The sequence below is a fragment of the Taudactylus pleione genome, unplaced genomic scaffold (genome assembly GCF_031769625.1).
Source record: "Taudactylus pleione unplaced genomic scaffold, aTauple2 ptg000093l, whole genome shotgun sequence".
NCBI classification, from domain to species: domain Eukaryota; kingdom Metazoa; phylum Chordata; class Amphibia; order Anura; family Myobatrachidae; genus Taudactylus; species Taudactylus pleione.
In genome coordinates, this window is record NW_028284495.1 from 6661740 (window position 1) to 6911917 (window position 250178).

Sequence of the window (250178 nt, forward strand, 5' to 3'; positions counted from 1 at the left end):
AATGAATTGATCATGGACAGATGCAATCTATATGTATAATGCTAGTGCCTGCTGCAGATGGAGCAGACTTATCTTATACAAATGGTATGGTCTATAGCTTGTTTAAATTATATAATTATGCCTGAATGCTTCTCATACAATAGATGTAATTGTGCCACGATAAGAGGCACACAATATAAAAAATTAACTTAATTTTTATATAAATTATATGTACCAAAACCAATATAAAATTGTTAAAAATAGGTAGATAGATAGATGATTGATATATGATTGAAAGATATAAAGATAGATAGATACTACACTGAATCAAATTCAAACTCCCTTCATTCATTTACAAAGATTTCTACCACTGATATACCCTCTTGATAACCCTGTTCAGCAAACAATTGCCTCCTCCCCTCCTCCCTGATAACATCCTCTCACTCCCACCTTCAGGACTTCTCCCATGCTGCTGTCATCCTCTAGAATGTCTTTCCCAATCAATCAAATGTTTATCTACTCTCTCAGCCTTTAATTGTGACCTGTAAAGTTATCTTTTCAAGGAAGCTTACAACAACTCCTCCTACCTCTTAAAATGTTGCTTCCCACTTCTCTTCCCCCACTTTCTCCATTGACCTTTAATAATGTAAGCTCTAACAAGTAGGGTCCTCTGTCATCATGCTACATTAAATAAAATTATGCATTCTATGGGTGGTTGTTTATATACAGCACTACAGAACCCTTATGGAAACTTAGAAAGAAAATACAATAGTAATAATATTACTAATATTAATAGAAGAAAGATATATACTGTAGATAGATAGATAGATTAGATAGATAGATAAAAAGTCAACTTTATCTTAGAGTATTTTGTGGTTATTATGTTGGTTTCATTTCTTAGGTATTTGTTTTGATGTTTTTCTAGAAGTAGGAATTAAATGTGTTATCAAAACTCGCCTACTTAATTGTACTTTGTTGTTTAAATCTTTGATATAGAATACTTTAAGGATAATACATTCAACAACAGCAGCATACATATGGATATTAATGTTTATCTAGGTTAATATGGTTGCAGTGGGGTAAATCACTCCAAATGGTCAATGGGAGTGGATCAAGACAGAAGTTCTCAGCTCACAATTTGGAGGGCAAGATACAGAACCATACCTAAAGTTTTTATTACACTCCTTGACATGCTTTACACTCTGAAATCTCAGGTCTGAACATCATGAGCACCATTCACTTTTGGAACAGGACTAGATCAACCTCTTCCATACAGAAGAACTCAAGTAGTATATTTTAGGTAATACACCTTTTCCACTTTTACTTAGTAGGTGACATCTATGCTTCACTTTGGCAGGTGACCCAGCCAATAGTTATGTTTTGGTAACAAACATTTACAATACATGGGAATGAATTTCAACAGCAACACTTCAAGGCTGTCACCTGGGCAAAAATGTAAATTGTTTACAGTTTATGCAACAAGGGCTAGCTACAAACAATTTAGGAAAATTCCAGCTATAACTAAAGAAATCCCTGAATGTTGATACAGTGTTGGAATAAGTGACACATTTCTTTTATTTAAAATTTTATGTCTAGATAATACATTGTAATATCTTTAAAAAGATATTTTGCTTTTTCTTTGGATCCACAAGATCTACAGAGCAGTAAGTTGACTACAGAACAAAATGGATTTTCTTTAGCCTACTGTCTAGGTTGCTGCATAATTTTAATCCAACTGAATCATTATTATGATTCATAAGAATTGAAATTAGACAGAATACTTTGCTAAACTCTGTTGGTAAGGTTATTCACTAGTTAAAATTGCTTTCAAATATTGCATAGTTTTTTGGCAATTAAATGGTTAATGAAAACTGGTTGTTGTTAATCATCTCCTTGTGTCTGATTCATCTTAATTAGCAAACAACTTCACTATTCACTATTTCTTACTATAGGTAATGTCAGTGTAAACAAGGGAACATGTGCAGCAAATTCCCTCTCTGCCTCCCCAATGGGTCTTAAGTGTTGAAGCCTACAAATAAACCTCTGTAGGCTCTATGGACACTAGGTATTAGACTACTAGAACATTCAAGAACAATGAAGCAGTCCTACATACCATGTACATGGCTGTTCTGGGATTTGATAACTGTATGCCTAAAGGGAATATTTCTATTTACCTCCATTATTGGACTGTCTCATGAGAGGAAACAATTATAGATCTGCACCCCTGATTTTCCCAAGACATATACAAGGCCACCAAAAATTACAAATGCAATTAGATAGGACAGAATAAATATACAATTTATTTACTCTCTCTCTCTTTATATAATGTCAAAGGGAAATATATATGCACCAGGTTTTAGCTTCTGTATTATAGATAGAAGCTGATTAGCAGCCTTGATTGCCAGACCACCTGTGAGAGGCTGATAAAGGGTGTGGCAGTCTCCTTAGGTCATTGTCTCACTACCTGGGAAGCAGGCTGACAAATATGTTAAGAGACACTGCTATGGCTTTATGTAAGTGCTGTATTTAAATGCTGTTTTGTGTTGGACATTAGGCCCTCCCACCCTTAGAGAGGGAGACTTCTGTTTAGTTAGAGCCAGACAGGATTTATTGTAATGATTTTGTTTATTTTGATACACAAATAAAACTAGCTGTGGTACATGTACCAAAGTCCTCGACTGGTGTGATACTGATTGGCTGCTGCATGCAGAGTGAGGCCATTTACCCCAAGAAAGGGCACTCCTTAACCACAGAGAGAGGGAGAGTTAGAGAGAGAGAGAGAGGAAGAGAGAGAGGGAGCGAGAGAAAGAAAATATAGCAGCTGACTAATTCTACTGTGCATAGATCTGATTTCCTGATGACTTTGCAATAGCATCACTGTGGATATCAAGAACTGAGGTAGATCTACCCACTACTATTACATTTAGTACAAATATATTCATTGCATCCTGAAACTTTTTGTAGCTTTTACTATCTATTTTTTAATTTCAAGCATGTCCTTAGACATTTTGAAATGTCAAGTCAAAGCATAGTCATCTAAGAAAAAAAGAGTACTTTGTTGGACTTCTCTAAAATAGCATTTTAAATGATTTGCAGGACTAGATAATTTCTAAATGTTTTCAAATCGAGCTTCTGTTAGAAATGTGTCCTAATATGCATCAGTGGCATTTATTTTCACTTTTATATTCTGTAACAAAAGAAAACGGACAACAATGAATGTTTGGATAAATTGGTTAACTCAAACTGATTCAGTCAATTTGTCTGAATGACCATTGTCTGTTTTCCAGTGTTTGGGAGCAAATTTTGATTGTTATTTGCTCCCATACTGTATATTACCAGATTATCCTTCTCACCAGGCAAATTGGACAGCATACATCATACTGACTAAGGCTGGGTACACACCTAAAGATTTATCTATCTCAAAGTGTGTACCCAGCCTTAGTCAGTATGATGTACCGATGTAAAAAAAATATAAATATATACTGTATATGCGCAAACTGCCCAGAGATAGTATTGCAATGATGAATTCAATAACCTATCATGTTATAGATAGCTTTATCACTCCTTTTCTAATTTGCTTGATGCGGTTTACCAGTTAGAAATGCTAGTTTTTCTGAAAAAATTGTCCTGAACTCCTCGCTGTTTCCCTCACATTTGGATACAGTAATTAGTGTTAATTTTATTTTTTATATACTTTTCTTAATATTTTCTTACAGAGCTTGTATAGGTCACAAAATAACATCTATTTCACCTCCGATCGAGTACAGCATTCTTCAAGACATACACCAGCAAATTTTGACCTATAGTCCTGTTGGCACAAGAACATCTGTTGTTCTGCTTCCACAAGACAAACCTGATACCTTACCCAGTAATCTCTGATTGGCCTGCCATACTGTATAAATGCTGCTGCAGAAGCCCACCAGTGCACTTGTCAGATGCTCTGATCTCTGACTGTGTGGACTGGAGGATGGTAAAACAAACTTTCCTCCTCTTATTATGCTGTAGATTGGAGGATCAGATTGATTGGGAGTGGGCAAGTGCAGCTGATTGGCCACAGTTGTGATTTTTATGTTAAAGACACACTATAGCTGAACCTCTGGGCCCCATAGCAGTGAGACCCCTCCCACCCACTATAGTTATACTTTGATTATTCATATAGTGGAACAGATTATGCACCCTTTGGTACACAGATTGATCTTGTAATATAAATATATATATATATATATATATATATATATATATGCCTTAGAATTTAGTATAGCTCAGAAAACTGAAATGATGATCACTAGTCTTGAGTTGTCCAATAGACTTCATTGACTATATATGAGTCTAGTAATTTAAATACCTTATCATGGAACATGCAGATGTGAACAAACTATACGACTAGTGATTGGCACTGGCTAAACCAGGGTGTAAAGTCTTATATTTCACAAGGGACCCCACAAAGAGTAATGGACTATGCTTAGGTCCAAACGATAAATGTTGTAGGTGACTGCTGATACAGGCTAATGTTATGGCAGACAGCTAATGTACACAATTAGTATCCAATCCAAAATCAAAGAATGGCAGCATAAATGTTATTATAAGGAAGAGGATCATGGTTACAAACATAGTCAGAGGAGTAGTGATTCATTTGCCGGCATTCAGGTAACAAAGGTACAAAGACTGTTGCTTATGCAAGGCCTGAAAGAAACATGATGGATCCTAGAATTTTGAATGAATTTATTTATGCCATTGATTGAACAGGTGAGAGCAGTAGGTACAAGTCATCTAACAATAAGGCTCTGTGTAACAAAGAAAAAGATTTGTGGCTGATCAAAAAGGTTATTACCTGTGAGCCGGGAGTCCACTTTTCCATTCCAAGGTCACATACAGTACCTTACAGTACCTCTGGAGGTTTCCTGTAAGTTATTAAAGTAAATTTAAGACATAAGGTATTTTCAAACAAGATGGCACTTTAAGACTAAGATAAGGATATAGAAATCAACAATTGATCTAGGACAAAATTTGACATAAGGTATTTTTATTGTGATATTAATTTACCATGGGAAAGCCACATTCTGTCTATGGTGTTTGTTGCTTTTCACTGGAATCAGCTTTGTTAATGTCCTCATGGCCAGATACCAAATATTAAGAAAATTTTTTGTCTACGGTCTACGACCGCACGGCCGCCTCAATGTTTGTCCAGTGTGCATGCGCACGAGGGAGCCGGCTCCTTCATGCGCATGCGTGAGACCCACTACGACCAACAGCACTGGTCGTAGCGAATCTCTTTCCAAAGGGGGCGAGCTGTCGTTGTTGATTGACAGCTCGCCCCGCTTGGATGGCGGGCCGGGGGAGTGGCAGCCCAAACAGAGGCATTCCCATGGGAACTCCTGCCGTTTGGGGGAGGCCCCACTGACATCACTAGTGATGTCAGTGGAGAGCTTCCAGCTCTGACAGAGCCAGAAGCTCTCCAGGGCTTATGACAAGTGAGACCCTACCCAAGGGTCTCGTCGTAAGCCCCGATGGTCGCGATGGTCTATGACCATTGCGACCATCACCCTAGCGGTCATTAGAGCTGTGGGTGTAAACCCACAGCCCAACGACCGAAACAGAGGCGGCTGGTCAGGATGCAAGCGGCCGCCCAGTTTCTGAGTGACCGCTTGCATCCTCTGACCGCCTCTGAATGAGGGCCTCAATCCTTTCCAAGTCACCTTCAAGATATCTCCATGATCAGATCCTTTCTAACCCTAGATGCAATAAATACCCTCATCGACTCACTGGTCATGTCTAGACTGGACTACTGTAACCTCCTTATCTGGACTCCCACCTCTCTCCAGTCCTATATGTCCTCATTGCTGCAGTTCAGTTTATCTTCATTTCCAAACAAACTGCTTCTGCCTCTCCTCTTCATTAGTGCCTACACTGCCTCCTACATGGTCTCCGTCATTTACCTAGGTAGAAATGTATGTGGAAACACATACTGTACATCTCTATAGTGTCTGTGGTACTGGATAAGGCATATTGTTATTTTGCCATGGCCGGGACTCTACTGGAGAAGAGAACTGACCTGCACCAGGAGGTAGGGAAGTATCTATACATTTTTTTATGGAAACCTTGGGATTTCTACTGGAGAAGGGGACCGATCACCAGAGAGAAGGTGAGTATGTGTGAGTGTGTTTAGTATGTAATAAAATGTTATTATCTATGGTACTATTTTTACAGTGGGGGTACGGGTGCTGGATACCTGCTGACTCTTGTAGATCCACAAGTGCAAATGGGCAGGCACACTGGTACCTGTAGTCCCACTGTAAAAAACAATAATATTCATCTATTATTGCCACTATTACCCCTGCACCCACTGGCCAGGGGTGCAGGGAAGAGCCCAGGGGTTCAGCTTAGGCCTGGGGTGCAGAGGGGGGACCCTTTAATTTGGGGGTCCCCACCTCCCTTGAGATCCCTGGTCTGGGCTGACTAGCTTGGGGTGGTAATGCTTTGGCTGGGTGATCCACTGAAAGGGTCTCCTGGCTGTGGCATTACACCCAGGCTAGTTTAAGTCCAGTGCTGGTTTTTAAAAATATTGGAACCACCACGCCATTTTACCCCATATTTTTAAAACCAGAACTGGCTCTCAGAGCCCAGTGCTGATTCATTAAATACGGAGGACCCCTACATGTTTTGTCCCCAATATTTTTACAACCAGGAGTGGCTCAGGAGCCCGGGCCTGGTCATGCTTTGGGAGGGGAACCACACATAATTTTTTTTTTAAATTAACCCTTTCTTTTAATAATTGCAGCAGGAACATACGCAGATCACACTGATAAGGAGGGGGTCTATTTGAAACTTCTATTTTATAACCGTGTTTGCTTAAATTACACCTGTGATTATAATCACGATTCTTGGTAAATTTCCATATTATATTCCTGTCTATGGAAAGTACTGCCGTGTTCAGACGATGTTGTATTCATTTCTATTGGTATTTACGGGTGCATTTTAACTTCGAATTCAGACATGTTCACCTCTACAAAATACAGAAAATACACCCATTTTTGCATTAATAAATTCCTGTGTATGTAAAAATGGCAAATTACTCCAGTGATTGCAATCTCTCGCAAGTAAATTTACTTCCATGTATTTTGCTATTTTTTTCTTGTTTTGGTTGCACTGGTTCTATTTATGGACTATTTAAGATACTGCAGACCCCTTATGGTGCCATATAAATAAAGCATTATAATAATGACGATAATAATAATAATCCAGGACAGGTCAACAATGTGTTAGAATTTTACCTGTGCTTTAGGGTTCATCCTGTGCTTTGTCTTGTCAAACAAGAGACATCTGCTGTAACGTTGTTGGAACCAGGTAGGGAAGACCGCAGATAAACAAATCAAAAAAATTGTCCAACAAGATTGTTATGGCTTAAATATTGTGTTTTTTTGGAGAGTTTGCACAGTTTTATGTTAGCTGTAAATAGTGACTGGAAATATTTATTACTCCTAACAAACGCCACAGTGCTTCCAATGCTCAGTTGATGACTCAAAGTTTCCTGTCTCCAATGGCATATTATTTCTCTACCGAGATATTTTTTTTTTAACAAATCACAAGAATGAGTTTATCCAGCGTTGTTACACTATATATGCTGCTATTATTGTTTTTAAATAATAATTAGCAAAGTCAAGATGTGTTTGAGTTGCATTTAGATCTCAGCCCAAAGTAGGATAACATAAAACTTTACAGGATCCAATGTCAAGCACATTTTTCTAATTACGTTGTTGTGGACTGAAAGGACATGTTTGAGGAGGTACTCAAAATATAATTGAAGTATGCTAAGATGAAGGGTGAAGGAAATCACAATGAATTCATAATTCCGATATGGTCATATTGTGGACGCACTGACTGTCAATTAATGGTAGGAGAGATTGGGATTTTCTCTCAACAATAGTTCAGAGAAGAAGAAAAACTGGCCACAAAGGGCCTAATTCAGAGCCGCTCGTAAGCAGCCGCTCGTTCGCTCCGAGCGATGTTTGCCCAACTGCGCATGCGTACGGATCGTTATACGCATGCGTGAACCAGTGCGGTCGAAATTCATGTGTTCGCAAAATAGCGAATGCCTGAAAATTTGAGTGACAGAAAGAGGCGTATGTGGGTGGTAACAGGGGAAGGTGCTTGAAAACGGGGAGTGGAGATCCAAACGCAGGCGTGCTTAAAGGTCAAAACGGGCGTTTTATGGGTGTGCATAATTAAAACAGCAGTGTCATTAACCACGTCACTGGGTTATTTTATAGCCAGAACTGCTCACAAGATTGTGGTAGCAAAAACCAACCACAAGAATAGCGAGCAGTTCATACGCTGGTCGATGTATTCGATTAATCTAATAAATAGCGGACATGACGTAGGATGCGAGCGGCCAGGGGGTGTATTTTTCCAAAAAACGACCGCAAGTTTTGTTCGCTTGTTCAGACCTAGAGGCGTGAACAGACCGCAAAGAGCGAACGGTTAATTTGAATAGCCACCCCTATTTTCTGGACGAGCGAGCGCTAATTGCATCCGGCTCTGAATCAGGCCCAAAGTACAGTAGATAGCACAATAGTAGGTGATATGAAGTGGCAAGGTCTCCACAATACATTTAAAATAGAAAAGTTGTTATACTAGGAAGAGCCTAGAGAAATTGAATTGGGAATTTTTCTCTAGGCTAGAGGTGAAGCAAGTGGAATCAGTGTTGTCACTATGGGTGCCGCACCCCCTGATATGTAATGTTTTGGAGGCATAACCGTGTGTCACGTCCCCATTCTTGTCATGCTGTGGGCTTACTCAGTGCTCCACTTTCTTATAAGTTTTCTCTTATTTGGGTGGACTTTGGCCCTCATTCAGACCCGGACGCAAGTGACCGTTCGTACGTTCGGCGTACGTAAAAAATTATTTAAATTCAAGCACACGCTCGTATTTTCACACGCAGACAAACATCCTCCCCAAACTCAAGCGACCCCTCCTCTAACTAACGAGCGTGCCAAATAGCGACCGTACATCCCCGAAGTGGCTCGAAGGGAACGCACGCACTAGTACTACCCGGAAGTTGGACTGTCAGATTTCGATTAACTGCTCGTTTATTCTGCCTACCTCCCTCAATCGTATCATGCCAATCAATATATCAATTCGCTAAATTGTTTTTTTTTTTTTTTAACACAATGCAATAAACTTTATTCATGTCCGTGTTTGTGTTTACCCGCAGAATACGTACGGCTTAAACATTCGCTTTTAATTGTCAAAATACATGTTAGCCTCAATTAAATAATTGTTCTATTTGTTTTTCAGCCCGCATATTTCCCGGAGTTCTTTTCTGTATGTAAATTTGCTTACGCATGTCACTGCATCAAGCCTATCATAAGTCTCAACAGATTTCTGGCCCTGTCGAACACATGACTCATACACTAACCAATAGAATTGCTCCTGTTAATTACCCAAATACATTAGCCAATCATAAAATTTTGGTGCACTTTATCAAAAATGATTTTTAAGAAAAACACCATTGCCATCATGAGAGCCTCCGCATTCACCAGGCGCGAGCTGCTGGTGCTTACGGAGGTGATGGATAGGCGGATCACCAGCCAGCCTCCACCCATCACCAACCGCGAGAAGCGTTCTGCATATGCAGAGGTACGGGCCCGCCTGCGCTCCTTCGGCTCACGCCGCCAGATCGGGCAGCTGGAGCGCAGGTGGTCGGACCTGCAACGGCGGACGCCCCGCTTGCTGGCATGCTTTCGCATGCAGATCGCAGAAAGTAAGTTTTATGGATTGTGGTTTTCATGTTTGTCTTTGTGGCCCTAACTGCGTGTGCATGTTTTCCCTGTATTTCATATTTATTCATTGTCCTCATATCTGCATGGCCATGTTTTCCCTGTATTTCATATTTATTCATTGTCCTCATATCTGCATGGCCATGTTTTCCCTGTATTTCATATTTATTCATTGTCCTCATATGTGCATGGCCATGTTTTCCCTGTATTTCATATTTATTCATTCTCCTCATATCTGCATGGCCATGTTTTCCCTGTATTTCATATTTATTCATTCTCCTCATATCTGCATGGCCATGTTTTCCCTGTATTTCATATTTATTCATTGTCCTCATATCTGCATGGCCATGTTTTCCCTGTATTTCTTATTTATTCATTGTCCTCATATCTGCTTAGCCATGTTTTCCCTGTATTTCATATTTATTCATTCTCCTCATATCTGCATGGCCATGTTTTTCCTGTATTTCATATTTATTCATTCTCCTCGTATCTGCATGGCCATGTTTTCCCTGTATTTCATATTTATTCATTGTCCTCGTATCTGCATGGCCATGTTTTCCCTGTATTTCATATTTATTCATTCTCCTCATATCTGCATGGCCATGTTTTCCCTGTATTTCATATTTATTCATTGTCCTCATATCTGCATGGCCATGTTTTCCCTGTATTTCATATTTATTCATTGTCCTCATATCTGCATGGCCATGTTTTCCCTGTATTTCATATTTATTCATTCTCCTCATATCTGCATGGCCATGTTTTCCCTGTATTTCATATTTATTCATTCTCCTCATATCTGCATGGCCATGTTTTCCCTGTATTTCATATTTATTCATTGTCCTCATATCTGCATTTTTGTTTTTTTTTGGGGGGGGATTCAAAATTGTTTTTTGGCGCGGATTTGTGTTGAAACTAACCACAATTTGTTTCACATCTTTTAGGGGCCCAGCGAAGACTACGCCGTCAGCGTCTGGCCAGACGGCGCTCACGGCCACTCTCCCCAACCCCCAGCCAACACTCCAACTCCAGTAATTCCCCTATTCCTCGCTCCTCCCCAGCCTTCCTAGACCCTCAGCCTGAAATTTCGGGCCTCCTTCCCCTCCGTCCCAATTCCCCCTCTCCTCCAACCACCCCTCTTAGAATTACCCCCTCCCCAGAGTCGGTCATTACCCCGCCCCGATCTTTGGGGAATGGAGCCACCTCCGAGGAGGACGATGGAGGGCCTTCCGTAGCTGGCGTTGGATCTTCCGGTATGTTTTTCTTTGCGGTTTTTTATCGACACAAACTGTTTGTATGTAATCATGTGTGGTTCCTTTTTTGGGGGATTTTGGCTACACTTTTGGGGATTTGGGCGATTGCCTTTACCTGTTACTACTGTTTTCCACATACACATATCACACCTGTCGGAATTTGTACATAGGCCTTGTATTTTTGGCCTACACCATTATAGTTTGATGTGTTTTAATGCTGTTTTTTTTTTTTTTTGGAGTTTGGTTTTAGCTTGTTTTTTAATGTGGTTTCACTATTGTTGTATTAATCCCCACACTTTTCTCACCCACAGAGGAACAGAGGCGTCGGGCCGAATTATCCGCCTGTGTGGCCCGGATGCACCACAATATAATCGGGGTGCTGGTGGTCCTTGACCGTATGTCGGTCCTCCTTAGGGATTAGTTTTTTTTTTTTGTCCCATTATCTAAATAAATTGTTATTTTTGAAGTAACGAATTGGCTCATTTGTTTTTTCAAAATCACAGATTGTTTACCCAGACATAAGTAGACTGTTCCTGCAAGGATTTCCATTTTTTGACACTAAGATTGTGTGTTGTATTTTTATGTAAAACAGCCACAAGAAACACCTAACAGTAACAATCTCATTTCCCTTTTTTGGTGTAGTCACAATTAGATATTTCTACATTTTAAAGGTTCCTAGTTGGTGTGCAAGCTGCTTAGGCCAATGTTACGAAGCCAAATGATTGTACAGGCTTCCTTTTGGTGTTGATTTGGACCCTGAAAACAGATTACATTTTAGCTCAACTGGCGTCAGTACTGGATTACCCCTTAGTCAAATGTAACGTGTGTGAACCTGGTAACACTTGCTGGTAACGTTCCAAAAAAGATACAAAATTTCACTCTCAAAACATTTATTCACAACATAACTGAAAAATCAAAGTGGTCACTCACAAACAAAACACACAGTGATGATCTCAAATACAACACATACCAACAAAACCAAATCAAAAAACAAAAAATCAAGAACTGGTTGACGAAGGACCATGCCAACATGATTCCACAAATATGGCGTTGCAATATGGGTTCCAGAATACATCCCCAAAATGTCCACATACAGGTTTTGCAAGGGTAGCAGGAAGTAGTCATCGTTGGAGTGCCAAAGATTATGTGAAAAAACAGAAGATGGAGAAAAAAAATAATAATAATTAGATGTTCTCAAACAAACCCGACCACATTAGGTATCAACACTGTTGTTTTGTCAATAATTACCTAAAAAATCTGGCCACCACATCATCGCGTATGGCCCCCCCACATACTGACCTCCGACCAACCTCGGGGGGGCCATCCTCAGGTAAGGCATCCTCTGGCTGCATTGGGACACCACTCCTTATGGCGATGTTGTGAAATATCCCACACAGGACCACAATTTTCGAAACCATATACGGCAAATACATGAGCTCGCCACCAGAGCGGTGGAGGCATCTGAATCTGCCTTTTAAAAGGCCGATACAGCGCTCCACCACTTGCCTGGTGGCTGTAAGTGCGGCATTAAACTCACTTTGTGGCCCTGTTGTGGGAGCCAAATAAGGAGTGAGCAGCCAGGGCATGCAAGGGTAGCCACTGTCTCCTGTGAAAAAGAATAGTCAACACCAGGCTCACTCTGTATGAAGCTTAACATTATTATGTACTAAAGGTCTCCACTTACCCAGAAGCCACGCATCACCAGCTTGTAGGTTGGTTAATTTGTGCCATATCCCTGATTGTCGGATGACGAAGGAGTCATGTGCACTTCCTGGTAATTTTACATTCAGGGACAGGATCTGGAGGGAGGCATCACATACCACCATTACATTGAGGGAGTGATAGTGTTTCCGGTTTCTAAATATTGCCTCAAGCCGTGCTGGAGGCTGAAGTGGTATGTGAGTACCATCCACAACCCCTATGATGTGTGGGAAGCCAGCTATTTGGTAAAAATTGGCCTTGGCCACACTAAGGGCACCCATATCCAAAGGCATTTGAATAAAATGATGGAGGTGCTTGAAAAGTGCCTCCATCACTGCCCTCAGGATCCGGGAAAAGGAGGATTGTGAGATGCCCGCCACTATTCCCACCATTGTTTGGAACGATCCTGAGGCACAGAAATGTAACACCGCCATAAATTGCGTAAATGGTGGTATTGCTGTAGGACTGTCAATTTGCCGCTCAAGATCACTCTCTATTAATGAGAGAGTGTCTATGATGATTTTTGGAGGAAGACGGTAGCGTCTTAAAACCTCATCATCGGGCATTCCAAAAAGGGTGACACGTGTTCAAAATATCTGGGGCCTTGCACGCCTACGATGCCTACGCTTGGGACGAGATTGAGGATGGTCGGCTTCCGGGAGCAGGGCCAGAACAATCCGACCCATATCTACCTGAAATGGCAAGATTGGAATGTCAGGCTTTTTACCCCACCCAAAAAAAAACATTTTTACTTAGCTTGAAAATACCATCCATTGATGCTTACATGCCGGGGTATTGTCATGATATGTTGAAACTGGAAATAATCACAACATAAATATACATCATTTTATGCTGGCCATGTCATTTTCAAAAATTTAAGCAAGAAAAAACAGAAAAGGGGACACACACACATTTGGGCAAAGAGCAAAACGACGTTGCGCACACTACGTCAAATTGAGGCCAAATGTAAGCAACAAATGCTACCGAAAAAACACAAACAATTTTAAGGGATGAATAAACATTTCACAAAGCGCTAATTAGTTCACAAATACAAGTCACAATAGTAAGTAGTAAAAATGCGCTAATTAGTTCGCAAATACAAGTCACAATAGTAAGTAGTAAAAATGCGCTAATTAGTTCGCAAATACAAGTCACAATAGTAAGTAGTAAAAATGCGCTAATTAGTTCGCAAATACAAGTCACAATAGTAAGTAGTAAAAATGCGCTAATTAGTTTGCAAATACAAGTTACAACAACGCCGCGTAAATAAAAAAAAAAAAAACACAGATTTCGGATTTGCAAAAACAAACGTTACATGTGTAAGGCCAACCAAAGTTGCGTAAAGACAAACAAGATTATTTCCAAAACAGTTTAACAAATGAACTTACCAAGAGATAATATATAAGAATCCGGATCAAAATGTCTTTGGGGCAGAAAAATTGTCACCAGAATGAGAGACAAATTGACCCAAAGTTAGACTTCCACAAACTTACCAAAACTGGAAACGACCAAAAAAATTAAAAGGGGAAAAAAACGAACGGAAATCAAAAAAAGAATAAATCCAAAAAAACTACTTGAAAAACGCTAACTCCTACACGAGCCAACAATCAACTCCAACCAACGTAACCTCCAACATTCAAAAAACGCCACCTCGAATCGAGACGCCCCAAGCCATAAATAGTGTTTCGTTTCCCGCACAAATTAAGGAGGGATCATAGGAACGCACAATCAATGATGCGGCCACAAAATAAGGACGCATGTATAAATACGTCACGAGACAAAAACACAATTCTGGTGTATTTCTTGTTTGGAGCTCAGATATGGCTACAGACCAGGGAAACAATGGACAACAGTCAGGCGGTAAGTATTTCATGCATTTTGACTCAATGATTAATTAGAAACATAATATTGTGCAAGTTGTGAAGTTGAGAATTCTGCAAATTTACACAAATAGGTGAGGAGGATGACATGGAAGAGGCTGCTGGGCCCAGTATTCTGGGCAAAGCTGCCAAAAAGAAAAGGCAGCCACAATTCACAAGAAAGGAGATGGAGGTTTTGATTCAGAAGTGTGAGGACATCCTGCCACAGGCAGACAGGAATATGAGTTCAAGCCAGAAGTGGAGAATGTGGGAAGAGGTAGCCGTTGAGGTCAATAGGTGGGGGAGATTATGTCCGTCTAGCCCGGGATGTCAAACGGCGGTAAGTAAACACTTGACCACCCTAAAATCAAAAACAAAATCAAATAAAAAGTAATGGTTCCTTTTTCACCCACAGATGGCAAGACTTCAAATATCGCCTGAAACAAAAAATGGCGGACAGGGCTAGGCATGCAAGGGGGACAGGTGGAGGTCCCACTCCTGTGTCATTGGAGTTGACTGATTTAGAAGAGCTGGCACAGGGGTGTGTGCAGGCTGTGGAGGTGTTTGGCATGTCCAACATGGATACGGACATGCCAGACTTTGCGGCTCCTCATGTGGTCCCAGGTAAATGTTGTGATGTCACCAACTCTGAAATGTTATTGTGCCAATATGTAGATTCTAATGTGAGTCTTTTCTCATTTTTCCAACAGAGACACAGGCGGATGAGTCTGCTCCAGAGGGGAGCCTTGGCCGCAGAATTTCTGCTGGCTCTGCAGGGGAGGAACCAGTACATCTGGCTGAGGACCCTGCAGAAGCCAGTCCAGGGCAATCCCCCTCACAGGCAGTGTCCCTCCTCACAGAACTCAATTTTAAATCGGATTTCCATACGGAGATTCTGCAGAGGATGGACGCCAGTCTGGTACGGGTGGCTGAGGCCCTGGAGCAAAATGCTGCGGCCAACATGACCATTGGTCAGGCCCTGGCGGAAAATACCAGGGCCAACATCCGCATCGCCATTGCCCTGGAGCAGCTCGTTCGCCAGCACATGGTGGAGCCGACCTCCCTTCCTGCCGGAACATCAGGATCCTCCACCTCTGGCACAACATCAGCCAATCCTCCAAATGTTCCTAGCCCTGTGGCTAGTCCAGAGGCCACAACATCTGCCTCTGGACAGGCCAGCCCGATGACATCCCGGACCCGGTCTGGCGCCCTCCCTCCCCCAGCCAAACGGCCGAAAAAACGGTGACACCATTGGCTACTTTTCCCACACTCCTTCTGTGCTTGCCTCATATTCCTTTCTTGTGAATTGTTTTTAATTTTTGCATTTACGTTTACCCAAAAATTATTGTTTGCACAATTAATAAATATTGTGGAATGAACACTGCCAAAAATGTTTGAGTTAAATATGTGTATTTATTTTTTGTGGGATACCAATAAATTTTCCACAAATGGACGACTTTGTATTCTGACATTATTGTAAAAATGGGTTACATTTAATCCGGGCCCACAAGCCAACTACTTTCAACCTAAAAAATTACACATTGAAAAAAAAGGGCTCGTTAAGGAACGTTTAAAACATTACCTAAGGAGGAAAAATCACCTTGCAAACACAAAATGAGGCACAAAACCTAAACATGATGACATTATTGTTACAATAGTCCAAAAAGAACACATTGCAGCCAAAATACACCCCCACAAATGTACGCTAATTGATTGTGTAATCCAGACATTAGCAGCTATGATTTCCACCTGCGTTCGGTTTTGTGCTATCCAAAAAAACTGCTTTCCAAACACATACCAAGCCGGTTTTCAATCCAACACTAATTGATTTTCTGACAAGCCGTGATTAATCGAGGCAACATCGTGGAGTGCCGGGACGGAGGAGAAGGCCATCGCCACTGTGGTCGAGTTATCCAGCCCCTAAACTGTGCGAGCATTTTGAAGGGAAAGAGGATCATCCAGTGACGTATGAGTTGGTACGAACACATTTGACGTTCGCATTTGGTAATGTATGTACGCCCCAAAAACGCCTCACCACGCCTGTGTTTTTCCATCTCCTCCCCCGTCAACACCCAAAAACACCCCGTTCTGTCAATCACATTTGACATGTCACTTCCTGTACGCTATTTGACGAACGAGACAAAAAAAAATTGCAATCTGCCGTACGCACATGCGCAGTGTAACACCGACGCATGCGTGGTTACTCAACATCGGAACACAACGAGCGTACTGCTGTTAATGAACGGCTCTGAATCAGGGCCTTTGTTTTGTTATTTTGCTATATGTTTATAGCCCTTGTGCAATGTTTGTCTACAGGTCAAATAAAAGGATACTTATAGGAAATTCAATTCACTAGTAAGAAATCTTCACAGAAAGGAGACCTAAAAGGACAACTGGAAAACTGAACTAAACTCTTATCTCTACATAGGTGTGTGGGGTTCCTATCTCACCACTTGACACCACCACTGAGTCTCAGATGAGGAGCAGACTAGTCTGTTATTGCAGGAGCTCACAGAGCCAGTGTACCCTGCAATCCTTACCAGCAGGATTTAGCAGTGCAGGATGCTACTACTGCACCCCCATAGACACTCAACTCTTTTGCTCACCCTTGGTGCTGCAGTAATAATGAGAGTGAGACATATGGTACCATGTATCATATGGAAAGGTGCACCCTAAAAGAGCCTCCTGACATACCAGGTAACCACTCCACCACTGCAGTTGTCACATGTTGTCACATGTGTATAGGAGATGTAGATACAAAGTATATTATGCAAAGAGGCAATCTAAAGGATCCAACTCACATCTAAGGCAGCAATTCACCATATTGGAGTATAGCAGGTGAACAGAATCACACCAAATACCATATCATTTACTTTTACCCACCCCATCTAATTTGTCATATACAGAGCATTGTGTCTCCCATTGTAAATCAGCAAAAATTTTACTTTCTGTGCACATCATCAGGCTCAAACCATTTAGTTCTAATCCACTATTTCATTGTATCACTTATCATTGGTTCACTGCATATTTCACATACCTTTCCAGACAAGGACACAACAGAGGTGCAGAGCTAAGTACAACCCACCTACATGTTTTTTATATATACTGTAGGTTAGTGCTCAACAGTGCCAGAAACATCAAAAGCAGTAATAGCTGTTTAGATTAAACTTTACCCCATATTAGCCACACCTAAATGGGCATTGGAAAGTCTCCAACAACTACATCATTTTGAAAGCCCTCGTGTGATATGCACTATATAAAGAGACCTCTCTTCAAAACTTACAGGACTAATAAATCAAACATTAAGCCTATTTTATTTTCCAACAACTGGCTTCATCAAGCACCATGATGGCAGACTGTTTATGACCAGCTGCCAGCAATGGCCTGTAAACACCTGATGCTCATAGCCCAACTTCAGGCCTATATATAGAGCATCCTATGAGCAAATCACTGCACTGGTTGAACTGGCCTCTTTGAACCATTTTCTCAACGGTGCTGCAGGTGCTCTTGGATTGTTTAACTTTGTTTTCATCTTTTGGTTTATGACTACAATTCTGGCTCTTGATCCTTTGGATTTGGATAATGACTATTCTGAATGTTAACACTTTTGACTCTGAATGATAGTCCTGTTAGTTTTTTAACCCTGTCTATCCTCTGGAGTCTTCTACAAGATTAAATCCACAATCCATCACAGAAAACAACTTTACACCTGTACTATTACTAATTATGTTTATATTCTCCTGCAAAATGGAATTCATTGGTTAAAACGCTTTACTATCACAAGATAATTTTACACATAAGGTAATGTCAGCATTCCCCTATTCCCCAAATTATTTTGTGCTCCCAATTGGTGTTCCCAGGACAACTCATCATCAAAATAATCTAATTAGGCATATTATCTTAGATGGGGATGGATTGGAAGCTCCCAACTGACCAGAGCACAAAGACAATCCTTAAAAGAACCTGTTAGGTATTTCAAATATCATGGCAAGCAATATTCAGAACATTTTAAAATAATTTAAGAACCATGAACCATGGGCAGCTATCATTCACCTACAGTACCGTATGCACCATGATTGGAACAGCACAGGGACATCCCTACAGTGTGTAAAACACGTGAAGTCCTTGTTACTCCAAACCTCAGGTCACTCAGGCTGTTCAGCGTGATTTGTGTAATCACACTGCAGAGGCCAGGAAATCTGCATCGAAAGAAGCAGACCCTGGCCAACATGTCCCCATTTTCAAGAATGCAGCCCATTGTCACCCTGTCCCCACCCCCAAACAGCCACAGCACGTTGATTATGCTGCAGCTTAGGGGGCACTGTGACCGTCGTCACAGATAGAGATCGGCACATGTGCAGTATAGATCCTGCACATGCACCAGTCTGCAAACATCAAAGTTGTACGCAAACCTTCAGGTTCAAATTCAACTCCAAATCCGCCCCTTTAATCTGCAACTTCCCTTGTTAACATTGCATTTTTTTTTTTTTAAGTAGCAATGTTGAGCAAAATTGGCGAGTATGAGAGCAGCCGAACATTGCGGTGCTGTTTGTTTGACAGCACATTGCCCTTAATTGAATCGGGACTTAAGTATTTACAATATTAACAGCAAACACAGAATATGATTTTTTTTTTTTATAATAATGAAAAAATGTTAATTCATGGTGACAGTTTCTTTTTACTAAAACAAATAAACAATACAAATATTATTTTCACTGAAACATTATCAAGTTGCAAGTACCGTACTATATTGAATTTAGTTACAAACAAAGCAGTCATTTCTTTGTTTGATTAAAGTACTGATAGAAGTTACAACTACTGTATTCTATGGCATGCCAACAGTAGCTGCAAAGTGTGTGTGTGTGTGTGTGTGTGTGTGCGTGTGTGTGTGTGTGTAGCAGAGTGGCTTACAGGTCATTTAAACCAGCATAAAACAAACATAACAAAAACAAAGAAATAAAAGAAGGGTGGTGTGGACTAAGGTTTCAAAACAAAATTAAGAGACATTAGATTTTTCCATTGTACAGTGCCAACACACAAACAAAAATCATTGTAAGCATTTCAATATAGCAATAAAGTATTAAAAGGAAAAATTGACGATAAAGCCGCAGTGCATTCTAAGCCACATAAGAGTTCGTGCTGTGTGATAGAACTCATAACAATTACTGCAATTTTTATGTTGCACTAACTGTAGAAAGAAAGCCTCTCCTTTGAAAGAATGAAAGGAGAGAATAATTCATCCTAATGAAATCGTTCAATGCCAGCTGTCTTGCTTTTCATTTCAACATTGAGCTGTGTTCGTCTTACAGAGATGTCAACAGTGGTCACCATTGTTGCTTTCATATATTTGTTTAATCAAAGCAGTACTTGTCCAGTTGATTATTTCAGGGGAAAATGATTTCCTTTTTGGGGATGTCACCTTCAGTGTGTACCTCTATATTGCAGCAGTGATAAACAGGACTTTTACTAACTTTCCATGTAGTTACAAGGACAGCTTCAATCTCATGTCAGTTTTTGTGCATTAGCTTTGATTATGTTTCATACATTTATTTTAAAGGTAACAATACCGACTAGGAGAATAGCTTATGTTTCATCTATATTTATCAGCTCTCACTGTACATTTGTGTCTTCATTACCAGGAAATATTAAGGGACATTGTACCATCTATTCCTGTTTACAGTTTATTATGCAGAGATAGGAAACACTTAGCATGTAAAATGAATGTAGAAATTATTCCTGGATAGAAACATGGACATTTCCCACTCGTTGGCTCTTTCTCCTCCATCACCGGATCAGAGTGTAATTGTCAGTAATCAGGCCTGCTTGCTGCTGATAAAACCACTCTGAATGCTAGCAGCCTTCTTTGTGTGATGACTCAATTATTCCAGAAGTGCCTCATCAAATCTGCCCCATCAGCTGGGCTAATAAATAAGGAGAAGAAACTGTCCCCCCCAAAGCAAATTATAAATCCATTTGTGTTAACTATTTCACTGTCCCATGGTTTAGGCAGAAAAAAAAGTATGGCAGATTGTGCTCAAGCTCACTTGAATTTGTTATAGAGTGGGTACAGCAGGGCACTTTTTTCTTTTGCAAGGTGTTGGCATTATCAGCAGTGAATGGCCTGTGAATGCGGTTATGGTAATTACAGTGAAGCCTCTGGCTCTCTGAAAGATGCTTTGTGAAGTAAATCAGGTGAAAGTTAAACCCAGCAAAGGATCTTGCACATATCATTGAAACTACTGCTGCATTTTAAGAAATGTTAACACACAAGTCTGCATAGCAGACAATTGAAACCTGAGTGAGCATGACTGATCTTCAACTGTCAGAATTAGTCATTTAGTCTTTGAAACCTTTATTTGCCTGTTGTAGAAGGTTTTTTAATACTGTGTTTGTTTTAACACATACAAGTATAATAAAAATGTCTGCAATGTGACTCAAAACAAACATATTTACTATATACTAGAGATCTACGGTTCGGTTCTACAGAGATCCGAATCCACCCGAATTTCATGAATCCGAGTAAATCCTAGTTGCGGTTTTGATCTTTTCACGGTTTGGAATTCGGATTTTAATTCTGAAGATCGGGTTTTGGATTGCATAAATTACATGATTTTAGCTGTTTTTAAAAACTTTTTATCTATTTAAAAAAAAAAAAATACAGCGCTAAAACAAAAACACATGAGGGTGACTGATTTTGCAAAACCAAAACCAAACACGAAGATGAATCCAGATCCAAAACCAAAACACGAGTGTCAGTGCACATCTCTAATATACCAAGCACTGATTTGATTTCTTATTCAATGTGGAATAAAACAGCTCAGTGAGATTTATGTGCAATAAAGTAATTCATGTAAACTCCATACTGATTCATGGAACGATAAAGCACTTGGAATATAGTAAGAACAACAGGAACTCAAGAATAGTTCTACTACGGGGTGGACAAGAAGGGGCTAATCCACCTAGAATTTTGCTCCCATACACACAAATTCATAGAAGTTAATGGTTACATTACATTACACCATATTGTCTAAACCCTTTCGTAAAGTACCCCTAACTGTTTTGAGGTTCTTTTAGTGTGGGAACAGCTAACATTTTGTACTGACCTATTCAATAAGTTGATGCCACCTTGGCAAGATTGAAAAGATCCTTAAATGAATATGACTTTTTGTCTAGTTTTAAGTAGAGGTGTGGTAATATGCTTTAGATATTTTAGTTGTTCGTTGCCAAAGTGAAGAAATACTTTTTGCATTTTCCCAAATCTGTCTGCTTACACTTAAGATGCAGACTTAAGCTGGGTACACACTAGACAATTTTTTAAATGATTTGTCATTTTCCAACGGATCGGAATGACAAATCGTTCTAATCGTCCAGTGTGTATGCACTTTGCGCACCCACAGGGGGTCTTCAATCTTATCTTCAGATCTGCCGTATATGCTGCTCAATGTGACTGACAATCCCATGCATTTGGGTGCGGCGGTGGAACAACATATCATGCGGTCATTCACTAAATCGTGTGGTGTGTACGGACCACACAATATGCCGTTCATCGCATTTGCCATTGGCTGGGTACACAGGTCCTGTAATGCGTACCCATCTTCACACTTAAGATGAAGACTTACACTTAAGAGGCAAGCCTCAACCAACAGCATGTCTTATTCTGAAAGTGTCCTATGAAGGAACATTTAACTTTCAGTGAAGGTGAAACACACATAGACATGAGGATCACACAAAATACAGTAAGTGTACCAGAGTAATCTTGGACCCTGATGTGTTACCATTTTTCAAATATCACTGAAGATAATGTATAAGGTTAATGGTGCTATATTAAGGTTGTGAAGGGGACTGTCTATTGTTATCACTCTAGAGGCATGTTTAGTGTTCAAGATGTTGCCCGTAAGTGGATAGTGTGGAAGCATAGTGAAAGTTAGGATTCCAGAGTCAATATCTAAGTTTAACAATAATCAGGAACTCTTGCCAGTGTAAAGTCAGTGTACCTTCTCATATAAATAGAATATCTGAGAACAACAGTACAGTGGGAAATCCTCCTCCCTCCCTCATATGGTCCCTTATTTACAGGGCAGGTTCAAGGGCCATTCAAGTGGAGCAGCTGCACAATGGTGTCTCCCCATAGTGGTGGTGAACGCATCCTCCTGTGGCCATGCCCCCAAGCAGTGACGCTGCTATTATGAGTCACTGCCTCTGTCCACCAGGCCAGCCCTTGCAGTGACTCCTGGCAGGACTGATGACTGGCCCGAACTGCCCTCCCTGCTACTGGGACCAGTGACGGTTAGTAGGAAGGGCAGTGTTAGAGGAGACCAGCACTGCCTTCTTGCACCAAACTGGTAAGTCTCCTGTCTCATCTGCACTTACAATACTGCCTGAAGGACATAACCACAATATACACACAGGTGTTTCCCCTAGCTGCCAACCAACACACACACATACATACTCAGCTACTTACAATTATTTTCCTAATGCAGATATCAAGATTAAGGGGCAATGTTATAAATATCTGCAACTTTGTTCCTTGTAAGAGGATACAACTAACTATAAAACCATCATACTGTGGAGTTTACAAAATCTACTCCCCTTTATAATCTGCCCCTTCCTCATATATAATATGCTGATCTCACCTCTTTATACAATGTCCCCTTTTAAAATCTGCCCCCTTCCCCCCTTATAATCAGCCTCTCCCCTGAGTAAGGAAATCTCATAGTAAGGAAATCAAAATTCACTATTCCCTAAGCAATTTTTAGAGAATAGTGAAATTAGATGTCCTTCTGCTGGAAGGTGACAGAGAAATAGTAAGTAAATTGCACAGATCAGCCACCAGCTAACCTTGGATTTTAATAGCTTTTAGAACACACAATCTTGCCACATGATTTTTGTCCCTGTGGGAGTGTGTGTATTTTTCCCTGTGGGGGCAATGCGTGTGTTTATTTGTTACTATGTGGAAACGTGTGCCAATGGGGTGTGTGGAAGAGGAGGGGGTTATTGCATATGGTGCTAGCAGACCTGGGGCTGGTTCTGCATAGTAAGCAGTTTATACATTGATTGCCCCTATTTCATGATGGCCTATGAGCCTTCCCAACCATGGAAAATTAGTGCCTGGTATCCAAGGAAAGTCATGGACAGTGCAGTCCACAGGCATTGTGGCAGTGGCATAACTACCAGTGGAGTAGTCAATGTGGTTGCTATGAGCCCAGCAATGACACCGGTCAGTCCACTCCGGGAGTACATGACACCCATTCACTGCATACGTATGTTCAGGCATCCTCATGAGAGTGGAAAGGGGGTCTCCAGAGTGGATAGATACATAAGAGCAGATCTCCACCAAAAGTATTTGTTATGGCGTCCAGTGACTGCATGTTATGTCCATGCTTAATGGGAACCAGTAAGACAAGTAACAAGTAAGACTTATTAACAACACAGACAAAATTAGAAATTCCACTAAAAGTGAATAATGTAACCACTTGTTAAAAGGCCATATCGAATTAGGTGCAAAAACAGTAAATTTTCGCATGTGCAATTTTTTTGCACCCTTCGCCCGAATGTGCCCCTTTTTGTCGGTGTGCCACTTTTCGCTGCTATCACGTGTGTTCTTTTTCGTGCAATCCTATTGCAAAAGATTTGAAGTGGCATTTGCCCAAAAAATTCTCAATGTGTTATAAGCGAAAAGTGCAGCTGAAATTGTGGAAAACTGTCTGTACCCTCAAATAAGCCAAACTAAGATAGAGTAATAGCGTAGAAGTGTATTAGTAACCATAATCAAAGGAATTTGGGATAATAAATGCTATAGTTAATTTGGGGGTACATTAAAATGTGTGCAAATATATTTTTGAGTCATAAAAATGCACCTTTAAAAATGTTAAAAATACACCTGCTGCAGCCACCTGCAAACACATGTCGCATCCATATAGCGCCCCAAAAAAACAGATCCACTACTTGAAAACCATTCTTCATCACTTTTATTTTCTTCCCCAAAAAATTCACATGTCATTATTGGCCAAATAAAGCTAATTCAAAAAATATATTTGGCTAATTTGTCATTAGAGGGGGGTGTCTAAAGGGTTCTGCACCAAGTCCCCACATTTTTAGCCCAAAATAGGGATTTTGATAAAGTATTCACCTGCTCTGAGATGGTGAAAACAGTTAGCTGGTTTTTGTCTATGGAGATTTCACAGGTGCAAAAAGTACAGCAATTGGATAGCGCGATATGCATTTTGCTCAAAAAGTACGTACATGTGAAAAGTTATCACAAAATTGCGGCTTTTCGCATCTAATTGGATATGGCCCAAAGAATGATAGGCTGGAATTAATTTCAGGAAAATATAAATCTTCAGATAATGAGCCACACTCGGGGTTCTAGTTAATTTAGATTATTCCTGATTCTATGTGTCAGGATATAAATTATATTTGCTTTTATAACAACAAAAAATAAAACTAATTTTTAAAGTAACACAAGTTATACATGTCAAAGGAAAGTAAAAGGTAAATTATAAGTAAAGAGTTTGGACTAATCTAACCCATGTATGATGAGTCCAATTAAGACTCCATTTGGCCCTAGGCAAGATTGTTTGGGCACCGTTCTCCCCTCATTTTATCTAAAAACAGAAAAAATGGGTTACTGTAATCTCAGCACTTTATTGCCCATAGAGTCCATGTCCTAGATTGCATGGGCAATCCATCTCCGCATGAATAAGTCAACTCTTCTATGCCTTTGAACGAAGAAAAGACATACTGTAGGTCATGATTCACACAAATATAGGAAGTGCAGACTTTCAGAGGAACAAAAATATAATGTTCCAGAATATATATATAAGATATTTAATATTTTCTAAAATATCCATCACATGATGCAATGTAAATATTCTAATGCATATGGATTCGATACAAGATATATCAACAATGGGAGATTCAATTACTGTACAGTACATGCTGTAGTCAGCTTTTTAATCCCAGTGACATGTCATGAAAAGCCTCTTAACATGCTCTGTGTGACATATATTACTTGTAATAAGGTGATAATCTCCTCTTAAATACAATGTGATGAAACTCATACATTTTTTAACAATTCAACTAGTATAATATGAGCAAGTATAATACACTGAACTCTTATAGCTGAATAGTATTGGGCTATCCACCTAAAAACACTCAATTAGCACACTGTACCATCTCATATATATAGTCCTGTATCCTGAATATTTAAAATTACAAAAATATTATTGTTATTTTTATTCACACTTTTGGATATATTATGTATATGGTAATCAGTTTTAAATTCAATATGCTGTAAGTATGATTTCACCCCCTCATTGAATATGGGAACTACACCAGTTTGTGTAGTGTACCTTGCATGATTTCGGTCTGTGTATGCACAAATGCATATCTACACACATCTGTTATAATGATCTAAGTATTACTGCCTATGACTGGGGAGCTAGATCGAGGGAGGTAAGAGGGGTCAATGCCGGGGCAAGGAGATTTTGCATCTGCTGTCCCCCCACCCCTTAAACATGTGACTTCATGATGTCATGTTGAGGGGTGTGGACACCAGATTAACAATGGGGCGGATGGAGCTACAGCTCCATGCCTCCACATAACAATAGGCCCATCAACATGACAGAATGATTACCAGCTGCCTAACTGGCCATACATTTTAAGTATTTAAATAGTTTTTCTAGTCCCCCCCCAAAAACCCCCCCCCCCAAAAATAACATTTTGCAATCTTTCTATTTCTATATAGTTAGGGTGACATTATGGTTATAGTTAAGGGGGTGTATACACCAAGGTGACTGACCACACCCACACAGCACTGATCACAGCTCTTCCCCTTCTCAGTATAGGCCCTTGATAATTTTCAGCTCCAGGCCAATGTGGGCCTTAATCCAGCCCTGGGGGACACAGGCATCAGGCAGTACTACACTGGCTGGAGCATCCTTAGGAAGCTCTGGGTGGTTATCAAGGCTGCAAGATTCATGCCCAGCACCAAAAGATGCTCCCAGCTGCTCTGCAGCAGCGATACAGGGTGTGATTCCAGTCACCCTGCAAGCCAAATGCATGTACCGTGGATCAGTGACGGTGCCGTCTCCAGGTTCCTGCACCCTGGGTGACCACACCACTCGCACACCGCTAGTTATGGCTCTGAAGACAGTATGCAAACATACAGTGTAGGTGCTAGTACAAACTGATGATGACTTATACTAAACAGGCAACATATGCGAATGAAGCAAGAACAATTTTTCTGTGCTCTCTTTATTAGAGTAATTACTGATTATTTTATCAACAACTTTACAACATTCCCAAAGTCTGTGGCTTTATTAGCCTAGAGGTTCCCTTAAAATAAGGTTCAACAATTTCTTTGCACCTGCAGATGTACTGGAACTTTCCCTTTAGCAATGTTTGTTGGAGGATGGTGGTCTCTAAGTAGAGAATATCCCTTTGGAACACTAAACCACTTCTATTTCCTCTGAAAAATAATTAAAAGAGCAATAATATCAGTTATTGACACTGTCGGCACAATAAAATAAACAACAATTATCCATCACTGATACTGTCACTATCAGTGAGTTACACCATAAGGACTTACAGTTGATGATTTATGGTATGGGTATATAAACCATTCAAATTAAGTATGACTGTTTATTATAATACACAAGACCTTCACCCATAGGATAGTTGTATAATAAACAAGAATTCTCTAAGTCACATTTAGTTTTTATACTGCTTTATAATACTTGAACAAAATACAAATAATTTCCATCCACCCTTATTCCAAAAAATGAATTATGAAATAAAATAATTAGAAAAAATTTAAACATAGTCCAATTGCTGACTGATATTTAGCCTGATCAGTGATCTTAATGAATAAAAAAAGGATTGAAAGTTTCCCAGACGTTCAATAGCACCACCTGATACTAAACAATTATAACCAGGGGATTATAAGCCTTCCTTCTAATTGGTTGGAGCAACTGATGTTTATCTCTGTCATATACAGTATGTGATTAGTTGGCATTCCTGCTATTGAACGCTTTTCCTATAGAATAAGTTAGTGGCATAGTTAAAGGTACAGTACATCTGTATTTGTTATTGAACTATGCTAGATCAAGATGATGACCAAGAACATTGTTTATTTTGTTTTAAATGTATATATTGTTTTGAAAACTCCTGTTAGCATTAATATGGGGTAGGGCAAATGCTCTGTTATCCTCCTAGTAATCCTAATTAACCAGACTAGCTACAGTAGCACAAAGGATTTATGGAATATAAATTTTATCATGTAGGTGTTTGGGTTTTTTTGGATTGTTTTTATTAAGTACTGTAATATCACTGATCCTGGTACTAAAGTATGATGATGTGATGTCTGGTAGCCAACAGGGATTTTCATTAAAAGTTCAGAAAGTCAATTTGATATAAATCATAGTCTAAAGTTTCCAGTATTTTTTTACATTTTCTAGACTGTAATTGACTGGTTTGCAGTGAATATACAATGAATATGAAAGTTGCCGTAGCTTCCAACATAAAGTATAAGTGGGAATGGAGAATGGGGTCATTGTAGCCAACTTGTTCCTTTTCTACATACATTTATAAGCTTTTAGTAGCGCTAACACCAGTGGATATGTGGCCTACAGGGAACTTAGGGCCTGATTCAGAGCCGGATGCTCTGACCAGAGCGCTCTCTCTGAATCAGGGCCCTCCTACCTAAAAATGGAGCAGCCTCCTGGTCACCCACAGCTTATACGAGCGGCCAAAAAGATGGTCGCGATGGTCAAGAGCATCACGACCATCTGGCTTGCGACGAGACTAATGCTGCTGCATTCTCTAGATGTGTGGACCAGATTACTTTTCAGCTGCCCAGCCCTATAGGACTTTGCTGAGTAGACTGGGTGATAGGGGATTTATGCAATATAACATCATCCAGTTTTAGCTTGTGGTTGGTGCCAAGCCTATTTAAGGTATTGCAAACACATCAGATGATAAACCCTGTAGTCTGGATCTGAAAACCACCAAGGTGATAAGTGTTGGTTTGCTAGCCATATAATAAATCACACTTTAGTAAATTTCATTCTAAGGTGTCTATGTACTAAGCCTTGGAGAGAGACAAAGTGGATGGAGATAAAGTATTAGCCAATCAGCTCCTAACTGTCACTTTACAGGCAGTGTTTGAAAAATGACAGGAGATTTGCTTGGTACTTTATCTCCATACTCTTTATCTCTCTCCAAGGCTTAGCACCCCTAAGACAATAAAATCCCTACAACTATAAATTGCATTCTTTCATTTACTGTATTTGAAAAATACTCAGCAGAATTCCAAAATGGGGCAGCGTCAAATCCTGGAGATGTAAAGCTTTCACTAACTTGAGATCCTTGATGATTCTGTCTAGAAAGCAACCTCGAGTGATTGAAAAAGATGATACATATAATATTCACCCCACACACGTGTTTGTGACTCACCATGCTATTCTCTATGTTTAGTTTGTTGCTTACTCTATCTACTTCCGACCAGTTCAGTTGTTTGGATACAATGTTATTCAATCCTGTCATGCGGACGGGGTATTTCGCTACTTTATAAACACCTTTGTTCATCTGTTAATTACTCTTCGGTGAGAACTGGCCTTTCACATTGGCTAGATGTATTCTTAAACCTTTCATTGTGAAAAAATGTTAAGGCCCTCTTTTGTGTGTGCTCTGGGCCTGATTCAGACCTGCTCGCGAGCGCTGAGCGCTCGCAAGCGGGTCCATGTTGGCCCAGTGCGCATGTGCACGACAGAGCCGGCTCCGTCGTGCGCATGCGCAAGACCCAGATAGCGACGGGCAAACCGTCGCTCCGGGTCTCATACCAAAGGGGGCGTGCTGTCGATGTTGTGTGACAGCACACTCCCTTTGGTGGGCGGGCCGGGGGCGTGGCTGCCCAGATGGAGGCGTTCCCATGGGAACACCTACCGTCTAGGGCCAGAGTGCTTTCGGCTTGGTTAGAGCCGAAAGCACTCTAGGGCTTGTGGCAACGAGACCCTACCACAAAGGTCTCATCGCAAGCCCGATGGTCACGATGGTCTTGACCATCGCGACCATCTTCCTGGCCGCTTGCTATAGCTGTGGGTGGTCACCCTCAGCTACACGAGCGGCCAGGAGGCCGCTCTAAAAATTAGGAAGGGCGGCCCTGATTCAGAGCGAGCGCTCTGTCAGAGCGTCCGGCTCTGAATCAGGGCCTCTGTCCTGACAGCTAACTCACATTGGGACATGTTCCTCTATATATACCTAATAGTGGCTAGCTATTCCCCCAACGCTGCTATGCTACAGTATGGACTCTACCGCATGTTTAAAGTGTGGACAGTGGAATGCATCTTTTATTCCACTACACACTGTATGAGATTTGCATGACATTTTTGGAGACAATTACAATTAAATGTTACTGTTTGTTTGTTGAATTTTGCGTGGCTTTCCCAGGAGACGGCCATTTTAGAGGGGATTGATCATCTTTTCATATTACTCATGGTAAATGACTTTTTTCACTTACAATTTATACTTTCTGCAGAGGGTGAGAAAATGTATCTAGGTAGTTATTGCTTCAGGAGCACCCCCCCTTCCACCCTGACTATTAGCCAATTTATATCTAATTTATATCTAAACTTCATTTTATGGTTGTCATAGAGCGGAGGCATTTTTGCATAAAGAAACTCTTTTTTTTTTACTGTATGGCAAAGTTTTATTGATCATTTACCAATCACATTACACTCAAAAGTACATTACCGCTGTTGATGTACACCCACCTGAAGAGTGATATTTTTCTCTTCTTTGCAGGTATATTACAGATATTCCCAGCTACATCCTTGTCCGTAGCGCAGTGTCTTCATGGGATTGAATGGGAGACGCGCTCCTGCGAATGGAGACGCACATTAGCGTCTCCATAGGTTTGAATGGAGTTGCACTCCCATGATCGGGGATGCGCCATAGCGTACCGTGGTGCATAGTACGATGCGTGCGCACATTTGTGGTGCGATCAGCCACAATGAACTTTATGTTCTTGTGTTATTGCTGTTTTGTCTTTAACATAGCTGTGCACTACATATGTTCTAATGCATCTGACTTTTAGTTCTTTCACCCCTTAGTTAGATTTACCTCATCTTTTCTGTATTGTACTCGGTGACATGTAAGTTGTAACTTTTTTCTGTATTGCAATTGTAATGTGCCCTTATGTTATTTTCTCTGTTGGACGTGCATTTTATTTTTCCTGTTAAGTTTATTTTCCACGCCAATAAAATAAAAGTTTTCAAAAGAAAATACTCCCCAACATGTGCTACTGATGGACCAAGATCAATACTTTTATTGAGTCAAATACACGATAACTGGTTTATATCAGGTACTGTATCAATACACACTGAATGTAATGCCTATCTAAAGACCAACTTCATAAATGACTTTGCATGACTACAGTATGTATCATGTGGGTCTAATACATAGTGTAAAAATAAATAACAGCAATTGTATTTTGAAATATGTTACACTATAGGGACCAGAATAGCTAGATTTTTACAAAATAAGTGGCTTGTTTCCTTTATACAGCCTATATGTACTTTTCTAAGTGGATCTCAGCTGTGTTGTCTTAACTCTCAGTCTCTTGGGATGAAATAGACAGCAGATGGGATTAGGGCAGAGGGTTGATGCATATGACAGCAAACGGTTCCTTTACACTGGGTAGAAGCTGTGAGCATTAGGAAGCGACTCTTCCCCCTGAGAACCAACTTGCCACTGAAGAAAGTTGAAAACAAGCCCTTTGAGAAACACTATTAAAATAGTAAAAAAAAATTGCATTGTGCAGATGATGTGCTGCTGTGTGTTTATTTGGATGCTAATCAGTTTGGCATCAGGGATCTGTGCAGGAGTCTTACTAGTCCCTTATGTGATTTAGTTCATTTATTGACAATCTTTGTAAAAATAAATGAAATATCATCTCTAATATATGTATAAAAATACAAAGTATCAGCAGCACAAATATGTCAATAATATATGATGAGAGACGATCATTAGAAATATCATGAATAATGAACAGTCAATAACACAAACATAGATGATGTTAAATATACCTACAGATGAGACTAGGTCAACAGTTCTGTTTTCAGGAAACGGAATTACAAATATTCAGGGGAAAAAATCAACAAAATGACAAAGCAACTTTTTCTTAATTCTTAATAGAATTGCTGTTTTGTAGTCACCACAAAATGTTCATCTTAGAATGGTGATATATTGTATAATATATATATATATATATATATATATATATATATATATATATATATATATATATATATATTGCATATCATAATTATGATTTTTACTTTTTCATCCTCAATTTTTCTGGTGGTTGTTTAACCAAGTAAGACATTAAGGAGTCACTTAGGTCTCCATTATTTTCAGGACTATTAGCGTTAAAATGCAAATTAGCAATGAGTCACTAGTAGACCAATTACTATTCAGTTAATTTGGTATGATATCAGTAAAGCTTTACATAAGACCTCTGATTACATCACAGGGATCTCCTTTTACAAATACAGATGTGCTTTGAATTTCATCACAATCCAACTAAATGGTGTACACAGATTTACATTGCAGGAATGGTAAACGTTTTTGGAAACATAACTGTTCTGTAGCACTGAAAATAGAATTCCAAGATATTTGAAAATAAATATTTAAAAAATATACCATACATATAAGGATTTTTTTTCTCATACAATGTAACCTAGGTTTCCATTTAACATTAGGGTCTGATCAAAAGTAGAACTTTTTACATTAACATTAGCAACACAATTTTAGTTTGAGAGGTTAGCTGCTGTTAACCATGGGAAGTAATGATCCATAGGACACTGCACATTTTACAGTCAGTAGCTACAGTATGCATCAGTAGTACTCATTTACTAGCATTAGGGCTCATTTACTAACTGTGTTTTAGGTGCCAAATTTGTACACACTTGTGACTTTTATGGAGCTCCAGGTGTCCATGGTTGAATTTGTGCACTAAAATGCCCCACACAATGTAGTCTTTAGGGTTTTCTCCAAATGGGTCAGAGGTGTCAATAAGCATTTTTTGCCTGTGAAAAAGAATTGTAGTCAACTTTATTCTATTATTCCATGTATTGTTTAGCACCAGTGTTAGGACAAAGCAGTGTACATTTACAATTCTTCCTTCAAACAAAAATGTGTTCTTTGTAAACACAACAGGAAATTTACAGTACTAAATATGTGCAAAAAAGGCCAATACCAAAACCAGCCATTCAGACACTACCTTTTATCATTGAAGATGCACTTGCTAAGCTTATTGCTTATTGGTTAGTGTGGGTTACTATATATCTACCATTTTCTACCTACTGTAGTATCCCATAGTAGTACATCGTAAATAACCCTGCAGAATGCATATACAGAAATACAGCTGTAATACTATGCACAGGTATTTGTGGTAATAATTTCCCATGTACTACTCATTATATTACTGACCATTACTAAGTGATTTATTTTCTTATTGTATACAGTGATAATTACATTGAAAAATGTGTTCTCTATAATAACAATCGTAATAACTATTTGCACTAGAAAAATGTCAAACATATCTGTTTTCTATTTTTCTAAACTAGTAAACTTTGATACTTAGCACAACATACTTCCCTAGCTATGCTTGGTGCATTTGTAAACTTGACTATCTGAATATTAGAAAATAATATTATTTTGTAACAAATTAATGCTAAACATTCTTCTAGTCTTGCTGATTAATTGGTATCTATTTTCTCTCCCATAGAGAATGAAAAACAGAATTATCTACTAAATCCGCACCTGGAACATAACCCTGCTGACCATATTATCCTAACACATCATTTTATTTGAGGGGAAAATGGTGAGCTATTTTACACTACTTCAATATCAGAAAGCCTTTTTGCATGTCTGAATGTGTGTGACAGTGTGTACTTAAACGCAAATTTATGTTTACAAAACATGAAATTATTTCTTTATAACTTAGACCATTTATCTTAGTGCTACAATTTTTCAAACTCTATGCTAGTATGTTTATCTAGCGACTGACTCGCCTGAGTCTCTGCCCTCTAATGCCTTCGTGAAAAACTCTAATAGAAATACTTGGCACACATTTGTTACCTGGGGGAATAATAGAATTATTTGCAGAAGTCGTTTGGCAAAAGAACATAAACATATGGTTTTGTTTTACATTCAGCTCTGCCAGTTGTGCAAAGTTGCTTGGAAGCTGTAGAGTGTAAATGGCTGTGGAAATAATTTCCACATTTAAGCTATCTATGCTCTAGCTATCCACTGTCTATACAATGTCTATATAGAGAGTTGAATATCAGGAACTGGGATAAACTTATTTGTCAGAATCCCTTTGAAGTAATGGTTTAATTTCCTCAACAGATGGAACCTCTTTGTAGTGCTACAACCCTTAGATGGTCCAAGCAATGCCATGGTAGAATTCATTATTTAATATGAATGTACTTGTATTTAATAAATATACATTATACCTCTGTATAAGTATTACATGTAATGCTGGGTCTTGCTCTCTAAGCCATTTAAATAAATAATAGTTTTATGTGTATTAATTTTGTATGAACCTACTGGCATGTTATGCAAAGTGGACAGTATAAATCAGGTTTTGACTCCTTGGCTTGTACTCATTTATTAAAAGTAATTGTATTTGTCTTAGTATAAGAAATGTAGATGAGGTACATACTGTTTAAATGTGCCTTTGAGCCCTTTTCCTGGAGCAGTTACATATAGAAACATAATGCATACACTTACCATGGGCTTGCAAACATTTGAAAGGCATGATGACTGCAGATGGTCAGGGGCTGTGCTTTATAGCAATAGGCTGCACAGCACCTGAACAGTACAGAGAAGGAGTTGTAATGTACTGTTCCTAAGTTAAAAGACCACACATTACACCTTCTCCTCCGTGCAGTGCAGGGGCTATGCAGCCTATTGCTATGAAGAACAGCCCCTGACCGTCCGCGGCCACTCAGCAACAGGTAAGAGAGAGGTAGGGAGGGTGGTGGGGTGGGTGCAAGGGCGTCGGAATGATTTTATGTTGCCCCCCATCATAAATTCATTCTGATGCCCCTGCTAGAAACCCCTAAATTCGGTTGTTGTCGGTTCTCTTAGAACCGGACCCACACATCTCTAATAATAACTACAAGTGGTAGCTTTATAGAGCCTCCAACCAATCAGATAACTGTACTTAGGAAACAGTTTACATTAGTTCATAATCTCAATTATTGGTAGTTAACACCAATATGATGACAGAAACAAGTGACTTCAATTAGACAAGCACTTAAAGTCACTGGTTTGCTGCAACCAGAAAGGTGCTGCATTCGGAGACTGATGTCAGCTGATAAATTACAGCAAAGTTTGCACCTACAGTATTTGGGCTTGCTGCAGTCTAGGCAACAACTATGTGTTTATATAGTAAATGGTAGAAAAGAAGCACTATAATAAAGTCCCATCTATCATGTTTATTATTGTGTTCTGCTCTGGCTGCTACCATATTCTTTAGGATTCTAAAGCAGGGATTCTACCTGCTTTTCTAACTTTGGGGTCAATTAGAAATGCAGTTTTCAATTAGAAATGCCAATTTGCAGTGAGGTTGTGCAACTTTTCTACAAAATGTGACCTAGGAAAAGTGCATGAAAAAGTGGGGAAACCATCCTGTACACAAAAAATTGACAGCAGAGATAGCAGGACCATATAGAAGGCTGTTAGTGACCATAAAGAAAGTACGGGAGGTTTTTAAAAGGTTTCAAATGGATGATTTTTTTGCAGTTTTCATTAATGATTGAAAAATGATAACAAGCAGGAGTTTTTCATCAAATTAAAGTTACATCATTTTGGGGTACATAAAATGTCTGTATAGTAATTTTTCAGTGTTATTATACAAGTTTTTAAAAGGTTGAAATAAACATTTCTACCTCTCATCTGAACATTCAAAAAACCCTCTCCCATCATGCATCATCTCCACATACCTATCCCACATCATTTACACCTTCAAGTACCTGTCCCACATCATTCACACCTTCAAGTACCTGTCCCACATCATTACATCTCCAAATACTTTTGTCCACACATCATTTACACCTCAACATACCTGTCCCACATCATTTACACCTCTACATACCTGTCCCACATCAATTACACCTTCACATACCTGTCCCATATGATTTACACCTGTACATACCTGTCCCACATGATTTACACCTGTACATACCTGCCCAACATAATTACATCTCCACATACTTTTGTCCACACATCATTTACACCTTCACATACCTGTCCCACATCATTTACACCTCCACATACCTGTCCCACATCAATTACACCTTCACATACTTGTCCCACATAATTTACACCTCTACATACCTGTCTCACATCATTTACACCTCCACATACATATCCTACATCATTTACAACTCCAAGTACCTGTCCTGCATCTAAAAAAAAACACCTCCAAAGTACTGTACCACATCATTTACATCTCCACCTACTTGCCCCACATCATTTACACCTCCACATACGTGTTCCACATCATTTTCACCTCCACAGTATTGTCCCTAATCATTTACAACTCCACATACCTGTCCCACATCATTTACAACTCCACATACCTGCCCCACAGCATTTATACCTCCACATACCTGTCCCACAATATTTACACCTCCACATACCTGTCCCACATCATTTACACCTCCACATACCTGTCCCACATCATTTACACTTCCACATACCTGCCCCACATCATTTACACCTCCACATACTTGTCCCACATTATTTACACCTCCACATACCTGTCCCACATCATTTACACCTCCACATACCTGTTCCACATCATTTACACCTCCACAGTATTGTCCCACCTCATTTACACTTCCACATACCTGTCCCACATCATTTACAACTCCACAAACCTGCCCCACATCATTTACAACTCCACATACCTGTCCCACAGCATTTACACCTCCACATACCTGTCCCAAATAATTTACACCTCCTCATACCTGTCCCACAGCATTTACTCCTCCAAGTACCTGTCCCACATCATTTACAACTCCATATACCTGCCCCACATCATTTATACCTCCACTTACCTGTCACACATCATTTACACCTCCACATACCTGTCCCACATCATTTACACCTCCACATACCTGTCCCACATCAATTACACCTTCACATACTTGTCCCACATCATTTACACCTCTACATACCTGTCTCACATTATTTACACCTCCACATACCTATCCCACATCATTTACATCTCCAAGTACCTGTCCTACATCATTTTCAACTTCACATACGTGTCCCACATAATTTACACCTCCACATACCTGTCTCACATAATTTACATCTCCACATACCTGCCCCACATAATTTACACCTCCACATACCTGTCCCACATCATTTACACCTGTACATACCTGTCCCACATAATTTATTTCTCCACATACCTGAAAACCTGCCCCACATCATTTACACCCATTATTAAGTTTTTTAGGAAAAATCGCCTGAAAAATGTAATTGGCAAAAATATGCTATTTAAAACCCTTTAAGTACATGATTACTCATTGGCACTGAGTGACACCATCTGAGGATGTGACAACAAAATAGCAGAGCTGCTCTTCTTTTACTTTAAAATAATGATTTTCCCTATTTTTTTCCCCACATAATTTACACCTCCACATACCAGTCCCACAGCATTTACACCTCCACAGTACTGTCCCACATCATTTGCACCTCCACGTACCTGTCCCACATCATTTACACCTCCACGTACCTGTCCCACATCATACACACCTCCATATACCCATCCCACATCATTTACACCTCCACATACCTGTCCCATGTCATTTACACCTCCACATACCAGTCCCACATCATTTACACCTCCACATACCAGTCCCACAGCATTTACAACTCTACATACCTGTCCCACATTATTTACACCTCCACAGTACTGTCCCACATCATTTGCACCTCCATATACCCATCCCACATCATTTACACCTCCACATACCTGTCCCATGTCATTTACACCTGTACATACCTGTCCCACATAATTTACATCTCCACATACCTGATACCTGCCCCACATCATTTACACCCATTATTAGAGCTGCTCTTCTTTTACTTTAAAATAAAGATTTTCCCTATTTTTTCACCTACTTCGCAAAAAAGTGCACATTGTAATTTGCAGTGCGAGTTTCCTCTGGGAACAGTTCGCAGGACACGACTCATACCTAAATGGATTGTCCTCCTTCAGTAATGTTTTAAAAACAGAGTAACATTGTTATAGCATAGCCAGCTTAATGGTGCCCACCTTGTTCCATTGAACATCCCAGTTCCCAGTAAACAAATATTACAATATATGAATATAATATATAAAAGCAGTGGATAGAAATCCCATTTCAATTGGTGTACTCAGCAGCAGCTAGCAGGACATGGTCAAAGACGGCATCTGAGGGTAGCATGTGAGCTGATCACATGGCTCTCTCCTATACATGCCGATAGAATATTGAAAAGGAACTATTTAATTACATTTCAATAAGTGTTATACATTTTCATTTGCTTATTTAGAAAATAAAAGGTTGAAATATCAAAATTTTATATTGGTATAAACTAGGGGTGAGCGGGTTCGGATTTCTGAAATCCGAACCCCCCCGAGCCCCCCCGATCCGAGTCCGATCCGAGTCAGGCTCGACTTTTCCCGCCTGACTCGGATCTGAAATCGAGGCAAAACGTCATCATCCCGCCTTCCGAGTCTCGCGGGTTTTGGATCCTATATAAGGTACCCGCGTCGGCGCCATTTTCTCACTCGGCTGTGGACAGTGAAGAGGGAGGGTGGGAGTTAGGGCTGTGTAGTGTAGTGTAGTGTAGTGTAGTGCTGCTGTTGTCCACTACTTCAAAGTCCATAGGGGCTGGCTGTGTTGTGCTGTGCTGCTGTTGTTAATAGGGGCTGTGTCCACTACTTCAAAGTCCATAGGGGCTGGCTGGACTGTGTTGTGCAGTCAGTTCTCCATAGGGGCTGTGTCCACTCCAAAGTCCTGTGCAGTGTCCCAGTCCTAAAGGAGTGCTGTAGTGTTGTCCAGGGGGTGCTCTGTCCATCAGGGGTGCTCCCCCAAAGTGCTAAAAAAATAATATATTTTCTGTGTTTGTGAATTGTGTGCGCAGTAGCCGCACGTGCATCAACAAAGTAGTGCCAAGCGTGCGCCTGTGTCATAAGTAAAGGGCCGGCTGGCTTGACCGTTAAAGGGTGCTGTAACCCCCGAAAGTACACTCCAGTCCAAACCAAAAAAAAATTATTTTCTGTGTTTGTGAATTGTGTGCGCAGTAGCCGCACGTGCATCAACAAAGTAGTGCCAAGCGTGCGCCTGTGTCATAAGTAAAGGGCCGGCTGGCTTGACCGTTAAGGGTGCTGTAACCCCCGAAAGTACACTCCAGTCCAAACCAAAAAAAAAATTATTTTCTGTGTTTGTGAATTGTGTGCGCAGTAGCCGCACGTGCATCAACAAAGTAGTGCCAAGCGTGCACCTGTGTCATAAGTAAAGGGCCGGCTGGCTTGACCGTTAAGGGTGCTGTAACCCCCGAAAGTACACTCCAGTCCAAACCAAAAAAAAAATTATTTTCTGTGTTTGTGAATTGTGTGCGCAGTAGCCGCACGTGCATCAACAAAGTAGTGCCAAGCGTGCGCCTGTGTCATAAGTAAAGGGCCGGCTGGCTTGACCGTTAAAGGGTGCTGTAACCCCCGAAATTACACTCCAGTCCAAACCAAAAAAAAATTATTTTCTGTGTTTGTGAATTGTGTGCGCAGTAGCCGCACGTGCATCAACAAAGTAGTGCCAAGCGTGCACCTGTGTCATAAGTAAAGGGCCGGCTGGCTTGACCGTTAAGGGTGCTGTAACCCCCGAAAGTACACTCCAGTCCAAACCAAAAAAAAAATTATTTTCTGTGTTTGTGAATTGTGTGCGCAGTAGCCGCACGTGCATCAACAAAGTAGTGCCAAGCGTGCGCCTGTGTCATAAGTAAAGGGCCGGCTGGCTTGACCGTTAAAGGGTGCTGTAACCCCCAAAGTACACTCCAGTCCAAACCAAAAAAAAAATTATTTTCTGTGTTTGTGAATTGTGTGCGCAGTAGCCGCACGTGCATCAACAAAGTAGTGCCAAGCGTGCGCCTGTGTCATAAGTAAAGGGCCGGCTGGCTTGACCGTTAAAGGGTGCTGTAACCCCCGAAAGTACACTCCAGTCCAAACCAAAAAAAAAATATTTTCTGTGTTTGTGAATTGTGTGCGCAGTAGCCGCACGTGCATCAACAAAGTAGTGCCAAGCGTGCGCCTGTGTCATAAGTAAAGGGCCGGCTGGCTTGACCGTTAAAGGGTGCTGTAACCCCCGAAAGTACACTCCAGTCCAAACCAAAAAAAAAATATTTTCTGTGTTTGTGAATTGTGTGCGCAGTAGCCGCACGTGCATCAACAAAGTAGTGCCAAGCGTGCACCTGTGTCATAAGTAAAGGGCCGGCTGGCTTGACCGTTAAGGGTGCTGTAACCCCCGAAAGTACACTCCAGTCCAAACCAAAAAAAAAATTATTTTCTGTGTTTGTGAATTGTGTGCGCAGTAGCCGCACGTGCATCAACAAAGTAGTGCCAAGCGTGCGCCTGTGTCATAAGTAAAGGGCCGGCTGGCTTGACCGTTAAAGGGTGCTGTAACCCCCAAAGTACACTCCAGTCCAAACCAAAAAAAAAATTATTTTCTGTGTTTGTGAATTGTGTGCGCAGTAGCCGCACGTGCATCAACAAAGTAGTGCCAAGCGTGCGCCTGTGTCATAAGTAAAGGGCCGGCTGGCTTGACCGTTAAAGGGTGCTGTAACCCCCGAAAGTACACTCCAGTCCAAACCAAAAAAAAATTATTTTCTGTGTTTGTGAATTGTGTGCGCAGTAGCCGCACGTGCATCAACAAAGTAGTGCCAAGCGTGCACCTGTGTCATAAGTAAAGGGCCGGCTGGCTTGACCGTTAAGGGTGCTGTAACCCCCGAAAGTACACTCCAGTCCAAACCAAAAAAAAAATTATTTTCTGTGTTTGTGAATTGTGTGCGCAGTAGCCGCACGTGCATCAACAAAGTAGTGCCAAGCGTGCGCCTGTGTCATAAGTAAAGAGCCAGCTGGCTTGACCGTTAAAGGGTGCTGTAACCCCCAAAGTACACTCCAGTCCAAACCAAAAAAAAAATTATTTTCTGTGTTTGTGAATTGTGTGCGCAGTAGCCGCACGTGCATCAACAAAGTAGTGCCAAGCGTGCGCCTGTGTCATAAGTAAAGGGCCGGCTGGCTTGACCGTTAAAGGGTGCTGTAACCCCCGAAAGTACACTCCAGTCCAAACCAAAAAAAAATTATTTTCTGTGTTTGTGAATTGTGTGCGCAGTAGCCGCACGTGCATCAACAAAGTAGTGCCAAGCGTGCGCCTGTGTCATAAGTAAAGGGCCGGCTGGCTTGACCATTAAAGGGTGCTGTAACCCCCGAAAGTACACTCCAGTCCAAACCCAAAAAAAATTATTTTCTGTGTTTGTGAATTGTGTGCGCAGTAGCCGCACGTGCATCAACAAAGTAGTGCCAAGCGTGCGCCTGTGTCATAAGTAAAGGGCCGGCTGGCTTGACCGTTAAAGGGTGCTGTAACCCCCGAAAGTACACTCCAGTCCAAACCAAAAAAAAATTATTTTCTGTGTTTGTGAATTGTGTGCGCAGTAGCCGCACGTGCATCAACAAAGTAGTGCCAAGCGTGCGCCTGTGTCATAAGTAAAGGGCCGGCTGGCTTGACCGTTAAGGGTGCTGTAACCCCCGAAAGTACACTCCAGTCCAAACCAAAAAAAAAATTATTTTCTGTGTTTGTGAATTGTGTGCGCAGTAGCCGCACGTGCATCAACAAAGTAGTGCCAAGCGTGCGCCTGTGTCATAAGTAAAGGGCCGGCTGGCTTGACCGTTAAAGGGTGCTGTAACCCACAAAGTACACTCCAGTCCAAACCAAAAAAAAAATTATTTTCTGTGTTTAGCCGCACGTATATATCAAATCGATATAACATATATGGAGGACCAAACTTTCTCCGATAAAAATAAAATAGAGAAAGATCAAGAACCACTTCCTCCTAGTGCTGAAGCTGCTGCCACTAGTCATGACATAGACGATAACATGCCATCAACGTCATCTGCCAAGGCCGATGCCCAATGTCATAGTAGAGGGCACATACAATCCCAAATGGCAAAGTTCAGGAAAATGACCTTGAAAAAGACATTTAAATCAGCTGAAGAGAAACGTAAACTTGCCAATATGCCATTTACGACACGGAGTGGCAAGGAACGGCTAAGGTCGATCCCTAGTATGTTCATGACTAGTGGTTCAGCTTCACATGACGATGGAAGCCCTCCTCCCACTAAAAAAATCAAAAGAGTTAAGCTGGCAAAAGCACAGCGAAGAACTGTGCTTTCTAAGAAGATATCACAAATCCCCAAGGAGAGTCCAAGTGTGGTGGTGGTTGCGATGCCTGACCTTCCCAGCACTGGACGGGAAGAGGTGGCTCTTTCCACCATTTGCACGCCCCCTGCAAGTGCTGAAAGGAGCACCCACAGTCCACTTGCTGATATGCAAATTGAAGATGTCACTGTTGAAGTACAACAGGATGAGGATACTGGTGTAGCTGGCGCTGAGGAGGAAGTTGGCGAGGAGGATTCTGATGGTGATGTGGTTTGTTTAAATCAGGCTCCGGGGGAGACAGTTGTTGTCCGTGGGATGAAAAAGCCCATCACGGTCATGCCTGGGCAGAAGACCAAACATTCCACCTCTTTGGTCTGGCAATATTTCTATCCAAATCCGGACAACAACTGTCTTGCCATATGTACCATATGTAAAGGTGAAATAAGTAGGGGTAGGGACGTCAACCACCTAGGAACATCCTCCCTTATACGGCACCTGCAGCGCGTTCATAAAAAGTTACTGTCAAGTTCAGAAACTTTGGCTAAGACCGTAAGCAGTCCAGGGACACCTAAATCCCGTTGTCCTGTTGTATCCAAGCGCCTGCAAACCACACCGTCAACTCCCTCCTCGTCAATTTCCTCCTTAGTCAGGATCGGAAGTAGTCCTGCAGGCCATGTCACTGGCATGACTGACTCTCCTATCCGGGATTCCTCTGGAGGATCCTGCATTGCTACGCCTACTGCTGCCGCTGCTGCTGTTGCTGCTGCTGGGAGTCGTTCATCATCCCAGAGAGGAAGTAGGAACACCACTACTTTTACTAAACAATTGACCCTCCAACAGTCCTTAGCGAGGAGGATGAAGTACGACAGCAGTCATCCTGAAGCAAAACGTATAACTGAGGCCTTGACTGCTATGTTGGTGTTAGACGTGCGTCCGGTATCCGCCATTAGTGCAGTGGGATTTAGACAATTGATGGAGGTAGTGTGTCCCCGGTTCCAAATCCCGTCTAGATTCCACTTCACTAGGCAGGCGATACCGAGACTGTACAGAAACGTCAGAAAAAGTGTCCTCAGTGTCCTGAAAAATGCCGTTGTACACAATGTCCACTTAACCACGGACATGTGGACAAGTGGAACAGGGCAGACTAAGGACTATATGACTGTGACAGCCCACTGGGTAGATGTATCACCTTACGCAGCAACAGCAGCAGCGTCACCAGTAGCAGCATCTCAGAAATGCCAGCTCGTTACAAGGCAGGCTATGCTGTGTATCACCGGTTTCAGTAAGAGGCACACCGCCGACAACCTCTTAGAGAAACTGAGGGAAATCATCGCCCAGTGGCTTACCCCACTTAGACTCTCCTGGGGATTTGTGATATCTGACAACGCCACCAATATTGTGCGGGCATTACATCTGGGCAAATTCCAGCACGTCCCATGTTTTGCTCACACAATAAACTTGGTGGTGCAGAATTTTCTGAAAAGCGACAGGGGCGTGCAGGAGACGCTTTGGGTGGCCCGAAAAATTTCTGGCCACTTTCGCCATTCAGCGACTGCGTGCCGAAGACTGGAGCGCCAGCAAACACTCTTGAACCTGCCCCGCCATCACCTGAAGCAAGAGGTTGTGACGCGGTGGAACTCAACCCTCTATATGCTTCAGAGGATGGAGGAGCAGCAAAAGGCCATACAAGCCTATACATCCACCTATGACATAGGCAAAGGAGGGGGTATGCACCTGACTCAAGCGCAGTGGAGAATGATTTCCGTGTTGTGCAAGGTTCTCCAGCCCTTCGAACTTGCCACACGTGAAGTCAGTTCAGACACTGCCAGCTTGAGTCAGGTCATTCCCCTCATCAGGCTTTTGCAGAAGCAGCTGGAGAAAGTGAAGGAGGAGCTAAGACGGAGCGATTCCGCTCGGCATGTGGGACTTGTGGATGAAGCCCTTCATTCGCTTTGCCAGGATTCCAGGGTGGTCAATCTGTTGAAATCAGACCACTACGTTTTGGCCACCGTGCTCGATCCTAGGTTTAAAGCCTATGTGGTGGCTCTCTTTCTGGCCAACACAAGCCTGCAGAGGTGCAAAGACCTGCTGGTGAACACACTGTCAGCTGAAGCGGAACGTGACACGTCAACGGCTCCTTCTTCATTTTCTCCTGCAACTGGGGCTGCCAGGAAAAAACTTAGGTATCCTAAGCAACCCGCTGGCGGTGATGCAGGGCAGGCAGGACCAAGTTTGGACATCTGGTCCGGACTGAAGGACCTGGCAACAATTTCTGACATGTCTACTGTCACTGCATATGATACTCTCACCATTGACAGAATGGTGGAGGATTACATCGGTGACAGCATCCAAGTAGGCATGGCAGACAGTCCATACCTGTACTGGCAGGAAAAAGAGGCAATTTGGAGGCCCCTGTACAAACTGGCTCTATTTTACCTGAGTTGCCCCCCCTCCAGTGTGTACTCCGAAAGAGTGTTTAGTGCAGCCGGGAACCTTGTCAGCGAAAGGCGTAGGAGGTTGCTTCCACAGAATGTGGAGAAGATGATGTTCATCAAAATGAATTATCAGCTCTTCCAGGGAGACCAGCCTCCAGAAGGTACAGAGGGACCTGTGGTGGTGGATTCAAGTGGGGACGAGTTAATACTTTGTGAGGATGAGGATGTACACACTGAAGAGGGTGAGGAATCGGTGGATGAGGAGGATGAGGATGACATCTTGCCTCCATAGAGCCAGTTTGTGCAGGGACACATTAATTGCCAGCTTGTTTTGTGGGGGCCCAAACGAACCAATCATTTCAGCCACAGTTGTGTGGCAGACCCTGGCGCTGAAATGATTGGTTTGTTAAAGTGTGCATGTCCTGTTTATACAACATAAGGGTGGGTGGGAGGGCCCAAGGACAATTCCATCTTGCACCTCTTTTTTTTCTTTGCATTATGTACAGTTTGGGGCCTAGTTTTTCAAACTGCCATCCTGTCTGCCACTGCAGTTTCACGCCTAGATGGGTCACGTGTTTGTGCCGCCCACTCGTGTCGCTTAGCATAGTCATCCAGCTACCTCGGTGCAACGTTTTGGACATAAAAACACTATTGTGAGGTGTGAGGTGTTCAGAATAGACTGGAAATGAGTGGAAATTAAGGTTATTGAGGTTAATAATAGCATAGGAGCAGAAAAACCTACAAATTCTGTGATTTTAGCTGTTTTTATGCTTTTTTAAAAAAAAATACAGATCCAAAACACAAAACCCAGAACCCAAAACACGGAAGGGTGGTTTTGGCAAAACCAATCCAGATCCAAAACACGAAGAAAGATCCAGATCCAAAACCAAAACACAAAACACGAAAAGTGGCCGGTGCACACCCCTAGTATAAACATATGCTAGATTGTAAGGAAAGGTAATATTTACAATTTGCTTCAGTACAGTATTCATGGTATTTGTATATTAACATGCTACTTACACAACTTTAAATATATATATATATATATATATATACACATCTACATATACTTTAGCAACAATCCGACACTCTCCAGCTTTTAAGAACAGCACTGAGGTCATGGGTTCGATTCCCAACACGGTCCTCCAAAAGTATACTGGTAGGTTAATTGGCTCCCAACACAAATTACCCCTAGTTTTTATGCATGTGCGCATGTGATATGGAATATAGAGTGTAAGCTCCACTGGGGCAGGGACTGATGTGAATGGCCAAATACTCTCTGTAAAGCGCTGCAGAATATATGTGCACTATATAAATAACTAGTAATAAATAAATAAATATCCACCAGTGTGCTTTTGTTATGTTATGGACAGATTCGCCTCACTAGTACAATGACTAGAGAGAAGCGCGGCACTACCAGGATTACAAAAAATCTTAGTAACGCCGTGCCTCTCTCTCTCTCTAAGGTAACTTGTCAATGTCAACTTGTCAATGACACCAAATTAAGCTAAAACTCTATTACAGTAAGTCATGTATAGTTATACAGATTTTTTATATATATATATATATATATATATATATATACATATACATAGTTCATCGAAAGGCAGCACTCCATGTAATCGAAACACCAGCGTCGGGTGCCCTCCTTGATAACCCTGCAATCAGGATATCATATATATATATATATATATATATATATATTGTGTGTATATACAGTATATATATACTCCAGTTATACAGTTAACTTACATATAGTGTAGTTGAAACTATATAATGGCATACAGTACTCCATTTAATGTGCTTTGTTGCAAACCTGAGGGAAAGGAGACACCCTCTGTCTGGATTAGCACTCATTCCTTATTGGTTTAAAAGCATGGAGTCTGGTAATGTATATGCACATCAGAATTAGGCACAATTCTGGGTAAGTCCTACAAGTTATATACTGTAGTGCAACTTTGTTTAATTTTTGGGGCATGGGTCTCCCTGGATTGCTTTGGTTGAGCTGTTTCAGGGCACCGCATTATAACACATTTTTCTTTTATAACACATTTTAACCCTTCACTGTTTGTTTATTATACATGTACTTCACTTTTTTATTTTCATTCTTTATATGCAGCAGTGGCTGCTCTTAACTATCTATTTTACACTGCACTTTTCTTACTATGGCGGTGCCCTGGGGTGGCTTAGCTGGGCTAGTTTGGGGGTGTCCTGCGCTCTGGATTTGAACCCTAGTATGGTAGTGACCTACCCTACAGAGGTTACCTGGATAGGGTGGGTAGGCCCATAACCTTGGCCATGATTATGTTAAAAACCTCTATTGATTGCAAAATGTTATTGCATTTATATATTATCAGTAATTTGGAGTTGTGCACCTGAGATTTGTCTGTTTCTGTGTCTGCAATTAGTCTCATCAGGTAGCACCTCCCTTTATATATATTCAGGGTGTGCAGTCCAGGAATCTTTCCAGCATACAGTACTTACCTACTTTTAGCATCTCATCTCTGGGAGAAGCCTGTAGAGGAGATGCTGCTGGCTATTTTGGGGGGCCAGGCCAGGCTCTGGCATAATTAGGTCCTGCACTCATCACGGAAAAATGCCATTATTCACTGGTCTGTCAAGAGGGGGTGGGGCTAAATGATGCATTCCCTCCAAAAGGACCGATTATTCCTTTTTATTGCCCCCATTCTAGGAAATAGGCAGGATGTGGGAGATCCTGACACTCTTCTGGGGATGCGGGGGGCTACCCGAAAAATTGGGAGCCTCTTGCAACTTCCAGGAAAGTAGGCAAGTATGTATTATATTACCTCATATATACTGTAGTTATACAGATTACACACACATAACTAACCTAAGTAATAAGTAATAAAAAGTCTGTAATCATGTTGGTAGTTAATGACAGTTGGTATGAACATATCACATACTACAGTACCTCATAAAGAAAATCAAACAATAACAACATCATGACATTATCCACAACCAAAAACCTATAGCAGTATAGAAGAAAGGAAAAAAGTCCACAGAAATGCACCATCCATGTATAGATAGCAAAAACACCCTGTAGAGGAAAAAAGGTGAGGATGACCCAAAAAATACAATGAAAAGAAAGATGAAAAGAAAAACGTTAATGCCAGGGAGGATCTATATAATAAAATCAAGTCCTCATACAAACAATAGACAGACGAGGGATGAGAGAGATGGATTAAGAGGGGGAGAGAGAGGAGGAGAAAAAGAGTGAGGGGAGGAGCACTGAAGAGAGAGAGGAGGAAAGAGCGGCTAAAAAGAATAAACCCAGACTGTGCTGTGGATAAAATTTAGTATAAAATATAGTTACACTGGTTACTTATATATAATACAGAGAAAACTATATTGCAGTACCTGGTTTATAGTTATACAGATTACAGGAGAGCCATAGATCCATCAGTGGGAATTATTAGAGCATAATTTCTTTGCCTCAAAGTCAGCTATGACCGAACCACTAATTGATCCCACATGCACAAATTATCATATCCATCTACACAACTTACACTGCTCAGTATACCAAAGGACATAATAAGAACCACACAGGTTTAGACTAAAAAAGTTGCCAAGTAATGGATCCCTTGTAAGTGTGTGCATTCTATATGTGTTCACAAATAAGCCACTATGTACATAACGAAGAAAGCACCAATTATATTGAATTGAATTAGTTAACTTAATTTTAGGGGAAGAAACAACATTCCCATGTGAAAAAACTTCCATAAATGGGAGTTTTGCCTGCCCGTCCCATTATATATATTTTGGTATTTCAATTTATGATGGAAGTGAGTTAACATTGCTGGTGTTCCTTGTGAAAAATGGTGGAAGGTGGGATATCTTATTAGACCTCAAAATAGCAACCTGTCTCTTGTCATATCGCCACACCACTTCAGACCACCAACACGGTTACATTTCAAAGTACCAGTGTGATCATTATTGATGGCGTTTGAGTGTTAATGTTCTGAAGCACTGGAAATATCGCTAGAGACTATTTGTCCTTTGGAGCCAGTGTGTAATGCACCCAAGCTGGGTTTTGATGCAGCCTTATAAATAGTGATGTGCTCTGACCCCAGTGTGTTGCTTATGGTTTTGGATCTGGATTCATCTTTGTGTTTTGGTTTTGGTTTTGATAAAAACACTCTCAAGTTTTGGTTCTGTATTTTTTTTTTATTGTAAAAAGTTATTAAAAACAGCTAAAATCATGTAATTTTTGCAATCCAAAACCTGAAATTTTGATTTAAAATTCAAATTCCAAACCGCTGGAAGATCAGATCCGCAACCGGGATTTATCCGGATCTCCTCAGTAAATTAGAACCGTGACTCGGATCTGTCCAGATTCATGATGTTCGGGTGGATTCGTATTTCTGTATAATCGAAGCGCTCATCTCTACTTAAAAATAACTATTTTTTTTACTGTCAACAAGGCAATATACATAGATCATCACATAAATAACAAAAAATCCTAAATGTAATACCTAAGGGCTTATAATCATTTTAGCAGTAGTTGCCTGGTAAATAAATATTTTAAGAAAATTCTGTGTAAATAGCATTATGGATGAGCATTGGTTTGTACATTGGAAAGTAAACAACATTATTAAAATAGGTTACATAGCATTTCAGATCCTTTATGGCAGAGGTTTTATATGTGTCCCTAAATGTAGGTCATTTGCAGAAATAAGACAAACTACATGAAATACTGAACAATTATGAATATTGTGTCCATAATGGATGTCTAGAAGAACAATGAAATAAGCAGATATTTCAATAAAATAATTTCTTGGCATTTACTTGGGTTTGGACAAGTAGTAATTCTTTTCAGAATTGAGGCACAGACTGCTTTTAATTTTGTCTGTGGAGTTGCTTGCCATAAAAAACACAATAGATAAATAGTATATCTGTGCATAATATATACAATGTTCAGGAGTTGTTTATCTCAATAGACTATAGTAATCAAAAGTAATGAACCTATTATGTGCAGGACCTTGGAGAGCGTAGAATGGCAGTAAAAGTGTGGCACATAAAAGGTTTATTAAAGGAAATTAAAGTCCATCATTGCCACACCTGCTCCCCTATTATAAGTCTATGGCAGGTCAGTGCCTTCAATCACAACTCAGCAGCACAGAATTGATCATGTTTCCTATTACAATTGCTTTCACAAAGAGGACACTCAGTTTCACATCTTCAGTGTGCTCACAACTCTATAACATGCCGCATTACATACAAACAAAAGATAATTTTAACAATTACACCACATTGTCCGACAGTGGATACTAAACATTTTTCATATGCTGTTCAAAAACAAAACTATTTTTATTCTCTATTTTATCGTATCTTAAGGAGACAGAATACATTAAATATTTTAATGCCGTCCTTCCACTGGAGATCGTTTATGAAGGTAGTTTGCAAATTAAATCATTTGAAAATATGTTGCTCAATAGACCAGTTTTGTCAATGCCATTTTTATAAATGTAGTGCCGTTTTCACCCATTATTTCTTGCTGCCCTTATTTTTCAACACGTTTCTTCACACATGTGTTTCATAAATGTATATTTTATGTTCTTATAATTTAAAAAATAACTTGTTAATAAATGGTTTTCCTTTTCTATAGATCTTGAGTAAACCTATTTGGTCACATTTTTTCTTAATCAAAATGTATCTTGTCATATTATTTATCATTGTAAACTGCCCAATTTTTCACTCAGTTGGCTTCAAGTTTTATATCATGCATAGATTAATATAGATGAGAGCCACATAGAGGCTAAATTTTCACTAAAATTAGTAGAATATTTTCCATTGGAAACATTATTTTAAAATGTCATATTTTTACTGTATAGATTCCAGTCTACATTTTTTGCCATAAAACACACATTAATACTCAATTTACTGTACTCAATACTCAACTTAATCTGTTTCCCAGTTCAACCACTTGACCATTGTTACATTTAAACACTAGTAAAACAAATTGCAGTATTTTCTTCTGAAATAAAAAAATATAGAGACCATACAGAAAAGTTATATGTACATTGAGATATTTACTGTCATGCTATCACTAAAAATTAAACTGTACTTTCTACTGGTCAGTAGTTTAGCTGATGTTACCTTTTATATTTCATGTTGACAACATGTTGACTACAATTTATAGTTGTGTAAAGCTAAAACAATTTGTGGTGAAAATTTACTATGTATGTTGCCAGGACTGTATCAGAAAGTGTACACAATCTGGTAATACCTGTGAAATGAAAGATAAAATATATAATAGCCTGAAAAGTAAACTCTGTCCATTGAAACATTGCCATTATAACTGATTGGATGACAGCTGCAGCTTGCCCAATCCACAATGGACTCTATTTACCTTATGAATTTTATTAAAAAAAATGTTACCATAGAGATAGGATCAAGCTAATATTCTCTATTATTAGTATTTTTAGACATCTTGTATTTAACGTTTAGTGGTACTTAAGTTACACTTCATGTAATAGACACAAAGTTGAAATATTTGTAATTGTGCCTTTTATATATTGTAATATAGATGGCTGTAAATGGAGAAGATACACATCTATGCATACTCTCAAAAGAAATTAAGGGTAAGTTACTGTAGTTTTTCACCAGGTATCAAGTGTTTTAGATCAGCTTGATTGTATTTGAAAAGATTAACCTTTTTCTAATACATTCAAAGTATACATTATGCTATATATAAATATTTAAATTTCATTTAAAGGTTAATTAATATGTAATGGGATTGTTGATGTAGTGCAGCATCTCCAGAAGTAAGAAGAGTTGCGATTACAACAGTTAAAGCGTTAATAATTGATGACATACTGAATCACGGCTACTACAGAAGGGAAAGTAGCCACTATGCATTATGAAACCTATATTTCCTCCTCCCTGCTCCAGTGTTATGCTCCTTGTTGGTAATCATTTTGGATATATGACAGACGAATCATGCTTAATTGTTATCCTGTATACAATGAATACAACTACATTCTCATTTTCCAAATGGATCCACCTGTCCTCATTTACAAAGTACCTGAACTTAAAGTATTCTAACAAGGACTTACAGATATTGCCCCCTACCTCTGGAACTCTCTCCCTCTTCCTATCAGACTCTCCACTTCACTACAAAACTTCAAATGGGCTCTCAACACCCACTTCTTTATCAAACCCTTCCAACTTTCATCCTAACCCACTGCCCCATGCTCCTTGCTCACTGTCTCCCCATCTGTGTCACCCCTGTCTGTGTGCTCCTCCCCTTTAGAATGTAAGCTCTCACAAGCAGGGCCCTCTTCCCTCATGTGCTTTTCCTTCCCTTACTTATACCATTATTTACGCTCTACTGCCTACAATGGCACTCAACCCTGGGTTTCTGCCGCCCTCCTGCTTATTTGAATATAATGACCACTGATGTAGCAATGTTTAAAAACCATGTCCATGCCCTGCTGTGTTCTGTACTGTAAGTAACTTTTTTCTTGTTTTGTTCATACTGTTTCTGTTTATGTAATAAGGTGCTGCAGACCCCTTGTGGCACCATATAAATAAAGAATAATAATAATAATAATAATAATAATAATAATAATAATAATAATAAAAAATAATAATAATAATATTAAGGAAAGTCATGCCAGATCATGTTTCACTAATGCTACCCACTCCATAGTATTATTATGTTAGTAGGGAATACTCAGAAGTAGGCTGACGGATTTTTATATTTAAGCCCATAACACTCGCCTTACACTCAGAAACAAACATCTCCATCTGCCCTACACTTCCCATCAGCAGATAATACTGATTTCTATGTGCTTCCCTGTGAAAATGGATGCATTTGCGCAAATGCTAAAAGAACTGTTGGAGGCCATATTTTGAATGTTCATAAATAATCTTTGCAGCCTTGAATTGCTCCTCCCAAATAATTTCTTGAACTTACCTAGCAGATAAGCGGCCCTGTAAATAAATAATATTAAAAATGTTTAGATATTTCTGTGGTAATGCACTAGCGTTAAAATCATTTTTTAAATAAGCCTGGTCATTTATGTGTATCATCTCTTGATTTTTCAGTAAATATAATAGTAAATTCTACATAAGTGTACATAATGATACTTAAATGTCTGAAGCCTATTATACCATTGTTAGTTTGTATAATCTTTATGCTGTGTTACAGTTGGGGGTTAAAATGAAACTGGCTTGCTCATTTATTATCTGAGTGTATTTCTGCAAGTGATGCTGTTACAACAACATGAATAATTTTGAAACCACCTGTTGGCTCTGTCAATATGTTGTGTAGCCTTGTGTGGGCAGGTATTGATAAACACCAGCTTTCATCCTTTGCAGATCATTTTAATGTTAACAAGAGCAAAGCTTTCTAATCACATCCTCAGAAAAAGAAAGATTGCAGACAATTAACAAAGAAAATGTTGCATTTCTAATAAGAATGAGCTTTAATAGCAAACTCTAATTGTTTTCTTCAAGTGTTCTGCAGTGATTTATGTCTTAGAAGTATCACATAAACCACAGACTTTGATATGTACTTAGACTTACTCTCATCTCTGTTTATTCAACAGTGGAAGAAGACTCGCTAGCACAAGAACTCAGGTAAACACACTAAAAAATAAAAACAATATATTTTAACCATTTTATAATGACACAGTATTGTTAATTGTGAAATATAGTAATTCTAATTGTTACAGATAACACCAAGGGTCAAATGTAACAGCTTGCGATTTGTGGGAATTGGCACGATTCTGGCGAGATAGTCAGTCATTCATTCAAGCGACAATTTATTTAAATGCAAAAACCAACCTAGCTTCGCAAAGTGTGGGCTATTACATTTGGCACCAAGTTTGCTTTTTACAATGGTGTTACAGTGTTAAGGTATTTGAGACAACATACTGTAGTAGTTCATACTGACAAAGCACATGTGGTCAGAGATACACAATTACATTATAATTACATAAATTGCTGTCTGTAAATTATAAAGCAATTATACACATTAGTGCAGTGGTACTCAAACTTGGTCCTCAGGACCCCACACAGTTCACATTTTCTAGGTCACCATAACAGGTGCACAGGTGTATTCATTACTCACTGACACATTTTAAAAGATCCACAGGTAGAGCTAATTATTTCACCTGGAGAACATGCACTGTTTGAGGTCCTGAGAACCGAGTTTGAGAACCTGTGCATTAGTGTATTGGAAGAGCATAAAGATATTTTTTTTATATAAAATACTAACTAAAATGATAAATTTTAGAAAATATAGTCCTTTGAAAAAACCATAGTAGGGTTATTGTCTATAAAAGTCCTATATGAGGAATACTGGTGCATGCTGTACTCTAGATTCACTCAATACCAATACAGATGTATTCTCATACATCTATTTTGAAATCTTGCCAAACAGCCTGTTTGGAACACCATGGACACACCACACCACACCATGAAAATGACAATGCACAGGTACCCTAGATAATGGCTCTGTCATTGCATGCAGCTGCTGTATGCAGTTTACAGTAGATGCTAACTAGGGGAAAAAGGCAAATATGGAGGACAGATACAAGTGAGCAGCACCAGGCATTGTGCCTCGTATCACTCCAACTTTATACCTTTTCCTTTTGTGAAAAAATACTAATAGAAAATGCCAAAAAACAGACAGATTAGGATCAAAAAACAGCTTGGGAGATTTAGTAGCCCTAAATGTGAGGTGAAGTCTGTGGAGGGGATGGCACCTGATGGCAAATATGGGGCATCTAGATGAGTGGAAGAGTGTGATGGCATATAAGGACATATGAAGGAGTCTAATGGCATATTGGGGCATATGGATGGATTTAGTAGCATATAAGAACAAATGTGTTAAAAAGGGAGACAGGAGGAGGGAAAGACACCAACCTGAGTTGAAAGCCGCTGAATGCACAAGGGTACTAAGAGAAGGAGATAATGGTGCAGGTAAGCAAATAACGAGTACATGATGGAAGATGGCACTGCCTGTGAGAGCTTACCATCTGTAGTGGAGGAGTTGTCGAACAAAGATGACATAGAACGATGACTCTATGTGCTGGGGCATAAATTGTGTGTTAGAAGGGTAATAAATTATTATTCATCACTAATAAAGCCAGAGGTGGTATAAGGACTATGCCTCCTCCAATGTGTATAAAATGCACTGCTTTGTGGTCAACATTCTGATTTCCCGCTTTGATTTAATTACTCACAAAGACACTGTCACTCAATGGTACTCTGCGCCCTTCACCTTCCATCAAATTTGAATTGCTAACAAAGATATGTTCACTTCACTGTTACAAATGTACATATCCTCATGCACTGTGGCTTCAGTTGAACCACACAGCCCCTGTTGGCACTAGGACCTGGGTGACTTGGGCGTGTTGAGCATCTTTCTTACTTATGTGCATCTTCTTTTCATAAGTAAAACAACTGAAAGCAACAAAACTACTTTGCTAGATTGCTCTGATCAATTTTTGTGAATCAGTCTGTATGCGAATCCATCATGAATCTGTATAGTGTTTTTCTCTTATGCAAAGTTCAAGTTGTGCTTCATCTTTGACTTTGTATGCATTTAAAACTAATTCCTGTGTGTTAAAGTCACAGCCCAGGATCTGTAGTACTTTGAGTGGTATGTAGCTGTGTCTGTAATGCAAATAAGACACAAAATTTAAAGAAAAATATGGCACACTACACCTCTTAGAGCGACATAGATATGGAATATTGGGGCTATGTGTATGAGGATGCATCCATACATTGGGCCTGATACTGACGCTCTTGCAAGCGCTTGAGCACTCACGAGCGGGTTGATGTTGTGCTCTGCACATGTGCAGCGGCCGCACTGCGCGTGCGCAAGCCCCAATCTCTCGCTCCGTGGCTCACTACAAAAGGGGCGGCTGTCGATGTTGATCGACAGCTCGCCCCGTTTTGTAGGCATGGCGGGGGGGTGGCTTCACAAACGGAGGCGTTCAAAAGTAAATGCCTGCCGTTTGTGGGCGGCCTGACTGACAACACCAGTGATGTCAGTGAGAGAGCTTCCGGCTCTATTAGAGCCAGAAGCTCTCTGGGGCTTGCGGCCACGAGACCCTACCACAAGGGTCTCGTCGCAAGCCCGATGGTCATGATGGTCTTGGCCATCACGACCATCATCCTGGCCACTCGCAATAGCTGTGGGTGGTTTGCCCACAGCCATGCGAGCGACCAGAAGGCCGCACAAAAGAAAAAATGCCCAGATGTAGAGCGAGCACTGTTTCAGAGCGTCTGGCTCTGAATCAGGGCCATGGTCTCCTGCTATACGTAGCCAGCATAATGCTAATGTGAGAGGCCTATAGTCTAAGACCCATGTACCCCCACCCATCTACCCCAAAACATCAGCTCTCAAAAAAAATGCAGTACCATACTAATTATAATTAGTATTAACTACTTTTTTAATACTCTATCCTACAGTATATGCTCTGCATTTTTTTTTACAGTCAGGGTGACTGTTCCCTCCTAGCTCATCTACACTGACATCTGCCAATGTAGCAGTGTCATGATGCTGAAAGTACTGGGAGGAGATGAGTGCATCTCAAAGTTGTCCAAGATTGCTCAGGCAATGCCCCAAATACTTGGACCCTAGGCCGCAGCTTTTCTGCCTAATGGTAGATAAGTTACTGATTACCCTCCTTCCCTTACACCCCAGCCACATCCTCTCCTCCATCACCCTGCTCCTTCCTTGACATCATCCTCCATCATCCTTGACCTCCATCATCCTCCTTCCTTCACACCCCAGTCACATCCTCTTCTCCATCACTCTCCACTTTCCCTCACACCATGGCCACATCCTCTTCTGTATTACCCTGCTTCCCTCACATTCCAGCCACATCCTCTCCTCCATCATTCTCCTTCCCTCACGCCCTAGCCGCATCTTCTACTGTATTACCCTCCTTCCCTTATAATCCAACGACATCCACATTCTCTCCTACATCACCCTCCTTCCCTCACTTTTCAGACCCCTATTTTCTTCTCCATCATCCTCTTTCCCTCACACTCCAGTAACATCCTCTCCACCATTACTCTCCGCTTCCCTCATACCATAGCCACATCCTCTCCTGCACTGCTCTTCTTCCCTCACACTCCATTCACATCCTCTCCTCCATCATCCTCTTTTCCTTACACCTTAGCCCCTCCTTTCCTCCATCATCCTCCTTCCCTCACACCCTATCAACATCCTCTACTTTATCACTCTTATCCATCGCTCACACCCCAGTCCCCTCCTCACATTTATAACTTTTCTTCCTTTACACTCCAGCCACAACCTCTCTTCTATCACCCTGATCCTTCCCTCACAGTATGGACCCATTCTGTTCTCAAGCATCCTCCTTCCTTCACACCATCTTCTCCTCTTTTATCTTCTTTCCCTCACACCTCAGTCATATCCTCTACTCCATCACCCTCCTCTTTCCCTCACACCCCTGCACCATCCTCTCCTGTATTACTCATCTTCCCTCACACTCCTGCCACATCCTTTCCTCCATCATCATCCTCCTTCCCTTAAACCCTAGCTACATCCTATTGTCCATCTTCCTATTTCCCTCAAAACCCTGGCCGCATCCTCTCCATCAGCCTCATACCCTTACACCCTGGCTGCATCCTCTACAGCATCCTCCTTCCCTTAGCCCCCAGTCACATCCTCTCCTTTATTACCACCCTTCCCTTACACCCCAGCCATCCTCTCCACCATCACCCTGCTCCATTTCTCACACGCCAGCCACATCCTCTTTTTCATCACCTTCCACCTTACCTCACACCCCAGACCCTTCATCTTCTCTATTAAACTCCTTTCCTCATATGTCAGTCTCATCCTCCTCCTTCTTTCACACCCTGGCCTAATCCTCTCCTGTATTACCCTGCCACCCTCACACTCCAGCCACATCCTCTCCTCCATCAACCTCCATCTGTCACACACCGACCCCATCTTAACCTGTATTACCCTCATACCCTTACAATCCAATCACATCCTCTCCTCCATCTTCCTCCTTACCTTACACCCCGGCCACATCCTCTCCTCCATCATCATCCTTCCCTCAAACCCAAGCCACATCCTCTCCTCCATCATCTTCCTTCCCTCACACACTGGCCCTATTGTCTCCTGTATTACCCTCCTTTCTTCACAATCCAGCCAAATCCTCTCCTCCATCATCCTCCTTTCCTCACACCCCAGCCACATCCTCTCCTCCATAATTATCCTCACTTCACACCACAGCCACATCCTCTCCTCCATCATCCTCCTTCCAAGAATTACTGCCTGTGGCAAAAGTATCTACGGTACATTGCATGAGACATATTGCTCAATAAGGCACAAAAGGATAGTTATACAGTAGAGGATACCTCTGTATATGCAAAATATGCCTCTAACGGGGCACATACACTACGCGACCCAGGGAAGACAGTATGATTACAACATTGTAATCTTACTGTTGTTCCCCATCCCCTGCGGTGCCTACACTGAATGATTAGTCATTCAGTGTAGGCACCCTCCATCATCCCTGAACATGGTCAATCTGTCGTTATCGGCAGATTGACCGGCATGTTTGGGTGATGATTGATGTCGGAAACAACCAGCGAGAGCATGCATCGCTGTTCATTTCCAACATTTTAGCGCCCGATTCATGTACGATTAATGGACGACTGAACGATAACATTATCATTCAGTCGTCCATTAATATCTGCTAGTGGATGTGCGCCTTAAGTCTCTATCTACAAGATCAATTTGTATCTGATACCAAAATATAATTATTAAATGCTTTTTAATTATTACTTGTGCAAAATGTAAGTTACTGTATAATGATAGCCAGGTTATAAGATAAAAATACATATGGGCTCTATACTAGGGATGTGCAGGCTCGGTTTTACTCGGATTTACTCGGTTCTTATCGCCACTTTACAGCAAATTTGGATTTATTATATTGGCTACCCAAAACACATGATAAGCGATAGCCAATAAAATGCTGTTTAAAGATCCGAGTAAATCCGAGTAAAACCGAACCCGCTCACCCCTACTCTATACGTGTATCGCATTAAAGAATTTAAGTTAGGATAATGGAAAAAAATACAGTTAGTTATTTATTTATTTTTCATTCATGTGCTAAACTTATCATTAATGCTTTTGATATAGTAAACTTTACAAGTTGAAGATTTAAGTCAACAAAACATGCAAAGCACATGCTATAGACTTGTGAATTAAATGTTAAATATCTAAATATGGCGAGTTTTATCCAAAGAAGAATAATGGCAAGATATTGTATAATGCTCCAGCTGCAATGACTATTATATTCCAGATTAGTAGTGTCCAATATGTCATAAGTGATGCTTCATTAATCAATTACAAACGTATATTTATATAATTTTAGAGCCATAGGGCTATATTTCACGAAGCAGCAGCATTTGTAAGCTGCTGCATCTCGATGGGTTGGAGCTGACCAATTAAAATGGCACTAACATTCAGTGTAAAGCACAGTGTAAAGCCTGACGTGCTTTACACTGAATGTTAGTGCTGCTTTAAATTTTCAGCTCCAACCCACTGGGAAATAAATATAGCCCATAGTGTTTAAACTATTTTGAGGTACAGGTCCTTTGGACAATCTGTCAACAGCTATGGGCCCCAATATAGTTCACAGGCACATTTGTGCACACACTTTATATTATTGTCTGTCAATGAGCACTAGTGTAAGTGAAAAAAATTCAATGTTTGATGTTTTCTAAGCACAGATTTGGTCATTTGCGTTTCTCTTGCCATTATTCTATGGTGTAGGGTTTTATTCTTGTAACTACTAGTTGTGTGAGTTCTTGTCTTGCACTAGCCAGCAGCAAGTTAGTTTAAAGTGTAAAACAAAAAAATAGATAAGTCCAAAATTATTATGCTGTAGCTATTCTATGCACCATAACACGATGATGATCATGCATGACTTTGTGAAATGAGCCTGATTCAGAGATGTACACTATCCCGATGGTTAGAACATTACTCCAATGTTTTCTACTCTGCGCATGCACAGGACCGGATCTGCTCATGTGCAGAACAGGTCCTGCAATCCCTCACGGAGTTCGCCTAAGCATCTGCCTGATTGAGAGGCAGTAGTGTTGGCAGGGCCGGATTATAGGAGGGGCAGATTGGGCGGTCACCCCAGTGCCCCTACACTGCTGAAAATTTTGGCCGGAACCTGGCCACTCGGGACTCTCACACCTTGGGGCCCCCACACTGCTGAAAATTTTGGCCAGAACCTGGCCACTCGGGACTCTCCCTGGCTGGCTCCCAGCAGCATCACTCACAGGCTCACAGCACACTCACTGATAGATATGCCGTGGTTGCTGACTATGAAAGCCACGCCCCCTCCCTGACATAATGCAGCGATTTGCTGGTGTATGAGTAGGGGGCAGGGCCTAATGCCGGAAGTGACCGCCCCATCAGAAAGCTGTTGCTGCAGCTGCAACAGATACTGTGCTTTATGAGTCTCTCTCTCTCTCTCTCTCTCTCTCTCTCTCTCTCTCTCATTATCTCTCTCCCTAACTCCCTTTCTCTCTCCACTTCCTCCCACTCTCCTCTATCTCACTTCCTGTCCCTCCCCCCTCCCTCTGTCACTCTCTCCCTTCCTTACTCTCTCACACTTCCCCTCCCCCCTAGCTCATATATATATATATATATATATATATATATGATAGATTTTTTATATATATATATATATATATATATATATATCTTTAGATATAGATAGATATATTTATAGATAGAGATATATAGATAAAAATAAAGATGTGTATATATATATTAATACATCTTTATTTCTATCTATATATCTCTATCTATAAATATAGCTATCTATCTATCTCAATATATATATATATATATATATATATATATATATATCTTATCTATCTATATATCTCCCACTCAAAATCCTGCTTTTGCCCCTGGCAGTGTATTAGATCATGTCTGCTATGCTGCCAGCAGTCAGTTCCAAACAGTGTTGCGTACATGATAAAGTATGCTACCACCTTGCCAATCAGTGGAGAGTCCAGAGGCAAGGTAAAGCCGGGTACACACTAGACGATATGTCCGCATCAGCCATTGTGTAAAAGCTGTGTCGCTGACAAAGCACGCTACCTTGCATTGCCAGCGATATAGTCCGTCGGACAGGTCCAAAAGGCGATATCGTCAGCAGGGGGCCATGCTGCCAAATGCACCTTGGCCCCCACGTCGCACCGGCCCTCCCGTCATTTGCAAGTGTGTTTGCACTTTCCTATGCCGGGACCTCCGCCAGGTCCCACCGCACAATAGATCGGCTGGATACACATCGTTAACTGTGTACTAAGCTTAAGGGGTATAGTAGTTGCTGGAAATTTAGCATATGGGGCCCCCACAATTTAGTTTCCCCAGGGCCCCCACAAGCCTTAATCCGGCGCTGAGTGTTGGGATCACACAGATGCAGCAAGGAGATGTCTGTCTCCTAAAGATACCTCCTACTGCATTTGCATTTGAGATGGTTGGAATTGCACAGCCGCTTTTGTGCTGCTCTGCAGTTCCGGCAATCTCTGAATCTGGCCCAAAGTCATCTAAAGTAAAGCTGGACACACATCTAAAGATTATCTGTCCAACCAGCCAACTAGTTGATTGGTTGGAATGAAAATCTGGTAAGGAATACTATCAGCAATTTGCTTCCAAACGCTGGAAAATGGACCAAAACTGTTGTTTGAACAAATAGTTTAGATCAAACATTTAACAAAAATGTCTGAACGACCATTTTCATCTGTTTTCTGGCATTTAGGAGCAAATTGCTGATCATCATTTACTCCCATACGTTACCAGATTTTCATTCCAACCAATCAACAAGTTGGCTGGTTGGATGTAAGTTGGTCTAGTGTGTGGCCAGCTTAAGCCTAGTTATTAGTTACTATTTATTGCTGCAGTTTACGTAAGTTAGAAAAGATCTGTCACCTTTGAAAGTAAACTATATAAATAGGAAAAAAACCATACAAAAATAAAAAACAACAAATTTTGACCACATTTAAGTTTTTATAAGGGTACAAAACAAGTATGAACCCTAAAGGTAAAATACATTATTCACTGCTGACTTGATCTTCCTCTGATGTAATGTATTACCTTCCCACTCCTTTACATTACAGACAGCTGCAAATCCTCACACATCTTTAGGCCTGTGTCCTGATGGGATCTTGGATCGTTGTATGAAGCAACCAATCAACAAGTGTGTTTCTGCAACGCAAGTCTGCCGAACTGTCAGTCGCTGTCTGCTTTATTAGTTAGATACCTCCCTCATAGTACAGAAATCTGTTGCAGAGGATTACCGTTTACTGTTTTATTTAGAGATGAGTGACGTTGTGGCAACATTTAATGAAAATCCAGTATTGTGGCAACAGTTGCCAATACACAGAGGTGTGACATTCCAGTGATTAAATCTTGGAATTCCACTTTTTTGCCATTCAGCACTATGTGGAAGAATTAAAAAATCTGCTAAAGAGGATAAATTAAGGTGTTGCTGATTGGAACCAATCAGATTACTCCTTTCATTGTATAGAATGTACTATAGTAGATACATGAAAGCTAGCATCTAATTGGTAGCTGTGGACATCATCTCCACTTGTACTCTTTAGAAGTTATGACAAAACTCCATATATGGTCTAAAGGCAGGTATTAAAATGAGTGATTGAACAATAATGATATAGTTATCGTTCAATTGCTCATTAATCGTGCACAAATCGGGCATGAAAATGTCAGAAACGACCAGCTTTGTGCGGTCGTGCTGGTCGTTTCCGACATCAATCATCACCTGAACATGCTGGTCAATGTACCGATAATGACAGATTGACCATGTTCAGGGATGAGGGAGGGTGACTAAACTGAACGACATATCATTCAGTGTAGGCACTGCAGGGGAAGAGGAACGACTGTACGATTACAATGTTGTAATGGTACTGTTGTTGCACTATCTGCTAGTGGATATACACCTTAAGTATGGAGTTGAGATGAAGACCGTCATCCTGCATTGTGGTGTGGATGGTATAGGATGGGGAACACATGTCCAAATTCTACCAGCAAAACATGTAACATATGGCAGTGATATGTGACAAGGCAAATATTTCTCTGAACATTTATTGCTCATATCTAATTTTTCTTTGTATATTATGTTAAAGCAGTGAGTAACCCAACATACTCTACATATTTGTAACCATTTTATAAATTTAAACAAATGTTAATGACAACAATAAATCTAAATCATTATGGGTTAGCAAAACGGTACATACAGTTCTGTATCTGTCTTCTAAGTAGGCTATAGAGCATGTCTGACCTAGTCCTCCAGGATTTGCAAACATGATGTTCTCAGTGGACTTGGATTCCATAGCTACCAATCGGGGGATTACCAGATCAACATGCAGATAGATTTATTATTTAAAATCAACATTTATGCCAGTATTCACGCATTTGGCTGATGTTGGTAGTATTACACATCCCGATGGTTACAGCTCTAAGACACAGATCAAAATTGCAAGCAGAGAGATGCAATTTTGGTGGGCATTTCTGGATGTTGGCTAGCCAGATGCAGGCATGTCACGGGCGTGTTGTGGTCAGCCACTGTGTCTAAAGATGCAGTTGCACTGACACAGGTGTCTATGTTCAGATGGCAAATCTGCACCTCCATAGGGCTGGTGCAATCATTGATGGTGTGACCAATAGCTTGTCCTCATACACACAGCGATGGATTTGCATCGCAGCCGGTGGGTATCTCAGCAGGAAAACCATCGCCCACGGTATTAGCATAAATATTCAGTTGTGACAGCGGCAATTGATGCAGAAGCAGCGTCAACGGCTTAATCAGGCCCTTAGTCTGCTCAATAAATTATAAAGCACTCTGCAAACTGTGCTGATGTCTATTATTTAAAAAATAAATATTATTAGATGCATACTGAGACTATGCCTATAGTATAAACCTATATTATTTTAAATATTTCTTTGAAGTGCAGTTCCATTAATTGGTCACGCAAAGCATGGAATAGCCGGCAATGGCCCTTGCTGTTGGTGGTCAAGTGCAGACCTGGCATTGAAGATGCATTTCCCCTATTACTCCTGACCTGAGTTTCCTTGCCAGCTGACACTGTTTCCTTTTAGCTTGTCTGTGAGCTGTTTAATTTAGTCTAGCAGGGTTAAGCCCTACATTTTGTAACATTGTAGCTAAATGCTAAAATATGCATATGATGAGCCTGTTGAATGAGTCAATGTGGTTCTGATTCTTATGAACCCCCTATGGGCCTGATACTGAGGAGGACATACAGAGCCAAAGACAAGTTTTTGCAAAAATCGAATCAATATCCAAATTCAGATGCCTAGTCACATGGCATACCCTTGGCTTAGAGACGGGCACAGCAAGGTAAGGGGTGGACAAGCCTAGGCACAGTACAGTAATGGTGATGAGTCAGACCTGGATTACATATACAACTGTCTGTGCTACAAGGCTGACACAAGCATTCATGTTGATGCTTTCTGGTATTTCAATAGCATCTTAATATGTGTATTATTATTATCATTATTTTTATCTTTTATATGGCGCCACAAGTGGTCCGCAGCACCTTACAAATCACATAAACAAACAGTGCAAACAAAATAAGAAAACAGTGACCTAGAGTACAGAACATTGCAGGACATGGACAAGGTTTATAAATATTGCTGCATCTGCAGTCATTATACCCAAATAAGCAGCAGGGCAGCAGAACCCAAGGGTTAGGTGCCGCTGTAGGCAGTGGGGAGGAGATGATAGAATAAGTGAGGGAAGGAAAAGCACATAAGGGATCACACATGCTAATCATTCAGGCGCATTTAACATAGTATGCTGCTTATAATGTAATTGTGTCCTTTTATTGGAACCCATATGTCTGCCTTTTAGGCACAAAAGTTGTTGCCTCCTTGGCTAGAAGCTACACATTTTATTTGGTCTGAAGAGGCAGGAGTTTAATCTGTCCACCTACTGAAAGAGTGCAATATGTAACACTCACTGTAACTAAGTAACCTGGAGCTTCCAGATAGATATAAGCGCAATCAGTGATTCTTCCCAACACAAACAGGGCTCTTAAATCATAGTCACAGTATATACACAGTAATGAACTTAGGGCCTGATTCAGCAAGGAACCTAGTTGCTAATACGTACGCAATCGGCCGATTGTTGCGTATTGCGCATGCGTATGTATTGCAGTGCGCATGCATATGCATCGCAGTGCGCATGCGCAAATCGGCCACTGCGCTCGGGACTGCGATCGCAGTGACTATGCAGACCCATCGCAGAGTGATTGACAGGAAGTGCCATTTGTGGGTGGTAACGGGGGTGGTCGGCCGAACGCAGGCGTGCCAGTTCGTTTGAAAGCGATTCCCTACGCAGCCTGAGGCCTGATAGTGTGCAATGAAGTTAGCAATTTCTGAGTAAGGTCAGAGCTTGTGCAAGGGTGCATAAGGATGTGATGGTACTCGATTGTACCGATGGTTTTGCAGTCTTGCTAAACATTACGGATATGTATAAGGAAAAGTGGGCGTCCTTATGTAGTGTTGCGGCAGCATTGTGATTGCAATGAATTAGCATACTATCGCAGTTGAACTGCGTGCGTAATCGCTATTGCATTCGCAGTTGCGATCTGTAATGAATCAGGCCCTTAATGTCTACATAAATAGTGGTAATTTATATACAACCACATTCATGAATAGAAGGTAGGGTAATCCATAGTTACAGATGTGTTCTCATGCACCTAGCGTCAATACGCCATACAGCGTGTGGCGTCCGGCGCGACTGAGATGCTCCGTGTGGTATAGCGTACTGTGTGTTTCTTTACATTTTCTGTTATATTCGCATCACAGACGCAGAAAAACATCACTCAAGGTGTACTTGAGACGCAGGGCTATGATTTTAACCACACAGAAATTGGTTTTACACACATGTACATAGTCACAGATGAAGCATAACGGAACTTGGCATAACAAAAAAGCCTTGTCCGCTGCATCGGGGCACTTCATACACAGATCATACTCATTCACACACAGATGTACAAATCTCACACATCAAATTGATCAGCGTAATCTAGAAAAGCTGTTTTATTTATGCAAATAAGACACATTTTGAGCGAGAAAGACGCTGGCCACCATTGAGTTGCCCTGGGATCTGGCGCAATGAGAGGGACTGTTTGGTGTGACTGAAGTCACAGTGCATGAGGACACATCTGTAATTGTATATTATGGTATATTTTACCCATTGGGACTTATACATGTACAAATATCAAATCGTATGCAACTGTTTAACAGTGTAACATACTTAAGTGGTGGTTAATGAAATTATGCTGCCTTTATTCAGGAAAAATCCATTAACTTGCAACATATTAAAACAAATTTACATGTAGTCTCCTGTATATATGATTTATAACATTGGTAGCTGTCAAAAAAATTTACTTTTTAATATTTTGCCTCAGTTCCATGGAAAAGTATTACTTCACCCAGCACCTATGTAATATAGGTCGGTAGGGTGGCAAAACTGTACAGTATATCATTTTCCTAACATATGATACCAATCTGTTTAATATACATTTTTGTATTACAGCTGATTGAAATGAAATAAACATCTCTAGTCCTTGATTTGCTCTGTATACAAATGAACACATTTTTCTTTTCTTATCCTGTATGTTCTTGGCTCAATGTTGAATATCATGGATTAGTAAGTTCATAGTTGAGATTGGGCATTTGAGTTTCAAATTTGTTTTATTTTAATTACTCTGTGTTAGAGGTAAAAAATATATTTCTCTGTAGATCAAATCACAATAAAACACAGGGCAAAAATATGGAACAGTCCCATCTTTAACATTTTAAGCACTTGATATGTCAATTATGTCTCTTAACTCTTCCTTTCTAGTGCTTACAATTGCACTATGTCAAAGAAAAGGAAATTTCAAGAACTGGGTTCCACGGCTCCCGTCAACAAAAGAAAATCACTGTTAATGAAACCCCAGCACTATAATCCCAGTGAGGAACTTGAAGAAGACAATGAGGATAAATCTGAGTTTGTGAGCTTTAAGTTCATGACAAAAAAATGTTGCACTACTACAGGTATGTGATAGCTGATGTGTGTAAATATTTGCATATTGTAAAAGCATACTGTACATTGCATAACAAAATTAACAATAATTAATATGATAAATATGATCATGGTTAACACATGAGGAAATTGAGGGTTTGGTACACAAAGAGCAGTGCAACCTTAAATTTCCTTTTCTTTTCATAAGCCCATTGATGTTGGGCACTTAATATTGAGCAGACTGCAATATGGTTATTGTTATTGGATTTTAAAGTTTATTTATTTATTTTAAAAAATGGTGTGGTATATTGAGATAGATCTCACCAACATGGTTGGAAACACTAGATCACATGACCGTGCATTGTTTCTCGATGACCGTACACCTTTAAGCCTGATTTGAGCTGTATCACTCCTCAAGTGTAAACAATAACATCTCTCACAGAGACAATGCTCACAAAAAAGCAGCACATCACTGCCTCAGTGACAGACATACACATTTTTGCCAGAAAATTTTCAAGAAATCTCAAAATTACTACATAACACAAAGGACCTGACATCAGTCATTAACAAAGAGGTGAACAGGATTTACCTTGGATTGCCTCAATTTTATTAAGTTGGGGCTGCATCAAACTTCTGCCTATGGTGTATCCAAGATACTCCACCTCTTCTATCCCTAAGCTACATTTATTTGGGTGAGCTGCCAACCCTGCCTCACAGAAGGAGTCCAACACTGCTTGTACCCAGGGTAAGCAAGACTGCCAATCAGGACTATAGATGACTAAATCAACAAGATAAGCAGCATACTGTCTATGGGGCCTTCGAATTTTGTCCATCATCCCCTGAAAGGTGTAGAGTGCGTGTAACCAAAATGACAACATCTTTCAGTATATTGGAACAGACTATCCAGTGCACAAAAAAGCTGCCCTTTTGCCTTGACTGTAATCTGTTCAGTGCTGTAATAATTATAGAAAAGACAAACACATTTCATTTTACACAATAAATAGAAAAAAACTGAATTCAATTAAGAATATATGAACATAAATAATGAAAAATAACATAAGAAGAAATATTACCTTTCCTCCCCCTCCCCCATAGAAGCTCCAGAACGTCTCCTTTAATGAGTATTTTTTTAATGTAGTAGGAGTGTTAACATCTATGGGTGGGTTGCTGTCAATGAACCTTATTAGATAGCAAGACGTATTCTTTAAACAATTATGGATCTAAAGTCTCATATCAATACATAATGTGGATATGTAACTTTCCCACATGTTAAAAATTGTTCCACCTTAGACTCTTTCTCTAGCCTAGCTTCCACTCAATCCATACGGAACAAGTGAAAATGCTTAGATCAAAATTGGGACATTGGTAGGGGAAATGGTGATTACCATTCTTGCAAATTGTTTTGCGAGCTGCTGCACTAAGAGCTAACAGCAAACGTTTTCCCCCTCTGTTCATCCACAAGTTATTGGGAACAACACCAAATATGGCCCATTCTTCCACAAATGGGACATAATTAAGCAAATGAGCCTCGCATACTAGTTAACTTGAAGCCAAAATCTCTGACCAACGGGCACATCCAAAAGCAATTATATAAGTCTGCATTGGCTTCACCACATCTGTTACAAGAATGTGAGGGAGAGTGTCCCATATGAAAACTTCTATGTGGAGACAAGTATGCTCTATGGAAAATGTTTTAGAAGTCTACTGTGTACATAGCTGACGAAAGAAGTTTACGAGATGTGTTAAGTGAATTGAATAGGTCATCAACTGTGGGTGCAGGAAATTGCCCTGACCATTTTGCCAGTCCAGTAGAAGAGGTTGAATGGTCTATGTTTTCCTTGAAAAATTGATAATAGTAATAGATAGCTTTTTTTGAGAACAGGAGTCAAAAGGGTATCAACTGGATTTTGCCAAATTATCTGAGAATACATGGATTAATTTACTAATGTAATATTTAGCCTGTAGGAAGGCCAGGGGATAACCAGCCAAACCATATTTCTCCACAGCCTCAGAAAATGTTAAAATAGAATGCGCGACTAAACCAAAGTAGAAAAAAATGCTGGGAAATGTGTCATGCCCATTATATGTTTAACTCAGAAGCTATCCACCATGTGTCCCAAAGGATGTGAGTTTAGTAATAGATAGATCACTATTTCTCATATTTTTGGACAACACTACAGGGCCCAGAAATGTTGGGTTACCCCCAACCATGGTCCCCATTTACCAATACTTTAAAAAAACAGAGCAGAGGTTTCTTGTGAGCCGCTGCATAAGTGGTGGGTGCATGCCCAGAAGTTAGCAAGGGGCCTAAGAGGCTACTATGGAATCCTACACAAATTTTACTATGGGGACCGGTGATGCATTGTTCCACCCAGACCACATTACGTTTACACAAAAATAGACCCAACATTTATAAGGAGATTAATATCAGAACCAGAAAATGATATGGTATGCAATCAAAAAGTAGCCGATCATAATGTCATCATTCACAATGTCGACTGCAGAAGGTCAACATGATTAAAATGTCAACATAATTAATGTCAACACCTGCAAAATGTCAATATTGACAGCAAGTTGAGTTCAGAAATGTCAACAATGTCATAATGTCTACATTTCCATTACTGTTAGGGTTAGGGTTACTGTCGGCTACAAATTACAGTTTGACAACATTTCAACAATGTCAACATTACATCAGAGTAGACATTCGTAATGGGTAATGCCAATATTACGGGTAATGCCAACATTATGAATGAACCATATTGACATTCTCATGTCAACATAATATACCACATTCAATGATAGATGTCAGATAGATATATAAATGCATGATTGTACATTTTCTATAGCAATGGATTTCAATACTATAATATGCATCTTAGGCAAGATAAAAGGTTCTATAAATTACAATGGGCTAGGACCAGTCAATTTAATACTACAAAATACTAACTAAGGAACAGGCCCAGAAGAACTTTAGATTTAAAACTCGGCACTGAAATCTTATCTAAGGGACATCCTAACATTACAAATTAAATTCCTTTCAAGAGACCCTATATTACATTATGTAAATATAATTATGTATGCGTGTCAAAATGTATAATCATTTTATATGAAAAATATTTATTTAAGCGAAGAATATAAATGTAAAAATACAGTCTAATGAGAGACCACAATTTTGTTACCGAAGAGAAAATGAAGACTGAAAAAAATGGACTTGTTTGTTATCCCTCATTTCATCAGCATGCCAAATTTTGTATTCAGTTTACATGGGATGTAAAACAGCAGGATATCTTTAAAAAGTGAGAACTACTTGCTTTGACGAAAACCCCTTTTCACAAAATCCAAATCATCATTCACTGTATGAATCCTATTTTCTTCAATATAATTAATAAATATTTTCTTTTAACACATAACAAACAGTTGAACCAAACATTAGGTAAGTTGGAAATGTCCCAAAATGCTAACAGTTTGGCACCAGAAAAGTGAAATGCATTGGGCCGCACATGTGCGGTTCTACCCCCCTGTAATCTGCACTTAATAGGAATATTTTAAACTATGTAACTAAGCAACAGAGGTAATTGTTGCTTTCTAGAGCTTTTGTTAGGCACTTTAACACAGCCCAAATATGCATAATTAGGCATAATGTCTATAAATCATTATTGTACACATGTGGGTAGTTAAGTGGATTGAGAGAATAGTTCAATGAATTGAGCATATTCACTGAAAATGCTTTTTATTTGTTTTCTCCAGTTCATAATACTTTAAAATTATCATAACCCTTTACACCATCTCTCAATAGCTAGCAGTGTTATTGAGAAAAACTTCATTTGCATTTTAGACTATGTTTAATTTATTATTTAAAGCTAGAATTTGTTGGATGTGAAATCAGGAGATGATAGACCATTGTTCAGAATGATACATGGCTCTTTATTCAGCCTCTTTTCCCACTATGTAAAATTGTAAATTTTTTAGGTTTATAGTGAATAGATCCAAACAAAAGAACGCCATCTATAATCAAAGTTATTAAAAGGGCTAGTGTTGTGACTTCTTCCAAAAATGCTTTTAGTTACTATGACAATATTTACTTGATCCTGGCAGTCCAGTGTTGATTTTAGGGGGATAATTACAAGAAAGATACATAATGCAGACTTTTTTTGTGAGTGCCCTTGTCTGTGGCACTGTTTATAAGGATTTGCAGTGGAGCATAAAAGCCACATTGTCTGCTGTCATTATACCCTCTCATCCGGTTTCTACAACCTGCTGCTTTTCTCAGTTTTTCCTAGTTCATATTGTCATTTTGACAGAAATGCGATAATTAACATAAATAGAGATATTTATTAAAGTTTTCTGGCTGTGGAACTTTAACAGAAATGTAATGAAAACAAATGTTTATAAAATGACATTGCCATATAAAAGAGTGCAGTAAGCAGTGGGATTAATGCAGAACTGTTTTCTTTTTCAGCCATGTAAGACCCTTTACAGAATTAACTGTTTCTTAAGGCCTGGTTTATTAGTGCGGAATTGAAGTTAGAATAGAGAATTGTATTATTGTTCAGTATCACATATTACTTAAACAAACCCTTTAGTGTCATATTGATACCAAACCAGATCCAACCACGGGGAAGATACGTTACAAAGTCATACATAAAGTTACTGGTAGCTATATATTTTTTAGTGATGGATTTTAGAATAGGTAGACGGGGCCACAGTACAGGGCACTCAGAAGTGCATGATCTCATTTAAGAGTCTTATTGTCTTGTTGGTCATGGTAAACTGCCTACTGAACTTGAAAATGTCTGTTTATGACTATTATTAAACAACTTATACCCATTCACATCTGATTGTGCTGCCAATACTGCATGTACGGTAGCACTGATTGTAGGTTTAACATTAGAGATGTGCGCGGACCTCCATGTTTTGGTTTTGGATCTAATTCATCAAGTTTTGGTTTTGGGAAAACCACTCTCAAGTGTTTTGGTTCGTATTCATTCTGGATTCCATTTAAAATCAATAAAAATCAATAAAAAATCAGCTAAAATCATGTAATTTGGACCTGTTTATGCAATCCTAAACCTGTCCTTTTTTAAAATCTGGGTTCCGAACTTACAGCAGACCTGAGCCAGCACTCGGTTCTACTCAGAACCCGAAAATGATTCCGAACTGATACTTGTTTCAAGTCGATTCAACCCCTAAGATCTTCAGGAAAACTGAACTGCACATATCTATTTAACATTTCCACATTTTATATGCAATAGAGTTGCATGTATTTTGGCTGTTATGTCTATTCTGCAGTCAATGTTTAAATTTAAATGGGGTTCATAGTAGTGTAACTATGTGCTTGCAACATGCAGAGTAACATTTTCTAAAATTTCAGAACAGTGTAATATACTCGTATTATATACACCTAGACCTGATGAATCATAGATATGTGTAGGCTCAGATTACGGGTTTTCTCTTTTCAGACAATCCTCTTTTCAGACAAAAAAGCATCAATCAAGTGTTACAAATATGGATCTAAAACTATTGTATGACTATTTCTAGCATTTCAAAATTGTACATATATATGTGCTACTTGTTTGACACATTTTGTAGTGGTACCATCAGGGGGGGATTTAGGAGTCAGGCTGCCCCTAGACACAAGATTATTAGCCGCCCAACCATCATGTCCCTGCCCCCTTCATGTCAGGGCTGGTCCCGATGAATCTGGACCTCCAAAGCAGCGCCAACCTACCCTACCACCTCTCGCACCACACTTTGAGGCTCACTGCCAGTCACAAACTAAATAAATTAGTTGTAATGATATCAGAGTGAGGCAGTTTTTGGTCTCCATTGCTGCCTAAAAGAAGCAGAAAGGACTAGAAATTCTGGTAATATTAGTGGGGTAATTGGTGATAAAGAACAGAAGGCAACATAGGATCTTTTGTTTACATTTTGCAAATTACCTTAATGTCCCTTTAACATTTAATGCTGGAAACTCCATTAATTATTTTCAGCATATCATATGCAAAATCGAATCACCTAATATATTGCCATAAGGCATTCTTATTTCTAAATCAATTTTTTAAAAAAGTAAACATCAGGGGGTATATCTACTAAACGTGGCTATGAAAAGCTGCAGATTGTTAGCGGACTTGCCTGCAGAATTTAAAATGGTAATAATATCAAATGCAAAAAAAGGTGTTTTGCATTTAATATTAGTGCCATTTTAAATACAGGGGGAAAAACTAGTGACTATTGATGGCTTTGAAAACCTGCCATTTAGTAAATGTACTGTACCTCCATGGTGGAGATCTTACATATTTGGTAATAACTATTTAGAAATTAAATTAGAGGTGTTAAGGGTGATTTGGGAGAACTCTTTTGCGAAATGACTCAGAGATTGTTAATAGGAGGTAATTTTGTTATTTTTAGGTGCCTAAATACATTTTCCAATGACAATTGTATTAAAAAAATACAGAAATCCGATTGCAAGATAAACATTAGGCTCATATTACATAATCCTACAAATCCATAAACTCCTGCTTCACACAGTGGGCTTAATTCACAGTTGTACACTATTGCTGCTGCTGCGTCTTTCTACGCAGCTGCCTTGTGAACATACAGTATGTAAATGTCACAGCCACCGGGAGATGTATTGAGACGCCCACCTGCGACTTTGCAAATCCATGCATCTGCATAAAATGTCGCAGCATCTGCATACAAAGATGCAGAATCGGACGCAGGTCATTCGATTAGGCAGTCCTGAGTAAGCCAGATTTCAGTCTAATAGGATCGCAGTTACAGGATGGGACATGCCCCAGAAAAGGTTGCAGCATCCCTGGAGTCTTTGCTGCCACGCCCCTATACCTCCCCCAAATGCTTGCTGACTGTCAGTCATACTGCTAGTAAATTGTCTCTGCAAGTGACTACGGTAATGTACCTTGAGCATGCACTGTACGACAGATGCGCGGTTACTGTTGCTCGCTCAACTGCGTATACATCCTATAACGCACATCTCTGAATCAGGCCCTGAGTCATTTGCCAGAGTGAAAAGAATAACAGTGAAATCTTATTCTACATATTTAGGTAGTGAGTTGCCATGGTGCTGACAAACTACAGTAATTACTAAATAAAGTTGGACATAAAACTTTAAAAGCATAGAGTGAATCTGAAGTCCATGCCCATAGTGGCAAATGGTACATTTATGTTGTTACTGTGACATACAGTGAACTGATTTCAAATATGTATGGGTCCACACTCATGGACAGGGACAGTGAGTTAAGAGGAGATGTATCAAACCTTATAAAAATGCTAGTTAGCAGTTGATTGGTTGAAAAGGGCAACTTCGCCTTTTGCACACTTCTTCACTCTTTAGAAGGTTTATTACACCCCCCCTCCTCATTCTGTTGTCAACTTGCCATGTTCATCATGTACCATTAATTATTATAAATCAGTTTTCCCAGATCCTTCCTCATACCCTCTATGGGAGTCTGTTTAAATAAATAGATTTTTTTTTTAAATAAATAGATTTATATTAAATCTAGTCTGTTACTAAGCGGAAAAACAAGGGATTGGGAGTCGTGACCCAAATACAGCCATTGCACTGATGTTAAATGCTGCAAAACCGGGTAGTTACAAACACGGTTATAACTAGGGGCATGTGAGTTGTGCCACCACTAAAATCACAGGGCCTTGGGGCTGGCACAGTTGTTGCCCCAAGACACCTGCTTCCAGAATGCCTGGAACAACACCCTGCAGCCAGAGGAGTAGCGTGGTATCATAGCACCCAGAGAAAGTGCACGTCTTAGCACCCCCCTCCTTGTACTGAACTGTGCCAGTGGGGTATGGCAAGCCTGCAGGGGAATACTTTGGTGAAGAGAAAAACAGCAGTGGCAGTATCATGTTGGGGCATGGAGGTCCCATTGGGGGAATAGAATGCTTATTGATTATTATTTCAGTTCTCCTAATATTTTCTAAAAGACCTTTCAAACAACACTTTGTGGTCATGCCTCGGAACACCTTATTACTTTAAATAGCAAAGCAGTCACTTTGTTTAATTTCATACCTAATAATTGAAGTGTAGGACTTTACCTCAGATGTGTCACTTTTAAATCCATTGAAGCACAATGAATGAAATGAGGAGAGAAGGACAGAGGGGATCAAAGAGGAGAGGGGAGGGGCAAAGAGTCTATCAGAGAGGGGTGGTAATGATCACATAGGCAGGAGGGCCGGAGGGTAGGTAATCTGGGCAGCTTGAGGGAGCATAAAATGTAGAAACGGATCTTAGAACTGCAATATAATTAGGATATATAGCAAACAAACCAAGATAAAACTAACAGGCGGCAATCATACTTTGCAGCGTCCCATGAATTTCCAGAATCCTGGATGGCGCCCTCTGTCCATTTTGCATCTGGAGCTCATGCTCCACCGGAACCACCCTCACTACTCCCCTGCCTGCAGCCAGTAGAGCTGCTGGAGAGCTGCTCAGAGCATCAAAAAGATGCTCCAGGCAGTGCTCTTGTTCCCGATGCTGGTGGCCCCACCTGCTGTGCATGACATTGTGACATGTTCAGGTGGCAGGGCCGGCACAGGGCTCTGTTTCAAAGCTGGTTACAAATATGAAGCCTACAGTATGTGTATGTATGATTGTATAGCACTCATATAAAACTTAATTTAAATCTAGGGTCATATTAGCAATTTACTTCAATAAGTTAATTTAGACCTTGTTCCCTATTCCAAAAATATGTGAATGCAAGGCCTTGACTAATAAAACAGTAGTGCAATATCAAAGTATTTAAGTCAAACTGAAGTAGATAGCATGTGTAGAGTAGCGTGCATCATGTATACTATGATCAATGCAAAACATAGAAGAATCCTGTAGGGCTTTGTAGAAGGGAATGTGGCTGCATGTAAGGTCCCAGCTGACATTAGTCAAATGTTGAGAAAACAAGGATACTGACAGTGATCCAGCTATAGTATAATACAAATCAATGCAGGAAATAAGATTAGGACTACGCAATGGCTGAACATTTAGCCAAACTCTAAGTTTATTGGTGAGCAAGAGAAATGTGCCGTACTTCCTGCAATAGGTCTGTGTTTTCATACTTCCTCAAAGTTGAATGAGACTGGGCCTCACCCTAAACTTTCAGTGTCACCCTTCCACCTTGCAGTCATACATTAAATGTTAATGCACATTTGTAGGCACACTCATGATTAAGTTAGGATACAAATGAGGCTAAATCAAGCAATACTTAGCAGAAAAAAAAGCAAAATTTAAAGTTAAGGAAAAGGGATGTCCTGGAACAGTAGCAAGTTGGCCTATGAAGTGAAGTTTTACTGTTTCCACTATGCGCATGTTTAGGCGAACTTCACACAACAAAGGTGTTTTGAGATGTACATTAATTGTTATTCAGAAATGAAATCCACAATTATTATTATTATCCTTTATTCATATGGCACCACAAGTGTTCTGCAGTGCCTTACACAGTACATAAACTAATAAGTGAACAAGAAACGAGTAACTTACAGAACATTACAGTGCAGGACAAGGACATGGTTGATACACATTGCTGCAATAGCGATTGAAAAACTCACAATATGCAGCAGGGAGTTAGCAGTCAAGTGTCAGGTGCCCTTGTGGGAAGTAAGGAGTAGAAGAAAGTATAAAGAGATGCACATTAGGGAAGATGTCCCTGCTCGTGAGAGATTACTTTCTAACAAGAAATTCTACACTTGGTAGCACCAAAAGAAAGACACAACCATGAGCCAGTATGTAATGGAGACACAAATTTCATCATTTTGGGGGGGAAGGGGGGGGTGTTTGCTTTGGTCACATCTACTTATCTACTGTATGCCAGGTCTGCTTTTTTTTTAAGTCCAGTCCTGGCTCAATATTTTTGATTTTTTTTTTATAGGTACAATAACTGTGCAATCAACTGGTATGACAACCCATTCATCAGAAGGAAAGTGTTGCTATGAAGATCTGATCACTGATCCATTAGTATTGGGACAGTCAACAAAAAAAACTGTTTTACATACAGTGACAAACAGTCCTACAGGGAGTGTTATTCAATCGCTAAAAGCTCACCGAGACCATGGAGAAAGTTATTGTATCCAGTCCTCCAAACTAAATGACCCACCAGCATTTTCTCCTGAGAACAATAATGGCAGCTCTGAAATAATTGAAAATGGTTGGGACAGTTCTTACAGTTACTCAGATGAGACCAATTTAAAGGACCTTATATCTGACAGATTCAGTCAAGACATAAAGCAGAAGGGTGAAAGTGATAATAGAGAAGGGAAAACAGAGGAGATTGAAAGTGACTCATCAGTAGAAATATCAGAACATGATGACAGAAGCCAACACCAGATTCCTGAGAGCGAGGATGATGATAAATGCCTCTCAATTATTACAGAAGAGTCAGTGGATTTGGATAAAACAAAAGGAAACTTGAGTCTCCTTGAACAAGCAATAACTTTACAAGCTGAGCAAGGTCACATGTTTCACAGCACCTACAAAGAACTTGACATGTTCCTGCTGGAGCACCTAGCGAGAGAAAGAAGACAAACTAAAGTAATAGATGTAGCTAGCCGGCAAATGTTTAGCAGCAAAAGTAAGCCATTGTAATGAGTTAACATATTTTTGTATATGCTCTGTATTGCTTGTTACTATGGGGGAGATGTATCAAACCTTCTGAAGAGGACAAATGAAGAAGTTCCCCATAGCAACCAATCAGCTTTTAGCTAGCATTTATAAAGTACAGTCTATAAAATGATAGATAGAAGTCGACTAGTTGCTATGGGAGTTTTCTTCATATGTCCTCTTTAGAAAGCTTGATACATCTCCCCCTTATATTTGGTGTACACTTTACAATAAGCAGATCAGCAACATAATTGTGATAATTGTGCAGTGTATTGTCGTGAATGACCGCTAATTATCGGTCTGTCAGACATGCTACAATCGCCCAGCATGTCGGAAACATGTGCACTGCCATGTCTGACCTCCTGACACTTCCCTTATTCCTTCACTAGGGAGGAATGAGACAATGTCTCCTCCCATGTGAAGAAACGTAGATATGGTGACCATACACTGTGAAATATCTCACTGTGTGGCCAGTCCGCTTATAGTCTTAAATAGGTCATGAGAGTAAGCGGACATCATGCGTTTCTCTTATTTTTACATATTTTTTGTGTCAAATCTGTAGAGTTTAATATGTACCTAAAAGGCTAAAGAGGCATCCTACAGAATGCAATGGCTGGTATTGGATGGTTACTCTCTAAATGTACAGACTCCACCCATTAATTTCACTATAATATTTTGCCCAGCAACATGAAATCTCAATCTTTGCTTTTGGCTGTAGAATGCGTTATGCCACATTCAGCTCTCATTTAAAGCTAAGCACAACTGCAGAGAAGCATTGCAAAAGAGGAAAGCATTTGTCTTGCGAGCCTTCACTTTACTGTGTTTATAAATTACTTTTTGTGTTTCGATTAGAACATTGTGTATCATTTTCTTTTGTTCTTGCAGACTCTCCGCGTCCTGACAAACGTGAGACCAAATGCCCTATCCCGGGGTGTGATGGCACAGGCCATGTTACTGGACTATACCCACATCATCGCAGCCTGTCTGGGTGTCCTCACAAAGTTCGAGTGCCTTTAGAAAGTCAGTGAGACTGTATTCACTATATATCTGATCATTAACTGTCACGTTTGTAATGGGTTTGAAATTAAACTGCAGCTCAAACAGATTTGATTATAACATATTTCTATTGACCACGGAATGGAAAATGAATCTATGGAATGTTCTATTTACTATTTAACCTTGCTTGTTATAACAAGTTTTCCAACCACCAAACATAATTAATTAACATGTTATTTGTATGTATAATTGATAATCAATGTACATCAAAATGTATACATGGAGTTAAGGATATAAAATAACATAAAATTGTAATGTAGATTAATGAAAACTGTAGATTGATTAATGAAAACTGAAAAATTATGCTTACACTCTCTTTATAACATCTATTTTAGAAGTTTGGTGCAAAGCACATTTATCATAGTATTATTATTATTATTATTATTATTATTATTATTATTATTATTATTATTATTACTATTATATGCAGAGCACCTATGCATACATTACCTGTGCCACCTAAACATAATCACATAAAACACATGAAGCATTGGACTTTTAGTGATTAAGTCAATGTTATACTCCACTCCATATACTGTAAGTCACCCTTTTTCATCACTAATTTTATATAGCCCATACATTTTTACTTAGCGCTGTACTTTAGGCCTAGCTTCCCTGCTAAATCATACTTAGGGGTATAATTATACTTAGCGCTGTACACAGAATACTTAAGGCCTAGCTTCCCTGCTAAATCATACTTAGGGGTATATTTACTAAAGTGAGAGTTTTTAGAAATTTTAGTGATGTTGCCCATAGCAACCTATCAGATTCTACTTAATATTTAACTAGCACCTTCTAGAAGACAATAGCTAGAATATGATTGGTCGATGAAGTGAACTGAAGTGATTCATTAAATAATTTACCTGATTTGATTTATTTTAATAATTTCTCAACCAACCTTTATTTTTCTTTTAATTAGTTTTGGCCATGCATGAAAATGTGCTGAAGTGTCCAACACCAGGATGTACAGGAAGAGGACATGTTAACAGTAACCGCAACACACACAGAAGGTACCCTTAGTGACTACTGGATTTACAGTACAATTGAATTATGACTGAGAGGACAAATGAGTGTTTGTATACAGCAATAGGCTACTCATGACCTTTTCGGGTCAATGACACAAATGAGCTGATGAGTTTTGGTTTTGAAAAACCATCCTCAAGTGCTTTGGTTTTTGATCTGGGTTTTTTTTTTATAAAAATCTGATAAAAAGTTTTTAAAAACACCTAAAATCATATAATTTATGCATGCATGTATTTAAAATTCTAATTCCGAACAGCGAAAAAGATCAGAACTGTGACTCAGATTTATCCAGATCTCCTCAAGAGATCAGAGCCGTGACTCGGATTTATCCAGATTCATGAAATTCTCAACAAATGTGATGTCTCTGAAGACATCTTCAAATTCCAAAAATTGCAGTCACTTGTCATGTCAAATAAAACATTTATTTTATTTTAAAAAAAAGACAAATTAAATTAGATAAGGACAATTACAAAAAAAATTACTTGGAAATTGAATGTGGCAGTGAAAAGAGTTAATGGCATGATGGCTATGAAAAAAAATTCTGTGGGCACCCCTTCCCTTGGTGCTTATTTTCTTCATGGTTAATCCAGGGCTGGGCTGCTGGCTACAAAGGAACCATCTTGTGACAGGACTGAGCAGATGGCATGCTGGCTAGGAAGCATTTTCAAATATACTGAAGCCACTAATATTTTTCAATTTAAATAGTGTTTTAAAACTTTGAAAGAGTTAAACATTGAAAAAAAACATAATATATGTAATGCTACAGTTTTTTATGTGTTGCTTATTTGGGTCATACTAATCCATATTGTCTCTCCTACTAAAGAATTAATTATATTATTATGTTAAGTATTGTTATACCACTCTATACTTGAAATATAGCATCTGTATTTATAATTTCAACATCCCAATGTTGACAGTTATTATGTCAACATTGTGAAGATTTCGACATTGAACGTGTCGACATGTTCAAATTAAATGCCGACATTCTGCACGGACATGCAGGAGTGGAGGTTAGAGTTAAGGGACACATCCACTAGGCGACTGATGAAGGACTAAACGATAACAATATCGTTATCATTCAGTCATTCATTAAACTGTGCAGTGCCTACACTGAACAATATATCGTTTAGTGTAGGCACCTTCCCTCATCTCTGAACATGATCAATCTGTCGCTGTGGCCAAAGCATTATCAGACAAGCCAGGGGTACCCTGAAATCCCAGGCTTGGTCTGAAGCCCGGGGCTCATCCCTGCACCCCTGGAGCATTGGGTACGAGGGTAATACAGTGAGTAATATAGGAAACTATTGTATTTTACACTGGGACTACAGGTGCCAGATGTCTGCCCTTTGGCACTTGTGGAACTACAAGTGCCAGCTGACGGCAGGCACCTGTACCCCCACTGTAAAATAAATAGTTAAATAAAAATAAAACACACACACCGGGCCTAGTAAAATTTTACTTCATACACTTACCCATTCACACATACTTACCTGCTGCAGATGTGTCTGTCTCCTTATCAAGTATGATCTGTGTGCCTGGCCCTGCAAAAAATAATCTATACTCACCTAGATCCTGGCGCTGCTCTCGGTAGCATCCAGGGTCTTGGTAAAACCAATAAACGAGTTACCCGAACCACACCGGACAGATGCATACACTTACACCTCGCGAAATGACAGATACCCAAAGTCAGCTGTAATTTCTCACGAGGCACCAGCCAATGAGCGGCTGCTACATGTAAAGCGGCTGCTGATTGTCCCATTGTTCCACCCACGGGCCACAGTGTCCGCTGGCAAGGGGGACACTGTTAGAGGTACACGTGCGCATCATCCACACACACACTGTGCCAGCTCTAGTAGAGGCGGGGGCTGTCCAGCAGCTCCTGGAGCACTAGGCAAGCCCCCAGCATCAAAAGTGGTAAAGGATTTAATCACCATGCTGGTAATTAGAAATATGTATATATATATATATATATATATATATATATATATATAATATATATGTAAAAATGCAGTAGATGTTAATTTCGTTTGGTGGAGGTTTTACTCTCTATTATGAAACAGGAGGCTTTATAGAAAGTTATACCATTTATAGGTTTAATAGAGTATACAGATCTGAAAGATTAAAAATACATGCAATAACTAGTAAACAGATATATAATGAAAATAATAAAAATAAAAATAGGAATAAAATAAAATCCCACATTCCCTAATAGAGCAGCGTTTTTCTTAAAGGACAATCATGTCCCAATATAGATCAAAAATACACATAGAAATATATTCAAATAGACACTATATAAAAAGAGCTCTTAGAAATCTTAATGTTTTGTACTGACAATCAAAGTCCAGATATCACTGGAATGTTGTTATATAGACAAGTCCGTAGCTCAGTTGTTACATAATTAGTAAGCTTGTAACTAATATGCTGCTATTCAAGAGTTCTCATAAAATAACAAGTCAGTTGTTGTAGTTAGCAGCTGTAAGTGATTAAACTGGTGTCCCAGTTATAATATCACTCTCCACACAGTCACCTATTAATAGTTATGTTACCTTAATCCAAAAATGAGCCGATATTTGTTGCACCTTATATTTATATGCGGTCTGCTGTGATCGAGTGGCCAGTCCACGGACCGGGTATCTTTGTCCGTGCAGCAAGATAATATCTGTCAGTGGGCAAGGTAGACACTGTTAGTGGTATAGGTCGGCCGCTGCTGTTAGTCATTCCTGCGGACCAAGTACTGGTGTCCGTGCAGGAAATGATGACTGGCAGTGGAGTAAGGAGATGATGAGAGCGGTATTCCATGGCCGCTGTTGCTGTCGTCCCCGGCTTTTAGCAATAGGCCTCTTGGGTGGACACAGGCCACTGGAGAAATATCTGGAACAAAAGGTATCTGGAGGGTATATGGTCAACGTATTTCATCCTATTGAATGCCGGGACTTTCTCAAGACTCAGGGGTCTATTTAATAAGCAGTGTCAGGAGACAGAGTGAAAAGTGATAAGAAAGTGATAAGGTGCCAGCCAATCAGCTCCCAACTGTCATTTTTCAAACACAGCCTGTGAGATGACAGTTGGGAACTGATTGGTTGGTACATTATCACCTTCTTATCATTTTTCACTCTGTCTCCTAACACTGCTTAGTAACTAGACCCCTCAAGACACAGTGTGGTGATTAAATCATTTACCACTTTTGATTTTGGCGATCCCTGGACCTCATGGGTCCTAACTAGACCATATTAATCACCTGCAGCAGGTACTAACACAGTGTCCTTCTCTTTTTCATATACAGTCAGGTGCATAAATATTGGGACATTGACAGAATTTTTATATTTTGGCCTTTATTCACCACCACAATGGCTTTGAAATGAAACAAACAAGATGTGCTTTAACTGCAGACTTTCAGATTAAATTTGAGGGTAATTACATCCAAATCAGGTGAACGGTGTAGGAATTACAACAGTTTCTATATGTGCCTCCCACTTTTTAAGGGGCCAAAAGTAATGGGACAAACTAAACAATCCTAAATCTAACTTTCACTTTTTAATACTTTGTTGCAAATCCTTTTCAGGCAATTACAGCCTGAAGTCTGGAACGCATAGACATTACCAGACATTGGGTTTCATCCCTGGTGATGCTCTTGCCTGGCCTCTACTGCAAATGTCTTCAGTTCCTACTTATTCTTGGGGCATATTCCCTTCAGTTTTGTCTTCATCAAGTGAAATGTATGCTCAATCGGATTCAGGTCAGGGGATTGAATTGGCCATTGCATAACATTCCACTTTTTAGCCTTAAAAATCTCTTTGGTTGCTATTACAGTATGCTTCGGGTCATTGTCCATCTGCACTGTGAAGCGCCATCCAATGACCTCTGAAGCATTTGACTGAATATGAGCATATAATATTGCCCAAAACACTTCAGAATTCATTCTGCTGCTTTTGTCAGCAGTCACATCATCAATAAATACAAGGGAACCAGTTCCATTGGCAGCCATACATGCCGACGCCATGACACTACCACCACCATGCTTCGCTGATGAGGCGGTATGTTTTGGATCATGAGCAGTTCCTTTCCTTCTCCATACTCTTCTCTTCCCATCACTCTGGTACAAGTTGATCTTTGTCTCATCTGTCCATAGGATGTTGTTCCAGAACTGTAATGGCTCTTTTAGATGTTGTTTGGCAAACTCTAATCTGGTCTTCCTGTTTTTGAGGCTCACCAGTGGTTTACGTCTTGTGGTGAACCCTCTATATTCACTCTTGTGAAGTCTTCTCTTGATTGTTGACTTTGACACATATACACCTACCTACTGGAGAGTGTTCTTGATTTGGCCAACTGTTGTGAAGGAGTTTTTCTCCACAAGGGAAATAGTTCTTCTGTCATCCACCACAGTTGTTTTCCGTGGTCTTCCGGGTTTTTTGGTGTTGCTGAGCTCTCCGGTGTGTTCTTTCTTTTTAAGAATGTTCCAAACAGTTGATTTGGCCACACCTAATGTTTTTGCTATCTCTCTGATGGGTTTGTTTTGATTTTTCAGCCTGATGATGGCTTGCTTCACTGACAGTGACAGCTCTTTGGATCTCATATTGAGAGTCGACAGCAACTGATTCCAAATGCAAATGTCACACCTAGAATCAACTCCAGACCTTTTACCTGCTTAATTGATAATGAAATAATGAGGGAATAGCCCACACCTGTCCATGAAATAGCTTTTGAGTTGATAGTCACATTACTTTTGGCCCCTTAAAAAGTGGGAGGCACATATAGAAACTGTTGTAATTCCTACACCGTTCACCTGATTTGGATGTAATTACTCTCAAATTAAATCTGAAAGTCTGCAGTTGAAGCACATCTTGTTTGTTTCATGTCAAAGCCATTGTGGTGGTGAATAGAGGCCAAAATATGAAAACTCTGTCAATGTCCCAATATTTATGCACCTGACTGTATATCACAGTGCCAGGAACAGTAGTTAATACTACTTGTTGTGTTAAGCCCCCAGCATGATAAAAATGGAGGAGCCCCCTTGCAGCTATGCAACGCCCCTTGCCACTAAGCCATGCCTCCTAATGTCATGCACGCACATCGGGCAATTGTCTCCACCTATACCTTACTAAAGATGAGAGGTATGGTTAAGGGATTACTGACATAGCTGAAAATGATCCATTATATTTGGGCAACACAAATACTGTAGCCTGCACTGATACTGTATGTCCATAATAGGCAGTGTAAAATTCCTGCAACATTTATTCTGCCCTATATACCCTGTACAGCAATAGTGCTTACGGAAGCAACTGAGCATATACATCACTTGTTATTTACAGAAAAATTAATAGTATCAATGCCAAGTTGCTAAGCTAAAGTATGGGAGTACAGTACAAGTTTTGAGAAATCTTTCTGGAGTCTGATATTCTTACTGTAGTAGTTTGCTCATTGTAAGTTTTTGTACTTGTGCACCACACAATAATTACATACAGCAGCATTCATGTGCAATATGGGCTGGGTACGGGATGCCGGTGTTCAGGATCCCTGTGGTCAGAATCCCGACACCGGCATCCCGACTAGATTAGCTTCCTGAAGGCTCAAGGTATTCCTAACCTAACCCTTAACCCTACCCTAACCCTCCCTCCCCTGTGCCTAAACATAACCAGTTTTCCCATAGTGCCTAACCCTAACCCTCACCCTAGTGCCTAACCCTATCCTTCCCCCCAACCCCGCTACTTACCTTCAGGGTTCCGGTGGTCAGCATGCCGGCGCTGGTATTCTGATAAGTGTCGGGATTCTGGCATCAGCATTGTGACCACCAGAATCTCCGCTGTAAGGATATTAAACTTATCCCGTGCAATACAAATACCATTTGAGTATTTTTCCTATCTTCCTTCATAGTATAGTTTTAAAATCTGCTCTCATTTGTTTCCATTCAATGTGTTACTATTACTATATTACTTTTTTATTATATATGTACTACTCTCTATGAAACATCACTTTGATTCTGTAACATTATCTCTGTTCTGCTGTGAATGTATGACATTTCTGTTCTGATTAAAGTCTTTCAGGTTGTCCAATTGCTGCAGCTGAGAAGCTCTCTAAAACACAAGATAAACACTATTCCTCTAGCACTGGATCCAACCTCGAATCTATTCACAGGTATATATAATAAAATGGACTCAATAAATAATGTGCAGGACCTTTGTTAACGGGGATGCGGTCAGAATGTGGACTATGTGACTGATTCTGAATAGAACTCCAAGAGGAAGCGTTTGTGTGATGCAGAGGAAGCATATTTTACTACCTTATGCTAATGTGAGTTTCCTTAGGGTCAAAGCAAGGATCTGTGCCTTGGGTGTAACTACCATAGGTGCGAGATGTGCAGCTGCTATGGAGCCCAGAGCTGAGGGGGGCCATCTTCCTTGTCAAAGTTACATGTGTTATACACATTTTTCACCACTGGGTGGTACGTAGGGGCTCTTACAAACTTTTGCTATGGGGCTCAAATACCTAGTTACTCCCCTGATCTGTACCGTTCAAGTGGGAAGCTGCTCCACTAACTGTTTTTCCATCTACAGTTGCAATGGTCATCATTAGTATTGGCACTTGCAGGCTTGCAGAAGCCCCATACTACTGTACTATAGGTGCAAGAGATCTGTCTGAAACAGGCTTCCCATCTCCACATGCACAGCTCAGAATAGCACAGTTCTCTAGCTAAATGTCTACAACACTAACATGCCAGACTCATGAAACTACCACAAGACAGAACATTTCAGTGAAATTGCATTGCTGCCACCCAGTTCCTGCCCATACACGCCCATTTCGTGCAGAGAGAGATAAAGCAAAGATTTGACTGACTAAGAATCTGACAAAGATAAGCAAAAATGCGTAAATTCGCTTTTGCATATGTGCTACATGCTAAAACTCACTATTTGTGTCCATACAAAGAGATCAGCCCTTATGTCCACAGTGAGTATGTCAACATGACAGTGACAGTGCCTGAATCCTGACATAGGTATAATGGTACTTGGAGCATTGCAAGAGTTTGCAGTAGTCGAGTTTTGGTAGCAAAGTAGGTAAGAAACGTGTGTATTCTAGTAGTATTTGTACAGTGCAGGCAACAGTGCTATGAGAGAGACTAGATGTGAGGAATACAGGTTGAGTCTCCCATATCCAAAATGCTTGGGACCAGAGGTATTTTGGATAACGGAATACTCCGTATTTTGGAATAATTGCATATCATAATGAAATATCTTGGGAATGGGACCCCAATATACACACATAATGCATTTATGTGTTATATACACCTTATACACATAGCCTGCAGCTCATTTTATACAATATTTTCAATAATTTTGTGGCTCAAGCAAAGTTTGTGTACATACATGAAATAAATTTATGTTTCATTTACACCCTATACACACAGCCTGAAGGTAATTTTATACCATATTTTTAATAATTTGTGCCTTAGGCAAAGTTTGAGTAAATTGAACCATCAAAAATCAAAGGTTTTATTATCTCAGTCATGCCAAAATTATTCCGTATTTCGGAATATTCCGTATTTCGGAATATTTGGATATGGGAGACTCAACCTGTAATGCAATGGGTAGAGTCAAGGTTGATACTAAAGCAGTGAACTTGGAAGACTAAGAAAATGTTGGTGTTATTGAAGGTAATGAGCATTTAGGGGAGGTTTTAATTTATAGGAGTGGGGAAATGATCATTTCTTTTTTAGACAAGTTAAACTTAGGTAGCAGATACTAAAGGAATGGTTCAATGGGTCGGAAGTGAACCAAGAGAGAAGTTGTGTTGCAAAGGCCAATGGAGGAAATGGGTGTTCAGGAGAAGAGGGTGATCAACGGTGTTGAAAGTTTCGAAATGACCGAAGTTTACAGTCAAAATGGAGACCCATTGAACAAAAACAGGTCTTTCTGAGTTAAAATAGACAATAGAAAAATAAATTGTGAAAAATAACATAAAAAGTAAACTAATTATATAATATATTATTTAGCCCTATCACTCCTTTAAATTTAAAATAAAATACATTGACTTGTCATGAAGGGGATAACCGATGAAGTAAAAAATTAAGATATAAATGGATAAAATATTTATATTACCCTTGTATACATTGACTAATTAACAGAAATTTTAAAAGAACTAAATTGTTTTCCTATTTTGTCACATCTTTCAGAGCGACATGTGTAAAGCATGTTGAAGTTACACAGTTCAGTTATCGGACTGCACCGGTCACTACAACACGAGCAACAATAATTAAAGAACATGACAGATTTGGGAAAGTTCCATTTGATTATGCCAGCTTTGATGCACAAGTGTTTGGGAAACATACCATTGCGACAGTTGTTCACAGCCAAGAGACAAGTAATGGCGAAGGTAAGAATAATATATATATATATATATATATATATACAAAAACTGGAACATTAAATGAGATAAAAAAAAGATGGAAAGCATACAGTATGAGATACATATACCATATATACTCGAGTATAAGCCGACCGAATATAAGCCGAGGTGCCTACTTTTACCCAAAAACACTGGGAAAACTTATTGACTCGAGTATAAGCCTAGTGTGGGAAATGGCAGCAGCTGGTAATTCCCCCTGGTTGTGCCCCCAGTAGTAATCCCTCCTGGTAGTGCACCCAGTGGTAATCCCCCCTTTCAGTGCTTCCAGTAGTAATCCGCCCCTGGTAGTGCCCCCTGTAGTAATCCCCCCCCTGGTAGTTCCCCCTGTAGTAATCCCCCCTGGTAGTGCCCCCTGTAGTAATCGCCCCCTGTAGAAATCGCCCCCTGTAGTCCCCCCCCCAGTAGAGAGAGATTGTCACGGCTTGGCGTGCGCTTGGACCCGGAGTGGAGTCGGATGAGGAATGAGGACTTGTTTGCTGGTATTGAAGGCAGCCGGCCTTAGGGGAGTATGACTCATGAAGCAGTGGCACGCGACGGGATCAGAACCAGGCTGCGAGACACTGGCGGAACTTAGAGACCCGGGGTAGGCTGGGTATAGCAGGTAGACGGGATCAGGAGACAGGCAGTAACAGGAGCAAACTGCACCAAGGCTGAGAGGGGAGTCTGCAGAAACACACTGGTACTGACACTTTAAATGAGCAAAGGAGCACAGAGAACTAGCTCACAGCATACGCTGTGATAGACGTTGCACTGGCAACTAAAGAGCCTCTGGACAGCCCTTTAGTACCCTCAGGTAGTGCAGGATTGGTTGCTAGCCTCCCCAGCCCAGACTGAACCTGATTGGCCAGAAACGACATGTGACCCAAATCCAAGATGGCTGTGCCCAGTGGTTACAGCATGGAAGCTCTGCCAGTCTCAGCCCCTCTCACCTGCCTCCAGATGGAAGCCCTTGGTCTGCAGAGACTCACAGCACCCAGCGCTATTCTCCATGAACCTGCACCTCTGCTGGAAACACCATGCCACAGCGCCCGGAGCGGTAAGCGCTGCGATCTCAGCAGCCTGTCACCCCTGGTCGTGACAGTACCCCCTCCTTTAGGAGTGGCCTCTGGACACTTCTTCGGTTTACCAGGATTCTCAGAGTGAAACTTAAGCACTAGGCGAGGAGCGTAGACATCCTCAGCTTTCACCCAGCAACGTTCTTCGGGACCGTAACCTTTCCAATCCAGTAGATATTGGAGTTGCCCATAACGAAAATGAGAGTCCAGGACCTGTTTGATCTCGAACTCTACACCCCTCTCAGTCAAGACTTTGGGGGAGCATGGCAGAGTCTTGCGATAGCGATTCAGGATGAGAGGTTTCAGCAGGGAAATATGAAAGGAATTTGGTATTTTGAGGTAGGACGGAAGTTTTAATTTATAGGCTACTGGATTGATCACTTGAACGATGGGAAAAGGACCGATGAAACGAGGAGCAAATTTCATAGACGGCACTTTAAGGCGAAGATTACGAGTGGAAAGCCATACTAAGTCACCTGTTTTTAGGTTGGGCAGGAGCGTTACAGAGACCAAAAGGCATTACCAGGTATTCAAAATGCCCGTCTCGAGTATTGAATGCTGTTTTCCATACGTCCCTGGCTCGTATCCTAATGAGATTGCAGGCCCCTCTTAAATCCAGCTTGGTAAAAATAGTAGCACCTTTTACTCGATCGAAAAGTTCGGTAATGAGGGGTATCGGGTAGCGATTTTTGATGGTTATATCGTTTAAGCCCCTGTAATCGATGCAAGGACGCAGGCCTCCATCCTTCTTAGACACAAAAAAGAATCCTGCCCCTGCCAGTGAGGAGGATGGTCGAATGAACCCCTTTTGCAGGTTCTCCTGGATGTATGCTGACATGGCTTCAGTCTTGGGTAGGGAGAGTGGGTAAGTACGACCTCGCAGAGGAGTTTTGCCAGGAATCAATTCAATAGGACAGTCCCACTCCCGATGAGGAGGCAGAATATCAGCTCCGGTCTTACAGAAGACATCGGAGAAGGAGCGATACTGGTAGGGAATTGGAGTAGTGGTTGCAATGTAACTACCTTTGACGGGTTTGATTTGAGGAAGGCAGGATACTTGACAAGTTTCTCCCCAGGACAAGATCTGCATGGTGCCCCAATCAATATTGTGGGAGTGCTTGCGTAACCAGGGGTATCCAAGGATGACCTCATGGGAGGCTTTGGGAATTACTAGGAATCAGATAGTTTCAGAGAGCTCCGATACGAACTGGCACAGGAAGGGTACGTTGAGAGACGATTCCGTTGGTAATCTGAGTGCCATCTACAGCAGATAGAGTGATGGTGTGGTCGAGAGAGGAGACAGGAAGCCGAAGCCTCTGGACAAGTTCAGCGGTGATAAAATTTTCAGCGGCCCCTGAATCGAGGAGAGAAAGAACAGTTTTAGAACCAGTGGAGATCTCAAAAGTAATGGAGAGGGTAGATTCATTTTTTGATGGAGACGGAGACATCACTCCTAACCTGGTGTCTCCTGCACAGATTAGGATCGGGAGTTTCCCGGACGACGTGGGCAGGCTGCAACCATATGACTGGTCTCCCCGCAGTACATGCATAGATTTTCTCGTCGGCGTCTTTGCCATTCTTCTACCGTGAGGCGGGCCCGGTTAATCTGCATGGGTTCGTCACCCGCAGGTTCAGACAGAGGGAGGGTTGGAGTAGTGGTCGGCCGGAACCTAAAGCGATCTCCCCTAGTTTTTTCACTCTGGCGTTCTCTGTACCGCAAATCCACTTTATTGCAAAGGGAGATAAGATCATTGAGGGTAGCCGGCGGATCACGAGTGGCGAGGTCATCTTTTATGCGATCTGTCAATCCATTCCAAAAGGTGGAAGTCAGGGCTTCTTCATTCCATTTTAGTTCCGAAGCCAGCGTTTGAAATTGAATGATATACTGACTGACTGGTCGGTTCCCTTGGCGAAGTCGCAGGATTTCCGTCGTTGCGGAGGTTGTTCTGCCGGGCTCGTCGAAAATCCTCCAGAAGGACGTGAGGAATCCAGAGTAGTTGTCTAGTAACGGGTCGGACCTCTCCCAGAAAGGCGAAACCCAGTCCAGGGCAGAACTGGTCAGTAGAGACACTATATATGCCACTTTGGATTTTGGAGATGGAAAGTTCACAGGCTGTAGTGTGAAGTGGACGTCACACTGGTTGAGAAACCCTCGGCACAACTTGGGGTTCCCGTGAAACTTATTGGGAGTCGGAAGGTGCAAATGAGATGGTGCAGGTGGAACAGGGACAGCTGGAGCTACTGGCTGGTTGGTGGTGGCAGGCAAATTAACAGTAACCAGGGAAGCTTGCAGCGTATCCTGACGAAGAGACATTTCCTGCAGGAACTGAGCCATTTGGCACTGAGACGCCTCTAGTCCCTCTAGGCGACTGGCGATACCCTGGAGCAAGTCGGCCCTCAGATCCTGTCCACTGGCCGAATCCATCTGGCCAGTGCAAACTGTCACGGCTTGGCGTGCGCTTGGACCCAGAGTGGAGTCGGATGAGGAATGAGGACTTGTTTGCTGGTACTTGAAGGCAGCCGGCCTTAGGGGAGTATGACTCATGAAGCAGTGGCACGCGACGGGATCAGAACCAGGCTGCGAGACACTGGCGGAACTTAGAGACCCGGGGTAGGCTGGGTATAGCAGGTAGACGGGATCAGGAGACAGGTAGTAACAGGAGCAAACTGCACCAAGGCTGAGAGGGGAGTCTGCAGAAACACACTGGTACTGACACTTTAAATAAGCAAAGGAGCACAGAGAACTAGCTCACAGCATACGCTGTGATAGACGTTGCACTGGCAACTAAAGAGCCTCTGGACAGCCCTTTAGTACCCTCAGGTAGTGCAGGATTGGTTGCTAGCCTCCCCAGCCCAGACTGAACCTGATTGGCCAGAAACGACGTGTGACCCAAATCCAAGATGGCCGCGCCCAGTGGTCACAGCATGGAAGCTCTGCCAGTCTCAGCCCCTCTCACCTGCCTCCAGATGGAAGCCCTTGGTCTGTGGAGACTCACAGCACCCAGCGCTATTCTCCAGGAACCTGCACCTCTGCTGGAAACACCATGCCACAGCACCCGGAGCGGTAAGCGCCGCGATCTCAGCAGCCTGTCACCCCTGGTCGTGACAGAGATGTTATAAGAATAAAAAAAAAAAATCAGTTACCTGAAACTCCCGCTCCTGGTCCCGCCGTTATCCACTCCTCCGGCCACTTTGCATGGGAGAGACGTCATCATTACCCACTGTGGGAGCCGGAAGATGGCTCCCGCAGTGGGAGCAGCAGCAGCCGCTGAGAGTCTGACAGACTCTCAGCGGCTGCTGATTATAGCAAACACGCAGCTGCCGGCTCCGGCGGCTGTGTGTTTGAGCTGTGTAGCGCTGGCCGAACTCCGCCCGGTCAGCGCTACACTTCACTCGAGTATAAGCCGAGGGGGTACTTTTTCAGCACAAAAAATGTGCTGAAAAACTCGGCTTATACTCGAGTATATACGGTACTCATACAAATTATAATGGTAAGCGAAAACAATACATAAAGTGTACGGCAGTAGGCCAATAAATACAAACAAGAAAACATAGGAGAACATTTAAAAGCAGGATGAAAACAGAGGTGAAAGAGGGCCTTTTTAACAACAAATCTGCCCTTTCACCATCTGTAACAAATTTGTGCCACTTAAACCATTTCATCAATGGTGAAGTAGCAGCAGTGAGAAAGGGAAAATTCAATATTTCCATTAGAAAAGCAAACTATGGGCCTGATTCAGAGCCGTTCGCTATTTGCGGTCGTTCGTTCAAAAACAAGGGGTGGCTATTCAAATGATCCGTTCGCAAATTGCAGTCTGTTCACACCTCTAAGTCTGAACGAGCGAGCAAAACATACGCTCGTTTATTTGTTAAAAACGCCCCCTGGCCGCTCGCACCATACGTCATGTCCGCTATACATCGACCAGCGTATGAACTGCTCGCTATTCTTGTGGTTGGTTTTTGCTACCACAATCTTGCGAGCAGTTCTGGCTATAAAATAACCCAGTGACGTGGTCAATGACGCTGCTGTATTAATTATGCACACCCATAAAACGCCCGTTTTGACCTTTAAGCACGCCTGCGTTCGGATCTCCACTCCCCATTTTCAAGCACCTTCCCCTGTTACCACCCACATACGCCTCATTCTGTCACTCAAAATAGCAGGCATTCGCTATATTGCGAGCACATGAATTTCGGCCGCACTGACTGGTTCGCGCATGCGTATAACGATTCGTACGTATGCGCAGATGTGCGAACATCGCTCGGAACGAGCGTACTGCCGCTAGCGAGTGGCTCTGAATGAGGGCCTATATTTTATGAATAACCTTATAAAGGGGAGACAGGAGAAAGTTCTTTCAAAACTGAGAAATTACAGTATTAGTTGCTAACAATATGTGACCCAAAATATAACATTTATTAGTAAAATCAGAGGGATAAACAGGGAGAAATGTCAGTGCAGTAAAAGGGGGTAAGTTAACATTTAAAACTTTAAAGACCAAGTCAAACACTGCACACTATAAGATACGAATGAAAGGGCAGCACCAAATCCATCGTTGTGGAAAATATCAGCTACTTCCAAGCAATTACGCAAGCAGAATTTGTATTGTGTGGGCAATATAGTATGCAATTTAACCGGGGTAAAGTAGAAGAATTTTATACAGTACTTTAGTTCTAAGGGGTTGTAACATTTGGATAATTGGTGATTAGTTAAATAAATAGATTATATGCTGGGATGTGAAAGTTAGTTAAAGATCAGATTCCCAGAGGAGATGAGATTTAGTTTTATCCTTCTAGCCTTCACTTAGGCAATGGGTGTACCAAAAGCAAATGTTCCTCCTAGGGTTACCCTGAGAAATTCCCAGAGGAATTCTGACATGGGTAAATGTATTGGGCACTTGCCTTAAACACAGTAGTTACCCAGTGTTGAATACGATAATACGAAAACGAGATGTAGTCAGGTTAAGGCCGTCCGGCACACTGAACGAAGGTAAGTCAGATGTCTTAGGTTGTAGCCGCGGGGAGGGTTAGGTTTAGGAACCTCCAAGGAAACATAGGGTTAGGCACCCCCCCCCCGGGAGGGTTGGGATTAGGCCAGGGAAAGGGGGGCAGGGTTAGGCACCACTAGGGACAGGAAATTGTTAGGCACCCACCCTAGTTTTAGGGTGCGTGAAAGGTGATTGAGGGTTAGGCACCAATGGGGGGAGGTTAGGGTTAGGCACTAGGGGGGGAAGTTAGGGATAGGCACCACTAAGGGAGGGTTAGAGTTAGGGAAAGGGGATGGTTAGGGTGCTTACCAGCCCCAGTTGAGATTTTGATCCATTAGTCATCCTATGTAACCAGTTCACTAAGGGGGAGATGATGTTGTGCCTGTATATAAGCAAATGGGAGCAACATAGTACTACCAAGAACACCGGAAACACGTGTAAGCCCACATAAAACCTAAGCCATGAGCTTCAAGTTGGGGATCAAGCGAGAGAGCACTGACATAGATAGGAGGGAAGGGTAACACATTTAGACATATCATACAGTATAATCCCAAGCAATCCTAGCCTTGGGAGCATCTGGGGTAAGGGGAATATATATATATATATATATATATACTTCAATAAATAAAAAAGTGGCTTATTTTGACAACTAATTAACAAACTATAACTAATTTACTTACAATCATTTAGAGCAAGTTATCCAAAATCGCATGTGAATGGTATTTTTATTAAATTTACTAGATTTTTTTAAAATTCTTTAAGTACTAGAAATGAAGGAATGTGGATGATCAGTTGATATTTTGCTCTAACACCCTTGATATTGTTTATCTACCAATTATTTAGATGACTCCAATCCTCAAATAACCTACTCCCAAAAGGTCATGTTTTGGGGATTTCTATCCTTTGAAGCAAGTGGGATAATTACTGACTCAGCAAGATAGATTTACTCAACTCACCTGTGCATGAATAGAGAATTCCACAAAACATGACCTATTGACAATACTTGAAGACTGTAGTTGAGAACCAATAATTTACACCAGAGGTTCCCAAACTCAGTCCTCAAGGCACCCTAACAGTCCAGGTTTTAGGGATATCCATGCTTGACCACAGGTGACTTACAGATGGGCCCAGCTAGTTTGTTGCTCCATGCGCTATTGTAACGCACCCTGCATCTCACACCACATGGTGCACCTTGAGTCACGCCTTTCAGTATTAATTGCAATGGAACGTACCGTGACGCTGGAAAAAGTCATAGCATGTAATACAACTTTTTGTCCACCAGGTGTCGCTTTTCCTAAACGACGCTGCGCATGCATCCGATATCCAATGCATTTTCTGTATAAATGCCCAATAATTGGCTGCCAAAACCTGTGATTCGGTACACTATAGCACAGCATTTTTGTCATGGAATCAGGAAGAAGAATGTGTAATAAAGTTTTAAATCATTACAGTACAGTATGTGTGTGAGTCCTGTACTTTTTAAAAAATATATGTTTTAATATTTTTGTCTCAGGGGCTCAGATAGGGGTCACATGCACGCACAGCTTTCAATGAGACGGAATTAATTAATATTTGGGTAACTGCTCGGGTACTGTGTTTACATGTTATAGTATAATATTTAGAAAGGAAGACACATTTTAATTAATTATTATTATTATTATTATTATTATTATTATTATTATCATTATCCATCTACTGAATCCTTGTGCACTCCACCCACCTGCTGCCATTACAGAGGGCGCAGTGAGGGAAGGATAATAATAATAATAATAATAATAATAATAATAATAATAATAATAATAATAATAAAAATGTGTCTTCCTTTCAAAATATTATACTAGTACATGTAAACACATAACCCCACCATTAGTGAATAATAATAATTAATAATAATAATTCATCCTATCTCATTGAAAGCTGTGTGTGCATCTCGTTAATATATCGGTTATGCCATCATAACAACACGGAAATTACACTACTGTACAGTACTGTATGTGTACTGATTTGCGTCCCATTCAACAAGCTTCTCCAATATTATTAAAAAGATTGGTTGCACCTCTTGCATTGCTGCATGGTTTGTCCAGGTGCACAGTATACTTGCTCTTTTTTGATTTACTCCCAACTCAGAATCAGGCCCATAGTTTATATTTAAGACATCTTTAGATAATTGTGTACCGTACCAATTACAACCATGAAATTAATCTTAAATGATGTTTAACATTGTAAAGAAGCGTTTAAGCTAATTGGCCATTATAGCAATAGAAGGCAGCAGCACAGATACTGGTAGGGCAAATACAATACTCAGACAGGGCCCCTGTGTTGTCTGTGCAGACCCCTGCCATTCAGTATGTGAGCTGCCTGCCTTCTATTGCTATAATAGCCAAATAGCTGCCGTCATCCCCCTTCATTGAGTACTGATTACAATTAAAATTATTCTGGAACATTAGCTTGAGGCATGGGGTCTCTATAAAAAAAGGATTCCCTGACTGGAGTTCTTCTTTAATTGTTCATACGCTAACAAGATACCAGCATGTGATATTGTGAATTTTCCTACACTAGCAGATGAAAAAAACCTGCATATGTACCAACATTTCACAACAAATTCAATAAGCACTTTCCAGTTGGACAGGAGAATTTGTATATGCAAAACTCTATGACTCCCATTTCAGTTTAATGATGGACATACTTTATCTAAAGGGGAGGGACTACCCCTAAATGATTGCATCATTTAACATTATTGGCCCAGAGTCACAGTAGCAAAGTGTTTCCCGATCTTTGATTTGATATGAGCATCACATATTGCCTCACATATAATAATCATATGCTGTCTTCTGTAGCTGGCCTGGGGTTATCCAAGCACTTTTAAAACATGCACAGTAAATGAACTTAAAAAATATATAAATAAAGAACTAATATAAAGATGAAATCCAGGCATCAACACCAGAAGAGCAGTGCTGGGAAAGTTGTCAGCATTAAAACCAGGGGCAAACATTTCCAGCATCATATGGAACTGTCTCTGAAAATCAGTGACAGTTGTCAATTATGTTGTTGGGATTCTTAGACAGCTTGCTGAAGTCTAATATTCAGTTCACAATTATCATGTTGTGCCTCATTTAGGAGGAGATGTTTCAAGCCTTCTAAAGAGGAGAAGTTGCCCATAACAACCAAGCAGCTTCTACAAGGGGCAGAACTATGGGAGACAATGGAGGCACCTGCCGCCGGGCTCCAAGACTGAAGGGGCACCTCCTCCATTGTCCACAATATATTCACCTCACTTAGGGCTATAACTATGTACCCAGAGTGTACCGTCACGGCCACCCGATACATGGCACCTCTTCCTGAGAAGCCACTATACACTAGCGGAGTGCTTTGTGTCAGACCATCAGCTGCCGCCTTCGTCTATCTATAACCTGTCCCTGCTCATTGGTGTTGCTGATCCTCAGTGTCAGTGTGACATTTCCGGCGCCCCCCTCATCCACAACTCTCTGTCTCACTCCTCCATGGCATGCCTATATTCTGTGTGCAACTGCGGATGTATCTGCTTGCGAAATGCTACATTAAAGTGTCAGCGGCTGTGACGGGGGGGGGGGCTGTGATTCACCAAATTATAACTTGCCTTCGGGCATCTGGGGTTGAACTTACACTACTGGCTTCTACACATAATTTAATAGACTGTACTAGATAAATGATGGCTACAAGCTGATTGGTTGCTATGGCACATTCTCTACTAGTCCTCTTAAGAAGGTTTGATACACCTAATCCTCAAATTTTTTTTGATACACCTAATCCTCAGATTTTTTTTGATACACCTAATCCTCAGATTTCGACTAAATCAAACTAATAGGTACAGCAAAAAGGGAACCCGTCCCTGGGATGTGTTAGAAATGAAGGGATCACATTAGCGTTCATTTTACTCCTTGGGACCTCGCAGCACTACTACGCATGCACTGACTGAGCATGTGTGGTGGCCAGTGCTTGGGAGGGGTCCTGGAGGAACCCTCTCTAGGTCAGCTTTGCAGAATGTAGCCCATAGGCTACAGCAGCTAACACCATCTTTGCATTCCAAAGCTTGGTAAATTTAACAGCTTTGCATCCCCCTCTAAGGGGCTACAGCTGCTGTTGGAAATAGAGGAAGCACAGCAGATGCGGCGGTCCCTCCTTCATACATTGGGGTGATAATTAATATTTGCAGACATCTCCCAAAAATGGGTGTTTTTTTCAGGAGATATGCAGCAAATATTGAATGATATATTGAATGATAAATAGGCCCCTAAATGCAGTTTAAAAATAAAACTGTGCTAGTGTACATTCAAAACCAGCCATTATTTTCTCAGTGTGCAAGAAAATGACATCTGTTCCCATTGCACTGCAAAAAGTGTTGGTCCAGGTGCAAATTGTCCATTTAGCTGGATTTATCCCAACCTCATAACCAGGCCATCAATGTTTACTTAGTATAGGTTGTTACAAAGTTGAAAAAGAGCTCAACATAATTCTGAGGAAATCTGCATGTACAGTGTAAATATTAAAGTGTGTCAGTCAACACGAGTACAAAGTCCTACTCTGTGTGCATCATGACTAACATCACACAGGATACATCAGCAGGATACATTTATTCATCTCTGTAACATAAATATATAAGCAATATATTGCAAGAAAAACACGTAAATCCATGCAATTGTTTTATTAAATAATTTTGGCAATCTACAGTACAGTAGTTGTTCATATCAAAACTATTTTTAATGATTATATATATATAGTTATATGTAAATATTCAAGTATTCAGTCATGAATGAAATCATATGTTGCATGCATGTAATCACATCTTTCTTTTACAGCAAAACAATTTACAAGTCCAGCGAAATCTTCCAACCGACTGCCTAGCGCCCACACACAGAGCCCCTACCATGCCAGCTCTTACAGCTATGGTCAATGTGGTGAAGACACCCACATAGCAGCAGCTGCTGCCATCCTCAACCTTTCCACCCGCTGCAGGGAAGCAGCAGCAGAGATCCTGTCCAACAAACCATTGGGTCTGTCTGCCAAGGTAGGAGAATCCAAGATCCTGGAGGTTGTAGTGGCTACTGAGCTGTGAATAAACTGCTTTTCACATTAGTGTTAAATGCCACAAAAACAAGCAATGCCCTGTACAGTATCTACAATAATATGACATCTTCCTAAGAAAAAAACATTGTACAATAAAGTTATACTATGAAGCTAGAAGCAAGTGCATATTTTTGCTTTTTCCAGAGATAATTGTAAGAGTAGTGAAGGGTAAGACATGCCCTGTTATCATCTCTGGAAATCAGTGGTAGGAAAAAACTGGGTCTATTTTTTTATGTGTAATGGAGCTGAATTTTTAGATAGCTATGATTTTCCAGAGGCATATGCATTTGGTAATTCCTTCTTGCTTACATTGTTCGGAGAGACTTCATGCAGAGTCTCTTTCATTTGAATGAGCATGGTATATGCTGGATTAGGCATGTAATAATCTATTTGCCCTGAACAGATACTGATAGTTGAGCCCTATCTTATTAAGACAGCGAGGTCTCCTGGTATGATTTGAGTTTTATTTCCAAAAACTTAGATTAATGAATTCAATTTAAATAGGTTAACAGCTGCGTTACCACATAATTGTTAACTCTTACTACCCTGATCCTTCCCCTCCTTGAAGCCTTGGGTGCTGCTTCATGCAGATGGTTCTCCCAGGGCTCTATGGTTAATTTCACAGCCCTGGGGGAAAATCGGGACTATGTGACTAAAGAATGGATCTGCGTTTGAGAGGACTAAAATATAATGATTTCAACATAGCATTCATAGGGGAAAATTCAGTTCCAAACCCTCTGTGGTTGTAATGTGTGGTTGCATACATCAGTCAGAATTACAGTAGGGCAAAATTGCTGATGTGCCGATGGTACAAGCGTTTTCCTGCCATACCAATGGCACTTTGTGTACTTTGGTGGGAATTAAATTGGTCCAAAAATCCTAGCTTTTACACTGGTTTCTCAAACCTACTAGCTCTTTTAAGGACACGCATACTTTTGTATGGATACCCTACACATGGATGCTTTCCTATGCCTGTTGTCTGTTCTAGTGATTTTAGTACTCACATGTGCACCAAAAATGCATACTCCAAAATGTATATGTATATAGCTTTTGATCATTATTGACTGTTTCTTTATGCCTAAAGTGGCAGATTAGGGGAGGCAAGCATTGGCTGAATACAATAAGGATATGTTTGCATGGGACAGTAGTTATAATAGCGATGTGCGGCATACCAGCTGAAGATATCCTGGCGCCGGAATGCCACTACCCGCCTACAAGAATGGCACCATTATACCGACAGGAGGTGACATCCTGACGCCGGATTTCTGACAGCCAGGATGCCAAACGTGAGTATAGTGGGGTTTGATAGGGGGGAAGGTTAGGTTTAGGCATCACAGGGGGGGTTAGGGTTAGCCTAGATAACGGGGAGGTTAGGGTTAGGCACCACTGGGGAGGGGGTTAGGTTTAGGCAGTAAAAGGGGAGGGTTAGGTTTAGGCACCAAGGGGAGAGGGTTAGGTTTAGGCACTAATGGGGAGGATTAGGGTTATGATAGGGTGGGGGGAGGGTTAGTGTTAGGATGTACAAACAGAGGGTTAGGGGGAGAAGGGGGGAGGGTAAGTATACTTACCTGACCCTTGTCGGGATCCTGAGCATCAGGATGCCGCAGTCGGTATATTGACAGCAGGCATCCCAACTGCCGTGATTTCATACCCATTCTGTTTGCATAAATGTGACTCAATTAGATGTGGACACATATGCAGGTACGCCTCTCAAGAGGTTGGGGATCTGGGGGCATATTTGCTAAAAGTAAATTTTAATCGATTTAAAATCGATCAACATTGATTTTCTCTATATGGGGCTAAATAACACATTTACAAATACTTAAAAAAAGTGTTAGTTAATGTGTGATTTAAACTCAGAAACACAACATTGATGTTGATCGATTTTCATTCATTTTAAATCGTTCCAAATCTATTAAAAATGACCTCCGATGCAAATATTTGAAGATGACTATCAGCAGTACTAGCTATGTCCTTCTGTTTAGATGATTGTGTCTAGATCCTCCCACCACTACCCTGCCTACTGTCAGTGCTTAATTCATTAGTGGCTGCTATATTACATAAAGTTGGGGCTTCTTCATTAATATTTCCATTTAAATGATGGAATGAAAGAAGATTTACATTTGCATTCTAAAGGGAAAAACAACCGTCTTAAAATATACATATAATATTTGGAAAAGAAGGCACTCCAAAAGGCCTTTAAAATGGGATGTAGTCAGGAAGCTTCCTGACTGTGAAATCCCAGCATGGGACTAATGATAGGCATCTAAATACTGATGCCTATCATCAGCCCCATGCCAAAATCCTGATGCCTGGCATACCGATCATAGGTAAGCCGGGCATCAGGAGTGCTTAGCCATGGGGTTGGGGAGGGCTAGGATTAGGGACTCTCAGGGGGATTTAGGGTTAGGCACCCCCAACGGGAGGGTTAGGTTTAGGGTGCGGGGAGGGGGGTTAGGTTATGGTACCCCTGGGGGAGGTTAGAGTTAGGCACTAGGGGGGTGTCACGATCCGGTGCAAGAGCTCCTCTGTGGAGGACGGTGAGCCGGGGGATTCGGGTGACTAGGGAAGTAACTGTAGCTAGGTCTCCTAGTTGTGGCCGGACCCAGGTTTGGCTAGACCTGCCCAGAGGCGTGGAGTCTAACTCACTTGGTGGTTTTCTCCAGTGACCCCTCCAATTGGGATTTGGTTTTCGCCGCACCAAGTGAGCAGGTCGTGGCCCTCTGGACAGGTACCTGGGGAAAGCAGAAGACTGGAACTATATTTAATGAAGTAAATGCTAGAACACTGTAGAGATCCTAATCACAGGCTTGCATGAGAATACTGGAAAATGAGAATCACTGAGAAATCCAGGTGCTGATTTGAACAGACAAACACAGAGCAGAGTGGACACAGGCATATACTGGGAATGCTTAGAGATGCAGGTGCTGATTTGCACAGAAAAACACAGGCATATACTGGGGATCGCTAGATTGGCAGGTGCTGATTTGCACAGCAAAACACAGGGAGATGTGGACACAGGCATTTACTGGGGATTGCTAGATGTCCAGCTGGGAGCTAATTAGTGATTAGCAGGAAACCTGATACTTCAGTAACATAGAGAAACTGCAATAGAACTAGCAGCACATTACAAGACACATAGGAATAGAAACAAAAAACAGGAGTACTGGGAGAGAACTAAGACTCAGACTGAAAATAGCATGGAACTAATGTAGGAATTCTTGAGAACTGTAAGTGGGCTGAAGCAACACTCTGAAGGAAAAACCACAGAGCAACACTGGTGAGAATCACAATTCACTGGAACAGCGAAGTTGAACAGCAGTTACCTGTTCCTGGAGTCAGACTTAAATACCCCTGGGTAGCTGATCATTGGATCAAAGGATCAGCTGAGTGACCACAGGACTACCATTGGGAGAGACTAGTCAGGTGATATGAACCAACATGGCTGCGCCCATGCCTGGCACCCCGGAAACCAGGACACACGCACGGAAGCCCTAGTGGACCCCAGGGAGAATACTCAGTCACAACTCACCTCCACTCCCAGCGTCTGGACACCTAAGCCCAAGGACGCCAGTACAGAGGTGAGTAGAGGCCGATCCCAGGCCACATCCTGACAGGGGGGAAGTTAGGATTAGGCATACCTAAGGGAGGGTTAGGGGGGAAAGGGGAGGGTTTGGGGTGTTACTTACCTTAGTCGGGATCTTCAGCTGCCGGCATTCCGGCGTCAGTATTTCATCCGCCGGGCTTAGGTCCGACGGTGATTTATACCAATTCCTTTAAAACATATCTTATGAAAAATAAATTTTGGCCTAGGACATTATATCATAGACAATGCGTGTCCCTGCTGAAAAATAGCACTGCTACTATCACTCAAACCACAATAAGAAAGATTTGCTAAATATGGCATATGTCTGATGCACATGCTACTAGTTTCTTGAGATGTGTCTGAACATGGAAATACATTTACACCAATGTTATTTCCTGTGCACATTAAATGCACAAATTCAGCTCTAAAAGAGCCCCATAGTGTTTAAAGTAAATGTCCTGTTTTTCCAACAGCAAAATGCAAGGCGCTTTGCTATACAATATGATATTTTTTATTTCAGTGTCAAAAACAATCAATATGTATTCATAGCATTGGAGTCTTAGAAAGGATGTGAGAAGATTACTTTGCAATAGCCCTTGAAGGACTGCTGGGTAAATAACAGAGGAGTGAAATCATTATGCTCATCCCTCCTGAGAAAATGAATCATTAAGTAGATTATTTGTTGCCATAGTGTATTGTGATTCAAGTGTAGTGATTAAGAAAAAAAATGAAAAACTGAAATTAGTCTATGGTGACTTTCTGCAAATGCCAAAACAAAGACATTTGTGTGGTCTTTATATCCCCAGTTACATAATTGTGTATCAAAATAAATTATTTCTAAAATAGATTAACATAGTAACAAAACTGGGGGTCCAGATGTAAGTAGAATGCAGAATTCATGTAGCCAGCAAACACAGTAAGGTTATAAGAAAGCATATTGCTTACTACTTTTTAGATAGGCTGTACAGATTGATGAATTACTAATGTTCTTAAACAACCTGTTATCTGAAGTAGGAGATGTGCAATCCATGGGGGATCCTTGGAAGCACCCTTCCCCATTCAGACGAGGTGTCATTGGGCATTGCGCCCCTCCTTCTTAACATATCAGTCAAGAGATGGGATGGCATCCTTGGATCCTCAAGATGGGAGTGGGTGCTTTGCTGTGACAATATAACTAAAAAACATTATGTCTCTCATTCAGTGTTTCAGAGCCCCCTAATCATTGGTGCCCTAAACTACTACCTAGGTTCAAAACACACAAATATGCCTAATGGTAGCAATGCCCTGTTAAAAAGAGAAAATATAAAAAGAAATAGGCACACTTCTCTAACAAAGTTGTTGTACAGTAGCTTCATCCAAAATGTGCTAAGCATATAACACAGGGTCTCATTCAGACCCGCTCGTCAGCGCAGGACGCTCGCAAGTGGGTCGATGGTACCCAAATGCGCATGTGCACGATGGAGGGAGCTCCGTCGTGCGCATGCGCGAGACCCGGATAGCGACAGCTGTGCTGTCGATGGTGATTGACAGCATGCCCCCTTTGGTGGGCGTGCCGGGGTGTGGCTGCCAGACGGAGGCGTTCCCATGGGAATGCCTACCATCTGGGGCCGGCCCCACTGACATCACTAGTGATGTCAGTGGGAGTGATTTTGGCTCTGATAGAGCCAAAATCACTCCAGGGCTTGCGGCAGCGAGACCCTACCGCAGGGTCTCGTCGCAGGCCCGATGGTCGCGATGGTCTTGACCATCGCGACCATCAACATGGACGCTCGCATAAGCTGTGGGTGGTAACCCACAGCTATGCAAACGTCCAAAAGGCCGCTCCAAATTTAAATAGGACGGCCCTGATTCAGAGCGAGCGCTCTGGTCAGAGCGTCCGGCTCTGAATCAGGGCCATAGTTTGATTACTACAGGAAACTGGAAGTAATATAAATATTCAAAAAAAATCTGAATTGAACCTCAATAATAATAAAGAAATAAAAGAATTGAAAATAAATAAATAAATAAATATATATATATATATACATATATACAGTGTCATACTAGGGCATGAAGGGCCCACTGAAGGGGCGTAACCATCTGCCAAAGTGAGTGTACCCAGTGAATAGAGAGGCGTGGCAATATTATGTGCAAATAGATGAACAGGGAGTTGGCTAGCGATAGACCTCCAAAACGCCAGAGAAAGAGTTGTCCTGATCAGTACCAGATTAAGGTCCACATGTGCCTGGACCTGAAACTTATTAGTGGCCTATTGTGTGCCACTACAGGGGGTATGACTAGTGATGTGGGAACGTGATCAGTGTGGTCAGCAAAGGGTGTGTGGTTTGTGCCATGGGGTGTGGCTAGTTCCATGGGAGGCATAGCTAGTGCCTACCTTCAACTACTTTAATGTTCCGACAGCAGTGACAGCCCTGTAGGTTTCTATGGGGGCTGTCAGATTTACCATTCCGGAGTTTGGTCTGGGCAGCTGACGCCATCTGAAGATGGTATTAGCTGCTGTAATCTATGGGCTACAATTTGCTAAATTTACAAGGAGAGGATTCCTTACCACACATGCGCAGTAGCATGACGGGGGTCTTGATATAGTAGTGAGGTGACTGCTAATGCAATCATGTAACTGCTAAGGCATTGCAGGTATGGGATCCTTTTTTTTTATACATTCACGCTGTAAATAATTTCTTATTACTGAAATAGCATTGATAAGAAATTTCAAATATTGGGTCTAAAACCTGATAGTTTGTACCTATATATTAACAAAGTGAAGCTATAATATTTGAATAAAGTAAAGCAATTTTTAATAAAATATTTATTGTCAATTTTAAAACATAACAATAATATAACAAATACAGCAGAATTGCGTATAAAGAATTCTGAATTGCCTGCTTGGAATCACAAAAAAAGTTTCAACGTGCAATAAATGGCAAAATAACCCAAAATTATACTTTGTGTTGACAGTTCTTATTACAATAATAATAACAAGGATGAGGAAATTGAAATTGAAATATTTGTATGTGCCAAGCAGGTCTAAAATATTTTCTTAGTTCCCATCTCTAATTAAACTTGAGACACTGGTTTTTCTATGCCGCCTGTGTCTGTCCTGTTCCTTCCGCCTCCTTTTGGGCTCTACTCACCCGAGTCCCAAGATGCAACAGGAGGCGGTCAATATGTCGATGACGGGGATTCTGGTGGTCAGAATTCCAGTGCCGGCATCCTCACCACTGGAATACCGAAGGTAAGTGCAGGGGTAGGGGGAGGGTTAGGCACTAGGAGGAGGGTTAGGCACTAAGGGGAAGGGTTATGTTTAGGGTGCGAGGAGGGGGAGAGTTCGTTTTAGGGTGCAGGGAGGGGAAGTGTTAGGTTTAAGCTCTAAGGGGAGAGGTTAGAATTAGGCACAGGGGACAGAGGATTAGGGAGAGGGGAAGGGTTAGGATACCTACCGATAGGTGTTGGTATCCTAATCCTGTCAGGATGCCTGATTCAGGATTCTGACCTCTGGGATCCCGTACTCATCCTGATAGTACTGTGCGGAATCAGTTATTGAAGATACACACAAGTAAGGAACTTCCAAAGATGGTGCCGGCTGCCGCTGGTTCTGTTCTCTGTGTTGCAGGGGTGATTTAAGAGAGCAGGGGGCAGGCTCTGATTAAACACCCTAATCCCTGGCGGTGCAGTAAACTTTGGTATTGTGCACAGATCTCCGGGAACATAGCACCCGTGCCGCGGTCCAAGGGACATTTTTACTGTGCATGCTCAAATCACTGGGAAAATGGCAGCAGTGGCCATTTTCCTGGTGATTTCTGCAGCCAGTGCCGGCTGACAGAGAAGTAAGTATATTTAATTGGGTGCAAGTAGTGCAGTGTGTGGGCACACCACACATTGCTCCCATTATAGAGACACCCCTGCTGTGTAGCACAAATTTATACTTTATGGGCAGTGGGCGGGTGACTGGTGTTGGTGGCCTTGGCTCTGAAATAGTGGGGCCCACTGAGTGAAGCCGAGTGTGTGATATATATAATATTTCACAGCCCCAGGGTAAGATCAGATTCTCAGAGCAGAAACAGACCTCTGACCTGTGGAGATGCATGTAGCTTCCCTGTCTCAATGCACATTCCTTTGCTCGGTGGGAGGCTTGGGGGGGTGGTTGGGAATTCCTTCACCTGGGAGTGGGCGGAGGTTCTGTAGGCAGGGATTCATTGGCCGGGGGCAGGGCTTAGGACATTTGGACTGCTGGGGGCTGAATGTAAAGGGGGCTCGGGTTCTTCACCTGCCAATTGTTAAATACACCTGATTGTAGCATATTCCCCCCTTCTCCGCCTGCCAAGCCCCGCTCCCTCGCTGATAGGGGCATGGCCACAAGGCAGTGGGGTCCACCGGGGTATTACCTGATTCCCCGGTACCCCAGTCCAAGCACTGTATATACAGTCAGGTGCATAAATATTGGGACATTGACAGAATTTTCATATTTTGGCCTCTATTCACCACCACAATGGCTTTGAAATGAAACAAACAAGATGTGCTTTAACTGCAGACACCTACAGATTTAATTTGAGGGTAATTACATCCAAATCAGGTGAACGGTGTGGGAATACAACGGTTTCTATACGTGCTTCCCACTTTTTAAGGGGCCAAAAGTAATGGGACAAACTAAACAATCCTAAATCTAACTTTCACTTTTTAATACTTTGTTGCAAATCCTTTTCAGGCATTTACAGCCTGAAGTCTGGAACTCATAGACATCACCAGATGCTGGGTTTCATCCCTGGTGATGCTCTGCCAGGCCTCTACTGGAAATGTCTTCAGTTCCTGCTTGTTCTTGGGGCATTTTCCCTTCAGTTTTGTCTTCATCAAGTGAAATGCATGCTCAGTCGGATTCAGGTCAGGGGATTGACTTGGCCATTGCATAACATTCCACTTTTTAGCCTTAAAAACTCTTTAGTTGCTTTTGCAGTATGCTTCGGGTCATTGTCCATCTGCACTGTGAAGCGCCGTCCAATGAGTTCTGAAGCATTTGACTGAATATGAGCATATAATATTGCCCAAAACACTTCAGAATTCATTCTGCTGCTTTTGTCAGCAGTCACATCATCAATAAATACAAGGGAACCAGTTCCATTGGCAGCCATACATGCCCACGCCATGACACTACCACCACCATGCTTCACTGATGAGGCGGCATGTTTTGGATCATGAGCAGTTCCTTTCCTTCTCCATACTCTTCTCTTCCCATCACTGTGGTACAAGTTGATCTTTGTCTCATCTGTCCATAGGATGTTGTTCCAGAATTGTAATGGCTCTTTTAGATGTTGTTTGGCAAACTCTAATCTGCTCTTTCTGATTTTGTGGCTCACCAATGGTTTACATCTTGTGGTGAACCCTCTATATTCACTCTTGTGAAGTCTTCTCTTGATTGTTGACTTTTACACATATACATCTACCTCCTGGAGAGTGTTCTTGATTTGGCCAACTGTTGTGAAGGGGTTTTCCTTCACCAGGGAAATAATTCTTCTGTCAACCACAATAGTTGTTTTCCATGGTCTTCCGGGTCTTTTGGTGTTGCTGAGCTCTCCGGTGCATTCTTTCTTTTTAAGAATGTTCCAAAGGGTTGATTTGGCCACACCTAATGTTTTTGCTATCTCTCTGATGGGATTGTTTTGATTTTTCAGCCTAATGATGGCTTGCTTCACTGATAGTGACAGCTCTTTGGATCTCATATTGAGAGTCGACAGCAACTGATTCCAAATGCAAATGTCACACCTAGAATCAACTCCAGACCTTTTACCTGCTTAATTGATAATGAAATAACGAGGGAATAGCCCACACCTGTCCATGAAATAGCTTTTGAGTTGATAGTCCCATTACTTTTGGCCCCTTAAAAAGTGGGAGGCACATATAGAAACCGTTGTAATTCCTACACCGTTCACCTGATTTGGATGTAATTACCCTCAAATTAAATCTGTAGGTGTCTGCAGTTAAAGCACATCTTGTTTGTTACATTTCAAATCCATTGTGGTGGTGAATAGAGGCCAAAATATGAAAATTCTGTCAATGTCCCAATATTTATGGACCTGACTGTATATATATATATATATATATATATAGCAGATGTATGGCGGATGGCACTCGGAGTCTCAGCAACAAAGAAACGAACCCAGAGGCGGTCTGTGTGGTCAACGTTTCAGGGGAATAAGCCCTTTTATCAAGACAGTAGTAAAAGGGCTTATTCCCCTGAAACGTTGACCACACAGACCGCCTCTGGGTTTGTTTCTTTGTTGCTGAGACTCCGAGTGCCATCCGCCATACATCTGCTATACATACTATTCGGATAGGCACCAGAGCAAGCTATGGATGATTAATCCTTCAGAGTGCCGGACACACGCTACCTATTTTATATATATATATATATATATATATATATATATATATTGATCTTCTGAATAAAATGAAATAAAAACACACGGGAAGTTTACTAATCAATAATAGCAACCAGCACTGATATAAGGGAATATTCTTTAGGTATAATTATTTCCAAGGGATCTCTATGCTAAATTGTCATATTATTCAGTTACTGTATTAGACTTTTACATTGTTTTCCAAGTTAATTACCAACTAAATAATTGTGATGTGGGAATCAGGCACAAATAAAATATTTAAAACTATTCAAATACCACTATATACATAATATACTGATTAATAAGGAGTCATGGAATATCTGAAACATTACAGATAATTGTATGCTGCAATCTTAAAACAATCTATGTGTAAATTGGCTGCATACATTTACAAAGAAGGATGGTCATGAAATTTCATTTTACATAGATTACTTGCAATGTCAAGTAGGTCTTTACTTAACTGAATTTATTGAATGTTCTCAATTTGTTAAATCCAAATAATCTGCATTAATCTCCCCTTCCCAAAGAACTGAGTTTCTCCTGCATTCCATTGGCCTTGAGCTGATTGGTTGACTTTGTTTGCAGATCCCTGAATATGTGATAAACCCTTTGCACTTTTTTCATGAGCAGTCACGCAATAACTTCTCAACAGACCTATCAATAGCATCACACAGCAGCCCAACATCAGATTAATGCAAAATAAATAGTAAAAATTGTAGAAAATTAGAGCGTAACTTGCACAAAAATAAATAAATAAATAAATATATATATATATTTATAGCCCTTTATTTTTTAAAAACTTGTTCTATGTATATGGAATTTTTCAACCGTGTTTTACAACTGACACTTTACAAGTACATCAAATAAGGGACAACACTTCAGGTTTTTGCTTTCAAGTAGCTAATGTATTAAAAGTACATCATGATTATAGTGAAATTTGCAATGTCCAATTACCAACAAAGGCCCTCATTCAGAGCCGTACGCTCTGAGCAGAGCGCACGCTCTGAATGAGGGCCGGGCTCCATGAAAATGGAGCGTCCTCCTGGACGCTCGTATAGCTGTGGGTCACCACCCACAGGCTATACGAGCGTGTATTGTGATTGCCGCGATGGTCGTGACCATCGCGACCATCGAAATTGCAAGCCGAAGCCTGCGGTTGAGGTTTTCAACCGCAAGCTCCGGAGTGATTTTGGCTCTATCAGAGCCAAAATCACTCCCACTGACATCACTAGTGATGTCAGTGGGCCGGCTTTTGACGGGAGGCGTTCCCATGGGAACGCCCCCGTCCGGGAGGCACGCCCCCGGCACGCCCACCAAAGGGGGCGTGCTGTCAATCAACATTGACAGCACGCCCCCTTTGATCGGACACAACGAGCGAAGGACTTTCCTTCGCTCGTCGCGTCTGGCGCATGCGCACGACGGAGCTCCCTCTGTCGTGCGCATGCTCAGTCCATAACATCGACCCACTTGCGAGCGGACAGCCACTCACGAGTGGGTCTGAATCAGGCCCAAAGTCTGTAAATAAACAGATTTTTTTTACACATTTGTGGATGTAATGCCTTGAAAACAGTGCTCATGACACACTGAAATGTTGGAAATTGCACTATAATCATGATGTACTTTTAATACATTATCTACTTGCATTCAAATATATATATATATATATATATATATATATACAGAGAGAGAGAGAGAGAGAGAGAGAGAGTCATACCCAAGATCACTTACTCCTCACTTGAAATCATACTACTGCCTGAACCTACAATACCCTAATTGGAAACCTTACCCCAAATATGAACCCCACCCTCCCCCTCTCACATATAAAATCATTGACCTTTCACCTTCAAGTGCTGTAGCAGACCTCAGTTTAATCGGGCACCCAGTCAAATTAATTACTCACTTTTCTGTGGCTGTTTGTCTTCAAAGAGTCCCTCGTCGTCTCTCCTAAAGACTAATGTACTCTGATTTGTGGATATTTGCAGTGATCCACCAATCAGTGTGTGGAGACATCCCATTACTGTGATTGGAGGATGACCAGATCTATCCACCAATCAGCAATGTTTTGCAAAACTGAAGAATGAAGTACAGTACCTGACAGGTGTATTTATATATACCATAATTAATACCCCACGGCACAAGCTATGTACCAGTCAGACAGGGAGTTACTGTCTGGCCCAACTGCCTGTCAATAAAAAAAGATTTGGGTCAGTCAGCGAGGACTTCTCAGAAACCCCCCTGTGTGCACCACTGACAGCAACCATCCAGACATTAACTATCATTTTCTAGAATATAGTAGATAATGATAGCTAAAGTCTTATTGGTTGCTATAGAGCCCTTCACTTTTCCTTTAGAGGCTTTGGTTGAAATATGGTTTAATCAATTTATTTAAACATATACTGTAGGAAGCACTGATATCTGGATTCATGGACAACTAGATCAGTGGCAGATGAGGTAATGCATATAAATCTGGGCCTGCACACAAAGGAGAGAGAAAACAGTGCTGTGTTTGTAAAGGGGTAATGCATAAAAAATATGGGCCTGTATACAAAGGGAGAGAAAGAACAGTGCTGTTTGTACAGGGGTAATACATATATATCTGGCCTGCATACAAAAGAAGAGAGAGAGAGAACAGTGTTGTTTTACAGGGCTATGTTGCTTGAGGTCATGTGTGTTGTATCGGGCAGGGGTCATAGATATATCAATGGACTGACGGTTGACAGAGGAGGGGGAAATGTTTGAGACAAGCTAGGGAGGGATTTTTTTTTACTCATAAAACCTACTTTAATAGTTGTTTTACAAATAAATGAATGTTAACTGGCTAATTTAAAAAAAAAACTCAGAAATTGTCAAGTTTTTAAATGTAATTAAGTGTAGAACATATTATTTAAAATATACTGAAATAGTTTATTGAAAAAAATATATGGCTATGGGGCCCCATTCAAAAATTTGTTTCACTAAATCTCCCAGCAGCAATCTATTCCTAATGGCATTGCCCCCCTAGTGGTGATTGATCCCCAGTGGCTCAACCAAGACTGTCTTTAGGCCCCACTGTATTAGTATGCCCCCTTGTGTGTCACTGTATCTGTGTATAATACACCCCCCCAATGGGTGAATAAAACACTATGTGGGCAACAGCCACCTCCCTCTTCCCTTAGTGGCAAGAGTACCCCCAATAGTTCCCCAATGGTAGCACTTGTCACACACCCATCGCCACCATTATTCAGCAGTGATGTCAGTGTATACAGACTACATCACTGTGGGGAGATGGAGCAGGAAGATGAGGTCAGTTCTACAGATCTACAGAACACATTTCCTTATTCATAGCTGGTGGATGGAGGCATACTGCATGGTCACATTGGATGCGACCATCTCAGCGAAATCCCAGCTGGCTGCAGTCACATCACATAGACTGTGTCAGGTAAGAGGTTAAAACTTACTCTAACAGCTGGATTAATGTACAATTGGAATTTAGCATTGAAGCATAACCTTTTGAGAGTTCATAGAATAGTAAATAATAATTTGTACATAGATTTCGACTCACTAAATTACATTTAAAAACTGAGGTTTATTATTATTTATTCATTGATATTTATTTGAGTAGTGCCAGCGTATTAAACAGCGCTTTAAAGTATAAAGAATAAAACAGTAATACAATTATAATAGGTTTTAACATACAAACAAGGGGTGTGTGAGAGGGTCCTGTTTGCAAGTTTATATTCCATAGGATAATAAGAGTTTAACAAGTGAGATTAAGTGACAAATATTTTATATTGGACCAGACTGCAGGGATAAAAGTGTTTAGTGGGTTATATGATACAAACAGCATACTGGTCTGAGGTCAGAGGGTTTGTTTGAGTATAGAAAAAGGGAATCAGTATGATTTACCGCTGGCGGTTCTAATCCCGACAGTGGAAACTGGCAGGGGTGAAGATCCTGATCATTCATTCTGGTAAGTATAGCTATCCTAATTCCCTACCCAAACCACCCTAACTCTCCCTTAGGGGTGCCTAACCCTAACCTCCTTCCCAAGTGCCTAAATTTAACCCCCCCTTCCCTGCAGCCTAATCCTAAGTCTCCCGGGGGGGTGCCTAACCCTAACCTCCCCCCAGGGATGCTTTACCCTAATGCCCCCTTCTCCTAGCCTAACCCTTTCCCTCCCAGGGGGGTGCTTACCCTAATTCCCCCCCGGGAGCCCCTAACCTAACCCTTCCCTCCCACTGCTGTCCGTGCCCAGCACCCGGCTTACCTTCGATTGGGATTCCGGGTGCCAGGCTTCTGGCGTAAGTCTAATGACAGGCGTCAGGATTTTGATGCCTGTCATTACTACCTTGTCGGGATTAGACAGTCGGGAAGCTGGCAGTTGGGATTTCGTCCGTCGGCTTCCCAACTGCTTCCCAGAAAAAGTACACATGTAAGTTTTGAGTGATTTGCATAGAGAGTATGTAATTGGGTAGAAGAGCTTAAGAGCATAAAGGGTATATTTACTAAATGTCGATTTTAATCGATTTAAAATTTATGAAAATCAATCAACATGTTGATGTTGTGTTTCTGGGGCTACTATATATCACTCATTTACTAACAGACAATTTTTGATCTGGTTTTTAAGTACAGTATTACAAGATGTGATTTAGCCCCAGAAACACAACATTGATGTTTATCGATTTTCATCGATTTGTAAGTCGATCAAAATCAATTAAAATAAACCTTAGTAAATATACCCCCTAAACTGTGTAGTTCAGGAATTTGATAAGTCTTCCTGAATACTGTAGGTTAGTTTTGAGAGAATGTTTGAAGGTTTGGAGGCTAGAAGAAAGTATTATTGTGATGGACTGATGGGGAAAAGCAGCAGTAGAAGTATTTTATATTCAATTTGGCGTAATAAAAGCATAATAGAGGTAGCCAATGTTGTTGGGAATATAGAAGAGTAATGTATACACCAGTGGAATTGTATTTGACCCAGTCACATGTCCAGTGGCTTAACCAGTAGTGTAGTTTATTGATATAGTAAGTGAAGGTACAGCTGTATTCAATGTTACACTGGTTGATGTACTTGTATGCAGTGAAGCATGTAGCGGAGCAGGGTTGGGACAGGTCACCAGCCGGTGACTGTCGTCTGGATGCAGGTAGTGGTGTAGTGTGCTGCTGTGGTTAAAAGCAGCAGGTCTCTTGGAGCTAAGGGGGAGACGTCCATTTCCCACTATGTCAGTCTACACACACCCTGTCAAGATGGAGTTGTGCATGTGAACTCATAACTCTGGTTGCCATCTTGGAAAGGGAATGGAGCATCATTCAATAGTCAATGAAGTAGATAATGAGTGCATGAAATAAAGGTTTTGCATTGTAAATCTATTCTGGAAAAACTTATTAGATATATGTAACAAGATTTGGATACAGATTGAGTCTGGAGAGCAAAGGACAGTTATGAGTGAAGGAAAACACTTACGCAGCAAGTTTGAATGGTAGAGTTTCTGGTCATGTTGTTGTAAATAGGGATTTTAAGAAGATAACTTTTGATAACTGGTGGAAAAATTAATAACTATTTTTGAAAGATGGAATTTCAGGTTGTGAAAGGATATCCAAAATGATCAGAAAGACATTCAATAAAATGGCCGATACAGATTGTAAGAAATCTGGGGGAAATAAGTAAATTTCAATAGAGATGACACTGAAATTTAAGGTAACTTCTTTGTTTTTAAAGAGAATGAGCCTTGCAATACTCTAACTAATAATGCAAGTGGAGATGAGGTCATTCCAGTGAAATGAACACTGAAATAGCAATTTGATAAGTATGATGACATCTAGGATAGAACAGTGTCCTAAAAAAAGGAAAGTAGCATTTGAACGAGAAGATAGTGGTCATCATTGCAAAATGCATGTGAGAGATTCTTAAGAATTAGAAGTGAGTAGTATTCATATTTAGCAGTGATCAAATCATTGACATCCTTAGTCACTGCAGTCTCTGTGGAGCGTTCGTGACAAAATGTTGACTGTTGTGGGTCCAGTAGGTGTGTGAGAAAAAAAAGTGTGTGAGGCCAGTGTAGGAAAGCCTATTATGAAGCTTGTAGGGGCAAGTGAGCTAAGATGAAGTACAAAATGTAGTTTGCTGGAGTTATCTAAAATTTGACCAAAAACAGTTACCCATAGAAGTCCTGTGTTAATCAAATAATGCTCTTCTAGGGATTCAATATGTTGTTATATGTGTAAAGTCCAAAAACATAGTGATAATTGGTTGCTCACAAAAAATAAACAATGATGAGAAGGTAAATCATCTGTTTTTTTGTGCAGTGACCTGGCTGATGAAGTTGTGCTGTAGGTGAATTTTCAGAGGATGTAGAATGCAAGAAAATGTACAGTACATCCTAATTTAATTACTAAATTATCAAAGGGTTTTCTTCTCTACTCACATGCTTGGTTGTGGAAAAAGTGTGATTCTTTACTTTGTCAAATCAAAATTTCTAATTATTTTTGTTTTGACTTATTTGTTTATAGATAATAATTACATTTGGTAACAAAATAGGTTAAGTAGTTGTATGTTATAGACATTATTTAGGGTAAAACAGAAAGAATAAATAGAAGTAACATGATTTCTTGGGTTTTTTCATATTATGGTTATTATGCAATAATATAAGCTCTATACATTATCCCAAAATGATAATTAGCTATGTTCAGAAGTATAGAAATGTATCGCTCTATTACAGAGGGAAAATGGAACTAACATTTATGAAAAGATGATTGGTCTGGGGTTTGGGGTATTAAGCAAAGAGAACCAACCCATAATTAAAAGAGATAACACAACTGATCCAGTAACCAACGAAAACAGTCTCATCAAGAATTTTCAAGGTTTCCTTATACTTCAACCAGGGCCATTCTGCCATGAGAAAATACATTATTTCTAAAATAGATTAACATAACGTAGCAAACCTTGGGGTACAGATGTAAATGGAGTGTAGAATTCAAGTAGCCAGCAAACACAGTAAGGTTATAAGAAAGGATATTGCTTACTATTTTTTAGACATGCTGTACAGACTGATGATTTGCTAACTTTCTTAAACAACCTATATTATCTTAACATCTACAATAAGCAGGTGTGGTGCAAGCCATGGGGGAATACTAGGCAGCACCCTTCCCCAATACAGAGGAGGCGCCTCTACCATTGGGCATTACAACCCTACCCTCCTGTTTCTTATCATGGCAGTCAAGAGATGGGGTGGCATCCTTGGCTTCTCAAGATGGGAGTGTCACACTTTGCTGTGACATCAGAGTTAAGCCCCAGACTGCTAGCATAACACTGACATGGAGGCATAGCAGTCGGCAGCTTCACATGTCAGTGGCTGGTGTTCCATGTGGGGGCATTAAAAACACTGGCCGGTGTAACATTAGATCACTCATTCAGTGTTTCAGAGCCCCATAACCCTTGGGGGCCTAAACTACTACCTAGATTCAAAACAAACAAATATGCCTAATGGTAGCACTGCCCTGTTAAAAAGAGAAAACATAAAAAGCAATAGGCACATTTGTCTATCAAAGTTGGTGTGCAGTAGCTTCATCCAAAATATTCTCAGCATATAACACAGATTGCTAACAACAGAAAACTGGAAGTAATATAAATATTCTAAATTGTGTGTCAAACCTCAGGTATAAAAAAACTCAAATATTGATCTTCTGACTAAAATTAAATCATAACACATGGGAAGTTCACTAATAGCAACCAGCACTGATATAAGGGAATATACTTTAGGAGTAATTATTTCCAAGGGATCTCTATACTTAATTGTAATTTTATTTAGTTATCAGAATTTTTACTTTGTTTGCCACGTTAATTACCAATCAAATTATTTTGACGTTGGAATCTGGTACAAATAAAATATTTAAATCTATTCAAACACCACTATATGCATAATATACTGATTGATAAAGAGTCATGTAGGTTTGAAAACATCACCATCCTACTAGTGACAGGGAAAAGACAATGGCCCTCATTCAGAGGTGCTCGCAAGAAGCGAGCGCTCGTTCTGAATGAGGGCGGCCGCTTCTATTTTTAAGTGCAGCCTCCTGGTCGCTAGCTAAGCTGTGGGTTACCACCCACAGCTTAGAGACCGACCAGGGTGATGGTCGCAATGGTCAAGACCATCGTGACCATCGGGACTTGCGACGAGACCCTAAGGTTGGGTCTCGGCAGCCGCAAGCCCCAGGGAGCTTCCTGCTCTGATCGAGTAGGAAGCTCCCCACTGACAGCACTGCTGATGTCAGTGCGGCCACCCACAAACCGGTAGGCGTTCCTTAAGGAACGCCTCCATTTCTGAAACCACCCCCCCCGCCCCGCCTACAAAATGGGCTGAGCTGTCGATCAACATCGACAGCCGGCCCTTTTTTAGTGAGCTGTGGAGCGAGAGAGTTTCTCTCTCGCTCTGGGGCTTGCACACGCACAGTGCGGCCGCTGTGCGTGCACAGGGCCTTAACATCGACCCGGTTGCGAGCACTCAGCGCTTGCGACCGGGTCTGAATGAGACCCAATGTTCTCACTTCACTGATTGCAGGTACAGTTGGCGCTCCTTCCTGCAATCACATCAGCTGTTTATCATCTAACTTTTGTAGCAGATTTTATGTAAACTAAAATAAAGGTAGACTTATATTATAACAGATATAAAACCATATTTTTTCCTTAATGATAATATAGACTGATCAAAACATAAAAACAAGAAAAATCTTTTATTTCAGAATGCAAAATTAAATTCTGTATGTAAACAAAAAAGAAAACCCATAGCATTTAGAAATCTAAATTAGGTTTACAGTCCAAGACTCAGATGCAAAATGTTGCTGATTGCAAAACAAATCCATAATATCAACAATAGTAAATCTGCTCAATATGGATGAAACACAGCATGAAGACATTTTGTACTTATTTTATGTTGTTAAGTACTCAGTGTGCTCCCTGATTTAAACAAATCTGTAATGTAAAGGAATATTGCTCAATTGATACCTTAAAAGTATTTTTTTTCAATTGGATAGTTTTTACAGTTTTGAAGCATAAAGGATTTCTGTCCAGTTTCATGGCTATTTATCCAAACCATCTGTTGTGGAGGCCTGGAGTTTTAGGTGTGATTTATTGTTATTATAAAATCTACTTTTTGTAGAGACAACACAATTATTTACTTAAAGTCACATGTTATTCTTACTCAATATCATGTGCATAGTACCAAATCATTATTACTTTTAATATTTCAATTACTACAAAATAAAATATTTAAAAAAAAACTATTTTTTTAACTGTAATGTAACCTTAAAATGGAAATTCTCAAAGTGAAAGTATTTTAATACCAGATTTAACTTGGACTAGCTTTTCCAAATCAGGTAAATAATAAATATAATATTCTTTAAACTCTATATTCCTAATTACAGTAACTACAATGGTTGTTTATTATCTACTTGAAAGATAACATATTTTCTACAACTGCAAAACACAAATAAATAGTAATAATAATATAAATAGTAATATTGTGTATTATTTTCCTTATACTGTGTTCTAGAAATGATTTGAGATTCCTCTTTTTAATAAACTTGTGAGTTTTTACTGAAAACTATATAACCATTAATTCCTGTGTTGCAACCATTTCTAAATTACATGCTTTCACATGCATCTGTCACAATACAACTCAATGACACATTTCATACTTCAGGGCATTTGGTACAGATATAGTTAATATCTTTCATTTCTGTAACTAAGAGTTATTAATACTAATGTGAAATGCATTTTATATTATACAGATGGCACAAGATGTTTTTACTAAGTTATTATCTAGGATAAGCTGCACTGTTAAATTTAGGACTTAAAACTATCACATCAGATTAAACTATTGTAGTGAAATGGAAATATAAATACAATCAAAGCACCTTAATATAAATATGTTAAAATATTTTATTAATTACAGCAAATAACCCACAATATTTCTATTTAGTTTATGGATATTAATTCCACTGTATAAAATAGTCCTTACTATGCTTACATTTTTGTGCTATATTGTGGTGCATGTAGGAATGTATGTTTATTAAGTATACTGTTTTTTTTTTACATTTTACTATTTTATGGCATGTTTATTTTACTCTTCATTTAAAAGTGAATAAATGAATTATAGTAAGAATGCTTTCAGATAACACCAAGCAGAAATCAGTTTAGCAGGAGCGTACCTAACTGTTGTGCAGCAAGAGGTAGTAATTGAGTTGCTTAGTATAATATTTATCTTTTAGTATAATGAGCAATAAAAATATTTACTACTACTTATTATTATTATTATTATTATTATTATTATTTATACCAACACAACGGAGACAAGTTATGTAACAAACAGCAAAATACACTTTTTATGTGACCTGAAAACTAGATACCTTATGAGGCCGGCTCACATTGAAATTTAGGTATTCACCAACAAAGAGCTCTAAGCATCCTGGACACACTTGTGGAGGACTAAAAATTATAGACCCTGGCCATATGACTGGATCACAAAAGAGAGCTAGCTACACACAATCACCAACAAATCTATGTAAGCTAATTATGTTACAATGCATAGTCATTGTTAAACTTAGTTTTCCATTTTCTTACACCAAATAGAACTGCGTCTTGATATTTTGGACAGGTTTACCTATTTATCTTCAATCATCTGTTTGATTTAATTTTTTTAAGAAACACAGCAATGCAGTACTTGTGATAAATGGTATAAGTTGAGGATGAGTTGGTTCAAATCATTTATAAAATAAATTGTACACTTTTAATTATTAATTTGATCTATTAAGCATATTGTGCTCATTACCATTCCATACATAAAGGCAGATCAAAAGAAAATGTCAAAAGTGAGATAATATGAATACTTAATTAAATGAGAGTATACTGAAAAACATAACTAAATATAAGGGTAACAGTATATTGCACTTTTCACAATGTTATGGAAACCAGGTCAACTTTTCATTGCATCAAAAAAGATCAAGCAGATTTTTTTTATTTGAATAAACTCAGATTTAGTATTGTTTTTTTTTTTACAGCTTAAATTCTGGAAGCGTCTTATTTAAATTCTACTCGCAATAAGCTGGAAAACATGGAAAGCATTATGAGGTTACACAGAACTCTGGCAAAGAATTACACATTAACTGATGTGATGTAAATCAAAAGCTGCTTTTTAAATCAGATATTATTTAAATAAAAGCTTGCATTTACTTTTATCCCTTAAAAGCACCACATGTCTACACTATCAAAGCCACAAACTGTTCATCAATTTAAAATATATCTTTACAATTTCCACAGGCTGCAGAGATTGAAGTTGATGAAAATGGAACTTTGGACTTGAGTATGAAGAAGAATCGATTTCATGAAAAGGCTGGTGATTTAAGCTCTTCCAATCCAATAATATCAACTCCATCGTCTTCTCCTTTTAAAACTAGTAGCCTTTTGGTCAATGCTGCCTTCTACAAAGCCCTGTGTGAAAAGGAGGGCTGGGATGCACCAATCAACTACAGCAAGGTGCATGGTAAAAATGCAGAGGATATTGAGGTTTGTGGGCTAAATTAATTCATACAATTAAAAAAATGCAAAGTATGTTTTTATATGTATTAAATCAAAATAATTTAGTAAAAAGTAAATGACCTTTTATGTAGAAAAGGTCCTACAGTCAGTACCAGCAATGTGTAAAAGAAGTCCACAAGGCCTTGCTTTGCATAATTGTGATTTTAATGTGGCAGCATGATATAATCACAATACAGTGGACACAGCATAATAAACCATTGTTACACTGAGCGTCTTTTTGCCATACAGTGTGAGACGGCTGGCACGACTGAGATGCTCCTAGAGGAGTAGCGTATCATATTTGCCTTTAAATTTTGCATCTTAGTCACATCGCAGATGCAACAAAAAGATGCTCACAGTGTACCAGAGATGCAAGGCTGCAACTTTAACCACACGGGAATTGGTTTTACACATGCTATTGGAGCCCACATAGCACAGATTCAGACTCAGTCACACACAGATGTACAGCCAGATCATTCATTAGGTATTCTAAGTTTCTGCATGGGCCCAGTGGGCATTGTGGGAGCCAAATGACCTTAACCAATTTTATATTTTTTTATTTATTTAACAAATAGAAGTGAGAAGGGTGCCCAATTTATTTTCTCTTACTAGTTGCTATGGGATATTAATCTGGCTAGTAGATCATTGGTTATGGACATCTGTAAATATAAGTTGTGAAGCCTTGGGATTTTCCTTCTATGGGGAACACACCGAAAGAGGTTTAGCTTTGATACTCTGAGAGGTGGTAGCCACGGAATACCCCAAGGTGTTTAACACAGTAAAGTAGGTACAAATGCTGAAGATACAGTTGGGTTCACAAAGTGGGGGATTTTGGTAGCATACCACAGATGTGTTGTCACAGTTTGTACAGTGCGTACCATGCAATAGGGTATACAGAGGTGTTGGTACTGTATGGACAGTGCCTAGCATGTGACGAGAAATGTGTATGTGCTGTCACTGTGGCAACAGCTCAAAGCCTGCAATGAGGCACAGATGTGTTGGCACTGTGGGAACAGTACATAGCATGCAATGAGATACACAGAGTATATTACAATAACCCTGGAGCTCAAAACAGACAGCAAGTGTAACAGAGTACACACATACACACAGAAGATAAATGCAAACAGGTGGAATTAACTCAACCAAATACTCTGGCACAGAGTCGAAGACCCCCATGACTTCACTCGGAATCCCCACACGAGGATATCACTTGGTGAAGACCCAGGTTGCGTGTAGTTGGTTCCCAACATGAAAGCAACAGAGTACTTAGCTGGCATGAAGTCATCTGAAAACAACGCGGATGGAACTGCGTGTAAGGGTGTGCTGCTGTCGAGGAAACCGAAAATGTGAGTTCAACAACAAGAAAACTATACTGTAGAGTATAGTTCTGGAGTGGGAGCACCTATGTAGAACACAATAGATACTCAGGCACTAGATGAGTGCACTGAGCAGGTTCTAATAGTGTCTGGCTGATGGGTGATTGCTTGCATGAGTCATCAGTGCTGGAGGTTAGGGGTAACTCCTGGAGAAAGGTGTTATGTATTTTCTAGCCTGAGCCCAGGTGGGTTCTGTTAATGAATTTAATTGGGAATACCAGCAATCAGCAGCCTGCTGAGTGTTGGAGACAGGCCAGTCATGTCCATGACTGCTGGTACGTACAGAAGTAAATCACTATTATGCATAGTTCTCCAAATTCTAAAAAACCTCTTTCCTAGAAAGCCCAAAAATACCATTACAACCATAAACACCATACCAGTATAATAATTACAATTACAAAGAATGAATTGACATGAGTCTAAATTCACTGTATTTCTGCAATGTTTGGGTCCCTAAATAATCTCTCAGCTGAATCACAGGAAAAACTCTTGTAGGAGTAGTCATTTTTTAAGAAATAAAATATATACTATAAAAATTCATAACTAACAATAAGTTGAATTACTGTATTGTGCAATTTAAAAAACCCATAAAAATAAAATATACATATATAAACAAATATTAAAAGTAAACAAGTTATTAAATATATAGCAAAAAATGCACAGTTGTCAATGAGTAATTTAAAAAAAAAATGTTGCTACTATACACAATAGTTATTTAAACTAACTGGATGTGGGAAACAGAAGAAGGAGAAATATAAGGGGAGAGGAAATGAAAGGGTTAAAAAAGAAATTAGTGTGCACCACAAAAGCATTTTGGAAGGGTTTAATAAACCTACATTAATGTCTGGATCAGTTTTAAAAATCTAATTCCAAGGAACATTAGATTGGACTAAAGAGTCATAAAAAGAAACAAAGTTTAAAGAATCATGTTGGTTAAAATAAAGTGAAGCTAAAGATACCTAATTAAATTAGTCCTCTCTTTTTTCATAAATGTAAAAGTGATATTTTTCCATGGAGGCAATAAACTAGATTTTATTCAGAAAATACAGAAGTGGAGAAGGTGCAGGATCCTTGGCTGTGGCTAATTTAGTTGAGTTTAATATATGAAAGGCCAGCAGTTTGAGGTATATAGACTTGGGATCAGTAAGCACAATAGCAGTGACCAGTTGTATGTTACCAACAAAATCTTTTGAGGTTTAGAATTCATTCTAAAATAATAAGATTTTAGGACATACCCACCATATATAAATGAAGTCCCTCTCTGACTGCAACTATCAAAACACAAATGTGAAAAAAAGGGAGAAATACTATGACGTTTTGTGGGATCTAAGGGCCTTATTAAGACCCATTCGCTAGGCTGCGTTCACACGCAGCCTTCAGCAGCCAAAGTATGCAAATCCCGCGATTGCTAGCAATACAATAGAACACTCACTATGTATTGGCGTGTGATTGCGGTATGTATTTAGATGCCCACCAGCCTGACACAAGATGCCCACTTTCCCTTCGTAACATACATCATCTCCAGGAAGTGTATTAAACAATCGATAACATCAAGTAACATTGGACCAATTCGCAGCACTTGTGGTTGACCATACTCTACCACAAGCGCTGCAAGTTCTGCTGTGTGTAATTCATCCATGTGACGTGTATGCTGATGAGGCGTCTTAATTATGCATGCCCCTGAGGCGTTCAGATGCACAGACATGCCTGCGTTCGCACCCCCTGTCACCACCCATAAATGGCACGTCCTATCACTCATTCTTATGGAGCATCTGTGTACAGGGTGCGACCGCTTCCCGATTGCATGGACTAGTTTGCGCACTGCGTCCTGTATGCATGTGCATATTGCAAACATCAGCAGGCTGTGTGCGAACACAACCTAGCGAACGGTTCTGAATCAGGCCCTAAGTACCATCTAGTGTAAATTTTATTTGCGATTTGTTTTTAAACAAAATTGAAATGAAGACTTTAGAGACTTGGCCCCTAGTTTTGGGTCATGTGTCTTAATTTAAGGGAGGAATAAGTCCTATCCCAAACTTTTTCATGCTTAAAAGGAATTCTCAATTGTTTAAGCACAACATATTGTATGAAATACAGATTGTACTCTTTCTAAAAGGATTATAAAAGCACAGTTGCTCAGAACCGAAGACTCTGAATAGTTGGTTCTTTTGGTAGCAAAAACAAGAATCAGCATCCAGATGTGTCCTCGTACACAAAGCCTCAAGACGCCATGCAGCGCAAGATGGCCAGACCGATTTAGTCATGCCGAGAGGTGTAGTGTAGTGACATTTTATTTAAATTTGCATCTTATTCTCACTGAATCTGTACAGAGACATCGGGCTGTGACTTTAACCACACAGGAATTAGTTTTAAATATGTACAAAGTTGCAAATGAAGCACAACAGAACTTGGAGTGAAGCTGCATCATAGCATTCAGTGTCATATATCAAAATAATAACTGCAGTCTCATTAAATGGTTTTGTCACATCGGAATGTTTCATTTGTATGACTAAGACACACATTCGAGCAAAAAAGATACTCGGTGCAAGCTGAGTCCCACAGGACCTGGCATGCCAGGCAGTCAATAGTGTATGAGGACATATCTATATTTGCATATTTGTTAAAACACATTGAGGGATGTTACATACATACAATAGAGGGAATCAAAAATATAGACAATTCATGCCAACTATAAAATCAAAGCCAAGTCTAGGCCCCCAATCATGTTTTCTCTATGAGTTATTATGTAAGAAGAACTATGGAGAAAAGTTTGGATTATACCACATTGGGGTTAGGAGAGAAGGAAACAAATTAAGTGTTCTAATTAAAGATTTCAAAAGAAGACTGGATAATTTAATAATTATATATTCCAATTTATGTTTATTCCTACTGAGTTTAAATGAACCAAATAAGGGAAAATCAAGTCACCAGTTGGTTTAGATGAGAGGCTTTAGAGTCCCTGTCCCTCATTGTCAGTATACTGTATATTTAATGAGGTTAGAGTCTTTAACATAGAGAGCTCTCCCATTTAAACAAAAGGGATAATGGATTTTTGGACTTGTTTAAGAATACTCCCTAGAACCTGGAATGGAATTGTCTGAAACTTACACAGGATCAAAGGAATAATATTCATTTTGATGGTAGGAATATGTCCAAACCAGGTGATAGTGTGATAGGTAATAGATATTCTTTCTGATAGCAGACAAAATGGACTGGAAAATTCTCTTTATATTGAGAGTGACATACTGGTGAAGTAAATTCCCTGATGCTATATTTTCTTGACAGTCTAAAATGATAATTTGTGCATAATTTATTTTTATATTTAGGAGGAATATGTAGGGAAAGGGTCTCTGGCTTACTGTAGTTAATTTTATACTCCGATAAATTGGAGTATGGATCTAAAATCTTGCATAGATTTAGGAGGGAGATATGGGTAGAAGAGATCATAAGGAGAATATCATCAGTAAAAAGTGATAATTAATAATACACTTGACCATTATGCATTACTAATCTCATGGTTTTGATTTACATTAGAGGAAAATCAGATGGAGAAAAGACAGAGAAATATTTCACCCAACTGTTATGGGGTCATTGTTAGATGAGAAACAAGTTTACAATTATAGAGGTAGCAGTCTGACTTAAGAAAATCTTTAATTTCTAGTGTAGAGATTAATATGAATTTATGGAATAAAAGGTAAAGTCCTCAGTGATTTGTAATCAAAGATTATAGAGCTGTGGAGGTACAGTCATAGCTAAATTGGAAAGACAGGGGATTTATGTACTTAATTTACTATCAAGAATAGTATTAATATCCCATTACTAGTAAGATAACATATATGTTGTTAAGTGTGCTGGAATTACGAGGTACCTTCCCATCTTATCATTAATTATGTTGACCTGTTCAATATGAGGATTCACACGGAAAATAGGTCAATAAATAAATGTTATTAATTTTAATAATACTATAGAAACAACATATTACATGATTTTAGCTGTTTTTATAAATTTTTAAAGAAATTCAAAACTGAAATCGAACTAAAACAGTTGAGGGTGGTCTTGACAAAACCACAGCCAAAACACAAAAATGATTTTGAACCAAAACACAGGGGTCTGCGCAAATCTCTAAAACAAAGTCACTTGCAGTGCACCATTTTCACTAGATAAGTACTTATGTCACAATAAAATTGGTAGAAAGTCACAGAATAAAAATAACAATACATATCATGAGACATGGCGTGGGTATTTTGCAAACTAAACAAAAACAATTACCACAGGATGGGAACAATTTATATGTATAAACATTGGGAAAATTAAGCACCCACCTATACCTTCTTATTTATCTAAACCAATGTAAGTTCAATTGGATAGCAGATGCAAATTCATGGAACAAAAAGTATTCTATGGTACCTCATAGAAACTTCACCAAAGGCATTAGTGTAGTACTGTAAGTAAATTTAACAATTTACACATGCTAGACAATAGAATATGACTCTAAAGTCTGGAACTTCTAAATACGAGCAACAGTCTTTTAGGAGATGCATACTCCGAAATGAGTGCCTCTGTGTACATGGCAACAGTGGAAAAGAGTGCAAGATCTTCCATAGCACTACTTGGTGTCCTTGCTATGAGTTGACTACACTCATGGTTCTCAATGAAGCTGAAATGGTTAAGATACTAACTGTATATTAACACTGTCTTTCAGAATCTTGGCGATGTACTTTATAGCATAAGACTTCTTTAAATCATGAAAGAAGCCAAATTAAGGATTAGGTATTTTAGGACTAGTAGCAGTTTATACTAGGGCCACTACGTGGAAAGTTGCAACTCCAGAGGTCCCAAACCCTACTGTATGCATCCACAGCTCAGAGAGCCAGGAAGAGCCACTTTTTTTAGTGCAGGACTGCTAGCCACAGAGAGGAAGGGAATGATTGTTTTTTGTGAGGCAGATTAAAGATGTAAGAGCTGCACATTTTATCATGAAAACAATATCCAAAAAACACCAAGAATAGGTTTTATTTTTGTAGGTGAAGTTTTCATAATTTGCAATATTATTTTCTAGAAGTATGGGTAAATATAGAAATGGCACTTGATTAAGAAAATCCATTTATAGCTTCAATTGTTAGTAACACCATTGGGTCTGGTCCTATAAAATAAATAATATATGGACCAAATGCCTGATTCCCAAATCCTTATCCAAACATGGGTCATCCTGCTATAAGGAAACCATCCCAGACTGGCCAAATGCTATTACATGGGTGACACAAAAACTGTGCTTCCTACTCCAGAACCCATCAAACTCATGCTAAAAACCATGGGTGATTTTTCTGACCCCCACCCCCTCCACAAACTGTGAATCTGGTGTAATTAATAAGATTGAGAATGATGTATACGTAAAACAGAATTGCCAAAGGGCACCAGAGACAGTGTGTTTGTATTGTAAATTGTTCCTGGTTATTTTATATTGTTAATTTACTAATTAATCTTTAATTTAACAAATACCACTGGCTAATGTCCCACAATAAATCTGTAGTGGAAATGTTGTTACTGGAATCAATTGTAGAGCTAATTTTTCATTTGAAATGGATAAACTGCAACACAATGAGATAGGATTGTGTGGTTACTAATGCCTCCTACTCAAAATAATTTAAACTACTTTGGATCCAATGTATAAATATTTTTTGGCTGTTTCTGTTTTCTAGTAAATTGTAGACAATGATTTTTTTATACATGGTCTTTTGCTCGTTGCACCAGTTCATACACACAACAGTTGCTTAATTTGGGTGGCAATTTACAGAAAACATTGTCTATATGTCTCTGTGAAATAGCCTGTCCAGATGCCCTCTAACAAACAACAACAAAAAAAGGATGAATTTGGACATGGCTCAAAATCTCTACAAAATCCTTGATAAATAAATAGGGCTGTTAGTTTAGTTCAAACTGTCAGTTCTCCAACAATTTCAAGGCTTAAAAAAATGTTGAAAGTGCCAGATGCCATTATCTGTTATCCATTTTACCACTATGTTCTGGTCTTTGCTGAAATCACTATAAACTTCCATCTGCATATTAATAGAATTTAAACTATTCCTCCCTCTCTCTTTCTGTGCCTTTTTGAATCACCATCAGGCATATTAACTCAAAACACCTACAAAATGTAATCTTTATCAGTGTTATTTAAAGAAACATTATTGGTGAAACATATTATATTTTCAAGTTTATAATATTTATTTTTTATTTTTGATTTACAAAATTAAAATATCCTTATATATTATCTTTATATGCATATGTCTGCATCATGATAGCAAGGGTAGTCCACAGAACAAATTGTTTATTTAAATATAGCACTTTTGTAAAGATAAATATATTGGTTATTTTTTCTGTTTCAAAAATATTTTACCATTTTTTTTTTAAGTTAAACTGAAAGCCCCAAATTCAGATTTCTAGTCCATTGTGCACATGCATATGCATTTGAGGATTGGCTAGTAAAGGGGTTAGGCTATTCTTCTCACCATTAGTATCACCAGGGACCAAAACATCTTTGGGTATTGTAAACTGAAGGCCTAATTCAGACCCACTCGCGAGCGCTGAGCACTCGCAAGCGGGTCGATGTTGGGCCAGTGCGCATGCGCAAGCCGTCGCTCCGGGTCTCGCTACAAAGGGGGCGTGCTGTCGATGGTGAGTGACAGCACGCCCCCTTTGGTGGGCGTGCCGGGCGCATGGCTGCCCAGATGGAGGTGTTCCCATGGGAACAACTACCGTCTGTGGCCAGCCCCACTGACATCACAAGTGATGTCAGTGGGAGTGCTCTCGGCTCTGATAGAGCCGAAAGCACTCCATGGCTTGCGGCAGACGAGACCCTACCACAAGGGTCTTGTCGCAAGCCCAATGGTCACGATGGGCTTGACCATTGCGACCATCTTTTTGGCCGCTCGCTATAGCTGTGGGTGGTCACCCACAGCTATGCGAGCGGCCAGGAGGCTGCTCTAAAATTCAGAAGGACGATCCTGATTCAGAGAGAGCGCTCTGTCAGAGCGTCCGGCTCTGAATCAGGGCCTGAGTTAATAAGTGGCATGAGAAAATTCTTATTATTATTGCATCTTGATAAATAGACCTGTATGTAGTGGTGTAACAAGACCCCGCAGTGGTTTGGGGGTGCCAATTTAAGGGGGGTGCACTGGGGTCATTGCTACACCACAAAACATTGATTGTGATCAAGCAACTGTAAACACTGGCCTCTGAAGTGGTCAGAGTCTGAAACAATTAGAGGTGTCACCTGCAATGTGAGAAGCCTGCTGGATCCAGTTAGATCCAGGCAGTGACAGTGGCAGCGACAGCAGAAGCCCTGACAGCATAGAGCCAGCAGTGCCCAGCATGGTAAGGTAAGTACAGCACAGGGTGTGGGGGCACACTGGGGGCTATTCTGAACTGGGAGGGGGCACTAGTACAGGAGGCACTGCGTAAGGGGCACCACTACAGGAAGCACTGCATATGGGGCACAATTGCAAGGGGCACTGCATAAGGGGCACAATTACAGTGGGCACTGCATAATGGGCACTACTACTGGAAGCACTGCATAAGAGGCACAACTACAAGGGGCACTGCACTGCATAAGGGGCACTACTACAGGGGGCACTGCATAAGGGGCACAGCTACAGGGGGTATTTTACAGATTAAAACCTATGTTCCCAATAACTGGTTCTAAACGGACATAGAAACTGTGCAACCTATCTTCAGCTGAGGTGACAGACTGGTAGGAGTGGATAGAAGTGATGGTGAGGTAGATCTTTCAGGGTGGGATGTAATAGGGATTACTGTGTGGCATAATGTGTAAGGGGCATTACTGTGTGGCATAATGTGTTATAAGGGGTATTACTTAGTGTGGCATAATGTGTTATAAAGGGCATTACTGTTTGGCATAATGTGTTATAAGGGGCTTTACGGTGTGCCATAATGTGTTGTAAGGGACATTACGGTGTGTATAGGGGCATTACAGTGTGGCATAATGTTAGAGGGGCATTACAGTGTGGCATAATGTGCTATAAAGGGCATTACTTAGTGTGGCATAATGTGTAAGGGGCATTACTGTATCAGAAAACCACACACCTTTTTTGGGAGTACGCATGCCAGAGGAGCATGCAGAAAAACATCTCCTTTGGGGGTTTTTTGGGGCGTGGGCACCAGAAACATTTTTGGCAGGGAGGGTGCAAAATTTAGAGTTACACTGCTGACTGTAAGGGTCCAAAGATCTAATTAAGTGAAACAACATTCCTACTTGTCATGTGGAGTAAGAAAATGTATTAAAAAATACATTTACAGTTCATCTAACAAAAATATGTATATGCCGCCCTCACAGCAATATTTTTTGAATATGGAAATAATAGTTTTATACTGATAATTCCAAGTATATTTCTTACCTTTTTTTATTTTATTTTATTGTTTCATGTTTCCCAGATCTGAAATATATGCAGTTCAAAATTCTTAGAATTTGCCCATTATGGTGCTAATTCCTGATGGTTAGGAATCTGTGCATGTGCCGGACACATACTGCACATTTGCTGTATGATGCTGCGTGATAACACGCAGTTCAACAGCAGGCTGTCCGTGATTGGCAATCTGCTGCCGTTTCTGGGCGGGGGTAGGGGGGGTGATGCCCTCCGTTTCCCAAAACGGACGCTTGTTACTAATGTTGGGGGGGAGTGAGAAGGCCAGGATCTCCATCAGCTGATGGAGATTTCCTGGCCTCTTTTCCTGAACTGCGATGGCCAGCCTGCATGACCCCATGGTCACTCAGCCAGCTGAGGATCACGCAGATGATCTGATGCGGCCACCATGAACGCAGCTTGGATGATTAATGCATGCAAGAGGGATGATGCCTCCTGCTGCTTGTGTGCGGCTTTGCAATTCCGTCTTGTGATGATTCAGGCCCTATATCATTTAATATTAATGGATAACTATCTGGACGACTATATACATTCAGTAAAACATAAATTACAATACTGTAGGGTAATTTTATTAATCAATTCTTGAATTAATGAGTAAAATGTAATGTTCTTAATATATATTTTTTTCATTTTTTTAAAACATACATACAAATCAATAAATAAACTTTCTTGGACTTCAGTTAGCACTGTGAACTGTGGTCACTTTTTTATAGAAAGTCATATGTTAATGAGATTAATACTACTATGTAGAATAATTTTTATTATTTATTATTATTATTATTATTATTTATATGGTGCCAAAAGTGCTCCACAGCGACGCACATAATAATCAAGCATGTGTTACACGTAAAGGTTTGGATTGCAACCAGTATGTAAGGCAATATATATATATATATATATATAAACAGTTGCAATCGGTAACAATAAAGGAGGGACGAATGCAAAAGAGAAAATAAATGATAACGTGTAAAAGTTTTCGCTGCATTGACATCTCACAGGGTCATATTAGTCCTTGAAAATCATGTGACCATTTGAGAAATGTCAATATAAAAACATCAGAAGTGCAATTTCCTTGGGTGGGAAAGTTGAGAATTCTGGTTCTGTAGTTGTTTTGCAGTGATAATATCATGTAAGTGATTCTTGCTACAGTGTTGACTGTAATGCTTAGTGATTAGATGAAGAGGACAGGCTAAATGAGTAAACTGGGCAGTATAATTTAGAGCTGAGTCCATTTAAATAGATACAAAATACTTCAAATCCAGGTAGTGATTACAATACATCACTGGATTTGCAACAGTCAATCTCAACTTATATTTTTCAACTTATATTTTTCAAAGTTGTACAAAAGTGGTAAAAGAGAACAAAACCGGAAAAGTTTAAAAACAAAAAGTGTAAAAAATTATGATTGGGGAAAGTATGAATTTACATGGGCTTTGATTGTATGCTGTAAAGTTAATAAATAAAAACTATAAAAATAGTGCTTTTTTATTATTCAGTTTTACATGTACAATGCAGTATAATTCAATAACAGTTTTATCATTGTAAAAACTAGCATATTTGTTCTCATGGTTCCATTTTTGTACAAATAAGTTACATTGAACCACATTTATATACAGTATAGATGTGCCCTATTATATAACAACTAGCTATATTCATTTGAATACTGACAATGTGAGAAGAAGGATTTCATCTATGTTATAGCAAATGCCTTCCTTTGATAAGAAGTTGGTACAGTATGTTGTAAATGCAAATTTTTGGGGCCTGGTTACTCATTAACAACATGATAGAAGCACAAAACAACGATGTCCCCTAAGTAACATTTACTTAGTGTTTTATTTTAAAGTACAAAAGTTATTTATATGCCATCCCTTTGTTTGAATTTAGTATAATTATAAAAAACCTCTATTCAACTTACAAAACAACAGATGGCAGCCTTTACCTTTTTATTGATAAATAACCAGAAAGGTCAATGCAGAGATAAAGGTTTGTTTTTAAGCTTATGTAGCATGGCAATAAAGACCTTCCTTTGTTATACTTGAATTGGAATACCATAAAAAAGTACTGCATAATGTTCTACATCATTTCTATGTGTGCACTTGGCTAAGAGTAAATAAAGTAATTATTATATGGCAATTTTCTAGATGTATCCTCACTAAAGACTTCACAAAATGGGAGGAGATCCTGGTGCTTAATCATCAGAACAAGACAGGGCAACTTTGACATTTTATCATAATGCTTTCTATATTTCACTACTACAGTACATGTTCTATTTGTGAGGAATTAGTTTCTTTGTTACTAAAGTGTAATATGTAAGAAAGTTGCAATGATATGGCTTAGGCGTATCTATAATGAGTGCAGGATGTGCGGCCCATAGTGGCCCCTAGACTTAGGGGGACCCATACCATTAATCCTGCTCCCACAGACTACTACTTACTTCTCCACTAAGTTTGCCGCATCTTCAATAAAATGGTGGGGACACTACACATGCAGTGTATGACCGAGAAAATGCTCCCAGAGATCTGTGTATGTGCAGCATCCTCTGGCAGAGAGCAGGGGCCTACACGGAAGCAACACATGGCCAGGATAGGAATTATGTGGAATTTCAAGGGAGTTTAAGAATTATGAGTTACTAAGGTTCCAAGTAAAGTGCATGATCACTCATTTCTTTCGCTTTCTGCATAGAGATCCATAGGAAGAATTATCTTGTCAATAGCTGGTTACATCAGAAGTTATGGGTTCACATGTCTTCACCTACACTGACACTGCACTATGCTGCAGTCTTCCAAATCCATAAGCATTAAGGGGCCTTTTCTTAGATGTAGTAGCAAAGTGTGCAATTCTGTAAATGGACAAACCAGGTTACATGCAAGTGATGTGAATGCAATTATTATTATAATTATTACTAGCTGAAGTACCCAGCATTGCCCGGGTTTAAATCTTCAAGTTATTAAGTTTTATTATGTGATGTCGTCAAAATCCATCCAGTTGAAGGCCCAGAACAGGCTCCCTGGGTCAAAGTTCTTTCCGGCGCATTTCGCTGTGAGGTCCGACTGGGACCCCAACCACTCTTTTAGGCATCCCAGACCAATTGCAACACCTCTGTGAAGTTTTGATTCAAATCCATTTTATTATGTGATGTCGTCAAAATCCATCCAGTGGAAGGCCCAGAACAGGCTCCCTGAGTCAAAGTTCTGCCCAGCGTATGTCAAAGGGAGGTGTGACTGGGACCCTAAACCTGACCAGGATCCCACTGGACCACCATGCGTTGGTTTCATCCCATTCGGTGCAAGGGTGACCAGATGCATAACCGGATAGACAAACAAATAAACAAACAAACCGACCAATGAATTTTATATATAAGATTATTATTATTATTATTATTATTATTATTATTATTAATGTAGGGAAAATACTGCCAGATTTTGACAGTAGTACACAAATACTAGATAGTGTTCCTTTTGTACTGCAATTACTGTTAAGTTAGGATGTCCCCTTGATCCAATACTAAAGGTTGCCATACGCCAGACCAACTTCACTCCAACCTTACAACTAGTTGGTTAGTTGGAATAATAATCTAGTTATGAGCAAACGACAATCAGCAATTTGCTAACAATTTTTTTTGGGGGGGAAGGGGGGTCTTTTTAACATGCTGAGATACCCCAAACTGCCAGCAATGTGTGAGTTTTCACACTCCAAATGATATATCTGGTAACTGCTGTAAAATTAAAATTGCACCCTGTTACATACCCCTCCAAAATCTATTCTCATACATTACATTTGTCCCTTCTGCAGAGAAACATACAGTAATTTAGTCAAGGTGCAAAATTGCACTTTCTAGGTAGATGACGCAGGCTTAAGCAATTATAATCATTTTGGTCTCCAAAAGCAGAACACACTCACAGCACTTACAAAATCAATTGGCTGCAGGTCCTAGGTTTATAGTGGACCCATACTTGCCCACTCTACTGGAGTAGACACCTGCATTTTGGGAAGCTCTCATGAAAGAGAAGACCAGTCTCCTCAATCTCAATTACTTATCCAGTAAAGTGAGGGGTCCAGGGGCTCAATGATGCAATTTGTAGCTCCACCCCCTGCTACTGTACATGATACCACACTTTCTACACATATTAGAGGACAAGCCCACATACACTAAGCTCAGACATACCTTAAATGTGTAAGAGAAAGGCCATAATTTGGTGTTTATATAAATAGTCATTTCCTGTATGTTGCAGTATTCTCTGCAAACATATTTAATTTGAAAAGATATTTAACAAATACAGGTACAAGTCATAAAAAATCATATACAAAGAGCACTGAATAATTGTGATGCAGTCATTAGATCGACATAAACAATGTCGACATTCATAATTTTGACACTACAATGTCAACAGTTATGATGTTGACTTTGTTAAAATGTCAATTGGCTACAATGTCGACATCTAAGATGTTGACATGAATGTCAACATTAGGGTAATTCTGCGGCACGGGAGTGCTAGGGTTCTGCTATGGGGGAGAGGTTAGGGTTAGGCATTAGAGGGAGTGTTAGGGTTAGGGATTAAGGTAAAGGTTAGGGCTAGTGTACTCACTGGAACGCCGTTCCATCAGATGACTCTGCCGGAACTTATAGTTACATGACTGTCGGGACCCGGAAGATGGTTAGTCACCACTAAGCCACCAGGGAAGATATGTTAACATTTCATCAGTGTCCACATGATAAATGTCAACATGGTCAATGTTGACATGCTAAGCATGTCTACATTATGACCATGTCAGCATTCTCACCACACCTGAATAATTTGCTAGCTGTGTTTTACACATGACCATTACTTTGCCTCATGACGACATGTTTTGGAATATGCTGGTACTCTATAACTAAATGTTAATAAATGTTACCATTTTTTATGTAGATTACTGCAAAATACTGTTTTCTGTTGCCAGGTATTGGCTGGCTGCCATATGTTTAAATGGGATTACTGTCAGGACAATGTCTCCGCCATGATTACAACTTTCTTTTTATTTAATCTGATAAATTTTTGATACTTTTACATAGGTACAGTATTCATTTTTCACCTAGTCTCTGCCCTCCCCTTATGCCATAACACAATGACCTCACCTATACTTAACACATAAGCTTCTTCAGGGTAATCTCAGGCCTTGATGCTGTTGCTTCTGCTGCTCCCTGGCTCGGTCAGCAAAAGCCACTGCTACACTTGGATCCAAGGAGGACTGTAATTGCGTGGACCAATAGGAAGGATGTAGTCTGTACAGTCACTTTGCCCATCCTTTAATGTGGCTCAGCTGGGGTAACAGAAAAATCTGCCATCTGCTGGGCTCCCAACTTTGCTTTGACAAATCAATTAGACTGTGAAGCATTTGGCAAGCAACATATGAGAGCCATCTCCCTGGTGATAAGTCTCACAGTAATGTTGGTTGAATTAGATTTCAGATAGGCAGTTAGCAAATGCACTATTTTTTATTTTTATATTTCTAATGGAGATGTGTGGTTTGGTATTCCTGAAAATCGAACACCTACAAACGTTGAGGTTCTGAGTTAAACCAAGCCCTGGTTCGGATAAGTTTTGGGGTTCCGAGTAGAATCAAGTTCAGAACTCAGATTTAAAACCAAATCTTGGGTTTTGAATTGCATGTAATCAGGTCTAAATTACGCGATTTTAATTTCTAAGAGGAATTAATTCAACTTAGGTCTTCAGCTTGTGCCTACAGCATAAGAATGTTACATCTTAGCTAAGCAGTGTAAATAGAAAATAATTTGCCATATCCAGTCTGACCAACACCCAAAAGTAAGGGTGCAATATATTATGCTGTGTGGACAAACTATTTACCCTTAATATTGCAGATAATAAAAAGCCACATAGAAACCTTACAGGACCACCAAGTCATTGGGCAGCTCCTAGGTATTAGAGGGGCACTGACATGAAAGGGTATGCTCCATTGTACAGTATATTAATATTGTGTTTGCTGCCACACAGAAGTTGGTGTGGTCGTTTCATCATGGGGAAAATCTCTCTCCTGAATTACTAGATCCTAACCCTCACGTCTCGGCACCTGAAAAGCCTCACTGAATAAATTACACTGACTAGTATCTGTCCAGCTGCTTAGACCATTTCATATAATTATTGGATTGCACTATGCCAGATATATTGTACAGGCAGAATAAAGCCTCTACTGCACTTTTTTTTACTTTACTTTATTTGAATTTTTTTCACTTAAAATCTCAAATTTATTTTAACTATTTTGCAGCTTTTATATAGATCAATAAAATATCAACTATGTTAATGTGTTATATTCTGGACCATCACCTATAAGATATAGGATTTTATATATCAATAATTCAATAAGGAAGATTCAATTAGACACAAGCTGCCATTGGTGGCTGGCAGCTCTCCCCATCCTCTATAGCACAATTATAGTATGCTGTCCTCTATAGACAGTGACCAGAAAATCTGTGAGATCCATATCCTGCGAAGCCACCAGAAGACATTCCAGCAGCTGTTCGCGGCTAATTGAATCTTACAATAAGAGACTGGGGAGCGTATTTTTCACTATACTTGATCTATTTTTCCTGTGCAGATTAATCTACTCTACTTCACCCACAGGAAAAACCCTGGCAACATATTGAAAATGCAAGATAGTTAAGTATAAATATAGCTTTAGTGGTCCCCTATCAAATTGAATAAACAATTGGCCACATTAAAGAATCTGACTTATATTTTAAGAAAACTCTCATGCTGCCAAATGTATAACACATACAGACAACACATAAATATAAAATAAACACAGTTATATGTAAAATGTATTTTCAGATGGACCCTGGGAGCTGTTCAGAAAACACAGATGAAACTAAATTCTCTGGAGATGTCTCGATGCCCAGTCCTAAGACTAAGTTCCATTCAAGAGACATAAAAAAGGAACTGATTACGTAAGTATTGCACTCTGTGTATTATTATTTTTATTATCCTTATTATCCTTCATTTAGATTATTTACACATAGATGTACATACAGTGTAATCAGGGCCAGCTTCAAGTAGAATAGCGCCCTGTTCCATTATCTTTTGGAGCCCTAGCGTGTGGCAAAGCTGCAGACAGGAAAAAAGGGTGGGTGGCCTAATTTACTTAGACCATGCCCCTATATGACACCATTTTGGAGGTGTGCCCATATGGCACACCTCCCATTTTACATCCTGCTGGGGGTGGGCCAAGCACTACTTCAGCAGTCTCCCTGAACTGAATGGGCACCATTGCTCTCTGCTTAGCAAAGCAGAGGTGCGGCGGTGCAAATCCCCAACCTCCCGACCGCCCGAGGGACACTTCAGACACTTAAGGCGCATTGGTTGGAGTTTACAAATGCACTGCAGCACACCTGTGTTTCTATGGGGACACTTTAACATCCAAGGAACAGCAGAGAGCACACTCCTCAACAAACCCCCATCTCTTTGCTCAAGGCTGACTGGTTATATGATAATCAGACATTTCTGTGAAGCATAGGTCACAAAAATAAATTAGCATGACTTAAAACATCAACATTTGCAAAATGCACTCTTTGGTAGTAAGGTATTTAGCACATGTTACGTCAGACCCTTAGTTAACATATCTGCAAGGTTTCCCTCACTAGTTACATAAATCACTATGACTAAAGTGCTATTCATCAGCTCTCTTTTGAAATGGTGTCTTATGACAATGTGCTTAGATTAGCCATAGTGTTTTGTGCTGGAAGACAAATCAATTGCACCTTTTTTTGTCACATGCAATGCTGACGGTGTCATTTAAATTAAGACCCATTCACATATAGTCTCCTTAAGCCACAATGCCTCTTTGACTGCTTTTGTGAGTGCCATATATTCAGTTTTGATAGTAGACAAGGCAAAAGTAGGCTATTTTCTGCTATACCAGCTCACGACTACATCCTCTAGACCAAACAGGTATCCAGTGTAGAATGCATATCATCATCATTTGATCCCCAATCAGCATCACAGAAGGCCTGTAACTCCAGATTTTCAGCTTTTGAAAATGTAAGTATCTATAAATATGTTTTACAGCAGTCCAATGCTCTCTGCCAGGCTTGTTTGCAAATTGGCTAACATGGATGACTGCATGCGTAATGTCTGGACATGTGCAAACACTTGCATACATTAAAGCTCCAATGGCACGTTGACATGTTGCTTATCTTACCTGCCTCTGACATTGGACACATAGCTTTTGTTTTTTTTGTGCATTTGTCAATTGTTGTGTTGACAGTTTTAGTGTCCATCATACTAAATTTGTTGAGTATAGCCTCAATGTACCCTTGTTGGTCAACAGTAACAGTCCCAGCATTAAAATTTTGTACACTTTTCAGACCTAATAATTGGTGCACAGTCTGAAGGTCTTTTAGTTTGAAGCTGAAGACTACTCAGCTGGACCACTGCCCATAATTAGATGCTCACTCAGGACTTACAGTAAAATACACCTTAAAAACAGCAACTACTGTCAGTTCTGATTGTTAACAATAACATCTCACCATGTAATCAAAGCCTACAACCCATCATTTTCTCCAATCTTCTCATCTCCCCTGTCCTTTTCATCTCCCCAGTTCACTCTCGAGCTGTTCATCCCTCATTTTAGCATGTAAGACTGCATGTACAGGGTCGTCCTTCCTCATGTACCTCCCCAGCCCTACCTTACTTCCAGTGATCCTTGACTTTTGTCTCCTAGTCCCTTTCAGCTACTATGATGTGGTGTTCTCACCCTTCACTGGATAAGGCTCATTGTGTGCTGAATTGACTTCACTTGCCATTGACTTACTGCCTCTTGCCAATCAAGATACAACAGGGCAAGACTGGCCATCTGTCACTTCTGGAAAATGCCAGAAGAACTGATGGCCTCATTGGCCAGACTGGTCTGAAAGCCTAGCTGAGCAGCTTCACCTCCCGGTGCTCTGCTAATCTGGGATACTGAGAGACGGGGGCATGCTGTGAGACCAGTCCCATAGATATGTCAACAGAGAGTTAATGTACAATTGATATATCTTCTTTTACTGTTATTGCATATATTCCCTGTATGGCAATAAGGAAACTTTGTGGTGCCTTAAAAACAAGATTATTATTATTAATAATAATAATAATAATAATAAAAACTAAAACAAAAACGCCCCAAGTAATCAAAAATTTCAGTACAGCCCCAACAATTAACATTACTTATCACAATGATCTAAATTGTTATTTTGGGGATATTCATTAAGGGACAGCTGTTGGGACATGGGCTCCAATAAGACTCCATCTGGCGGTGAGTAATAATTAAAATGAGTGCTAAAATTATAACTTTACATCCGGGTTCAGCTGTGCATATGCATATAAAAAAAACTGCGATGGGCATTGTAAACAGCTCAAGCCCACCAGAGAAGAATTAGAAAATCCCTCTCTGATTAGGCTACTCTCATAGGAAAAATTTGCTTAATGTCATCTACATAAGACATTAGCTACCGGACACATGCTCCAAAAACTTCTCCTTTTCAGAACGGATCAATTGCACAACTACCATGTTGGTGGAAGATGGTATACTCAGATTATGTGTATAATGCTAGTGATATAGAAGATATCTCTTGTGTTTGACATGTTGGAGTATGTGTGTACTATTGGCGACGGTATGGCAGAATAATGATACACACCAGCGGATCCCCTGAAGTCATAGAACAGCCCAGTACTTAACCGGTGAAGTGGTTTATTCAGCAGTAATCTGGACATACATCCATACTTACAGTTATGCATGTAACAGACTCCCAACATGAAGTAGAGCTTGATGGTGCATAATGACCACCAGCTGGTGACTGTATATTGGTAGTGATGCTAGCGGTATCAGCATTGTTGGTCAAGTGGTAAATGCAGAGTTTCACTGTGGCGCTCTAACACAATGACAAGATGGCACCGCACATGCGCAGAAGTACAGAAGGTGACTATCTTGGCAAGGGAATGAAGTCTCCCTAGAGGAAACAATATGGAGACTGCGCAGTAGCGCTCTCCTACCTTCAACAAGACACTTGTTAAAAAACACATTACTGTACAGTACTTAACTGTGCAAATCATACAGAAACTGCTGTTCCTACAGGGTTTATGGGGATAAACAGCTTGTTGGATAGGACCCTTAACCTCACACCATATGTTTATTTAATAAAACAGTCCAATTAGAAAACATAACTGTAACTGGTAGCAAGGAATAAGATATCAACCACAGGTAGACCAATGAAAGCTAATATCTGATTGGTTAATACTGGTTATGGGATATGGATGCCGCTACATCCATTTAACTAATTAGGTTACTTTTGTTGCCTTAACTAATTTGGATCGAGAAAACTACAGACTATACAGTCAATCCCTATATTTATTAAACGGTCACCTAGTTTTACCTACTTTTGTAACATCTGATATGAAACAAATTACATGAAAATATTTTTTGCGCCAGTGATGATACATGATACTAATTGCTGCAGTTATCCTGCACATGCTCCAATTCTGATTACTTCATTCTTATTCAATTAATAAAGTAACATTGGTGGTAATTTACAAACAGGTAAAAATTCAAGATAAAGCCGTGTTATCCTGCCCTGTGATAAAATGGGCAACAGTTATATTTTTTTTAGAAAGAATAGACCTTGGCAAGCAGCTTTGCCAAGAACAGAGCATACAAATGTACGACTGCTTCTGTTCTGATATACAGTAGCTAAAATGAGGTTTCACTTTACAAGACAAAATATTCCAACCACGGCCCGTATTCAATTAGCCGCAAAAAGTCAGTGACTTTTCGCCTGTTGTACTTTCCGCCGCATTCACCTGTTTGGGATGCGAAATTGCGGCATGCACATCCCCGCGATTCGCCCTATTCAATTGCAGAACAGGCGAAAACACTAATAGGTGAATGCAGAAAGTACTGAATAGTATGGGGAAATCAGTCTGTACCCCAAAATAAGATACTCTGACCCTGGAAATCATTACAGATGTGTACTATTGGCCCTAATAAACTTTGTGTCCTTGAGTTTTGTTAAAAGCTTTGTAGATGCTTTTATGTAAAAGTGGTAAAGAATGATAGAAAACAGTATTTTTTGGTCAAAATAAATAGTCCAGTCAAATTTGGGTTGCTAGCATATTTTTGTGTCTCTAAAGCTGACTTTTAAAAACTGTGAAAATCCACCTGCTGCATGCACCTGCAATCCTAAAAACATCCGTCCCATCCATACAGCCCCCCAAGAAACCTATTTAGCTAGTTTTTATCCTTGCCCCTCCACTTTTTTAATTTTCGCCTCAAAAATGACATGTGTTTTTTGAGGTGTTCTGATGTAATTTTTTTTTTCCCATTTGTCCTTTTGGGGAGTGTCCAATGGATTCTGAATTATTTCCCCAAATTTGCACCCCAAAATAGAGATTTTGCACGTTTTTCCGCCTACCATTCATTGGAGAATTGCGCCTGTTTCAGTGCATTAACTTTCCGCTTAGGCGAAAATTTCCCGGAATTGAATTTGGAGATCAGATGCAAACAGGTAAAAAGCGGCAATAGGCGAAATGTTTTCGCCGATTACAGCTTTTCACGTCTAATTGAATCCGGCCCCATGTGTGTGAAGATATTTTAAGTCATTCCAAATTTATAAGGTTACTGTAGAGCCCATTTATGTGATTTTTACACTGTCAGGAAGGTAGTAGTCAGTTCTCGCCCAATAATGTCTGACAAGTTGTGCTCAGCATATACCAATATAAAAATCTAAATATAAATTTGTGAGAATGTAAATACTTCTTATTTTGAGATTGTTTTTGCTGTGAGGGTTGTACAAGCCTAGCTGAAGTATTCAAATATTAGACTTAGGTGGTCTGTGCATGAAGCCTTGGAGAGAGATAAAGTGAGACAGAGATAAAGTACCAACCAATAAGCTCCTGTCATTTAACAGGCTGTGTTTGAAATATGACAGTTAGGAGCTGATTGGTTGGTACTTTATCTCTGTCCACTTTTTCTCTCTCCAAGGCTTAGCACATAGAACCACAGTCTCTAATTTTGGGATCAAACTCAGACCTTCTTGCACATTTGGAAGGTAAAATGTCCCTAAACTTGCAAATGTAATAGGGTGCGAGTTTGGGGGTGCGAGTTTAATTGGCATGCGAGTGTATGGAAGTTAAACTATGGGTAACCTCGCACCTTGTAATGCGATTTTAATTACAATATGCAAGTTAGATAGAACGTATTTCAATAAAATGGTGAGTGGTGCTCACAGGCGCCTAGCACAGTGGTCTGCTGCAGATGTATTGTCAAAATTGTATAATCCTTTAATACCTAAGCATAAATATAATAGTAATTTATGATAACACAAGTGCGCACGGTGCTGTAGGTGGATACACAAAAATTATAATACTTCCCAATTCTGCATATGGGAGTCCAGTAAACGATGATCTGCAGTTGATAGTATTCACATATACATGAAAGAGATAAAAATATCAAACATAGTGTGATATAGTAAAAACATATTTTTTGAACATCAATACTTAAAAAATTCAAATTGGTATATTCCTCACAACGCACTAAAATGTGTGCATCCAAGAGATATATCCTAGGCCGTGTGTAGGACCCAAAATAATAATAATCATAAGATGTAAATTCATAAACATGGGCTGTTGCCCCTTCGTTTCCAGTGAAAGATAATGGGGAATTACCAGAAGTCCTTAGCATATGGGCCTATAGTGATATCGATGGTGGTCTCTGGAACGCCTTGTCTCAAATCCTTTCAGGCAGCTTTCTGCAAGTAGTCCTGTCACATGTACCAACGCATTTCAGGAGCTTAACTCCCTTCCTCAAGGCTATAGATAGAAGCCTTCACAGATCGGTAAGATCTGTGAAGGCTTCTGTGTGAAAAAGATAGTAAGGTGTTAAAATGTAAAATTAAATGTTGTAGGGTCCCCCCCTGAAAGCACAATCAGCACTGGGCTTTTTGTGTGTCAGTCCCGGTTGTGAAAATAGGGGGGGTCGAGGCGTTGCAGTCGCTCTTATTTGGACCAACCAGTACCAGGCTCAGTGAGCTGGTCCTGGTTGTGGAAATACGTGGACCAAAATCCCCCATGTTAGCCACAACCAGCACCATACTCTTTTAGTGGGGGTGTTATGCCACAGCCGTGGGACCTCTAGTTCACCTGCAAAAGACATTTACAAAAAAAGACAGAACACACACACACTGAAGATTTTAATCTTTTATTACACATACACTCACTCATTCACTTGCTCATACACACACTACATACTTACCTTGTCCCTAGCATCGGTCTGTCACCTTCTCTAGTACAATCCACATTGGTCTACCCTCTGAGGATGGTACTTCCCGAATGAAGCTATAGCCACTATATTTTCCATTGAAATACATTGGCTGAATGTTCATTGGCTGAGAGAGGAGATCCTTCACCTCTCAGCCAATAAATGGTTCTCACCATTGACTTCAATGGTGGGAACCGGTAGGTTACTAAAGTGCATTCCCACCAGTGAAGTCAATGGTGGGAACCGCTAATTGGCTGAGAGGCGGAGGCTCGTCTCTATCAGCCAATTAAGGTACTGATGTGGATTCTACTGGAGATGGGGACAGACTGGCGCTAGGGACAAGTTAAGTATGTAGTGTGAGTGAGTGTATGTGTAATAAAAGATTAACACCTTCAGTGTGTGTGTGTGTCCTGTCTTTTTTTAAAATGTCTTTTGCAGGTGAACTAGAGGTACCAGCAGGCCCTTAGTGCCCCATATTCTAATACTTGTGGTTCTCCAAGTACCAGAATGCAGAGGAGGCTTGCTGGGACCACTAGTTCTCCTGTAAAGGACAATATTACTTTATCTATTTTTACACAATCAACCCAGCACCCACCTCCCAGGAGCTATCAGCTCAGGCCGGGGTGTCCTGGATTGAATAGCGTTGGGTGCAAATGCTTTGGCTGAGGGACCCTGTGAAGCAAGAACAAGGCAATACATAATCTTTTATGTACAAAACTTAATCTGTGAAAGATGATGTTATGCCTCGCTCTGAGATCCGAACAGCAGGAAGATCCAAGCCAAAGCCGAATCGCTCATCTATAAAAAAAAACATGAAAAGGTGATATAAATTTAGGTTGACAGGGTCAAAAGGAGGACATTGCTAAAAGATTGACGCAGATATGGTCAACACATAAATGGTCGACACATGGTTTTACATGATTTTTAGGGTTAGAATTAGGGTTAGGTTTGAGGGTTAGGTTAGGATTAGGCACTTGATGGAGGGTTAGGCTGCATTAGATGACAGTTAGGGTTAGGCACACGAGGGAGGGCTAGGCACCAGGATGGGGGTTATGGTTAGGCACTAGTGGGAGGGTTAGGGTGAGAATTATCGTTTAAATAACAAAAAAAGTGTCAACATTTACTGTGGTGACCATTTGTGTGTCCACCTCTTGGCCATGTCGACCATTTGACACGGTCAAACTAAATACATGTCGACCATTTAACAGTCAACCATTTCATCATGTCCACCTATTACCTGTCGATGATCAGGTGTCGACATATGACTGACCATCTATAGGCTCTCTCTGTCTTTTAATACACACCCGTCAGTGCTGGGTTGTCGACATGGCTGTAATTCTTACCGGAATGTTTAAAGTTATAACACCCTCACTGATTAAATTATGTAAGTAGCATTACACCCGTGTCGGGATTCCGGTGCCAGCATATTCAGGTCAACATACAGTACTCATTTGTGACATTGTCACTGTTAACCTTCTGTACCCATCTTTTGAAGACACTAACAAGACAAATTACAAGACAATGTATATTTATGAAAGTTTATATTTCTATTTAATAAATTATAATGGAGGATATATTTGATTTGAAATATAAAGTCCCAGAAAACTCTCTGTAAGGTTTATATGTCTCATATGCTGTTTTTCTTTTAATGAGTTATGTTTTGGAATATTTTTTAATTGCATTCAATACAGTGATCATTTCTATTAACTAAATGTATAACCATTCTGAAAACTATAATTAATTGTGATTCCAAGTTGATTTTTAAAAAATTATTGTTACAATATTTTGTTATGCTTACTTTATATCGCCATCTTCTGGTGAAATAGAAGTATTGTATTCTGCAACAGTTTGTATACATGCAATAGATATTTTTTCCATAATTTACAACAGTAATCCTGCAGAATCAATATCCAGTAAACAGCCACAATATTTAAGCACATGAATTAATGAAACTTATCATTTTAAGAGAGCAAAGTGAACAATACAGTTTAATTACAAATATCTAAATGTTTGTGATTGAGTTTGACCAATTATTCATCTGTTTCACTTCAATTGTTACACAAGTTTATTACAGATTTAGATCTTATGTAATAAGGTAATTGCACACAACACTCACGTGCTTACAGTTTACAATGTGCATATATGGCTGCACATCATTTAAAAATTTCAGCTTAACATCACCACTAGATCAGACATAAAGCATTGTCCTGTTTGAGCTTTGAATAATTTTTTGACTACTAAAACTGAAGTAAATATATATTTAAATCTGTTTTGCCAACTCTACTTTTAATTTATTTAAATGTCGGACTCATACCTTTGTCAGTATTTGTTTGACAATTTTGCACTGATTCAGGGACAAACCCAGCAGTGCTAGATATTCTCATGGTATAGTAGAATTTTCTGCACATAATCAACCACCAATGCAAAAAAAAGGATTCAAAGGAGGCAATTCAATTGTTGTAGCACGACCTGTCATGCCTTATCACCCCTCACTTTAGACGGTGCACTATTCAATTGTTATTCCGGTGTCGGGCGCTCATTCCATTTGTGCATTGGTTGCGCCCAAATAGACGAGGTTTAGCTGTCTAAACTGTTGGGCGCGACAAAAAATATGTGCGAAAAGCCAGATGTTTTGCATAGTTCTGCTCTCCGCATCAGAAGGGGGTGAGCAGAAATAATGGGCACCCAGGGTATTCATACCCAAATGGAGCAACAATTGAAATGCCCGCAGGGCACCCAAAACACAATTGAATTCCCTCTAAGAATGATAACTTAGGAAAACTAAACATTCCACTGAATTGCATTTGATTATTTTTAATTTGATTCATTGTACCAAATAAAAATTTATACATATATAAATATCTTAAATTTCTTACAAAATTGTATCAGTTTTAGTAAATAAAAGTAAAGACTATACATTACATTATACATTACATAAGAGAACATTCTGCACATACTGGTCATACACACCAACAGCATCAGTCTCTGGAGCAAGGATGTAAAACTAGCTAAATGAAACCAAGACAATGCACCAGCAATTGCATTGTCTACCCCAGCACATGCCGAACTTTAAGAACCACAATGCACCATAAGCAAGTAAAAGCTAGGTGTGCAAGCAGAAGCAAAACAAGCAAGGATGTAGCCCTCCGCTGATTAATGGCATGCACCACACCAAGATTATCACACCTTAGCATAATACTACGATTATGCAACCAGTCTCCTTAAACTTCCAGTGCCACCATGGAAAAAAGTTTAAGAATAAAAAGATCTCTTGTCGGTTTCATCTGCACCCATTCTTCAGGCCAAGGCATCACGCACCAGGATTTATCAAGTTAACAGTCGAACCCCGAAGACACTGCTCCATCCATAATCAGCTGCAATTGAAAGTTTTCCATGGCTGAGGCAATCCAAAGCCTAACACCATTGACATTCTCTAAGACTCAGAGAGATTCTCGTCCCAATTTCAGCTGACAAATGAATAAAATAATGAGGCCTGGCTCTCTCAAGTATTTTACAAAAACCCCTTTGCATGGGTATGATCCTAGAAGCAAGGTTCAAAGGGTTCAAACATGATTGGGCCAGATGCAGAGTGATCTTACACATAGCCGTGCATCCCGCTATGGCATCATGCAGTTTAGTCATCTTGTCCTGTGGAAGGGTGTCAAGACCCTGCACAGATATTGATCTCGATACTCAGTTATAACAAACAAGAGAACAGACCCTTTGTCTTGTCATCAGCAAGAAAATGAAAAAAAATCAAAGCCAGCATGGAAAACAAAAGAGTAAGGCAACATTCCAAATCAGTGGGACCACCACAAAGAAAAGCAGCAAGATAGTGATCTATCCTGTGACCACCACAAGAAAACTCCACACACCACTTAAGACAGATGCTTTTTAAAATAAGGTACAGAAATTAAACATTGAAAAGGCAAGCACTTGTGTATGAAATAATTGCCCCCCCCCCCCCTGCAGATACCCATGAACCTGAAAGAATCAGGGCTCCAGAGCCCACCTGGAGCAATGTATCTCTAAAATGACCACTAGGCCCTGTCCCCTGTTTGGGCAAAGGTAACCTGTGATGGGCTCCAGCTCCCTGAGTAAGGGGAGAGCCAATGATTATATAGCTGAAGCCCAGCGTTTCAGCCCACTCTACTCCACCCTCACCAACTACCAGAGTGAAGAGAGTGCAAAGCCTCTACATGAATGATGTGGCATCTCTGTGACACCTGTGCCGGAAGCGACTACAGTGTCTCCATGCCTACTTGTACCACTGACACCCGGACAGGAGGAAGCACTGAATAGTCCCTCCTCACCAGCACCATCCTTGAGGAAGTATGGCACAATTAACAAATAATAAACTTAAAAAACAGAAAAAAAGAGAATAAAATGAGCCCCTGAAATGCAGATGCACAAAGGATTAGAGCAGAGAGAAGAAAAAAGTGTGTGAGGGGTGGAGATAAAATAGGTATATAAAATAGGCAGTAAACAGAATAAAGCAAACATACAAAAACCAGGTTATCACAATCAGCTACTATCACAATCTGCTCCGGAAGACAGGAACAAAAGACGCTTTATCCCAGCCTGTCATAACCTTAAATAGCATGACCTATGAGACACTCCCCCATGGGACAGATTCTGATACATGATGCCTCACAAGCCAGCCCGTAGACTTGAGGCTTAAATTCCTATATTTTTATTCAATCATTCAGTATCCCAGAAATGTTTTTAATGCTGAATGACCTGCTACTGTGACTAATTGGGACTCTTTACTAAACTGAAAGGATATTCTTATGAGCAACAATGGTTATTTTTCATTTGTTTCATCTTGAGCTAACCTTATAGAACATATATTCATGACCAGTAGAAACTGCGCACCCACTCCTCCCACTACTTCTTACCTTAGAGGCCAGGAGGTGTGTTCCTCAGACAGTATGACACTGGGCTTTGACATTGTATCCCAGCATCATTATCCCAGCATATCACAAACAAGGTGTAGCAGTTTAGAAACTGTCAGCTACTGTTCCTAAATGTCAGCAGCCGGTGCTCAGTGTAGAGGTTTAGCAGGATCATTAAAAACACAACCTACATGTACTGTATATGGTAGGTAGAGATGCAGAAAAACTTTATAAGATCACTGTGTAAAAGTGTAAATGTCCATCCACCGTCCTACAACTATGCTTCCCCTTCAATAAAGTAAGATCATTTTTACTTTTGTCCAAAAACACTGCTCAGTTTATCCTCCTTTATGATGTCAATTAATCACAAAAATGAGAGGACATCTGGACTATCTTTATTACTACAACTAGGAGGCACAAAACAGATCCCATTAAAAGAGATGTAATGTGATGTAAAAGCTGCTAGTTCTGATGTGGTGGAAAATTCAAGGCCTTCTGTAGGGTACACCCTTAATGATTATGCACCCCTCCTCACAGCAAGAAACACCCTTATAGATGCACTCTTATAGACACACCCTTATAGACACACCCTGATAGATGCACCCTTATAGATGCACCCTTATAGAAGGCACCGTGATAGACACACCCTTATAGACGCAGCCTTATAGATGCACCCTGATAGACGCACCCTTATAGACACACTCTGATAGACGCATCCATATATACACACCCTTATAGACGCACCCTTATAGGTGCACCCTTATAGATGCACACCCTTAGAGACACACCCTTATAGACGCACCCTTATGGATGCACCCTGATAGATGCACCCTTATAGACACAACCTTATAGATGCACCCTTATAGACACAACCTTATAGATGCACCCTTATAGACCCACCCTTATAGATGCACCCTTATAGACACACTCTTATAGATGCACCCTGATAGATGCACCCTGATAGATGCACCCTTTTAGACACACCCTTATAGACAACCCTTATAGACGCACCCTTATAGATGCATTGTTATAGACGCACCCTGATAGATGCACCCTTATAGATGCACCCTTTTAGATGCACCCTTATAGACGCACACTTATAGATGCACCCTTATAGACACACCCTTATAGACGCACCCTTTTAGACGCACCCTTATAGATGCACCCTTATAGATGCATCCTTATAGACGCACCCCTATAGATGCACCCTTATAGACACAACCTTATAGATGCACCCTTATAGATGCACCCTTTAGACGCACCCTTATAGACGCACCCTTTAGACGCACCCTGATAGATGCATCCTTTTAACGCCTTTACTGGGTTTCAGTAATCTTGCTTGGGAAAAAGACATTTTATCTTGCACCCAATTGGTGCACTGGTGTGTCTACTCCACACTTTGGGGGGAACTACTTTACTCAAACATCTTCCACTTTCCTGTGCAATCCCCTGCTCCTCAGCACTGTTCCTATCCTATGCTGTAACCATGTACATCCTGCTGGAAATCTATGTACACACACTAAAACAAGGAGCACTGTAGGTCCAAACCTGTAAATTACCTACAAATGTATTTAATAGCAATTTTGAGGTGTGTTTGACTAGGTCAGGCATGGGAAACATTCTGGTGTCAACATGTTAAAAGGCAACATAATAAACATGTGCAACATTTTTGAATGTCAACATATTGCTTGTCAACCTAAAGTCCATGTTGGCATTATGACTGTCGACATTCAGAACCTATCAACATTCTGGTGTTGACATTCTTAATGTCGACATTTCATACCATATCCTTTTTACAACACCTGCAGAGCCACAGGTTGTTCAGACATGGACAAGGTTTAGTAAACAGTTTTGTTTTCATTCTTCACCCAACCCTGTTTTACAGTGGGTGTTGATAGGACAACCTTAAGCTAATCAGATCATCTGATTGACATGAGAAAGGGCCAGTGCCATGATATGGGCATGCCAATGGCAATAAGCAGGAAGACATATTCTGAGAGTAACATATTGAAATGAGTGGAAGGTTACTGTCAAACTAGAACATTTTAGTACTGAATTCTGATACAAAGTTTATCTGTCCAACTTGTTTAGGAATGCCAATTCTATATGTAGTAACATGACAGAGAACTGGGGAATGGAGGCAAAATAAAGTCCCCTTATTAGGAGTATATTTATTAAAGTGCAGATTTTTAAAAGTGGAGTTGTTACCCATAGCAACCACTCAGATTATACTTATCATTTATCTAGCACCTTCTAGAAAATAATAGCTAGAATTTGATTGGTTGCTATGGGCAACAACTCCACTTCTAAAAACCCCACACTTTAGTAAATATACCCCTTAGAGAGCAGAAAGAACATGTTCCCCCAACAGCACAAAGTAGTGATGCTCCTATCAGGATAATTGCAGTGTCAAACACATTTAATTAATGAAATTATTTCCACACATTATTAAAAATCATGAATACCTAAAATAAATACTAATGTCAACCTACACAAATTATTTCTAGATAACTGTAACAATTAGCACATTAGATAACTATAGTTTTTAGCAATGATTCAACATATTTATTTTTTCTTCTGTTTTTTGTTGTGCAGTTGTCCAACTCCAGGATGTGATGGTAGTGGTCATGTAACAGGAAACTATGCTTCACATCGGAGGTACGTAACCACAGGAAGTCTTAGTCATATTCAAAGCTTATTCTCTGTTCTACATTTTACAGATGTGTCCTTATACAACTAGCCTCAATACTAGGGGCTTATTTCCCACAAGGCAACCAAGGCACTCGTCTAGGGCCCGGTGGGACCCTAAGGGCCCAGGACTGGCCCATTTGCCCCACAAAATCTGGCCAGTAAAATCTCTCCCAGAAAAGCTCTCCCGCCCACACTCCCAGAGTCCTGTGGCAGCGCTGTCTGCACTGTCACAGACTGTGCATAGAAAGGAAGGGTCATCATCCCCCACCCAGCCCCATCCAGCTCCAGCCAGCCTCAGCACAGCAGCCTCTGCCATTGCCAGGCTTGCCATCAGCATGCAGCACTCTGCCAGCAGTGAGGAGCAGAGGGACAGAGGCAGAGTTGCAGAGGCAGGCTGGCAGCCAGTCAGTCACTGGCTCAGTCTGACACTGAGGATCCGGATCACAGTGACTGAACCACAGTGCAGCACAGCAGCCAGGCAGGTACTGTGTAACCAAAAAACAATATATTATTACTCTATAATCATGGAATATTCTCTATTACTCTATAATGAAGATTGAATTATGTAGGCTCTATTTTTATGGTAGATGGGGTCTGGGGATAGACAGGTCTGCCTTGTATTACAAGTATATTGTAATATACATTGATATGATCATGATATTATTAGTACATCAAGTCAGAATGATGGTCCATTTACCAATAATTTTTTATGTTAGGTACTTGTAATATTATTATACTTTATGGCAGTCCTGTCCACTCCCCACCTACCATAAAAAAAGAAATCCTATGGAGTACTTTAAAAAAAAAAGTGGTGGTGGGGGTGGGGGGTATCTGCTCGTATGCTTAATAGGGTAGTCAGTGTCTAGCTGGTGAAATATCCTGACACCCGAGTAATGTCATTGTTATATTAGCCAGACACCCAGTGCTTCCAGTGTGATTATGCTAATTTAAGTACTGTAACAGTGGCATGGGAGAGATAAGCCCACCATTGTCTGGTGATGACTAATCACCATCCTTACATGTTATAGGCACTAAGCTGGGCACAGTCACACACATTACTGTTTATGTACCCTAACCCACGGAGTAACGGGAGAGGACCCCAAACCTTTATAGTACTAAGAGGGAAAAACTTAAGGTTAAGGTAAGGATATTATAGTTAGTTTAGGGGTTTGAGTTTTAGTATTAGGGACAGGTTATTAGGGTTGGTGTAGCGGTTTGGGTTAGAGTATTAGGGTTAGTTTAGGTGTTTGGGTTAGGATATTAGGGATAGGCCATTAGGGTTGGTTTTTAGCTTTAAAAAGTTGGAAATAAGGAGGAAAAACAAGGGGCATGAATCAGGAACTAAATATATATAGTGCTATGGATTGTTTGAGGGAGGGGGGCCCCAAACAGGTATCTTGCCTAGGAATACAGCTCTGCTCAATACGCCGCTACGAGAGGTGTAGCATAGTGACTCTTAAAATGTTACATTCAATTTTCATTGCAAATGCAGTACAACATCACTCAGTGTACTACAGACGCCAGGCTGTGACTTTAACTGCACAGAAATTAGTTTTGAACACGTACAAAGTCGCAGATGAAGCAAGCAGCTGCTGTATCGTAGCACTTTGTATACAGATTCAGACTTATTCGGACACAAATGTACAAATATCGCACATCAACCTGATCAGTGTAATCTAGCAAAGTAGTTTTGTCATTTCCAGTCATTTGTTCTGTGCAAATAAGATGCACATTTTGAGCGAAAAAGATGTTTTGCATGGCCAAGTTGCCAAGGACCTGGCGTGCCGAGAGGGGCTGTTTGGCGTGACTGAAGCCACAGTGTATGAGGACATACCTGTACTTTTTCCCCTGTAGAAGTATTGTGTGCTTATGAACAGTATCATATACTGTAGATTTCAGTAACAACTCTAAATATATGAATTAGGTCTACTGTGTGTCTTCTATGTAGCCTACATGCTGATGTATTACTGCTGCTACCTTTAGCTGGATTCACAATGAACCCTGCCTCATATCATACTTACCTTCTCTCTCCCAGAATGTGTGGGAGACTCCAGATTTTTCGGGTATTCCCCTGCACCCCCGGAAGAGTGGGTGGGTCTCTAATATCTCACCCACTTTCTAGGTGAATTGCGTCATTTTAGATGTAAAGAGCCCCATTACCCCCTTCCCCAACAACATGGTTAGCAGCATCTCCTCTCCTAGTGAATTTAAAAGTAGACAAGTATGTCTCACACATGGAAAGCAAGTTGAACGTTATTTTAACTTCACAGAGATCGTAAACATGAATTTTAAATACTTTCTTTGTTTGAGCTGTGCTTGAAAGTAGAGGAACCCTGGTGTGCATACAATAGCTTCCTGCACACATAAGCAGCAGTCACATTAATATCTAGAACATATCAGTTTTTTATTTTTAATCTAAATTAAAATATAAAATATATTTCTGGATGAATAATTCATTAAAATACATTATTACCTATTTTGTTATATCATTTTATCTTAATAAAAAATTATACCTCCCATTTGTTAAATCTATATACTCTAAAGCTGGGTACACACTAGACCAGTGGTTCTCAAACTCGGTCCTCAGGACCCCACACAGTTCATGTTTTGCAGGTCACCCAGCAGGTGCACAGGTGTACTCATTACTCACTGACACATTTTAAAAGATCCACAGCTGAAGCTAATTATTTCAATTGTGATTCTGTCAGGAGACCTGCAAAACATGCACTGTTTGGGGTCCTGAGGACCGAGTTTGAGAACCTGTGCACTAGACGATGTGTGTACGCAGCGACGGTAGGATATATCCGGCGGTCTGTACACACTGCACAATGCAGTGTCCGAACGCCCAAAACATCGTTCACCTGCACCATTCATCTTCCTGGTGCCAGTAGCTGGGTCGCTCTATCTACTGTACATGCATGGCTGATGGAATGACCCCGATGTCGCCGCATGGGAGATCACATACTACATACACACTATTTTATCCAGACAATATGTCGGTCCAATTCGCCATATCGTCCGAGAAATCATCTAGAGTGTACCCAGCTTAATTTTCAATAAGATAAATTGGAAATTATTGCTAATAACTTTGTTACTGGCTTCTGATGGAACAAAATAATATATTAAAGTCGCTTCTAACCGACCTACTTGTAAGCTGCTTATTTTCACTGATATACAGTATATAAATTCAGTTTAAAAAATAGATTTCACAGCATTCACACACTGTTATCCACTGTCCCTATTACATACGATAAAATGTTTTATTTACCTTGTGAAACAATGTTGTAGTTCTGCAAAGCATTTAAACTTTAGCACTGAACAAGCTAAATTAAATGTTATCGTATTCATTAAAAAATCAGAATAATTCACAAAACTATGTATGTATATATATATATATATATATATATAATATATACTACAGTATATTGTTATGCTGTATATGGTTACAATTCTATTTTATGGTATATATATATATGTTATTTTATTGTAATATGTTTTTTTTTATGACTGTAGTGTTTCTGGTTGTCCACTGGCTGACAAGACTCTGAAGTCTCTTATGGCTGCAAACTCCCAGGAACTTAAGTGAGTTTTAAATTTAATATAAAAATGTGTTATTAACTAACACAATTGTTAAATTAATCTTTAGCTGGAATATTTAGCAAATAAATACAGTTAATTAAAAATAAAATAATAATAGATTAGCAATTTAGTTATGTCTATAGAAAAAACTTTCCAGAAAAACCAGAGGACCAGTACACCAATTGAAGTAACATGAAAGGTTTATGACATATTAAACCATGTTGTACCATCAGTTAAGAAAAAAAGTGCAAAAAAAATGTGCCTAAATGTGCAGATAGGCTCACCTGGTGAGTGTATGGCTGTGGGTGTGTCTGGGCATCAGGTGTGACAAATTATACCGGTACAGTATACTAGTTCATGCTTGCAAAGATAAGACTGCTTTGCCCCTGAATGAAGGTGCCTGATGGCACCGAAACGATTATCGGGCTGCCAGTCTGATGCCACAGTTTACTATGTATCACAAGGGTATAGATAAGTATCTAAGCCTATTTGCACATTTATGCACATTTTGCACTTTTTTGTGAACTGATGGCACTTTGTTTTTAGACAACATGGTTTAAAATTATATAAACAAGTCATATTACTTAAATTGTGTGCTGATCTTCTGTTTTTTTGGGGGGGGAAATTTGCTGCTACTTACATATTTATGACCAAGCACCCAACTCAACCAAATTTGAGTGTGTAATACGTGATATACCTGTACCATGAAGATATCAGTGTTGCAATAGGTGTGATTAGTAGATATTGCCATAGAGAGCACAATTTCTAAAGGAAAAGCATCACAAATGATAAATATCATTAAAAAAACTAATAATTTGCAGCTAATAAAAGAAAATGCAAAATGTTACCCATACGTGTAAAATCATAATCACATTTCTCTATTAGTCCTCCTGCCTGCATATACCATGCTTTACATGTTTTAGAGGTTTTTTTACTGTACATCTGTGATTTTCTAAACACCGTAGTGCACACATTAGTTAAGATATGTTGTTTAATAAGGCCCCCATACATCTGCGATGGATCTGGCAATATGGCAATTTGACGATGATTCTCCCAATAAATGGCCAATGTATGTGCTTCACTGACTGACGATTGCAATAAAAAAGTGATCGCAAATGCCAAATTAGGTTGTCCAACATGTTGGATTTTACAAACCAATCGCTGCTGTAGATTGCTAGTGGATGGTAACGATCAACCAATTTGCCGACCATTACTAATAAAAATGAAGAGCCTTTCAAGATTGTCAGATCTGTCTTTCCTGAAAAAGATCTGCAAATCACTGAAAAAGATTTGTAATGTATGGTTGCAGATTGCTAGATTGTGAAATTGTTAAACTGGGCAACAAATTGTCAAATCCTTCAATTGTGGTTTTCTGATTGCTGATGTATGGGGGCCCCCCCGTACACTAGCTGACAGATTTCCCAATCCTGCGATGCGATCGGAAACGCCGATCTGCCGGTTGGAAATGCCGACCGGCTGGCATCGATGTTCCATGATCCATTGGAGGATTGGTGAATTTATACATGTTAAATTTCACCGATTTGCAAATCAAAATTTTGATCAAAATATGACCGTGATTGGCAAATCAGTTAAACCCAACATGTTGGGTTTTTCTGATCCTCCAACCCAGCATCTCTGAATCACAGCATTGCGACAATGCATTGCTAGTGTAAGGAGGCTATCAGGACCTTATTCAGATTTGAGAATAAAGTAAGAAAGAGGTGGACTACATTCAACAGCAACTAGTATTTACCATGTATGCAGAAACCAGGGCCTGATTCAGAGATGCCCACAGTCCGGTTTGCTGCTGCGTCCTCGGTAGCAGCATATCTGAGAATTTATGCTACTGCAGCCATCTTTCATAAAAAGGTGACCACTGCCGGCTTCACAGATTCGCTGCCTGCGCTGGAAGACACTGTATCAAATCCACATTGTAACCATCGGGTATCCGAGCATCCCAGTCGGTGGATTCTAAACCCCCTGAAATGAAGGCATAATGCTTCCGTTTGTAAAGCTGCTCCGCGTCTCCACCCCCAAGTGTCTGCATCCTGTTAATAAGGCTGCAGCTAACTCCAGACTGCGTCTAGAACTGCAGCACAAGCGCGCTGCAGCTCTCACATATTCACAGAGGAAAAAAACATTGGCCAGTTGTGACCTAATCACGACTGCATCCAGGTCTGGGTTAGGCTCATAGTTATCTTTTGGAGTACTAATTATTATCGGTCTTGGTCTGCACATATCTTTGATAAGGTTTAAAACAAACAAACAAAAACATATACAGGTATTTACATGCATATATAAATATAATGGTAACAAAAAGTACGGCACTCCAAATACAGGAAACACAAAAGTAAGATGCTGAAAAATGTAATAAACATTTTGGTATTTCTTGTATCATACAGTACTAATATTTCATAGTACCAGGCTTATGGTTACATGCATATATTACTTTTAATACACATTGTTTCAGTATCCACATATATTCTTATTTTTGTGCCTTTTTTTCTGTACTATTATAAGTATAAAATTAGAGTTAGGTTAATATTGTGCTTCAAGTGAAAAGGAAAGGAATCCGGTAACAAGACTCTTTAAATAATGCCCGCATTGCAAGTGACCTTGATTTATACTCATGTGCCTCCTTTGCCTCAGCAGCCTAGAAGTGCAATGTTCAAAAGTGTAAGCTTAACCTCCTACCACTTTTGTACCATCCCATTGAATAAATAATATTTTCCACTTTACACCTACTGTAAAATACTGCTCGGTTTAGCTACTGTACATGGAGATGCAAAACTTATAGCAATAAAAGTACAGTATAGGACAAAAAACAAAGCCTGCTTCTCTGATCTGCTGGAAAATGTGAGTCCTTTTGAGAAGTAATAATGGCATTATGGACAAAAACCTTTAAAAAAATCTACCTATCTGCACCTTTGTTTCATTTCAGTAGTCATATGCCACAGAAGGAGTTCAGATTTCTGCTCTGCTCCACCAATGTAGGTGTACCTAGTCTGTGTACCACCTGCACCATACTTTGCAAGGAACTGCACCCAACTCTTCGCCTCTGTTTACACAATGTTGCTCCGTAAGCCCATGTCCCTCACTGAAAGCCTAGGTGTGCTATTGTGGGGTGTGTTGGCTCCAAAGCTGCTTTTACACTGCACAGCTGACATTTTGAGCTTAGAAAATAATCTCTTGTGCCTCCAATCACTATGAGTAAGTAAATAGTGCCTTATGTTAGCTGTTGGAAATATACTTTCTGTCAGGCTTCTCTCTGCTACAGTTCATAATATACACTTACTTTTACTTTTTCTCCCTTCATAAAATCCAATACCTTGGTCATCCATATGAAAACTTCAATCCCCTGAATGTTTTGTTAATTATCTGGGTTTCTCTACCTCAGGCTTTCCTGCATCTGTAATCTAATTCCTGTCACTGTCAACTTTCTATTAACACTCCAAATCTAAATAATCTTTTAGAATAAACATCTCATAAACATCTACATCTCTACATCTTCCATTCCCAAGTGACCTTTGTCTTCAATGTAATTTAACTAAGTGGAGTACCTTATTGTTTTGTATTGTCTTCTGGGATGTCCAGGAATTGAAATGGAAGGGGAGCATAAAAAAACATAAGATAATCATAATTTCACAGCATAAACTATATCAAGAGATCAGTTGTCTGGCCTTGCTGGAAGCAGTATGATTAATTTATTGTGGGCGGGGCTGCATGTGACAGGGTGTTATAAATGTACAGTAGGTAAGCAGGCATACAGTGTCTGAGCTCTATATTGTGGAAGGACCAGGGATCCCTAACAGCTGAGTATTGATAAAAGGCTCCTGTCAACCTTGTACAGGATGATTTTGGTGTCAAATGTGCATCAATATGAAGTTCATTTGTGAAACTATTTTAAGAATGCCACCTCATTAGCTCACCAACTTACACCTACTTCTAGATTTGCTTATGTCTAACATATTCACATTTCTATTACATTTTTGCACACATTAAACTCCTTCCTTTATAAACATGCTCCATTGCTCACCACTTCACCAGATGATCTTTGTAAATCCACTTGTATTAGATGTGTAGCAAACCACAAACTGTCCAACCATCTTCCATTACCACACCCATTTCATGACTCCCTCACTCCTTTGATAAAGGAAAGAGCTTTATCTTTCTTTAATTTAAATATGGTATTATGCAATCTACCAATAACCAGCCTCTCCAGACAATACTGCACATACCCAACCAGATATTGACGCTTTTCTTTTTTTTTTTTGTTTTACAACCTACTGAACTTGAACCATGTTATGCAGATACAGTTGTTTTTCCTCTAAACATTCTACAAAACAAAATTTACTAAAGGAGCAAACGGGCTACTAACTGCCATGTTCAATTTTCCTAATTCCTACTGATTTACTGGACTTATCTTTGGCCATTGACACTGTTGACAATCATCTGTTATTCCAAACATTCTCACCCTTTGGAATCCACAACAATGCACAATAAGGGTACATTTAACCTTCTCAAGACATTATAGGTCAATCAAGACATGAACTTCCATTTTTCTATTATTTTTATAATTATTTATCATTATCTACATACAGGGTCTTATTAAGAGTTGGATGTAAATGTTAGTTGCTGATTTCCCAGCCATAGTTGCACTAGTGTGCACGTACATCTCTTCACAATGCATGGCGTTTTTCATGCAAAGTTTGGACTTGCAAACTCCTTGCAAAGGACAGGAGTAAGAGTGAGCATGTTAATGGAGACAGTGGCTGTGTAGACACAGCCATAGTACAGTAAGTACTGGAGGGAGCTGACTTCTGGTACTTAAACCTTGGTGCAAGTAATGAACTAATGATGATGATGACAGGCAAAATCTGATTGAAAGAAAGTGACTAAAACACATTCATTAATGAAAATACAGGGAAACTACTGAAACTGTGAATTATCAGTCAAATCACACTGCATTGAATACATGTTTTACACAAATAAAGTATGGTTTTGCTTCAATCCCTGTTTGGGAAGGGGAAGGCTGTCCATATGTTTATTAGCGTTGTCATAAAAAAACAAAAAATAAATTTGCATCTTGTATGCTTAGCAATTCAAATGCTCCAAGCCACTTGGGTATTTATGTACATTATACAGCCAATTAATGTAATGTGTGTGCATTGTGTACTGCAAATTTTAGTATTGCTGTGCTCACAGTGAAGACACACCTCCAATCCTTTTCCTGGCGCATCTCACTCTGGTACATGTAAGGGGAGGTAACAGAGGTTGCTGCATTGCTGCATGCAGCCAACTCTGAAAATTTTACTTTTTTCAGATGCAATCTGCGATTACATTTGTGTCCAACTCTGAATAAGGCCCACAATCTTTAATCTGTTCCTTTCATTCTAAAAGGTAGTTCTTCATATCAAAAATGTTGGGAGGTATGCATGTGGGGGTTGGGAGTAATGGTGCATACACACGGTCAGATAAGCTGTCAGATTTGTACGATAACAATCCTATCTTTATTGTTTAAATCTGACAGCGTCTGGCCCCTGCAAACGACTAAACGATGGTTGATGTGCGGCCACGTATGGTTGTTATCGACCATCGTCGGTAGTCCGTGGATGCAGGCATACCTGGTCGATATGGACCAGGTTAGCCTTTTTACTATAGGGACCCGCAATTGTTAATCATGGGTCGTTATAGTTGTAAGGGGCTTGCAGCTTGTATTGGATGTTCGATAATGATCATCCAACACATGCAGGATGATCAGCTAATGATCGTTATCGTTATCTGATCATCCCCCCCATCGTACCACGTGTACGCACCATAAGGCAAGCACTAAACTTGCACAAAGAATCAGGACAGTGGAACAGTGTGTATGCCACCTTGAAACGGCAATGCACAATGAAAGTGGGCATGGTCATGCTATATGGAGCGTAGTCATTTGGCATTGGGAACATGCCACATCTGCCAGGACATGCTTAGCTCTACAGAAATGTTGGGCTACTGCCAGCTCCCTTTCTCTCCCCTCTCCTAAAAACACACATTTAACAATAACTGCACCTGCCGCTGGTAAATATGGCATTGAAGGGCCATCACTTATTGGGGCATATCTTTGAGATGTCACTGATTTGGGACAAAAGTAATTTTATGCTTGATAATTATTCAGTATAGATAACAGACTGTGCTGCTCTCTCCTACCTGTGCTCTTTGACAATATGCTATGTTGCTGCTTGGCTGAATTTTGGAATGTTGAGACTGTGAAAAAAACATAAGTAACTGTATTATTCACGTCCTAGAAAGCTAATTATTAAGGGAACAATCTAGCCATTCTTTCCATACACATTCAATCAACAGCACCCATGTTTAATAAATAGTTCTCCTAACTGACCTTGCAATTAAATTATTAGACTCCACATTTATTACAAATAAAATAACCCACACTGTATTATATCCTTATAATATATTACTAGCATGCACCAACCACAATCAACATAGCTCCAACATGTAATCTAATAGCCTCTGCTAGCTGCTGTATCACATGAATTGCCCCCATATTACATTGCCTAACCAGTCACACCATTAAATGAAGTTTGAAACTACCCCATTACATTAATAGCATTCACATTAATTAAAAATAGAAATGCAATTATATATATATATATATATATTAGGGGTGTGCACCGGCCACTTTTCGTGTTTTGTGTTTTGGTTTTGGATCTGGATCTTTCTTCGTGTTTTGGATCTGGATTGGTTTTGCCAAAACCACCCTTCCGTGTTTTGGGTTCTGGGTTTTGTGTTTTGGATCTGTATTTTTTTTTAAAAAAGCATAAAAACAGCTAAAATCACAGAATTTGTAGGTTTTTCTGCTCCTATGCTATTATTAACCTCAATAACCTTAATTTCCACTCATTTCCAGTCTATTCTGAACACCTCACACCTCACAATAGTGTTTTTATGTCCAAAAGGTTGCACCGAGGTAGCTGGATGACTATGCTAAGCGACACGAGTGGGCGGCACAAACACGTGACCCATCTAGGAGTGACACTGCAGTGGCAGACAGGATGGCAGTTAGAAAAACTAGGCCCCAAACTGTACATAATGCAAAGAAAAAAAAGAAGTGCAAGATGGAATTGTCCTTGGGCCCTCCCACCCACCCTTATGTTGTATAAACAGGACATGCACACTTTAACAAATCAATCATTTCAGCGCCAGGGTCTGCCACACAACTGTGGCTGAAATGATTGGTTCGTTTGGGCCCCCACAAAACAAGCTGGCATTTAATGTGTCCCTGCGCAAACTGGCTCTACGGAGGCAAGATGTCATCCTCATCCTCCTCATCCACCGATTCCTCACCCTCTTCAGTGTGTACATCCTCATCATCACAAAGTATTAACTCGTCCCCACTTGAATCCACCACCACAGGTCCCTCTGTACCTTCTGGAGGCTGGTCTCCCTGGAAGAGCTGATAATTCATTTTGATGAACATCATCTTCTCCACATTCTGTGGAAGCAACCTTCTACGCCTTTCGCTGACAAGGTTCCCGGCTGCACTAAACACTCTTTCGGAGTACACACTGGAGGGGGGGCAACTCAGGTAAAATAGAGCCAGTTTGTACAGGGGCCTCCAAATTGCCTCTTTTTCCTGCCAGTACAGGTATGGACTGTCTGACATGCCTACTTGGATGCTGTCACCGATGTAATCCTCCACCATTCTGTCAATGGTGACAGTATCATATGCAGTGACAGTAGACATGTCAGAAATTGTTGCCAGGTCCTTCAGTCCGGACCAGATGTCCAAACTTGGTCCTGCCTGCCCTGCATCACCGCCAGCGGGTTGCTTAGGATACCTAAGTTTTTTCCTGGCAGCCCCAGTTGCGGGAGAAAATGAAGAAGGAGCCGTTGACGTGTCACGTTCCGCTTCAGCTGACAGTGTGTTCACCAGCAGGTCTTTGCACCTCTGCAGGCTTGTGTCGGCCGGAAAGAGAGACACCACATAGGCTTTAAACCTAGGATCAAGCACGGTGGCTAAAATGTAGTGGTCTGATTTCAACAGATTGACCACCCTGGAATCCTGGCAAAGCGAATGAAGGGCTTCATCCACAAGTCCCACATGCCGAGCGGAATCGCTCCGTCTTAGCTCCTCCTTCACTTTCTCCAGCTGCTTCTGCAAAAGCCTGATGAGGGGAATGACCTGACTCAAGCTGGCTGTGTCTGAACTGACTTCACGTTTGGCAAGTTCGAAGGGCTGGAGAACCTTGCACAACACGGAAATCATTCTCCACTGCGCTTGAGTCAGGTGCATACCCCCTCCTTTGCCTATGTCATAGGTGGATGTATAGGCTTGTATGGCCTTTTGCTGCTCCTCCATCCTCTGAAGCATACAGAGGGTTGAGTTCCACCGCGTCACAACCTCTTGCTTCAGGTGATGGCGGGGCAGGTTCAAGAGTGTTTGCTGGCGCTCCAGTCTTCGGCACGCAGTCGCTGAATGGTGAAAGTGCCCAGAAATTTTTCGGGCCACCCAAAGCGTCTCCTGCACGCCCCTGTCGCTTTTCAGAAAATTCTACACCACCAAGTTTATTGTGTGAGCAAAACATGGGACGTGCTGGAATTTTCCCAGATGTAATGCCCGCACAATATTGGTGGCGTTGTCAGATATCACAAATCCCCAGGAGAGTCTAAGTGGGGTAAGCCACTGGGCGATGATTTCCCTCAGTTTCTCTAAGAGGTTGTCGGCGGTGTGCCTCTTACTGAAACCGGTGATACACAGCATAGCCTGCCTTGTAACGAGCTGGCGTTTCTGAGATGCTGCTACTGGTGACGCTGCTGCTGTTGCTGCGTAAGGTGATACATCTACCCAGTGGGCTGTCACAGTCATATAGTCCTTAGTCTGCCCTGTTCCACTTGTCCACATGTCCGTGGTTAAGTGGACATTGTGTACAACGGCATTTTTCAGGACACTGAGGACACTTTTTCTGACGTTTCTGTACAGTCTCGGTATCGCCTGCCTAGTGAAGTGGAATCTAGACGGGATTTGGAACCGGGGACACACTACCTCCATCAATTGTCTAAATCCCACTGCACTAATGGCGGATACCGGACGCACGTCTAACACCAACATAGCAGTCAAGGCCTCAGTTATACGTTTAGCTTCAGGATGACTGCTGTCGTACTTCATCCTCCTCGCTAAGGACTGTTGGAGGGTCAATTGTTTAGAAAAAGTAGTGGTGTTCCTACTTCCTCTCTGGGATGATGAACGACTCCCAGCAGCAGCAACAGCAGCAGCGGCAGCAGTAGGCGTAGCAATGCAGGATCCTCCAGAGGAATCCCGGATAGGAGAGTCAGTCATGCCAGTGACATGGCCTGCAGGACTACTTCCGATCCTGACTAAGGAGGAAATTGACGAGGAGGGAGTTGACGGTGTGGTTTGCAGGCGCTTGGATACAACAGGACAACGGGATTTAGGTGTCCCTGGACTGCTTACGGTCTTAGCCAAAGTTTCTGAACTTGACAGTAACTTTTTATGAACGCGCTGCAGGTGCCGTATAAGGGAGGATGTTCCTAGGTGGTTGACGTCCCTACCCCTACTTATTTCACCTTTACATATGGTACATATGGCAAGACAGTTGTTGTCCGGATTTGGATAGAAATATTGCCAGACCAAAGAGGTGGAATGTTTGGTCTTCTGCCCAGGCATGACCGTGATGGGCTTTTTCATCCCACGGACAACAACTGTCTCCCCCAGAGCCTGATTTAAACAAACCACATCACCATCAGAATCCTCCTCGCCAACTTCCTCCTCAGCGCCAGCTACACCAGTATCCTCATCCTGTTGTACTTCAACAGTGACATCTTCAATTTGCATATCAGCAAGTGGACTGTGGGTGCTCCTTTCAGCACTTGCAGGGGGCGTGCAAATGGTGGAAAGAGCCACCTCTTCCCGTCCAGTGCTAGGAAGGTCAGGCATCGCAACCACCACCACACTTGGACTCTCCTTGGGGATTTGTGATATCTTCTTAGAAAGCACAGTTCTTCGCTGTGCTTTTGCCAGCTTAACTCTTTTGATTTTTTTAGTGGGAGGAGGACTTCCATCGTCATGTGAAGCTGAACCACTAGTCATGAACATACTAGGGATCGACCTTAGTCGTTCCTTGCCACTCCGTGTCGTAAGTGGCATATTGGCAAGTTTACGTTTCTCTTCAGCTGATTTAAATGTCTTTTTCAAGGTCATTTTCCTGAACTTTGCCATTTGGGATTGTATGTGCCCTCTACTATGACATTGGGCATCGGCCTTGGCAGACGACGTTGATGGCATGTTATCGTCTATGTCATGACTAGTGGCAGCAGCTTCAGCACTAGGAGGAAGTGGTTCTTGATCTTTCTCTATTTTATTTTTATCGGAGAAAGTTTGGTCCTCCATTTATGTTATATCGATTTGATATATACGTGCGGCTAAACACAGAAAATAATTTTTTTTTTGGTTCGGACAGGAGTGTACTTTGTGGGTTACAGCACCCTTTAACGGTCAAGCCAGCCGGCCCTTTACTTATGACACAGGCGCACTCTTGGCACTACTTTGTTGATGCACGTGCGGCTACTGCGCACACAATTCACAAACACAGAAAATAATTTTTTTTTGGTTTGGACTGGAGTGTACTTTGGGGGTTACAGCACCCTTTAACGGTCAAGCCAGCCGGCCCTTTACTTATGACACAGGCGCACGCTTGGCACTACTTTGTTGATGCACGTGCGGCTACTGCGCACACAATTCACAAACACAGAAAATAATTTTTTTTTGGTTTGGACTGGAGTGTACTTTCGGGGGTTACAGCACCCTTTAACGGTCAAGCCAGCCGGCCCTTTACTTATGACACAGGCGCACGCTTGGCACTACTTTGTTGATGCACGTGCGGCTACTGCGCACACAATTCACAAACACAGAAAATAATTTTTTTTTAGGTTTGGACTGGAGTGTACTTTCGGGGGTTACAGCACCCTTAACGGTCAAGCCAGCCGGCCCTTTACTTATGACACAGGCGCACGCTTGGCACTACTTTGTTGATGCACGTGCGGCTACTGCGCACACAATTCACAAACACAGAAAATAATTTTTTTTTTGGTTTGGACTGGAGTGTACTTTCGGGGGTTACAGCACCCTTAACGGTCAAGCCAGCCGGCCCTTTACTTATGACACAGGCGCACGCTTGGCACTACTTTGTTGATGCACGTGCGGCTACTGCGCACACAATTCACAAACACAGAAAATAATTTTTTTTTTGGTTTGGACTGGAGTGTACTTTCGGGAGTTACAGCACCCTTAACGGTCAAGCCAGCCGGCCCTTTACTTATGACACAGGCGCACGCTTGGCACTACTTTGTTGATGCACGTGCGGCTACTGCGCACACAATTCACAAACACAGAAAATAATTTTTTTTTGGTTTGGACTGGAGTGTACTTTCAGGGGTTACAGCACCCTTTAACGGTCAAGCCAGCTGGCCCTTTACTTATGACACAGGCGCACGCTTGGCACTACTTTGTTGATGCACGTGCGGCTACTGCGCACACAATTCACAAACACAGAAAATAATTTTTTTTTGGTTTGGACTGGAGTGTACTTTCGGGGGTTACAGCACCCTTTAACGGTCAAGCCAGCCGGCCCTTTACTTATGACACAGGCGCACTCTTGGCACTACTTTGTTGATGCACGTGCGGCTACTGCGCACACAATTCACAAACACAGAAAATAATTTTTTTTTAGGTTTGGACTGGAGTGTACTTTCGGGGGTTACAGCACCCTTAACGGTCAAGCCAGCCGGCCCTTTACTTATGACACAGGCGCACGCTTGGCACTACTTTGTTGATGCACGTGCGGCTACTGCGCACACAATTCACAACCACAGAAAATAATTTTTTTTTGGTTTGGACTGGAGTGTACTTTCGGGGGTTACAGCACCCTTTAACGGTCAAGCCAGCCGGCCCTTTACTTATGACACAGGCGCACGCTTGGCACTACTTTGTTGATGCACGTGCGGCTACTGCGCACACAATTCACAAACACAGAAAATAATTTTTTTTTAGGTTTGGACTGGAGTGTACTTTCGGGGGTTACAGCACCCTTAACGGTCAAGCCAGCCGGCCCTTTACTTATGACACAGGCGCACGCTTGGCACTACTTTGTTGATGCACGTGCGGCTACTGCGCACACAATTCACAAACACAGAAAATAATTTTTTTTTTGGTTTGGACTGGAGTGTACTTTCGGGGGTTACAGCACCCTTAACGGTCAAGCCAGCCGGCCCTTTACTTATGACACAGGCGCACGCTTGGCACTACTTTGTTGATGCACGTGCGGCTACTGCGCACACAATTCACAAACACAGAAAATAATTTTTTTTTTGGTTTGGACTGGAGTGTACTTTCGGGGGTTACAGCACCCTTAACGGTCAAGCCAGCCGGCCCTTTACTTATGACACAGGCGAACGCTTGACACTACTTTGTTGATGCACGTGCGGCTACTGCGCACACAATTCACAAACACAGAAAATATTTTTTTTTTGGTTTGGACTGGAGTGTACTTTCAGGGGTTACAGCACCCTTTAACGGTCAAGCCAGCCGGCCCTTTACTTATGACACAGGCGCACGCTTGGCACTACTTTGTTGATGCACGTGCGGCTACTGCGCACACAATTCACAAACACAGAAAATAATTTTTTTTTGGTTTGGACTGGAGTGTACTTTCGGGGGTTACAGCACCCTTTAACGGTCAAGCCAGCCGGCCCTTTACTTATGACACAGGGGCACTCTTGGCACTACTTTGTTGATGCACGTGCGGCTACTGCGCACACAATTCACAAACACAGAAAATAATTTTTTTTTAGGTTTGGACTGGAGTGTACTTTCGGGGGTTACAGCACCCTTAACGGTCAAGCCAGCCGGCCCTTTACTTATGACACAGGCGCACGCTTGGCACTACTTTGTTGATGCACGTGCGTCTACTGCGCACACAATTCACAAACACAGAAAATAATTTTTTTTTGGTTTGGACTGGAGTGTACTTTCGGGGGTTACAGCACCCTTTAACGGTCAAGCCAGCCGGCCCTTTACTTATGACACAGGCGCACGCTTGGCACTACTTTGTTGATGCACGTGCGGCTACTGCGCACACAATTCACAAACACAGAAAATAATTTTTTTTTAGGTTTGGACTGGAGTGTACTTTCGGGGGTTACAGCACCCTTAACGGTCAAGCCAGCCGGCCCTTTACTTATGACACAGGCGCACGCTTGGCACTACTTTGTTGATGCACGTGCGGCTACTGCGCACACAATTCACAAACACAGAAAATAATTTTTTTTTTGGTTTGGACTGGAGTGTACTTTCGGGGGTTACAGCACCCTTAACGGTCAAGCCAGCCGGCCCTTTACTTATGACACAGGCGAACGCTTGACACTACTTTGTTGATGCACGTGCGGCTACTGCGCACACAATTCACAAACACAGAAAATATTTTTTTTTTGGTTTGGACTGGAGTGTACTTTCAGGGGTTACAGCACCCTTTAACGGTCAAGCCAGCCGGCCCTTTACTTATGACACAGGCGCACGCTTGGCACTACTTTGTTGATGCACGTGCGGCTACTGCGCACACAATTCACAAACACAGAAAATAATTTTTTTTTGGTTTGGACTGGAGTGTACTTTCGGGGGTTACAGCACCCTTTAACGGTCAAGCCAGCCGGCCCTTTACTTATGCCACAGGGGCACTCTTGGCACTACTTTGTTGATGCACGTGCGGCTACTGCGCACACAATTCACAAACACAGAAAATAATTTTTTTTTAGGTTTGGACTGGAGTGTACTTTCGGGGGTTACAGCACCCTTAACGGTCAAGCCAGCCGGCCCTTTACTTATGACACAGGCGCACGCTTGGCACTACTTTGTTGATGCACGTGCGTCTACTGCGCACACAATTCACAAACACAGAAAATAATTTTTTTTTGGTTTGGACTGGAGTGTACTTTCGGGGGTTACAGCACCCTTTAACGGTCAAGCCAGCCGGCCCTTTACTTATGACACAGGCGCACGCTTGGCACTACTTTGTTGATGCACGTGCGGCTACTGCGCACACAATTCACAAACACAGAAAATAATTTTTTTTTAGGTTTGGACTGGAGTGTACTTTCGGGGGTTACAGCACCCTTAACGGTCAAGCCAGCCGGCCCTTTACTTATGACACAGGCGCACGCTTGGCACTACTTTGTTGATGCACGTGCGGCTACTGCGCACACAATTCACAAACACAGAAAATAATTTTTTTTTTGGTTTGGACTGGAGTGTACTTTCGGGGGTTACAGCACCCTTAACGGTCAAGCCAGCCGGCCCTTTACTTATGACACAGGCGCACGCTTGGCACTACTTTGTTGATGCACGTGCGGCTACTGCGCACACAATTCACAAACACAGAAAATATATTATTTTTTTAGCACTTGGGGGGAGCACCCCTGATGGACAGAGCACCCCCTGGACAACACTACAGCACCCCTTTAGGACTGGGACACTGCACAGGACTTTGGAACTGACTGCACAACACAGTCCAGCCAGCCCCTATGGACTTTGAAGTAGTGGACACAGCCCCTATTAACAACAGCAGCACAGCACAACACAGCCAGCCCCTATGGACTTTGAAGTAGTGGACAACAGCAGCACTACACTACACTACACTACACAGCACTAACTCCCACCCTCCCTCTTCACTGTCCACAGCCGAGTGAGAAAATGGCGCCGACGCGGGTACCTTATATAGGATCCAAAACCCACGAGACTCGGAAGGCGGGATGATGACGTTTTGCCTCGATGTCAGATCCGAGTCAGGCGGGAAAAGTCGAGCCTGACTCGGATCGGACTCGGATCGGGGGGGCTCGGGGGGGTTCGGATTTCAGAAATCCGAACCCGCTCACCCCTAATATATATATATATATATAATTTATTTATTATTAGGGATGAGCGGGTTCGGTTCCCTGAGAACCGAACCCACCCGAACTTCGGGGATCCGGGGCGATCCGAGCCCAAGCTCGGATCTCCCTGTCTGCCCCGGATCCCTCTCCCGAGGCAAAACCTCGAGATCTGCTGTCGGATCTCGAGGTTTTGCCTCGAGCGGCCATTTTAAAAAAAATGCCTTTGCCTTTAATGGGCAAAGTGCTGATTGGCTGACAGAGCCGTCTGTCACGGCTCTCAGCCAATCAGCATTATGGTGCTCATTTGCATGTAGCACGGACTCGTGAGATCCATGCTACATGTATCTTTGTGACTGACAGTGACACAGAGCACAGATGGGTCAGTGAGACCTGTCTGTGCTGCTGTGTATTTCAATGACACAGATGCACGCACGGACCAGGAGACCCGTGCTACTTGCATCTGTGTCATTGACACAGAGCACTGACGGGTCCGTGAGACCCGTCTGTGCTGCTGTGGTAAAAAAAAAACAAAAAAAACCTGTGTAAAAAAAGAAAAAAATGGCGTACCCCCCCCCAAAAAAGAGCAACCAGCCCCGGGCATTAGTGACCCAGTGCTGGGTGTGCTTAAATACAGGGGACAAACGACGTAGGGGTCCCCTGTACTTAAGCACAACCAGCACCGGGCTAGTCAGAACCAGCGCTGGTTGCCAAAATACGGGGGACAAACGACGTAGGGGTCCCCCGTATTCTGCGCAACCAGCTCTGGGCTCTGATCCGGTCCTGGTTCTGGAAATACAGGGGAAAAAAATTAGTAGGGTTCCCCTGTATGTTCCAGAACCAGCACTGGACTTTTTCTAGCGGGGGGCTGATGCCACAGCCAGGGGAGCCCTTTCACCGGGCCCCCCAGCCGCAGCATCAGCCCTGACCGCTAGTCAGCCCAGGCCGGGGATCCCTGGAGAGCTGGGGACCCCCCCAATAAAGGGGTCACCCTCTCCAGGGCACCCCAGGCCCAGGCTGATAGCCCGGGGCTATCCCCGCCACCCCTGGTGGCGGTGGGTGGCGGGTTGATTGTGTGCTGTGGTGTAAATAAAGAATATCAAACATTGTCTTTACAAGTAGAACTGCAAGTCCCAGCAAGCCTGCCCCGCATGCTGGTACTTGGAGAACCACAAGTACCAGCATGCAGGGCATTAAGGGCCCACTAGTACCTGTAGTTCACCTGTAAAAAAATGTTTAAAAAAAACACAGGACACACACACCGTGACAGTATAAGTTTATTAAACATACATACACACACACACACATGTACATATACTCACCTATGTAACCTGTAGCATCGGTCCACTTGTCCGGTAAAGTATACATAGGGGACCTGTGAAAAAAAACATACTCACCATCTCCTATGCGAGGTTCTGTCCTCTTCGTTCCAAAGTAGGCATCCCCGGACATGGCAAAAAAAAAACGAAAACGCGATCCACGAACTTAGCACCGTTCTATAGAACGGTACTTCCCGAATGAGAGCTTAGCGGCGGGGTATCACCATGGAAACCCCGCTGCTAAGCGTTCATTGGCTGAGAGAGGTCATCTCCCGTCTCTCAGCCAATGAATGGCTCCCTCCATTGTAGTCAATGGTGGGAGCCGCAAGGTTATTAAAGTTTACCCTGCGGCTCCCACCATTGACTACAATGGAGGGAGCCGTTCATTGGCTGAGAGACGGGAGATGACCTCTCTCAGCCAATGAATGCTTAGCAGCGGGGTTCGCATGGTGATACCCCGCTGCTAAGCTCTCATTCGGGAAGTACCGTTCTATAGAACGGTACTAAGTTCGTGGATCGCGTTTTCGTTTTTTTTTTTTTGCCAAGTCCGGGGATGCCTACTTTGAAACGAAGAGGACAGAACCTCGCATAGGAGATGGTGAGTATGTTTTTTTTCACAGGTCCCCTATGTATACTTTACCGGACAAGTGGACCGATGCTACAGGTTACATAGGTGAGTATGTGTACATGTGTGTGTGTGTATGTATGTTTAATAAACTTATACTGTCACGGTGTGTGTCCTGTGTTTTTTAAACTTTTTTTTTACAGGTGAACTACAGGTACTAGTGGGCCCTTAATGCCCTGCATGCTGGTACTTGTGGTTCTCCAAGTACCAGCATGCGGGGCAGGCTAGCTGGGACTTGCAGTTCTACTTGTAAAGACAATATTTGATATTCTTAATTTACACCACACAATCAACCCGCCACCCACCGCCACCAGGGGTGGCGGGGATAGCCCCGGGCTATCAGCCTGGGCCTGGGGTGCCCTGGGGAGGGTGACCCCTTTATTGGGGGGGTCCCCAGCTCTCCAGGGATCCCCGGCCTGGGCTGACTAGCGGTCAGGGCTGATGCTGCGGCTGGGGGGCCCGGTGAAAGGGCTCCCTTGGCTGTGACATCAGCCCCCCGCTAGAAAAAGTCCAGTGCTGGTTCTGGAACATACAGGGGAACCCTACTAATTTTTTTCCCCTGTATTTCCAGAACCAGGACCGGATCAGAGCCCAGAGCTGGTTGCGCAGAATACGGGGGACCCCTACGTCGTTTGTCCCCCATATTTTGGCAACCAGCGCTGGTTCTGACTAGCCCGCTGCTGGTTGTGCTTAAGTACAGGGGACCCCTATGTCGTTTGTCCCCTGTATTTAAGCACACCCAGCACTGGGTTACTAATGCCCGGGGCTGGTTGCTCTTTTTTGGGGGGGTGCACGCCATTTTTTTCTTTTTTTACACAGGTTTTTTTTTTTACCACAGCAGCACAGACGGGTCTCACGGACCTGTCATTGCTCTGTGCCAATCACACAGATGCATGTAGCACGGATCTCCCGGGTTCGTGCTACATGCAAATGGGCACCATAACGCTGATTGGCTTCCTGTCTGCCACTGCAGTGCCACTCCTAGATTGGCCACGTGTTTGTGCCGCCCACTTGTGTCGCTTAGCATAGTCATCCAGCTACCTCGGTGCAACCTTTTGGCCTAAAAACAATATTGTGAGGTGTGAGGTGTTCAGAATAGAGTGGAAATGAGTGGAAATTAATGTTATTGGGGTTATTAATAGCGTAGGAACAAAAAAAGGCCCATTTTATGTGATTTTAGCGGTTTTTTTTATTTTTTAAGAAAAAATCCAGATCCAAAACACAAAACCCAGAACCCAAAACACGGAAGGGTGGTTTTGGCAAAACCAATCCAGATCCAAAACACGAAGAAAGATCCAGATCCAAAACCAAAACACAAAACACGAAAAGTGGCCGGTGCACACCCCTATTTATTATCAGTTATTTATATAGTGCACACATATTCCGCAGCACTTTGCCGAGAATATTTGGCCATTCACATGAGTCCCTGCACCAGTGGAGTTTACAATCTATGTTCCCTACCACATGCTCACACACACATTAGGGTTAATTTTGTTGGGAGCCAATTAACCTACCAGTATATTAGTGTGGGAGGAAACCAGAGTACCTAGAAGAAACCCACACAAGCACAGGGAGAATATACAAACTCCACACAGTTAGGACCATGGCGGGGGTAGCACTCACCAGTATTCTTAAAAACATCTCTTTATTGCATCTCAGTAAAAATGTTACACCATTTAAAAATCCAAAAATTGGATTTTGACTGGTGAGTGCTACCCCCCCCTTTTTTTCTACTTTTGCATGAAGAGGATTATTGTGATCCCATATGGGTGTGTCGCCCCAGCAATTTATTATTGAAGACGAGAGTGTGGACCTATTTGGACTATATATATATATATATATATATATATATATATATATATATATATATACACACAGGTTGAGTCTCCCATATCTGTTATTCCAAAAACCGAAATATTCCAAAAAACGAAATATTTCGGTGCATATGTGACATCACGACGTGACCTGACGTCATGATGTCACTAGTATCAGCGGCCAATGACTAGCGGCCTGAGCGTGGTCCACACGCCAGGCCACCCCCAGCATCACCCTCCGGACCCCCAACGGCAGCCGCTGGACCCTCGTGACAGCCGCAACACCCGCCGGACCCTTCCACCTTACCTGCCGGACCCTTCCGCCTCAGTCACCGGACCCCTCACGAAACCCGCCGGACACCTGTAGCACTCGCCGGACCACCGCAACACCCGCGCGACAGCCTCGCAGGACATCTGTAGCACACGCCGGACCACCGCAACACCCGCGCGACACCTTCCAGACCCACCCACCGGGACCCCCCCAGGTCTTCCGTTAACCAGAATAATCCAAAATCTGAAATGCTCCTGGTCCCGAGCATTTCGGATATGGGAGACTCAACCTGTATATATATATAATACCTACATTCTAGGTACCATCTAGCAAGCTAGATTTGAATTAGTTTTGGTTTAAAGGAATAAATCAGTGTGCAGGGAATGCATTACATTTTGTCAGGGGAGCAATTTAGAATGCAGGAAAAATGAACTTTGGAATTATCAATAAACTCTCCCTTCATCCAGTGTCTTCTCTGACCAAAACAGAAAAATGTTTTGTATTAATAAGTAGTATAAACTCTGTTATTGGCAATCACGTGACCAGTGAGACGGTTAGTAATAATTTTCTAAACTGCAAATGGAAGGTAGATGGGAGAAATTTCATTGGCTAAGGGAAAAAAATGGGAAGTGGTCATCGGTCTACTTACACTCAACTTTACAAAGATCTTGTTAGCTATTACCATGTAATCATCATGCTGTCTTCTGCTGCTTAGCAAGTTTCAAATGCTTCTGCTCCTGATGAGAATGTCCATCATTAATAATAACAGCACAACCTGTTCACCAGGTCTAACGAAGCAATTATTTTCTTACTCGTTCTTACCCTGTCACCACTGTAGGTACCCTACAAGCACGTGGGGGGAAGTAGACACAATATCTAGTGGGATTTACAATGAGGGATAAGTAATCCCATTCTGCTGTGACTGTACTGCCATGATGCTTTTTATCTGCCTCCTAATAATTTAGATTTTGAAGACCATCTTCCGAAGCATAGGTCAATGATTTTATTTTTACTTTAACTATGCAGAATGGACACCAATGTGGGTGAGGGGAATGGTCCCAAAATCTAACCCTGTCCTCTTATTTATTAATTGATATATGTATCCAGTAAAGAAAAAAAATTATACAAGTGTGATATTGTAATTCCAACATTTAATATTGTAATACAATGCGAAAACATACTCCAATTTAACATAAGTTAATTTTCTTAGGCTAATAAATCTAAGGGCTTATAGAATTCTTAAAACTATTTTCAAATTATTTAAGAAGAATCTGTTATTCATATTGCGTTTTAACAACTTTACCAGCTCAGATCATGCCCAATCAACAACTTTCTACACTGAACATACTATCAGGGCCTGATTCAGAAATGGATCGCAATTGCAATCGCAGCTGCGAAAGTATGTTAATGCCTACCACAGCTTAGCCGGCATAGAGACGCCCACAGCTGCTTTCTCACATCCAAACTACCTCACACTCCTGCATATAAATCAGTACCATCGAAGCACAGCGGCCCGTCACGCAACATTTATACCAGGTTTGACCAGCTGCAGTCGTCATATGCAGTGAGTATTCAAGCTGCGTATGCAATTGTAGTGGTTAATTTATGCACGCGCAAGAAATGGCCTTCAAATGGACAGGTACGCCTAAGTTTTTCCAGCCACTCCCCCATCACCACCACCAAATACACACACAGCCCCTCACTCACTCTGTGATGGTTTTTTCAGTGCATCCGTAATCGCAGTGCAATCGCACATACGTATGCGTAGTGTTAACAATGGATCGTTCTGCGTATGTAATTGCAAATTGCGTACGCTGCTGAATCAGGCCCTCTGAGCCATTACTTTCAATTTAGAAAATACTATCATTGAAGCCTATATAGCCATTACATTTTTTTTTCAAATCAAAACTACCATGGCTGAAGGTAATGGATAAAAATGTTTGTAGTAGAGGGTGCAATTGTAAACGTAGCAAGGAAAATCATTTACATTCAAAAGGTTCTCTATACTGTTCATTTTAATACATATTTTTTTAATTAATAATTTATACTTATTTTTTGTGAAAAATTGCTACACACTACTTCTAACTGTTTTCCTGTTTTTCACTGGGCACCATTGAAAACTGAATGTATATTTCTCAATAAGTAGAAAGCTCTATTTATAAAAAAAACTCCATAGAGCATTTTTGATTTAAAACAATCACAAAAAAATGAATGACAAATATAATGTACAGTGCTGCGTAAAATGGTGGCAAAATATATAAATGATAACAATAGCAATAATAATAATAAAATAAAAATAATAAAATAATAAAAATAAAAAGTGCTGGTATTTAAAAAAACAAAAACAAAGTTAAGTTGGGATATTTTTAATTGATAAACTGCATATTGATTTAAAAACGGAACTCCAATATTTTGCCCTTTTTAATTAAGCCTGTGAAGTGCTATGCCTTTTTTCTATAGCAAAGAAAAATTGTATTTTGCAAAACTTACTAAACTCCTCAGATAATAAGTGGTTAGCCAACTGTTTTGGATAAATGAATAAGCTGAGGGCAGGATACATCTCTCTGTAAAAGTGTGCTGAAAAAACTATAATACATGATCAGATATCAAGTTATACATCACTCAAACAAATAAAAAAGAAATACACAATAAACACAGTAAAGAGCTAATCGGCATTAGTTATCTGTGTGCCTTCAGGTGCCCAACACCAGGCTGTGATGGATCTGGACACGTAACTGGAAATTATTCTTCTCACAGAAGGTACATTTAATTTCTCCTTTGCGTATATCGTGTCAGCAAGCAACATTCGTCCTAATTGTTTTAATTATGCTCACAGTTTGTCAGGTTGTCCACGGGCCAGAAAAAGTGGTGCCAAGGCATTCCCAAGTAAAGAAGACAAAGAAGATCCAGAACTTAAGTAAGTCCAAAATCAACTTCACTAGTAGTAGTAAAGAGTAGGATTTAACTTTTGAAAATATTTTTTAAAAATAAACTAGTGTGGAATCTTGTTGATTACAGTACACAGGGTGTCTCCTGTCTGGAGACAAAAGGCACAATTAGGTTCCGATTACCGATTACCTATAACAATGTCATACCCAATTTAGATGAGTGAATGGGGCCAAGGTTGCACCCTATGTTAAGCAGTTGTCATTTAAACAAGCTCCTCAGTAGGCACCTCAGTACACAATTAGTCTGAAAGCAAGGCACTGGATCTGTAAATTCTTCTAGGCACCACAGTACCACCAAATCTACAGTATTTACAAACATATGGTATTATGGAAAGGGTTGCAAAGGTAGTAGCTCATGATTATTATACTTTATTTCTAAAGTGTCAACATTTTACACAGCATTATATATAGAAAGGATCACAATACTATTAGCTGATCCTACAATGGTAGTAAGTGGTAGCGGGTTGGGTACAGGATGCCGGCGCTCGGGATCCCAGCGTTCAAAGGGCCTGATTCAGAGCCGGACGCTATTTGTGCTCGCTCGTTCAGAAAAAGGGGCCGGCTATTTAAATTGAGCGCTTGCTCTTTGCGGTCTGTTGACGCCTCTATGTCTGAGCGAGCGAATGAAACATGCGCTCGCTATTTTGTAAAGACGCCCCCTGGCTGCTCGCATCCTACATCATCTCCACTATTTATTAGATTAATCGAGTACATCGAAAGGCGTCTGAACTGCTCGCAGTGCTTGTGGTTGGATTTTCCTACCGCAATCATGCAAACAGTTCAGGCTAAGAGACAACTGACGTGGCCGATGACGCTGCTTTGTTAATTATGCACACCCTTAAAATGCCCATTTTGACCGTTTGGCACGCCTGCGTTCGGATCTCCACTCCCCGTTTTCAAGCACCTTCTCCTGTTACCACTCACAAACGCCTCACTGTCACTCAAATTAGCAGGCACTCGCTATTTTGCGAGCGCTCGATTTCCGACTGCACTGACTGGTTGGCGCATGCGCATTACGACCCATACGCATGCGCAGATGTGCAAATATCACTCGGAGCGAACGAGCGGCCGCTTACGAGCGGCTCTGAATCAGGCCTAAAATCCCCATGCTGGCATCCCGACACTCGTCGGTAGGTATCCTAACACCCCTCTTCTCCCAACCCCTAACACTCATTCCCCGGTGCCTAAACCTAACCTCCCCCTTAGTGCTTAAACCTAACCTCCGCCTCCTTGCACCCTAAACCTAACCCTCCCCTCTTAGTGCTTAACCCTAAGCCTCCCCCTAGTGCCAAACCCTAAGCCCGAACCCTCCCCCTAATCCTGCTACTTACCTTCGGGATGCCGGCGCCAGGATTCTGACAGGTGTCAGAATTCCAGCGCTGGTATTCTAAGCGCCGGAATCTCCTGTGCCCATGCAATGAATTTCAGTCCACATGGCAGATAAACTTAACTAGGGAATGATTTATTTACTGGTAGAAGCAGGTGTAGGATAACACAGGGTTAACAATATAAGCAACAGGTACAGTATAGGATGCAGAGATATTCAGTATTCAGGAGCATACAGTACATGATATGCTAGTGCTTGTATTGCACCTGGGCTGCACTCACTGTGAGTACTTGTGTATGTAGTGATGGCAGCAGGATTTATATAATATACCCACCGGTGGTGGCACAGTGGTAATAGTGGTCTGTATGTTGTATATATAATCTCCAGCAACAGGGATTCTCAGGGGCACGTCTGTTACACAGAAAAAAACTATAAGAGAAAGATGCAGCGGGAAGTCATGCATTAGCAGCCAGGTCAGAGGCCGTCCCTCTGGCTGCAGCTTTTCCTAGTGTCCGGAGGCTAGTAAGAGAGACAGTACAGAGTGCTTCTATCCAGGAACAAATGATACATAAGGTACTGTAGCAGAATAACAATTGCATGTGCTGGTGGGGGAAAGAGTTTGTTGCTACAGGAAGGCAGAAGAAGCATTATCAGCAAATGGCGACTGGCATCTTTGTGCAGCTCTGGGTGGTGTTGTATGGTGTAATGAGGAGAGACAGAGGAAATATGGTTTAGTCATTGCAGGAATGTTAATAGATGGCAACCATAACTGGTTTTTACTATTTATAGTAGCCCGACCTGGACCATGAGAAGATTTTCTTGAGTCAGTAGACATGTCATCTTGCTAAAAAATCATGGTTCCTACCAGTGGCAGCTCCAGAGGCGGGGCTGCAGCGCAGTTCAAAATTCAAATAGGGGAGTCACACAAACTGTCCTTCCAAACACTGCCAAACATTGCTGGCTGGGGCTCGCTGGCAGTTGGTGTGACTCCCCTATTTGAATTTTGAAATGTGCTGCAGCCCCACCTCTGGAGCCTCCACTGGTTCCTACTGTACATAGAAGGCTTGTAGGATCATCTGGTGTGAGACAAAACATAACTACACTAGTGCTGAATACACATGATCACAATAACATGAACTAACTGCAGCACCCCAACTTCTGTTAGTGACAAGCCTTTTCTGTTTAAAATAAAACAAGCCAGCTGGAATATATTACAATATTTCTATATATGCTATGAAGAACCGCTCCTGGGTCAGAACTTGTAGAAAAAGAATATGATAAAGAATTAAAATGTTTTTAAATCAGCCGATTTCCATAGAAGCCATCGGTCGAAATGCCGACCGCCGGCTTACCGGCTGTGAAATCCCGGCATGGGACTAATGCTAGGCGTCGACATACCGACGACTATCATCGGCCGACCGCCAAAATCCTGTTGCCCAGCATACCGAAAGTAGGTAAGCCGCGCAACAGCACCTGTTAGCCAGGTGGGGGGGAGGGCAAGGAAACAGGCGTCAAGTTGCCACCATTTCAGACCAGATGAAAAAAAAGCAAAACCTCTATTTTTGACTAAAAATGTGGGGATTTCTTTCAGAACCCTTAGGACCCCCCTTCCCCCTAATGGTAAATTACCCTAAAATTTTCTTGAAAGTTGGGTAATTTGATGTAAAACGGCCGGTCAAATTTTTGGAGAAAAAAAAAAGTTGAAATTGGGTTTAACGTATTGGGTCTGGTATTTCAGAGGGCGATATGGATGCATCAAGTGTTTTAAATATTGCACGTGGTTGCAACAGGCACTTTTTTAAAAGTGTGCTTTTATGACACGAAAATATACTTGCACCCATTTTAAAGTACCCCGAATTTACGTAGAACAGTAACTTCCTGGAAAATATTTAGCTTTCTATCATTTATTTAAAATTTTTCATGTACACATATTACCAACAACCGACGCAATTTAAGTGCTCTAAATATTTTATATACGGCCAATAATACACTTTTAAATTAATTTTCGATGTACGTCAGCCATTTTTTTGGGTACAGAAGCAATTTCCTGACTTTTTTGCCTATTTTCACCTGGTTTTTTTCGCACCTTCCGCTTTTGCCTGTTTTTTGGCGAAAATCGGGCGATTTTGTACTAATTGAATTTGGCCCTTAACCTAAGCTGAAAGCAAATTAGGTGCTGTAGCACCACCCGAAGCCACAGGGCACAAGCAGGTGTGGCACCAGAATTGTAACTATGGCTTGCGGCACCCAATGCAGGCCACACTCCCTCCATATGATGCCACATGGAGGAGGGGCAACATACACAAGAATTACAGCAATGCCCGGAACATCCTCAGGATGCTCCGTGGGGCTGTAGGGGTAGTGATGTGCAGGTCTTAAGCATCCTAAGGACACTCCTGTTAACCAGATGCTGCCCACAGGGCTCTGCGCACTGTGTGGCTGCACCACTCGCACATACCACTCGCACATACCCTTAGTTACAGCCCTGGGTACCATAAGTTGGTGATACAGTACCATATTGAATTATTTAAAGTCAATGTGGTAGCCACAACCTGTCCCTGTGGCTACAAATCATAAAATATCTGTACAAACAGAAGTGCAACACTGTCCACCACCACATAACTGAATCTAAGGATGGCAGAAATGCACAATTTACTTAACCACTTGTCTGGCATGGTCGCATCAGGTTCGACCACACCAGGCTGGGCTTTCCCTGACATGGTTGCATCTGATGCGACCAGTCAGAAGTGCCCACTAGGTGGCTGCGGGAAGCTAATACTCCAGCAGCCGCCTAAATCAGAGGGACCTGCTGGTCCCTCTGTACCCATGGCTGCCCCTCCAGTGTGTCCCAATTACTGCTGGCCACAGTGATCGGGCATCCGGTGGCACCCTCCTCCCATTGTGACTGCAGGCTATAGTGTATCCCACTCCCTTCTCCCAGCATATATATGTGCATAGATATGTGTGTGTATATATACATTATTGCTGTCCTGTATCGATCAAGACTCGATACGATGGCTCCGATTAGGGATGGTAAACTATACAGTATACTAGGTATGGTCACCGTCCATCGATGGTTTGAAATCCATCAATAGTCTATGACAAGTGGTTTTGCCATCACTGATGGGCACCGTTGCTGCACCAACAATTGCAGCCCCCCAACCGATGTTAATTAAACATCTGTGGCTGCAGTCTCAAACAATCAATTGTTTCTATCAATGGTTGGATCCATCGGTCATTGATGGTACAGCTGTCAATGGCCATCATTACAGAATACCATAGAAATTGCTATTTTTATGGTATACGGTGTTTAAAATAATATTATTTTTTTTATAAAGTTCTTGTTCTAATTCAATCATAAAAAACCCAGCAATTTCTGAGCGTTTTTTGGAAAAATTAGCCAGTTAAGTGGTTAATTTAATGATTTCTGACCAAGGGTGCCGTGAAAAAATGCTGATATTTTAGAGTGCCAGGATTCAACAAGGTTTGGAAACCACTGTTATAGAGTATTGTACATTATCCATGCACTGGCCTGACAGCCACTTCCTCCATAATGACAGTAGGAACATAAGTGTACATTTTTCATTGTCATATATTACATGAATTAGCAATATTTAAATCTGTATTATCCTAATATAAGATTTTATTAACATGCCCCTCCCCTAGCCTGACCCCTTATACTGGGAGTCTTCTTTTCCCAAATCTGTGGTTAGGGGGAGGACATCCTAGTAAAATCATTTAGGATAGCTGGTAGTGCTTTAAACCCTCATTTATCTTACTGTAAATTTTATTAATATCAGTGAAAGATGGCCATACTGTACATCAATTAACATTCTATCAAGCCATTTTTGTGGACCAGACTTCACTGGGAAAGCCAGCCCTGGTGCTAAGTGGCATGGGGCTGGTGTGGAACCATAGTGTGGGCACCCCTACCCTGCAGGTATCCACTCTATTTCCACCATCCCAGATTGGCAAAGCCTAGTGCTGTTACCGTGATAGCAAGGTAAATTCCTCATTGGTTTCCCCTCTGACTTTGGTGTAACTAGGACTGGGCTAAAACTACTGCTATAAATTTGGTGGACAAGTCCCATGCATTTAAAAAAAAAAGATTTATTTAGTTTCAGTTTTAACAAACAGAAGTATATAGACAGTGTTTGCTGCTTCTGTGACATCACAAAATCTTTTAGTTGAAGAGAAGTTGGATGGTCTGATGAAAAAGTTGTATAGGTGTGTGGAGAACAATTTACAATCATTAAGTTTGGCAAAGAAGTTGGTCAGTTGTTTAGTTGGATGAGGTGTGTTAGATGGGTGACCAGCTTATTTCTTTAAGATAAATTGCCTGTATATTCTTGGTTCAATATACAATACATGGTAACTTCACCTTTGTTGACTATTATTTTACTTAAAACGGGTAATAAACCAAGAGTATCTCTTTTACCATAGAATAGAGTGACATACTCTCTAGCAGTGTATATATAATGTTACTTGAATTTGAGGAGTCTACTTGTCTATATACATCCACTACTCAAGTTACATCATTGTTAGCTGTTTTTAACTCACTATGGCAAAAGTGTATCTAATTCAGGTAAATCTGTTTGCAGCCACTATTCCAGGGAATCAAATTTAAGATCTTTAATGTTTTAATCAATTAGTGCTCAATATATAATATGCATATTTTGGAATTAATTCAAGATTCAGAATTTGGTGTCAACTTTTCTTTAATTCAGTATCTGGGCAGACCTTAAATATATATTGGGAGCTTCTCTAATACTTGGCAAATTGATAACTTGGTAGACAAATGTAAGGTGCTACAAGAAGTCATTGGGAAAAAGGCCCTAAGTTCCATACAATTATTCCTAGCTGAATTTAAGTCACATATTTATCTAATGCCTCACTAGTTTGAAATGGGGACACATCTAGCCCCTAGATTGTAAGCTCCTAGGAACAGGGTCCTCCTCCCTACTGTTTCACAGCCCTCTTCTCTAGCACTTCTATGACAGCCTTCACCTTCCCAGCTGTATTGTGTATGGAGAATTGTGTGCTAATTGTTACTTGTGCTTTGTTTATATTTTGGTTACTGTATTGTAATGCAATGTTCTGTGCACCCTGTACTGTACGTACGGTGCTGCAGACCACTTGTGGCGCCCTATAAATAAAATGTAATAATAATAACAATAATAATAATCTAGTTACCATACAATACAGGTCACATATTTTTAGTAATTTTTGGGATGATCAGATAACACAAAAACATGCAGTTCCTTTTATTTACAGTACTAAATTTGCAAGACTTCTTTGCAGAACATGTCCATGGGATGTCCATGGGATGTTTTTCCCCATACCGAAAGCTAGCCTCTACATGTAGAGCTGCTGAGACCGCAGGCAGGACTCAGTGCTAAAGTGGGGACGTGTCCATGCACCCCATCCCCCCAACTTGGTATATTGCGCATTGCTTTTCATCAGTGTATGATGACAGGAGTATTACTCTGCCTCCCTGGCTGTCCTGGCCTCCCGATACAGGCCCAGGTCTGGCTAATCTGAACCCCCCCAATACACACACACACACACACACACACACATATATATGCAGTTCAATCAAAATAATAAAAGTCATAGTTGTGCCTCTGCAAAACATCTTTCACAAATTCAACACAAGGTCTCATGTACACTAATGTCATAAACACACCACAGTCCTTTGGCACAGGAACAAAGGACAGTCTTTCACCCAGTAATGAACCTTTATATGACCCATATCTGTATGAGCCCTAGATAGATAAAGTCTACAGCTATCTGCAGGGACGGACTGGGGCTGCTGAGCAACCCTGGTAGTCTCATTGTGCATGCTCCGGCATGGCCTTGACTCCAAAGGGTTTGTGGCTATATCTCACGGGGACATGCAGCGAGTCATGGGGGCCTGGCCTCACGGCATCTGTCAGTATCTCGGCCGAGCAGGGCACCAGGAGGTGGAGCTGCTTGGCCAGGGTTTAACGCTGGACTGGACTATCTGGCCATCGGCCCTTCTGGCATTGCCAGAAGTGCTAGATGGGCAGTCCAGCCTTTCTATCTATATATAGTGTACATTCTGCTGATTTTCTAAATCATGCTTTTCTTAATTTACCTTTTCATTAAAATTATCCAGAGTGCATAATTAATTATTCATTTATTACCAGTTATTTATTTAGCACACACGTATTCTGCAGCACCAGAGTTGGACTGGCCCACAGGGGTACAGGGGAAATCCCCGGTGGGCCCCACTGCCTGTGGGCCCCACCTCCATTTCTAATGTCAGGTTGAATTATAAATTGTTACTCTATTACAAGGTCAGATACTAGGCAGAGCAGGAACATGGATGAATAGTCCATGGTCTGCAGTGTCCATGTTGTCTAGAAGCTATGTCCTCTATAAAGGTTAGCCAAGCCTTTGTGATGGCTGGCCAAACCAATCAGGAGGTTGGCCACACCCTTTAAGCATGGGCACCTACCACTGTCTTCCCCCGGTGGGCCCTTCATGCCCCAGTCCGACACTGTGCAGTGCTACCCACACAAGCACGGGGAGGATATGCAAAATCCACACAGATAGGGCCTTGGTGGGAATTGAATCCTAGACATCAGTGCTGTAAGGCAGTAAAGCTAACCATGACACCATCCATGCTGCCCATAAGATAGTGTTTTATACAAATGTCTCCACTGCAACAGAACAGTGCACCAGAGGGTAGATGTGTTCCTCTTTGATAGTCAGGCCTAGATTTTCATTTATTGCCATCCATCCCCATCATTGGCACCAAGCCACATTGCCCCATACAGTATTCTTTGCATATCAATATCAATACTCATATATAAGAAAGATAGATTGGGGTGAAATTATTAAATAAATGCAGACTGTTCCTCTTACAATTCCTTCACCTAAAGCTGGGTACAGATTAGGCGATATATTGGACAATATGTCGTCTGAGGCAAATTGGAATGACATATCTTTCACATCGCATAGTGTGTATGCTCAATCACATCTGATGTGCTGCATGTCAGATGGGAAGATGTCATGAATGATGTGGTGCACATCGCGCAGTGTTTATGCTCAGCCGGAAGACCACAAGATATATTGGTCCAATCTTTCCTCTAAAGACATCACTTGAACTACCAGTGATCTACACGATGATTGCATAGTGTGTACAGGAGAAAGGATTCATTGGATACAATGCTCCGACATGACACATTGTGCTGACGTTGAGAAGATTGCATAGTGTGTATGCTCTATATTGTGTCTTCTGGGATGAAGGGAAATTGGAATGACTATCACGTCTTTTATACATCGTTCTAGTCCCAAGCATATCTGGCCCTTCCACAAACCCAAAACTGTATAGCTATCAGGTATATATTGCATGAAATACTGTATCTCAGCAGATGCTCTTCTGCAGTTCGTCATGGCATAAACATCACAAATGCCAGGCAAGTGATAAGGCAAGTGCCCAGCAAAAGATTTTTAAAAGTGCTAATACCAGTGCCTTAGCAGAATGACTGTACACCTTGGGCCCCCTGCGCCATTACATCATGACATAATAGAGCAAGCATTGGTGGAGCAGAAGAGAGAGGATGTGCCCTGTGGCTTTCCTTGCAGTTGGTAGCTAATGGCAAGGTAGAACAGTGTGGCAGGTTTTCTTCGGGGTAGGGACCATGCCACCCTTTCAGCTTTGCGCCCTGGACGGCAGCATCAATTTTACACTCCTCATTATGGCCCTGACTAATAGATTCAAATAAAACTGCCAGACTGCACAACATATCATGCAAATCAGTGCTAAACTGTATCTTCTTTGTCACATAACTATAGAGATGCAGCACAGACAGACAATTCCTGCAATATAATGCTGAGAAATGTATAATGATAATTTATACAAATGATAAGTTTCAGACAGGGATTTTCAAAATAAACATTATTATTATTAGCACTTTTCAATATTATTAGTAATTTTTATTAGCATTATCTTTAGATTACTTATTCTTATATGTTGAACAGGTGTCCAGTTGTAGGCTGTGATGGCCAAGGTCACATATCAGGTAAATACACATCACATCGAAGTGCTTCTGGTTGCCCATTGGCTGCAAAAAGACAGAAGGACAGTGCCTTGAATGGTTCATCACTGTCCTGGAAGCAGAATAAGCAGGAGTTGCCGCACTGTCCACTACCAGGCTGCAATGGACTGGGGCACGTCAATAATGTCTTTGTCACCCACAGAAGGTAATTTTTTGTTTTTCATTTTGCATTGTTTTTGACTACATGTCTGTTTTAGTTAAAAATGCTATATATTTGTGGATTGTACTGCATTTAGGTAGATTAGCTAAGTGGACCTGTAACCTACAGTGGCACAAAAAAGTTTTTGCCCTCTTTCTGATTTCTTCTATTTTTGCATATTTCTAAAATTTATTTGTTTCAGATCTTAAATCAAAACTGAATGTAAAACAAAGACAACCTGAGTAAATAGAAACAGATTTTAAATGAGTATTTCATTTATTGAAGGAAAAAAGTTATCCAACACCTATATCACCTATGTGAAAAATTAATGCACCTCCCTTAACCTAATAACTGGTTGTGCCACCTATAGCAACAGCAACTGCAACCAAAAAGTTCTGATAATTGGAGAGCAGTCTTTCACATCACTGTAGAGGAATTTTGACCCCCTCTTCTTTGCAGAATTGCTTTAATTCAGCCACACTGGAGGGTTTTTGAGCATGAACTGCCTGTTTAAGGTCCTGCCATAGTATCTAAATTGGATTCAAGTTTAAACCTTGACTAGGTCACTCGAAAACCATGCTTTTGTTTCTTCTGAGCCATTCAGAGGTGGGCTTGTTCTTGTACTTTGGATAATTTTCTTGCTTCATAACCATATTGTGAATGAGCTTCAGATCACGGAGTGATGATGATAGGACATTCTCCTTAAGATCTTGGAGTAGAGAGCAGAATTCATGAGTCCATCAATAATGACAAGTCACCCAAGTACTGGAGCAGCAAAGCATCACCATACCATCACACTACCACCACCATGTTTGACTGGTATTATATACTTATTTTAGAATGCTGTGTTAGCTTTACACTGGATGAAACAGGACTTATGTCTTACAAAATATACCATTTTGAGTCCTCAGTCCACAAAACATTAGTCTAAAAGGCTTTCGTTGATAATTTGTTATTTTGCAAATGTGAGACAAGCCTTTATGTTTTCCTTGGTAAAGAGTGGTTTTGTCTTGCAACTCTCCCATGTAATTGTGGAATCATAAATGCTGACATAAACTAAGGCGAAGGAGGCCTGCAGTTTCTTAGATGTTTGTCTGGGTTCTTTTGTGACTTCCTGGATGAGTCATTGGTGTGCTCTTGGAGGAATTTGGGTTAGACAGCCACTTCTTGGAAAATTCTCCAATGTTCCAAGTTTTCTCCATTTGGAGATAATAGCTCTTACTATGGTTTGCTGGACTCCTAGGGCTTTGTAACCCTTTCCAGACTGATATATATTAACAACTGTCTTTCTCATCTCTTCTGTAATTTATTTTGATCGTGTCATACTGTGCTGCTTGTTGAGTCCTTGTAGCCAACTTCACACTTCTGGAAAGGTTCTATTTAAGTGATGTTTAGATTAAACAGGGATGACAGTAATCAAGCCTGATTGTGTCTAGTATAATTGAGCCCATTTATCAGTTCAATTTGGTTAATTGGTTGAATGGGTAACTAAGAGTGCAATTACTATTTCACACAGGGCAAATTGGATAACTTTTTTCCTTTAATAAATGATCAGTTAAAAACCTGTATTTTGTGTTTATTTAGGTTGTTTTCAACTTTGTTTTGAGATCTGAAACAATTGTTGTGACAAATTAGCAGAAATAGAAGAAATCATACCTGGCGTTGCCTGGGTTGAAGAATGAACTTTGAAGTACATCTGCAGCCTTCATTTTTTACATTGCAGACCAACATTGTAGACAATGGCATATGAAAATGTGCTTGTAGGAAATTAGTAACAGTCAGTGCAGGTGCAGTGTGACAGGTGATTCTCTGACTCACTGCTCTTCAGTTGGAGTTCTGCCTGTCCCCCACTGGTATACAGTATATTACAGCAAGAGCCTTCCGATCAGAGAAGTTTTAGGCAATAGAAAACATCCTGAGCAAACTTGCTTAAACCAAAGTTTCAAATCTGAGACTCCATAGCCTACTTGGTGGGCAACATGTAGATCTCCATGACCCTAACATACTTCAGACATAGCCAAAAACCTAATACTGGTGAAACTACACCAACATGCAAATTTTGGTGGAGCTATAGACAAAACTCTGGCTGTGCATAAAGGACAAACAGACAGACACACACACTTTTTTACTAATCATATAGATTATTGACAAATGTGGAAATCCCACACAGCAGGTTTCATTTGCATCTGTTTTTTACTGTTGTGTCCAGTTTTCAGCAATATTTAATATTTGCATTTAAAATTGTGGCATCTGAAGAGTGCATAGTTTACCATTTTCTGATGGGATGAGTTCTTTTGTTAGAATGATATCCAAGTGATAAAGAAAGCACATTCATGGGAGCATTTTACTTTAGTGGGGGCAATAAAACCTTATGCTCCTAACGAAATGTACTTTTACAAAATGATAATTAATTGTCAATGTGCACAATCCCATATGCCTTAATTTTATATTTTCATAACATTCAAGATACATAGTATGTATTGCATTTAATTATTAATGATGTGTTGTATAATTTTTATTGAATTTGTTCAGACTACACTGGAAAGCTTTTCTTGTATGTGTTTTGCAGTTTATCTGGATGCCCTTTAAATGCACAAGCCATAAAAAAGGGAAAAGCAGAAGAGATAATGTCTGTAAAATTGAAGACAAGTGGTGGTAAGGATGTGTTTATACAAGATGGCTTCAAATAATCTGAATACATTCCTGTCTTTGATACTTATAAATGTATCATTAAAACAAGAAAGCATAATTCACTCCAACATAAATATGTGACTACTGAATGTTTTTTTTTAAATTGTGTTTTTATAAAGCACCATTTTAAAGAACTGACCAAAACTTTATAAAGAAGTAAGAGATAACTATCCTTGGATAGCATATGCAAAATAACAATCATATACTTAATTTAAAAGACTAGTTTTGAACCTCATTAACTGTGAATGTCTATTTTCAAATTTCAGGTATAGTAAATAGCAAGGTAGTAGTAGTGGCAGTAGTGGTGGTAGTAGTAATAATGGTACTATAGTAGTAGTAGTAGTATTTTTTTTGCCTTGTACTTAAATATTTAATGAAATATTTTACATAAGAGATAAAAAAATGCAATAGGGGAACTTAATAAACATATACATAGAAATAATAGCAGAGCTTTAACATATAGATACAGGGGCATTGGAATGATTTTATGGGAGGGTAATATATAATTTCATTTTGGTGCTCCCCCTGTACTATCATCTATGTACATATGATACTATAATCCAAAAAAGCTCATAAATTTGCCAAGAGAGGTGGTATAGATTGAGAAAAGAAGAGGACCTAAGACTGAGCCTTAGGTACTTCAACTGATAAAGGTAGCAAAAAGGATGCAGAATCAGAAAAAGTAACAGTGAATGAGGTAGGATGAGAACCAGGGGCATATCTATAATGGGTGCAGGGTGTACGGGGCACACAGGCCCCTGGGTCCAGAGGGGCCCCGCACCACACACCCTGCACCCATAGTACTATTTATCTCTCCGGATTCCCACATCGGCGTGGGGGTCCGGCGCTGTAAAACGACTGGAAAATGGCCACCACAGCCATTTTCCCATTGTTTGCGCATGCGCAGTACAAGAAAAATTTTCCACCGCGCCCATTTTCCCGGTGACCTGCGCATGCTCTATAGACTTTGGGCACACTCTAGTGCCCGGAGTCTATAACTCCGGCACTGGCCGCGCACAGCTCAGTGGGTTGCTGGCCGCCGGACAGAGAGGAGGGTGCCTGTGTCAGAGAATACCCATGGCTCCCCTCCTCTTTAGAAACACCCCTGATGAGAACCAAGAAAGGGCTGTGTCCTTAAGACTTAGGGATTGTAGTTTTTGTATGAGAAGAGAGTGGTCAACAGTGTCAAAAGCAGCAAATAGATCTAGAAGAATAAGAAGTCATGGCCTTTAGACTTTGCAGTTACCAGATTATTCACTACCTTAGTCAGTGCTGTCTCTCTGGAGTGTTGGGAATGAAAGCCTGACTGAAGTGGGTTCAATAAGTTGTGTGAGTTAATAAAGTGTGTGAGGCGAGTGTAGACAAGTCTCTCAAGTAGCTTGCAGGGCATGGGAGCAGGGAGATGGGAAAGTAATTTGAGAGAGAGTTAGGGTCAGAATTTTGTACTCACTGCATGCTTGAACAGTGATGAAAAGATACCAGTAGAGAAGGAGAGATTACAGATTTCAGTTAAGGTTGGGATGAGCACAGGAGCCAGAGCTTTACTGATTTTTGAGTGTATAGGATCAAGAGGAGAGGTAGCAGAGTAGGAGGATGAGAAGAGTGTAGATACTTCATCTTCATTTGTGAGGTTTAATTAAGAGAATGTGCCAGAGGGTTAAGGTAGGGAATTTAGCAGGTCACTGGCTGAGGAATAGCATACCATTTCACTTTGGATATTATCAATCTTGTCCTTGAAATAGGAAGCAAGATCTTGTGCATGGATAGTAGCAGTTTGGTTGGGTGAGGAAGGGGTAAGAAGTGCTTTAAATGTATTAAAAAGTTGCTTTGGGTTATTTATAATCACAAAAGAAAGTAAGGGAAGGGTTGATTATTGTTGTGAATAATTGTAGAAACTTACAGTACTTCTGTCTTGCTTTTAAATGGAAGTCACCCTCTCTGCCATGGCCATTGTTCTCTGCAATAACCTTTGTTTATGGAATGTATGGTTGCTCGAGATATGAGTGATCATAAAAGTAGACAGTCCAATGTCTGACAAAGACAGGTACCTAAGGTGTAAGTAGATAACACAAAGGAGAACACAAGCCAGACATAGAGATATGCAGCTTTTACCTTTGGCAGGAGCCTTCTGGTATTCAGATGCCCACAGGACTTAATAAACATAAATACGCAGGATCTACAGTATGTGGATGATAGGTCAAAGACAAGGGAACTTTTCATAAGAGCCAACTTTTCTAAATGATTGGGAGAGCTGTCATTACACCCACTTATGACTGATAAATGTCATGCTAGAAATGGTTAGTTGCAGCAACAGCACCAACCTAGGTAGCATTTATGGAATTTGTAATGAGTTTACAAGACTATGGGGAACAAGACAGACAAAAGCATTATCAATAGGGCAAATACAGACAAAACAAGGTCATAAACAAGAGTAGTGAGGGCTGCACTGAGGTTGGTGCAACTTGTGTCATCATTCAGTGTGCTAGACTACGAGGGGGGTGTGGCACAGCTGCCATTTACTTGTAGTAACACCTGTTCTTGGTACCTGAATAGGCTCCTGGCTATGGATCCCTCCTGCGCTGTGCTCATAGGTGTTGAACCATAGGGGTTACAGGCCAATCAACGCAGAGCAGAAGGAAGACATAGAACAGAAGAGACATACAGTAAAAGCACACAAGTTCTAAAAGCACCAACAGAAGTGGGAGAAGCAGAAAGAATATGGTCAGAATACACTTAGCCACAGTAGCTAAACCATGTATAATCTAATGGCTGAAAACAATTTGGAGTCACAAATAATCATCTAGACTACTGTGTCAGGAAAGACCTTTGACAAGGCTTTATGATGCTAAAATAACAAGAAAACAAGCTGCACATGGCCTCATAAATACATATGATATTTTGACAGGTAATATGCTAGATTGCTAAAGCAAGGTAGCAATAAGAACAGTCAGCCTAAGTCAGCCTGAGTAGCACAATGCTTAAGGAGCACAATAATTCCAGAGTTCCTAATTTCAATAGTGCCTGACATTTATTCAATGTTCTGAGAAATAACTGTGTAAAAATAAAAAAAAATATTACAGTATATAGACTTATACTGTCACCACAACTACACAGTTTGCACAGGTTCAATATATTGTATTCACAAGACACATTTAATAGTTAAAACTAGAGATGTGCGCCGGACCATTTTTGCAGGATTTGGATTTGGCTCTGATTCATCTTCACGGCATTGGATTTGTCCAACCACATTGACAGGTTTTGGATTTGGATTTTTTCACAAATATTGACAAAAAAAGCTAAAATCACATAATTTGGGCTTTTTTTTGTTCCTAACGTATTATTAACCTCAATAACATTAATTTCTAGTTATTTACACTTACAGTCAATTTAGACCACCTCACAGCTCCCAATATTGTTTTCACCATTATTTGCCAAAGGCTGCAGTGAACTGGCTGGTTTCTAAGCGACAGAGCAGCGGCACAGACATCGCAGTTTAAAGCACATCTATGAAACATGCCACACAGCAGTGGCAGAAATGAAAGGTAGTGCAAGATGGAATTGTCCTTGTGCCCTCCCACCTGCCCAGTGGGGTACGGCCAGCAGAGTCACAGTACTTGCATACACTGTGGGATACAGCCCAAGGAGCAGGGCCGGATTAAGGTCTGTGGGGGCCCCTGGGCAACAAACTTGTGGGGGCCCCTATATACCACCGTTTCTTGTCACCCTAGGAACATTTTTTTTCCTTTTTATTCACCTTAATGTCCCCAGCAGTAATGCCCCTCTTGCAATGCCCACTGTAGTAATGCCCCTTATGCAGTGCCCCCTGTAGTAATGCCCCTTATGCAGCGCCCCCAGTAGTGGTTCCCCTATGCAGTGCCCCTTATATAGTGCCCCCAGTAGTCCCCCCTATACACTGCCCCCAGTAGTAGCCCACCCATATTCAGTGCCCCCAGTAGTTGTCCTATGCGTTGCCCTCATGAAGCGGCCCCCCCTATACAGTGACCCCAGCTCGGATGTTCCCACCTTATTTGGATCTCTGACATGGAGGCAAAATCATAGAGATGAAATCTTGCGGCTCGCGAGCTTTCGTCTCTATATATAAGGGAAGCGGCGGGCGAAAATTTCACTCCAGCTGTGGAGACTGAACAGGGAGGGTGGGTAGTGTAGGGCTGGGGAGAGGTCCTGTGCTGTTCTGTCTGCTGTGTCCTGGGCTGGTGCTATCCATTCTGGGCTGGTGTTGTGCTGTCTGCTGTGCCCATCTGGACTGTTGCTGCTGATCCATCAGGGCTGGTGCTGTGCTATCTGCTGCGTCCATCTGGGCCCAAGTTCTGGACCCAAATAAAGTGTAATTTTTTGTGTAATATATATTTGTCTGTGTGCGTGTTAGGCTTAACCGCACAAAATACAGCAAGTCAACAACGCAAGTTAGTGCTGCCCGACTCCAGTCGTCAACAATCTGTGCTCTGGGCCCAAATTCTGGAACTGAAAAAAAATAAAAAAATCTTGTCTTTTTTTTCTAATAATTGTCTGTGTGTCTGTGCATGTTAGGCTTAGCCGCACAAGAGCTAGCAAGTCGGCAACGCAAGCTAGTGCTGCCCAACTCCAGTCGTCATCAACCTGTGCTCTGGGCCCAAGTTCTGGACCCGAAAAAAAAAACGTGTCTTTTGTCTATGTATTTTCTGTGTGTGTGTGCGCAAAGCTGTAACTAGACTTTTTGGTGCCCTGTGCCAGAAAGAGCATTGGCGCTCCCCTCATTTTTCAAAGGGACATAGGCCCTGATTCAGAGCCGGACGCTCTGACCAGAGCGCTCGCTCTGAATCAGGGCCCACCTCCATAAATATGGAGTGTCCTCCTGGATGCTCGTATAGCTGTGGGTCACCACCCACAGCCTATACGAGCGTGCAGGATGATGGTCGCGATGGTCTTGACCATCGCGACCATCACCAGTGCGAGCAGAAGCCTGCGCTTGAGTTTCTCAACCGCAAGGCCAGGAGTGATTTTGGCTCTATCAGAGCCAAAATCACTCCCACTGACATCACTAGTGATGTCAGTGGGGCCGGCTTCTGACGGTAGGCGTTCCCTTGGGAACGCCTCCGTCTGGCAGGCACGCCCCCGGCACGCCCACCAAAGGGGGCGTGCTGTCAATCAACATCGACAGCACGCCCCCTTTGATCAGACACAACGAGCGAAGGAAAGTCCTTCGCTCGTCGCGTCTCGCGCATGCGCACGACGGAGCTCCCTCCATCATGCGCATGCACAGTGCACACCATCGACCCACTTGCGAGCGGACAGCCGCTCGCGAGTGGGTCTGAATCAGGCCCATAATGCACCCAAAAAAGGGCCATGGTTTCATGGGGAAGGGCCAGGGAAGAGATAGGAGAGGCCAGGAGATGCTGGGGATGAAATAAGAGGAAGCTACAAGCAAAAATTATAATAAACAGAAATTTGACAGGCCCAAACAGCGCCCCCTGACCTGTGGTGCCCTGTGCGATGGCACCGGCCGCACTACCCTAGATATGGCCCTGGCTGCCCGACTCCAGTCATCACCAATCTGTGCTCTGGGCCCAAGTTCTGGACCCCCCCCCCAAAAAAAATAGTGTCTTTTGTATATTTACTTTCTGTGAAACCGCACCTTGGCTACACTATTGGTGCTTGTGACACTGCTTCAAGACCCCAGAAAATATGGAGGGCTGTCACATGATAGGAGAGCAAGGCCAAGAAGCACATGTTGTAGCTGCTGCCAGCAGTCATCATGATAATGCAAGGCTGTCAACTTCCTTGTCCTCTATGAAGGCCCATGCCTTCATTCCTCAAGGGTATCCCAACCATCATCTTTGCACAGTCCTCAACTCTATTAATAATTGTATCAATCACTTTTGAGCCAGCAAGCTGGATGCAACCTTTTGGCCCTTTCATTAGATGAAAAAAATCAATATTGTGAGGTGTGAGGTGGTCAAAATTGACTGGAAACGAGTGAAAATAAATGATATTGAGGTTATTAATACTGTAGGAACAAAAAAAGGCCCATTTTATGTGATTTTAGCTGTTTTTTGGATTTTTTTAAGAAAAAATCCAGATCCAAAACCAAAATACGAAAACAAAACTCGGAAGTGAGGTTTTGGCAAAACCAATCCAGATCCAAAACCAGGGGAGATCCAGATCCAAAACCAAAACTAAAACCAAAACACGGGGGTCGGCGCACATCTCTAGTAGAGACACATTGCAGAGCAGTGTGCAGTGTGTGAGTGAACAGTGAAATGAAGCCAAGTCCAAATGGCGGCACCTTATATAAAAATGAACTCTCACGAGAATCCGATGTCGGGAGGATGACATTCGGCCTCGAAGTGGGATCCCAGTCAGGTGGCACGGATGGACTCGTATCTCCGGTGTACGGAGCGGTTTGGATTCCACAGAATCCAAACCGCTCATCTCTAGTTAAAACCTAACTCATTCTTTATTTTTTACCTTTTTTTTAAACACTTCCACACAGAAATATATATTCACAGATAAGTTCAAAAATGTAATTAAACACATACTGTAAATTGCTGAATAACAAGTTAATAACTATTTTGTTCCTATAAATGACCAGCACTTTTACTGTTCTCATAACATGACTTATTTCACAAACTTATTTTTCTTTTGTAGTTAAGAATTGCAAATTAGCTTTGTTACATTAATTGATAAAATGGTGTTTTTAAACATGAATTAATGCAGCACAGCAATATACAGTATGAAAACATTGTATGTAGGAAGTTCCCGCTGGTAGGGGTCATGTTCATGGGTCAGTACTAATAATGTTTTCTCATTAAATTTGCTTAGAGGCAGCAAACAAAATACTGTTATAAACAACAAAACTTTTTAGGTATTTTGGGGGAGATGTACTAAGCTCTGGAAAATTATACATTGAAAAGTGATAAACTACCATCCACTCAGCTCCTAACTGTCATGTCACAGGCTGTGTTTGAAAAATGACAGCTAGGAGCTGATTGGTTGGCAGCTTATCACTCTCCAATTTGTCACTCACCAGAGCTTAGTACATCTGTCCCTTTATATGATAAACACATTTTTAGAACTTTTCATATTACTTGGCATATACAGACTTATTTATTATAATATCCTCATGTGTTTTCACTAAACTGTATAAAATCAATCATTCATATTATAATAAATGCTATTTCATTCTTAGAACTCTTCATTAAACTAGGGTTGACAGCTGTATATTTCATATACTGAGCCTGATTCTGAGTCGTATGTAAAGTACCTGTAGTCAAGGAAGCTTGATTCTCTGCCTTTTGCTAATGCGAGAATTCGTAGAGATAATGTGGTGTTGCGTGTGTCTGTAAGTGAGAGCATTTGCCATTGATTTTATGACAGCTGCCGCAACTGTCATCATTAGTAACTGCACTGGCACCAGCCCCATACTAGGTGCAAGAGATCGCACGGACTGCACGTAAAACTGAGAACAGCACGGAGCTTTAGATATACGTCCATTACTTTCACGTGACACTCACACAAGTGCAATTGCATTGTCACCACCTAGTTCCCACCCTGAAACACCCTATTTCAAAGTAAGACAGATCTGGCAAAGTCCCGATTGACTCAGAGTGAGATGGAGATAAGCAAAAATTCACTTCTACATATGCGTCATTTGCGCCCGTGCGGAGAGATCCACCGGACTCAGAATCACGCCCACTGTTTTCAACCAAACTACACTCCATACCTATTACACAAGGCTGGCCAATATGTCTTAGTTTTAGGATAATCATTTAACAAGCTCAACAATTACACTGGCCATACGCACCACAAGTATGTTTTAGCACCAAAATTACTGCACACTAGACAATAATATGATTGAAATAGTTTGTGCTGTACCGAAAATGCTGATAAATGGTTGGAAGATGATCGCAAATGGCATCTATAAGAATATGTGTACAGTAGGGGTGAGCGGGTTCGGATTTCTAAAATCCGAACCCCCCCGAGCCCCCCCGATCCGAGTCCGATCCGAGTCAGGCTCGACTTTTCCCGCCTGACTCGGATCTGAAATCGAGGCAAAACGTCATCATCCCGCCTTCCGAGTCTCGCGGGTTTTGGATCCTATATAAGGTACCCGCGTCGGCGCCATTTTCTCACTCGGCTGTGGACAGTGAAGAGGGAGGGTGGGAGTTAGGGCTGTGTAGTGTAGTGTAGTGTAGTGCTGCTGTTGTCCACTACTTCAAAGTCCATAGGGGCTGGCTGTGTTGTGCTGTGCTGCTGTTGTTAATAGGGGCTGTGTCCACTACTTCAAAGTCCATAGGGGCTGGCTGGACTGTGTTGTGCAGTCAGTTCTCCATAGGGGCTGTGTCCACTCCAAAGTCCTGTGCAGTGTCCCAGTCCTAAAGGAGAGCTGTAGTGTTGTCCAGGGGGTGCTCTGTCCATCAGGGGCGCTCCCCCCAAGTGCTAAAAAAATAATATATTTTCTGTGTTTGTGAATTGTGTGCGCAGTAGCCGCACGTGCATCAACAAAGTAGTGCCAAACGTGCGCCTGTGTCATAAGTAAAGGGCCGGCTGGCTTGACCGTTAAGGGTGCTGTAACCCCCAAAAGTACACTCCAGTCCAAACCAAAAAAAAAATTATTTTCTGTGTTTGTGAATTGTGTGCACTGTGGCTGCACGTGCATCAACAAAGGAGCAGCGCCAAGCGTGCGCCTGTGTCCCATAAGTAAAGAGCCGGCTGGCTCATTTCTTAAAGGGTGGTGTAACCCAGAAAGTGCACTACTCTCCAGCAAAAATAAAATAATATTTTCTGTGTTTGTGTGCGCTTTAGCCGCACGTATATATATCAATATAACATAAATGGAGGACCAAACTTTCTCCGATAAAAATAAAATAGGGAAAGATCAAGAACCTCTTCCTCCTAGTGCTGTTGCTGCTGCTGGGAGTTGTTCATCATCCCAGAGAGGAAGTAGGAACATCACTACTTTTACTAAACAATTGACCCTCCAACAGTCCCTAGCGATGAGGATGAAGTACGACAGCAGTCATCCTGAAGCAAAATGTATAACTGAGGCCTTGACTGCTATGTTGGTGTTAGACGTGCGTCCGGTATCCGACATTAGTGCAGTGGGATTTAGACAATTGATGGAGGTAGTGTGTCCTCGGTTCCAAATCCCGTCTAGATTCCACCTGCATCCTCAAAGCAGCAGCGACAAGCGTGCGTCTGTCTGTTAAAGGGTGGTGACACCCTCAAAGTGTTCTACACAAACAATTAAAATATTGTTCTTTTTTTTTCGGTCTTTGTGAAATGTGTGGGCTGTAGCCTCACCTGCATCCTTAAAGCAGCAGCGACAAGCGTGCGTCTGTCTGTTAAAGGGTGGTGTAACTCTCAAAGTGTTCCAAAAAATAAAAAACTATTTTTTAAATGTGTTTGTGACTTGTGTGCGATGTAGCCACACTTGCATCCTCAAAGCAGCAGCGACAAGCGTGCGTCTGTCTGTTAAAGGGTGGTGACACCCTCAAAGTGTGCTACAGAAACAATTAAAATATTGTTCTTTTTTTTTCTGTCTATGTGAATTGTGTGGGCTGTAGCCGCACCTGCATCCTTAAAGCAGCAGCGACAAGCATGCGTCTGTCTGTTAAAGGGTGATGACACCTCAAAGTGTTCTACACAAACAATTAAAATATTGTTCTTTTTTTTTTCGGTCTTTGTGAAATGTGTGGGCTGTAGCCGCACCTGCATCCTTAAAGCAGCAGCGACAAGCGTGCGTCTGTCTGTTAAAGGGTGGTGACACCTCAAAGTGTTCTACACAAACAATAAAAATATTCTTTTTTTTTTTCTGTCTTTGTGAATTGTGTGGGCTGTAGCCGCACTTGAATCCTCAAAGCAGCAGCGACAAGCGTGCGTCTGTCTGTTAAAGGATTACATCGGTGACAGCATCCAAGTAGGCATGTCAGACAGTCCGTACCTGTACTGGCAGGAAAAAGAAGCAATTTGGAGGTCCCTGTACAAACTGGCTCTATTTTACCTGAGTTGCCCCCCCTCCAGTGTGTACTCCGAAAGAGTGTTTAGTGCAGCCGGGAAAATTGTCAGCGAAAGGCGTAGGAGGTTGCTTCCACAAAATGTGGAGAAGATGATGTTCATAAAATGAATTATCAACTCTTCCAGGGAGACCAGCCTCCAGAACGTACAGAGGGACCTGTGGTTCCAGCAGGGACGAATTAATACTCTGTGAGGATGAGGATGTACACACTGAAGAGGGTGAGGAATCGGTGGATGAGGAGGATGAGGATGACATCTTGCCTCCGTAGAGCCAGTTTGTGCAGGGACACATTAATTGCCAGCTTGTTTTGTGGGGGCCCAAACGAACCAATCATTTCAGCCACAGTTGTGTGGCAGACCCTGGCGCTGAAATGATTGATTTGTTAAAGTGTGCATGTCCTGTTTATACAACATAAGGGTGGGTGGGAGGGCCCAAGGACAATTCCATCTTGCACTTCTTTTTTTTCTTTGCATTATGTACAGTTTGGGGCCTAGTTTTTCTAACTGCCATCCTGTCTGCCACTGCAGTGTCACTCCTAGATGGGTCACGTGTTTGTGCCGCCCACTCGTGTCGCTTAGCATAGTCATCCAGCTACCTCGGTGCAACCTTTTGGACATGAAAACACTATCGTGAGGTGTGAGGTGTTCAGAATAGACTGGAAATGAGTGGAAATTAAGGTTATTGAGGTTAATAATAGCATAGGAGCAGAGAAACCAACAAATTCTGTGATTTTAGCTGTTTTTATGCTTTTTTTAAAAAAAATACAGATCCAAAACACAAAACCCAGAACCCAAAACACGGAAGGGTGGTTTTGGCAAAACCAATCCAGATCCAAAACACGAAGAAAGATCCAAATCCAAAACCAAAACACAAAACACGAAAAGTGGCCGGTGCACACCCCTAGTGTACAGTCATCTGCTAAATATACTAACTGTCCAATGTGATGCTGGGAGAGATCTGGCTGCTCAGCCTGAGCTATGATTGGTCAGATCTCGTTCAATTTGATCACCTGATTCTGTTGCTTGGTCCTTGAGATGAGCAGCACAATCATACAGTGCATTGCCAGCTTTATAACTACCTTCTCGGTCAACAGATTTTCAATTCCCATTGAAGCTCTTTAATTGTGGATAATTCTGTCTAAGTGATTACTTTTAAAACACATATATTTTTAAATACTATAACACCCACACACCACCTTTCACTAACATGACAACATAAAAAGAAACTTAAAAATTGACATTTAAACACTGTCATTGTACTAAAAACAACTGTTTATAAAATATAAATGTGTTAATGTACCCAGCAGGCATAGAAAATGGGGATGATATCAGGAATTTAGATGAAGAGATCAAAGAACTGAATGAATCAAATATGAAGATAGAAGCCGACATGATGAAACTTCAAACCCAGGTTCGAAAACAATTTAAGTAATTCTGGATCTAATGCATTTTGAAGACTTTCAATGTAATCAGTGGACCCTATAATGCATTCCTATTGTTAAACAAAGTACTTTGTAATACTGTTAAGTATTTCTGTAATTATGTGGAACTAAGGGATAATTCCACGTTCTAAAAAGTTTTTAAAAAAATCTTTCCCCACTCTACTTTCCGTAATGGTTAAAAATTCCTACTCAGTGAACCCCTTTTTATGTGGTGTGGGATGAAATCAGGCATTCTTCTAGGAGAGCCTAATGTGCTTCAGCAGAGTGAAATGTTGGGGAAACTGCCACTGCATACTTCAACCACTTTATTCTGTAGTGTAAATACATTTAGAAAGCCCAGCATGGCAATATATGGAATCAACACCATCCAACTGGAGTGACAATACTGCATACACCATAAACAAAGCCTCATCAGCCTCCAGCACTTTGTGATGATGCAACACATTGCTGTGCTGCAAGTCAACTCATCACTTTTGCAGGCCCCAGCAATCATGGCTGAGGAGCTTCATCTGGTTCCAAAGCATATAATTTTAGCAAAGAGTTGCCATCTTCACTCATTCCACTAAAATCCTGAGTCCAGCCCAGGACACTGAACATGGGTTTCAAGTCGTGTCAAAGTGGCTTGAACCCTGTTTACACCGTAAACTGGAAAGGGGATATTGCCGGGGGTTTCCTCTCCTGGCGCCTGGAGATTACATAATCTCCAAGCACCCAGTAATACAGCTCTTCCTATGCTGTGAACAGCACCCGGCATTTTAGTGAGCCTAACCCAGGTTTTACCCGCATAAAACCCTGCTCGAGACCAGGAAGAAATGCCGGGTCAGTTGATCCGGGATTTTTTTTCTAGGAGCCTTTTCTACTTAGCCGTGACCTGGGTTGACACGACAATAATAAGGGAAAAGGGGTATCATTCTTTCTAGGACAAGTTCCTTGATCAAGGTTATGTGTTTTTGCCTGCCACTTCTACCATGAGTCTAAAGCCGGGTACAGATTAGGCAATATGTCGATCGGGCAGTGTGTACCCACTATGTCACTGACAATGCGCATTCCCTCGTGTCATCAGTGACATCGCAGTCGGACCTGTATGCAGGTCTGATGGGTAATATCGTCAGTGGGGGCTGAATGCAGCATGGCCCCTGCTGTCGCACCATTGCTCCCAGCATCGGCAAGTGTGTACGCACTTGCCGATGCCGGCACCCGCGCCGGGACCCAAGGCATGAGACATTGGCTGGGTACACATCGTTAAGTGTGTACCCAGCATTACTTCTCAGAATGTCATATCTGCCCTCCTGGAGTATCCAGATGGCCCTCTAGGTTTGTGTCTAAGCTGTACTTTGCCACAACAGCAAATGCCAGCAATGCACAAAGCAAAACATTCAGATTTCAAGCAAGCCTGTCTAGCAGACAAGGCCAAATACTAGCTACAGGAACCCACCTAGTTCACAGGCCCCAAATCTAAGTACAATAATGATACCACTCTGCTATGATGACAAATTCAGATGGATGTCAAGTGAACAATTGTCAATCAATGACAATAAAGATTTATGTTTTAATTAAACAATATTAAACATAGTAGTCCCAGATGCACTGTTAATTTCAGACTTTCTTTTTTCTTTTCTTTTCTCTTACATGGTAGCACATCCTAGTGGTCATTATCATAATACCAAAATCAGCCTAACCATGATCTCTGATTGTATTTGGGGATTGATTGACAAACATTATAACAATTCCAGTGCAGGACTGGATCTATTTTTCCTTAGCATTGGTAACAAGGATCTCTGACCCTCCTCTGTGTATACAGTAGTTTGAGTGCAAACTGCTTCCTTTCCTATAGTTTGCATCAAAGTATGATATGTGATATTCTAACCATTGCCTGGAGAACGCCTCAGTGAAATTGGGCCTCCACAATGGAGCAAAAATATTCCAGTAGTTGCTACATTGGTGCATAATGTTGAGCATGCCTTGTTCTGAATAGATAGCGCTGCAAAGGATGTCAACCCTATATTGACTTCTGGGATCTCTTGGTAAAAAAAATGCTACCCTCTCCCTCTCATCTCAGACTACACCATACAACATCTGGGTGCCTGACATAGACTTCACAGAATAAGCCTATATAGCCAGTCTAAACAGGGTCTTCACTCTTAGTAGCCCCTTGCCCTTAGAGCTGATCATACTCACCAGTACATAGATTGCCCTCATTTCTTTGTCCAACAATAATACGTTTATTATAAGAGAGGCTTAGGCACAAAATAAATTGGAGACATAATGGCAATAATTAATATGTTGCTGATCCAACTATGCACATTGAACTTTATCAAGTACTTACACCATCCAAAAAGAGGCAAAAGAGTCAAAACATACATCAAAGTTTATGACACATTGCAGAAATGAAGGTCTAGAGTCCAGTCATAGATATAGGTAAGTAGCAATCAGAATTGGTCAGCATCTAGGCAAAGATCAGGGAGGATGGCTAACAATGGAGTCAGGTATAATATTCAGGCAAAGGTCCGGGCTACAGGTTACTAACCAGTCTATGAACACAGTATCAAACAACTATATACACACAAGAGCAGTTAACACTGTACAGTATGTGTATTATGGAGAACTGCCTTTACTGCTTAGGGGCAGGCAGGTAATCTGAGTGCTTGTAGGAGTAAAATGCATGTAGCCAGATCATTTGACTTCAAACTACCTGCTCAGCTGCTAGGGAGTGTCCATGATAATTGAGAAGACACCAGGGATGAGTGGAACCTAATGTTGGATACTGGAGATTTACTGGGAACTTTTCCAAAGTTGCAGGTCCCGCTATTGGCCCCATAACCAAAATAATCAAGCTGAGGTGCACAAGAACTTTTAAACTCCCCAAGCAGAACAAACATTCAATATACTTTAGGCTACATTGACCTTAGAATGCTATGCTCTCCCCATCATAGTAAGGTCCACAATCTAGAGACAAATGTTTTCAAATGTGGTGCAGGGGCCATCAGTTTCCAGATGGGTGATGTAGATGCAGGAATGTGTTTCTACTATATCTTCTTTTCCAAATAAGTTACAGCCACCTTAACTCTGATCATCAACATGATACCACATGCTGGAAGCTGTCCATTTCCCCTCACTGTTCTTACAGACCACAAGAATCTCCAATATATCTAGGGGACCAATTGACTCAATTCATGACAGGCCCAGAGAGTGCAATTCCACCTCAGCATCAAAAATTTGGATGTCCAGATTGTGGCAAATTTTTGGAGGGCCTTCTGTTAGAGGTGGGGAATTTCTCTTCACTGCAATATTTTACACTGGGGCTGATTCAGACCCATTCGTTATGATGCGAACGCTCGTAGCTGGCCGATAATCGCTATCTGCGCATGCGTATGCATCGCAATGCATGTGCGCAAAACAATGTGAGAGATCGGGCTGCATTCGCTCGCTGCGCATAGACTGCCCAGTAGAGTGATTGACAGGAGAGGCCATTTGTAGGTGGTGACAGGGCTGACCACTGGAAACGGGGGAGTGGAGGTGCGAACGCAGGCGTGCCTGAGTGGCTCAACGCCGTTTCAGAGGCGTGCATAATTAAAAGGCAGCGTCATATTACACGTCACTTGGTGGGATTTCACTCTGAAGTGATCGCTGTGCTTGCGGTAGGGTAAAGGCAACCTTAAGTGCTGCGATCGCATCCGATGGTGCTCGATGTACCAATGTTCACAAGCACTTCCTGGAGATGACGTGCACAAGTGGGTGTCTTATGAATGGCAGGTGGGTGTCTACATACACAAAGTGATCGCACGCCAAGACATAGTGGGTTTGCTTATGCCTTGCCGTGCGATCGCCTGCCATGCCATCAATTAGCTGAATTTGCATATGCTGGGAGCGAGCGTACGCATCTAGCGAGCGGATCTGAATGAGCTCCACTGTTTCCAATCCAATGGACAAACCATGTTAACTAATATCAGTGCTTCATCTCTGATACCAACTGTAGGGGTATATTTAATCTGTCAAAAGTGATGTTGTGTTTCTGGGACTAAACTACACATTTACTAATACTTAAAAACCAAATAAAAAATTGTCTGTAAGTAAATGTATGATTTAGACCCAGAACCACAACATCGCTGTTGATCGATTTTTATTGATTTTAAATCGATTAAAATCAACCTATAGTAAATATACTCCCTAGGATGCTTGGTATCAATTACTACCATGCACAGAGTTTAGATGTAAGGATCTGACTCGAGAACATTAGAAAGAATTGCCCTTCTTTTTCATTCATGTATTTCACCTGGAAGTTATACCTTCATAACACATACTACCTCTGGGATTTCATCTGTTTATTAACACATCCAATACCATCCAGGTACTGTGAAAAGGTAACAGGAGAGACTGACGATGGTTATAGTTATGAATGGTTTATGGATCATAGACGACAAGATATGACACCTCAAGGGATGATAAGCTGGACCACTCCATGCTGTACATTACCCTAAAAATGAACCTCTAAAGCTAGGGCTAAAGTAAAAAGGAGTATCATACCCAATTATCAGAAATGGTTCTCCTAAATCCATTTTCTGGAAGTAGCAAGGGCAGGGGCTGCATCCACGGACACAGGCCCTGATTCAGAGCCGGATGCTCTGACAGAGCACTCGCTCTGAATCAGGGCCGTCCTTCCTAATTTTAGAGCGGCCTCCTGGCTGCTCACATAGCTGTGGGTGACCACCCACAGCTATAGCGAGCGGCCAAAAAGATGGTTGCGATGGTCAAGACCATTGCGACCATCGGGCTTGCAACGAGACCCTTGTGGTAGGGTCTTGTTGCCGCAAGCCCTGGAGTGCTTTCGGCTCTATCAGAGCCGAGAGCACTCCCACTGACATCACTTGTGATGTCAGTGGGGCCGGCCCCAGACGGTAGGCGTTCCCAAGGGAATGCCGCCGTCTGGACAGCAACGCCACGGCACACCCAAAAAGGGGGCGTGTTGTCACTCACCATCGACAGCATGCCCCCTTTGTAGCGAGACCCATAGTGACGGCTTGGCCATCGCTATCCGGGTCTCGCTCATGCGCACGACGGAGCCGGCTCCCTCGTGCGCATGCGCACTGGGCCAACATTGACCCTGAACCAGGTCTGAATCAGGCCCACAGCTTCCTTCCCTCGCAAGCTGGCCAGCCTGAGTAAGCCGTTCCACCATCCCACTGTGATCCCAGCCTCCGACCTTGGTCGCAGTGCTAAGATCGCAGATGCAGCAGGGGGTGTCATACACCTCCTGCTGCAATTGCATATTAGCAAGGACGGAATTGCAAAGCTGCCTGTGTGCATCTTTGTAATTTCATCCTAAGCTGAATCTCCCCCTAGTACTGAACACAGAGAAAATGCAGCACATTGCAATACTGCCTAACACATCTTGGTGCTTTTATTGGCCACCACAATCAGGGCAGAGATGCTTCATCTGGTTACAGACTACATCTCAGCATTTCTGTTCACAACAGCAATCGGTGATGAGGTATACTACTCAGGACCAGCTCCAGGGGTAGCTGCGCCCTGTGCAGGATGGGTATTATTAAATGGGTGTGTGGCCTAATTACCATATGTCATGCCCCCTAAATGATGTTATTTGGGGGCTTGCCCACATGGCACGCCTCCTGTGTAACGTCAGGCTGGGGGCGAGCCCAGCACTCCATTACTAGCTTGGCTTCTCCCAGCCCTATCCTTGCACTGAATGGATGCTGCGTGCATCACTGCAGCAGTGGGGGTGCCCAACCTCCCGACCACCCACGGGACACTTCGGCCCATGGGTGGAACAGCGAGACAGTGCCTGAAAAGTGGGACTGTCGTGCTGAAATCGAGATGTTGGGAGGGGTGCGCCCTCTATGGGGTGGTGCCGCTATACGACCGCACTGGTTGAACATGCCTCGAGCCGGACCTGGCAATACTGTACCTCACTGTGGGCCTGAATCATAGGTGCACACAGTCATAGTCTTTATAGTTATGCAGTGACCGATGATCTTCCTACTGAGATGCCCACTGGCTGCAGAGCTAAGGCTGCAGAGCTAATCCGTCATCGCTGCACCATCAGTCGCAACATCAAAGCTTGCACCAACCCTATGGCAGGTGCAATTGCTAAAGCCAAACATGGCGTCCCGCATCTGTGCTACTGCATCTTCAGTAGCAGTCACTGTCAGTGATATGCTCATGATGGGTATGTAGTCAGGAAGCCGGCGTTCAAAATGCTGACCGCCGGCTTCCTGACAGTGAAATCCCGGCATGGGACTAATGATAGGCGTCTAAATACCAATGCCTATCATTAGACCCATATGCCAAAATCCTGACACCCGGCATAACGATCGTAGGTAAGCCGCGCGTCGGGAGCGGATAGCCACGGGGGGAGGGTTAGGTTTAGGGTCTCCCGGGGGACTTAGGGACTGGCACCCCCAGCAGGAGGGTTAGGGTTATGCTAGGGGAAGGGGTTTAGGGTCAGGCACCCCCGGGGGGAGGTTAAAGTCAGGCACCCCCCCGGGAGGGTTAGTTTTAGGGTGTGGGGAGGGGGGGTTAGGTTTAGGCACCCCTGAGGGGAGGTTAAGGTTAGGCACTCCTAAGGGAGGGTAAGGGTTAGGGGGGAGAGGTTTAGGGATAGCCCACTTACCTTCCCCATCGGGATCTTCATCTGCCCGCCTTCCAGCATCTGTATTTCATCTGCAGAGCTGATGTCCGGCGGAATAACAAACTGACTCCCCATTATGTGCCCACGTCTGCCTAACCACCCCCGTTACCTTGTTGGAATGCCCACTGAATCCTGGGCTCTTGTGTCCAAATTCGCTATGCGTCTCCTAGCGGTAACTATTGGGATACATGCGCACTGCTACTCAACACACAATAGTTCCTTCTACCTTGACCCCAGCTTGAATGCCCCACTTCTCTAAAATTCGCTGCTGCAGCAAGTGCTGGAAATGCTTTTCTCCTTTAGGGAAACCCAATTTTTCTGAGCTTAGTAGAAGAGGGTCCAACAGGATGGACCGTGAATCAGATAATGTGGGAAAATAATTTAAAACTATTGTTTGGAAAGAGGAATAATCCACGTATTGGAACGATTGCTGTTGTGAACAGAAGTGCTGAAATGTTTCAGCATCAGAATAATTAATTAACAAAGTTCTGCTTACATTTTATTGTTTTATGGGGATGCAGTCAGGAAGCCGATGGTCAAAATGCCGACCGCCGGCTTCCCGACTGTCAAATCCCGGCAGGGATCTAATGACAGGCGTCGAAATCCTGATGTCTGTCATTAGACCTACGTCAGGAGCCCAACGCCCAGCATACCGAACGAAGGTAAACCAGGCCCGAGGCGTGGACAACCGCGGGGGGTCGGTTAGGTTTCAGGGCTCCCAGGGGTACTTTGGGTTAGGCACTCCCCCCCCGAGGAGGTTTAGGATCAGGCTAGGGGAAGGAGGGGTTAGGCACCCCAGGGGGGGAGGACATGGTTAGGATCTTCACCCCCGCTGGGCTTCCATACGGCCGGCGGTAATACATACTGATTGCGTTTTATGTGTCAATTAATATGCCCATTGTATATAAGAGGTAAAGTCTATTTACTGAACTGAACAAAACATTTGACATAATGGCCACCACACAGGGGTAGGCTATTTCAAAGATGGTATATGTGAATGGTGAATGTGAATTAAGTATGAATTAAATAAGAACTAAAATAGGCTGATCCAGGGTCAGACCTTTGACATAAGGTGACTAATGGTAAAATACATTTGACAAAATGAAGGTCACAGGCATCATATGCTCTCCATGTGAGCAACATCTGAATTATACAAATACTCTAATATGTGCATTTAAGTGCCAATGTCCAGCAATATCCAGCACATTCGTTGTACGTCATGGAACTTTTTAAAAATGTTTTCTGAAAATAGCACCCAAAAACAGGCCTGTGTTATTAATATAAAGGACAACGTTAAAATAGAGATGCCACCCTTTACTAATCCCACTCAATATAAAAGACCCTCTGTCTTTATTTTGCTTTTTTTATTCAAAATATTATTTTCTCCATTTTCTCTCTCAAACTAATGACAAACGCTCAGGACAGGGTCTCTTGCACCTATGACTTATTTGAATTGTCTTTTTCACATTGGTTAATTTTCTCATCTTACATTACATTATTACTGTAAGTAACTCTACATGACAAAGAAACATACAAATACACTGATAAATGTTTCTACGGGTCTTCCCATAAAATATATATCTGTATAAAATCAGTAGAAGCAGCTTAGTGGTTAAGTATGCTGACCAGGAACCAATAACATACAGACTTAAAAACCTTGGTGCAAATCCTAATATTAGATTCTTGTACCCTTGGGCAATTCTATATGGACACTGCTCCTTACAAGGCAGCAATTACCGAGCAGCAGAAGCGCATTTGTGCATTTTTGTGCCGATTCTGAGACACATGGATCTGAATAGGCATTTCAGGGTGGCAACTGGGCGGTAATGCTACGGTCACATGCAAGAGATCTTTTTGGTGGGAGTGCCATGGGAGTGTTGTGGCTATATGCGCCTAGATTTCTGTGCTTATCTGAGTCACATGTGCAGCAAGGTTGTAGTTTTTGTCAAAAAGCCACTGGGTAGTGCGATTTACCGATACTTGCATTAGTAGTATAGACTCTTGCTTTAGCATAAGGTACTGTATTAAATCTGGTTCCAGAGGCATCATTCAAATACAGCCACTTTGCATCTGACTCAGAATGAGGTCCTATCTGTCCAAGTCAGTGAAAACAAAATTATACCCTTGATCAGACAGGAACTCTGTACCTGAACAATTCTGTGTAGAGTGTTGCATAAAATTGTTTGTGTATAGAACTTATTTATCATAATGGCCAAAATTACATTCCCATAATTACATAACTATTTGAATTGTCTGATTTAGATCTCTTCAATGGAGACAAATCTGAAAACAATAGAGGAGGAGAACAAACTTATAGAGCAGAACAATGAAAGTCTTTTGAAAGAGTTGGCTGGTCTAAGCCAAGCCCTTATCTCAAGTCTTGCTGATATCCAGCTTCCACAAATGGTAAGATACTATAGTTTCCCATCACAAATAACAGTACTTTTCATTAAGATATTAGTGGTCTGCATCTAAGTCTTAAGTGTATGCATATTTGCATAGTAAGTAAATGACTTAGGAGCTGATTCCAATATCTAGGTGTGTTTTACATTAACTGAATCACTTACAATATGCACCACAGAACCTGATTTTAGAATGTATGCTGTTACGTGGCCAGTGCGTTGGTGCATTGAGGCTGACATAGGGGTATATTACGGGCTGGCTGTACCATTAGGCAGCTTTAGGCAGCTGCACAGTTAGCCAGGATCTGGGGGCGGCCCATGAGTCTGCCTACCACAAAATGAAGGATGTCTCTGAGAGAGGGATCCTTGTTGTACATAGGGCCTGATTCAGAGCAGCTCGTAAGCGGCCGCTCGTTTGTTCCGAGCGATGTTTGCCCAATTGCGCATGCGTACGGATTTTAATACGCATGCGCGAACCAGTCAGTGGGGCCAAAAATCGTTTGTTCGTTAAATAGCGAATGCCTGCCTATTTTGACAGGAGGAGGCGTATGTGGGTGGCAACAGCGGAAGGTGCTTGAAAACGGGGAGTGGAGATCCAAACGCAGGCGTGCTTAAAGGTCAAAATGGGCGTTTTATGGGTGTGCATAATTAATACAGCAGCGTCATTGACCACATCACTGGCTTATTTTATAGTCAGGACTGCTCGCAAGATTGTGGTAGGAAAAACCAACCACAAGAATAGCGAGCAGTTCATACGCTGGTCGATGTACTCGATTAATCTAATAAATAGCGGACATGACATAGAATGCGAGCGGCCAGGGGGCATAGTTATCCAAAAAATGACCGCAAGTTTTGTTCGCTCATTCAGACATGGAGGCGTCAACAGACCGCAAAGAGCGAACGGTTCATTTGAATAGCCACCCCCTTTTCCTGAACGACCGTCCGCAAATAGCGTCCGGCTCTGAATCAGGCCCATAGTGCAGGTGGTGATTGTGGAACTTCTAAGATGCCACTATCACACTTTCACCTGAGGAGCTGGAAAGTGGGTCTTAGTGGGGGAGGCTGAAGTTTTGCCTAGGGTGCCAAGAAACCTTGCACCAGCCCTGGGTATATTTACTAAAGTGTGGGTTGATGCCCACATCAACCAATCAGATTCTAGCTATTATCTTCTAGAGGGTTCTAGATAAATGATAAGCAGAATCTGATTGGTTGCTATGGGCAACAATTCCACTTCTAAAAACGCACAGTTTAGTAAATACTGTATACCCTATAGAGGGTATGCACTCAGGATGCAGATGGTCGAAATGCCGACCGCCGTCTTCCCGACTGTCTAATCCTGACTGTCTAATCCCGACAGGGGACTAATGACAGGCGTTGATGCCTATCATCCCTACGCCGGGAGTTCGATGCCCAGCATACCAACCAAAGATAAGCAGGGCGGTGGGCACGGACAGCCATGGGGGGGAGGGTTAGGTGTAGGACTTCCATTGGGGACTTAGTTTAGGCACCCCCCTGGTAGGGTTAGGGTAGGGGAAGGGGATTAGCATTAGGCACCCCCGGGGGGGAGTTAGAGTTAGCCCCCCCTGAGAGTCTTAGGTTTAGGATGTGGGCAAGGGGGGTTAAGTTTAGGTACTTACAGGGAGTGTTAGGGTTAGGTACTAGTGGGGGCGTTAGGGTTAGGCATCCCTAAAGGAGGGTTAAGTTTAGGGGAGAAAGGGTTAGTAATAGTTAACATACTTACGATCTGGATTTTGAAGGCTGCCGGTGTTCCGCTGTCGGTATTTGAACCATCTGACATAGGTCCGGCGGTTTTTCATACCGAACCCCTATAGAGAGAGACAGAGGATTCTAGTGAGCAAAACATGTGTATCTTGTCAGTAGCGAAACACACCCATAAAGGCAGCTAGTTTAGTGGTCAGTGTCTGCATTACATTGACTATTAAAAGTGTTCACCTCTTAAAAAAGTTTTACATATTTCTAATATAATAAAATTAAAACATCTTTATTCAATAATTCTTACCACTGATGAACACAAAAATACTGTAGTGTTAAATTAAAGTACAAACACTATTAAGAATTTTAATTGTCTATGTATAAAAAATAGAGAATTGCTGATTACATAGAAATGTACCCAATTTCCTAAGATACAAAAACAAAGCCCTAAAGCAATCAGTTGTTTTCATAGGCCACATAGTTATTCAAATTATATCTATCTGTTCACATTTAAAGTGTGTTAAATAGTAATTACACTTGAATGCAATACCAGATGCACTCAGGGACGTATTTATAATGGGTGCAGGGAGTGCCCAGAGTCTATAAGTGCGGCGCTGGCTGCGCACCGCTCAGTGCACAGCCGCCCGATGGACGGAGAGTAGGGGGCCCGTGATGGAGACTGTACACGACCCCCTTCTCTCTAGAATGCCCCTGGATGCACTTGTATATCTTATCTGCATTTTGCAAGAACAGACGATGCAAGCTCTGTATACCAACTCACAATGTCATTTTGAGCCGCAAAACCCATGCCCTTACCTATAAAAGTGTGCCATTGCATAAAGCATGTAACACCAAAAATAGCCATTGGAGTGAGTGAATGAGACATACAGAAATTGCTTAGAATTCTCAGTAAAGAAAAAGAAAACTACTGGAGGTCTGTTGGTGAGTTCCAAAGCAACTGTGCAGTGGTGCTGGCCCCGGAGAAGAGGAATGGATGCTGTGCACATGCGCACGGCATCCATACAGTGCAGTGAGAGGGGTGGGGGCAGCCCAGCTACTAAAGGAGTGCTGGGCTCACCCCTAGCCTGACGTTAAATGGGAGGTGTGCCGTACAGGCATGCTCCCAATTAGCTTCACTTAGGGGATGTGACCTATTGTAATTAGGACATGCACACTTTTTGGCCGCGCAGGGTGAGGGGGCATCGGAGTCCCTCTCCGCACAGGACGCGGCAACACCTGGGGCCGGCCCTGGATCTAGGTAGTTGATGTCAGCCTGCCAAAAGTGAGGAAACTCTAGGACCTGGTACTCCTGTTAGCAGAAGTTTGAGAAAATATTTAACTTTGGCATATGATAAAATGTGGGAACATTAGATGGTTGGATGCGCTTTGCAAGTTGCAGAACCAGTAGGGGGTTATACTACTCAGTTACTCAAATTACTCATTCATTTATGTGTTTCTATTATATATATTAGTGTGCACTTATAATAATACATTGTGATAGTGTGGGGGTTACCAGTAAGATACAACTGAGGGGAAATCAGATTAAATTAACAATCAGCATAGTCCTTTACCCTGGATATTATAACAGCACCCTTAATGGATAAATAAAGCTTCAATTTCCACATGAATTAAATACTTTTCATTCCATATGGTAAACAGCAGCAGGGACCCTGTCATTAACACATTCTCCAAAGTGCTCCTGACCTAACTCAATACAATTTGTAACAAGATATTAAGACATCACAGTATGGTGAACAAAGTAATTATGTGGAAACGTATTTTCTCTTTCTGTAACCAGTATCTGACTTGAATATGAATTGTTCACTGCTCAGATTAAACTAAAAATATATATATAGGTGATGCGCTAATTAAAAAGAGGTCCCAATGTGGCAGAATAATCAATCGGAACACCATCATTCAGATTTCTTAATATTTTAAATTTTATATTACACATAAAACATCATACATAAATAGAACATAAGAACATTATATTCTTAAAAACTTAAGATACATTACTGACCCAATTTTATATGAAAAAATAAATGAATAAAATCTATAAGGTTACAAATGCCAAGTGACTAAAAATCCATAGCAGTTGTTTTGTGGTCACGTCTCCCGTCACTTTGAGATCTTAGCATGCGGCAAGATAATCCAGCTCCGGGCACTCTACGGCCAGGTACCACCTCCGTCTCTCTGGGTCACCACTCCACCAAAGTGCACAGTCCACCAGTAAATAAAAATGGTTTCCAATCAATAAGGAGGGCTACAGATGTCACTCAGCAAAAGTCCTTTTGTAAGTCACAGATAATTCTCTAACATGTTTCGCTCCATCAACGGAGGCTTTATCAAAGAGGTGTCCGTGTCCTTCAGAAATGGACTTTTATACCTGCTTCTCTTGGATTTAATTGATAGGTGGCTAATAATCATCAACACCTAAAATCATTTAATTAGATGCAAATTTAGCTCTTAGAAATGTCAGTTTTCTTTCAACAATAAAAATACTTCATAATACATTTCTTTGCATAATATTAAAATAGCAATACTCAAGAAAGATGGTGCTCTGAATATTATATTTCAAAAGCACTTAAATGTTTATTAAAATAAAAAATAAAACATATTTAATGATGCATCATTAAAAAACAGTATTTTAGGGCAGCTAAGAATCGATCTCTTGATTCTTAAGCTGCATACGCACGTAAAGATTTTCTGTCCAACCATCCAACTAGTTGATTGGTTGGAGTAAAAATATGGTAACGTATGGGAGTAAATGATGATCATCAATTTGCTCCTAAATGCCAGAAAACAGATGAAAATGGTTGTTAGACAAGTTTTTTAAATGTTTGATCTAAACAATTTATTCAAACAACAGTTTTTGTCCATTTTCCGGCGTTTGGTAGAAATTGCTGATTGTCATTTGCTTTCATACCTTACCAGATTTTCATTCCAACCAATCAACTAGTTGGATGGTTGGACAGAAAATCTTTACGTGTGTATGCAGCTTGGTAAGTATGGGAAGCAGCGTCAATACCTCTACACTACCTCTAGAATCAATTGAAGGATAATGATAAGGGAGAAGATATCTAAACTTATTTAGTTGCCAGACATTAAATGTCTAAAAATTGAATGTAGCATAATGAAATAACAAAATAGCAAAACTGCTCAGATTAAACTAATAACATAAAATAAAATTACACACATATGTAAAACTCTAAACGCATAGTCATATACAAACACACCTGTAAAATAATAGCTATGTATGAAGAGAAAATAAAGATATTTCACCTATAGTGTCATTGTGACAACTAAGGTTTGGGTATAACCAGTTTATACTGTATTAACTTAAATAACCAATATGAGCCTGGCATAACCCACTGTCCAGTGGTCCTGAAACATCTGATCTCTGAATTCATTATAAACAGACAATATGCAAACATATAGGAAAGAAAGATTACTATCTGTATGTGACAATAAGTTGTACATTCTAAAAGTAGCCACAGTCCACAGTAAATTTGATCAGCTATAGCAGTGGTTCCCAAACTCTTTTGAATCACGGCACTCTACAGTATCAGCACTTTTTCCATGGCACCCCTGGACCAAAAGTTTGTAATTGTGAAATTCAGCATAATTTAAATGAAGTAAATTGTGCTTATATGTCACCCTTTGTTTCAGTGATGTGGTGGCTGATAGGGTGCACTTCTCTTTGTCCACATATTTTTGATAGGAAAACCAGTGCAAATAGCTGCCGATCACACTGGCTAAATGTAATTTTATTTGGTACTGGACCACCAACCCAAGTCAACCCTGCAAGTGACCTTAGGCACCCCAGGGATTAAGCCTGGATTAAGCCTGTTGTTTATTTAAATTTTGTGGACACACTTGCTAGGGCACCCTGTTTTTCAAATGTAAGACAAACTTTTTTTCTTTTTCCAGGTGCTTATTAACTGATATCACTGGGTGTGGTCCTGTCTCTTTAAGGCAGGACCCAGTTTCATGTTTAAAATGTATGCAAGCTTGAGCCAAAGGTGGCAGATCAAGATCATTTATCTGAGAATCAGTGTAGGGACTGGCCAGATGGGAATGACCGTGAAGCGGTGGTCAGCTTAACAAATTATTGCAATATTTTGGAACCAACAGTCCCTGTGTTCAAAGGAGTTACAGTTTGAAAAGCATGTGAGTGCCGAGTTTGTATGATAATATATATATATATATATACACACATATATATATATAAATAAAATTAGCATATCTCTACTTTTTGTAAGAAAGGTATATGAAGGCAACATTACATATACATACACAGTGCTTTCCATTAGAGCAGTGAAAACACTGATCCCAAATACAAAATTCCAGAGGCAGCAGCACTCAAAGGACCACACAGAGGGCTTGATTCAGATTTGTACACAAACCATGACGAGGGGATGTCAGGGGTGTGGGAATATTTTGCTAGGGAGGCTGGGCATGTAAGGTTGGAGTTATGAGGAAGACTGATAGACTTTGATGAATAGGTGGGTTTTTAAAGAGTGTTTAAAGCACTGGAGTGTGGTGGAGAGTCTTATTGGATGTAGGAGTGTGTTCCATAGGTGTGGCATGGCATGTGAGAAGTTTTGGAGATGGGAGCGTGATATGCTTGATGAAGTCAGTGAGTAAAAGGCTGAGGCTTATACAGGTGATGTTGAACAGTTTGAATTGAATGCTATAGAAAATAAGGAGCCAGTGTAGGGGACGGCAAAATATCAACAGATGAAAATCAGTCATGTTGCAGTATGGAAGATTACTGAAGAAGGAAGAGGCAGGCGAGAGAGAGGCCAGACAGGCTGAGGAAGGGTTTAGTTATGAAGTGATGATGGAAGCATCAGGCTTTGGAGAGGGACTATATATGATCTTGAAGATCAGAGAGAGGTAAAGGAAGACTTTTACAAGGTATATGAGGAACAGAGGAGAGTTTAGTGTGTGTGAGAGAGTGATAGAAAGACAGAGCGAGAGAGAGAGTGAGAGAGGGGGAGAGAGAGAGAGTAGTTTGGAAATTCTAGGGGGAAGGAAAATCATTAGTATTATTTTAACCATTTTGAAATTTGATAAAATTGGGACATCTATGAGGAGATACGAGAAGGACAGCTTGACAGACATGTGAAATGAGAAAGAGAGGTCATGTGAGATTTATTTAGATGTTGTCAGCATAGAGATTGTAAATGAAAACAAAGGAGTTGATTATTCAACAAGGAAGGAGGTGTACAGTAAGAAGAGCAGAGTGCTGGAAATGGAGGCTTGTGGAATCCTAAAGAGGTGGAGAAAGTGGGAAGAGGAGCCAGAGGTAGAAACAGAAAAGAGGTTGGACAGGTAGAAGGTCAATTAGGAGAAGATAATGTCACAGAAACCACAAAGGCCAAAGGAAAGAAAGGTGTGCAAATGGGAAGGGTGGACCACAGTGTCAAAAGAGACAAAAGAGTTTCACGAGGATGCCCAATTATAAGTAATGATTAGACTGGGTTGAGAAATAAGTTATGACTTTAGAAAGGGCATTCTCTGTTGATTGCAGAGGGAGTGAGAGAAGAACAAGCTTATGAGGTGGTTAAAGACAAGCTAATTGAGAAATGAGGAGGTGAATGGGAGAAGAGAGTATAGGAGGTCATTTAAGATACAAGCAGGACCTCTTAAAGGAGAAGCTTTTTTGAGGATGGGTAAGACAGAACTGTGCTTAAAGGCTGAGGGGAAAATAATAGTGGAGGAAAACCAAACTGAAGAGGTGTGCTAATTGCAGGTTTGGGGAGACTGGGAGCTTTTGAGGTGAGAAGGGATAGGGTTGATGACAAAAGAACATGGACGTCATCCCCAGAGACAGGGAAAGCACAAATGATAAAGGGGATAAGAGGGGTGAGAGTGGGTGTGACCTGGGAGGATATTTCTTAGTGGACGGTGTTAATATTGTAGGTGAAATGGATCTATTGCTGTAAGGAACAAATAAACATATTTTTATTGCACTCTAACTACATCATATACATAAACACAGCTATATACCTAAGCTGCCTTTGCAACACAATTTGCTAAGCAAATTAATATGCCACAAAAAGTACAAATATAGCATTGTTAGTTTAAAAAAAGACCAAATAAATGGTGCAAAACTAATCTCACCCCATTTATATGGGATGTAGTTATTAGACTAAATGCTACCGGTCTATATCCCGACTGCTAAAGCCCAATGGGGGACTTAAGATAGGCATCAAAATACCGACGCCTATCTTAATCCTGATGCTGGAAGACATACAGACACCGGACCAAACGATGTAAGTCAGGGCGTCTTAGCACTTAGCCATGGAGGGGTTAGGTTTAGGGACTCCCGGGAGGACTTAGGGTTAGGCACCACCTGGGGAGGGTTAGGCTAGGGGAAGGGGGGCTTAGGGTTAGGTGCCATTAGGGGGAGGTTAGGGTTAGGCATTCCCCCCCCGCAGGGGGGACTTAGGGCTAGACACCACCTTGGGAGTTTAAGAGTTAGGCACCACTAAAGGAGGGTTAGGGAGGGAGAGGGGAGGGTACTTACCAGCGCTAGTCAGCATCTTGTCCTGTTTGGCTTCAGCCGCCGGTATTTCATACCCATTCCATTTATATGTTCTTCTGTGAGATTCACATAGTATAGTTAAAAGTAAAACTAACAGAAGAAAAATTTCTGTTTATGTTAGCTATACTGGCTTTGAGTGTTATTTTAATTTAAGTGCATTAAACATGGTGATGTAAATCAATTAAGTAAAAATGTTTAGTCTTAATAATAATAATAATAATAATAAATATAATAATAATAATAAATAAATAGCCAGTGGCTGGTTTCCCTATTTGCCACTACTCTAGGTCTATGTAATTGTGCTTTGGAGTATTAAAAATAATGATTTATCCATATATAGATATATGCAATATACCCAAAAGAGAACATTTGAATAAATGAACCATGAGAATTTGCTTTAATAAAGTATCACTGGAATTATATAATACATGTACAGTGCCACCAAACCAGTGATAAATTATTGTATTGTGTATATTAAAATAAATATATATATATATATATATATATATATTTATATATATATATATATATACATATATATATATATATATATATATATATATATATATATCGTCATACATTGACAACATGCATTTGTTTATATTTAATTTTACTGTCTGTCATACAATGTATTTTAATACACTTGTACAATATTATCTGAAATAAAAATAGTTTGTTTCTCCACTTAGGAAACAATCAGTGAACATAATTTTGAATCGTATGTGAATACTCTCACAGAAATGTACAGCAATACGGAGCGGGATTATTCACCAGAATGCAAAGCCCTCTTGGAAAGTATAAAACAAGCAGTTAAAGGAATCCACGTATAGTATGCAAAGATCTGCTGGGCAACAAAAAATAATACAAGCGCAATCTCCATCTAAAACGAGCTGGAGTATATATACTGGCACAAAGGATATTGTTGATTGGTGTGCTGCATTAACAACTTCAATATTGCACTATTTTCTTCCCCAGCGGTCATAAAACAAAAATATATAAGACTGTTTGAACTAACAGCAACGCACTTAACAAGTGTATTTCAATGTACTTATTTCAGCTCATTTTTTCTCTATTGCACTCTTTATTTTGTATAGTGAATGTAAAAAGGTGTTTGCAACTATTTTTTATAAATTGTATTTATTTAAGATTTGAAGGAGGTTTTGTTCATACCTTTAAACAATTTTTTTTGTTAGGCTTACCATATTTTTACAAATATCTTTTTATAAGTTATTTTCTGAGTGGATTTTAAATAGATTTTATGAAAGGCGATTCTGTAAAATAATAATGAAAAATAAAACTTGGAATGAAAAGAAAAGTTACTTCAATGATAAAAAAGGGTTCTTCGTTGTTATATTTTTGGTACTCTTGCCCATTTCCCTTAATTATGATTTTAAAAAGTACTGTTGCTGCGACATGAGATCAGGGATTAAAAAATATGAGATAGCCACCCATATTGAGATAATTTCTTTTTTTTATTTTGCTTTAAATAACTGTTTATTTTGATTGATGCTAGCAATAACAATTAGTAGCATTTAGTGTTTATTGTAATGTATATTTATATGTATGTCATAGACACTGGATTTCTTGCTAGCACTTGAATAATTTATAATTGATACCTCATGGCCTTTAGAGTATAGGAAAGTAAAACATTAAATGATACAATTTTTGTTCCTGGAATATTGTATGCTTTGGTGGTCTGTTTGCTCACATAAAGATGAAACTTCTTCTTCCACATAAGTTGGCAATCCTAGAGAACTCAAGAACGTTATGTCAATTTTTTTTTGACAAGTTCTTTATTGTAGTTTATTTGTGCTAATATAGTTGTATTCCTAATTAACTGCACCTCCATAGATGGTGATAAACTATACGCCAAGTTCAGGAGTGTATACAGTATCATCTTGATACTAGATGGAAAAGTTAACATGTTTATGTCTAAATACATTTTATTAGCAAGGACAGTTAAAATATGATTAGAGTGCTTTTCTGTGTATGATTAGTTTTCACAAACTATATTTTTGCAACAGACGATGTAAAAAACCAGCTAAACTGCCTTGTATATGCACTTTGCTTGTGCATATGTGCCTCAGTGTAAATGATTAGATTCAAATTGTGTTTTTTTTATTGTGTAAAGTACTTATAATTCAACTTTAATTTATGCATACACTTTTCACCCTGGAGAAAAAAAAGATGACCTACTGTCCCTGTTTAAAAGAAAATATGTTACCTGCTGGATACACAAAAAAGAGGACTATTTAAAACACAATAAAAATTTACAATTTCTGTACAATTAGTGCCAGATATATGGTAGAAGAATTGTTAAGTTATAACAAAGTAACAATTACGTTCTAATAAACAAATGTGCCATTTGATAGTAACATTATTATTATTATCATTATTATTATTATTAGTTTTAGATTATCAGGGCATTATATATCAATTAAGCATAACATATTTAAAGATAAATAATGAAAATCTTCATTCCCAAGAGTTATTTTGACAACAATTGACTTCTGAACTATTGCTTATAATTTCTGATGACATATTTCCCTTCATCTGATATGTATTAAAAATGCATAATGCAGGTGTGTCTTTAATACTACATACATGCCTAAATAAGAAAGTATGCTTGCATCATTGCTCTGGTTTTCAAAGCTGTTCAGAGCTTACAGGCCATCATTTAAAATATACATAGATTGCAGACTCATACGTGGAATCATCTAGAATAGTTACTTGCTTGAAAAAACAAAAAGAAAATTATCACACAATTAAATAAGATAATAACAAATGAAGTGGAACTCAATGAAATATTAGTCAAAACACTTTCTATAAAATGAAATGAATGAGATCTATTATTTGGGTGCATGGGACTAAAAACTTTTTGGAAATACATGAAATGGCATTTAAAAATTGTTGTATTTCCCGCACAATGCTCCTGCTCACTGTTTAGCAGTACTCCTCATAGTGACAGTAGGTGGTTTTATCTAATGATCATGTGTGGGTGTGTTTGACATTATCACTGAACAGTTGCAATTATTACGTTTTTTCTTGGTGGAATTCTGTGAATTAGCGAATAATAAGTTTCCCAGATACTATATCTCATAAATATATATGAGACATTTGTAAAGATAAATGAGGCTTATATATTGACAGGGTTGCGACTTAGTGAAGGGCTATGTCATTAATGTTTAAAAAAAAATACAACAGATTGTGCATCTTTGTGATTTGCAAACTTAAGTGGTACTTTCATAAATGAAAAAAAAAGTATCAATATAATAATACAATAGATGGCTTTATTACTGACTTGGCGGCTCACGGTTGTGTCTATTGGCATCGGTGCAGACCCAGTACAGAAATGGAATTCATGCAATGGTGGCTGTGGACAACTACAATTTTATTAAAAGCAGAATAAGGAGGGTGAAGGAGCTTCAAAAAGTTTAGCTTTGTCCCGACAATGACCTTCGCACACATGCCAGAGTTTACAAATTGTTGGTGCAAGAAGGTGAATTAAATGTGGTATACTTACACAAAATTAATTTTCACAGTATGTTTCATAACAATCAGCCTATGTAACATGTTTCACTTTGCAAATTTAGAACTGGAAATAAAAAGTGAAAAAGTGCTCAAAACTAATGATGGTTGAGCTATGTTTCCTAGTAAAATATTTATTGAAAACCAGAGAGGGTCTACCAAAAGAATTTGGGATACGTACATAGATTTAAAAAATAATAAAAAAAAAAAAGCATTAATTCTCCTATTTAGCCATTGGGCACCACACATTTGCACGATGTCATTTTGTCTGTAGCCATCTTTGTGATATCAGACAAGAAGCATGACTTTCTGTGGTTTCATTGGCTTCTACAGTATCATATGTGTACATACAGTACAGTACAGACTGACAGACAAGCATATACAGTACACAATGACAAGACAGATTCTTCAGGTACAAAGGGTTATCTACTGCAAGTAGGAAACTCTTACCTAAACACCACATGGCTTTTACGAGTTAAGAATGAAAGTTTAGGTGCTTTTGCATTATATAACCAAGTGGGGGTATTCAGGGATGAAGCAGTTACTAATGGAATCACTACAACTGTTAATGTTTAATTTATTATATGTTTAAATGTGTTCTATATTTAAGTTGGATATGAGAAAATCTCACAAACATGTATTTATTCCTAATGCTTAATTAATTTATGTCTGAAGCTAAGGATGTTTGGTAGCGTATGTTTGTATTTATTACTTTGCTAATTTTGTAATTGACGTGTTTTTATGTACTGTGCACTGATTTTTATTTTTTTTTGTGTTAAATTGCATCAATGAGCAGCACTGTAAATTAGATCATTTGTAAGGAGCAATGTATGCAATTTTTATTTGGAGTAGTTTATACAGTATGTATATTGTGTCTTCATAAATTAATATTTCTTACATTCAGAGCAACAAATTGTGTTTTGTGCTGTACATTTGGTGGATGTTAGGAAATAAAATTGATTATGAAACGCCAAGCTATTTTTACCGTGCCTTATTTCTTTTAATGACTATTAGGGTTATTAGGTAAAATCAGGACTGGTGCAAGGTTTCTAGGTGTCCAAGGCGAAACATTGCCATCCCTAATTCTCCAATACACGCATTCAACAATTTACATAAGACTAAATAAACTCCATCCAATGGCACTAGAGCTGCTGTAGGCTGCTCTGCACAGTATTTAAACATTGATGGGTCCTATTTGTATATGACTGCATATGACAGATGGATACCTATATAGTACATGAACCTATGTATGAGCAAACACAAACCACAAACCCAAACTGGGCAACCATTTCATAAAATGTATCTATCCACACTACTTCATACAAGGTATCCTCACTACTTGGAAACAGACCACACACAATGATTAATCCTACACAGTACATAGAAGAGAATACAGAAAATTAAGTGTGATAGGCATAAAACAATGTGTGCCTGTGCTGACAACTGGGCAACTAACCCTTTCCATGCCAGGCTGTGCAGAGATGCAGGGCTGCCACTCAGATGCTAACTAGGAAACCAAAAGCAACCTATCACATGGGGTGGTTATTCTAACCAAGAGGCCACCAATTACCCCCTCATACCAGGCACATTAGACACATCTGCACTGACTGCTTCCCATCTCCCCTGTACATTAGCAGGGAGACCGGAACATCCCATCACTCCCTGGCCGCCTTCAGCTCACCCTAACACCGCAGTTACCTGTGCAGCGTGGGGCACCCAACTCTTCAGCCCCGTTGGCAGCTGGCTGTAGATTATGGAGACGCCATGTTGTCTCTAATATACACACATCTGTATTCAGATCATTGCGCAAGCACATTCTTCCCGATCATAGAGAGGAGAGTCTGAAGCACCCGCCTGCTGTCGGTGAGTAGGTAGAAGGTCACACTCAATTGTGCTGGTGACAGGTTTTCAGCAGGTGTGTAGGGGCTAGTGGCTCCGGGTTGCACTCTTGCAGGTGGCCGAGAGAGACACACAATTTTCTGGATCCTCCTGGGCAATCCGAAAGAGTAGGCTAGTTTGACACCTCAGGTCCTGGTGCCCTTAGGCAGTTGCCTAAAGATTACTAATGGAAACGCCGGCCCTGGGTACAGGTTTAGTTAATAACTAAGTTCTCTAGTAAATGGCTATGGAAGGAAGGGTGATCAAAAGGGTTTTCCTATTCAAACACCCACTCTCACTCTGCTGCACTACACAATTCTGATTGTCAGCTATGAAATGAACCACAGAGCCTAGGAAAAAAATAGCTACATGGAGCAGCCTTCAGAGTTTTGGGGAGGAGAACCCTTTATAAATGATATAGGGTTGTGCATTTTTTAGCATTAAAGGGACATTTAGCTGAAAATAATAGACTTAAAAGCAGCATATTAGTTACATTTTGCTAAGTATAGCTCCTACACTGTCATACATAGTTTAATCTTGGCATTGTTCTATTGAAGTGTATGCATAATATCAGTTCCTAGAACTTGTAGAGTTTCTATCTGGGAGGTCAGCAAGATAGGTCAAAAGAACACTTTAAGTCACAAAACCAAATGAAAGTTCTATCAGTACAAAATAAAAGAAATACATTGAACTTGCAACTGACCACCATAAACATGGTATGCTTCTCAGCTGGTGTGAAACTAGAGCCATCAGAGTCTAGGGGGAAATATAACAGCCTGCGAGATGCAGGCATTGGCACATTTCAAGTGAGTATGCCTATTTTTACAAATAATTTAAAAGGCAAAACAAACCTATTAATTCAGTGAACTGACAGGCAAAACTTGGATGTGTGATATTTGAGATGCCTGCTCCTGTTTCTGGAAGTGTGTGATGCATGGCTGGGATGACAAGGAGACCAAGTGATTGTAGGGGGGTGAGAATATTTTTGTTGGTGTTTGAGGAGCTGTTTGCCCACCACTGTGTTTTGAGCCCTAGTTTCCAATGTGGTTTGTCTGCAAGAGTTATTCTGCTCCCCTATACCATAAATATTAAACTCCCCAATATAGACACCATCAGTAAAACATATATTATATTTCAGGTTCACTGAATCCTGGGTAACATCACATAAAATGGGCAGATATGATCTATGTCATTTGGCTAGGAGCCATTTTATGATGCTGTCCCGGGGGCGTATCATAAAATGGCTGCAGGGTGTGCGGTGCACACGGGCCCCCAGGTCTAAGGGGGCCAGCACCGCACACCCTGCACCCATACTTTGTCATACTTACCACTCCGAAGTCCTGCGTTGGGTCTCCCAGCGCTGTTCAAACACCGGAAAATGGCCATCTTTCCGGCGTTTCGCGCATGTGCTGTGAGAAGGAGGGCTGGGAAAATGGCGGCCGTGCCATTTCCCCGGCAATCTGCGCATGCGCAGTAGACCCTGGGCACACTCTAGTGACCAGAGTCTATTGATTCTGCAGTGTCCACTGTCTGGCCAGCCGCATCAGTCAGCTGCCGGACACTGGAGTGAGAGGAGGGGGCCCATAATGGGGGATACACACAAGCCTCCTTCTTCCAATATGTTTTGGTGTAGTGTTGAGGCACTTAACATTGCACTACACTGATTTGCTCCTCTTTTGTAAGCTATGTTATTGTGCTGTCTTTGATCAGCACAAGGGCAGGAAACGATATCATTATTACTTTATATTTACATAACTGGCTCCGATCTTATCAGAATCCAAGGACTTCACTGATAACTGCATACTATTAGCTTTATAGTCAGAAACCTTTGTGCGTGTAGGCAACATTGGGCAGGAGATTTAAGGCCTACTTACTATAAATTGTGGAAAAACCCCTGAAATTATATCGCAGCTGTTTAAAATGCTTTTTCAAGGTTATTTATTGAGGGTAAGGTGCCCAACCAATTATTCAAAAAATTCTAGAAGACAGAAAAACAAAATGATTGCCTATTCCTTAATTATAAACACAGAAAATTCATCAACACCCACTTACTAGGTTAATCAGTAAAGTTTGTAATTTGTTGTTAGGATTTTCATTCTATGTACTTCCATCCCCATTTCCACCATCACTGAGGTAGTTCTGATATAGCCTGGAAGTATGTAGGGGGCATTATTTTGCTGTAAGATTAATTTGACTGGTAGTGTAAGTAACGTTCAGTACATGGTGTGATTTGTACTGGACAAACGGCGTATCCAGGCAGCATATTCAGAAAATGTGAACAAGGTTTGCTACTCTGCGTGGTCTGTACTGGGCAGAATGGAAGGCAAGGAGAATCTGAGAGACATAGTTAGAGAAAAGGCAAGGGTTGACACAAAAGAGTAATCGGGAACACAGTCTGGGAAACAATACACACTTGGAATAGTCAAGCACTGCAGAAAAGGGATGGTTGCACTATGCTATAAAATTTTGCCCTTGTACCCAACAACCATTGATAACAGGGGGGAGCCTTATGTTACTCATCTTTGGGTCAGTAATTTCTACATTCGGGATTCTGATTAGTTTTGAGGACTGCCCTCAGAGGGCAATTTGAACTATTTGAATTGTGTGCCTTTTGTTTTTTATTTTACTAAAAAAATAACTGGTTTGCTAAATTGTTGCGTAGTATATGGGATGGTTTTTATACATACCTAGTCTAAAAATTGTGTTCAAAGCTAGAAGTATTAATAGTTTATTTATATCAATTAACAAAATACAAAGTGAATGAACAGAAGAGATTTCTAATTTAAATCAATATTTGGTGTGACTACCCTTTGGCTTCAAAACAGCATCAATTTTTCTAGGTATGCTTGCACACAGTTTTTGAAGGAACTCGGTAGGGTGGTTGTTTCAAACATCTTGGAGAACTGACCACAGATCTTCGAAGGATGTAAGCTTTCTCAAATCTTTCTGTCTCTTCATGTAATCCCAGACAGACTCGATGATGTTGAGATCAGGGCTCTGTGGGGGCTGTAGCATCACTTCCAGGACTCCTTGTTCTTCTTTATGCTGATAGTTCTTAATTACATTGGCTCTATGTTTGGGGTCATTGCCCTACTGCAGAATAAATTTGGAGCCAATTAGATACCTCCCTGATGGTATTGCATGATGGATAAGTACCTGCCAGTATTCTCAGCATTGAATACACCATTAATCCTGACCAAATCCCCAACTCCATTTTCTGAAATGCAGCCCCAAACTTGCAAGGAACCTCAACCATGCTTTACTGTTGCCTGCAGACACTCATTATTGTACTGCTCTCAGCCGTTCGGCAAACAAACTGCATTCTGTTACAGACAAATATTTAAAAATTTGACTCATCAGTCCAGAGAACCTGCTGCCATTTTTCTTCACCCCAGTTCCTATGTTTTCATGCATAGTTGAATCACTTGGCCTTGTTTCCACATCAAAGGTATGGCTTTTTGTGGCAATTCTTCTATAAAAGACCACTTCTGGCCAGACTTCTATGAACAGTAGATGGGTGTACCTGGGTCCCACTGGTATCTACTAGTTCTGAGCTGATGACACTGCTGGACATCTTCTGATTTCGAAAGGAAATAAGAAAGACGTGTCTTTCATCTGATGCACTAAGTTTCCTTGGTCGACCACTGCGTCTGTGGTCCCCAACGTTGCCCATTTCTTTGTGCTTCTTCAAAAGAGCTTGAACAGCACATCTTGAAACCCCAGTTTGCTTTGAAATCTTTGCCTGGGAGAGACCTTGCTGATCCAGTAAATCTATCTTGTGTCTTGTTGCTGTGCTCAGTCTTGCCATGGTGTATGACCTGTGACATGAAACTGTCTTCCACAACTCACCTTTGTAGCAGAGTTTTGATGTTTCTCACCCAGTTTTAAGCCTCCTACACAGCTGTTTCTGTTAATGACTGTGTTTCAACCTATATATGAAAATGATGATCATTATCACCTGTTTGGTATGATTGGTTAATCATACACCTGACTATAGTCCTACAAAATCCCTTACTTTGTGCAAGTGTACCTGAAATAATTTATGCTGTTTTGAAGGCAAAGGGTGGTCACACCAAATAAAGATTTGATGTAGATTTATCTTCTGTTCCTTCAATTTGTATTTTGTTAATTGATAAAAATAAACTATTAACACTTTGCAGCATTTTTCCACACCTGCCTAACACTTTTGCACAGTATTGTATATATATGGCAGATTTGATTTATACGTGTATCAAAATACATTTTATTGGATAAAAATAAATCACTTGGGGTGGTAAACAAGACCAGTTAAATTTATTAAGAATAGTGTTTGGGCGAGTTTGCAATCTCACGCGAGTTTAGTCTTTTTTTCCAACTCGCAAATTTACTAAGGGCAAACACATGTGAACTCGCAGGAAACAGACATCAAAACTTGCACGAGTTTACATAACACGACCAAATACACCATTGGCCAATCTCGCAAGTACTTTCCATAGGAAACCATACAACTCGCAAATTTACCAAGAATCGAGTTTTGAAACTAGCATGAGAAATTACCAAACTCTCAACAAAATAGACTTTTCAAATAGGCGAACTCCTGAGGTGAGTGTTTGCGTGACTTTGGATGTGTTTGCATGTGTTTCAAGTTGCAATTAGTGGGAAGACAATGATGTTTTTTAAATATGGCAATATATACTACCCATTGGTATTCATTGTATGTGGCTAGGATTTCATGACCTCCTGCACAAGGACCATGTTCTACGCCACAGAAAAATTCACATTACGCCCCATCTTGGTCTTGCCACTCTGCCTGGGTGCCTCATCACTGTTGCCTGTACTGCTCTATAGGGTTTCTTGAGATGCAACCTCCTCCACCACAATCTCTCCCTGCCTCTCCTCTGCCCTGGACATATTCCTTTCCCCCTCCCTATACAAGTGCAAAACACACAGAAAAAAAGACAAACTAAAACAAACCTCCTTTCCTACTACCCACACACATGCCACACATACAAAACACACTAGCAGGACAAAAGAAAAAAACACTATCAAGAAAGACAGAAAAATGAGACAAACAGATATATGACAAGACAATAAATAAGAACAAAACAATTTCCACATACCAACCAACAATCTATTCCAGTAGCCAAATTTTTTTTCTACACCACTAAACACCTTCCTCACTTTCCTTCACAAACCTCCAGCCAACAAAACCCTCAAAAGTTGGGCTGTTTGTGGTGTTTTTATATGCTTAGGCAGTGTGTACATGATGTGCCTGCTTCAATCAGAACATGTACTAGGATGATGCATTCATTTTCCAGTGTGTTTTCTAAACACAACCATTCTCCTGTGTGTTTTCTAAATACAAAAATTCTCCTGTGTGTTTTCTAAAGACAACTATTCTCCTATGTGTTTTATATAACCACATCCATTCTCACACGTGTTTTATAAACACATCCATTCTCACACGTGTTGTATAAACACATCCATTCTCACACGTGTTGTATAAACACATCCATTCTCACACGTGTTTTATAAACACACCCATTCTCACGCATTTTTTGCCTAAAACTCACACGACAAAACACGTTTGCATTCACCATTGAAAAATACGATTTTGCAAAACACTTCTTGGTAAATTTGCGAGTTTGGTCTGGGAAAACTCATGCGTGTTTGTGGGAACCTATTCAAGTTTAATCTTGCCCAAACACGATTCTTAGTAAATTTTCCCAATAGACTCAGATGTGCTTGTGGGTTTCATCATGTCTGTTAAAAAAGTGTTTCTTTAAAACACCAAAGCAAGTTTTAATCGCTGCAAGGTGTGCCTTTGTAAATTTAACGCTTGTTACATCTGTATTTTCTTAAGGTATAAAGGTACTATTCAAGAACAAATAAAAATAAAGAAATAAAACAAAACTGCTTTTTGAGGGCCAAAAAGGTAATTTTTACATATTCAATAATGATGTTTAAATAGAATATGGCGTAAAAATGTATAGTTATTACATCAAAGATTTCTTGATGAACATTTTCAGATCCCACACCTGCTTATATTTTCTCTGATTGCTTCCACTAAGGGAAAAATCCAAACATATTTTTTCAAGTATAAATTAAATGTTGCCTAGATTCTCAAGTCATGTAAACATGCATCTGCCACTCTATTAAATAGTTTGTTCCCTGTTGTGCTAAACAGAGGATGATGATTCTCAAAGACAAACCGGCTATACCAGCTTGTTCAATAATTCATCTATTTCTGCTCTCTTATGTAGCTAATGATCCTCTTCCTTCCCTATTCAATTCACTTTGTTGTGTGTTTGTGTATCTTGTCCATCTGTCACCAGACTAATGCTCTCAAGCACCTGTTATTTCATATTCCAAAGTTCACTTCAAGCACTTTTATTTAGTGCATGAGAAATAGTTGTCTGCATGTTGCATGCCTTGATTTATATTAATGATTTATGTTTATGCTTTATTTACTGGTGTCTTGTTTTTATTTTCTTTTTGGGAAATCTAGTTTTAGAGTTTATAGGAAATTAATTAAAACATGGAAGACATAACTCAGTGAGTACCTCCAACTATACCATATCATATACCTTTACATAAAGGGGGCCTATTTATTATCAGTTATGGGCCTGTTACACATGCGGAAACAATAGTTTCCATATGTTTTGTAATAAGCTCATTTAATATTAGAGGCTGCCTAGTATTCAGCAATATCCAAAAACTGAAAGTTTCCTAAGTATCCCCTTGTGTCTTTTACCTCTGTCTCTTTCAGCAGTGATAGTTAGTGGTAATAGCTTGGTAGTACATCTTCAATCTTATCTGATAACCTTTCAGAATGGGGTGAGAGTAAATATTCATCCTCATTGTCCCACTGAGGATGACTATAACATTGCAGTACTATGATCTTATCATGTTCATTCATCCTCCAACCATTGGGATTAATTATGGGCACTCTTCTGTAATTTTAGATGCAAATTACAATATTTTGTCCACTTCTTGGACCTTACATATTGTCGTCAAAGGCACTGATCCAGAGTGTGTACTATGCAGTGGCGTAACTTCATCCCAGGTGCCCCGAGGCAAGATAAATGTTGGTGCCCCCCCACCCCCAAATTAAAATTTACCACCCCCCAGCACCTGTGCCAGCCCAGCTGCCGCCGCCCCCTATGCAGTTCCTTTTATACAGTGCCCCCAGTAGTGGTCCCCCTATGCAGTGCCCTCAGTAGAGGTCCCCCTATGCAGTTCCCGCCTATGTAGTTCCCCCAGTAAAGGTCCCCCTATGCAGTGCCTCCAGTAGTGGTCCCACTATGCAGTACCTCCAGTAGTGGTCCCCCTATGCAGTAACTCCAGTAGTGCCCCATATACAGTGCCCCCAGTAGTGGTCCCCCTATGCAGTGCCCCCAGTAGTGCCCCTTATACAGTGCCCCCAGTAGTGGTCTCCCTATGCAGTGCCCCCAGTAGTGGTCCCCCTATGCAGTGCCCCAAGTAGTAAAAATGCCCCTGGTAATAATCCCCCTAAAAGTAATGCCCCCTGTAGTAGTGCCTCCAGTAGTAATGCCCCCTGCAGTGCCTCCATTAGTAAGGGCCCCTGTAGTGCCCTCAATTGTAAACATGCCACCATCAGCTCGCCATCATTTGCACCATCGACACTTATGATACCCTACGACTAGCTCTGTGTCTCCTTCTGAAAGTTCTCTAAACTTCGCCCCTGGGTGTGATCAATAAGGAGTCACAGCGTATGGTGAAATATATGGAGATATTTATTGAGGGATGATATGGATGCAGGTAAGCTTGATAAAGCAGATATACTTAGCAACATAATTAAAATTGGCAAAGCAGATGAACTTGGCAAGACAGACAAAGTTTGGCAATGCAAATTTACAGGAGTATTGCAATAGTAATGACAGAAGAAAACAGGGCCTGATTCAGAGATGTACACAATGCCGATATTTATGCAGACTGAGCAATTGTTTGCCATCGCGCATGCATGTAAGCCACACTGCGCAATTGTTTAGCAACTACGCTGATACAGAGAAGTAGATTGCAAAATCAGTGATAGGCAGTCATCGTTTGAAAGAGGTAACGTGAGGTGGCTAGGCAAACGCAGCAGGGTCTGACTGTTTAAACGCCGTTTCATAGTCATGCATAAATAAGCAGCATGACAGCTTTCTGCATGTCAGGAGAGACAATGTGTTTGAGACAGGTCAGACTTGCCGCATATGCTTCAATGCTCTCCGATCCTCATTGATGTTACCAATGCTTGCACGGGTGCGCAACATCAGAAAGATATGAGAAGGCAGCAGTGGGCATCCCTATGCTTGGCTAAGCTTTGGAAACATTAGCATATTTTCGCAATTGCAAACTGTACAAAATTGCAGCTGCAATTGCATTAGTATACATCTCTGAATCAGGCCTAGAGTCCACAAACAAATAGCAGGATGATAATCTGGTGAATGGCACATAGGCCCTCATTCAGAGGCAGGCGGTCGCAAGAAGCGATCGCTCTCTCTGAATATGGGCGGCCGCTTCCTTTTTTTTAGTGCGGCCTCCTGGTCGCTAGCTAAGCTGTGGGTTACCACGACCGACCAGGTTGATGGTTCACCATCGCGACCATCGGGGCTTGTGACGAGACCCTGAGGTTGGGTCTCGGCAACCGCAAGCCCTAGGGAGCTTCCTGCTCTGATCGAGCAAAAAGCTCCCCACTGACATCACTGATGATGTCAGTGCAGCCGCCAACAAAACGGTAGGTATGCCTTAAGGAATGCCTCCGTTTTTTAAACCACCCCCCCGGCCCGCCTACAAAACGGGGCGAGCTGACGATCAACATCGACAGCCGCCCCTTTTGTAGAGCGCTCTGGAGCGAGAGAGTTTCTCGCTCCGGAGGGTGTCAAATACCCTTTGGATACTGGACCTTGGGACACTAGACTGGCAAGGAAGCCCATATCACGCACATGACATGGCAGGAGGCCCAGATTTGGGCCCATGACTTGGCAGCAAAACTGACTGGGCATATGACTGGACAGGAAGCCCAAACTGGGCACATGATTGGAGAGGAAACACAGATCAGGCACATGACTGGACAGGAGCACGGATTGGGCACACAATTTGATAGGAAGCACGGCTTAGGCACATGACTGGACAGAAACAGATACAGGGTATCTTTGGTAGTCTCAGTAGGACTGGCAACTCAAGCTAGCAGGACCTCATACCCAGATGCAAGGGTGGACAGAAGCTTGCGCCCAGAGGCATGGGCAGACAGAACCTTACACCCAAGATGTGGGCAGACAGAACTTTGCGCCCAAAGGCATGGGAATCAAGCAAGGCATCACACATCTCTGGGAACTCTCAAATGGCAGTGGGTACCTCTTGGACCTTTGCCAAGGCGATGGACACCTCTTGGGCCTCTGGAAGGATGGCAGACACCCCTTGGACCTGAGGCAAGGAGGCAGACACCTCTTGGACCTCTGACAAGCTGGCAGACACCTCAGACCTCTAGCAGGACTGCAGACTCCTCTCAGTCATCTGGCAATGCAGCAGACACCTATCGGATCTCTTGCAATGCAGCAGTCACCTCTCAAACTACTGGCAGGCAGCAGACACCTCTTGGACCTCTGGCAAAGTGACAGACACCTCTCGGACATCATCATGCCTGGAGGCAAAGGCAGACAGAACCCCATTCCCATAAGCAAGGGCAGACAGAATCTCATGCCCGGTGGCAAGGGCAGGCAGAAGCTCATGCCCGGAGGCAAGGGAAGACAGAATCTCATGCAAGGGCAGCAGTGAAGTGATTCAGACACAGCATCAGATTGGAGGGATGGCACTCGCTCAAGAACTGGAACGCAGGAGTCCCCCACAGGAACAGCAAGATTGGAGTCCCCAACTGAGACAGCAAAGCTGGAGTCTGTCATTGAGACAGCAAGGCTGGAGCCCCCCACTGGGCCAACAATGTTGGAGCCCCACAGTGATGGCAAGGCTAAAGTCCCCTACTGCACAGAGCTGGAGGCTGCCATGACATGTGGAGCGGAAACCCTCTGAGAACGAGTGTCACTAGGAAGCCTCTTTTGTGTTGCAGAGGTGCAGTTTTCTGTTGGCAGTTTGGGAACTCTACTAGTACTGGAGGATCAAACAACGTGGAGGAGTGCAGATATTTTCAAAATGAGTTCAGGAAAAACAGGCAGAGTCTGAGCTACATCTGCATGGAGAAGCATAATATCCATATGTAGAGCATAGAATGAAACAGATTCACAGGGAGGGGTGGTATCACAGAGCACGTCAGGAAATTTTTGCAATGCAGGGCTGTCTGAGAGAAGCCAGAGTAACAGACTCTCCAGCATTTCCTGATTTGTTTGGCTGGGACATCCTGTTATGAACCACCTGGGTGTGATGAACAAGGAGTCATGCGTATGGTGAAATATATAAAGATATTTATTGAAGTACGATACAAAGACAGTAAAATACAAGTAAGCTTGATAAAGTATATATACTTAGCAATATAGATAAACTTGACAAAGCAGACTAACTTGGCAAGGCAGACAAACTTTATGAGGCAGATGAATTTTGGCAAGGTAGATGAATTTTGGCAATGCAAACTTAGGGGCATATCCAATTAGTCCCCAAGATCCCGCTCGCAATTACCCGCTGATGGATTTTACCTCGCACCTCATGTAGGTGCGAGGTAAAATCTGTGGCCTCGCGCGAGCGGGTAAACCACACTGATTCCGCAGTTCTCGTGGAATCAGTGTGTTCTCGCGCAGGAGTCCCATTCTAATGATGTGGGGAAATAGCTATTTAATTGAACAGCTAATCCCCGCGTTGCTGGAATTTTGCCTGACAATTAGCCGTGGGTGACCTGCGGCTAATTGGATATGCCCCTTAGTATTAAAATAGTAATGACAGAAGCAAACATTTGAGTTGGACGATATTGCACCACCGCATCCTTGTGGCTGTGCAATACCGTCCATCTCTGAATCAGGCCCTCAGAGCGTAATATAATAGAATGTGAATTTTCACAGACTTACTGTATAAGCGTCATCAATCTATAGTGGCTTTTCCCATGCTCCGACCAATCAGAGTGAAGCCACTCTTGGCCTGATTCAGCAGTGGAACAAATTGCAAGCTGCTTGCAATTCCGTCCTATTATGGTAATGCAGCTGGAGGGGTCACACTTCCAGCATGCATTACTGATATGAGCTGCGTCCAAGGATGCATCATCAAAATATCTGTGTGATCCTCGGCCGGCAGAGTGACCATAGGGTCATGCAAGCTGGCCACTGCAGATGCTGAAAAGAGGCAAGAAAATCTCTGCGAGCCAACGGAAATCCTGGCCTGTTCCCTCCCCACCAATGGCAGCAACATTCCTCAGTTTTGGGAAATGGCAGCAGACTGTGAATCACTGACAGCCTGCTTCCGAAACGCTTCCATGTACGCAGACCCACTCTGCACATGTGCAGAATGAGCCCAGCTCATGTGCAGATACCAGATAATGCGGATATCTGCGTGCACTGCTTCATTAGACCTTCTGTTTGATTTGCAAAGGTATAAAATTAAGGATCTCATTCAGACCCGCTCGCAAGCGCTGATGAGCCCGCAAGCGGGTCGATGTAGAGGCCCTGCGCACGCGCAGTGGCCACACTGAGCGTGTGCAAACATCGGAGCGAGAGAGAAATTCTCTCGCTCCGGGGCTTACTACAAAAGTGGCGGCTGTCGATGGTGATCGACAGCTTGCACCGTTTTGTAGGCGGGGCGGGGGGGTAGCTTGCCAAACGGAGGCGTTCCCGACGGAACGCCTGCCATTTGGGGGCGGCCCCACTGACATCACTCGTGATGTCAGTGGTGAGCTGCCCGCTCTAATAGAGCCGAAAGCTCACTGGGGCTTGCGGCAGACAAGACCCTACCACAAGGGTCTCATCGCAAACCCCGATGCTCGCAATGGTCTTGACCATCGCGACCATCAACCTGGCTGCTTGCTAAAGCTGTGGGTGGTCACCCACAGCCTAGCGAGCGGCCAGGAGGCCGGGCCGAAAAATAGATGCGGCCGCCCTCATTCAGAGCTAGCGCTTGCATTTTGCGAGCGCCTCTGAATGAGGTCCTAAGTGCTTGAAAATTTAGTTAGTGCTGCATAATAAACATACAAACCTAAAACATTCAAAGTGAGCACGTTTGCCACCAAATCTGGAGGAAGTTCCGGTTCTGAACTTCAGTTTTTATGGGAATCAGGAGCCAGTGGAGCGACATCGAGGGCACACCCCACCGCACAGTCGACATTGTGCCCAGTGGCTGATGTCACATCAAAGCGCCGCACGTGGAGTCGGAAACTGGGACAAGGTACCCCCACTCAGCAGGAAGAAGTCCTTGGTGACCTGAAGGTATAGTAGGGATAGATAGGGCCACAACAATGGATTATCGATTTGCTTGATTACATTGGGAAACATCGCTACATCTCCACTCTTACACCTAGGGGTAAATTTACTAAGTTTCGCGATGGTCCCGATTTTCAAAGTGATTTATCTCGCTGGACCTTGCCAAAATTCGGGTGATTTAATCCCTTTTATTTTACCAAATATACCAACAAGCGATTTGAGGCTAAACAAGTTTGCCGATGGTGAAGCAGAACGAGAGATCTCTCCCGAGTAACTCGTTTTGCAGGAGATTACTCACCCGAGATTGCAGTGTTTTCTCTCTGCAAATCTCTCCCGAGCTAACAGCCAGCACATATCAGTGAGGTATGTGCTTGGTGCTTGTGTGTTTAAACTTGTAAAAAATAGATAAATGTTTTTTTTGTTTTTTTTTTAAATGACATGAGGTCCCCCCCCAAAACGCTAACCAGCCTCGGGCTTGCCATCCTCTCCTGGTTCTTAATTTACAGGGAAAAAAATGTGTAGGGTTCCGCTGTAAATTACAAACCAGCAACAGGCAGCAGGGACAGAGCTGGTTTTAAATATACGGAGAAAAAAATTGATGTGAGGTACCCCGTATATTTAAAACCAGCCCTGGACCCTTTCTAACGGGAGACTGATGCCACAGCCAGGGTGCCCTTTCACCGGGCCCCCCAGCTGCAGCATCAGCCCTGACCGTTAGTCAGCCCAGGCCAGGGATCCCTGGGGTGTTAGGGACCCCCCCAATAAAGGGGTCACCCTCTCCAGGGCACCTGTACAAAAAAATAGCTAAGAAGAATACCTCAGGAAGGTGAGGGCATATCCCTGAGAGACCACTTCACAGATCTGTTGTTGTTTGATGCCAAGAGTCGGAAATTGAAGAAGTTGGCCTACTACCATGGTATTCCTCAGGAGAAGGCCCACCCATCAGGCGGAGGGTTTGTCATCAGACTTGGAAGCTGGACATCTGGCCGACCAAGACTGCTTGGATCACGGCTTAGTACTAGACTGCCTGGGAAAGGACTGTCCTCTTGCCTTACCCTGGGGGCGAAAGGACCAAGAAGATGATGGACTAAGAATAGGGCCTGCTGATGATAGCAGAAAGGCAGATTTTGAGGCTGCCACGGTAGCCACGATTTTGTCCAACTCCACGCTGAACAGCCTGCTCCACAGAAGGGTAAGGATTGGAGTGCCTTCTTGGATCCCATATCTGCCTTCCAGGACCATAACCAAAGGACCTGGCGGGTGACTACCATAAAGCGAGTGGACTGACCTGAGACAAGTTTCCAGTTTTCTATCCGTGGCATCCTTAAGAGAGGATGTAGATGGTAAAGGCAGCATTGAGCTTCTAACTAAACATGCCACATGTGAATCAACAGTAGAAGGGACTTCCAACTTAGTACACTCACTAGTAGGGAAAGGGTAAAAAGACGCCAGTCTTTTTGGTACCTGGAACCGTTTGCCAGGAGTACCCCAAGCTTCCCCCATGAGCTCAGTGAGCTGGTCTGATTGAGGGAATTCATCTTCAATCACCCTTTGATGTTTAAACATCAGGGTTTTAGGCTTAGGGTCCGGTTCATCATCCTCTATATTTGGGATCAATTTAACCACCCTCACTAAAGAAGGGACATCCACTGTTGAATGACGGTTCTCCTTGCCCAAGTGAGACCCGTAGAGAGAACCTTGTGCATCATCTGCCTCCCCAGTTGATGTGTCACAATCCGAAAGCTAAGTGGACTGGGATGATAACACAATACGAATATGTGCTTTGGTGGCTAACGGTCTGTCCACCTGTAACATTTGCTGATAGGTGGCAGACGTTTGAGCCATATTCTGAACTGAGTGGGCATAAACATCCATCCAAGGAGGATGTAAAGGGGGTACCAACATAGTAGGCTGTAATAGCTGTGGGTACCCATGGTGGAAAACAGCATGGGGGCTGATAAGAGGTCCACTAGCTGCGTCATAAACTGGGATAAGGAGGACACCCAAGGTGGCTCCTGGACAGGGGCTGGTATGGTGGACTGGGGAGGTGGTACATAACAAAGAGCACAAAAAATCCTGAGGAGACAAGCCCGCTGAACAAGATCTGCAAGTAATCAGCATCGGGGGCTTCAGGCTCCTGTTTACCCTTGTGAATTCCTGTTTAAATCTCACTACGGCTGCAGACGCCACGTGGATGCACCTTGCATATTGGAAATATGAAAATGTGTATGAACAGTGCACGCAACGCATATGCAATACCTTCCCTTATTTGTAACATCACTAGTATGCATAATAGTCGCTATATTTATATCAAAAATACAATATGAATTACAGTGCAATATATATATATCACAGTATAATAACCTTATGCGAAAGCAAGTGAATACACACACACACACACACACACACACACACCAGTTTCTGTGTTCCAACGCACAAAAGTAAATATTGTATTGAAAGTATATATAACATTATTATTACAAGTTACACAGTGGTACAATATAGTTCAAGAAAGAGGTCAGAGTTACAAACCAGTATACATACGTTCGCATGCGCTCCCTGGATCCAGAGTACAGTTGTCACCAGATGACTGGTAGAATACAGCTACTGCTCACTGGATCAGGGGAGCCTAATTTATACAGTTAAATTATGGGTGAGTATAATAGCAGGCTGTGTCATATTCCATTGGTCCAGGGGTGGGACGTTTCCAGTTCACAGGGGGTCATTGGTTGACCTCAGAGGGAACCTCTGGGTTCCCTCTGAAAAACTAGTTCAAATCAACCATTGTTATATGCGATATTAAACATAAATCTGGTATTGCCAATATCTGCTTGCCGCAATGTGCGACAATCTATTCGCAACTACCAGATTTATGCTAACACAATTCTGTACAATATGACCCCAAACACGATGTTAATATGTGGTTCCATCCCTGGACTATGGCCCTGATTCAGAGCCGGACGCTCTTTGTGAGCGCTCGCTCTGAAACAGGGCGGCCTTGTTTTTTTTTGCCCGGCTTCCAGGCTACTCGCTAAGCTGTGGGTAACCACCCACAGCTTTAGCGGGTGGCCAGGTGATGGTCATGACCAACGTGCTTGTGACGAGACCCTTGTGGTAGGGTCTCATTCCCGCAAGCCCCAGTGAGCTTCCTGCTATAATAGAGCAGGAAGCTCACTACTGACATCACGAGTGATGTCAGTAGGGCCGCCCACTAATGGCAGGCGTTCTTTCAGGAACACCTCTGTTTGTCCAGCCACCCCCCTCCCCACCTACAAAACGGGGCGAGCTGTCGATCAAGATCGACAGCAGCACCGTTTGTAGCGAGCCCCGGAGTGAGTGAATTTCACCATCAACCTGCTTGTGAGCACATAGCGCTTGTGAGCAGGTCTGAATCAGGCCCTACAAGTATTGTGTGAGCCACAAAAGCTGGGATATATATAATACATTGGACATGTCACTATTAATTCTAATATAAATGTCTAATTCATTATCTCTCTCTCTCTCTCTCTATATATATATATATATATATATTAACTGAAATTACAATAGAGTAAGATAATGATTATGAAAGGAAAGTTTGGTTTGAAGAAATGCCTCAAAATGCATTGGGAACAATTAAGTTAGAAGATTAATGTGTGACCAATCAAATCAATCTCTCACAGCCACAAGGGGGGGAACTGTCATCACAGCTAGCTGGTAATCATTTGTAAAATTAAATATATCTCTAGGAATATGAGGATGAGAGACATCGCCAGAAATAAAACTGTCAATTGTTATTTCGGATACACTGAACATAAACATTTCAAAGAAAGAAATAAATCAAATAGGTTTAAATATTGCTGAAGCCAGATGATTGGCTGAGAACAAATCTTAAATTAATATCGGGCGACGCCATCTTGTGTCGCCCCTGACAACGCCATCTTGCATCGTCAGCACGAAACCATTGGGTACGATGCTATATTAGATTATTAGCGTTGTGCGACTGCTTTGCTCCCGCATATTGTTAAAAGTCCTACCATAACCTATACGCACATTAAATAATACATATAAAATATACAAGACGCACAATGCACAGTTGTGCTGTACATCGAAGCACTGATAAGCATAAAATACATAGACGCACAGCGCATACTAGTGACTTTACACAATAATTTCACTCTCGCACATGCAATCTCTTATAAAAAGGTTGCCAAGCATTAAACTTAATATTAGAGGTTTTATTCGTAATCAATTATGTTGTGAAATTAATGTATTTGATATCTAAGGTTTAGTACATGGTAGACAAGTCATGTTTGGTACCACTCTGAATCACTGTTTATTTGCAGATCTCCGGTTCTATCAGCAAGGAGATCGCATCATACGTCTGCAAGTTATAAATTATATGAAATTAGTGGTTAGAATGTAAAATCTGTATGTAGTGTCATTTACTAGTTTAAACCAGTTCTTCGGCGGGAAAGATATACAAAGAGCCGTTGGAGGGCTAAACTATCACTGTACAAACTAACCTATGACCTGCATCGTACCAGAAGAACTAAGAACCAATGGAATTATGCCAGCTCATTTCTATTGTATTATCTACTCTCTGAAAGATATATATATATATTAGTGCTCTCGGTCTTATAGTCAGTCATCTTCTTCTTTCTTTCTTTGATGGAGGCTTTATGCTTGATGCCGGGAAATCTGGATCCAGAGCGCTAGCATATGTATCGGCTGTACCTTTGTATTTAATTGTCTTTTGCGCTAATTGTGTTAATTCAAATCGTGTAACTTTCTTTTTATTGCAATAAGAAATTTTGTGCTTTGGAACCACAATATAAGTCTGGAAAGCAATTATTTCTGTTTAGCGATTTAGGGGTATTAATAATATATATATGTCAAATGCTTAGACAGAATGCATGCAGATGTATCTGTCTCACTGTGAGACAGGTTTTCCTGTCCATGTCACAATACAATGGAATGGGCACTGGTATGCACAGGCGTGTAGGCGATACGTATAAAGATCAAAATCATAGTGTAGCACACCTGGGGCAGTCATAAACCAGTTCACCCATTGTACAGTAAGGGTCAGAAGAGGGGTCATGATAACAGCAGATAAAAAGTAATTTATATATTGGTGCCAAGGACCGCAGACATCACATGCTCATTTGTACATCAAACACAGAGGAATTTTGGTGAATAGAAATTCCACATTTTATGACACCATGGTTGTTTGAGCAGAAATATCCAACCTGGGCCAGCAAACATGGTTTACAACTCCTTGGAGGTTAACTGGCTAACCTATATTTATCTATTGAATTAAAATCTATGAGAATATGCCAGTTAATGGTAAAATATGGGATATAAGTTATTTTGTAGTGTATTTAATATTTTTGACTTTGACACCATGGACTAAATAATAGGATATTTCTCCCGAAAACACAGCAGTGAAGAAAACAGCGCTTTTCAGGGATTATTTTTCGAGACACATCAGGTCTCGAAAAAAATCCATGATAAGTGCCGGCGTCGAATGGATAGCCCTGCGATGATCCATTAGCAGCGCTACTTTAGCACTGCTAATTGGATACTGCCCATACAGTAATAATTATTGAAGAGCTCAGGGCACTAGGGTATATTTATCCATGTTTCCTTATAGTGAGTTATAACCTCTATCGGGGTGGGTACAGTATGCCTGCGCTCACTCGGGATCCCGGAAGTCAGAATCCTGACGCCGGCATCCTGACCAGGTTACAATCCTGACGGCTCTAGGTAAGCAACCCTAAACTAACCCTACCCCTCCCTCTCCAGTGCCTTAACCTAATTCCACCCCCAGTGCTTAAAACTAACCTCCCCCTTCCCGCACCCTAAACCTAACACTCCCCCTAGTGTAGTGATTTTTAACCTTTTTCAACTCAAGGCACACAACTCAAGATTTTAAAATTGCCAAGGCACAATGCTGCGTGTGCGACCTATGAAAAAACATACATATTAGCTCCCACATAAAAAAATATACACATTGGCCTCCACAGGAATAAAACGCACATACATTGGCACCCACAGGAATAAAATGCACATTGGCTGACCCCCACAGAAAACAAAAATCACATTGACTGGCCCCCGCAGAGAAAAATCAAAACACATTGCTCCCCACAAAAATAAATCACATTGGCACCCATTGGTCCATACCTGTTGGTAGCTCAGAAGGCTCACTGTTGTCCCTGTCCTGTCCCTCTGGCTGGGACTGCTCTTGCGCAGTCACACTCAGTGACAGCACTACGTGCAGAGCTGTAAACAGAGTATGGGTGGGTTGGCTTGCTGGCAGACATGCGGGCGGGTTGGCTGGAGTGCGTGCAGGTGAGCAATGCGGCATGTAACCTATGATGTCACACCACCGTGATTCCATAGCTCACGGCTCGGGCATGCCTGAGCCTCTCAAAAGAGGCCAGCGGCTGCCCGAGCCTACAGTACAAGTATGCGCTGACCCTCGTGGCACACTTGACAACCCTCTCCCAAACCCCACTACTTACCTTCGGGATTCCAGTGGTCGGGAAGCCGGCCCCGTATTATGATAAGTGTGGGGATTCTGACACCGGCATTCTGAACGCCGGAATCTCCGCTGTCTGAATTCTGAACGTATCCCTCTCTATCATATGTACAGTAGTTATAAGTGTCAATAGTCCATAGAATCCTTGAAGGAGTATAGATGAATTGACTTTGTAATCTGTAGGTAGGGTGCTCTTAACAGCAATAATAGTTGGTTCCTATTGATGTGTTCTTAAAATAGCAACAAGAAGCAATATAAGGATCACACGCATTTCGGACCTATGGTCCTTCCTCAGGATGACATCCTGAGGAAGGACCATAGGTCCGAAACGCGTAGATGGTGGAGTTGAGAAGCAGGAACTGTACCACAGGTGATATAACCTCTTTTTGGATGATTCTCATGTGGTTTTCTCACAGATTTTTTTATTTGTTTGGAGGAATATCTCTGGGGATTCCCGGGTACACAGAGATGTGCTCATACACCACATTGTAGACATTCCATTGTCACCTGTGATCCTTATACTGCTTCTTGTTGCTATTTTTTAAATGTTATATGGTTGTTCGTTTTTTGTGGTTCCTATTGGCATAAAAGGATTTTTTATAAAAGGAATTTTCCTGTTCCAACTCTTCATGAGAAGTGAGCCTGAAAAGAAACCTATATGTGCAAGAACCAAGGGGGATAAACGGTGAGTGTTTGTCCATAGACCCTTAGAAATGTGATACATTGAAAGAGAAAGGAAGTGTAAAAGAAACCTTTCAGTGAACGTCATTTATTTTAAATGGTGAGTTCTATCCATTATATGGGAAAAGAAACAAAATCCTATATTCAGAAGCGAAGTTCTGGTGAAGATATTGATTGAGATGAAGGTGGCTGCCTTATAAATTTCTGTGTAAAGACTGCGCTATTGACACTATCTTCTGTTGTATAAAGGTTGTATATTTGGTTTTTTGGGTGAACCTAAGATAGGACACAGCAGCGGTCTGTGGTTGCGAGTTACTGCCATTCTTTATTTTATTCTATACAGTATCTCCATTAGAGCTGTCTGTTGCCATGCATACATTCCTCACCCGAATAGTCGCTGGCTTCATTATCGGGTTTTGGTATGGGCTTCTTACAGCCGTCACTTGGCTGGTGAGGTAGAGAGACAGTAAGGGTGCAAAGCAGGAACACGCATCAGCCTGCATGCGGATAACAGTAATGGAGTGCATTTACATATGGACTACAACATACAGAAACTCTCTTTCTATGGAATTGACACGAATAAGATCACTCATCAAGAAGAACTAATATTGCTGTTAGGAACACCCTACATACAGACTACATTAATCTGCAGCTATGCCCATCCATATCCTTGCCGCTGGCGTGGCAAATTGCGCCACGCATAGCACGAGACGCACGCCCGTGAGCGGATGCGTGCGCTGCATTTGCACCCGTGTCTCCTTAAAAATGCATGGTGCAATCGCAGTGCGTGCCGTAGTGTACCGTAGCGCATTCAGTGCGGGTAATCCCATGGCGTGATGCGTGTGCACATTTGTGGCGCGATCAGCCACAGTGTAACTGGGCGCATCTGTATACCCATTCAAGGATCGTATGGACTATTGACACATACTGTAACTACATACAAAAGAGGTTATAACTCACCATAAGGATACATGGACTATATACCCTAATGCCTCTGAGCACTTCAATAACTATTACTTTATTCAGCATTAATATGCATAATGCAGGAGATAGCTCTGATTTCTGATCTATCTATCTGAAATATGCCTCACAAACCCCAGCCTCTGTGCCTCCCAGCCCTCAGCCCGTATCTCCCAGCCCCTGGGCCTCACAGTGACAGTGTCTTAATCTCCAGCCCCTCCCTTCAGCGTCTTCATCTCCAGCTCTGCCCCCTCCCATACCGTGGCTCCCCGCCAGCCAACACTTACCTGCTGTCTCCTGTGCTGTTCCTCTTCCTCGGCAGCTTGGTCCTGGCTCCAGTCCTCCCTGCAACCAGCGGCGTGACGTCGCGCACCAGCATCAGAATAAACTTTATTGATCCAGTCCTCCCAGTTGCTAGGCTCCGCCTCCCTGTGACTGCCTGCAGCTGCGGGCCAATCATAGTTTGCGGACCAGCAGCCAATCAGGAGTGGCTGCCGGTCCGCAAACTGTGATTAGCCCGTGGCCAGCATTAATTCTAAAAAGCAGTTTGTCTGGTTGCCAGTAAGTGATCTGCTGCCGGGCCTTCTTCTGTCAGGGCCCGGGACTAGTGTCTGATGGCGGCACTGCCGAGAGACACTGGCAGCGGGTGCAGGCGGCTATGGGCCCCTGCACCACGGTGGGCCCCGATGCAAGGCACCGGCTGCACCACCAGTAGTTCCGCCGCTGAATGTCACCGCATTAATCCAGGCACCAACTGGTCAGCTTTACACATGACTGTGGGTCTGATCCAGCAAGGATCGCTATTGCAATCGTGTACGCAGATGGGCGATTATTGCGTACTGCGCATGCATCGCAGTGCGCGAATGCTTCGCAGCGATCGCATTACGATCACAGAGATCACGCGGAGCAATCGCAGAGGTTGACAGGCAGAGAGCGTTTGAGGGTGGTGATCGGAGAAGCGCAGGTGTGCCAGTGCATTCCAACGCCGTTACAGGGGTGTGTATAAATTAGCGACTGCGACGGCAGATGTACTTCGATGTTACCGATGTCCTGGATTGCAAGATATTACGGATGTGCGAGAGGGGAAGTGGGTGTCTGCATGTTGTCCGTGGAAGTGCATTGCGATTGCAATTATTAGCCTATGTTTGCAGCAGAATTGCTTGCGCGATTGCATTAGCAATCCTTGTTGAATCAGGCCCTGTGTATGCAGCTGCAATAACAGTGGATTGTAGGATCAGACATTTGGGGGTCTATTTACTAAGCTGTGTTAGGAGATAAAGTGAACGGTGATAAGGTACCAGCCAATAAGCTCCTAAGTGCCATGTCACAGGCTGTGTTTGAAAAATGGCAGTTAGGAGCTGATTGGCTGTAACCTTATCACTGTTCACTTTATCTCCTAACACAGCTTAGTAAATGGACCCTTGGTTTGAATGCTGCATGAACGGAGCAGATTGGTCACACATAACATCAAATCTGACAGCTCTATGGTCACTTGGGAATTATGCCAAGCAGCTGGATTGAAAATATATGGGGACCTCTAATCTACATAACTTTATACATCAGATACAAATGCTGGTTTGAAAGAAAATATTTTCCATGGACACATTACTGCCACGTTTGTGCATCTAACACATCACGTGCCATACTGCATTGATTATGGGGCCTATTTATCAAACCTATCTGCTGTGTCAATCATGTGGACACTGCAGTTTCTGATAAATAGTCCAGAAATGAGTTTGTAAATTGACACAAATAGAAAGTCAGATGTCTATTTAAAAAAAGACCCCTACAACTTACTTATACGCATGTTAAATGCTTATTTTCAAGAAACTACAACTTTTATAACGCTAAGAGGAATTTCATTACAGTTGATCGATCATGAAAAATATGAGATATGGTAAGAACTTACCCTTGTTATCTCTATTTCTACGAAGTCCATAGGGTTCCACAGGATACCTTGGGGTATAGGTGTGACGTCAGTCGCTGGGCACCATAGAGTTAAGCTTTTCAGCCTCCCAGGATGCACTAGGGTCCCCCTCCTATACCCCGCCCCCGAGCCAAGGCACCTCAGTTAGTTATCAAGCCATAGGCCGGAGGAGGAGAAGGAAGAGAGAGAAAAAAAGATCTGGACACATACAAGAATCACATTCTCACCAGAGGGAGACGGAAAACCGGTGACCAGAGCAAAGCCCATCTGCAGCACAGGTGCGACAGGGCGGGAGTCCTGTGGAACCCTATGGACTTCGTAGAAATAGAGATAACAAGGGTAAGTTCTTACCATATCTCATATTTTCTACTTCAGGGTCCATAGGGTATCCACAGGATACCTTGGGGATGTCCCAAAGCAGTATCCTTTAAGGGTGGGGACGCTCCTGTGCAGAAAGGAGAATCCGCCGCCCGAAGGAAGCATCCTGAGAGGCGAAGGTGTCAAACCTGTAATACCTCACGAAGGTATGGACAGAGGACCACGTAGCAGCCTTGCAGATCTGAACTGCCGAGGCACCACGTCGAGCTGCCCACGAAGGACCCACAGACCTAGTGGAATGAGCCTTCAGAGAAGGTGGGACCGGTAGGCCTTCATGAAGATAAGCTTCAGAAATAGCCATACGGATCCAGGCTGCCAAAGTTTGCTTTAAAGCAGGCCAACCCTTTTTACGGAAGCCATAGAGGACAAACAAAGCGTCCGACTTCCTAAACGAAGAAGTGCGGTCAACATAAGTCCTTAAGGCCCGCACAACATCCAAAGAGGCCTCACCCACGGAAAGACCCGGTGAGTTAAAGGCCGGAACAACTATTTCCTCGTTAACATGAAACTGGGAAACAACTTTGGGAAGAAACTCGGGCCGAGTGCGGAGCACTGCCCTGTTCCCATGAAAAACCAAGAAAGGGGGTCTACAAGAAAGAGCCCCTAACTCAGAAACACGTCTGGCCGAAGCAATGGCCAGAAGGAAAACAGTCTTAGCTGTTAGCCATTTAAGATCCACTGAGCCCAGTGGTTCAAACGGCGGTCCTTGGAGAGCCCTCAGGACCACAGCCAAATCCCAAGGCGCCACAGGTGGAACAAAGGGCGGCTGAATGCGGAGAACACCCTGCATAAAGGTGCGCACATCCGGGATTGTAGCAATCCTACGGTGAAACCAGACAGATAGGGCCGAAACCTGTACCTTCAAAGAAGCAAGGCGAAGCCCATGATCTAGTCCCGCTTGCAGGAAGGCGAGAATCCGAGACAGACGAAACTCCCGCGGTGCATAACCTCTCGGTCGACACCACTGGAAGAACGTATGCCACACGCGATGGTATATCCTCGCGGAAGACGGTTTCCGAGCTCGTAACATGGTACGCACCACAGAGCTGGAAAACCCCCGGGACCTCAGCATGGCCGTCTCAACAGCCACGCCGTCAAAGACAGCCGAGTCAGGTCCGGGTGAAGGCAAGGACCCTGAGACAGAAGGTCCGGTCGTAGCGGCAACCGCAGAGGACTATCCACGGACAGACCCTGAAGGTCTGAGAACCAGTGCCGTCTGGGCCACGCGGGAGCTATCAACAGGAGCGTCCCTCCTTCCTGTTTGAATTTCCGGATTACCCGTGGAAGAAGGGAGACCGGAGGGAACAGGTATGCGAACCGGAACGTCCACCGGACGGACAGAGCATCCACCAGAGACGCCCCTTCGTCTCTTGTGCGAGACCCGTACACCGGCAACTTGTTATTGTGCCGGGACGCCATGAGGTCGATTTCTGGAAGACCCCACCTGTCCACCAGTAGTTGAAAAACGTCCGGGTGCAGGGACCATTTCCCCGGATGAACGTCTTGGCGACTTAGAAAGTCCGCCTCCCAATTTAGCACTCCCGGGATGAAGACCGCTGATATGGCCGGAAGATTGCGCTCCGCCCAAACCAGGATCCGAGAGACCTCTACGAGAGCCGCCCGACTGCGAGTTCCTCCTTGCCTGTTTATGTAGGCCACGGTGGTAGCGTTGTCCGACTGGACCTGCACCGGGCGACCCTGGAGAAACCGCTGTGCCTGCTGGAGAGCATTGAAGACCGCACGGAGTTCCAAGATATTTATTGGAAGCTCCGCTTCTGTCGGCGTCCACCTGCCCTGGAACAAGTGTGGACCCGAAACTGCTCCCCAGCCCCGAAGACTGGCGTCCGTTGTCAACAGGACCCAATTTGGAACCCAGAACGGACGTCCCTTGTTGAGGTGGGTCGTCTGTAACCACCACGCAAGGGACAGGCGAACCTCCGGGGTGAGCACAATCATCTGGGACTTCAGAGACTGAGGCAGCCCGTTCCACTTGGACAGGATCAGGTGCTGCAGAGGTCTGGAGTGAAACTGGGCGTATTCCACCATGTCGAACACCGACACCATGGAGCCCAGTAACCTCATCGCCGAGTGTAAGGACACCCGGCGGCTGTGCAGGCAACTGCGCACCCTTGACTGTAAAGCAAAGATCTTGTCCTCCGTCACGAAGATCCTTTGCTGTCCCGAGTCCAATAAGGCTCCAAGATGCAGAATCCTCCGAGACGGGATTAGAGTGGACTTCTGCCAGTTGATTAGCCAGCCGTGCCGTTGCAGCAGTGCAATGGTCAGGTCCAAGTGGCGTAACAGGAGCTCTGGAGATCCTGCCACCAATAACAGGTCGTCCAAATACGGCAACATGCGGACTCCCTGCAGCCGCAGAGAAGCCGCCATGACCGCCATCACCTTGGTGAAAACACGTGGTGCTGTTGCCAGGCCAAAAGGTAACGCCCGAAACTGGAAGTGGTCGCTGCGGATTGCAAACCTGAGGAACTGTTGATGGCGCAAAAGAATAGGGACATGCAGGTAAGCGTCCTGTATGTCCAATGACACCATGTAGTCCCCAGGTTCCAGCGCCAGAATGATGGACCGTAGGGTCTCCATCCGAAACTTTGGGACCCGCAAAGACTTGTTGAGTGCTTTGAGGTTGAGAATCGGACGATATGACCCATTGGGTTTCTGTACCAAAAATAGATTTGAATAGAAACCCTGGCCCCTCTGGGAGAATGGAACAGGCACTATAACTCCAGCCTGGAGCATAGTGTGCAATACCTTCCGCAGCTCCGTAGCCTTGTTCCGGTCTGATGGTAGACCCGTGGTGAAGAAGCGAGCCGGGGGTCTGTGCCGGAAGGAGAGGGCGTATCCGTGGGAAACCACCTCCAGAACCCAAGTGTCTGTCGTAGTGGTCGACCAACACTGGGCGAACTGTAGCAGGCGGCCTCCCACCCTGGGATCCCCCAAAGGGAGGCCCGGACCGTCAGGCGGCAGGCTTGTCATCTGGCTTGGGGGCCGGACGTCTGGTACTCCATGCCTGCTTCCGGGGCTTGACCGATTTCTTAGGGCCAGCCTGTCGAGGAAACAACTGTGGTTTGGGCCTGCCCTGGGCCCTAGATGACCGAAAAGGACGATGGTCCAGAACCAGAAGGAGCAGCGGCCGACGGGAGACAAGCAGATTTGGCTGCCGCCAGCGTGGCCACAATCTTATCCAGATCCGGACCGAAGAGAACTTCTCCGGTAAACGGCAACGCTTCCAGACCTTTCTTGGAATCTGCATCCGCCTTCCAGGATCGCAGCCACAAGGTGCGACGAGCAGCTATCGCTGCTGAAGAAATTCTAGACACCAGAGTACTAATGTCTAGAGCCGCCTCGTTGATGTAGGTGGCCGAATCACGGAGATTGCCAATCAACTCCGCCTGTTCGGCCGGACAGTCGGATTCAAAAGAAGCCTCTAATGAATCCGCCCAGCGCTCCATCGCTCTGGCAACCCAGCAAATGGCCATAGCCGGCCGTGCTGCCCCCCCTGCAAGGGAATAAGCGGACTTCAGGCAGATTTCTACCTTGCGGTCCGTAGCATCCTTAAGGGAGGACATGGATGGCATCGGCAATGTGGCACTACGGACAAGACGGGTCACGTGAGAATCCACCTGTGGAGGGGATTCCCACTTAGCAAAATAATTATCCGCGAACGGATAAGCCACCGCCAGGCGTCTCTGCGGCTGGTATCGCTTGCCAGGCTGTTTCCACGCCTCCTCTAAATGGTCCACCAACTGACCCGAAAGAGGAAAGACTGTGGCATCGCCCTTCACATCTTTGAAAAAGGCATACTTAGATTTAGCCGCTGGGGGAACTTCGTCCTCAATCACCAAGGCTGTGCGGACCGCCCAAATAAGTCCAGGAATATATACTTTGGACTTAGCATCAGCGTCCATAGTATGGAGAGGTTCCTGATCGTAAGGATCCAGAATCTCCCCATCATCAGATGTCCCTTCGTCATCCTCATAAGGAGCGGACAGAGACGCCACCGGCCTTTTATGAGGCCGCATCACAGACTCCCCTTGCAACACATCCGACAAGTGCTGTACAGAACTCGTCAGGGAGTTAACCCACGCTGGCTCCTGAGAACCCGGGAGCGGGGAAATAGGGAGACTGTGGGGTACCACCAATTGTCGTGGGAACCCCTGCATGGGTGACGACACCACAGACTGCTGGGACAAACCCATCGGAGTAAACGCGGGCTGCGGAGCTAACTGGTCCACTAAAGCTGTTAACGCCTGAGCGAAACAAGCCCAGGGCGGCTCCTGTACCGGTGCTGTAACCATAATAGGCCGCGCCATGGACAAACACTGCCGGCAAAGGCCCTCCGCGCTACCCTCCCCCTCCGCTAACGGTACTTTGCACGTGGTACACTGTAGCCGGAGGGGAAAATCACTTTCAGACA

General features: G+C 41.5%; 1 protein-coding gene across 3 annotated transcripts; it reads left to right on the forward strand.

Annotated features, from left to right (window-relative positions):
* Positions 1-66424: 66424 nt before the first annotated feature.
* On the forward strand, positions 66425-218649 carry ST18 (ST18 C2H2C-type zinc finger transcription factor). 3 transcript variants are annotated; one of them, XM_088469758.1, is made up of 18 exons: positions 66425-66620; positions 76479-77177; positions 78092-78226; positions 79182-79272; positions 85319-85417; positions 87450-87649; positions 98558-98766; positions 120094-120339; positions 136990-137105; positions 150934-150996; positions 154543-154611; positions 176257-176337; positions 176414-176494; positions 185863-186084; positions 188648-188733; positions 200088-200194; positions 209134-209277; positions 218229-218649. In XM_088469758.1, exons 1-18 carry the CDS (start codon positions 66443-66445, stop codon positions 218367-218369), a joined length of 2967 nt encoding a protein of 988 aa, XP_088325884.1. In that variant the 5' UTR covers positions 66425-66442; the 3' UTR covers positions 218370-218649. The 3 variants fall into 3 exon arrangements, with proteins under 3 accessions (XP_088325884.1, XP_088325885.1, XP_088325886.1); XM_088469759.1 differs by having other exon boundaries at positions 176275-176337; XM_088469760.1 differs by having other exon boundaries at positions 176275-176337; positions 200091-200194.
* The last annotated feature ends 31529 nt before the right edge of the window (positions 218650-250178 follow it).

What these genes read in the sequence shown, in the direction of transcription:
- ST18 (XM_088469758.1), top strand. Translation starts at nt 66,443, where the DNA reads ATGTCAAAGAAAAGGAAATTTCAAGAACTGGGTTCCACGGCTCCCGTC. An exon ending in AACCTCGAATCTATTCACAG is followed by an intron (nt 85,418 to 87,449) that starts GTATATATAATA and finishes CACATCTTTCAG; the next exon opens with AGCGACATGTGTAAAGCATG. An exon ending in TGATGAAACTTCAAACCCAG is followed by an intron (nt 200,195 to 209,133) that starts GTTCGAAAACAA and finishes TGTCTGATTTAG; the next exon opens with ATCTCTTCAATGGAGACAAA.